The 288,358-nt window shown below is 40.0% G+C and overlaps 1 protein-coding gene, 1 long non-coding RNA gene and 1 pseudogene across 8 annotated transcripts; 1 reads left to right on the top strand and 2 right to left on the bottom strand.

Annotated features, from left to right (window-relative positions):
- Positions 1-49,687: 49,687 nt before the first annotated feature.
- FAM110B (family with sequence similarity 110 member B) lies at positions 49,688-205,722 on the bottom strand. Of its 7 annotated transcripts, XM_030794939.1 has the most exons (6): positions 205,108-205,522; positions 167,585-167,683; positions 123,089-123,177; positions 114,523-114,639; positions 65,490-65,543; positions 49,688-52,561 (listed from the first exon to the last, which is right to left on the bottom strand). In XM_030794939.1, the coding sequence occupies exon 6, from the start codon at positions 52,235-52,237 to the stop codon at positions 51,125-51,127; it is 1,113 nt and encodes a 370-aa protein (XP_030650799.1). In that variant the 5' UTR covers positions 52,238-52,561; positions 65,490-65,543; positions 114,523-114,639; positions 123,089-123,177; positions 167,585-167,683; positions 205,108-205,522; the 3' UTR covers positions 49,688-51,124. The 7 variants fall into 7 exon arrangements, with proteins under 7 accessions (XP_030650799.1, XP_030650797.1, XP_030650798.1 ...); XM_030794937.1 differs by lacking the exons at positions 65,490-65,543; positions 114,523-114,639 and adding an exon at positions 205,702-205,722 and having other exon boundaries at positions 205,108-205,416; XM_030794938.1 differs by lacking the exon at positions 114,523-114,639.
- On the top strand, positions 85,147-85,580 carry LOC105739707 (annotated as a pseudogene).
- Positions 205,723-217,406: 11,684 nt separating the features above from the next.
- LOC100603477 lies at positions 217,407-221,447 on the bottom strand. Its single transcript, XR_001115988.2, has 3 exons — positions 221,397-221,447; positions 218,867-218,987; positions 217,407-217,606 (listed from the first exon to the last, which is right to left on the bottom strand). It is a non-coding gene; the product is annotated as an uncharacterized LOC100603477 (long non-coding RNA).
- Positions 221,448-288,358: the final 66,911 nt, after the last annotated feature.

The raw sequence follows: 288,358 nt of genomic DNA, 5'->3' as shown, positions 1-288,358 counted from the left end.
AACTTAAACAAATTTACAAGAAAAAATCAAACGACCCAATCAAAAAGTGGGCGAAGGATATGAACAGACACTTCTCAAAAGAAGACATTTATGCAGCCAACAGACACATGAAAAAATGCTCATCATCACTGGCCATCAGAGAAATGCAAATCAAAACCACAATGAGATAGCATCTCACACCAGTTAGAATGGTGATCATTAAAAAGTCAGGAAACAACAGGTGCTGGAGAGAATGTGGAGAAATAGGAGCTCTTGTACACTGTTGGTGGGACTGGAAACTACTTCAGCCATTGTGGAAGAGAGTGTGACAATTCCTCAAGGATCTAGAACTAGAAATACCATTTGACCCAGCCATCCCATTACTGGGTATATATCCAAAGGGTTATAAATCATGCTGCTATAAAGACACATGCACACGTATGTTTACTGTGGCACTATTCACAATAGCAAAGACTTGGAACCAACCCAAATGTCCATCAACGATAGACTGGATTAAGAAAATGTGGCACATATACACCATGGAATACTATGCAGCCATTAAAAAGGATGAGTTCATGTCCTTTGTAGGGACATAGATGAAGCTGGAAACCATCATTCTCAGCAAACTATCGCAAGGACAGAAAACCAAACACCGCATGTTCTCACTCATAGGTGGGAATTGAACAATGAGAACACTTGGACACAGGGTGGGGAACATCACACACTGGGGCCTGTCATGGGGTGGGGGGAGAGGAGAGGGATAGCATTAGGAGATATACCTAATGTAAATGACGACTTAACAGGTGCAGGACACCAACATGGCACATGTGTACATATGTAACAAACCTGCCCATTATGCACATGTACCCTAGAACTTAAAGTATAATAATTAAAAAAAACAATGTTGAATATTGGCCCCCACTCTCTTCTGGCTTGTAGGGTTTCTGCTGAGACATCTGCTGTTAGTCTGATGGGCTTCCCTTTGTGGGTAACCTGACCTTGCTCTCTGGCTGCCCTTAACATTTTTTCCTTCATTTCAGCCTTGGAGAATCTGACAATTATGTGTCTTGGGGTTGCTCCTCTCGAGGAATATCTTTGTGGTGTTCTCTGTATTTCCTGAATTTCAATATTGGCCTGTCTTGCTAGGCCCTAACTCTTTTATTTTCTCTTACGTCGTTTGCAGCCAGGGACACAGGAACACCACATTGTGCAGCTGCTCCCTCCTGCTATTTTCTCCACAAAGCCCATTCCCCTTTGGTTGCAGTTTTGCAGATGCCTCTCCTCAGCCTCTGCACCTGCAGGTTCTTGCGTGTGCTCTTTGCTGGATTTCGGCAAGCCAAGGCAGGAAGTACTTCCAGACAGTGGATCTCTGCAATCCTGCTGGTCTTCAGCTGCTCCTGCAGTTTTTAACTTTATTTGACTGTCTCTTCCTTATTCATCTTGGTTGTTTTTCAAGGGTGAAGGCTTTCAAGCTGGAGTCTGCAGAGCTGAGGATGTGGAGCATGTGGGGATAAAGGGTTCTGGGAAGGGCCACAGGGCGAAGATCCAAGCCCCAGCCACTCTGATCAGATCCACTCAGCTTTTATCTGTTTTGTTTAAATCCTCCATGTAAGACTTCCTTTTAACAAAGTTTGCCCTGATACAAAACAAAAACAAAAAGAAAAACAAAACAGTTTGAAAATTACTTCCCTCAAGAAAAACTCAATTGTTGCCACAGATAAGAATAATAGAATAAAGAGCCCAATAAAATGAACACAGAATCCACCATTAAACAATCCCTATTTCGTATAACCAATTTAAAAACTGTTGGGGTTGCTCGTGGTAACTCTTGCCTGTAATCTGAGCACTTTGGGACGCTGAGGTGGGGGCAAGGGATCACTTGGGGCAAGGGATCACTTGAGGCAAGGTGTTCGAGAACAGCCTGGGCAACATAGCAAGGCCCTGTCTTTATAAAAAATTAAATTTAATTTAAAAAATTTGTTGGGTTCTCTAGAACTTTACACACAAAAGTTATCTGTTTATTTTTCAGAGGAGGAAACTAAAGCCCCGGAAGGAAGGTATCCAAGGTAAAATAAGGACGTAGCTGGAGCTGGGAGATAAATCAACCATGCGTTGGCAGGGATGGATCTTTGCCAGTATCTTGGGCACCTAGCACCTTTTTCAGTCACGGTGGTCCTTGGCACAGGAATGCATTGTCCTCCCTCCTGCGGGCCTGAAGCCCTTCCACCTTAGCTCACCATGAGCATGCTCTGCTCTCTCTTACTCCCCACTTCCCTTGTGTTCTGTGTTTGGCTTCCTATGGGTTTAGAAGATGGCAGCAAATCCTCTTGCAAGTACTTGATTTAGTCAGCAATGCCTCCCTACCCTCCCTATTTCAGAGTATCTTAGTTTAAATCTTTAAGATCAAGTGTTTCTTTGGCTCAGCCTCACCTACAGATCAGCCATTCTGCAACTCTCCTAGTCTCAGGTTCAGTAAGTTGTAGCCATGTGGGTTGGGTTACCTAGTACAATCATGACCACCCAGGCCTGCCCCTTCACTGGATTGTGAAAAATATTCAAAGCCTAGCAAGCAAGCCAAAATGGAGATGCCAAAGCACATCTATCAGAGAAGTCATCCTTTGGCGTGGTCTTAGAGATCAATAAATGTAAGGTCCAGAGTTACATAAATCTATTGAGGAACAACTGGTACAGTTGGACTGTCTGTTGATCCTACTGCATTAGCAGGGTTCTCAAAAGAAACAGAATCGATAGAACTCTTCTCCTTACGATAAAATGTAAATAAATGAATAATTATAAGGCATTGGCTTATGCAGTTACGGAGACCAACAAATCCAAAGGCAGTCTGCTGGAGGGTTCCCTCTTACTCAGGGAAGCTAGTCTTTTTGTTCTGTTCAGGCTTTCTACTGATTGGATGAGGACCACCCATATCATGGAGGGTGATCTGCTTACTCAGAGCTCACCAATTTAAAGGTTAATGTCATCCAAAACACCCTCCAGGTTGATGAGTCCAATTAACCATCACACTTACTTTCCGGGATCACATCCACAGCAGCTCAGGTACCGCAGAGTGAAAGGGATTCTACGGTCTTCCTCAGTGACTCATTTGAATCCACTTCTTATTCAGCCCAAATCATGCTTGCTTTTCCTTACCTAAATGTTATGAACTGTCACATTTGTAGTACTGTCATGGAGAAAAAAGCCACCAACTGACATTAAAAACAAAAATGATATTTAAGGTGCTGCCTTAACTCAGAAAAAAATCTTTATAGGATTTCCTTGATGAAAAGCCCTCTAGGGTTTCTGCCAATTAAATAATGAGTGTCATATTTTGCCCTGTGGATAAGTGATTGCTTCAGAATGATTCAGTACATTATGCAGGGTTGGAAATTCCTTGATTACTCGCTAACTTTGACATAAAGAAGTTCAATAATAAACAGACTTCCAACCAATCTGACCACATGGTAAGATTCCTCACTGAGAAATGCCTCATCGTGCTCTCTCTCCTCTTCCCCTTGGAAAACCAGAACAACCTGTTCATCATCAGTGATATCTCAGCTATAAAAATGAAATAATAACACAAGACCTAATCCATAGAAATGTGGTAGGAACAAACTGATTCATGATCAATAAATCTCTTAAAGTATTTGGTTCTATTATACAAGTCTAAGTGTTACTATTATCCCTGTGAAGATTTTGTGAGCTGCATAGTTGGGGGCTTCATTGCCTAGAGGAAGGAAAACAAATTGTCACTGAGAATGCAACTTTGTATATACAGCAGCCAGAAAGGCAAGAGTTCTACTGTCATTAGGAGGTAAATGCCGTGTACTGTAAGCCTGGAGAGAATGCACTCATTCTTAATATCATAAGCAGAGACAAGTATTTACCATATATACTTTTTTAGTGATATTTGGTCACATTGCCCCTTCTGTCCCTGCAGGTAGCCTGAGGATTATTTTCTTTTTTGACATGTAAATAATCTATTTGTCCCTGTTCTTTAAAAGAACACAGCTTTCAAGATACCACTTCTGTCTAGAAGTCCTGAAATGCATTTTATCTCTCCCATAATGCTGGAGGACATCAGTGTATTTGAAATTATACCAAGGAGAATACAGTGTGGAATTCATTTTTGATAATATGTCTTATCCAATGGTTAATACACTACTATCACATTGTGTTAAGCACTGTAGAGGGGATTTTTTTTTTTACAAATAAAATTTGCTAAAGGTTATTCTGTTTGTACAGGGCAGCAATGTGGCTTCCATTTAAGCAGAAGCACGTGATGAAAGTCCATAGTTCACAATGTCTGAAGCATCGCAGAGCAAGAGGGACATAAACGGGGGTTATCTATGGACATCATCATTTTCTACCTTTGTTTTTGACAGTCCTTTTAAGTCAGACCCTAACTTTATTGTTTCCTAATATTGCCTCAAAAATTGTTTTTATATCATCATGTTCATATAATGTATGATGAGAAAGTATCTTAGGAAATAAATTGCACGCAGGTTGAAAAAAAAACCTACTTTGAAGAAGTTAGAATCACTCTGAGTCTAGTGGATCTGTCATTCTTTATTCCTTTAGGTTATTCCATTCTGCAATATTAGCTGAGCTATGTTTTGGAAGTTTGGACATGTTGTCTTATCTGCATTGACAGGTTACCAGGTATATTGATAATAGGCATTCTTTCCCCCCAATTCCAATTATTCTATTCCAATTATTCTATAGTTATTAAATATAAAGGAATCAGCATTTGGTTCGGTTCAGCAATAGCAGTTGAATTTATATAATGGGAACTTAGGTGCGATGTCCCCTAAGGTAAATAAAGGTTGGCCCTCATCCTCAGGGAATTTCCAGGCTGATGTCAGAGAAAGATCCATTGTTAATATTCAGCACATGAACTGGTAGTGATAGATATAAGCACTGGAACCCGAGTGCAGAGGAGCGACCTAAACCAGCATAGGTTAAAATTACAAAGAACCTAAACAACCATTTGATTCTGAGATTTTGTGTTTTACATATCAACTGAATCCGTCACAACCAAATTTTTTTAAAAAGGGGGTTGGGGAGAGGAAAAAAAGTTAAAGAAATTTTAAAACTGGAAAACTTTTGCCTCCAGACTCACCTTCCTCTAATCCTTACTCCATTATCTCTCTGAGATGTAAATCTGATATTTATTTCCCTGATTGAAGCCCTTCAAGTTCTCCCAGAGCCTTGCTGAGAAGGTCTAACTTCCCCCTACTGCCATCCTCCCATTCCCTGGTCCCACCAACTTTCCAGCCTCTTGTCCTGTTTTCTCCTCTATTGTCCCAGTGCTCTAGCTATCATCAGACTCTATACATTTGCTAATCACCTCCTCCTGGTATGTTCCTCCACTCTTGGTGCTATCCTAACCATTTTTCAAGACCCAGTTGAGGACTTTCCCCTTGGTGAAGCCTTTCTTTACCTCTCACGCGGAGTTGATTCCAACCTTCTTTGTGCTATCACTGTCGTTTATTTGTACCTCCTTATGGTAGCAATGCGTGCAGTAGCTTGCAGTCATTTGTTTGTCTAACCATCTCCATATCTAGCCTCTGAGCACCTTGACAGCAAAGAAAATATCTCATTTATTTTTACCTGCCTGGCATATAGAAAAGAGTAAAAATAAAATTTATGATGAATAAACAAATGAATTACTCTTCTTTGCCTTGTTATAGCAATTAATTGGGTGTCTTGCAATTATTTATTTACATAATCCACTTTGACACCAGTGGGCCGAGGGAGGTCCTGAGACACCGGTGGGACCTCAACCCCAGCTGGTGTCCAGGCTCTTGACACCGTCATGAGAATGAATTCAAGGTCAGAAAATATGAAAATATGCAGACTTATTGCAAAGGGAAAAGTACACTCAAGAAAAGGGAGTGCGGGTATAGTCAAGAAAGCCATGCAATGGGGACTGGGGTTTCTATCTTCATGGGTTTCTTTAACCAAGGGTGGAATAGTCATGAAGATTCCTGGGAAAAGGTGGAGATTTCTCAGAACTGTGGTGTCACCCATTTTTATACTAAATATGGGTTTCCCCAGAACTGTCACGGTATTGGGGAGTTTGTGATTTAGTACGTTAATTAGTATATAATGAGGTCCTGGGTGAAACCTAGGTAAAATTCAGTGCCATGTTGGTCTTAGCCAGCTTAGTCTGTACCCTGTTTTTCAGGGTCTTATCAGCTCCTAGCTTCTATAGTTATTTCAACAGTTTCCTTTTGCTAGTCATGTGGAACTGCTGCCTGGAGTTTTCTGTTCTCCTGCAACCACCCTGTGTTATTCCTGTCTCAACTCCACATCTAGCCTGAGTATCTTGAGGGAAGAGACTTTGCCTTAAATGTTTTTATCTGCCTAGCACATAAACTGAAAGAATAAGCAAAGAGATGAGTTAATCCGAGAAGTTATCTTTCAAAAATATTTTATATCAGAAATGACCATCAAATTTCCTTACAAGACTCTTTCTACAGTTACATAAATACTTTCTATCTAAATACTGCACTACTCGAGAAAGGAATGACAAGAATGTCTCTTGGTAGACATTATCAATTGAGGTGAATTTTCAAGAATAATAATCATCCTATCTTCTTTTCCCGCCTCACAGAATATTAGCAAATAATAATCAGGAAAGAGATGTGGTACCAGATACACTGGAAGTAACTAACAAATGATTTGAAGTGAGACTTTAGGGTACACAGACTGTTGCAAAATGACTTCTACTTGACCATGCCTTCATTTCAGCATGGTGTTGAGGAGAATCCCAGAGATCTGAATCCTGGGAGAAGTCAGCCCATCCTGCTGTTTGTGGGAATCTATAAAGGAGGTGCACAAAGCTCCAGTTGCCCCTGATTTGAGAGATGTCTCCAGAGCAGCACTTGCTCCTGGTAAGTTCCCTCATCAAGACTTAGACCAAAACATTTAAAAGTTGCTTCACCATCTCCAAGGCTCCCAGATTCATGTCCTCATTTGGCTCCTATCCAATGACAATTTCACCTCTAACTACTAGATGTCAAGCTGCAAACACTCTAAGCACCAACTTCTTTCTTTCCAGTTGTTTTTAATTAGTACCCCTATTCCAATAATTTACTGTCCTCATCTAGACCTCTAAGCCGTTTGCAACCCATCACAGTCTTGTGTGCCCACTTCTGATGTTATCCAGCTTTGCGTCCATGGGCCATTAATACAATAGTTCCTTGCATGCACCCTAAATTCCCTAGACCATAGGCCAGCAAACTAAGGCTCTCAGGACAAATCAGTTCACTGCCTGTTTTTATAGGTAATGTTTTATTGGGATCTGGCCACACCATTTGTTTATGTATTGTCTATGACTGCTTTTGCACTAAAATGGCAAATTGAGTAGTTGTGACAAACTGTATGGTTACAAAGTGAGCCTAAAATATTTACTGTCTGACCCTTTGCAGGAAAAGTTTGATAGCCTGTGCCCAAGACGCTCTCCAACTTACTCACTTGGAAGGACTCCAGCTCTCCATTTATGCTTTACTGGCCCTGAGCAGTAGAGTAGGCTAAACAAAAACCCACACTTAAGCTGAATATGCTCAACTTAAACACATGACCAGTACGTTCAAGTAAGCCTTATTTCTCCCATTATCTCAGATTACTATTACACCTCTTCTCTTTCCTTAAAACTCCTACCCCTTTCCTCTTCCCATTCTTAGCTTATAAAATAATTATTAGAAAAAGAACTACCCTGTCAGCCACCACCACATCTACCAACCTATTAACATCTCTGTCCATCTTCTCTGTGTTCCCTCTTATTTATTTATTTATTTTTTCAGATGGAGTCTCACTCTGTCGCTGGAGTGCAGTGGCTCCATCTCGGCTCACTACAACCTCCGCCTCCCGGGTTCTTGCCACTCTCCTGCCTCAGCCTCCCGAGTAGCTGGGACTACAGGCACCCGCCACCACGCCTGGCTAATGTTTTGTATTTTTAGTAGAGACAGGGTTTCACTGTGTTAGCCAGTATGGTCTCGATCTCCTGACTTCGTGATCCACCTGCCTCTTTTTACAATGCTTAACTAGGTCTACTCCTAGCTGAGGCCAACCACTTGACATGTGGGTTGAATTTTTTGTTAGTTGACAGGATCTCCAAAGAAAGAATAAAAATAGGATATATTCATAGAGGTAGATGTATGAGAGGGGAATAGATGTCTCAGGGAAATTGGCTTATGTGGTCGTGGAGGCTGAGAAGTCCCACCATAGGTGACCTGCACACTGGAGAGCTAGGGAAGCCAATGGCATGGCTCAGTCCATGTATGAAGGTCTCAGAACCAGGAAAGTCAATGGTGTAAATTTCAGTCTAAAGCCACAGGCCTGAGAACTTGGGGTGCTGCCTGTGCAAGTCCTGGAGTCCCAAAGCCAGAGAACCTGGAGTTCTGATGTTGAAGGGCAGGAGAAGAAGGGTGCCCCAGCTCTAACAGAAAAAGAGAGAAAATTTTTTCCTCTGCTATCTGGGCCCTCACATTGGGTGTGGGTGAATTTTCCTTACTCAGTCCACTGATTCAAATGCCAGTCTCCTCTGTAAACATCCTCACAGATGAACACAAAAATAATGCTTTACCACCTTTCTGGGTATCCCTTAATCCAGTCAAGTTGGCACCTAAAATTAAGCATCACGGACCTTGTCCACTTTCACCTCCTCAAGGATTTTGATCTTGTAATTATTCCCTCTCTTTTCTGTTTCATTACTTTTTCTTTCTCTCCTAGATTATGACCATCAATGAATACGCTATAATAATTTCCATAAAAATTAAAATGCTCTTCCAAGAATCCCCATTCCCTTCAGCCACAGCTCAGTTCTCTGTGGCCTTGTAACCACCCATTTAGAAAGAGTTGTCTCTACAGATTCTTTACATGTTCTTATCTTGAGTTCTCTCCTCAACCAGCTTTACCCATGCCTCCAGACTGAGAATGCAATTGGCAAGTTCACAAAATCATTGTCATCAGCCTCTTGGGAGTGTACAACATAGGAAGCACTCTTTTTCTCTTGAAACACATTTGCCTTTTGGCTTTCAGAACACTGTAACCTCCAGTTGTTCTTTCTACCTCCCTGGGCACTGCGTCTTCATTACTGGCTCCTCCTCTCCTCAGTCATGCAATTGTAGGTCTCAGAGCTCAGTGCTCAGTCCTCAGACCTCTTATTTATATATGCTCACTTCTAGAAGGACTTGCCCAGTCCCCTGGATTTAATTGTCATCTGTATTCTCATGTGTACTGAGTTTATATTTCCAGCCCAAGCCAATTCTCAGAATTCTAAGTCTCATTTTCTAAGGCATCTGAAACCTAACAAGGCCCAGTCTTTCCTGTTTCCATAAATGGTAACTATTCTTTCACTTATAATCCTACAGATAGCCTTGTCCCCATTACTCACCTGTCTTGTAATAACTAGTCCATGAGCAAATCTTACTTTGAAATATGGCCAAGAGTGATATCTTGCCACCTCCAGCCTAAGTCTCCATCATCATCTCTTTCCTGGTCGTCTTAGCTTCTACTCTTGCCCCCGTCTCTCTCTTCCCCACCTCACATTCAACCCTTCTCATGGCAATCATAAGGATTTTATTTTAAATATAAATCAACTTATGTCATTTCTATGTGGTATGTTTTCCAGTGGCTTTCCATCATGCTGAGAAGAGAATCCAAGGTCCTTTACATGATCAAGAACACCATTCACCATGGTGGCTCAGGCCTGCACTTTGGGAGACTGAGCAGGGAGGATGGCTTGAAGCCAGGAGTTTGAGACCAGTCTGGACAGTATAGTGAGTCCTCATCTCTGCAAAAAAAAAATTTTTTTTTAAATAGCTGGACATGGTGGAGTGCATCTATAGTCCCAGCTACTTAGGAGGCAGAGGCAAAGGACCACTTAAGCAAGGAGTTTGAGGCCACTGCACTCCAGCCTGGGTGACAGAACAAGACTCTGTCTCAAAACAAAACAAAACAAAACAAAACAAAACAAAACAAAAATGTCCTTCATAATCTGGCTTTGGTCTTTCTGACTCCATCTTAAAATTAGACTCTCTTGCTGCATCTTAGCCCCATCAGCATTTTTCCTGTTCCTTTGACATCAAGCTTCTTCCCCGTCTCAGGCCTTTTACACTCACTGTTTTCTTAGCTTGAGATGCCCCTCCAGAGACCTGTGGTTATTACTTTATTGTCATCAGCAAATATCCTATGATCAAATGTCATCCCCTCAAAGAAATGTCTCCTGAACACCTCTTTCTCCTCCCAAGACATTCTCTATTTTACTACTCTGTTTTATTTTTTCTTTGCAGCATGTATCACAGTGGCCATAGCATTACACTTTTATTTTTAATTATCTAGACTCTCCCCTAGAATGTAAACCCTATGAGTTTAATAACTGTCTAATTCATCCCTGTGTCCTGGAACCTAGAATAGCACTTAACACATAGCGGGCTTATAGAACTACTTTTTAATGAATAAACAAAAGTGTTTATATTAAATTTCATGTCCTTATAATCATTAAAAGGAGAATAAAATTGTTCAGACTTAAACATCAATAAGTGAAGAAATGATCCCACTCTTAAAAAGCCGAAATAATTCCATGCCTTGTGCTGTAAAGCTCAGAAACTTCAAATACTCTTCACTTATGATAGACATGTGACTACGTTTAACCAAAAAAAGGCAAACCTATACTTTCAGTATTAATACAATAAAATGAGCCTTTAATAAATACTCACTTAGCTATAATAAAGAAAAATGACACAGACAGGAAAAAACTAACCATCTGAAGAAAAGCACATGCTACGCATGCACATTCAAGAATTTACTCTCAAAATGCAGTTAAGTTCCCACATATGCATTTGACTGTCTCATATTCCCATACTCTAGGCTGCCCTTTGTGTTTTTTTCCTACATGTATGTTTTTCATCATTACAGTTTTGATATACAAACAATATCACTACTTCTAGACTTACAGTGTCAGAGACAGCCAGCGTAACCGCAATAGGAAATGAACTCCAGCTCTGATTTTATCCCAACAGTAAAGAAGATATGTTTATAATTTCCCAGTAGGAAATCAGATCTATTTCTCTGCTTAGCTTGACAAGATGATGGTGTGTCTTTTCCCTCTCCATTAACTTAATATCAAAATAATGGTAACTCAGAGTTAAATAAACAGGAATAGACTTCTAATGTCAATCAAAATATATGCTAATCTCACTTCTACCGTCAGTTGCATGGAGCTCAAATTCATTATTGAAAGTGTTTATAATTTTCTTTCTTCTCTGTTGAAATCAAAAAGAAAAAAAAAAGCCAGGCTATAAGTTTTATCCTATCATTTCATTTGAAAAATTATAACTTTTCCCCAATTATCCTCATCCAAGTGACCTTCGTCCCATTTTTAGCTGGAAGGTGATGTATTGCTTCTATTTACCTGACAATGTGAGCATAAATCTATTTATGCAAAAACAATTTCTTAAATCAAATTTCCAGACTCAGAAACATTCTGTTTAGTCCGCAGATGTAGCCTCAGAATAATTTTCCTCAGAGATACATTTTGTTGCTCTCTATGTTGAAAAAAAATGTTCTAGATGACTAATGATTCAGTGCTATTTTCCCCTTAGCAACATAAAATGAACTTCATAATAGAAAGAGCCTGATTTACTGACAACAGCTCTCTCTTAGTGAGGGGTATTGCCAAGTGCTTCCATATGTACTGTGTTTAAGATGCTCCTCCTAGGAGGCTTTTATCACAACACTGTGCAATGCAGTGACTCTTCCTGGGAGAGTTCCAGGATAAAGGGAGAAACTGTGAATTGGTGCCCAAGGCTAGCCTGGACTCCTATTAGGACATTCACAGAGTATTCAGCTGAAAACTATCTTCATCCTGGGTAGGTGGCCATAGGGTTTGGGGCATGGAACCAACATTTTAAAATGGTGGGGAGGGGGCTTTGCTTAGATACTTGTACGTTGAACATTCATTCAGTGGACATAGAAAGAAGAGGTTGACAAACCCTGTCTTCCTAGATCTCATAGGGAATGGGCAAAGAGTAAAGGAAGAGAAATAGTGTTAGTTATAAATCTTTAAAGAAATGTGTCTGTATTAGTCCATTCTCCCACTACCATAAAGAACTACCCGAGACTGGGTAGTTTATACAGAAAAAAAGTTTAATTGACTGAAGTTCAACAGGCTGTACAGGAAGCATGACTGGGAGGCCTCAGGAAACTTACAATCATGGTGGAAGGTGGAGGAGAAGCAAACATATCTTACCTGGAGGGAGCAGGAGGAAGAAGAGAGCAAAGGGGGAAGTGCTACACATTTTCAAACAACCAGATCTCTTGAGAACTCACTCACTATCATGAGAACAGCAATGGGGAAATCTGCACCATGATCCAATCATCTCCCACCAGGTTCCTCCGCCAACATTCAGGATTACAATTCAACATGAAATTTGGGTGGGGACACAGAGCCAACCCATATCAGTGGTTATCTATCTATCTATCTATCTAATCTATCATCAATCATCTATCTAATATATCATCTATCTTTCTAGTTATCTATTAAAGTGATTATAAACTCAAAGGATTCATATATTACTGAAATGAGTTTGGAGAATGCACTATCTAGAAAAAAAATTTCCGCTCGAGGCTTGCACTTCTTAAATTTATAACTATGCAATTAGTTAGATAATGGTTTTGTTGCTTAAAGTATAACACTTTTAAGGTTAAATAATGAAAATATTTTTTGGAAGAGCAGGTAAAGATTCAATTGTTCTCTATGTCTAAATTGTTATCCTATTTTTCCTGTGCTCTTGTACACCTTTGCTATATTCTCTGACTCAAAACCCTGTCAAAAGTCTGTGGAGGGATAGGAGGAGCTTCAAAGTTTGCCCTGTCTGCTGTGACTGCCACAGCCAGGAGCCATAGCAAGAGCTTCAGTTAAATGGTACAGTAAGATCTAGAATCTTATATGTGGATCTCTTCACATGGATAGCTTCTTGAAAGTGCCCACATAATAATAAGATGGCTTGGAAGAGCCATCAGAGTTACATCTTCCTATTAGATTCCATTGATCTAGGGTAGGTATGGAGCCTGCCAACTCCAGTAATGGCCATATTTAATGTCTTATATAAAATTGTATCTTTTTCTTAAATTATCCTAGATCAGAGATGAGTCATCACATATAAATCATTTTCCTTTTGATGTTCTGAATATACTGAAACCAGTTTTAGGGTTTATTGATTAAAATGCATTTGTTATGCATTCAAGTCTCCTATATGCCTCTTAATACAGGTGGAAAGAAGAGAAAATTAAATCAATTGTTTTCAAGTGTTGCCAGGTTTTCCAGTCTGATAAAGAGTCTAAATGAAATCTATACTAACACATAAAATTGACAGACATAAAGAGCTACTGTAAACTTACAACCTAAATTAGTTAATTAGCATTTCTTTGGGATTCCTTGTGAAGGAATGCAGAAGATCTCGGCTTTGCTCTCCTGGGGCAATGATATTGGGGCTTCTGCTATTCAAATCTGGTCCACATTCATTGGTTAAAAAATTAAATAATTTCATTTAGCCCTGGCACATTAATATAGCCGGGCAAAACGACTGTGGTTTGAAATAAATTAATCTGGATTTCCTAAGTAAGTTTTCGCTTTCAGTATGTTTTTATCAGGAAAAAGAATCACCAAAGTGATAAGATGGTAAACACAAGTGCAAAAATAATACTCAGAATGTTGAAAGAGCCAAGTAAGTCTGCTGAGCAGACAATTAATTTAGGAAAAGCCAGTTCTCAGAAAATTGAAATTTCATTGCCTGTGATCCAGGAATATAGAATAAAATACATTTTCTAATCCGAAACAGTATCCATTCTGGGTTTTGTTGTCTGAATACATAATTACTAAAGTGAAATTTTCCCAGAGAAATACTGGTTTAAAAAATGCTTTTATTTAAGGAAATGATCAGGCAATTCCTCAACAGTTGTTTATTGGACTGAATACTAATGTGGTGCTTTCACTCTTGAGAGTTTATTTTTAAAAGGAAGTCCTATAGAAGCATTTAACAATCTGTCTGTTATAATATTATTATATGATTGTAAAATATACAGATGAAATGATAGATACTATCTATCTAAGTAAATGTTTAATCACCAGATTTGGGGTTTGCGGAGTGGCTGTCCTGATTTGTAGTGTTTGCCTATATCTTTGGTATAAATATACCCACCATGGATGATTTCAAACTACCAACCCGGCATCAGAGTGTAGAACTGGAAAGAAGTGCAAGTAACCACAATTTTATAATAATTCTACCATATGAATACTACTATAGCAGAGAGTACAATAAAATGTAATAAAGCTATTAGAAAATGTTGAGTTCTAAATGTTTATACCTTTTTACACAATATAATAATGTAATGTAACATTGCATAATACTATATTACGTAATTTTTTTTTTTTGAGACAGAGTTTCACTCTTTTCATCCAGGCGCACTGCAACCTCCACCTCCCAGGTTCAAGCGATTCTCCTGCCTCAGCCTCTGGAGTAGCTGGGATTACAGGCGCCCGCCACCACATCCAGCTAATTTTTTTGTATTTTCCGTAGAGACAGGGTTTCACCATGTTGGCCATGTTAGTCTCGAACTCCTGACTTCAGGTGATTCACCCCCCCTTGGCCTCCCAAAGTGCTGGGATTACAGGCGTGAGCCACTGTGCTTGGCCATAATATGTAATTTTTAATAATGGCTATGTTTAGCAACAAGCTTGAAAATTCTGAAAATTTAACAACCGATTCTTGCAAACTGTTAAGATCCAGCTCAAGCATATTATGGTAAGACTTTATGACTAATTAGCATTATTCCTGAGGGAAAAAAATTCATTTTTAATGGATGAAAATTTAAAGGGCCTTCAGTTAGTGTCCACGGTTGTATCTAAATTAGGCTTTCTAGACATATATTCATTCAGCACCTCCTTCACAGTTATTAACATACTTTCTAACACATATCTTTGGCAAATAGAACACTATGAGGAAATGAATGGCTCCCGTGAATAAGCACATCATTACTGACCCTTAATAGTTCATATTACATCCCCTCCTCTGCAGGCCTTATCTTCGTGTGGAAAGCGTACCTAGTCACCGTGCTTTTCCATCTGGCCTGTCACATCCATCCCATACCCACAGTGTTGCTTCAAGGGCCCAGGCCAAGGCTGCACCGACCTCCAGTCTAGTGCTTGATATAAAAAAGAAAAATTTAACAATTTGAAGAGTTACTATACTTACCTATATATCTCTTCCTCTCCTCTATTTTTTTTTTTGTGGCAAAATGATAACTATAAAATAGATTGCTAAAGAGTAAATGGGGCATTTAACCCTAGATTTCTCAAAGCCTCTTATCCATCTGTGGAAAGCTTCACAGAATACAGCCCAATGCAATGTGTCCCAAGTCACAATCTAATGAGTTATTTCATAGGGTGGCTGTGACCATTCATCCTCTGTTCCTCTCCTTCCACATCCTCCCTTAACAATGTTATGTTATCGCAACAAAGTCAGTTACCATATAATGTGGGTGATTATAAACTCCTTCCTTCCACCATCAATATTGGGTTTCCTGAGAGTGCTCTCATTTATGTTGTTGTCCTGGTGTAATTATTAATTGTGCCCTGTTTCATTTCCAAGGGGTCCTAGTTTGGATGATGAATTATATGGTCACCCTACTCCGGCACTTCTTGCTCCAAATCCAGACCATCTTAGATATCTCATAAAACCTCTGAACTCAGTTCATACCAGTCTTAATCCACATTGTTCTTCAAAAGCCTCTATTTGCTGGATAGCTGTTTGTGTTATGGTATCTCCAATTTACCAAATTATTGAGGTCTTTCTTTTTAAACTTCCCTTACTCTTTCACGTAAAATGATTTGTCAATTTCTGTCCATTATCTGTGGGTTTTTATCTCAAGCCAGGCCCAGCTGCTCTATTCCCATTCCCATTCCCACTGCCACGAACTCAACATAGATTTTTCTCTTCTGTAATGCAGAAAATATCTCTTAACTACCCTGATTATCTTGCTTTTCCAGTTCATTCCATATGGTCTCACTAGACTTAGAGAAAGAACCATACAAAGGCCTCACTGTGTGACCAGCATTTAGACTGCATCTGGTACATTGTACAAGCTCAACAAATATTTGTTGAATAACAGAATAAACATGTATTAGAGTAATCTTCCTAGAGCAGTCGCTCTTTATGCTAAAGACCTATTTAAAAATGTGTTCTTTCAATAGACCCCCAAAGCAAAGTCCCTCTTACTCTGCATCCAAGAACCTCTGTGGTCTGGCACCCTCCTCCATCCATCACATCACATCTGCCCACCTGGGTGCCTGTGCCACCAGGTCCTGCCATGCCAAAATGCAGATCCTTCCTGATGTATGTCCAGTGTTTCTTGCCTTCATGCTCTTGGTCCTGCCATTATCTTGACACAAATCATCTTTTTCCTCCTTAACTTTTTCCACCCCATCTTCTAAGGGTATGATAAACAAATAAAGAGAGTGACTATTGCGGCAAGGAAAAAATCCTTTATAGTATTTAACGCCGATGCAAATCACAGTGTTCACTCCTAAGGTTCTCTGAAAGCATGTTTTCTGTTGTTTCCATAGGTGACCAACTATGCCTCTGGGGGGAAAACAGTAGTTTTACAAATAATAAACTTCATCTTTCTAAGATAAAACTAGATTAAAAATATGATACCCATAGCAATCTCTACAAAAAAATAAAAAACTAGCCGGGCATGGTGGCACATGCCTGTAGTTCCAGCTACTTGGGAGGCTGAGGCAAGAGGATCACTTTACCCCAGGAGGTCAGGGCTGCAGTGAGCTGTGTTCGCACCACTGCACTACAGCCTGGGTGACAGAGCAATACACTGTCTCAAAAAACAAAACAAAACAAAACAAAACAAAACAAAACAAAACAAAACAAAACAAAAACTAAAACAAACAAAAAATAAAACAAAAAATGATACCCAAAGAGATGATTTGTTGCTTCAGAATATCCCACTTGGGAGTAACTTTTAGTCTTAAGATTAATATAAACTACTCCACATGATGTATTTTATGTATCTTTATATGGTTCCATCACTATATTTTCTTCTCTAGTAGCTTTATAGTAGACATTATAAAAGAAAAAGTCATCACCAAAACATAAAGTTAAATATTCAAAGATAAGCCTCATAATATTAGAAGATAAAACAAAATTCAAGAAACCCTTTCTGCCTGATTTCTGTTGAATCAGAAGCCTGGATAATAAAGCAATTGCACCAAACATGAATTATCTTTTAAACAAATGAATTACTAGCAAATATGGAATTGCTTTACTTGCATATTTAACTCATATCTTTTTATAGTTATTTAAGAAAAAGTAAATCAATTATTTTAGTTCCACTTATAATTACTTAGTAGGATTTGGGAGACAGATTTTATTCCCAATGATTTTTTTTCTATGACTTCCTTTATAAAAACAGGAATTTTAATAATTCCAAGAGTAAATATAAATCTGAACTTTGAAGGGGTCAATTGTAGTTCAGGATTTGGAAGATAAAATGTTTAAATGAGCTTGGAGCTTAGTGTAACACATGTGCTGCTTCTATCCTTCTTTGCAATAATACCTCAGAGCAAATAAAACCAGCTGTGTAAATGAAAAATTCAAATTAGATACCAAGGAATCCAGTCACAAATCCATTATATTCCTTCTGTTCCTGAACACAAACAAACTGTCACTAAAACTTCATGAGTACCTAAAGTCAGCACCTAAAGGACAAAAACTTGTATAACCCAAAAGTTAGTTATTCCCTAAAAGAGCATAAATACACCAGAAAACAAATGAGATGATTGATATTTAATACACAGATTGGTAGATAGATAGATAGTTAGATAGGCACATAGATAGATTGATGATAGATACATATGAATATGGGTTATGCATCTAATAAAAGGCATATAAATTTTTAACGTGAGAAATATAGTAAACTACCAAGAATAAAACACCCACACATACACACACATAGACACTCCATATATACCAATATGTGTATGCATAGTATATTAACGGTTCATTAAAAATTGGCCTGAGAATTCTAGTGATTGTTTACTAGCTAAGTTACAAGTTTTTTTTTTTCATTAATTCAAGCTAAATAATCTGGCTATAACAAAGACATAGTAATTTAAAATTAGTACTGCATTATAGAATGCTATTTTCCTATGAAGCATACAATTTTTGAGAGATTAGTCTGTATACCTCTCATTGAGTAAGTTTATATACAAACTCACTCCCTATAAGTGGATGGCCTGTCTTGATAGAGGTGGGTTACATGGAAGTTGCCATTTGTCAAAATTGGCTCAAGTGTGGCCACAGTCCACTTTCAGCTCACACAAATACGTTGAGCTATCCAAGAGGAGCCCCAGGTTTCTCCTCCCCTCCCCATATCCCTGAGGCCACAGATAGAGCTGGGGAAGGAACCCACTTACTTGCCTTCCTTGTGCTCTCTGGCCCCACCCTGGCAAGATCCTCCGGCACCATTTCCACAGCACAAGGAATTGCTCGTGGCCTGCTCTGGCTTGTGACAAGTCTCAGCCCATGCTGGGCAGACTGGGCCACTGTCACTTGACGTCCCATTGCCAAATGCTCAATCTCTCCTAGGGCCCAGGAGCACACAAAAGCTGCTCTTCAAACCGTTCTCTGCTGTAGGAGGCAGGGCCTCTAGGCTCTGGGCTGAACTCTTGAATTGGGAACTGCCACACGATGCATCCTCTAGCACTACTGGGTGGCCTGGGCCATTCAGCCTGAGTGACAGGGCATAGACCACAGCAGAGGTCTCCCACTCAAAACGGGCAGATTTCTAAGTCATCTGCAGAATGGGTTGGAGCAGTAGTCCCAAGCGTGGTACACTTTGTCTCCACATTCACATGGCAGGTATTAAGATATACCCCAACAGACAGACAAAATGAACTCCCTGCACCCAAAATGAGACACACCAAAAATAAACCCGAATCTCATGGCTAGCAGGATGAAGGATTAGTCATGTATCCTTCATTACTTGCTATAAGTTTTCTTTCCTGTAATTAAGCAGAAGCCAGGTCCTGAAAAGCATTGCCAAAACAACTACGGCTGGAAAATTTCCCACCTGACCCTGATAAACCACCAGATGCCAGCAAGCCAACACAACCCCCTTTCCCCACCTTGCCATTCCTGCCACAACTCGGACTGGACAAAGGGCTGGTCTTAGAGACATTCTTTATTAATGAATAGCCACAGGTCTCAAGCCAGTTTCAGCCAGCTTATGGAGGTTGCACACAAACTGTCTTTTGTGTTCCACAGTTCACCTTTTGTTGCAAAGAGTTGAATTCCACCTAATTTTAATACTAAAACTCCCAAAGTGAACATAACATGTGTTACATATATGATTACCCACTGTGCCCGTGACTGATTTCCCTCACCAATATTCATAGATTTTCCCCCATCTTGCTCCATATGTATGTAAAGCTGACTTTCCTCACTCTCTTCTGTGGAACATACACTTGATTTTCTCCAGAAGCTATGTTCCCTGATCTATAGGTTGCTTCTCCTTCTGAAAATAAAGTCTTCTCCTTTCCTTCCTCTGTGGATCTCACAGTCTTTTGTTAACACAGGGGTACAAGATGTGATATCTTGACCTTTATCATAGGAGGGATAATCTGGCTTGTCCAGACCATTAAACCCCTTAAAACTTTACAATGCAGCAGGCCACTCCTGCTTTGCAAGGTTTGTCTGTTACTCTCTGACTCCCTGTGTGTCCCTAGGGCACCCAGATTACTTGCCACTTCTTGTTTACCAGGTTCAATCAGCACAGTGTTATCAACATAGGGACCAGTGAAGAAAATCAAGGTCCCTGGAAGCTTCATTTTAAAAGCATTACATGGGTCAAACAAAAAACAACTTTTGACATTTGCTTCTTATAATTGTATGTCTTTCATTTTCACCTGGCATTATTTCATAAGTATTTTCTCCTGTCATTAAACATTCCTTTAAAAATATTTTTAAATGGTTCTATAATATTCCATCATATTATTATGATATTTATTAAATTATTCTCTGTTTATTTGGATATTTGGATTTTTAAATGTTTGCTATTATAAATAATAGCAAACATTTGCTATATTGCTTGTGCTGTGGAAATGGTGCCAGAGGATCTTGCCAGGGTGGGGCCAGAGAGCACAAGGAAGGCAAGTAAGTGGGTTCCTTCCCCAGCTCTATCTGTGGCCTCAGGGATATGGGGAGGGGAGGAGAAACCTGGGGCTCCTCTTGGATAGCTCAACGTATTTGTGTGAGCTGAAAGTGGACTGTGGCCACACTTGAGCCAATTTTGACAAATGGCAACTTCCATGTAACCCACCTCTATCAAGACAGGCCATCCACTTATAGGGAGTGAGTTTGTATATAAACTTACTCAATCAAACACTACTCAAACATTATCTTTATTATTATTCTAATATTTGTTTATTTTCTCTCTTTTTTTTTTTTTTTTTAAGATGGAGTCTCACTCTGTCAACCAGGCTGGAGTGCAGTGGCGCGATCTCAGCTCACTGCAACATCCGCCTCCGGGGTTCAAGCAATTCTCCTGCCTCAGCCTCCTGAGTAGCTGGGCTTACAGGCACATGTCACCACGCCCTGTTAATTTTTTGTATTTTTAGTAGAGTCGAGGTTTCACGAAGTTTGCCAGGCTGGCCTTGAACTCCTGACCTCAAGTGATCTGCCTGACTTGGCCTCCCAAAGTGCTGGGTTTACAGGCATGAACCACCGTGCCCAGCCTCTGTTTATTGTTATATAAAGTTGAACATTTTCTTTTTTCTTTTTTTTTTTTAACTAAAAAGTAAACTTTAATGTCGAAAGTGCAAACTTGGGGAAGACAGAAAAGATCACACACAAGGCTGTCACTTCACACTTGGAAGGTTGCACAGCGGCCGGGCAGAGGCGCTTCTCACTTCCCAGACAGGGCGTCGGCCGGGCAGAGGTGCTCCTCGCTTCCCAGTCAGTTGGGCGGCCGGGCAGAGACGCTCCTCACTTCCCAGACGGGGTGGCCGGGCGGAGAAGCTCCTCACTTCCCAGACGAGGTGGCCGGGCAGAGACGCTCCTCGCTTCCCAGTCAGTTGGGCGGCCGGGCAGAGACGCTCCTCACTTCCCAGACGGCGTGGCCGGGCAGAGAAAGTTGAACATTTTCATGTGCTTTTAAGACATACCTATTTCCTATTTTTTCCAAAGTCCACAGAGAAGTAGCTAGCATAATCCCTTTTTATATGATTCCATAATTCTATAGGTATTAAATCCTTATCCTTATCTTGGCACCATCCCCTAAACAGTTTAAGACTCTGAGCTGTTACCATATTTTCAGTGGAAATGAGAATTGCTCCCTTGACAAAAGTCAAGATACTCATTCCAGAACTAGTCTGAAAAGTCTTCCATTGTCCTTATCCTGTAAGACGAGTCCCTGAACCATTAGCCTTTTTTACTTATTGCTATATGTCCAGTTTGACAGGTCTTGTCTGACTTGAGGTCCCTAGGAAGATCATGACATAAGCATTCTGGAGATGTGAAATTTGGGAACAGATAGGAGATAACACCAGTAGTTTTCATTTGGGAATCCAGAACTTGAATGTATATGCAGACTTAATGCTCAACGAACCAAATTTTAACTTTTTTTTTTTTTTTTTGAGACAGTTTCTCGCTCTGTTGCCAGGCTGGACTGCAGTGGCGCGATCTTGGCTCACTGCAACCTCCGTCTCCCGGGTTCAAGCCACTGCCTCGGCCTCCCAAGTAGCTGGGACTACAGGCGTGTGCCTCCATGCCCAGCTAATTTTTGTATTTTTAGTAGAAACGGGGTTTCACCATGTTGGCCAGGATGGTCATGATTTCTTGACCTTATGATCTGCCTGCCTTGGCCTCCCAAAGCACTGGGATTACAGGGGTGAGCCACTGTGCCTGGCCTTAATGATTTCCTTATTCTTCTCTAAACTGTATCCAAGTTTATACTGTTTCTTTTCAATTACAAAAATGAAAATGGAATGGTGCCACACGCAACAACATGGATGAATCTCACATAGTGTTGAATGAAAGATGCTAGTCAAAAAAACATACATACTACATTTATAGTCATGCGTTGCTTAGCCATGGGGTAAGTTCTGAGAAATGTGACATGAGGTGATTTCATCATTATGTGAATATCAGAATGTGTCTTTACACAAATCTAGATGGTGTAGCCTACTACACACCTAGGCTATATGGTACAGCCTACTCTTCCTCAGCTACACTTCTGTATAGCATGCTACTATACTGAATACTGTAGGCAATTGTAACACCATAGTAAATATTTGTGTATCTAAATATATCTAAACATAGAAAAAGAACAGTAAAAATATCATATCACTTTCTTATAAGACCACCATCAATGTTTTTGGTCCCTCGTTGACCAAAATGTTGTTATGCAGTGTATGACAGTACATGATGTTCCATTGACATGTGGTTCAAGAGCAGGCAAAACTAATTTATAGTAATAGAAATAAAAATAGTGGTTATCTGACTGGGGGAATATTGGCTAGAAGGAGTATGAGGAAGCCTTCTGGAATACTGGAAATGTCTTGTCATTTGAGCTGGCAGAGGGGCAGAGTTCATTCATGCTGTACACATATATTAAGGCTCATCAAGTAAGATTGGTGCGCTTTACTGTATATATGATGCGCCTCAATAGAAACTTAATTAAAAAGAAAGGCTGTGCTCTAGTATGAGTCTTCCGTTAAGTGAATATCAAATAATTTTATATTTTGATTTTTTTACTAGAGTGTTTAGGAGTCACAGGGATAAAGGCTTACATAGTAAAGTATTTTGTAAATTCTTTTGAATAAAACCAAATATATTACAGTAAATCTAATATATATTAGATCAATATATATTAAATCAAATATATATTCATAATATATATATATTTGTCAATTTCTTAGATTAACACCAGTAGTTCTTCATGTGGGCATGCCAGAGAAATGCAATTTAATATTAATTATTCTAAATGCTAATATAATTAACATCTATAAGTTCACTAAATAATTTATTAAGTAAGCTGCCTCAAGAGAGTAAGCAAAACTGAGAATCTTCATATCTCTGTAATTATAACTACCTAATTTATGTTTTTTAAGAACTCTGTATTTTTAAAACATTCTCATCTACCACATATGTAGTTTCCTCCTACCTTTCAAAAAACATAATGAAAGTGTTTTGTTTACATCTTATTTATTTTGCCAAACAAGAAAATGTTGTGAATTCTTTTATTAGAAAAGGAGTTCCAGCCAATGTTAATACAGCTGCCACACCAGAAAAGCAACTCACTTAAAATATAAGAAATATTTTAAAGGAATCATTTTGAAACTGATTTGTTTTTCACACAAATCTCCAAAGACCAGATTTCTGATTATAGTTTCCAGGCTTAGATGTAACCAGCACATCAAAATATCTCATACTTTTTATGGAAATGTAGACTATTATTACATATTCTTCTTGGAATTCTTCCTATGAGAAAATCTCACAAGCCATTTGGGAAGACTTGTTTTTTTTTTTCCCACTAAATATTTGAAAATTGTGAATTTTAAAATGCTTACAAGGGGACCTATTAGGAGGTATTTAAGTATGTCGAGTATTAAGTAAGCCAGTGGGAAATTGTTCCAAGATTACCTTTATCTGTTTTGCATGTCCAAATACAGATCTTTTCCTCTACTGCCCTTATTACATTCCAAACTGATTTATAAATGTAAAGGAATTCTGGATAACCTTTTCAGAGGCTTTTGGAAAATGGAAAAGAATTCTAAAGTTCACCTAAAATAATACATGCTCAAGAAATGAAGAACATTTGGATAAAAGAAGTGTAAGGTAGAAGCTTGCCCTATGAAATTGCAGTTACCAGCCACCATTAATTGAGGACTTACTATGGTCAACTGGCTGCTGAACTGTCAGCAGCAGTGGCCACTGTGAGTCCCAATTAAGTATCACATTTTGGGTTGACAGCCAGTCACAGGCTGGTGTGTCTCTCGTGGAGGAGAAGCAATTTGAGCCCTGTGGAGTATACAGTTATTCTGTACTTAACGCAGCTTTTCATGCCCTGATTCATGGTATGTGTCAGGCAGCGTTCTGGGCATTGGCAATAGAGTAATGGATGAGGTGGATAAGATCGCTGCTCCGCTGAAGCTTGAATTCTGTTGGGAGAGAGAAACAATAATTGAGTGAATCAATGAGTAATATAATCTTTGTAGTGATAAATGCTATGAACAATGCAATACAAAATGGTGTGCAGATATGAAGGTTAGGGAAGATTCCTACTGGAGTTAGCATTTCAGCTGAAAGCTAAACGATAAGAAAGTGTCAGATATGGGAGAATCTGGCAAAGAGGATTTCAGAAATAATAAACAGTCAGTGTGAGCACAGAAGTAGGCGTGAGTTTAGTGTAGTCAAAGAATGAAGATGTCCATAAGAAGGAGTGTGGGAAGGATGGACGATATGCTGTGAGATCGAAGATGTAGAAATGCGCCAGAACACCTAGAATATAATGTAAAGAAGAAATTAGAAAGGACAAATTGTAAGCCATTGGAAAGTTTTCTTTTTTTTCTTTTTTTGAGACAGGGTCTCACTCTGTCATCCAGGATGGAGTGCAGTGATGTGATCTCGGCTCACTGCAACCTCCGCCTCCCAGGCTCAAGCAATTCTCCTGCCTCAGCCCCCTGAGTAGCTGGGACTACAGGTGTGCGCCATCACACCCAGCTAGTTTTTGTTTTTTTGTTTTTAGTAGACCCAGGGTTTTGCCATGCTGGCCAGATTGGTCTCAAACTCTTGGCTTCAAGTGATCCACCCGCCTCAGCCTCCCGAATTGCTGGGATTACAGGCATGAGCCACTGCTCCTGGCCCATTGGAAAGTTTTCATTCGCAAGATAGTGTGATCTGAGACAAAAATGAAGCAGAAGACATGTTAGTCTTCAGGAATGCATCAGAATCACAGGAGGGCTTTTTAAAACACAAATTGCTGGCCTCCACCTTCAGAGTTTCTGATTCAGTATTTCAGAATTTGTATTTCTTATTATTTCCCAGGTGCTGCAGATGCTGTGGGTCCAGGGACCACACTTTGAGAACCACTAGTCTGGTGCAAGATTCTTGGTGACAGACAATATCTTATACAAGGGTGGTAAGCTGTGCAGGTGAAGGGAAGTAAACAGATTTGTTATACATTTTGAGGGTAAAGCTAATAGAATTTACTTAGCAATTTGATGTGAGAATAGTGGAAAAAAAAAAAAGAAATGGATAGCTCCCTAAATTGGACTTGATTGAAAGGGGAATGGCAGCGCCAATCACTGATATAGGGAAGATGGCAGGGGGATGGTATACGTTGGGAAGTTAAATCAAGAATTTAGTGTTTGTTGTTGTTGCTTGTTTATTTAATTTTGGTTTTAAGTTAGACGAGTAGAGATAACAAGCAGAGGGTGGGTTTTATATGTCTGCAACTCAGGGGAGACGCTGGAGCCAAAGATACAAATGTGTAAGTCATCAGCATGCAAATGAGACTGAATGAGAACATAGGAAAAATAAAGCAGAGCAGAAAAATGCACTCCAATGCAAGCTCTCCAGCTCTCCACTGTTTTTAGAGTTTGACAAAAGAGTGCAAAGGAAGCTGAGAAAGAGCAGCCAGCAGAGCAGGAGGGACACAAGACTGTGGCGTCAGACAATGCAAGCAGGGAGGAAAGTGAGCGCAGGGAGGAAGTGCGCAATGCCAGATGCTGCTGCAAATCGAGGAAGTCGAGAGCTGAGAAATGTCCATGGTATATGGCAATACGAGGGGCATCGGTCACCCTGACAAGGGTAGTTTCAATGACCAGAAGAGTCAGAAGCATGACCAGAAGTGTCAGAAGCTTGATTGTGGCAAATTGAGAAGTGAAAGGAACAGGAGAAAGCAGCCGCAGGGAACGTAGGCCATTGTCAGAAAAGTGTGGCTTTGGACAAACAGAAAAACAAGGCTGGAGGAGATATGGGCCCTTCTAGGGGAGGGGCTTGTTTGGTGGTACTTTGACCTTCAGGGAATCCACATCTGGATTACGCAATGATAGGCATGACTACGTCTCTGCTGCATGGGACGCTAGGAGTCATGGAAACCACCAAGGCCTCAGGCAGTGGGAGAAGTTACCTGGGGGAGGAGCAGGAGTAGGAGCTGCAGCAGGAGCAGGAGCCAGCCAAGTGTGGCAGCACAGCCTTTCCTGCTTCCCTCAGGGATATAGGCTTGTTCCTTCTGGCCTACCATGAAGTCACTGAATATAATAGAATATTAGCTAATTGCCATTGCCATTGTCAAACTGCAAAGTCAAAGGAATAAACGGATTGGTCACGAGGTAGAAGAAAAGAGACAATAGACTAGAGAGGAGATAAAGCCAATTAAACTTGTACACATTGATTTTTGGAACTAGTAGGTAAACTTGTTTTAATATAAAATAAAGTAAGAACATTTGTAGTGTCATAGAGGAAAACAGGAGTCCCTTGTAATGTGTGTTATAAAAACAATCATGGTGGAGGGGTGGCATGACATTTTTTTACTTCCATCTTGAGAAGTAAATTATTTTTTAAAAGGCCCTATCACAAATTATTTCTCAACTCTTCCATGATTTGTGATTTCATTAGTTAATCTGTGTACAGAGTTTAAGACTCTCATCAAGCTGGTAAGAATTATGCACTTTAATTTAAAACATTCCAATACTCTATTTGGTATTCAAGATAAACCAAATGGCCTGGGATTCAGGTGTTTTGATAAAAGTTCCATGTTTTTATACGATTAGCCTTCTGCTTATGCAGCAGACAAATTGAAAATCCATGGATAGGTGTATATCAAGTATTCATGAAAATTTAATAGAAATATATTCCTTAGAAAAGAAGAAAAACATTTAGACCTCTAGATATGCTACAATACACAAATCTATTGCATTTTGGTGTTAGATTTGGGTCTGTTGAGGGAAGATGAATGCTATTTACTTTTAGGCATAACCTATGTATGCTGATGTTTTTCACTAATCTGTTCAAAATGCTGTCTATTCTCCTTCTGTGGGAAGCCATTAGGACAAGGCGGGGTGGGGGTGGGGCATTTACAGTTAAATATAATCTTTATTCATGAGGTTTCTCATTCTCTTGCCTTAGATTTTTTTGTCTATGACTGGTTCAGAGGTTCAGTCTTGATAAGCATGCAGAAGTTTGGATGTTTATTTAAACCCTTTGTATCTGCAAAAATCCAGCTAGAATCTTTTGAAAGCAGCCTTTCTTAGAAGTATGCTGGTAACTCTGGCTTTCTTTCATACTGGCAGTTTAGGCAAATTGTCTTTCTCAGGCATTTTTTCACCTCTGCTTTGAGCCCTGGCAGCAAAGGAGAAATGTAGGTACTGAGTAAACATTCATATTTTAAGAGAGAAAAGAAGGACTGTAATTTAAGCATCAGCTTTATGTGAGATCAGTGGGTGTCCAGGGATAAAGGAATGGCTACAGGCATTTCAGATGAAGACACTGATGAATTAAAAAGTATGAGGGATACTAATGCATTTAAGTTGTTAATTTCAGTACTAATAGCTTTAACCCTTCAGATTAAAAAGTATTATCTAGCTCATACATGTAACTTTATATTAATCTAATATTTTTGGTATTCAACCATGCAGTTGATATTAGTCCACTACTAGGTATTAGGCACTTGGATGACCATCAGGAACTGATTTATGAAAAATTTGGATAACTATCTTACTCAAGGAGTTCCTCTACAAAGACTCCTTTCTTTACCCTTGCACTGAGTCAGGTACCTTTTTATATGTTCCCACGGCACCAGATTCATTATTCAACAAGTATTTATTGAGCATTTTGCTACTAGGTATTGCTTCAAAAAAACCCCAATTACAAGCAGAAACACATGACGCTTTTAGTGTCAGAGCCGGTGAATCAGCTCTGCTGCCTTCATTCCAACATGTCACATTAATCCAACAAGTCACATAGCCAAATTCACCATCAATATTATGGACACACATTCTCCTCCCTTGGAGTCTGGTTGAGGTGGAGGGAGTAAATATCAGCTGCACTATCATCTGCTTCATCACAAGCACCTACTGTGTGCCAACCATTTGTAAGCCGCTAAAGAGGCATTGAATTCAGTCTTTCTCCGCCTACTGAACAAGCAAGTACAACAAGCCAGATTAAAGGCAACATAGGTAGGGATTAAGAATTTAGACTATGAAGTCAGGTGATCTGTGAATTCTGGCTCTTCCATGAATTAAACCTATGATCTTGGACAAGTTCTTTTATCCTCTCTGAGCCCTAATTTATACAAGTATAAATTGAAAGTGAAAATAAGGTACTTAGCCAGAGAGATCTTATGAGGGATTAAACAGATAGTGCATGTAAATTGGTTAATTCAGAGTCTGATATGATGTAAATGCTTGATAAATGGATGCTATCATCATTATCACCAGGCATCCCAAATGGCCAAGGAAGAGCAGCCTTGCTTTGGATGTTGTGGGGAGCACCTAGAGTAAGCTGTATCCTAGCCTCTATCCAACTGGGTTACATGCATTGGTTGGCCTGTCTGTTTTCCCAGGCGAACTGTGAACTCCTTAAGAATGATACTCAGCCCTCCTTCCCCAGCTGCAGGAAAATGGCTGGCACTCAAAGCATGCTGAGAATAAACCATCGAAATCCAATTCTACCTCATGCTGTCTACAGTACTGCTGTTGCAACTAGCTGTGGCTGAAGGATCAGTTTGCTGTTTTGTTTGTCGTTGTTTTCATTTCCAAGCTGTTGCAGACCAGTATTTTTCATCTCTACCATGTTCAGCGAGACAAATCCACTAATCCTGTGCTTGAATGTTGTAGTCATGTCAAATAGCCATAAACGTTTCTAAATGTTTATTCATTATCTCCATACTTATCTCTTTATGAACTGGTAACAGTCAATTTGTAGACCAGCACCTGTTCACAGTCCTTCCTTTGAAGATCTCTGCTGTAGATTTTGTGGATTTAACCTCATCATATGTCTGAGTAAAAACTTGCCAAGGGAAGCATGCTGATAAGCAGGCATGACCTGCTTATCCTCCATGAGAACCTCCCAGATACCCACAGCCCAGGGGGACCATCATTTATTTTGTTGATGGTTTTCTCTCAGACCATTTGTCTCTTGCTCTTTTTCCACAGCCTGTGCTTCCAGTAGGAGCACAACAGAAGCTGCTGTGGATGAAAGTGTGTGGGAGTCTTGGGTTGCACCAAGTCCAAGAGAGTCTCTGGCCTGTGGTTCAGGGGACTTCTGAGAATGCATCAAACCTTGGCATCTTTCCAACACAGCACCATGAACCACCAAGGAAGGAACTTGATCTTTACCAGATATGTTATGGGCTGGGTACCTTCTCAGAGGCTCCCAGGACTCTCCATAAATTTCTTGATAATCCAGACAAGAGCTACTGCTCAAGTATCAAGTATTTATGGGTCTAAAGTAGCTTACTGTGTGACCTAAGTGCATCTTCCCAGCAGTGATGTTAGCATCAGCTCTTCTTAATTAACATGGATAAGGGGTGTGTCTTAGTCCATTTTGTGTTGCAATAAATAAATACCTGAGGCTGAGAATTGTGTAAAGAAAAGTTTACTTGGCTCATGGTTCTGCAGACTGTACAAGAAGCATGGGGCCAGCATCTGCTTCTGGTGAGGGCTTCAGGAAGCTTCTACTCATGGCAGAAGGCAAAGTGGAGCCAGCATCACATGGCAAGAGAGGGAGCAAGAGAAAGGCAGAAGGCACCAGGCTCTTTTTAACAATCAGATCTAATGAGAACTGACAGAGTAAGAACCCACTCACCCCTGAGGGAGGGCACTAATCTGTTCATGAGGAATCCAACCCCATGACCTAAACACCTTCCACTAGGTCCCATCTTCAACATTGAGGATCAAATTTTGACATGAGATTTGAAGGGAACAAACATCCAAACCATATCGGAGTATGATCCAAAGGCCTTCAAGGAACAGGAGGTTCAGGTCCAAAACAGGGCGTCCAAGGCCTAGCAGAAGGAGAATGTGCTGAGGTTCTTTGAGCTCACTGTGCTTCAAGTATCCACCTCAATGAGAGGTTTACATTTCTGGTGCCATGGCCAGGGCTCTAGTGCTGTCCTAGATGCCTGTATTACTCCTGATAGGAAACATCCCCAATATCCCAAACCTTCTCCAGCCAGTGTCCTTTAAACAAACAAACAGACAACCAAAACAGCCCTTAAAGCATGAAGCTTCTGCTAAAAAATTTCATCATCATTAAGACAAGAGCTTGAACAAGAAAGACAAGGATTTCTAAGCTTAGGCTATCCTCCTCATATTTGCCCTCCACTGGGATCCACCCTCCCTGACAGGCAATGAGACTGAATGACTAGAGGTTCTTTGTATAATCTGCATATGTCACACCCCTTGTGTTTGCTTGTGGGACCCTCTACCTTTTATCCTACCTTCTACCAATGCTTTATCCTCCCTGGTTCATGTCCTACATAAAACCTTATGATAATGCGTTGCACGTAGTGGGTCTTCATTAAATGTTTATAGAATGAAGAGAATTAAACAATACCTCTCTTTTCAGGTTCATTGCAGTGACATTTTGTTGTTTAGTTCAGTCAATTAAGACTTAGGTTTCTAACTCCTAGACAATTTTTATATAATGAGGGTTTTTTGGGGGATTGAGAGGTGGCTTTGGAAATTATGGTTCAAAGAAATGATTAAATACAAGAATGAATAAATGATAGCTTTTGGCCTGTTGTGTATGTGACTGGGTGGGGGGTGGGGAGCTGGGAGTTTTCCTTCACTTGCTATTACACTAGAAAGGTGTTTTCCTAATGAGATATGATTTCTCCTTTCTTTGTACCTGTCTCAAATCTAAGATATTGCAGTCATTTCACCAAAGCATCTGATTCTGAAAGAAACTGCTTCTCTTAAAACATTCACAGCAAGTTTCCAGATCATACTGAAACTGAATGGTTGCCAAGTCTGTGATAAAAGTCTAGATAGAAAGATTTACTTTCTAGAATCAGAAGCAGTGGGAAGCTTAGAGAGGTGTATTCCAACTTTCATCATTTACAGATACAGAGCCAGGAGTGCTGAGGATCCCTCCCCACTGTTCCATGGCTGGCTGGTTGATAGTGGAGGCAGGCCCAGAACTTTAGTCTGCAGACTCTCTCCCTGTGCTCACCACTGGGCCCATCTTTCATTGGTGGAGTTATTCCACTCACATTTCTTGTATGTTTGAGGCCTTGGGAGAGGCAGCAGGAAGTTGAGGGTATACTTAGGCTGGAGCTGGAGGTCCTTGTTAGAAGTCCATTTCTGACATTCCCGTATTGATTGTTGGCGCAGTCACCTGATTTCATTAAATCTGCTTCCTCATTTATAATATACAAATGAGCCCTTCCTATATCTCAGGGTTTCTATGTCACTGGGGTTGTCATGAGAACCAAGTGAAAGTCTCTCTGCTCTTTCAACGTCCCAATTCTCATTCCACAAAGACTCTACATAGGTGATGCACTCTCCTTTTTCATGCCTCACTCCAGCAGTCACATAATGTTGATTTGTACCAACACTGGTGATCTTAACTTTGGTCCATTGGTTATTGTGGTACCCACCTGGTTTCTCCACCATCTTGCACAGCCAAGTCCTTCCTGGGTTTCCTTGCCACATGGAAGGGTCAGTTTCTCCCACTATTTCTCTCTCAAGGTTGCTGCGAGGGTTAAGTGTGTACCTTTGCCTAACTCATAAGATCTGGGCACTAAAGGTGGATTCCCATTATTATTTTATGTTTTTTTTTCTCATATAGTAACCATAAGGTTACTGTTTATCTCTTTCTAATGAACAAGTATTTTGTGGGGGGATTCTTTGAGGCCATGTGAATATCCTTGTACCTCATCAAACATGCATCCATAAGTTATAGCATCCCAAGTCAATTATTGCTGTGTAGTGGCAAAATGGTGAAATTCTACCCTCATCATTCCTTGCACATCCATTAGTTCCCTAAATCAAACTCTGATGATATGAGGGAATAAGACAAATACTTTGCCTCAAGGAATTCATATGGTTCATTTACTCCTTCAACGAATATTTATGATGACCTCTCAGCTATGTCTCAGGAACTATGCTAAAGCACTGAGGGTGCAATGGAGAGCAAGACCTCACAGTTCCTCTCTCCATGGAACTTACTGTCTGATGCCAAAAATAAGAAAATCAACATAAGCAAATCATTAAGAGTGTGCCATATCTGCCAAAGTGTGATGGGAGCATGTGACTGGGATGTCAGGAAATCCTGTTTAATCACCGTAAAGGGTGTTTAATCTGAGGTTCAGAGAAGGAACAGGCATTTGACAGTGAGGGGGCTGGGGATGGAAAGCACATTCCAGGCAAACGGACCAGCATAGGCAGAAGTTGGGAATGGAGCCTTTGATGGGGGATGCCGGGTGGCCCTTTTCTTACTCAGCGTGCCTGATCACAGAGGGCTTCCCTGTAGCGGTCCTCCTGCCACCCACCTCCACCGCTCTTACACAGAACTGAAGGCCATTGTGGCAGAGTTTCTATCACTGGGGAGAAAACACTGTTGGTTAGCTTGGCCCTTCTGAAGGGAAACACTTCTTGATCCCCAGCCTCTCATCCCAGATAGGCCCCATCAGAGAAATCTGCTTGTTTCTTGGAAGGAGAAAAAAGAAAAATTTCCCTAGAGACATCTTTCTTAGACCTCAGCATCTCATGGATTTTACTCTGGGAACTCAGGCTCTGAGGTAACACACTAGATTGCGGATGCACAGCCAAGTCCTTCCTGGGTTTCCCTGCCGCACAGAAGGGTCAGTTTCTCCCACTGTTTCTCTCTCAAGGTTGCTGCGAGGGTTAAGTGAGTACCTTTGCCTAACTCATAAGATCTGGGCACTAAAGGTGGGTTCCCATTATTATTTTATGGGTTTTTTTCTCCGTTAGAGACAGGGCATATTTTTGTGATTGTTATTATTATAGCAACATACCAGCTATTGAGATAATATAGTATGGCCCAATATAGAATGTTACTAGTATACATAACACAGAATCACATAATATATTTTATTTTAACGTAGTATTCATTAAAATGGCTTTTTGATGTAGTTTTACATCACATAGGAAGAAAAGGAATATGTTTTTTGAACACTGCTTTTCTTTCAAAAAAGAATTTTAAGGCAGGCATGGTGCCTGTGATCTCAGAAATTTAGGAGGCCGAGGCAGGTGGACCATCTGAGCTCAGGAGTTGAAGACCAGCCTGACCAACCTGGTAAAACTCCATCTCTACTAAAAATACAAAAAATTAATCTGGCATGGTGGCGGGTGTCTGGAATCCCAGCTACTCCAGAGGCTGAGGCAGGAGAATTGCTTGAACCCGGGAGGCGGAGGTTGCAGCGAGCCGACGTCACACCTCTGCACTCCAGCCTGGGTGATGAAGTGAGACTCTGTCTTAAATTAAAAAAAAAGAATTTTAAGAGCCACAACTCAAACTTAGGCTCAGATAATGATTTCTTAAGGCCAGCAAATACAAAAATTAAAAAAGAAGCTTATTTCTAATTGCTGCTAATTGTTGTTGGGTTTTCATAAAAGTAGATATCTGAAAATTGTTCCTCATAGTCCCATCAACACTTGAGACTGTGTAGGTCAGGGGCAAGGTGAACCACAGATTGATTAAATATGTACTACTGATGTTCTTTTAGACAATAAATCAATGTGGCAGTCCGAGGGGCACACCCAAATACAAATAATACTTTGTATATTCCCACACTAAGATGACCAGGGTTTCTAAAGTGATCGCAGTTGTACATAAAGACATATGCTGTTCAATAAACTTGCTGAAACTCATATATCTAAATGAGGCTTCCCCTCAGAGTAGTTACTATGGGAGATGATATACTCATTCTCACAGAGGTGTTATTTCCTAAAATATTCTGGCTCTGTTTTCAGAATGGTTCCCAAGATACATTTTTGAAAAAAACTGCTTGAGAATGATCAATGTATCATTTATTCTATAATTATATCTTATTCTAAAATAAAAATAAAATTTGATCACTCATTTTTTGTTGCACCCAATTTCTAAACCAGGTTTCAAAAATGGATCCGATTTCTAAATATGAGGATGCTCCATTAAGAGGGATATGTATCCCACTTCAGGTCTGTGGGCTTACCAGGCTCAAGTTCACACACCAAGGACACTCCATGGTCCCAGGACAAGGGCTAGGGAAAGTCACCATGCAGTTGAGCTTTGATACCTTAGGCTCAAATTCATTCATTTATTCACTCACTATATGTGTTTATTATTATGCTTATTATGAGGCAGAGAGAGTGCTAGGTCTTGAAATTAGCATAGTGATGAAGACATAGCCCCGCAATGAGAGGATAGACAAGAATTAGCAACATCTTTACTTACATGTATAGTGAAAATTATAGAGAAATTATATATTTTCTTTTATCTTACCAGTTTTTTATGCTACTATGGGTTACTTGCATAATAAAAATATTATACATACATTTATAATTTAAAGTGTTCATAGTTTTTAGAGGGCAGTTTCTCGCTGGCTGACATAGTCCCCTGACTTGGGGTGTCTCATTCGAGTCTTTGGCCTGAGGCCAGGACGATTAGCCCAGATCTTTCTCACCAGTTCTGCTGATTTGTTTCCCTGGCCCTGCTGTGGTGCTCTCCGGAAGTCTTCGTTTGAACAAAGTTTCCAAGGCGCACATGAATCTAAGAAACTGGCTCAAGTCCTACATGAATGATTCACTGTCTTTAAACCAGCAAATTCTCTAAAAGACATCATACATAGTGCTTTAGTTCAAACATTTTTTGTTGGAAATGACAGAAAACCCAATTCAGACTGATTAAAGAGGAGGATCCTTCCTTCCTTCCTTCTTTCCTTCCTTCCTTCCTTCCATCCTTCCTTTTTCTTTCTTTCTTTCTTCTTTCTTTCTTTCCTTTCTTTCTCTTTCTTTTCTTTCTCTTTCTTCTTTCTTTCCTTTCTTTCTTTCTCTTCTCTTCTTTTTCCTTCCTTCCTTCCTTTCTTTTCTTTCTTTCTTTCGTTCTTTCTTTCGTTCTTTCTTCTTTCTTTCCTTTCTTTCTCTTCTCTTTCATTCCTTCCTTCCTTCCTTTCTTCTTTCTTTCTTTTTTTTCTTTTTCTTTCCTTTCTCTTTCTTTCTTTCAGAACTGCAAGCCAGATGGAACGACTGAACAGTCCCAGCTCGGCCTTACTGCACCTGATGGCCCCAGTAGCTCCAGAACCATCTCCCCTCGCTTGTTCAGCCCAGAGCCTCTCCCCTACTCCTCCTCAGGGGGCCACAGATGGGGCAGGTGGCCTGGGAGATGGCACACTCTCTAACTGGCCCTCTCTGAGTCCCTGTCACACCCTCAGCCAGTGGCGAGGGGAACTGGTAACAGGGAGCCTCAGCACCTCAAGGAAATTAGGGGTGTGTGTACAGAAGAGGGTGGTGGGTCCTGCACAGGCGAAACCAACATGCCTCATTTCTGAGGACACAGAGGAATATGTGAAATTAGTGCAGTTGACAATAGGTAGCTTATAGTTTCCTCATACGAAGTGGAACAAAAACAGTTCATGAGAAGAGGACGTTAGCATGCAGGCCTCCTGTCTGTGCCTCCCTTTTACGGGCTTTGGGGGCAGAGTTGTGGTGGGAAGCCTGGTGTTCTCTGCAGGCGGACACTTCCCTTCTGTGGAGTCTCCACTCAGCGTGGTCACACTCAGAGCAATCAGGCCTAACCAGCAACTCTGCTTGGTAAAATATTTAGGCATTCATTTTTTTAGAGGTTAACATACTTCTGAGTACTTGCGAATCAAAATGCAAAACAAAAAATAAAAATCTAGGCTAGGATCATTAGTTACTTGAACTCGTTAGTTTTTTTTTTTAAGTTCTGGAATTGTCCTTAGTTTGCCCCTTCCCCCTATTTCTGCCTGTAAATTTCCTGGGTGGACGTCCCAGCTCACTCCTTCAGCCATCTTACCCTAAGAACACAGACTTTGGCCTTTGTTCTGTGGAAAGCACCCGGGATTGTCACCTTGTTAGCTATGCATCTCAGGGAATATATTCTCCTCTACCAAACTGAAAAACTGCTGTCATTTACAAGAAATGCCACCTCATGCGGAGGTCACTGTTGGTAGAGTTTTAACAAGCTGTGCTGTACATGATGTGCTCTTTGGAGAGATAGGCCCATTGTTTCTGCTGACCTGTGACTGGTGTGCAGGGAGCAGTCAAGTGAGGGTGTTTGCAGCTGCCATAGGCTTTTGTGTGGATTGGATCCAACCTTGTGTTTTATCTATAGGGATATCTATTTTATCTGCAAGGTCTCAGGATGGAAATGAAATCAGGGTGCTTAAAATACCAGCTTTGGTGAAGTAAGAAGCAGCAAACAAGACCCACATGGCAAGTTCATGCCTGCTCTATTCATTCTTTCGAATCCCTAAATTCTAGAGTAAAATTTCTCTATAGACGTATGAAAACACGCACGCACATGCACACACAGGCACACACACATGCACACCTGGTTAGAAACATTTACACAGAAAACTTTCAAACTCTTTTGGTTTTAACATTTAAAATCTTCTAAAGTGTTCACTTTCCAATAGCATCTACAGCATCATTTAATCCTGTTTGACACAGAATGATCTCGCAGCTCCTCAGCCTTTCTGGGCCTGAGGTGGGAGATATACATGTAAATGACTTCAGACATGCCCTGCAAATAGGATTGCTTTCACTTAGTCTCCACTCTTGGCCTGTTTTCCAGCAAACTTACTGCTATCAACTGAATGTTTGCATCCTCCCAAAGTTCATGTACTGAATACCCGCAATGTGATTTTGTATTTGAAGATGGAGCCTTGGGAGGTAATTAGGGTTAGATGACGTCATGAGGCAGGTCAGTAATGATGAGATCAGTGTCCTTATAAGAAGAGGAAAAGAGGCTGTGAACAGTGGCTCGCGCCTGTAATCCCAGCACTTTGGGAGTCCAAGGCGGGCAGATCATGAGGTCATGAGTTTGAGACCAGCCTGGCCAACATGATGAAACCCCGTCTCTACTAAAAATACAAAAATTAGCCGGGATGTGGTGGTGCATACCTGTAGTCCCAGATACTTGGGAGGCTGAGACAGGAGAATTGCTTGAACCCAGGAGGCGGAGGTTGCAGTGAGCCGAGACCATGCCATTGCACTTCAGCCTGGGTGATAGGATGAGACTCCGTCCCAAAAGAAAAAAGAAAAAAAAAAAAGAGGAAAAGATACAAGAGAACACGTGAGGGCGCAGCAAGAAGATGGCCATCTGCAAGCTAGGAAGAAGGCCCTCACCTGGACTTGACCATGCCGGCACCTTGATCTTGGACTTCTAGCCTCCAGAGCTGTGAGAAAGGTGTCTGTTGTGTAAGCCACCAGCCTGTGATATTCTGTTATGGCAGCCCAAGCTAAGATGCAACCGAGTACTGCATTACTGCAAATAGATATACTTATCTAGTGGGTACAGTGTGTATATAGTGTCTAGCCCATGGAAAGTTGTAACAAATAATGAGTTTGCAAAAAAACTTTGTATCAATAAGTAAAGCTCAACACAGTATACAACTGTTTAGGGAAACTTCTCTTCTCTTGGGTTCCCTGTCCCTCTCACCCCCTCCCTTCATTAAGCTTCCTAATGTTCGCAATCCGGTAAGCATGTTGCCCCATGAAAACCGTAGTTGCATTAAAGGGTGTTGGACTGCAGACTTCCACAGTGAAAGGGATAGGAATGTGCAATGCAGAGCACAGATGGTCTATCCAGGTGTTTAATTAACTGCACGTCTGTACATCTCTATACCCCATTTGAAACAAAGTGATTTTTACAACTGTAGTCAATGTTTGTAGATTAAAAATAGAAAGTCTTAAAGTAAATTCATGCTAAAGTGAATGCTGGGCAGTATGTATGCAAAATGGGTTTTCCCAGATGAAGTCACAGTGTGAATATTTAGATGGGTGGGTTTTCTCACTGCTTTCTCAGTGGGAAAGTTAAACAGAATAATGTAAAATGCAAACAATTTTTGACAACAATTAAAAAATAATTTTTTTAATGTGGAGGACATGCCACCGTGCTGTATGTGATTTATTACCAAGTGTTCTTTACCATGAATAATTGTCATAAGCATCTGCAGGAAGGAGGTTGCTTCATGTGAGGTACGGCAGGAACAGGAAGGCTTGGAGAGGAGGTAGTTTGATTTGGTTTTCCTAGGATTTGAACTGAAACTAGGGGAGAGGAAGGAGCAAGGAGCTCGAGTCAGTGGGGGTTGAATTTTCTCCCCTCTACTCACTTGTTTGACTTCTGTTTGTGCTCCACAAAGCCTAGGACACACCAGGCCCACGAAAATAAAAATTTTTATTTACAAAAATAAATAAAAGAAGTTTTCCTGTGATAAATAATTTTCTTTTTCTTTTCTTTTCTTTTCTTTTTTTTTTTTTTTGAGACAGAGTCTCATTCTGTTGCCCAGGCTGGAGTGCAATGGCGCAATCTCAGCTCACTATAACCTCTGCCTCCCAGGTTCCAGTGATTCACCTCCTACAGCCTCCCGAGTAGCTGGGATCGCAGGTGTGTGCCACCACGCTCAGCTAATTTTTTGTATTTTTTAGTAGAGACGGGGTTTCACCCTGTTGGCCAGGCTGGTCTTAAACTCCTGACCTCAAGTGGTCTGGCTGCCTTGGCCTCCCAAAGTGCTGGGATCACAGGCGTGAGCCACTGCGCTCAGCCAGCAAATAATTTTCCAAAGCTCAGCCCTCCTTTATGGCGACCATTCATTCTGCTGAGCGTCTGAAATGACCCTTATAAATGCAAAGAGTATAGTGAGGAGTGGGGGATATATAAGGCCTCACAGTGTGCCACTGTATACACACATGAAATCCTCACAAAATATTTGGCCCACACCGATCAGGAGAAGGCAATAGCATCTCCATTTCACAGTTGACAAAACTGAGGCTCAGGGAATTTCAGTGAGTTGCTGAAGGTTCATCACAGGAAAATGAAATGGTAGTGAAATTCTCAAATCCCCAAGCCAGTTCTCACCCTCTCGCTGGCTGCCTTCTGGGAGGTGGCGGGCGGGGAGCGGTGGGGAAAGGGTCCCCAGTGCTCCCCTGAAGCAGACAGCAGATGTGAGTTCTTGTTACTGGGCTGCAGAGACCAGAGTTTTAAGTTCTCAGACATTCCTCAGCCTCTGTGGTTGGCTCCAGTCAGGGTTCCTGGATTGTTTGGCTCTGGGAGACTCCACCCGGGGAGTGTTTGCCGGTCTCCACTGTTTTGTTTGGTTCTGTTGTCTTTGTTCTCCAGGTGGGGTCGGTGGCTGATGCGTTCTCCGAGTCCCCATGAAAACTGAACTCTGAACTTGGGTAGGGGGACCAGCTTTTCAGAGAGACCACCTAGGACACAGCTGCAGCAGCAGGACAACAACTTTATATATATAATGTACACATGAATGTCATATTCATATATCTAGATAGTATGTCCATACTACATATGTATATATTTGTTTATATGATAGACGTGTGTTATTACCTTAAGATATGAAAACTATGTGCTTATTTGAAGTCATATGCGATCCCATATTATTTACTTTTCTGTTACATAAATGTTACTAATTAAACAAAAATAAGACTATTGAATGGTAGCAATTGGTAGTAATTAACAGTTGGATTAGCTAAACAAATAATGTATCTCAGGAAAGCATAATATGTGTATAATGTTTCTGTCATCTGACACAGCAGCTTATCTGACACAGCAGCTTATCTTTCCTGGATATTTTTGTGTTGCAAGCTCAGGTAGGATGCATTTGGGACACAGTCAGTGAAGAGGGTGGGCCCCAGAGTTGGCCTCTGCTGCCATCCCCTCCCTAGCCCCTCAGCTTACTTCTGGGATCTTCAGAGAATCGAGTTCTTGAGTTCCCTGCAAAAGTGCCTCCTGACTCAAATACCTAGGAAAGTTTTCACTAAAATTGTCTCTCGGAGATTAAAGGCTCCGATGAAAATCTCACAGAACATGCTTACGTCCATTTAACCTGAAGTTTCCTCTAACTTTGATTATAGCACATTCTTTTTTTTCCCCCCCACTGACACTTATTGGTAAATAGCCAACAGGTCCTACCTGACCAGCCCATCCCTTACCAGTCCTGCTGGCCTGCCTGCAGTTTATTTGATCTGTCTCTAGCCCAGATTGCTTCTCCAAGGTATCTGCAGGGCACCTCCCTCACTTCCTTTAGTCTTTCTCAAATGATTCCCTGAGGAGCCACTCCCTCTCTCTCCTCCCTGTTTTATTTTTCTTTCCCTAAGTGCATGCCATCATCTAACATTTTATAAATCTGACCTATTTCGCCTATTGGATCTACTCTCTGTCGAGAAGCCAGGCTCCTTATGGCTGTGAGCATCTATTCTGTGGGGGTTCATTGCTGTATTCCTTGGGCCTAGAGATGCTTGGTTCATCACAGCAACTCAGGCAAGAGAGGTGAGATGGAGACGGTAAAGAGCGAGACCCACAGCACACATGTGTGGGGAGCCTATGAAGGGACAGGACATAACTGATGAGAAGCCACCCCACTAAGCCTATCTGGTCTCTCCCCACAGATTAAGAACCCCAAAGTGCTCCTAGTTCTCTCTACTCCACATCCATTCAGCAAACATTAAGCACTTACACCCAATACTTGCCACACAGTTAACTAGGGCCTGGCGATACAGAGGTGAGAAGAGTGCCTATCTTCAGGGAAGTGATTTCTAGTGGGCACCTGCACGTGGGCAGAAAGACGGACGTTGAGCAGAACCAGCCTCGACAGCAGCTGTGTCAACTTCTCACCTGCAAGACACTTGCTATTCTTTTCTTTTTTCTTTCTTTTCTCTTTTCTTTCCTTTTCTTTTTTTCTTTCCCTCTAAACCTGAATGTGTGAAAAAGCAATCCAATCCAAAGGAAAATAGTGTTAAGAGCAAATACATGCTCAAGGAAAGAAGATCCTTTACGTTTCCCTTTGAGCTGGAAATCAGCCTTACAATCTGCTTGTCTGCATAGCATTTCATATCTCCCTGAACACACCCAGAAAATCACCAGGATTTAAGTTTTGGAAATAACTGTAGTGTAATTTGACCCTCGGCACATTTGTCTGGAATACATTCCTTAAGAAATCCAACATGTGCATATATACACGGCAGAATGCACAAAACTCCATCTCAACCATTTAACTGCTGTTAAAAGGTATCAGGTGGGGAATTAAACCTGAAAACATTTGGGAACCCAAAACGCTATCCAGATCTCCATTCATAGATTTTTTTTTAATCAAAAGAATTCTCAGCAAGTGGTAGTAAGTCCATAAACTCAGAGCAAGGGGTCTTCAGGGAAGTGAGTTCGTTTTAGATCAGATGCTTCAACACCGATATGCTCTGAGAAATCTGAAACATGGATAGAACACACCAAGCCTTTGTCCAAACCAAGTGGAGTGATTTTCCTGCAGCCACAGGCCTTAGCCACACATTCCTAAACATGTGCAGCTGTCAGCTCACTGGGGGAACACAGGGAAAGCTGTTAGTGAAAAACCACATGCCCGTGAAGTTAATAAATGAGTGTCTCAATGTTTTCCACCAAAATAAAATGCTCAGTAGCTCAAGTCCTTAAAATGGCCTAGAACTCAATAGAGGAAACATTCAGAGAACCTGTCTGGGAGCTGGGTTTGTGAGGCACATAAATACCTCACCTGGCTGCTGTTCTCCATCTATTATAAAAAGGAGGAATGGACTGGAAAAGATTATGTATGCCTAGAAATCCTCGAAAGCTTCAAACTTATTTACACTTAAGAAGGCAAAACATGCTAAGCCAAGCATTCTAGGAGGTGGTGTAATGAGAATTCTCCCTTCCATTTTCCCTTTTTCCCAGTTGAACTTCCATATGTTACCAATTACGAGCCACCACAGTTTTATTCAGTTGAGGGAGCAATTGCATTCATGCATGGCTTGTTTCCCTCTGCCCCAGTGAGCAGAATTTCCAGAGAACAGGATGATGAACCCGTGGTGGAGGGGTCAGTGTGCACACATTGAAAGGCTAAAATGGGAGGTGTTTCTGAGGCCGATTTGCCTGGAAAACTGTCTGCCGGGAGGGCTTCAGTGGTTAATACCCAGTGGCATTACCCCGAGGATATATTTTCGCATAAAGGGTAAGGTTTTGTATTTTGGCAGAGAAAAGGAGTATGCTACTACTCATTGTCCTTTGGGACAAATATGAGGGTGTCCAGATCCAGCTCATGTCAACAGTCTTAGATTATTGTTTCCCACGCCCCACACCCCCAGCAGAGCTTCCCTGGCTCTGGGCTATGGTACAAAGAGAGCAGGACTTCCCCTTCCTTTGAAGGCAATTGCATAAGGAGTGAAAAATACTTGCTTGTAAAATCTCTTTGTAAAAAGAATTTCATATTCTGGACTCCCATTACCTCAAACACGCTGTCTGGTTTATTTTCCAAGAACAAATAGGAAGAAAACTCTTCAATGTCAAGCCCAGTTGCCTCTTGTAGAACGATGGTATCAGCAACAGAAACAGGGGAGGCAGAAGGGCATGAGCTGGTGGGGGCTCCACAGCCACGAGGTGGGATTTAGTTGAGGAGTCATGTTTGGATTCTTCCATTCATTCCAAAGGTACTTACTCTTCACAACCCTGTGCCAGGCACTGAACTGGGTAAAGGAGGTAAAAGGCGACCAAGAGAGTCACTTAATGAATATGGTAACTTCAGATTACAAAGAACCAGAAAGGAAATATGAAGGGCTGGAGATTAACACAGCATCTACTTTACTACAGTATTCTCACCTGATTTCCAGTTAGCAACATTGAAAATCATCGTGAAAGTAAAGCCCCACACTATCAGTGGCTCAGGAAGGGCCCTCTGAGATGTCAGCTGAAGCAAAATCTAAGACGACAAGTCAGTAACAGGAAGATCAAATATCAAGGGGAAAATAGTCTACTAAGGCCAAATGGCAAGATCTTGGTCCCTGGGGACTGGGGTGAGAAGAGCTGATAGGTTCCACAAGCACAGAGAAGAAGGAGCCCAGAGCAGGGTGAGAGTGGAGAGAATGGGGGCTGAGGGCAAGGGGCCTCGTTGGGAGGGACTACTGAAGGGCCTTACAGGCTGAAGTTTGGCATTTTAAAAGAATCGTGTCATAACTGCAATGGAAACCACAGAATGACACCATGTGATTTCTGCTTTTTAAAGATCACTTTTGGTAGCTTTCTGGGAATACACTGAGGGAAGCAAGAGCAGGGTGGACACCCACTCAGAGGCTATGGTGGTGGTCCTCATGACAGATCACAGTAGCCAGAATGCATTGGGACGTTGGAAATCGACAGAGGTTGCAACTTGATTCCAATCTGCCGAGTTTGTCACAGTGGGCAGGTACAACTGAATGCGTTTTTTAAATTTCTGAAAATAAGCCTCCAAAAAGCTAGAGCTTGTAATTGTGGGTCTAAAATGTATCAAAGTATTTTTAAGTATCTGGCAATTACAGTATTCTCACCTGATTTCCAGTTAGCAACATTGAAAATCATCTGTGAAAGTAAAGACTGTAATTTTGAAGTGCACATGAATCATCTGGGGGACACTTGTGAAAAGGTGGATTCCTGGTCTCTGTTTCCTACCACCCCCTCCTGATGGGACAGCATGGCGGTCTCTCCTGTGTGGCAGATTGGGTGCACTTCAACAGAGGCTGTAGCCAGAACAGGATAGACTGTACCACAGTAAAAAGAGAGCCCCACACTATCAGTGGCTTAGAAGGATAAAGTTTATCCCCTGGGTTGACATAGTCCTTCTGGATGAGGATGGAGGCCTTTGTTCCACACTGTCCTCATTCAGGATCCTAACGGAAGCTCCGCCCTCTGGGACTCTGCTGGTTGCCATGTCAGGAGGAAGAGAAGATAGACAATCATGGGCTGGCTCTTTATGCCGCCTCCCATCTGTAACATGTCGCTTCTGTTGGTGGCTCACTGGCCACACCTAATGCTATGGGTGTAGAAATGCCATTCTCCTAGGATCCTGGAAGGAGAGAGAAGGAGATCAGAACCAACGGCAATGTCCACCTCAGCAGACAAGGAGGCAGAGGAACCAGGCCTGGAAAGATGGTTCTTGAGATATTGAGGATCACTGGGCATCTACGGATGGTGAAGTTAATAAAATAATTTTAAGATAGTGGTACTCATTTCCAAAATTGACAAAAACTTCCTTAGAGAAATTTCTTCATCTTTATTAAGTATTTTATGTTTGCTAGGATTAATTTAAAAAGTTAATGTAATTAACATAAAAACTCTAAATTAAAGTTTCTTTAAATATCTGATACATAGTTTTTGAGTCAAAGGAAACTGCATAAAAATAACAGAGTTGGCTGGGTGCAGTGGCTCATGCCTGTAATCCCAGCGCTTTGGGAGGCCGAGGTGGGCAGATCACAAGGTCAGGAGATTGAGACCATCCTGGCTAACACGGTGAAACCCCGTCTCTACTAAAAATACAAAAAAATTAGCTGGACATGGTGGTGGGTGCCTGTAGTCCCAGCTACTCGGGAGGCTGAGGCAGGAGAATGGCGTGAACTGGGGAGGCAGAGCTTGCAGCGAGCTGAGATTGCGCCACTGCACTCCAGCCTGGGTGACAGAACTAGATGCTGTCACAAAAGAAAACAAAACAAAAAAAGAGTTTATGTTATCCAGGTTGCTCCTACTTGACACGATGGAATTGTTAGCCTTACGAGGCTCCACTGTTCCCTGATCCAGGCTCCTTCATGGGGTCTGAGCAGCTGTCTCCCTGTTCCAGCCCCTCTGCCAGTTCCCTTGCCCTACAGCCCTGGCTGTGTCCACCACCTCGTTTATCTGGATCTCCATTTTCTCCTTCGTACAGTAACATGGAGAGGGACAGTTTATTACTAATGTCCCTCTCAGAAGAACCCAGAAACTTGGGTCCTGATGTGATCATATACGCTCAACAGTTTTGAGTCACTCACTCTATGAACAATCACAAACCAGTATGTTCAAAGTATGTTCAACAGTGTTTTAAGTTCTGAGAAATGTTATGCGATGCAACTTACTGCAAAGAAGCAAAAGTGGTTCCTGCCATCCTAGATATTAAAAATTCATTTTCATATGCATAGAATGAGTCTTAGGATATGTTTTATGAACCTGGGTTTGTGTTTCGCTTTTTCCATTTACTGGATGTGTGCCTTGGAGAAGAAACTTAATCCTCAGCTTCCTCATCAGTAAGATGGATTTTAATTTACTTCTGAAGTTCTTGTGAGAATAAAGTGAGATAATGTGACAAAGTGCTCAGCATAGTGTCCATCTAGGACACGCTAATAGTTGTTTCATGAACGTCACATGAAAAGAACATTCAACTAGTAAAAGACTATCATAATCTTTATCCTTACAACTTTGGATGGTATGTTGGTGTGAACATGGCCACATTCAATTCTGTCAGCCTCTGTCATTCTGAAAGTTTAGTGAGGCTTGTTCTGGAGATTCCTTCCATTTAGAAAAGAACCCTTCATTTCCTTGTCCAATTAACACTCTCTAAGGTAGACAGAGCATAAAATGATGTTCCGTTAAGTGTTTGGCCCCCACTGGGCTTCACTTGCTGTCCTACTTGCCCAAGATATGAACCCAGTCTTCTCTGAATTCTCATATTCTTCACACATCATCCTAATGCTTCAAAAACAGTTATCCATGCTGTCCCAGAGCCCTGAGGCCAAGGGCTCACATCCATTTGATGGCCTCCCCCCATTTTCCAGGTGAGGGAATGGCAGCACACTTTGAGGCAGGTGAGTCCCAGGTATTGGAGGAAGGGGTTCTAAAAGGTGGCCAAGGCCCATCTCCTTCTGGCTTTTCCTTTTCCCAAGTTTCTGCCAAAGCAAGAGGACAGGACCTGAACACACAGGAGAAACCCTCACGAAGGTGACCTGTGCAGAGCCACACACGCAGCCACCCAGCTTGGGGTCCTTCTAGCTGAGTTCTTGTTCAGCACTGTAGAAAGTGACAGAACCCGAGTTATTTTACAGGGCTAAGTGGACAAGTCAGGTTTGGCGTTTTCAAAATGCTGATGAGACTAGCCATCTCTTCTGACTGAGTTAGAAATCTACTCGGTTTATCTGGAGCATCCTTACCCTCTTTACTGCTTCCGGTCAGAACATGCCAGCTACACCTGTAACGATGGGAGAACGCAGTGATGCTGACTCACCAAATAGTTAAAATGTGTTTCCTGATTGTTGAATTGTGGCCATTTTTCTCCACCATTCTAAAAGTCCTTGATCAAAACAGACAGGATGTGATTTTAAAATATGGCACACTCAAAACTGAAAGCACACAATTCGAATGTCCTTGTCTCTTTGAACTCAGTGGGCTGTGTGTTACTCACAGTGGAAGAGCTGAAGTCTTTTTCTAACTTTATGGGCTCCCATTTAGGTACAAATGAAATCGCTGAAATTTTGACTGCTTGAGGACGGTTTTTTCACACAGGCATCAGTTAAAAATATCAAAATGAATGTAAGGGCCCTTCTGTGTTTAAGCATAACACACTTAGTTTGCCTCTTCTTGTCTTCAACTGGGCTGTAGGGAGGGCATGCCTTCCTCAAAACATTTCATATCAGAGTTGAGTTTCAAGTTCCACTCTGCAAGTTCCTTTCTCCGGGATCTTGGTTAAGGTGCATTATCTCCATGGAACTAAGTTTCTTCACCTCTAAAATGGGGACAATAACTATCACTTTGGGTTTATTGTGGCAACATTTATAGTTTAGCATAGGATGTGAACGTGGAAAAAAAAAAGTCAGTACATACTAATTAAGCATCTATTGTACACCCTGGGCTGCTGTGTTTGTTGCTTGCTGCCCAACTCTGGGACCACAGTTTGCATCACAGTCATTAGAGATTTGTATGTTTATTAGGATGTTTTCTTTTTTTTTTTTGGCAGGGAATAAAATGTTTTGAGGAAGGCACCATTTAGGCTAGAAAAGGCTGGGTCATGGCCATGACGAAAAAATATAATCTAATGGGGAAAGGCAACATAGAAACTCAAAAAAAAAAATGCACTGATTGATGACTGTGTTGAGTATTGAAACAGCAAGTGTCTGTGTGGTCAAGAAGGGAGGAGAAAGCATCCTTCCAGTGAAGAGCTACTGAAACTCAGCAGCAATGGTAGTTTTAAGGTATGTCCACAAGTTCCTTGATATTCCTCCCTTTAAAATATGGGCCGCACTCCTCTCCCTGGGAGGGGGAACTACATTTAGTGACCCATTTTGAGTGAACTGAATGTGATGGACAGCCATCACACACAATGAATGTGTGTGACCCAGGACACTGAACTGTATGAGGAATTGTGGCATCCTCCTTGCTCCCTCTCCTTGGTCACTCCCTCTAGGGGAAACCAGATCCTATACTATAAGGACTCTCAGGCAGACCCTGGGAGAGGCCCATGCTGTAGAGAATTGAAGCCTCTTGCTAATACCTTGTGAGCCATCTTGGAAGTGGTCAAGCCCCAGCCGCCATCTTGTTTGCAATCTCGTGAAATACCCTGAGGCAACACCACTTGGCTAAGCCCTCTAGCATTCCTGATCCACAGGAACTATGATAATAATTGTTTATTGTTTTAAGTTGCTGAGTTTTGGGACAATTTGTTACACAACAGATTACAAATGCAGTGGTGAAAAGTTTCCAGAGGAAACTTCCCTTTGGTTGGAGCCTGGGTGCCTGGGCTTGGTGACCGAGATCTGAGAGTCATATGCCCAACTTTCGCTGTTATAGGAAGTTAGGATTTAGCCTATCAGCAACCAATTCAAGCCAGAGGATGTCTTTACACAGGGGAGTGACATGATCAGAATTGATGATGATATTTCTGGTGTGAAATGGAATGGGGAAGAGGCTGGTTAGGGAGTGAGGGAGACTTCCAGTTAGGAACTTCTAGAATCAACAGTTCAGGTAAGAGATGATGAGAATATGAACTAAGGCAATGGCAGAGGGGTTGCATATGGGAGGACTGTCTTAAGACTTGGTGGTTTTCAGAAAGAAACAGGTAGTTTCTAAGGCCATCTAGTGCAATCATGTTTCACTCTGCATTGTGTAGGGAAAAAAATGTGAACTATATGATAACACCATATTTATACCAATAATATCATGCACACACACACACACGATACTTCCACGAGCTTGGAAGAACGAGCCCGTCACAACGAGTACTTCACAAGAAATGCCACACTCTAAGGATTTAATATTAAGCATTTGAAATAGTTCTTTGTAGAAATGCTAGTTCAAGAACAAAAAGAAAATAAAGAGCGCCCATCTTCCATTGGAACCAAAAGCCTCACATCTGTCCATTGTACAAGTAAGGCCACAGAGGATTAGACTGAATTATAGTGGGGTGATTTATAGGCGTCTGAATACAGATTGCACAGTATTGAAATACTGGAAGATTCAAACACTGCCTATGACTCAAATAGCACAAGCAGTGATAGTAAATTAGCTAAGTGCTCATCTCCCCAGACAAGGGTTTCCTTAGGAAAATAATATCTATTTTTGGTATTTCAGTAGCTCTAGAAAGAGATGAATACTACTGAAAGAGATGAATATGTCAATGCTAAGTCATGTATGTTTTAAAAAGCCACATTTCTACACAAATGGTAGGAAGGAAAATTTTGCTTCTTTTTTTTTTTTTTAGAAAACTTATTTTTATTCTATTATATTGAACACATTGTATCACCCCCACTCATAGCTGCATTCCAAAATAGTTATTCTGGGAAGCAGGGTTTTAGTTTTGCTGAACATGAATAAAAAAACCAGGCAGAATTCAAAACCAGGAGAAAGAGTCAAGGAAGCAAATTTGCTTTTCAGAAGCAAAATATTTATAAGCAGTAATAGTTGAGAATCATATAATTTGTTTCTGAAAATTACCTTTTAAATAGGGCTTCATTTTACATTTGCATAGTATATGGAATTTTATAAAAGCATTAATTTTCAAATAACTTGATGCAATAAATAATCATGGAATACTCATTGTCCAAATATAACAGATAGAGCATGTCCACTAAGAGTAATGTTATTTCTCTTAAAATAAAGGGGAAAATCTAAGTTCCTTGAGGCAGAGACTGTGTTGTTGACTATGGCAGTCTCATGCCTACCATGATATCTGAAATGAGTCACTCAAAAAGTGACATTTTGAAGAGGAATGAAGGAAGGAGTGGAGGAGTGAAGGAGTGAGTGTACGAACACATGCCATGGTAGGGATGTTGGGCTGGTACAAATAAAAACAAAGCCATACATTTCAAAGGTGTGCCTCCAAGGTGAGAACTCATAAATATTTACAACTGAAGAGTTGTGTGGAAGATGTACAAAATCCTGATGTTTAAGAAAAGACAAAAATAACACAAGTGTGAACTGAGATGCTGCAGCACATTTTAGGAACCTTGATGTAATCAGTTTAGCAAAAGCACATTGCTAGAGCCACAATTAAGAACACTGGTGTTTAGAGTCACTGGAATATGGTGAAAATAACTTAATGAAATAATGTTTCTTCAAGCCTATCAAAAATCTGCTTCTGATTCGTAGTCCAAAGTTAAACTTTTGTGGAAGGAGAATACAGGACAAAGAGAAACCACCACCATTAGTGCCTGCACCACAGCAATTTATTAGCGTAACTTTTTCTTTTTTTCTTTAAAGATTTCATAACAACTGAAGTATGTACAAAGTCTTACAGCATTTACACCATAGAAAGTTTCCTATTAGCTGATGAAGTCTAAGGTAGTGCTGCTGAGAACTTCAGATGTGGCAAAGGCAATGAGGCAAACCACTTGTAGGTTTCCCTCTCTGCCGCCACATCATGGTGTCAGCTGAGTGACAGCTAACTGTACCACCTGGAAGGCAGGTTATTGGGAAAAAAGGGGACAAGTTGATAGGCAGCACTAGAGACCATGGGGTGGAAAAGCTACATAGCATTGTATTTCTACAGTTTCCTAGAGCTGTAACAAAGACCCACAGCCTGAGAGAATAACATATGCAAGACAACAGAATCACGCTGCTCAGATATGGTTCAGCTACCAAGTGTGTTCACTTTTGAATGGGAGGCTCTACTTATATGGCTGGTATTTTCACTTCTGTTCATGTCTTTAGATAGCTCAAATCTGCACAAGCCTCACTCCCTTCCCCCAAATCAAATAACAACAAAGGGAGAGAGAAACAGCATGAAATTAGTAGTTCTCGACCGAAAAAAAAAAAAAAACAAAACACAACTTTTTTTTTTTTAAAGGCATTCAGTATTTGTTTTAGGGTGGCCATTCTGTCGAAAGATAATATTAGAAATTTCGGAATTATCCCAAAGCAGAACAACATCAACAAAACCCCCAAACACCCAACCTCCTAGATTTAACCATCCTTCTTCGTATCTGATCGTCTTTCCCTGGGGTCAGTATTACATAGAACCACCAACATTTACACACTGAATTGGACACAAAACGTAGCATTGTTACCCCAATGACTGCTTCACTAAGTGGCAAGAGAATTTCAACATGTGAACGATTAACGTCAGGCTCACCACTTTATTCCACAGAAAACCCAGCCTGGTTCTATGTTCGGTCAGTCACTATCTGTTTGGTAGCAGATCCCATTTACTGTCCCATTGGAATAGTCTCACATGTAGGCAAAGTGGCTTTTTATTTCAAAAAGATTCTGCTCTCAACTTAAAAGCCAGTTGATAAAACTTTTAATTAAGACACAATAGCGCGGGATATAAAAACACAAGAACCACATAAATATCGAAGAAGTTGTATACCATTTTCATGTAAACAGTTTTGCTTAACAGCAAAGCCCTAATTAGATCCTGGCCTGAAACTTTCGGCAGATGATGCGTGTTCAGCCAGGCTCTGTAGCGATGGTGACGTGGAAGCCAGGTCAGTCCCCATGTTGACAAGCATGCAACTTGAAAACATTGCACAACAAGCAACACAAAGAGTGGAGAAGCTCACAACACTTCAAGGAGACCTCAGAACCTTCACAACTGCGTAAGCACAGAGACCCACGCTCCCTTCCTTTCCACGCACTGTCTTGTCTTACACGTGGGAGACCTTCTGTGACTCTCTAGCTTGTTTGATGCTATATAACCACTTGATGATTCTAGCATTTCTTTCGATGGCAGAAATGCCATACGGCACGCGGTCATTGGCACTGTCATCATTTCTAAGGTCACTGTTACTGTCCTGAGACTGTTCGCAGTCTGAGCTGATCATGCTTGCGCTGCGGAAGTTGAGGGATATTATGTCAGAATTAGCCCTTGCAAAGTTTTCCATTCCCAGGTTTTCCAGCTCTTCCGGGTCCAGTCCACAGTAGTTGAAGAACCTCTCCACGTCCGCGTCCACTCGGAAATATCTGTCACTCAAGTCTGACTTAGACCGCTGGAGGGAGGGTCTTCGGCTGACTCCACAAGCTGGTTCCACAGGGTCGGCCTCGGGGGACTTCATGGAGGCGATGGCTGCGATTTTGGGCTTGGGAGGCAGGGGAGGGGCAGAGCTACTGCAGGGGATGGCCTTGAGGGGCTTCACGCTGGTCACCTTGCGGATGTCCGAAGAGCTGTGGGACACGTGGAGGAAGGACTCGGCTGACTGCTCCAGCAGTCTCCTGCTCACGTGGGAGCCGCCCTCCTGCGGGCTGCTGCGGCCCTGCGTGGGGTAGACCTTCAGGGACTCCGCGAAAGAGTGACGGTGCAGGTCAGTGGCTTCCGACCGGTGGGGCGGCCAGTTGCGGGAGCTGTGCTTGTGCCCTGAGCCCGAGCTGGAGCCCTCGGAGCTATTGATGATGTTCTTCAGGATCTCCAGCTTCAGGTTCTCCCTCTGCACGCCGCTCTCGGTCTTGGCGTGGTTGCCGAACACTTTGAGCGTGGGGCTGCCCAGTGCGCGCTTGGCAGCTGGGCACACCGGGGGCTTGGCCAGCACGGCGGGCTTCACGGGCTCCTGCTTGGCGTTGATCACCTCCTGGCTCTTGACGTACTTGGCCTTGTCGGCCTCCAGCCTCTCCACGGCGCTGAGCCTCTTGGGGTTGGGCTCGGCCTGCCTGCGGAAGTAGTCTGGCCCCTTGTTCAGGATGCGCAGGGGCACGGCAGAGGTGAAGGTGCCCGCGGGGCTGACCGGCTTCACCATGCTACCTGTCTGTAGGGTCTCCGTGGGCATGGTGGGCGGTCTTTCCCCGGCAGCCGTGTTGGATGCTCTTCTGGGCGCCTCCGCACGGCCTGAATAGACACATGTACATGAAGCGCCAAGGGCGGCGGGTGCAGCCTGGGAGCGAGTGTCAGCAGCAGCGGCCGCAGCAGCGCCTCATCTCACAGCTCATTAACCGCCACGGTGGCTTTCATACACTTTTCTCCCCTTCCAGGCAGCCCTTGCACAAAAAGGCCACAAGCCACAAGCTCCTTTAATCTGCTTCGCTGCCTCCTTTCTTCTCCCTGAAGGAGGTGGGAGTCTCCTCCAGGTCTTTGTGTTCAACTGCAGGCAGAGCTGAAACACAAAACAACCAACCGCGGGTTAGGAGGGGCGGGTGACATCACGGCTCTAGCAACAGAGAAACCCCACAGCGCCCCCGCCCCGCCCCTACGCGGCCGAGGGTCGTGGGCCGCAGCTTAGTAGCTGTTTCCCCAACCGCGCAACGGGGACTACCCGGGCCTTGCGCCCCCGCCTGCGCCGACGCGCGGCAGCACAACGCTGTGCTGGGAAGAAAGAAAGGGCTGAGGTTTCCCACGCGCGAACTCTTCCAGCTGCCTCCGGATTGGTGAGATCCGCCTTCTGAACACCCCCGTTGGCATTTCTTAGCTCAAAACCCAGCAAATACTAGATGAACGGAGGAATGAGGGCTTAGCCAAGCCCGGTTTCCCAGCTCATTACATGCCACTGAGTTCCTACGAATCCCTTCCGTGGCCCCGGATGCAACGTCGTGAATTAACTCTTTTGCAATGAAGCAAAACTTCTCCCTCTGTACTACCAATCTCTCAGGAATACTTGCATCATAAACTGAAAAGGGCAAGAAATGGGATTGGCAGCAAAGCTACAAAGTTAAAAAAAAAAACACAAAAACTCAACATTTTTCAGTTATCTTACTTTGGCCAACCAATATATTTAAAAACACTTTCTCCTGAAAACCACAAATGTGTATGGAGTTCCACCCATTAAACACAAGCTTACTTTTTTTTAACATTAGAAGATACCTAGAAATACTTCCAGATTTACCATGTGAGTAGATAATTTGTCCCTAAGTTATCCATAATAATTCATACTTAATGAGCATAAATCAAAAGTTTCTTTATGGTATGTATATTCCCAAATCCCCTACAGTACTAGGAACAAAGTCTTAAAAGTGTCAATCATACCTAAAAATATGTTACTTTAATACTATAGAAAACTTGGGTAATAGGTAAGCTTTCATGGGACAACTTGACTACCACGCCAACAACAACAAAACTCACTTGTCAATAGTTGGACGTTTATCAATATTCCTGCTGTAATTCTGTAAGGGGTCTTTTTATTTCATATGCCATATAATGTAACACCCTGCAGCCCCTGGAAACAATTCCTCCCATAGCCTGCTACTGCAGGCAGAGAACATTTACAAACGCATCAGCACTCCAAAGCAAGGGGCTAATGACCTTAACAGCATCTTTGGTTATAATTAGCAATGTTAAGAGAGTAACCTATTCAACTAACATGCCAAATAACTAATTTACAAAATAAATAAAGTCATATTACAACCACATCTGCTGATATTTCTCCTTATAATTTCCTGAAATTCTTAAATCTCTAAATGCAACCCATCACCATGTTTTGTTAGAGATAATTTTAGTAATCTGTGAAGGGATTTGTTCTAATAAAAATATTTTCCTATGCAAGATTTGAGAAACCCCAAGGCAATACCTACATTAACAATTTCCTTTAATTGTGTGGTTCTATTTTGATACCTCAATTTAGTTTAAAAAAAAAAAAACACCTCCCATTAAGATGAAATGAGATTGTTTCTTTGAACACATTTTGAATGAAATGCCAGAAGGGAGCCCCGATTCCTCTGGAGGCACAATCTCATCCTCTTTACAGAAGAGACTCAGAGCCAGAACAGGCAGCAGAGCCTGGGCCAGGATGCAACTCCGAGGGCATCATACCCGGGACTCTTGGGAGAGGGCTGACCCCAGGACAATACCAGAAGGTTTGGGGGCACAGTAAGGGGCAGGACCAAGATCTGCACCTTTCAGCTTTGTGCCTGAGGACTAGAGTGGGAATACCACCTAGGGGGCAGTGGGAGACAAAGTTCATCCCCCTTCTCCTGGGGCACGAGTTAGTTGGACGAGATTCCTTCAATCCCTTCGTACTGTAAAATCATGAGGTTCTGAGGATCTAAGAATGAAGGAGTTACTTCCAGTTTCAAAATGGCATGCTGGAATACTGGTGAATGACTGAACTCTTCTATGGTCCTGCACTGACTGTTCTTAGACCAGTGCTCTCTGAAGATGAGCTGTAGTTCTCATGTAACATTCCTCCTCATGCAGGCCTGTGCTTCTCTTCTAACCATCTTCTCTTCTAGTTCTATCATATTAGGACCAGAAGCCTAAAACACCTACACCACTGGCATGGCCTTCCATGCACACCTGCGTGTCTGTTAAGGTAGGCTTTGGTACTGCTGGCAACACTGAATAAAAAGCCTGACTGTCGATTTACAAGAGTGAGGAATACCAGTGTATCTTCTAAGAAGCATTTTCCAGAAAGCTGCTTGTCTTCCTTGCACACTGCCTTCTCCATTCATGTGGCAGACACCCTCAAGACGGCTCCTCCAGCACTCACAATTGTTCCACACCCCTCAACAATTTCTAATCTTAAAATCTGTGTGAAAGAATTATGTCAGAAATAGCAATTATCTGTAAGTATTTCATACTTCATTTCCTTTTGGCTTCTACCCCTTCCCACTCCTCCTCTGCTATTCCCAATTTCCCTAATAATTTTCAACACAGTGATGATGTTTTGACATGACCATGGTTAGAGTTTATAGTTTTGATGTGAACTCTGGGAAGGAAAAAAAAACAACTTCATCTTATTGGAAGACCCAAGAGCAATAGAACAAACTAAAGATACTGTTTGGGGTCTTGTGGGATACTAAGGCATACTCCAAATTTTCTACCTGGTTTAGCCAACAAAGTAAATCTACTTCAAAAATAAGCAGGTGACTTAGGTTGCTGTGTCTTGTAATATTTACTTAATCCTTAACTCTGGTTCTTTTATTTTTTACTGTGAAACAGTACGGGCTGGGACAGAGCTATATAGTGCTGGAGAAATACTCTGAGTTTTGTGGTGTAGACTTTGAGATAACCATGACGTCTGTTCAGAGAGCACTGTGGCACATGACACTCTACTGGCTGTGGCCTTGCTGTCAGCCCTCTGATGTCCTGAACAGGGCCCCTGAGGTGCAGTCAGGCACTGATGGGATAGGCCAACCACCAGGCTGAGAGGGGCTTCGTGTTGTTTTGAGGAAGGAAAATTAGATCTTGGCCCCGTACGGTTTCATCAACAAAAATAATTATATAGCCTTGCCTGATCCTTGACTTATGAGTCAGGACAGAGAACACAGTCTGAGGGTGGGAGAAACTTCGATTCATAAACCATCTTGGCTATATGCTACCCTGTTTAACATCCATTTGAAAATTTCATGAAGGGATAAAAAGGACTGGGGAAAAGAAACTTGGCAGAGCCAAGATGCTAAATGGTTCACTGAATCAGAGCAGATACGAACTCAAATGTGAACTCAAAAGCAATCTGGCCTGGGGGTGATGGTGGCAGGGGGCGGGGTGGGGGAGCACATCATCTGTAGGGGAGTCCTGGTCTGTGCAGGGATAACAGGTGGCACATAGAGCCAGCTGGGGGACAAAGGACCCAAGGACAAGGAAGAGCAATGTTATCTCCCACTACTCACTCTAGTGTGCTTCTCAAAAACTTTAATGGGCCTGCAAACCCCTCAAGGATCTCTTTAAAGTACAGTCTGATTTGGTAGATTTTGGGTGAGACCCAGATTACACATTTCTCACTAGATCCCAGGTGATGCTGTTTGTTGCCTTTGAGTAGCAACAGGAAAGGGGGGGAAGCCCATTTCTGTGCTAGCCAGCATCCCATTAGAACCCAAATGCCTCCAGCGCAGAGGAAACAGGCCAAAGTTACTTGTCTCTGAATGAGCAAAAGTCTGAGCTTTTTAGGCACAGAAATAGCAATCTCAGAGAATTCCAAGTTTTTAAAACCAAAGTGGCCTGAACCTTTCTAACTTCCAATCTGCCAGCTCCTCACAGGTGCAGTCAGGTGAACAGGACCCTCAGCTGAACTATAACCTTGGGGAGACCTCAAGAACATTTGCAGTCCTGGAGGTGGTTAGATATAGAGAATGAACTTCATACACAGTTTATTTGAAAAAAATGCTAAAGCCAAAGTTCCCGTAATCCGAGCAATTTGTGCCTCGAAGCCTCTGAGGCCAGGCAGATAATGGGAGAGTGTGTGGCCTGGGGAAAGGAGCCCCAGCTACGGGCTGCCAAGGGGAATGTGGCTCATTGTTGACACAACAGCAAATCCAGAGCTCTGCACAAACTGTCCCGATTTAAAAATTCAATATTAAAAACACTGTTGGCCAAATGTGGGCTGCTGTTTTTGTTACTTCCTCTTTAAAGAGTGCTTCTGGTAACGAAAAAGAAAAGGATAGTTAATGCCTAATTAGTCTTTAAATTTTAAGTAGGAAAGAAAGCACTGGAGTTAGAGCAAGGGCCCTGGGAACTGAACACAACCTGGAGTCACCCACAGAAGTTTCTACGTGAGAATGAGTAATTCTCCTGTGTCTCACAGCAGGAAAAGGGGGGTATTGAAAGAGCAAGGCTGAGTAATTCAGCTCTAAGTCACCTAACATCTAAGTGTCTTGATTTTCTTATCTATAAAAACAAATGTGTTGAATCTGGTGAGCTGAAAAATGTCTTCAGCTCAAACATTCTTGGGAGCAAATAAAAGAAGCAATTTACCTTTGAAGTTATTAAGAATTCTAGAACTGATTCTTCTAGTTTCCTAACATACCAGATAACAAAACGTTTACAATATGTGTAAAACTGTTCTCTGGAACACTGCTTTTTGATTTTTCTGGTAATAGTATTTGTGCTTACTGACTTTAAGCATCAGGTTCCAACTTGACTCCGATCACTCTCATAGCTATACTCTTGGCTTTCCTTTTAAGAACAGTCACATCCTTGTCTTTGAAGTAAAAATGCATCTTCCCACGGCAATGTTAACTTTTGGATTCTTTACAAATGGAAGAGAGATTCATTTACAATACAAGAGTACTGACTGAATTATGGCTGTGTTCAATTAATTAGTACCTATTCGTGGAGCAATTATGTGTAAGACGTAGAAAAATCCTGAACTTAAAAAAAAGATTCAAAATGCATTTGATAAATGTGAATTGAATGAATGGTGTAGAAAATAAATTTGGCAGGACTGTGGCAAAGGACTTGAAGGTAAAGGAAAGGTAAGGAGGAGACGAACTCCAATAAAGACCCAGCAGGCGAGGGCATCCCTCATCAGGGCAGCTTTTGAGTTCATGGTACATTCAAGACACTCCGATGGCTGGTATGGAGTGCTAGGGGACAGCGGTCAGAGGCCAACTAGGTGTAGGGGAAAGGCAGATGACTTTGGATTTTATTGGGTAATTGAGCATTGGTGACATGGTCATACTTGTATTTTTTTAAACTCCCCTGGCTGCAGTATGGGGACAGGATGAGTGGGGATTAAGTGTGGCTGCAGAAAGGTGGGTCAGAGCTTCCCAGGGAAGGGGTCATGGCAGCTGGGCTCTGAGCAACACCCAATATGGCACTGCCTATGATTCTGCCCCGTAATGGTTGAGTAGCCTTGGGCAGTTCACTTTATCTTCTCGTGCCTCAGATTTCCCATCTGGAAAACGGGGATAGCAATAGTACCTACCTCTTGAGGGTTTTTTGAGTGGGTTAAATAAGAGCACACAGGCATTTTCATTCACTTCACTCTTACCAGGAGGGTGGCTTTGGGGTGGAGAAAAGAGTAGACAGTTTCAAGAGATGTTTAAGAGGTGCACTGGGCTGAACTGGGAGACAGACAGGATGCGGAGGGTGAGGAGGTGCATGTTGAGGATGAATCATTCCCGGCTTCCCACTTGACTACGGAGAAGTGGTTGGTGGGAAGTATACACTCTCCCCTCCAATCCTTGCTCCCTTCTTCCTCTGCATCCTGGGCTTAAGCCAAACAGAACTACAACTACAGTGGTCCCTCCACACCCACTGTGTCCATTCCTGCTGCTCCCTCTGCCTGAGCCATTTTTAACCAACAGCAATTGCATTCCATTGCTTCCTTTATTTATCCATTTTATTTAGACATTTATTATTATTATTATTATTGTTTGAAACACAGTCTCGCTCTGTTGCCCATGCTGGAGTGCAGTGGTCCAATCCCGGTTCATTGCAAGCTCCACCTCCTGGGTTCACCCCATTCTCCTGCCTCCACCCCATTCTCCTGCCTCAGCCTTCTGAGTAGCTGGGACTACAGGAACCCACTACCATGCCCAGCTAATTTTTTTTGTAATTTTAGTAGAGACAGGGTTTCACCGTGTTAGCCAGGATGGTCTCGATCTCCTGACCTTGTGATCTACCTGCCTCAGCCTCCCAAAGTATTTATTCATTTTAATTAATAAGATATGCTATCCTTTTCAACATCTTCCCTTTTCCTGCTCTTCCAAGCACATCATCACTTTCATTAACCCCTTTTATACTGTGAGCATAACTTGTAAAGAATGCAAAAGTAAGGGAGAAAAGTGAAAGAGTGAATGGAGGAGTAAAAGGCTGACCAGAAAAGACTGACTTTGCACACTATAAATTGGACAGAAAGTATGAAATCAGAGGGCCAACCATCTGGAAACATTAAGTCAAAACCATCACCCTTTCAGGACCTGCACTTTTCCAATTACTGAATGCTGTGTCTTTTTCTTTCTTATCTCCATGATGAAATCCCTCACCATCTATAATTCTGATGGCTGAATCTTCTCTTTCTGACCTTAGTATTGCCATCAGCAATCAGCTCCGGATTGCAAGTAAAATAATCTTCTTGACAACAACACTATCATGTTATAAATTCTTTAAAACCACAGACTTTTCCTAATAATATTTAAACTCCTGATTCCAGTATTCTAGTCATATTTTAGCGTTTTCTTTCAGCTTACTACAGTAGGTCTTCCAATGTTATTTAATAAAGTATCCTCTTGCTCTGGGTTTCCATTATTTTGTTTTAATCAGGCACTTTACTTTTTTCGACAAGATGAGTAAATCATTTCTCCACTTTCTCAGCAACCTTTTAAAGTCTTGTTTCTTTTGACACATCCACTCTACACGACCAGAGAATGGGAAGCAAATGTTGAACCAGGTGTAGAGATGCAGGGAAGGCCAACTTTTACCTTCTAATGTTTTTACAGATACAGGTCAAGGAATGTCCACCCCAGTGGTGCTCCTGAGGTGTGCTGAGGCGTACTAGTGCAACAGCACAAAACTCGCACAGGCATGTTGATCAAATAGAAAAGTTATTTTGACTTAAGTGAATATGCACTACGTTGTGACAGGATCCTCCCAGTGGCAAGTCAGGAGGGAGTGGACTGGGTACAGTTTGTTACCTACAAAGGTTTCACAGGATGTCAGGTGGGCGAAGCAAACTAGCAAGTCTACTGGAATGGGAATAGCTTTGCCTAAAGCCCTTCATTGGGTGATCAGGTACACAATGGTGGCCGTAGCCTCCTCTCACCTCACACTGGCTGGGGCTGAATTCAAGGCCACCCAAAAAAGCCCAACACAGGCACCTTGGAGCTGAGGAGCCTGGGAACTGGCTTATACCTCCAGTCTGAGAAGTCTAAGGGCAGAATCTATAATGGACTCTCTAACCAGATCACATAGGCAGGATGAAGCTGCCTTTCCACAGGCACAAAAATGAGGGTTTAGGCCGGGCGCGGCGGCTCACACTTGTAATCCCAGCACTTTGGGAGGCCGAGGCGGGCGGATCACGAGGTCAGGAGATCGAGACCACGGTGAAACCCTGTCTCTACTAAAAATACAAAAAAATTAGCCGGGCGTGGTGGCGGGCGCCTGTAGTCCCAGCTACTCGGAGAGGCTGAGGCAGGAGAATGGCGTGAACCCGGGAGGCAGAGCTTGCAGTGAGCCGAGATCGCGCCACTGCCCTCCAGCCTGGGTGATAGAGCAAGACTCCGTCTCAAAAAAAAAAAAAAAAAAAAATGAGGGTTTGCTCGGCCCACACATGTGCCGGGGAAAGATGGTCTAGGAGTATTCTCAAAGAAGTCCCCTCAAAGGAGGCCAATAGAAAACAATGTCTGCCCAAAGCCCTCCTCTGAGAAGGCTGGGGGCATCCACTAGCTGAGCAGAGGTGTGGCTGCCTCCACGGAACCCAAAAGCTCCCAGAGAGAACCAGCTCTGAAATGTGCCATGCCCAGGGGACATTGATTCCCCCTGCAAGAGCCAGGGAGAGAAACCCTGTCACCTCCGCTGAATGCTCTGTCCCTCCCTTGCTCATTACACAATGCAGGGTCTGCCCAGTAGAGGCTGGTAGAGCCGTCTGATAAGGAGCAGGAGAGGAGCTGGAGCAAGTCAAGGGGAAAATGATGCTTGTTAAATATGCTTCTTCACAGGGTCTCCAAGCCAACGCAGCCTTGAGCTGGGAGAAGAGAAACCAGTTTAACTGGACCAGAGGTAGAGTTTTGATCTTGATGTGAGGCAGCACTCTTCCATGTCTGAAACTGATCTGGGGACTCTAAATTATTGAAGATGAACTGAAAAGGCTACAGGTCTTGTCTGAGATTTCACCCAGGCATAGAAATGATAATTCAGTGGGGCAAATGCTTAGGGCATGGAAAAAGAACACAGGACACTTGACCCTGAGCAAGTTTCTCCAGCTGGTGTACCTGAGTTTCCTCATTTATGGAACATTGATAACCATGATTCCTACACTTCGCTGGCTGGGGTGAGAATTCCTTGAGGTGACAGGCTGGGGTGAGAATTCCTTGAGGTGACACATGAAAGTGCTCAGTCAGGAGCTCAGCCTGGAAATTGTTCAGTAAATGTAAGCTTTTTTTTTTTTTTTTTTTAAGACGGAGTCTCACTGTGTTGCCCAGGCTGGAGTGCAATGATGCAATCCCAGCTCACTGCAACCTCCGCCTCCTGTTTCAAACGGTTCTCCTGTCTCAGCCTCCTGAGTAGCTGGGATTACAGGCGCCTGCCACTACGCCTGGCTAATTTTTGGTATTTTTAGTAGAGACGGGGTTTTACCATGTTGGCCAGACTGGTCTCGAACTCCTGACCTAAGGTGATCCGCCCGCCTCGGCCTCCCAAAGTGCTGGGATTACAGGCATGAGCCACCGTGCCCGGCCAATGTAAGCTATTATTAAATGCTGTCCCCAGTGTCTGCAACTTGGCACTGATAATCACCATCATTAGATTTCAAGCTTTATGGTAAATGAATGATCTTTTGTCTTAAAATTATTCCATTACTCTCAAGTGATAGAGCCTGTGCTATTTCTGTCAAAGAGGATTGACCGTGCAGTTTCTGGCTAAAAGGTCACTTGTATGACCCCATTTTTATTTGAGTTACAGAGAAAATATGTAGTTTCAAATTTCAAAGCAAACGTTATGTGAGTGAAACAGGCTAGAGTAAACAATAAAGCCATTATTACAAATGAAATCTGGTGGTAGGAGAAAAATAGCCGGTCAAATCTCAATCCATGATGGATTCTTTACTTTAATGTCATTCTCCAAGGTCATTTAGAGAAGTCATCCACACGCTTCATTTTCATTTGTAAGTAAAGCCATTAACGAAAATGTTAGAAGTTTCTTTTAAAATGTTTTCCTCCTATTTAAGACAACTATAATGAAATAGAGAGTCAGAAAAAATTTCCCATTTTTAGTTCAACATTCTTCCTTGGCCTAAGGTAAGGAATGTGTTATTATGAGAGGGCCCCTAACTTGCATCAGTGAGGGGGTGCCTTGCCTTTTACTAGGGATTACAGAAATCAGTGCTGTGCATAACCAACCAGTGTCAAGAATCACTTGGAAATATAATGACTTGCTTGATGAAAATTACTATAAGTAATTAAAAAGCAGGACTACTAGAATTCCTTTACGTAAATACAGTAAGAATGCCTGCCTTATCCAAACAAACATAAAATGATCCCCCTTTCTGCCAGTGTTTCCTCTCCTGTGGAGGCTTTATGTGGCTTCATGTTCAATTGTGACAATGTGTGAGGTCATGACCAAATATTAAATGAATGTGGAGTTCAAGGGACCACTGTCATTTTTTTACAGACTAGTCTACTCCAGTCACAGAGTTTGTAAGACTTGCTGGGCTGGGGCACGGTGGCCCACGCCTGTAATCCCAGCACTTTGGGAGGCCGAGGTGGACAGATCACGAGGTCAGGAGATCGAGACCATCCTGGCCAACAAGGTGAAACCCTGTCTCCACTAAAAATACAAAAATTAGCTGGGCGTGGCAGCACGTGCCTGTAATCCCAACTACTTAGGAGGGTGAGGCAGGAAAATCGCTTGAGCCTGGGAGGCAGAGGTTGCAGTGAGCCGAGACAGCATCACTGAACTTCAGCCTGGAGACAGAGCTAAACAACTCTGTCTCAAAAAAAAAAAAAAAAAAAAAAAGACTTGCTGGCTACTGTGAGTCTGAGAGTTAGTGGGTTCCCCATTTTGGGTGACCCAGGCACACCTTCCAGCAGCAGTAATAACAACTCAACGAACTCGGTGATTATAAACTCTGGTAGTAATTCCTGCAGTTCATAAGGCTTTGTGCTGTGAGTTCCCACACCTCATCTCAGCGAGCCTGCTTAAGAGGCGGTCTGATACCCGTGATAGAGGAGAGGGTGAGTACTGGTGAGTGGCAAAGAGAGCCCAGACCAGAACCCAGGGTTGTGTGGATTTGGGGAGCCGTGCTCAGGGCTTCTACCAAGGTCGATTTTAAGGGTCTGCACTGTGCATGTTACTGCTTTCTCCTTTAGCTGTGTAAACTCGTACTCTAGGGCAAATCTAGTACAAATGATAAGAAAGTTTACTGTGCCAATATATACAGAACATTTCTTTTTGAAAAATATTTTAATTTCTAGTAAACAGCCTTAGGGCAGAAGATGATATTTACTCTGAAATAAAATGTGTGTTATAATAAAATTATGAAACATTTAAATTTGAAGGGAGAAAAAGCAGTATTTTGGGTGAATTCCTCTGTGAGTGTATTAGATAAATTGCTACAAAAATTACATTACCTGTTAGTAATGACCACTTCTTATTAAGCACATACAATGTCCCCAGAACTGTAATAATGCCCCATTAGTAATGACCATTTCTTATTAGGCACATATGTTGTCCCCAGAACTGTAATAATGCCTTTCACACATTTTTAAGTTTCATCCCGCAAATATCCCTAAACCAAGTATTGTTATCCCCATTTTACAGATAAGGAAACTGATGTCCAGAGACATTTAAAGAGGTTGTCTAAGATGTTCAGCTATGGAGGGGCGAGGGCTTCATACCAAAGTGGGTACAAGGATGGCTTGGCCCACCCCACCTTATCACAGTGTTGTTTCAGCTGTTAAAGAGATACGTATGAAGCACCAAATGTATTTTTAAATGCTTTATATTGAAGTAATATGGCTCAGGCACCCACACTAATTATATTTTACTTCTGAAAATCTACTCTTTTGACCATTCGCTGTTTAGTATTAATACCAGCTTCCTCCAGAGGGTGAAGGACGAAAAAAAGCCTTGATTTTTTGTTAAATCAAAAAACCATGCTACTTGTTAATGGTTTAAATGCACAAAAAAGAAGGTAAAATGTTTATAAATTGAGTTCTGCTCATTTTAAATTTTCCTTCTTTACGCTACTGACTGTGGATCTATCAAAGTTGGCTGAATAATGAAAGATTTGAAAAAGAACAGTAACATAAGACTGTGGTTTCATTCTATCTTACTGCACAGAGCATATGAAGAGCAGAGATCACCTAATTTTACTGCTATTTTTAGTAAAGCCCTCAGCTATGCACACAGTAGGCATTAATTCAAATGTTCACGGAGTTGAACTAAAATGTTAAGCGTTCAGTAGAATATCTAGCACACCCTTTCATATTGTAAAGGCCCAGTGAAAATGTCAGATAAAATCTTGGGAAGTGAAGTTGGGAATGTGTATATATTTGAAACGATACTCCAAGTACCTCCTTTTGATTAGAGTAATCTCCAATATAAGGCAAATACACGAGACTGCTTATTCACAACCTAAGAAACACATTAGCACTGAATTCTGCTTAGAGCACAAATAAGGGGCAAAAGGAAATGAACACAAGGTAGAATTTTACAGCAGAACCAGTAAGTTCACTTAAAAAAAATAGTGAATATTGTTGATCTCATTTGTCAAGAAACACCTAGAATTATTTTCCATCTCTTGAAGAGTTCTTTGTATAGCAGTTGTTAGAACAACTGGTTCTTTGCCTTAAGTATATTCTGAAAAGAACAGTTTATTTTTCATTTCTGTGGATTCAGACTGAACTGTGGGATAAATAATCTTCAAAATAAGACATGTAAGACGATAGACACCTATTTCTTGCAGCACATATTTTCATCTTTCCAGCACTTAACATGTCTTACATAAAATCATTTTCAAGCCTAGAATGTTAAAGGTAAGGCTTCATCACAATTTGCACTTGAAATATTATTTTTGGGTTCAAGCGACAGGAAGCTCAGCAATGACTAAGTCCATCCACCTTGCCCAGACCCAGTTCAGCTCTGCCGTTAAGCTCCTTGAAAGGAAAGCAGCAGGCTTGGGCTCCACTGGGCAGAGCTACGTTGGGTCCAGCTGTGCCTGAAGGTAGGCACTGCCTTAGGAGGGAGAAGAGAGACTGGTGCCAGGGGGATGTAGGTCTGCGACCATAGGCTCTGTCCCCTCTATCCAGCGTCCCCTGACCAAGACGCCCTCCTCCTTCCCAGGCTCTCTGATGCCTGCCTCCACATTCTGCGCTCTCTCCTGGAATCTCCTCCCCTCTTGAGTCTTCCAAGCTGAAAAAAGAATCAACACAACTACAGGGAAGTCTTTTCTGACCTCTCCTTCTGAGTCCCATCCTTCCTCCCGGGCTCTTGCCTTACAGTCCTCATTCCCGAATGGTGAGAGGTGGTAATGACCCTCCTCCCACAAGGATGGGACACCCGAGGGCAGCTGCCTGGCTCCTGCCTGCCCAGCACAGCAGATACTGGCGGACAGCAGAGATTGGAATATCTTTTAGAGATTCTCCTGTGACATGTATTTAGTTCAGGATGTGTCTTTGCCCCAAGATAAAAGAATACAAATCTAAAAACCTCACCTAATATATTATGAAAGTGGCTTTGTTCACTTCCGGCCTCCCCACTCGCGCCTGCTATTAAAAAGAAAAAAAAAACAAAATCAAGCTCACTTAAGAGGCTAAGGATTATAATAATCTAAAACCAACATTAAAAGTAATCTGATCAATACTTTAAAAAATTACAGACATTGCTGGGAGAGGAAAATACATCTTTCATTAGACATGAAAACTTTGCCTTCAATATACATTAAAATAAAATGTACTTTTTTTTACATGATTCCATCATGCTTTTACGTTAAAATGATACCACCTGCTTCTATCTTGATTAACATTTAAGCTTCTCATTCCTGTTTACTAAAGAAAAATAACTGCCCAAAGTGAAAAAGGGAGTCGGCTTTTAGAAACAGTTCTTTTATTCTCAGTCTCTAGCTTTCTTGTTGTTGAGTGAGAAATGAAGTTTTCTCCTATGTTTTAACAAGAAAGAGCATAACTCTGCTTGCAGTAAAAGGTAGTTGCTGATGTTTGGTGCCTCACGATCTCTTAAGCTTTTGATTTTGGGCACAGGCACCTTCAATTTAAGAAGAGGAACACAGCAGCAACCATTTGTTGGCTGCCTGTCACCAGCCAGACCTCATGCCAGGCAGGGTGGATGTCTTCTATTTACCTGCCCTGCCCAGCACCTATCATTCTCCCACTTGACAGATAGGGAAGCGGAGACGTGGAAGGTTTCAATGACTTGCCTGCAGCTGAAGGAGCTGCTGTCCACCTCGGGGCCATCTGTATTCTAAGCCTGTGCCCTAAGACTGCTCTGGATGGTCATGGAAACATCTGTGGCCACAAGGACTGAAGAGGGGCCAGACCTGAACATCAGCCAGGAAGGAAAAAAGGAAAAAATGCTGGCCAGCGCCCCCCTCACCACCCCCAGCCTGTACGATGCCAAGCCCCAGGCTGCTTTCACAGCAAAACTCCTTCCTGCTACGGTGGGAGAGTGTGTACCTACTACAGGGAGAAGCCGTGCTTAGGGGTACTTGCTGTGCCGGAGGATACATCAGTGAGGGGGAGTGAGAGGCAGGAAGATGACGTGAAACTTTTTGAGGAGAGGCATTCATAAAATATAAAAAATAGGCTCAATGAATCCAATATGAGGCAGTGACAATAAAAGCCCTTTGTTTGGTGAGATTCTCCAAGGGGCTCTCAAAATGTGGTGACACCCTCCTTTGTGGAAAATAAGTATTCTAATATCTTTATAAGGAAATTGGAATATATTCTGGGCAATAGAAAACTAACAGTCTAGTCATGACCTGATTAGATAAAAATCAGCTTATCCTGGTGAAGCCTGAGCCCATCTCTGGGGACGGATCCTTCAACCATGCAGACCCACACAATGCAACTTTCCCCCAAGCTCTGCCCTCAAGGGAACCACTTCAAAGGGAAACTGTTTAATCAAGTTTATAAAGGCAGAAGAACTAGAAGGCAGGACACCCCCACTAGAGTATTTGTTCATTCAGCAAGTGTTTACTGAGCATCTACAAATGTGCCAGGCAGTGAACAAAATAAACACTATGTGGCGCTCACATACATGGCAATCAATCAATCAATCAATCAATCAATATAGTATGTAGTATGACAGCATGGGTGCTGAAAAGAAAAGCAGAGCAAGGATTTACTAAGGTGGAAATTACTGTTGACTTAGATAAGAAGGGTTTTGGTAAAGTGAATGGCAGGGTTTCAGGAGAGATGGGAAGAATAAAACAGGAGACGGTGATATAGGTGGCTTGTTTCATGAGTTTGGAGAGGAGGTAATAGTTAGAGGTTGGTAAGCAGAACCAAGAGAGGATATTTATTTTCCAATGGTAAAAATAGTAGCATGGGCTGGGAGCAGTGGCTCATGCCTAGAATCCCAGCTAATGGGGTTGTGGGGGGGAGGTGAGGCAGGAGGAATGCTTGAGACCAGGGGTTCGAGGCTGCAGTAAGCTATGATTATGCCACTACACTCCACCTGGGCAACAGAGAAAAAAAAAAGGCAGCATGTTGGGAATGACACAACAGAAAGAAAAATGTATGTGATACGGGAAAGACTTTACACTAATGGTGAGAACAGGGGGATAAAAATGTGACCAAAAACTTTAACCCAGAGAATAATGACTTATAGGTGTCAGGAGGCTGTATGGGATTTTTCTTAACTGGTCGGTGGCGTTGGAGGAGAAGGCCTTTTTAATAATAAGGGCTCTAAAGGAGTGGCAGTGGAAGAGAGCTTTTCTGGGTTGGGGCCTGTGCCTATATGGATGGCTGTCGGAGGCTGAGGGTGGGCACAAGGCAGACAGCATGAAAAGGAAGACAGCGATACTGTTGCGGGAATATTCTTAGACGCTGATGTGTAAACAACGGCCTCATGGTCATGGAGGCAAAACCTAATAGGGACAGGTCGCTGCAACTCTCCATTTGCTAGACATCTGGCAGAAGCAAATCATCTGATGAGTGATAATTTCATCATCTGTAAGACAGAGGAAGAAAGTACTGCTTCTGTGAATTTAAAGTTTATCAACAGGGAATCAGAGATCCTAGCAGAAAACAGCTAAGAATCCATAGAGTAATATAATAGCTAAGGAAGGGATTCAATCATTCAATTGATACTCATGCCGGGCACTGTTACTAGCACTGGAGGTATTGACATGAATGGAAAAGACACAATTCCCTGTTTCTGTGGCATGCTCAGGCATTCACATACATTCCACAGAACAGATTGCACAATTCAGGGTAGAGATGGAGGAGATTTTATGGTTGGATTCTAAGGGAAAATGTAAACTGTGCCTATAAGGAGGAGAGGCTGGTGTGGCCGCAGGTTCTAGGTTCTAGGGTCAGAACATGTGAGTCCCCTCCCCCATTTACCACTGCATGACCTTGAAGAATTGTCTCTCTAACTTTAGGTTCCTTAGCTGTGCCATGGGGCTGATACCAGGGCTCATGATAGTAGAGGGGGCAATATATGCTAGCTACTGTTCTTTTTAATGAACTGGAGAAAACATTATCAGATGAACATCGTAGACTATAAAGGCAATTTGCAGATTAATAGAAGGAAGAATTTTTGAACAATTCAAACTGTCCAAAACTAGAATTCATTGGCTTTTACAGAAGTGCTAGCTTTTTATCCCAGGAATGCTTCATGCAGAGGTAGATTTAACATCTGTTCAAGAAATTTTAGAGGGAATTCCTATAATGGGTGGAAAGAGGAGGCAGGTGAATGTCAAGTTCCTTTCTAATAGGTTCTATGTTTCTTTGAAACTTCTATTTTCAAAGCAAGAAGAAAGGAACATGAAGACAGAACACGAAGGCAGAATTTTAAAGATAAACTGTAATAAGAATTTAAGCATTAAAAAAATCATTACAATATATTAAGAAAGTGACAAGAATGGTTTTGATAAGTAGATTAAATCTAAGAAAAAAAAGACAGTAAAGAAGAGGGAGGTTTAAGCAGACTGGATGAAAAAAGTAAAAGCTGAAGACAGAAGGAGCAGGATGTGGGGCATCTCATCAGTCGTGGGCACTGGAGACCCTGCATGGGTGTGGCTCTGCCTTGGTAAGCTGTCAGCCTTTTGTTCCTCCCTGTTCTAGTAGCTGTGATCTGTGCCAGGGTTGATCCCTCACATCCTTTATGGTCCTGAGCCTCAAGCCTCACATACTTCTCATATAGCATGTATGAGAGGGTACAGAATGTGTACAGCGCCTCCAGCAGCGCCTTCCTTTCCTCCAGGCCAAGGGAACCACTGGAAAGGAGCCATTTATTGGGCTAAAATACTACCAACAGGGGCCCCGAAGGGGGTGGCTGACTGGAGAATAGAGGCAACTTCTAATGTTATCGAGATTTGGATGTTTCTGCAATAAACTGTGCTAAAAGGTCACGTTATATTTGCATGTAATGTGTCAGCTTATTTCTGAGATTATGATAGTCTTTGGAAGACATGTAGCCAGAGATTACAGTTTAGTAATCACCTTGTTAATCCTCCAGTTGGGACACAGTAGCCCTGAGGCCACTGGCTCAGAGCTGAGATGCTATCAGAGACCACTGGGTGTAATGCTTGCCTCTCCAGACCAGCTCTGACTCAGGTGGTTTCCCTTACATCAGCCTAGAGGGGATCGAACTCTTTTGTGACATTCTTCTTTCTTACTGACTACTAGAGGGAAGATATTGAATGTTTCTCTTTTGTTTAATAGCTCTAAAGATAGACGGAGGCTTTTAAACCTTCATCTATTTTACTTACTAAGGCATTCTGGATCACTCCCAATGTTGTTTCTAGAACTCAGGAGGTGAAGCTTTCCTGTGTTTACAAGGATACTTGAAAAGACATTTCAATAAATGCAGCCAATACATCTATGAAGAGCCAATGACTCCTTTTAGCAGGCTAAAATTGACCACAAAAGAAAAGTTATCCTAGGGAGATGATGGAAAAAAATATATAAAACTTATTGTTTGTCTCAGAAAATATTTCTAGTCTTTGGACAAAGAACTACTCAAAATGCAATTTCTCATTTTTCAATGCCAGCTTTTTCAAACATTATGATCAACAGCAAAATGTGACCTACTTCCTCTGATACCTCAGAAAAGTGATGTGTCATCCCCAAATCCATTTCCCTCACTTGCAGGGCAAAAGACAAATACTTATACAGCCATCCTTCTCTGACAGATGAGAAGGGCTCTTTTAATCAACATTCTCAAAGCACGGTTAATTTTTTTTTCCTGAAAAGTATCTATCAAATGTTTCCCTATGGCTGGACAATTTAAATAATCCTTGGGTTCAGCTCTCTAACTGAAACTGAAATCCTATAGTAGACGGGGGAAACTCAAAACAGGGCCTCACAGGCTGCTGGTGAGGGAAGTGATGTAAGGATTACAGTGATTTTTTGAAAAGCAGAATTCTCTGAGAGCACTTGATGCGATAATCCTGATGAAACCAAAGAAGGCCCTAAGACCCCTAGGAGGCCATGGAACACTGAACGCAGAGCAGATGCAGGACTCATGTTGGTCTAGTCTGAATCCTGCTTCCCTGTCTTTTAGCTCTGTGACTCTGGACAAGAGAATTCCATTTGTGTGATTCCCTTTGACCATGTGTTAAATGGGATCATAACAGCACCTTCCTCACAGGGTGATGGTGAAGGTGATAGGGCGCGAAGGCTGGAAGACACTGAGCACAGGGCCTGTCTGTCATACAGAAGGTGTGAACTATATTTTTATAGTAAAAGGGTTATTTTTAATTGGACATACTGACAGTACCTGTGTATTGTGAGAAAAGTCACTTCCCTGGTCAATCCATCCAAACACATGCAAATTCTAGATGTTCTTGTAAAAATGAAATGCATTAAAAGAGAATCTCCAAAACCCCTTATGAAATTTGAGAAGCACTGCGCTAAACCTGTTTACTTTGAGGAAATCTGACATCTTCACTAGGTTGAGCCTTCCTGTCCATAAACAGGGATCTGCCTCTCCATTTATTTAGATTTTTGATTTTTTTCATCAGTGTTTTGTAGGTTTCAGCATATAAGTTCTAGATGTGTTTTATTAGATTTATTTTTAAGTATTACATTTTTTGAGTCAGTGTAAATGGTATAGTATTTTTAACATGAGTTTCCACATACTCATCACTATTGAGAAATACAATTGACTTTTGTCCGTTGATCTTATATTCTGCGAACTTGCTGAACTCACCTTTTGGTTCTAGGGCTTTTTATTTACATTTTTGTGTAGATTATTTGAGATTTTCTATGTAGACAATCATATAAGACAAGATAGACAATAAAGAAGAAGCAGGTGTAAGAAAAGTGGGCCAGATGAAAATGAGGGTGAAGGAAGAGTGAGTATCAAGCAAAACCTCCCATCAGTTATTTGCAAGCTTATGCAAGATTATTCTAAAACGTATATGGAAAGGCAAAGGAGTATAATAGCTAAAACAGTTCTGAGATAAAAGAATAAAGAATGAGGAATCAGTGTACTCAATTTCAAGATATTATCTAGCTACAGTAATCAAGATTGTGGTATGATGGAGGGACAGACACACAGATCAGTGGAGCACAACAGATAACCCAGAAAGAGCCCCACACAAGTTAAGCCAATTGACTTTTGACAAAGGTGCAAAAGCAATTCAAAGAAAAAGGACTAGACTTAAACAAATGGTGCTGGAGCAACTGGATATCCATAGGCAAAAATATAAACGTTGACCTCATACCTTTTATCTCATACTTTATACAAAAATTAACTCAAAATCATAGAGTCAACTGTAAAATAAAAAAATGTTATTATTAGGAAACAACAAAGAGAACATCTTTAGGACCTGTGGCTTGATGAAGGGTTCTTTGATATGACATCAAAAGAGTGATCCATGAAAGAAAACTGATAAATTTGAGTGATTAGAATTACAAAAACTTTTTGGCTGTGAAGGGCTCTGTTAAAAGGATGAAAAGATAGGCAACAGACTGGGGAAAATATTTGCGTGATATACATCTGACAAAGGACTCATATCTAGAACATATAGAGTTCTCAGAACTCAACTTTAAAAAACCAAACAATCCAATTGGAAAATGGGCAAAAGACATTTCAACAAAGAGGGCATATAAAAAGGGCAAATAAACATATGAAAAGATGTCAATATTATAAAACATTAAAATCTATCACTATTCATGAATGAGCTATCACTATACACTTGTTAGAACAAGTAAGATTAAAAAAAAAAAAAGAGAGAGAGAGAGAGACACCACCCAATAAATGCTGGCAAGAATGCAGAGAAACTCTGTCACTATTTGCCTTGATAGTGGGAATGTAATAGTGTAGAGACACCCTGGTAAATAGCTGGGCAGTTTCTTAAAAAACTAAACATACATTTACCATAGAACCCAGCAACTGCACTCCTGGGCATTTATTCCAGAGAAATGAAAACTATATCCACACAAAAAACTATACATAGTTGTTCAGAGCAGCTTTACCTGTAAAAGCTCCAAACTAGAAGCAACCAAAATGTCTCTGAATGGGCAAATAGTTAACTAAACTATGGTATATCTATACAATGGCTGGTACTCAGCAATGAAAAGGAACGAACTATTGAGGCATGCAACGACTGGGATGTATCTGAAGAACAGATGCATGAAAAAAAGCAAATGTCACACAGTCACATACTGTATGTATATAACATTCTCAAAATTAGAGAGATGGAGAACAGATTTAGTGGTTTTCAGGAGATAAGGATGAGAAGTCATACGGGTGCTTGTAAAGCACAAGGTCTCTGTGATACAGAATAGGATCTTGATTGTAGTGGTGGTTACACAAATCTATGCAAGTGATAAAATGAAGTATACACACAAGCTCAACTTCCTGGTTTGATACTGTACTATAATTATATAAGACATAGCCATGGGAGGGTACTGGGTGACACATGAAACTTCTACCATCTTTGCAACTTCTTGTGAATCTGTAATTTCAAAGTAAAAAGTTTAAAGAAAACAGCTGAGGGAAGAGAGAGAGATCCACAATCTGCTTCCCAAATAAAGGAACAATCATGATTTTTAAAAATAACAAGAGGTTAAAATTACAATATAAGTTGACATGTTTCTCAGGTCATAAGATATTTTATATGGAGAAAGAGGCTCACACATTTGTCATATTTTAATATTGAGAAAATAACCTAGGGTCAAACTTTGGCCTAAAAATCAGAAAAATGAGACTATCTCCTAAATTGTTCCAAAATTTTAAAATGAAGTCTCTTTTTGAACAAAAAGTCTTTTTCCATTATTATGGTTCAGAATATGCCATGGATTAAAATGTTTTTTAAATAGTACTGAAGGCAATAAAGCACAATCATATGAAATGATTCATGTCTATGAGGATACTAAATTGAAGCTACATTGAGAAGATGAGATAAGAAACAAAAGAAATTTAACACATTAATAGTGTTCTTTGAAAGAGTTTCTCAATAATTTTCTTTTTTTTTCTTTCTCTGTCACCCAGGCTGGAGTGCAGTGGCGGGACCATGGCTCGCTGCAGCCTCAACTTCCCGGGATCAAGTGATCCATCCACCTTAGCCCCTTGAGTAGCTGGGGCTACAGGCATGCACCACCACGCCCAGCTAATTTTTATATTTTTTTGTGGAGAAGGGTCTTGCCGTGTTGCTCAGGCTGGTCTCGAACTCCTGGGCTCAAGCTGATCCACCCACCCTGGCTTCCCAAAGTCCTGGGATTACAGGCATAAGCCACTGCACCTGGCCTCAATAATACTTTCATGTACAAATTACAATCATCTAAGCAGAACAATTCTAGATTTCAATGATTTCTTCCTGTAAACTGAAGTGCTTTAAAAGTTATATTTTGATAAGGGATTTAAAAAAAAATCAGCACCAAAGAACAAGGATTTGGGGCAGAGTTGATGTTTCGGTCTACCAAACATAAAAAGAATCATTTTTCTTTTAAAATTCCTCATTATCATGTAATCTATTTAGAAGAAGTAGAGTCAGAGATACCATATTTGACATTTCCTAAGTCTCCTTCATGAATTCTACATTTTAAGTGACCACTTTAATAAAGATGTGTGTAGAGTGATGGGAAAAGTTTTGAAAACAACATACGCTTCCAAGTTTAAGTTCCACCTAAATATGCAAGTCAGTTCTAGTATCAGTGATGCAAACAGGGTGGCTTTCTCATCCTATAGCATCTCCCCAAAATGCATCAGGCATATTTAGGATGCGCCTTCCTACCTTCCACCTCTCTACACATACATCACTAGAATATGAGTTATGACAGCATTTCTGAGATTTAAGGACTATAAACAAGGATAACGAAAAGCTCAAGTGAAAAAGGTTGCCTGTGCAGCGTAATATGAAATCCCAATCTCTATTTGTAACTAGGCTGTTCCATCTGTTTGGCTTTGAGATGGAAGCATTTCTGGTAGACAGTGCAACCCAAGAATTGATCCACTGGAACTCCTCTTAGCAATGGTCTGCTGTGCTTTGTTATCAGAGAAGCTGAGGGTTTCACAATTTCCTTGTCATTAGGGACACGAAGAGTTCTCTCTAGTACAAATCAGTTTACTGTGGGCTGACTGAGTAACCCAACGAATCCAGTACTGAATGTTCTGCCGGTATATGTGGCCTCTAGTCAGTAAAATAGAGCCCAATCCTAATTCAACCTATTGAACAGTAAGATGTTAATGGGGAACCTGGCCTTCCACTTTTGTCTCCTTCACTAGGTTGACACTTCTATTAAATAATCAGAAACAGAAACACATAAAAGGGAAACAGGGTAAAGCAGGCTAGCAGAGATATAAAAGATATAAAATTAAGAAGACCTTTGTCCTACATGGATATCTTATCCTCTGCATTTGTAAAGAATCCGAAAAACACATTTTCTATATAAATAGAACAAAATCAAATCCCTGTCACAAACACTCTTAATTAACTCAGAAATCTGCTTTTATTCTGTCTTCCAAAGGAAGTGTGTGCAGCAGGAAAGCGTACCTCAGAATCTAAATCACGACAGCTATGAAAACAAGTCTGGCATAGCTGACAGATTTTTTTCTCGATGAGTATTTATAAAGGAGGAGTCATGCTTAATCAAATAATTTATAATTACTAACTGTATAAAATCTTTACCGTATCATGTTCATGTACTACAGAATTTCGCATTTTCTGCACAATGGGTTCTAAAGATTATAGCATCATACACAGAATATCAGATAAATAGTCTGACTGCTATCATTTAAATAATGTGTAATTATACGAAATGAGTGATTAAAAAGTAACCTTAATGTTACTTTTGGTTCAAAATGGTAGCAAGATTTATTTAGTTTATCTCTTTTTATTCCCAAATCCCTGTTAAAATGAAAATAATAAACACAGCGGAAAGAACAAGAGAGACACAAAGCGTACAGATGAGTTGGAACTAACCTCACAGGACAGTGGTAATCATTCAAAGTGTCTGGGGAAGATCCCAGGGAGAAGTGAGTGCATTTGCCTGGCACCACCCCACAAAGAGCAGGACATGAGGGCAGGAGAGGCCAAGAGTGTGGGCTCAGAAACAAAGTTGAAAAGACAGAGCTTGTGAAGCACAGAATACAGCAGTAGTGGGCTCCTGAAACCCCACCCTAATATGGCAGTGAGGCAAGCCCTCACACCACCTGCCACCTCTGCCAGCACCCAGGGGGTCCTTGGCAGGCGGGAGCAGTTTGACAGCAGGAGGACTAGGGGAAAGGGAGCCTTCAGAGGGTGGGACCTTTATGAGAGCTAAGTCAAGGAGCAGGACATAGGATGCTTTCCAGAAAGGAATTATTTTTCCCTCTGAAGAAACTGATCAGCCCTAGGAAGGTATGATCTGGGGGAGACGCCTGCTGAAGTTTGGGGTTCTAATTTGGAGAAAGTCAGTTCTGCATGTGATTTCATACAGCACACTCCATCATCAGCAACTCCCACCTCCACACTGAGATTCCACTCTGAGTTTTAGGAACTCCCTTTTAAATGGTAATGGGCAGTCAATCCTCTAACATGAAAGGCAGAGACTACTCAAATAATCAAACAGAACAAAAGCGACCTGAAGGAAAACAAGATATGCAAAGGACATTTGCAGAGAACTTCAAAAGGCCTAGGAAATGAAATAGAGAAAAAAGTGAAGTTAGTGAAGCCCTAAAATAAAAAGCAAACACACTTAAAAAACCCAACAACAGAAAAAGGCAAAAATAAGCTTTGGAAATTAAATATATAATTAAAATTTAAAGATTCAATAGGTGGGCTTGAAGAAATATTAAGGAAGTGTCCTAGAAAGTAAAATGACAAAAGTTAGAAAACAGGAAAGAAAAGATAATAAAAATTAGAGGATCCATCCCAGCAGACGCAGTAAGCAAGCAATAACAATTATAAGCAAGGGTAACAGAAGATGTTGAAGGGGAGAAATTGTTTAATAAATAATATTAAAAATTAATCAGATGAAGGGATACAAGTACTTCTAAGGCCGGAATATCTAGAGAATAAAGAAACAAAAAATCCACAGTAAGGCAAGTTTCTGTAAAATTCCAGAGCACCAGAGACAAAGAGAGGATCTTAAAAGCTTCTAGAGAAAAATCAGGGCACATTCAGGAATCAAAATGGTGCTGTACTTAAAAAGAGCACTTAATGTCTTCAAAATTGAGGGAAATTATTTTTAAGAGATAATAATCATTAACCTACAGTTTTATGCTCGGAGAATCCTTCTTCAAGCAGAAGGATAGAATAAAGATACTTGTAGATATGCAGAGATTCAAAAATATACTTTCCAGGCCCCTTTACTTAGGAGACTTACAGAGGGTGTGCTTCAGTAAGGTGAGAGAATAAACCTACAAAGAAAAAGATATGAGATCCAAGAAAAGACGGGATTCCATCCACAAGGGCAGCCAAAGGCGGTTCCCACATTCTGTTGATAAGTCACAGCACAGCAGCTGTTGGAACCGCTTAGAGGGCAACTGGCCCTGAAATGACCCTGCAATAGAGATCCAGGAAAGAGGTCTGTATGAGCACACGTGAAATACTATTCAAAGGCATATGGCAGGAATGCTGGAACATTTGAGAAAATAATCTGACTCCAGGTACGTTAGAAAATATGGCGAAAGACAAAAAGGAGGTCATTAACTCTATAAAAAGAGGACTTTGTCTAAAGAGGCATGGTTAAAGGACACTATGCAGAATGTGTAGCTATATTACATTGTCACAATAAAATTAACTTAAAAACTAAACTAATTACGAAAACTCCCACCTTTATCTAATTTCTGCCATCTGGCATATTCCCTGGGCAATTCAAGGGGAAAGACAAATACAAAATGAGTTTAAAACATTCCTACAGGTTTTCCATACAGAACAGAGTAAATTTCATAGATTCAAAACTTACTAAATGAAGCATTCTCACATGGATGCTTGGAATCTGGAAAACTAAGAGTGACTGAAACCCAAATACTTTGCTTTGATGAGCTCTACTAGACTTCTGAGACCCACAAGAGAATACATCAAAAGCATTATTATGCTGTTCTATCAGTGAGACCATTGAAGCTGCATCCACAGTGGTGCATGTGGACAACAGAGATCAATGGGCCTCTGGCTTCCCTGTTTGCATGGCACCTCCCCAGACCTAGCAGCCACACAGCATCTGAAGGCTCATCGTGCCTCATCCTATTACAGTGCTGATTTTTCTGCATGAACTTGCCACTGACTAAAATCTACATTTACTGTCTGTCTCCTGCACTGGAACTAAGCAAGCTCCAGAGGACATCACTGCATCTGTTATTCACCCTTACATCCCTTTATATTCAAATATTTAAATGACTGAAAGAACAAAGGGTGTAACTGAAGGGGAGTGGCATGTTTCTCCCACGTTTCTTATGAGGACACTCCAGCTTGCTTGGATGTTGGCTGTGGGAGGGAATGGGCCTCAGGGGATTCTGATGCCAGCCCCAACCCTGCCAGGCTTTTCAATAACTATCACCTATTCCCCCAGTCTTCCATCTAGCCTAGTTACATCCATTCTTGTTTCTCCACCTTGGGAATTTCATGGATCCCAGAGGCATGTACTTTAAATGAGGGAATCTTTAGAACACAACTCTTGGGTAATAAATCAAAACCTCAACAATATGGGCTGACAGTCCCACCCTCGGAGTTCTAATTCTTATCTGCAGTGGACGGGTAGCCACTTCTGGGATGGGATCCAGCAATCCATAAGCTTGTGTTCCAACACAAAAATAAATTACACAGAAAGATGTTCACCTGTTGAAATACCAGAGGTACTTCCTGAAATGCCCTGCCTGGAATTTCTCCAGGTAGATAATGGCTGTTGGTGGAGTTATTCTCTTATTCCTACATTCTCCATTATTCCTCAGTATGCCACAGTCTACAGGATAATTCAGATGAGAGAGGCTAGATCAGGAAGATGAAAAAGTGGATAACTCAGTGGATAATTCAGATGAGAGGGGCTAGATCAGGAAGATGAAAAAGTGGATAATTCAGTGGATAATTCAGATGAGAGGGACTAGATCAGGAAGATGAAAAACCCTCTTTCTACATAAAGAGGGATTCCTAAAGCAATCTCATTAAGAAAACTGTATGCTGTGGACCAGGTATTTGAAATAATAAAAAAAATTTATGTGCAAACATAGTTTGCCTATCTTCTTTAAAAATGCTCCAGCCACGTGGTTCATATTTCCTCACTCTAGGTAGAAACCATGTGCCCTTGAGGAAGGTGTCCTCAGAGTCACTAAGTCCACGACACGATTCTGGGATGTACAAATGTTGACTGAAAGTATGAATTTGGAAGTCGGACCGACCTTGGCTTGGCCCTGGGCTCTGTGGCTTACTGGCTACATTTCCCAGAAGCAGGTCATTTACCCAAACCTGAGTCTTGGTTTTCTCAATAGTAAAAGAGCAATGATAATAACCAACCTTACCAGATTGTTGAGGATGTAGAATAAGATAACCTGCACAGAGCGCTTAGCAGCATGCCGGGTGCAGTCAGTACCAAAGAACTGCAACAAGCAGAGTGGTCACCTACTCTCTTTCCACAGGCCAGCCTGGGAAGCAGTACAACCCTGAAGAATCTCTGCAGACAGGTCAGCGGGAAGAACTAAAGCTATCAGAGGGGTCTGGATATACCCTACAGTGATTGCAACAAGACTATAAGTGCCCTTGCCAGTTAGAACCAAGTTATTTGGAATGTAACATCTTCAGTCACAATGATAAATTTACACACCACTATCTCCCCCTAGTGTGGTCTGAATGTGTCCCCCACAAAATTCACATGTTGAAACCCAACCCCCAGTGCAATAGTATTAAAAAGTGTAGCCTTTAGGTGGTGATTAGGTCATGAGGGCATCAGTCTCATGAATGGGATTAGTGCCCTTTTATAAAAGAGGCTTACGGGGGTGTGCTTGTCCCTTCCACCATGCGAGGACACAGCAAGAAGTCACCATCTGTGGGGAAGGAGCCCTCACCAGACACCAAATCTGCTGGTGTCTTGAACTTGGACTTTCCAGCCTTCAGAACTGAGCAAATAAACTTCTGTTGTTTACAAATTACCCAGTTCAAGGTATTTTGTTACAGCGGCTCAAACTAAGTTACCCTCTAAACTCAAATTAAGAGAAAATAAGTTATGAGGGGAGAAAAGGGAGGGCATGCACACGAACTTTCTTCAGGAATGCTGCCTGCTTTGGGTTGGCTCCATTCTGGTTTTCAGTCCAGCCACCTCCAGTAAGGCGCAAGTGAACAGGTACCTTTCAGAGTATTTGTTTTTTGGTTTCTAAAGGATGCCATTATCTCATTTCTTCAGAAAATCATGAATAGTTTTAGTTCTGAATGTTTAAATAATATATAAGAATGATGGCTGTAGGCAATGTTAAAACAAGAATCTAAAACTGAGACTGTAAGGCCAGTGCACGAATATGGTTGAGTGGCTTTTTAAACTTATCATTAGGAGGACTGCTATCTGTTTCAGGGAAACAGTGTTCCCCAGGCTGCACCAAAATAACATCTGAAGTTATATTGCTAAGAATGAGGTACTTTTCAAACTGTGCTTTTATGGTTTCAATAGGGGATTTTTGGAGTTTTTAATCCGTAAGTGGCCTGGAAGATGCTCACAACTGAGGCTGCTACAAGGTGCTGCTGCTTTGTAACTAAAAGTGTGAATGCACTGAAGGTAAACAGTCTCCTTAGTGCAGACACTTTGGAAGCAGCAGCAGCTCAGCGCCAGGTACCACACTCCACCCGCCTTAGAGTAAGCATCTGCAATTAAGCTTTCTACTTAAGCTAGTCTGAAGAAACTTCCCGCCGCTAGTCTTCCGGTAAGCACCCAGACCCAACCTGAAATTTGGTCTCCCCTACCCCCTTCAAAAAAGATAACCCGTTTTGGGATGGGAAGAGTGAAATTCAAATGTCCTGGAATGCGGCTAGTTTCCATTCTCATGGTTAGTAAATCTGCAGAGCTTTCTGGCTCTTGAGACCTGACTGAGGCTTAATCCCTGGCTGTATCAATCTGCATTGGTATTTCCAGGACAGACCATGCTCATTCATCAAATGTCTGGAAAGTAATGTCACAGAACAAGGTCAGTGGAGAGAGGAGAAATAAGAGAAGAAAGATATTGAATTGGGTCCCTTGGGATTACGGAAATAGCATTATTATCAATAAAGAGATTAATGACAATGGGGTAAACATTTTTAAAACTTAAAGCTAAACTTAAAGCTAATGACATTTGTGAGCACAGGATTTATCTTTTTCACATCCAAAGATGTTACTCTAGAATCTTTCTGATACTTTCTGGAAGCTGATTTTGCAGTATTGTATAATTATTTATAAAGATAGATACTCTTAATTTAAATTTTAAACATGCTGTCCCGTATTTAATGTCCGTTAGTTTTCTGAAAGAGTTTAACAGAGAACTAAGTCTCCACTCTATTAAGTTAAATGCAAATTAAATAAACAAATTGCAAAAATGCCTTCTGGTTATAGACTATGTTTATTTATATACATATTCATTAGGCACATACTACATAATAATAATGATTATAGAAATAGCACTCAGACTGTGCTTACTATGTGCCAGAACCACTCTAAGGCATTTTGCAAATATGAACATATTAACTCTTAACAATGACTCTATGAGACAGGGGCTATTACTTCTCTTCATTTTACAAATGAAGAAAATGAGGCCCAAAGATGCTAAGGCATCCAATACTTTACCCAAGAAAACCCTCGCTCTACCTTAGCTAGAGAGAGATGGAGTTGGAATTTGAATAAGGCAGGCTGGCTCCACTATAGATGCTTCTCATGACTACCATGTGGCCAAGGAAGAAATTGAGGTGCTGAGAGGTTAAAGCCTCCCCCAAATTTGCCATCCCCACTTTTGGCAGTAGTTCTGTTGCTCTGTGCTTATGTATCAAAGCTGAGGTTTCTGAAGCTTTTTCTGCAGAGTTTTCTTCTGGCTCTTTTCTCGAATACTGGTTCATGGATCATCCCACTGGGGTGTAAATTAGAATAAAGTACTCTGTTTTTGTATCTGTGTCCAGCTGCCATCAAGAAAGCACCACATCGAATCACATCACCCGTTCTCAGGTAGAGTTCAGCTAGCTTCCGCTTTATTAGACTCAGAGAAAAATACCTCACTGAGATTCCCTAATTGGTTTACCTAATACTGATTTTTCCCTCACACCAGTTAAGGGATTCTGGACAGAGCGGCACAAAAATGCTATAAAATAAACCTGCCACAATAGAGGCTCTTTGCTTTCAGCCATTCCGTCAGATACTGAGATATGCACTCACCTTCTCACTTGCTTTTCTTTAGGTCTTGAGGGAGCAGCTAGGCTTACACTCCTGGAGGCAGCCCCCAAATGCTGTGTGCATCACGTTAAGAAGCTCGAAATGGTTTTGAGTTAGCAAACCATTCCTGATGCTCTACAATCCGTTCTCCAGCCTCAAGAATTGAGAATTATAAGCCTTGAATGGAATACATTCTGGACAAAACAAATAAGGTAATTTACTTGTCTTTTTTTTAATCTCTTCCTGGAAACTGAATGTTCATTCATTTATAATCTCTTGGTTTACTATTATGACACATTCAAGTTTCAGTGTCTGGGAGAAATAGGACTCCCAAGAACTTCAAAATAGGCTTATTCCACAGATGTATTACAGAAGATTTAAAAGTATTACGAAATATATCTGGTCTGAATATTAGGGTTGGCATATTTGTATATGAAATAGGTGGGTTAGCTCCTTCTTTATTCAGGCATTGTTCTATCTGCCAAATAAGAAAAGCCTGATTGAAAAGGGGATATCTGAGCAAAGTTATGAAGGAGGTAAAGGAGTAACCACAGAGATGCTAGTGGAAAGACAAGTGCAGAGGCCTGGAGGACAGGTGTGGCTGGCATGGGAGGAAGGAGGTGGAGAGATAATGGACACAACCTGTCAAGGACCATGGCTGTCTTCAAGGAGAATAGGACCCTACTGTGAGGTTTTGCACCCAGGAGAGAGGGCTCAGACTCACGGGTTACAGGGAGCTTTCTGAATGCTCTGTTGGGAAAAGACTGCAGGAGGGAAGAACAGAAGCAGGAACCAGTTAACAGGCTACTGCAATGATCCAAGGGGTTTGAACCATGATGGCAGTGGTGAAAGCTGGTTGTTTTCTGAATATATTTTAAAAGTGCAGCCAATTGATTACCAGGCATGCATGCACGTATGTATGTATGTATGTCTTCCATACTAGTATTTAAGCAGTCTTGATCTGTTTTGTGTTCTGCATTCCCAGGGCCTAAAACAGGACCTGGTACACAGAGTTTACAAATATCCTGTTAAATAAGTGAACGAACTGGCCAGGGTTCAAAGTGCTTCTAAGTGGCTGAGCTGGGATTCCAATCTGGGCCTTTCTCTGGCTTCCAAATCCAGATTATCATCACTATGCTATTCTACCTCTGCTAACACTACTTTTTATCAGGAATAAAGTTTTTTCCTAGCCTAAGTTATACTCAGCATAATACATTTCTCAACACCAGAATAAGGTACATTGTATCACTAGCCATCTGCTGTACAGTACTGATGTCTGGAAGATAAAGGCCAGGGATGGGCAAAAGTCCCAAGGTGCTCTTACATACTTCAAGACTCTGCTGTAATCCCAGCACTATGGGAGGCCAAGGTGGGCAGATCACCTTCTGTCATGAGTTCGAGACCAACATGGCCAACATGGTGAAACCCCATCTCTACTAAAAATACAAAAATTAGCCAGGCGTGGTGGCATGTGCCTGAAGTCCCAGCTACTTGGGAGGCTGAGGCACGAGAATCAATTGAACCTGGGACGAGGAGGTTGCAGTGAGCCAAGATCGTGCCACTGTACTCCAGCCTGGGTGACAAAGCGAGACTCTGTCTCCAAAAAATTAAAAAAATAAAAAATAAAAAAAATGACTCAGGCTCTGCTTTTGACTAGTGTGTGTGTGTTTGTGTGTATGTCTGTGCACGTGTGTGCTTATGTCCACCTGTGCTGTGTACAGAATTCGTTGTCTGGGGAAGATGGTGTATTAATAGTATTCTTTAGTTAGACAAAGTATATGGAAGAGGAATTACTTTTTGTCGTTCTAAAGAAAAGGAAAACTGAGCCAGGAAAGTAGTCTTTAAGAAATTGGCCAGGGTGGGGCATGGGGGTGGGTACAAGCCGATGAGCAATGAAATATTCTGGAAAAGAGTGTTAGTCAAGATGAGTCACATATTTTGAAGAAAGTGGATTTGCCTAGAATTTACAGTGATCCAACTACTAATTAAGAAAAAAAAAAACTTTCCAATAGAGAGGACTGGTGACCCCAAAGCGCTCGAGAATTCTAGTGGTCTGATTCCAGTGAAGACCATCTCCCTTGCTGCCTTTCATCAGAGGGCAACACAACACGGGGCTGAGATAACTTGCTGGGTTTAAATACTGTATGTAACTAGCTGAATGTTCTTCAGCAGCTACTCAAATTCTCTTGGTCTCAGTTTCCTCATCTGCAAAAAGAGATGAAATATTATTCATCTCCTAGGATTATTAAGTCAGGATTAAACGAATCTCCACATGGGACCCATTTAGAACAGGGCCTAGTGCTCACATTGATAGATGACGCTTATTCAACCCTTGTACCTTCACCTCGTGGTTTGGTCTCTCACCTTGTTGCCAGCAAAGATATCTAAATCCTCCCCAACTTGTTCAGGTAATTAAGAAGGGAACTCGCCTGTCAGTGTTTGAATACAGAAAAAGAAGCCTTGCATAGAATGCCTGGGATTCAAGAGAGGTGAACTTGGAGCAGCAATTTCAAGATCACAAAGCTACTGAGGTCAGCATGAGGCTGGCTGAGACGATGATGCCCTGGGTAGGGTGAATACACTTGGGAAAGCCAGTATAGATTTCTGAGTGTTATATAACTACAGCTTTTAAAGAAAATTCTGAGAATTCATGGAAGTATATTATTTGTTCTTATATCATTACCAGAAAAAATAACTATTTAATATAAATCTATTTGACTATTGAGGAATAGCAACTGTGGCTTCTAGTAGTAACCCTCTCAGACCAGACCAGTACAAGCCCTCCCCATGGACAAGAGACAAGTCATGGACAGATCTATCAACACTTCTGATTCTGTTTCACATCACAGCAATAGCTAGAAAAATAGTATCTCCCTCCACAAATATTAGCCCTTGAGTGCTTATTCTTTCTCTTAAGAGAGAGGGCATGCTCATTAAAGACCCAGAGGTTATGCTAGAGTAAACCTATCAAATGTGCAGATGACAATGGCAGGGCAGTCAGTTACTTTAAAACACAGATTACCAAAATAAAGGGACAAGGGACAGTAAGTGAGCATAAGACTTTTAAGGCCTGATGTAATACCAAGAAGTCACTTATACTCTCCTTTGCCATTTATCTTCTTTCTTTGCTTTACGAAGTTTTAGCTAAGACATGAATCTAAAGCAATTACAGAAATGAAAACCTATGAAGTACCATTAAAAATCTGTGCCCAGCAAACACTTCTTTATTAATGAATCATTTCCAGTCAGAGATTTATTTCTTTATCACTGTGGTCTGAATGTGTGCCCCCCAATTCGTATGTTGAAACCTCATCCTCAATGTGATAGTATTAAGAGGAAGAATGTCTTCCCTTTTGTGGCTATCACTGAAGTGGTAGTGGCCAAAATGAAGTTTAATCCCTTTGTGACTTTTGATTGAAGCAAGAACCACAAAATGGCATTTCAAGGCACCTTTCCACATTCACAGGAAGATTACGTCTTCCCCTCTTTCCAAAGAGCTGACACAGAAGTACAATGTTTGATCCATGCTCATCTGAAAGGATGATGAAGTTCAGGCTGTGTGAGGACACTATAAATGTCAGCAAACTGGCAAAGCAGTCCAGGTTTACAGGAAGAAATGTGTCATCTACACTGAGCAGGTGCAGTGGGAAAAGGCTAATGGCACAACTGTCCACATGGGCATTCACTCCAGCTGTTACTTCTAGACTAAAAGTGAACACAGACCAAAGAAAGATCCTTGGACAGAAAGTCAAATCTCATCAAACAGGCAAGAGAAAGGGCAAACACAAGGAAGAAACAATTGAAAAGATGCAGACATAAAGTAATCATATGTAGAATTTTCATTATAAACTGGTAAAATGAAAAAACAAGGCAAGATCTTTGGGAGGTGATTAAATCATGAGGGCAGAGCCCCCCCCATGAATGGGAATGGTGCCCTTGTAGGGGCTGAAAAGAGTTCTTCCCTTCCATGACTTGAGGACGCAGTGAAAAGATGTCCATCTGTGAGCCCAGAAGTGCGGGTTCACTAGACACCAAATCTGTTGGCATCCTGGTCTTGGACTTCCCAGCCTCCAGAACTGTGGGAAATAAATGTCTGTAGTTTAAGCTACTGAAGGGTATGGTATTTTGTTACAGCAGCACTTAAGTCCTTAGTCCTTAAGTCCTTAGTCCTTAAGTCCTTAGCCCTTAGTCCTTATGTGGACTGAGACACTTACTATGCAGAAAACTTTAAAAGATCCCTTAAAAACATAAAACCAGATATATTTCCTTTGGGAATCTTAAGAATATATTGTTTAAAAAAGTCGCTCCCAGAGGCTATTAATGAGAACCAGCACTCATCTGGAATAGGACCAGATGGGGCCAAGCTATATTCCAACAAAGTGGGGTGACAAACCCCAGGAGAGCCCAGGGGTGTGGCCCAGTGGACCCTCAGCACCATCTTGCACTGTGGAAAAGTCAAATCATCACCCAGGTGAAGTTCAGCTGCAGGATGAGTGGGGGTTGTTACTAATGTTACAAACATATGCTCAAGGTAAAGATTGCAATGACTCAGACTTCAGAAGTCTTGCTTTATACAAGAGGCTGTACGTGATTTTTCAAACAAATGTGAAGTGGAACATATTTGTAAAAATTATTAGGTAAACTGTTGATGTGAAGATACTAATTTATTTTTATTTTTATTTTTAAGAAACGGAGTCTTACTCTGTCACCCAGGCTGGAGTGCAGTGGCTCAATCTTGGCTCACTGCAACCTCCACCTTTCAAGCGATTCTCCTGCCTCAGCTTCCCAAGTAGATGGAACTAAAAGTGTGCACCATCACGCCCAGCTAATTTTTGTATTTTTTTAGTACAGACGGGGTTTCACTATATGTTGGCCAGGCTAGTCTCAAATCCCGACCTGAGGTGATCTGCCCACCTTGGCCTCCCAAAGTGCTGGGACTACAGGCATGAGCCACCATGCCCAGCCAAAAGTACTAATTTTAAACTTTAATATTGTTATAATTGTAAACTGTACTAAAAACAACCCAAAAAACTTTTGTCTTTTTTTAACCAGTGGCCTTTTGCTTGAAGTGTAACTAACCCAAACTATGAATATATGTGGGTGAATTTATTTCACTTATATCAGTTAAGTAAGGTATGGAAATTACCTAGCCCAATGCCAGGCACAAACTAGGTGTGAAGCGAATGGGTAAGAGAATACAGCATTAATTCTTCGATTACTTCCTATGGTCAGAGAAGGAGGGGTTTGCACACACGTGGGGGACCTAGAAAATAGCAGCTTATGTCTTTTCACTCACTCACTGTTTATGTAAGGATGGAAACTGTTTAAATCAGCATTGCTGATGGAATCTTTTAAAAGTAGTTTTTTTTCTTTTTTTAAATTAAAAAGTAGTTTATATATTTACATGTCTTCATTTATTGATGATTCACGGCTGCTATCTTAACTACTATAATACACATAAACACCTTCTGTAGATGTCTAATGTTTTAGATTTCCAGTGTTTCACATGGAACCAGGCTGCTAGCTATTAATGTCTTGCCATTATTCAAAGTCCAGAAGTTCCCCAACCTCTCAAAATTATTTCTATTTATAATCTACTTCACAATTCCTGCTTTGAATCTACTGAGTTTAAAAAACAGACAACGAAATTTTAAAAATTCACAGGAATATAAGCCAAAAATAAGGTATGAGTGAAAATTTAGGAGTGAAGTGCATACTTTCATACCCATCACATGGAGAGCGATTTTCTGAGCTCAGAATTATTTTTCAAATATACAGGCAGATGAGGGTGGGGGCTGGTACAAAATAAATGTGTGTATTTGGAAGTTTGCTTTATGTTTCGGAAAAAAGATTCACAGGCTTGTACATAAATACAAAACATACAATTATTTTTATAAGGATTAATTCATTCATATTATTCTGAAGTCCAATATTTTTCTTAACATTAAATGTATGAATTACTATAATGAACAAACAATATTCAATCAAGTCAGTTTCACAGATTTAAAAATAATGGTATCTTGAGGAAAGTATAGTTCCAAAATAACATTTAGAAGACTTTATGTTTGGCTTGTAATTTGGAATCTATGCTCCCATAACACCTTTCATAGCTATTTAAAGACAAACTTTTATATTTAAGAAGTAATGACCAATAATATTTCCCCTTCTGTGTCTCTCCTTGAGGTATTTAGCACAGTGTCATATCATTGTTCAAATGACAAATTAAATGCCTGTAATTGTAGATATAAATAATTATAAATATTATAAATGGCTACACCCTGTTGATCGACATTTGAAATAAAAAAGGAAATGTAATAGTTGACCAATAATACGGTTGAAATCAAGTTCTGAAATAATTTTTCTGGAATAAAATGTATCCTTAGCCAAGGGCTCTGATTTATGGTCAATAAAGATGATGATAAAAAGAATGCTAGCAGGTAAAGTATCTTTGAAATACTATTACTTTTACTTAAAACTTAATTAGATTTCCCTATATATCATCAGTGTAATATTTTATTTTTTTCAACTATGATCCTAATACATACCTTCTGAGACATTTTAGTCATTGATTCTCCAAAGAAGAAATTTAAGTTTTAAGCATCTTAGCCAGTTTCTTTCCTTTTCTTCTGTACAATTTAAAATGCAGAATAACATCCTGTATTTATATTTTCCATATAAATACAGATTTCCTTCTCCTTTTTCTAATCATAGCATTTAGTAGTACTTTCTGGTTTGGGGCAAATTACACTAATAACTACAATCCCCTACCCTCCCCAACAAATAAGTATGATAATATAATCATGTGCCTTGGAGGATTTCTTGGATAAGTAATTTTAAACAGTCCAAATATAAAAAATGAATACTAAATCAACAGCATGCTTAATCCCCACTAGCTCCAACTCAGATTACTTCTTTTGGATGGAAGCTTCAGGCCTTTGTGGTGTCCCATATCTTGGCTTTTCAGAGAATTCTGCCCTCATAGTGTTGTTTATAGATAGTGACGGAAGAGAAGAATCATCATAGTAAACATGGAGAGTATGATGTTCCGAATTTTCATTTGTCCCTGTTGCTGAGCCACTCTACAGCTTCTGAATAAGTAAACTGAATAACCCGCAACAAACTGTTTTCTCCCATAATAAATCAGTTGCATAAAAGGGCAGGTTAATGATAGGAAGGCAGCAGGATGTTGTTTAGTCTAAGGGTCGACAATTTTGGGAGGCTGATGGCACTGGCCACCCTACAGCCTTTTGTGTTTCCGATGTCGCTGGGGATGCCTGGTGGCCCTTTGGATCCCCCGTGGGTATCCCAGGCACCTTGGCCTGTCCAGGATTCCTGGCCTCGTTTTCCTGTCTGTCCTTCTTCAGTTGTGTCAGCGGAGCACAGCTTTGGGTAGGAGTATAAGCCACAGGAACACCAACAAGCCTTCCTCCCCAGACTTTCCTCATATACTCCTAGCCAGTAACCAAAAGAAAAAAAGAAAAAAACTTGTGCAGGATCAGTATCATTGGAAACAAAATCATTTTTCTGTGCCACTAATAAAAACAGCTACTGTGCCTTTTCTTGAAGACCAAAAAGTAAGCCCTGGGGTCTTTGTGAGTTCTATTTACATAGGTTCTCGTGATGGCTAGATTTGGATAGCACAAATTTATTCCTGTAAATATTATGTTAAATTTGTAAAATTGGATTTTCATCTTTCTTGAGGCTTCTGTTCTTACTCTGCAGCTAGTTGACAATTGATTCAAACTTCCATTCATTCACTTATTGGTCCTGCAAGATAAACATTTATGTAACAAGGGCTGTGGGCCAAGTATGGGGATGCTTGGGATGGGAGTGGAAGTCACCAACAGATAAGACACATAAGAGTTCCTAGTCTAGTGTGGAAGACAGAAACGAAGTCGGCAGACAATGACACAATGTGCGATGTGCTGTAAGAGGTAAAACAGGAAAAGTGTTTCAATCCAAATTCCACTATTTACTAGCTAAGCCCAGAGCAAGGTAGTTGAGATTCTTCACCGATTAGAGTCTGTAATAAATAGGGTTGAATAGGGTTGTTGGGTGGGTTGAGACTGTGCTTGTCAAATGCCTTGTACATAAAGGGCACCCAACAAACAGGAGGAACCACGGTTGAGAATAAATTACTTCCAGAACCCAGATGAAGGAGGAATGAAGCTCCTGGGAAGTATGGGAAAGAATTCTCAACATTTTCACCATGGTTCACAACATGGAAAAGTGGGAGACAGGACAGGCCCTCTGAGCAGAAGGAACAGTCTGAGCCCAGTCATAACCCATGAATATGGGGAATTCACCGCCCCCGGATGAGACAGGAGGGGCAGGAGCTGGCGCCTGAGGACTGTCATGGAGCAGGCTGTGCTCCTGGAATCATCTGGAGCTTCCAGGCCAGCCTCCAGAGCTGAGGAGACCAGGCCAGGAGGCTGATCTACAACTTAAAGACAGGAGCAGCCTCGATCCAAGCCATCCATTTACCTGAATATGCCGGGAGGCCTCACATGGGATCTGAGCCAAAGGAGAGGTTCTGTGTGTTGTTTAAGGTCAGATCTGAAGTGAAGGCCTGCCAGCAAGTGATACCAGGCTGACTTTTTGTGCTCCTACAACCATTCTGAGGGTGTCACCCACATCAATGCTGGCTGAGGCTCTATGTTCCTCCTTCTTCCTATTCCTGAAATTGCCCTTGTTCATAGATGAAAATAAAAACAACCGGAATTTGTGAATTAGCAAAGGATCTTCAAAATCAACATTTTTGACTTTTTCCTTGACCATCACTGGCAGCTTGTTGCTCAATCATTCCTTATAGTAATCTTCATCCCAGGCTCAGACAAAATGTTTTGGAGTAAGAACTCTTAAGTTTTTCTTTGTAAAGCTGATGAACATGAAGGATAAAATATATTACATGAAAAACTTCATATAAATTCATGTATAAGAAGGGCCCTCTTTCCCTGGAAGAACAAATTCAACTAGTTTCTCTGCTACACAATGGATTGGGACGTTACATTAATAAAAAATTAGAAAGACTAGTGGGTAAAATCAAACTTTCCACTCTCAGATTTACTGTGAGCTATGTTTAAATCAGCTTCATTCCCTGGACATGATGAAACCAATATTTAAAAGCACAAATGTTCCCCAAACAAGGCTTTTCATTACTGTATGTAACCAAGCATGTTGTCAGAATGAGGCCCCTCAGAGCACAGCATAATGATGTGGTATTCACCATGGGCATGCTGGGGGCACCGGGAACACTCTCCAAAACTGTAATCAGGGTTCCTTTCTCTTACACAGACCATAGCACAGGATCTGATGCATTAAAAATAATCCAGAGGCTCTTATTATTATGCATTATACAAACATCTTTCAAAACCAACCAATTTTGAGGTTTTAAATTATAGGTACTTATTACAGGGTTGAATGACACAAGACAGTTTCAATTATTTTAGACTTTTAAAAATCAAAACATTCTGCATGCATACTACAAAATACACAATAAATCCCACAGCTTGTTGACTTAAACGAGCAAACAAGACTATATTTTTCATGCCCAAGAGACTAGAACTGTCACTAAAACTTGCTATGAATAATGCAGTGGCTTGGCTGTTTGTTGATGGAGAATCCCGGTGGGCCTTCTTTTAAAATGAAAAGAACAACAATAACAACAACAAACAACTTTAACGTTACAAAAATATTTCACTAAAAGTACCACAGAAATGTGATTCTGAATATTTAATTTCAGGACTTTTTGAAAATTAAAAGTAGCAAATATTAGGAAGTTGAGTTCTGTAATCACTAAGGCATCTATTACTACATAAATTGCCTTTAACAGGCTAGGAAACTATTGATAATATTGAGAATGTGTTAACTAATTTTTCAGTAATATAAAATCCAGATGGCAACAGTAGTGGTTTGACTACTTTTTTTTACTACTGCCACTTCCTGCTTTGTGAGGTTATGACTGTACAAATAACCATATAACCCAAAACCATGCAATGAGTACTTAATAATCAACGGCAAAAATTATGACTCTTCTGTGGCCTTTAAAATTTTTTGTCAAAGCGTTAAAACTCACTTATCGTCAGTTACAAATGTGAAGGGAAATGAACACTGTAAAACAGTAACTGACAACATAAACACACTGAGGTTTTAGACTCTCAGTCTTTCCGTTTTAAAAATGTGTCAGGAGTATTCTGAATGGTGTGTGACTTCGTCTCATCACACAGCATACAGTATGGCGTGAGCATCTTTTTTATGGTTTGGCTAACTGCCCTTTGTAAGTTTCGGTCAGCTTCCAACATTTTACCCTTTGTGCTTTCTGAGAACTCCTTTAATGTAAAGCTTTTTGGTGACATCACTTCCTCTGGGATATCTTTATCCTTTCTGTCAAAACCCCATTCCTCATTTATGCTGATAAGTCTGCCTTCCCTGGGTTCCCGTCGGCCTATCTAGAGTCTCCTCCCAGATCGCCAGCAGTGTCAACATCCCCACATCAGCTATTTCTTCTACACGTGCTTGATTCTAATTTGACTGCCACTTTTCATTGCCCTGCTGTGTTTCCACCTTTGTTGACTAATTCTATCTTTTAAATCTATTTTTGTAAAATTGCACATGAGTTATCACTGTTGGTGGGGAGGCAACACAAGGACAACCTTTCCTGTCTGTGTGAAAACTGAATAATAAATGTGCACAGAACCATCACCAGCAGACATGGAAAGAAGGGGCATGATTGGTCATTGATCATGATGAGCACCTGCTATTTACAGAGTGATTTGGGGAATGAAGACCTAACTATGAGGTTTGCACTCTATTTAATTACAGTTAATACACTGTGGTAACTAAGATTTGAACTGTGATGTTGGGGAACTGGTTTTATTTAACTAAAATATGGGAATTGAAATTAATGCAGATTGAAACCATGCAAAGTGAAAAGTAGTGATTGGATGGAATTCAAATTCACTAGACACTTTTGTTCTAATTCAATGGACTACAACAGTGTATTTATTTATATTGGGGCAACAGTCAGATTCCCAAGCTTTGCATAAACATTCAAAGTTGAAAAAGGCATCTGAATTCCGGAAAAATAAAAAGTTCTAAAAAATAAATCACCTGTCCTTTTTAAAAAATTCATTCAGGCCGGGTGCAGTGGCTCACGCCTGTAATTCCAGCACTTTGGGAGGCTGAGGCGGGCGGATCACGAGGTCAGGAGATTGAGACCATCCTGGCTAATACGGTGAAACCCCGTCTCTACTAAAAAAATACAAAAAACTAGCCAGGTGTGGTGGTGGGTGCCTGTAGTACCAGCTATTCAGGAGGCTGAAGCAGGAGAATGGCGTGAACCTGGGAGGCGGAGCTTGCAATGAGCCGAGATCGCACCACTGCACTCCAGCCTGGGCGACAGAGCCAGACTCTGTCACACACACACAAAAAAATTCATTCATTCATTCATTCATTTTCAGACAAGGTTTCACTCTGTTGCCCAGGCTAGAGTATAGTGGTGTGATCATGGCTCAGTGCAAACTTGACCTCCAGGGCTCAAGCAATCTTCCCCACCTGGGATTACAGATGTGAGCCACTGTGCCTGACTTCAACTATCCTTTTAAATGCAATAAAAATTGAACCAATAGAACAGCAGAATATGCTAAGTGCTTTATATCTATTTTCTCATTTAATCCACACAATCCTGAGAAGACTGAGGTTTCCATGAGTTAATTAACTTGTTTGCCAAGTTCACCCTGATATTGAGTGGTAGAGCTGTGATGAAACCTGCGTGTATCCAGCTTCAGAGCTTGTTCTCAAACCTTAGGTAACACGGAGCCCAAAGTAATTTTAGGAAAATGGCAAAAGTCTTAGAAATTAACACCTCCCCCTAACACAGGACAATGCTGACCCAAGGCACCTAGTTCCACTTGCTAGGTATGGCCCTCAGGCTGCAAAGCTGAAGGTTACCTATCTGAGGAATATCTCATTTTGTAAAAAAAAAAAAAAAAAAAAAAAGAAGGCAATGGAAAAGAAATCCTCTTTTTTTTTTTTTTTCCTTTAAAGAACTGCTACTACAGGCCAGGTGTGGTGGCTCACACCTGTAATCCCAGCACTTTGGGAGGCCGAGGCAGGTGGATCACAAGGTCAGGAGACCGAGACCATCCTGGCTAACACGGTGAAACCCCATCTCTACTAAAAATACAAAAAACGAGCCAGGCGAGGTGGCGGGCGCCTGTAGTCCCAGCTACTAGGGAGGCTGAGGAAGGAGAATGGCGTGAACCCCAGGGGGCGGAGCCTGCAGTGAACCGAGATCACGCCACTGCACTTCAACCTGGGCGACAGCAAGACTCCGGCGCAAAAAAAAAAAAAAGAACTGCTACTACAGAAATCTACCACCTAATACATGTCAATAATACAATGTGGCTGATGCAAAGTTACTCAGTTAAAATTCAACATTTATTTCCAAGAGAAGGTGGACTTCTGGTTTTCTCCATTAACGAAGTGTTTTTCTATCCTTTAAGAAATCGCTGAGTCATGTCATTGGAGAAACTTTTTGAAATAGTACTTGAAGCAATGTATCTGTATTCTGATTGGTTGTATTCATATATAAAAACACGATTTCAAACATTTAAAGAACAGCATAGAAGGCAATCAGATATGATGACTTTTTGAAAATGTCTATCACATATAAGTTAAGAATAGTAGTAATATTGCGGGGAGTACTTGTTTCAAAACTCGTTAAGTACTGTCTTAATAACGTAGATGGCTGCAAGCATGTTACTACAGGTCAACTTTTTAATATTTACAATTTATTTCATATGTCATAAAAATCTACAATCACTATTTTTTAATCCAGTCCCATTTTACTCCCAGCCTTTCCCTCCACTCCCAGGTACAAAGAGATTGAGCAAGCAAATGGCCCATATATAAAAAGATATATTTAGATTTCATTTTTATTTGTAGTTTCAATAGGTAATTTTCTACTTTGTCTTGGGATCTTGGCTGCTCTCAGGTGCTCTGCAAACCTCTTTATTAGATTTCCTTAAAATTGGCTGCAGATGAGGTTGAAAATGCTTTGTTGCAATTCTTGGAGAAGAACAGGTGGAACTATAGTGTCCCTTTCAACCACAGGATTCCATATTACATTGCCAGGAAACATCTTATCCAATCAATGTGTTCCTTAAGTTGACAGGTAAATCTTTAAGGACTACAGTTGCAGAAAAATCAAAGCACGAAATATGGGTATGCAGAGAAGCAAAAGATAAGGCACTGGATGAAGAGTTAAAATATCTCCTTAGTCTTTTATTCACTCATTTGGCAAATACATAACATACATAACAGGTAAGCCCTGCTCTCAAGGCAATGAGAAGTGAATGAAAGAATGAATGACAGAGTTCCAGCTACTATGGGACTGTGCTCTAGCTGGGCAAGGCACCCAGACAATTAGATTAGAGCATAATCAACAATGTGTCACAATTAGCAGACAGCACTATGTGAACTTCAAAAAAAGACATTAAATGAACAGTGTGGGGCTGTGGGAGGCAGGAGGAGAAGGGGCCTTCTGGAAATGGTTGTTGCCTAAATTAGATTCCGAGGGACATGAAGTTCACTTGAATCCTTATTCATATTCACATACGCTGTATGGAATGCCAGGTTAGAAAACAGGATGCGCTGGAAATGTAAAACTGTTAGGACTAATTATTGTACCTTACAGCTCCTGGAAGGGGTTAAAGTAGTAAAAATGATTGCAATTTATTATCAAGGTTGACTGATATGTCTGGGAAGGGACATGTATGTTTGCTTATAGAAATACATGCCCTTCTCTACATATTGCATTCATTGACCCAAATGCATAAACCTTCCTGTACCCCCTTACAAAGTTCAGCAAATTTTAAACAAAATAGGATAGGAGTTTGTTCTGCCTTGCAAAGCTGTTTAATTCAATTGGCCTTTTTTTTTTTTTCATAACAAGCATTGTACTTTATAATACTGCTCAGGTAAAAGACTGACTTTTCTAAAGCGTAAGTCTAATTGTACTACTCTCTTCTTGAACCTGTTTCATGGCTTTGAAGTTTCTAGCCTGAGTAACTGATCAGTATCCATCTTGGTTTATGGCATGGCTACTGTACCAGGGGAGATACAAGTGAGAAGTTTGTGTGCTGTGTGGAGGTGAAGATGACCAGGCCTCTCAAAAAGAAGGGAAGTGGAGATGCTCCCACTGGAAACTATGAAAAAGGAGAACAGAGGCTGTACTGGGGCACCACGAAGGGAGAATGGAGGCTGAGGGCAGTGGCAGACAAGAAAGCTCCTGCAACTCCAGCTTAGTCGTTGCGTGTGAGATACACTGTTATGGCCTAGGTGGAAATCAATTCATTTACGCAACAAAAGCAATAGACACACTAGTAATTCTTGCCCAAATAAATTCCTTTTCGTAGTCAGGAATCATACCATCTGATCTACGCTAGTTCACTACATTTAAAAATAATTATTAATCTCTTAATTTAGATATAATCTGAACCAAAAGTCAGACGTAAGGAGTAATTTCATTGAAGATCAAATTATGTAAACAATGGCAAATCCTTTAGCATTAAAATCAAATTACGCAATAAGAAAAGGTAAGTTGTAGATGGATAATTTCCCAATATTTTTGCTCTCAAACAGAAATAAATTAAGGTTTGGGGGATACCCTTTGCTGCTGCATGTTAGCTTTTCCAAGTTCTGTCAATCAGAGCTGCTCATTCTGTAACTGAGGCAGGATGACTCACTCTGAATTACACTGAAGCTGTTCCAAAGTTATTTGCAGTCTGGGTCTCTTAACATGCTCGCTCTGCTTTCATGTAAACACATTCTTGAAAAGTGTTGGCGAATAAGTTATCATTGTTGAAAGAAAGGAAAAGTAAGATGTGATGGTCTGGAAAATGACGAACAGTGGCATTCATATGGAAGATTTCCTTTCCCTTCAAATTTTAGATGTAGGGACTGAGCACCTTTTAAATGGCAGAAATACAAGTTGGCAAGTGCTCCAGCTCCAGCTATGGCTTTTTAGTGTCTTGCCTTGGGAATAAATGAAGCATGAGCTCTGAGACTCCAGCTAAGACAGTTATCACTGCCTCATGGCTGTACTTGTAGCTTCAGAGAAATGGGTACCAAGAGGTACAAACAATGGTGAGCCACTGGATGCCATCTGCCATTTGCAATCACGACTGTCTTAATATCTGGTGACTCAATCCACCATGACTAAATTACGGTGCAGCAGAGTACCATCAAGAAATTAATTCTTGAAACATGAAACATATTAGATTTCAGAGGAAGTCAGTTTAGAGTAGAAATCAATACAGCTGTAATTAATAAATACTTTAGTTTATTTTGATTGACGATGCATCATGGTCATGTTTTAAGAGAGAAAACAAAAAGCTATTTTTGGGTTAAAATGGAATTACTATTTGATGAAAAGTTTTAAAAAAATGTTTAGAGAGTTCACCCGCCATCTGGGAATAACAACTGCTGGCATAAGTTTAAAAACAATTAATTAATTCTTTAAATGAAGTTAAGCTAGGATGATTAGAAATAAATGGACCCTGCAAATACATGAACGATCAGACTGCTTTTTGGAGCTTGGCAACACACAAATGGTCAAGACTTCATTTATTAAATGCTCTCACACCAATTGTGTTTGATTTGTACTATATTTTGACCCAAACACAAGATCAAAATTGCAGATTTACAAAATCACTGCTTATTGTAAAATCAGTGAATAGACTTGGAATAAAAAACCGGTTTTTTTTTTTTTTTTTTTTTTTTTGAGATGGAGTCTTACTCTGTCACCCAGGCTGGAGTGCAGTGGCACGACCTCGGCTCACTGCCAGCTCCGCCTCCCAGGTTTACGCCATTCTCCTGCCTCAGCCTCCCTAGTAACTGAGATTTCAGGTGCCCACCACCACACCCAGCTAATTTTGTGTGTGTGTGTGTGTGTGTGTGTGTGTGTGTGTGTTTAGTAGAGACGGGATTTCACTATGTTAGCCAGGATGATCTCGATCTCCTGACCTCGTGATCCACCTGCCTCGGCCTCCCAAAGTGCTGAGATTACAGATGTGAGCCACCGTGCCTGGCCAGAAAACCAGTTTTATTGCAATGGTATGTGTTACGGGTTGAATTGGGTCTTCCAAAATTCATTCGTGTAAGTTCTGACCTCCAATACCTCAGAATGCACTGTACTATAACATTCTCCATTTGGAAATAGAGTCTTCACAGATTTAATGAGTTAACAGGAGGTCATTCTGGAGTAGGCTGGGCCCCTCATCCAATAGGATGGGTGTCCTTATAAAAAGGGGCAATTTGGACACAGACACAGGGATAACACTATGTGAAGATGAAGGCAGAGATGGAGATGACACTCTCATAAGCCAAGGAACACCGAAGATGGCCAGCAAACCAGCAGAAGCTGGGAGAGGTGTGGAACAGATTCTCTCTCAGAGCCCCCAGAAGGAACCAGCCCTGCTGATACCTTTATCTCACATTTCCAGTCTCCAGCACTGTGAGACAAAACATTTCTGTTGTCTCAACCACCCAGTCTGTGGCACTTTGCTAGAGCAGCCTAGAAAACTTATACAATAGGAAACATAGTCAATTGAGAACAAAACCAAAACACACCACCCTTGCTCTCTTTGAAGGAGCCCACCCAGCTTCAGAATGTATCTGATGGGAATAACTCCAGTACCCCAAACTGAGTCCATGACTTTTTTTTTTTCAAAATCTAGAGGAAGCACCAGATTAACTCTAGGGAAGTGCCATTTCCGTGTTAATAGTTTGTGAAATATATTAATACTTACACTGTGTATTACACAGAACCAAGAGACCAGAGTCTACAGTCTCTGATTTCCAAAAGATTTCCCTAGAATCTAGGTTACGAGAGAAAAGAAAGGGACAGGGAGAGGGATTAGACCAGGAAAGGTTTGGCCAGGCAGTACTGAAAAACGGCTTGGGAGGAGGCAGAAAGAGTGGGCAAATTCACAGAATATATGGGAACCCTAAAACAAACGCGTGGTATTTCTGGATGCTGAGCCAGCAGTTGGTAAGGAGAGACTGAAGAGAGTGACAGAAATCAATAAAAATCTTTAAAATGAAATCAAGCACATAAAACACAGAGCCTTCATAAAGCTCTTTAGGTAGAATACAATAGGCTACATAGTAGAAAATGCACATTAAGAAATACTGTAATAAAATACCTAAAAAAGAAATAGGTGAGATCTACTCTAAAAGGAATGACAACACAGTTCGATATACATACAGTATTCATATGTGTATATCTATTTAAAAATCTTAACATTGATATGAAATAACAATAAATATCTGCAAATTAATGTGCTATACGAGAGTACTAAATCTGCCCAGATGGGACAGGAGAGATCAGAACTGAGGTATGTATTAAGCAAGACCCCAACAGATTGAATAGATAAGCTTACTTTTCTCAGTTTCGAAAATTTATTTATATACTGAAATTACTTATAGGCTGAAGTTAAACGTGTTTAATTTTTAAACTATAATAAATACAGTTTAATACAGTTTAAATAATTAAATGCAGGTTGAGTATCACTTATCTGAAACGTGTGGGACCAGAAGTGTTTTGGATTTTGACTTTTTTTTTTAAATTTTGGAATAGTTTCATTATACTTAAATGAGCATTGCCTTTGAGCGGCATTTGGGTGCTCAACAAGTTTCAGATTTTGAAGCATTTCAGATTTTGGATTTTCAGATTGGGGATGCTCAGCCTGCATTCATTTTTCTTAAAACTACATTTAAATATTTCAGTACATCACGGTTTATTATAAAATAACCTTGAGTATTTCTGTACATCCCTTGAGGTATTACACCAGTTTTCAACTAAGAAATCAGCAGGAATAGAAACACTGCACACAAAACCTACAAAACCTACTATCAACAGGGAAGAGGGAACAAGAATGTATCCTGTCTGCACAGGGACAGTCGGCATGAAAAATATAGCAAGTCCAAGGGCTGGCAAGATGGCTGAATAGGAACAGCTCTGGTCTGCAGCTCCCAGCAAGATCAATGCAGAAGGTGGGTGATTTCTGCATTTCCAACTGAGGTACCCAGCTCATCTCATTGGGACTGGTTAGACAGTGGGTGCAGACCACGGAGGGCGAGCAGAAGCCGGGTGGGGCATCGCCTCATCCAGGAAGTGCAAGGGACAAGGGAACTCCCTCCCCTAGCCAAGGGAAGCCGTGAGGGGCTATGCATTCCAGCCGAGATACTACACTTTTCCCACAGTCTTCACAACCTGCAGAACAGGAGATTCCTTCTGGTGCCTATGCCACCAGGGCCCTGGTTTCCTGCAAAAAACTGGACGGCCATTTGGGCAGACATCGAGCTAGCTGCAGGGGTTTCTTTTCATACACCAGTGGTGCCTGGAACGCCAGCAAGACAGAACCATTCACTCCCCCTGGAAATGGGGCTGAAGCCAGGGAGCCAAGTGGTCTACCTCAATGGATCCCACCCCCAAGGAACCCAGCAAGCTAAGATCCACTGGCTTGAAATTCTCACTGCCAGCACAGCAGTCTGAAGTCCACCCGGGACACTCGAGTTTGGTTGGGAGAGGGGCATCTGCCATTACTGAGGCTTGAGTAGGCAGTTTTCCCCTCACAGCATAAACAAAGTCGCCAGGAAGTTCGAACTGGGCAGAGCCCACTGCAGCTAGAGAAAGCCACTGTAGCCAGACTGCATCTCTGGATTCCTCCTCTCTGGGCAGGGCATCTCTGAAAGAAAGGCAGCAGCCCCAGTCAGGGGCTTATAGATAAAACTCCCATCTCCCTGAGACAGAACACCTTGGGGAAGGGGTGGCTGTGGACACAGCTTCAGCAGACTTAAACATTCCTGCCTGCTGGCTCTGAATAGAGCAGAGGATCTCCCCGCACCGAGCTTGAGCTCTGCTAAGGGACAGACTGCCCCCTCAAGTGGGTCCCTGACCCCCGTGCCTCCTGACTGGGAGACAGTCAGGACCTCATACAGGAGAGCTCCAGCTGGCATCTGGCGGGTGCCCCTCTGGGACAAAGCTTCCAGAGGAAGGAACAGGCAGCAATCTTTGCTGTTCTGCAGCCTCTGCTGGTGATACCCAGGCAAACAGGGTCTGGAGTGGACCTCCAGCAGACCTGTAGCAGAGGGGCCTGACTGTTAGAAGGAAAACTAACAAACAGAAAAAGGAAAACTAACAAACAGAAAAGAACAGTATCAACATCAACAAAAAGGACGTCCATACCAAAACCCCATCCAAAGGTCACCAACATCAAAGACCAAAGGTAGATAAATCCATGAAGATGGGGAGAAACCAGCAGAAAAAGGCTGAAAATTCCAAAAACCGGAATGCCTCTTCTCCTCCAAAGGATCACAACTCCTCGCCAGCAAGGAAACAAAACTGGACGGAGGATGAGTTTGATGAATTGACAGAAGTAGTCTTCAGAAGGTAGGTAATAACAAACTCCTCCAAGCTAAAGGAGCATGTTCTAACCCAATGCAAGGAAGCTAAGAACCTTGAAAAAAGGTTAGACGAATTGATAACTAAAATAACCAGTTTAGAGAAGAATATAAATGACCTGATGGAGCTGAAAAACACAGCATGACAACTCAGTGAAGCATACACAAGTATCAATAGCCAAATCAATCAAACAGAATAAAGGCTATCAGAGACTGATGTTTAACTTAATGAAATAAAGTGTGAAGACAAGATTAGAGAAAAAAGAATGAAAAGGAATGAACAAAGCCTCCAACAAATATGGGACTATGTGAAAAGACCAAATCTATGTCTGATTGGTGTATCTGAAAGTGATGGGGAAAATGGAACCAAGTTGGAAAACACTCTTAGGGATATTATGCAGGAAAACTTCCCCAACCCAGCAAGGCAGGCCAACATTCAAATTCAGGAAATACAGAGAACACCACAAAGATACTCCTCGAGAAGAGCAACCTCAAGACACATAATCGTCAGATTCACCAAGGTTGAAATGAAGGAAAAAATGATAAGGGCAGCCAGAGAGAAAGGTCGGGTTACCCACAAAGGGAAGCCCATCAGATTAACAGCAGATCTCTCTGCAGAAACCCTACAAGCCAGAAGAGACTGGGGGCCAATATTCAACGTTCTAAGAAAAAAGAATTTTCAACCCAGAATTTCATATCCAACCAAACTAAACTTCATAAGCAAAGGAGAAATAAAATCCTTTACAGATAAGCAAATGCTGAGAGATTCCGTCACCACCAGGCCTGCCTTACAAGAGCTCCTGAAGGAAGCACTAAACATGGAAAGGAACAACCAGTACCAGCAACTGCAAAAACATACCAAATTGTAAGGACCATCAACAATAGGAAGAAACTGCATAAACTAACAGGCAAAATAACCAGCTAGCATCATAAGGACAGATCAAATTCACACATAACAATATTAACCTTAAATGTAAACAGGCTAAATGCCCCAATTAAAAGACACAGACTGGCAAATTGGATAAAGAGTCAAGACCCGGCTGGGCGCGGTGGCTCACACCTATAATCCCAACACTTTGGGAGGTGGAGGCAGGTGGATCACGAGGTCAGGAGTTCGAGACCAGCCTGGCCAACACACGGTGAAACTCTGTCTCTACTAAAAATACAAAAATTAGCCGGGTGTAGTGGCGGGTGCCTGTATTCCCAGCTACTCAGGAGACTGAGGCAGGAGAATTGCTTGAAATCGGAAGGTGGAGGTTGCAATGAGAAGACATTGCACCACTGCACTCTAGCCTGTGTGAAAGAGCAAAGCTCTGTCTCAAAATAAGAGTCAAGACCATTGGTATGCTGTACTCAGGAGACCCATGTCATGTTCAAAGACACACATAGGCTCAAAATAAAGGGATGGGAGAAATATTTACCAAGCAAATGGAAAGCAAATAAAAGCAGGGGTTGCAATCCTAGTCTCTGATAAAACAGTTTAAGTCAACAAAGATCAAAAGAGACAAAGAAGGCCACTACATAATGGTAAAGGGATCAATGCAACAAGAATAACTATCCTAAATATACATGCACCCAATACAGGAGCACCCAGATTCATAAAGCAAGTCCTTAGAGACCTACAAAGAGACTTAGACTCCCACACAATAACAGTGGGAGACTTTAACATCCCATTGTCAATATGAGACAGATCAATGAGACAGAAAATTAACAAGGATATTCAGGACTTGAACTCAGCTCTGGACCAAGCAGACCTAATAGACAGCTACAGAACTCTCCACCCCAAATCAACAGAATACATCCTTCTCAGCACCACATCACACTTACTGTAAAATTGACCACATAATTGGAAGTAAAACACTCCTCAGCAAATGCAAAAGAATGGAAATCATATCAGTCTCTCAGACCACAGTGAAATCAAATTAGAATTTAGGATTAAGAAACTCACTCAAAACCACACAACTACATGGAAACCGAACAACCTGCTCCTGAATGACTACTAGAAAAATAACGAAGTCAAGGCAGAAATAAAGATGTTCTTTGAAACCAATGAGAAAAAAGACACAATGTGCCAGAATCTCTGGGACACAGCTAAAGCAGTGTTTAGAGGGAAATTTATAGCACTAAATGCCCACAAGAGAAAGCAGGAAAGATCTAAAATCGACACCCTAACGTCACAATTAAAAGAAATAGAGAAGCAAGAGCAAACAAATTCGAAAGCTAGCAGAAGACAAAAACTAAGATCAGACAGAACTGAAGGAGATGGAGACATGAAAAACCCTTCCAAAAAAACAGGAGCTGGTTTTTGAAAAGATCAACAAAATAGATAGACCACTAGCCAGACTAATAAAGGAGAGAAGAATCAAATAGATGCAATAAAAAATGATAAAGGGGATATCACTACTGATCCCACAAAAATACAAACTACCATCAGAGAATACTATAAATACCTCTATGCAAATAAACAAGAAAATCTAAAAGAAATGGATAAATTTCTGGACACATACACCCCCCCCAAGTTATACCATGAAGAAGTCGAATCCCTGGACAGAAACATTAACAAGTTCTGAAATTGAGGCAGTAATTAATAGCCTACCAACCAAAAAAAGTCCAAGACCAGATGGATTCATAGCCGAATTCTACCAGAGCTACAAAGAGGAGCTGGTACCATTCCTTGTGAAACTATTCCAAACAATAGAAAAAGAGGGAATCCTCCCTAACTCATTTTATGAGGCCAGCATCATCCTCATACCAAAACCTGGAAGAGACATAACCAAAAAAGGAAATTTCAGGCCAATATCCCTGATGAACATCGATGTGAAAAGCCTCAATAAAATACTGGCAAACCGAATCTAGCAGCACATCAAAAAGCTTATCCATCACGATCAGGTAGGCTTCATCCCTGGTTCAGCATATGCAAATCAACAAACATAATCCAACACCTAAATAGAACCAATGACAAAAACCACATGATTATCTCGATAGATGCAGAAAAGGCCTTTGACAAAATTCAACACCCCTTCAAACTCCTAGTTTCTCAATAAACTAGGTATTGGTGGAATGTATCTCAAAATAATAAGAACTATTTATGACAAACCCACAGTCAATATCATACTGAATGGGCAAAAACTTGAAGCATTCCCTTTGAAAACCAGCGTAAGACAAGGATGCCCTCTCTCACCACTCTTATTCAACATAGTGTTGGAAGTTCTGGCCAGGGCAATCAGGCAACAGAAAGAAATAAAGCGTATTCAAATAGGAAGGGAGGAAGTCAAATTGTCTCTGTTTGCAGATGACATGATTGTATATTTAGAAAACACCATTGTCTCAGCCCAAAATCTCCTTAAGCTGATAAGCCACTTCAGCAAAGTCTCAGAATACAAAATCAATGTGTAAAAATCATAAGCATCCCTATACACCAATAATAGACAAACAGAGAGCCAAATCATGAGTGAACTCCCATTCACAATCACTATAAAGAGAATAATATACCTAGGAATACAACTTACAAGGGCTGTGAAGGACCTCTTGAAGGAGAACTATGAACCATTGCTCAAGGAAATAAGAGAGGGCACAAACAAATGGAAAAACATTCCATGCTCATGGATAGGAAGAATCAATATCATGAAAATGGTCATACGGCCCAAAGTAACTTATAGATTCAATGCTATCCCCATCAAGCAACCACTGACTTTCTTCATAGAATTAGAAAAAACTACTGTAAATTTCATATGGAACCAAAAAAGAGGCCGCATAGCTGAGACAATTCTAAACAAAAAGAACAAAGCTGGAGGCATCATGCTAGCTGACTTCAAACTATACTACAAGGCTACAGTAACCAAAACAGCATGGTACTGGCACAAAAACAGATATACAGACCAATGGAACAGAACACAGGCCTCAGAAATAACACTACACATCTACAACCATCTGATTTTTGACAAACCTGACAAAAATAAGCAATGGAGAAAGGATTACCTATTTAATAAATGGTGTTGGGAAAACTGGCTAGCCATATGCAGAAAACTGAAACTGGACTCCTTCCTTACACCTTACAAAAAATTAACTCAAGATGGATTAAAGACTTAAATGTAAGACCTAACACCATAAAAACCCTAGAAGAAAACCTAGGCAACACCATTCAGGACATAGGCATGGGCAAAGACTTCATGACTAAAACACCAAAAGCAACAGCAACGAAAGCCAAAATTGACGAATGGGATCTAATTAAACTAAAGAGCTTCTGCATAGCAAAAGAAACTATCAACAGAGTAAACAGGCAACCTACAGAATGGGAGAAAACTTTTGCAATCTATCCATCTGACAAAGGGCTAATATCCAGAATCAACAAAGAACTTAGACAAATTTACAAAAAAAACCCATAAACGACCCCATCAAAAAGTGGGCAAAGGATATGAACAGACAATTCTCAAAAGAAGACATTTATGCAGCCAAAAAACATATGAAGGAAAGTTCATCATCCCTCATTATTAGAGAAATGCAAATCAAAACCATGATGAGATACCATCCCATGCCAGTTAGAATGGCGATCATTTAAAAATCAGGAAACAACAGATGCTGGAGAGGATGTGGAGAAATAGGAATGCTTTTGCACCGTCGGTGGGAGTGTAAATTAGTTCAACCATTGTGGAAGACAGTGTGGCGATTACTCAAGGATCTGACCCAGCCATCCCATTACTGGGTATATACCCAAAAGATTATAAATCATTCTACTATAAAGACACATGCACATATTATGTGTGTTGCAACACTGTTCACAATAGCAAAGACTTGGAACCAACCCAAATACCCATCAATGACAGACTGGATAAAGAAAATGTGGCATATATACACCATTGAATACTATGTAGCCATAAAAAAGGATGAGTTCATGTCCTTTGCAGGGACATGGATGAAGCTAGAAACCATCAATCTCAGTGAACTAACACAAAAACAGAAAATCAAACACCGCATGTTCTTGCTCGTAAGTGGGAGCTGAACAATGAGAACACATGGACACAGGGAGGGGAACATCACACACCATGGCCTGTCGCGGGGTAGGAGGTTAGGGGAGGAATAGCATTAGGAGAAACACCTAATGTAGAAGACGGGTTGATGGGTGCAGCAAACCACCATGGCACATGTATACCTATGTAACAAACCCGCACAGTCTGCACATGCATCCCAGAACTTAGAGTAAAATTAAAAAAATAAAGAAAAAAGAAAAATATAGCATGTCTCCACGAGGATATTGAGATTTAAAAGACAAAAATAATACATAAACAGCAAAGTATGAATAAATACAATTATTTTCCTCCAGATGAGTGTAATACCAAGCCTGAAAGTAAAATATGAAAAAGGAAGGCTCAATTAACAGCAACAGAATGTGAGCCTTTTAGCAGTGGTTACTCTGCTTACATGAAGTACTATTATTAATAATATTAAATGTAATCCTTTCCAGATGCGAAGAGTCTGTTTGTAACTTAATATGAGTGCTTTTTTCAATAAGTATAACTTTTAAAAAGCTAGATATTAACCTTAGACTTCTTTTCATTTCTTTAAAACTGGTATGGAGTTAACGTTCCTGGAACTAGCCAGAGGGCTGGGAAAGTAGTAAGCTGTCTCCGTGGTAACAGGCTGCTCTGCCATGCAGGGATCATTTCACATGTTCCTTGTAACCCAGAGACCACATGCAGGGGAGAAGCAAGATCCCCATTTTGGATTTTCAGGGTCACCATTAAAAATGAGTTTCAGTAGGATCGTATTTTTATGAGAATGCTGAATGGGGGGCATCTGTCATGAATATGTAAAAATTACCTACGCTTATTTTTTTTTCTCCTCTTTAGTCTGCCAGTGACCATCAGGCATGGGCTCTGATGGAAGCCTGGTGGTGATAAAGTCATCCACAGATCTCATTATGCTGTGAGCTACAGCTGACATGATTATAAAATTCTGAGGTGGAATCCTGAGAGACAGGAGGGCTGAGCCAAAACCCTTCATGGGGCTCTGCTGCAAGGAGTGCCTGCCGTCCAGCAGGGCCTTGGCGAGCACGAGCAGGACACCTGAGCTGTGATAAATGTCCTGGTGATGATCAGAATCTGCCTGTGCTTGGGGAAGGGAGAGGCTACCCCGAGGAGCTGGAAACAAAGACAGGGAAGCTAGGTAACCTGACACTGGGCATGGGCACTCTCACATCCTGGAATGAGGGAGTCTTCACTGAGCCTATTTCTTTAAGGGAAATGTTTTCATTCTGCTTTGCTTCAAACATACTCCCAGCTGAAGAGAGGAGCATGAAAATGCCCTCGTCTTGTCTTACCGTGTTCACTTTTTGGAGAGGCATTAACATTTGGCCCACTACAGAGACTGTTTGGACAACTAAAGAGCATGCTTTAGTAGAAGGGCCCTTGGTTAGGAGAGCAAAGGCATGGCTACACCTGCCATGCACTGCCTCATCTGGACCAAGGGGCTGTAAGGATTCAGTGAGAAATCCAAGTAAATGCTTAAAAGGGGGTGAAGTGCATAGCAAGCATCTCATATCTGTTAACTGCTATATTTATTACTGTTAATGTTACTAGTATTGCTCATATTAAAAATTATAATTTACTTGTGGGTACCTTAAGTTTATGGTTTTTGCTTTCCACAAAAAACACACAATAGAATCTGAGCTCAAAGGCCTTATGGGGAAAATCTCAAGTCAATCTTTATCAATAATGAGATGAAACCACTGAGATGCTCAAAGGAATTATCTGAAGGGTGTACAGATACCTTAGCCTTTATTCTGAGTAAACTACAGTGGACCCTTGAATAATGCCAGGGGTTAAAGACCCTGACCCTCCACCCCATGCAGTTGAAAATCTGAGTATAACTTTTGACTGCCCTAAAACTTTAACTACAAATAGCCTCCTGTTGACTGGAAGCCTTGCTGATAACAAACAATTAACACAAATTTTGTATGTTAGATGTATGATACACTCTACTCTTACAATAAAGTAAGCTAGAGACAAGAAAATGTTATTTAGAAAATCCCAGGCTGGGCGTGGTGGCTCATGCCTGTAATCCCAGCACTTTGGGAGGCTGAGGCAGGCAAACTGCCTGAGTTTAGGAGTTTGAGACCAGCCTGGGCAACACGGTGAAACTCTGTCACTACTAGAAATACAAAAAGTTAGCCAGGAGTGGCGGCGTGTGTCTGTAGTCTCAGCTACTTGGGAGGCTCCGGCAGGAGAACTGCTTGAATCTGGGAGGAGGAGGTTGCAGTGAGCTGAGATCATGCCACCACACTCCAGCCTGGGTAACAGAGCGAGACTTTGTCTCCGCCCACCCCCGCAAAAAAGAGAAAATATATTTACTATTCATTAAGTGAAGTGGATCATCATAAAGGTCTTCATTCTCGTCGTCTTACTCTGAGTAGGCTGAGGAAGAGGAGGAGGAGGAAGAGGAAGAGAGGTTGGTCTTGTTGTCTCAGGGGTGGCAGACGCAGATGAAAATATAAGTGGACCTGAGCAGTTCAAACCTGTGTTATTCAAGGGCCAACTGTAGTTAATAGAAAGTCTGCTACTGAATCCTGCTAATGTATGAGAAGGACAGAAATCATACTGCATGTGTAGAAAGGATACAATTTTCTAGAAAATGCCAAATGGCAAAAATATGTTTTCAAAGTAAGCAATAGTTTTGATGCCATTTTACTTCCATGAAATGCTTTCTTCTAAAACATGATCTCCTGATCAAAAATAAATAAGAGCTATGTGAGCTTTTATAATAACTAACTCAGAAGTAAAACCTGTCATCAGTGCCTCTGTACAATAGCTTTTTCTCAAAATGTCTGTATCCTATCATTATGAAGTTGGAGTGTTTACAGTGTTCCCCCAATGGGTGTCTTTCCAAATTGCCATAATTATTTTGATGCTAATTTTGATCTTAATCCATTTATCACACCAAATCAAATAATCCTGAAGTAAAATGATGTCTGCTAATAGGGAAAAAGTGACAAGGGAGGGAAAAAGCCCTTGGGTGTAGAAGGTAATGCCTGTGAGATCAGATTCTATTACATCTTCTTGTGGAAAGCAAAACCCAAAAAACTAAGGCACCCACAAGTGAATTAAACCACAAAACTAGATTAGAGTGGATCTCAGACACCATTTGTTTTAAGCACTATAGCAGAGGGAAAGCAGCAGTGAAATAGAAGCATCAAACATCTACATAAAGATCCCCAATTCAAATGACATGGTTGATAGTTCACAGAACTGCAGAAATTACAGCTTAGCCACAGATGACCTTCAAGTGAAGAAATACTTTATGATCCATATACACTAAAGTTCACCAATTCATGTGGCTGATGCAAAAATGTGCCTCTGATAGGCAGCATTAAGACCACAGAGTTGATGTGAAATAAAACCATTCATCTGTGAAGGTTTTTACTTTAGCTTCTCCTGCCCTTTGTTGGACCATTTGATTGTTATCTTAAAACGTCAAAGCTTTATTGCAGAGTTTTTACCACTGCTAAAGGAATATTCATGGCACTAGTCTCTTATCCTGTCAAAGGCAGTATTTATATACATGAGAATATAAAACTGTTGTAACAAGGAAAAATGTCACAGATTTACAAGGGATCAAGTTTGCAAGGCAGCAAGTTGGTGTGCATGTTGCACCCCATGAGCCCTCTGATCAAAAAGTTAGTGTTAAAAGCAGAGAAGTCCATCCTTGATAGTTTTTGGACAAAATATCACTTGGTCTTGGAATGCAGTTAGAACTCCTCCACCCTCTTTTCACTCTAAGGACACTGCTGAACCCAAGATGAAGGTGCAACTCTCAAGTGCAGCTCCGTTTCCTTGTAACTTCTACACAAATTCTAGTGTGTGCCATCAATTGAAACCATAAACCTTTCTAAAGTTTGGGGAATGAGAGAAATATAATTTGGTTTGTTAAATAAGTATTCATATTCATAGCATCCCATAAAAAGAAGCATATACAATCCCTCTACTCAAATCTCTTCCAAGAATGAAGATAACACAGACAATGTATTACAGAGAAACAAACACATTTCGTCGAATTCAGAATTCTGTCTAGAAGTGTTATTTTACTGCGGGAGTTTTAAACTAGATATATTACTGGAAGCGTCATTTGGAACTGGGAATTCATCAAGTCAGTAAAATAATGAAGACATTTATGGAGAGACTTGGGTAAAAGGGAAGACTCACTGAATATATATATGAATGAAGCAAAATAAAGTTCAATGGAGAAACTAAAATTGTGATTGTCCTTTAAAATTAATTGTGGAATATTTATAATCCTAGCATACTACAACAGGTGTAGAATAAATACATTTTGATAGTCTGTGCATTACTTAAAACAAGTATCAAAATAAGTTTTTTTCTTTTAATTTCATTTTAGCAACATTTACTGGGCCCCTCTTATAAGCCAGTCAAGTGGGAACCAGGTATCAGGTATTGAGTTGAGGTCCTAGAGAGTTTTACTTCTGGGGAAGCCTCCTGGATTCACCCAACAGATAACATTTTTGAAAGTTACAAATTAATTTTGTAAGTCCAATCTACTTTCCCATTGATAATTTACTCATGTTTATATTAATTCAATTGATTTTTAAACTGGGCACTGGCCCCTAAAGGTTAAAGTTTAGAATGTAATAAAAACTTTGAGGACCAGTAATCTTCAAAGTATTTTCTTACTACAGAAGCTTTCTTTGAAGACAATGTGGCCCATTGGTATGCAAAATAGATAAATGCAGAGTGGTTTTGGCTAAAGGCGAGCCCCAAATCTCAATCCCCATCAGCTTTGAAACCACTAATACTCCAGGGAACAGGGTTTGAAAATCACTGCTGGAGTTCAATTCATTCATTCTGCCGATGAGCCAATGAGGAGATGGCCCCAGAAAGAGGTCAAGTTTTGGAGTTGTGATGGCAAACGAGGCAGAGGATCTTGTATCCTGGCTTTTCTAGTTATGATCCAGGTAGCTTTGAGAGGTCCCTTTTCTCTGATGCTTCTGTTGCCTCATCTATGAAGCTGATATAACAGTTTACTCCGCCCCTTAAGGCCGCTGAAGTGAAAGTGCTTGTAAAATGTACAAGCCTATTCAAAAAGCAAATTGCTACAGCTGCTGCTCTAACAGAAGCCTTAAATCAGAGAACTGCAAGCAAGCCCAGTGATCTAAATCATAGATAGGTGACCTCTCCAGGGTTCTAGGTAAGGTAGAAGGTGACGCATAGCGCTGGTTTCTTTGGCACTACTATATGATAAACACCCCTGAGGAGGAATTCTTGGTTGGCATCTGCAGCAAGTTCTTTTGTTCAGAGAAACTTTCAGAAAATCTAATGTGCTGAAAAAACATGGCTTCTAAATAGTAGGAAAATATTTACCTCCGAAGTCTGTGAAGCACCTGGAACCTAAGGCACACTGGACACTTGGCAAGATTGTTTAGAGGGACAGATCTGCAACCAGACGGTGTATGGTGTGAGCTCAAATCTAGCCCCATGATCACATGCTATGTGTCCCATCAACTACCTGTTGTGAGAATGAAGGGAGATGATGCACTAAAGGGCTGAAGTGCCCGGTGAATGCCAAGCAAAATACCGGCTCCACTGTCTTCAACTTGTGCAATATCACATAAGTCAGCCATGACAGTACGGAGCTATTAGCCCATTAACATTCCTTTGTCTTTACTGGGGGAAATATACCTCTATTGAAATGGACCTTTAAAGCATTACCATCCATCACTGACAAGTGAGGGGACTGGGAACTTTGCAAAGGTGGCAGTTTGTGAAGTATTTTACACATGAGAGCAATATTGCACAAATTTACAACAGAAGTAGCACTCTCTGTGGAATGTCCTAAGAAGTGCACAGTGGTCCTACTTATGCGTAACGCTAAGTGCCAATAAAGAGGTGACTTCTCAGTATGAGACATAAGAACACTTCAGGTAGCACTTCAAAGCAAGGTTTCGATCGTCTGAAAAACAAGATACTGACTGGATGAAAAGGTCTAATAATCATAAAATGGTTTTAAACATAGTGGAATTTAAAATTAATAAGATACTGTAAACATGTATAACATGAAGTATTATTAATAAAATATAATAAGAAATTCAAAAATGTTGCAGATTTGGCATAAAATGTCTTCAAGCGATCTCTTAATTTTCTGTTTCTTAATGGTAGATTTAAAGTCATATATTCATATAATTCTTCTTTATTATACTTACCATCTTAATCTAATGCTTAGTGACCAAAGACTGCTAAAAATAAGAGAGAGATGCTCTCAAAGGCTCCAAATGAGGCAATTTACTTTGGCTTAACACTCTTGGAGACTACCTTAGAAGAGCTGCAGATTTGGTTATGAACATGACCACTGTACACAGGTGATGAACACAGCGTTAATTTCATTTTAGCAACATTTAACGGGCCCCTCCTACAAGCCAGTCAAGTGAGAACCAGGTATCAGGTATTGAGTTGAGGTCCTAAGGAGTTTCACTTCTGGGGAAGTTGGCTTCACCAAACAGAAAACATTTTGGAAAGTTACAAATCAATTTTGTAAGTTAAATCATACTTTCCCATTGATAATTTACTCAGGTTTATATTAATTCCATTGATTTTTTAATTGAGCACTGGCCCCTAAAGGCTAGAGCTCCGTGTGCAAATGGCCAGTGCCCAAGAACTGCAGTGGGGAATAAACCACCCCGCAAAAAGCACAATGCAGCATACTTCATAACAGGGACATCTGTGGAGGGTTCAAAGTAGAGAAAATAGATATCTGGTGGAGAAGAAAGTGAACACAATCTTAAAATCATAAGATTTTAAAAATCATAAATCAATGTGCCAGAGGTATTCCAGCATTCCTTATACTCTAAAAATGAATGTGAAACTTTTTTAGGCCCAAGTTCAATACAAACATTTCTCTGGCTCATAGGCTAATGGTCAAAATCTTAAATTAATCTAGAAGTGTATCAACTTTTTGTTTGTTTTCTTGAGACAGAGTCTCGTTCTGTCACCCAGGCTGGAGTGCAGTGGTGCAATCTCGGCTCAGTGCAACTTCCATCTTCCAGGTTCAAGCAATTCTCCTGCCTCAGCCTCCCGAGTGGCTGGGATTACAGGCACCCGCCACCACATCTGGCTAATTTTTGTATTTTTAGTAGAGATGGGGTTTCACCATAATGGCCAGGCTAGTCCTGAACTCCTGACCTCAAGTAATCTGCCTGCCCTGGACTCCTGAAGGGTTGGGATTATAGGTGTGGGCCACCATGCCTGGCTAAATATATATCAGCTTTACAAGACTCTTCAGTCGATTAAAGGAAGGGGGCCTGACCCCAACAAAAAGTAATTTGTTCCCTTTACCAATACAGCATGAAATGTTGAATCACAAATACAACTAGGAGAGTAAATGAAAACGAAGCCTGCTTTTTCTCCTGTTTTTGTTGCCAATTGCCAGGTTCAGAGAGTGATGCATCAATCCCTACTCTGACTGCCCTAGCATCCTGTGCCTCGGTGTAGCCACTCTAACACCCCCTGTAAAACAGTGTCCAGAGGGAAAGTCCTGGGAGGTGCAGGGTGCAATCTATGCAGGGTGCAATCTACTCCTTGTACTATGCTTAGAAATCAATGCCACTTGGTGGGGACATTTACCATCATTTTCTTGGTAATGATCCATAAAATCCCTGCTGGCACCTGACAGCAGCCTCTAGGGATATAATCCCCATGAATAGGTAAAGAGTGAAGCTTCACAACCCATTCTATCTGGGGATGGAGAGTTTAAGGCATACATGGTGGTAAGTTTTCCAGTGAAAAATCATGTTTAAAAAACGGAGATTTTGCCAGGAACAGTGGCTCACGCCTGTAATCCCAGCACTTTGAGAGGCTGAGGTGGGAGGATCATAAGGTCAAGAGATCGAGACGATCCTGGCCAACGTGGTGAAACCCTGTCTCTGCTAAAAATACAAAAATTAGCTGGGCATGGTGGCAAGTGCCTATAGTCCCAGATACTTGGCAGGCTGAGGCAGGAGAATTGCTTGAACTGGGGAGGCGGAGGTTGCAGTGAGCCGAGATCACACTGCTGCACTTAGGCCTGGCAACAGAGTGAGACTCCGTCTCAAAAAAAAAAAAAAAAAAAAGAAAAAAAAGGAAAATGGAGATTCAAGTCCACTGCTGGAAGGAAGGAAAACACAGACTCTTATAGAATCACATAAATTAGAAATGAAATTAAAATCAAACACTACTTATAGGCCAACTGTCACTAGAATGATGCTTGAAAATATTATAGTTCATCTTCTCTTTAGCGAGGTGCACACCATCCATACCTTCTGCTGACTCCTTTTTTCCTCCACTATATATGATTCAGATGGCAGTCAGCAAGGTCTTGGTCATGAGCACAATTCAGAAGCCCACTGACTTCAGGAAAGACGGCCTTGTAACTTCTGAGGATACACAGGACAGACTACTAATATGGAGAGCTAGTTTGAACCAAAGATTCAAATACACACAGTTCTGTGGTGGATTCTCTCATATGCCATTGATCCGGACCACCCAGGAGTTAGCCGTATTCTTCTATGTACCCAGAGCTTCGGTTCTGCCTAAAATTCATCATTTTCTTGGATCTCCTCACATTTTCATCACTTCCAACTCCAGCACTACTAGTTACTGTTCTTCTTAGGATGATTTTTCAAATATAGAGTTTTTATCCCTTTACAAGAATGTCAGCATCTCAAGGTGGGAAAGGCTCTTAATCCCCATTTCACCCCCGGGCAAATTAGACACTGGATACGTAATTTTTAATGGAGCAGCAAATGACGAGAGAATTAACATAGGGAACATGAAGCCCGGGGGAGGTGTGGATGGTGGGAGTGGCCTGCATTCTGTATTCTTCATTGGCCCTGGAATGTGGGCTTTTAAGGTGCCACTTCCCTGAAATAGCGGAATTAACACAAGTAGTGAACGTGGAGACAATCACAAATAATTGAATCTCTGAATATTGAATCTGTGAGTCCATAGGGAACAATCAATTTGAGCAAAATTTAAAAAATGAATAAATAAACCATGTAATCTGAATTCTAGAAACAAAACCCTATTTTAAATACAGTTGAAGAGACCAGATTCAAGCAGCCTTTGAATAAAGCTAATTATGCCTTGATTATTCCTTACTTTGACTAGTTTAAAGTTTCACCCAAGTTCTTACAATTCTGCACAATAATGTTCAACTACAACTAAACATAAACAGCCCAATTTTTTCTGTTTCTTCTCCCCTCTTTTGTTTCTGACTTCATTTTTGCCTTTCTTTCTCCAGCAATAGACTGTGTCTCCTCCTCTTTCAGTGAAATAACGCTTCCAGCCCTGCTAAGCCCTGTGCTGTTGTGTCTTATATCTGAAGATTTTGCTGTCAGAGCTTGTGAGAGGCAGTGACCAAAAAGATAGATGAGCAATGTACAGTGACTTTCCTTCATATGCACAAAAAACTTCAGTCTATTAAATTCCACAAACATCTCCTTTAATTTTTTTTTTTTTTTTAAGAATCACGGTCTTACTCTGTGTCACTCAGGCTGGAGCACAGTGGCATGATCATAGCTCACTGAAGCCACAAACTCCAAGGCCCAAGTGATCCTTTCGCCTCAGCCTCCCAAGTAGCTGGGACCACAGGTGTGTGCAACCATGCTCATTTAAAAACAAAACAAAACAAAACAAAACAGAAATGGAGATGGGGGTCTCACACCTACCAATGAGGAGATGTGCTGCCCACGCTGATCTCGACCTCCTGGGCTCAAATGATCCTCCCACCTCAGCCTCCCAAAGCACTGGGATTACAGGTATGAGCCACTATGCCCAGCCCCACAAACGTTTCTTTATCCTCTGTAGTTTGCTATATTCTGTGCTCGATTCTACAGCTTCAGAGTTAAAACATAAGTCTTACCCCCAACTTGCTTATAGTCTATTAGAGACAGACAGAAAAATTTTACTGTAACTTAAATCAGATTTTCACAAGTGCCTTTAATGTACTCACAGACTAAAGAATGTACATGACTATGTGCTCACAGTCATAAGGAACTCTGAGGACACAGAATGTAAATGATGAATAAATGGCGATTTAAGGATAAGAAGCCAACATGGGAGGGAGAATCTGAACTGGTTCTTCACAGTTTAGACTGAGTTCCTCCTTCTTCCTGCTGTCAGTGGGGCTGCTTTGCCTTCTAGAGGAGATGCGGTTCTTTTCCCCTAGATGGGTTTGTCTCTACATGCCCATTAAGACGTCACTCTACTATAGGCAGTTAAGAACTGACAATAGCTTTCCATTCTGTGTTGTTGATGAAAGTTTTTATTTTCACAAAGCTTCCTGGGTGGGTAAATCACTTCATTCCTCTTCAGGAAGTGAATCAGTCCATAGAATAGCGCTGATGCTGCAAAGCCTTCTACAATCTCCTCTAGGATTTCAACCCTAGCCCATGTGCTCACAGCTCCCTGCACAGAAGGGTTGGGAGGGCAAGGCTTATTTATTCATCCCCTCAAGCATATAAGAGCTTAGGTTCTTTGATGAAGGCAAAAGTTTTAAATAAATTGATCATACAATTTAAGAGATAACACATAAACCCTCAGAGATAGCAAAGAATAATTCCAAGACTACTTATAAATAAATGCACATGGTACACATTAAATTGTGAAGAAATTTGTTGCATGAATTATCAATTTGTTGAATGAATAAATGGCAAAAATTCTTAGATTCTAAGAAAAAAAAACCATTGCTTTTAAAGGAAAAAGTAACTTTTAAAACGGGCACTAAAGGAACTCTTGGACTTTAAGAGAGCGAATGGATAAGGGATTTCGGGCAAGCAGCAGCCCATAAGCTCTGAGGAACCACGTGTGTAGGGAACATGAGTAGAATAACAGACACTGACTTTGAGTAAGTAGAAGAGCCCAGATGAGAGGTGGCTTTGGAATTTAAATTTGGTAGACAGATAACTGGGAGAAACAAGGTTTCAGAGCAGGGAAGTAACAGGATGAAAACTGTTTGTAAAAGATTTTCTGGCCAGGTGTGATGGCTCACGCCTATAATCCCAGCAATTTGGGAGGCTGAGGCGGGCGGATCATTTGAGCTCAGGAGTTCGAGACCAGCCTATCCAATATGGCAAAGCCCTGTCTTTATCAAAAATATAAAAATTAGCCAGGCATGGTAGCACACGCCTGCAATCCTAGCTACTTGGGAGGCTGAGGCAGGAGAATCGCTTGAAACTGGGATGCAGAGGTTGGAGTAAGCTGAGATTGTGCCACTGCACTCCCGCCTGGGCAACAGAGCCAGACTGTGTCTCAAAAAATAAAAATAAGAAAAAGAGTTTTCTGCCTCCTACGTGGACTGGTGTGGGAGCAGAAACTAGAGGCAGGTGACCAGCATAGGGCTAAGTCAGTAATGGGGTTGTTTGGTGATGAAGAGGGCTGTGCTGAGGCATGAGCCCTCGAGGAGGAGTCAGCAGGGCTCAACACCTGAACAGGCAGGCACAGTAAGGGACAGTCACTTGAGAGGCTTCTTCCCCAAGGAAAGGTCTCCACTGACAGTCATGGCGAGTGAAAGCTGTCTCTTTCTGAGCAAGGAGGATGTGGAGCTTGGTTTTAAATGTATCATAGAGAACTAGACCCGTAGGACTCAAGTAAAGGCAAAACATAAGTATTTCAGGAGCATGAAGGGCCAGTGCTCTGTGAAGCTCTGCCTAAAGACCGTGCAAGGAGAGGGCAGCATTGCTACCCTGGCGAATAGGAGGAATTTCCAGAAGAAATGCAGATTAGGAATATATTTAGGTTTTTGGTCGCATCTCTGAACACAGATACACACACATGATGCCAGAATTGAATATTGAGCATTCTTTTATCCTATGCTATGGAAGAGGGAAACCTGTGTGGAGAGGACACTCCAGTGCTCACTAAACACAGGGTCCTGGCAAGTATCACATCTCTCTGAACTTCTCTGAATACTCAGAATGCATGAATGCTTTCTGCATCCACACCTAGAGATGGGAGCACGATTTACAGGTTGAAAAGAAAGTGAGAAGGTCTGGAAAGTCTAGGTTTTCTCCTGGCACAACTGCAATCACTGTTTAAATCTCCTCTCTTTCACCTGCGTCCTCCTAACAGTCTCTTTCCCTCTTTATACGACCTTTTTGGTCTCTTTCCTACTCTAGTTGATTAAAGATTTTCATGGTTTCTACAGATCATTCTAATATTCCACCAGACATTTATGTTTCCTTGTAGCCTTTCCATTCTACTTTCCCCATTGTCCGACTTCCCTCAACTGGCTTTCCTGTTGCATGTATGACCCTGATATTGTAAAGAAATTAACTGGTGTGCAAGGTCTGGATAGGGGTTTGATAGAAGAGCCTTGGGTAGACTTGGGCTTTATACCCAGTGTATATCTAACCACATGGTTGCCCTTTCGTCTGAAGTTTAGCCTCTGATACCCATATTACATATATCCCATATCTACATACTGAAGATTCTAATGCTTCTCTGAAGGGCAAGTGAAGACTGCACATAACGTCTCCAGCACAGGGCCACAGGGCAGTCCTTCTACAGTCCATGGGCATAACTGTAGCTCATCCTTCCTCTCTGCTGATCTTTGTAAGAAAACAGTGACTACATTTACAATTACACAATTTCTATTATAACAGCCACTAATAAACAACTATGCAGGTAGTAATACAGAATTTGTCTTTCATTTGATTAAAAAAATTTAAATATGTCAAATTACTCTTTTTTGTTTTTTTTAAAGATAGGGTCTTGGCTCTGTCACTTAGGCTGGAGTGCAGTGGCATGATCATAGCTCACTGCAGCCTCAGACTCCTGGGATGAAGCAATCCTCCCACCTCAGCCTCCTGTGCAGCTGGAACTACAGGCGCATGCCACAATACCCAGCTAATTAAAAAAAAATTTTTTTGTAGAGACAGGGTCTCACTGTGTTGCTCAGGCTGGTCTTGACCTCCTGGTCTGAAGCGATCTTCCTAACTCAGCCTCCAAAAGTATTGGGATTACAAGTGTAAGCCACCAACACCCTACTGTAATTTGACAATTTAAATTCCAATTAATAATTTTTTGAACTTCACAATAAATGTGTGTTAAATCCTCAAAAATAGAATTATACTTCTTTCTGAGTATGAGGGAGACTATCCCTAGATCTATCCTTAGAGAAGCGTATACAATTTTTGTGAATAAGTAAAAGAAAACATCTAAAATCCCTGCTTCTTTTCCCAGAGAATGCCCTTTCCTCTTTCTCTTTTTAAAAAAGCAGAAAGCAAGCCTGGCTCCCAGCACAGTGGGTCTCACTGTCGTGCCGACTCTCCTGATTCCTGAGAAGACCTTGCTCAAGGTCAGCTGAGATGGCCTCAGAGGAGCCACACCTGACTGTACTGCTGGAATCTGATCTCTGAGTCATTCTCTTGGCAAACAGTTGATCTGGGGAGAGGCAAAAGTCAGGGGTGCTGGCATGAGAGAATGATGAGTCATTGACAAGGTACAAACCTCTCATTCTGGAGGACCAGCTTTAGGAAACACCGAGCTGGAAAAAAAGGTGTCTGGGGAAAACCAGCAAGCATCTTTGGTCAGGCCCATTTAACATGCAAAATCAATGTGCGAGGGTTGTTGTTGTTCTGAGCAATTTCTCAAGTATCTAGCACGCACCATATGAAAAAGGCAAAAACCTGGCCGGGCGCAGTGGCTCACGCCTGTAATCCCAGCACTTTGGGAGGCCGAGGCGGGCGGATCACGAGGTCAGGAGATCCAGACCATCCTGGCTAACACGGTGAAACCCTGTCTCTACTAAAAATACAAAAAATTAGCCAGGCGTGGTGGTGGGTGCCTGTAGTCCCAGCCACTCGGGAGGCTGAGGCAGGAGAATGGCGTGAACCCGGAAGGCGGAGCTTGCAGTGAGCTGAGAGTGCGCCACTGCACTCCAGCCTGGGTGACAGAGCCAGACTCTGTCTCCAAAAAAAAAAGGCAAAAATCTGGAGAGAAGTTTTGAAAAAGGAAACCTTCAAGGAGAAACTGACTTTATCAATTACTTAAGTTTGAATAAGATAACAAGAAACAAAAAACAAAGGAAGCCTTCAAGCTTATTTCCTGAAATTGTAATTACATGCATAATGCATAGAAATTGGTGTTTGTGTATTCCTTTAAAAATGACTTACACATATACACTACTCAGGATGTTTCATATTCTAGGAAGAACAAACTCAAAAAGGTTTGACCAAAAGAACATTACAATATCATTTTATTTCATGACTTCATTTGCCTTTTAGTTTCCTTAAACAAGGAGCCACTTTTAAAAAGACCCAGTGTGTTCTCTAAAAACAAAGTAATCTTAAACTCATATATTGAGAGCAGTGAAAATTTAATGGCGATAATAATGCATATGAATTCATAAGGCTGCTTATCTGTAATTTAAGAATCTAGGAAAGAAAAATGTTTTAATAAACTTTAAATGTAATAATAACCTGAAAGTTAAAAACATTTGGATACAGATAAGAACTAATGCTTTTCAAAACATTCTTTAAAGCACTTTAAAAAATGTTTCCATCTATTTATGGGAAAACTGAAATAAAAACAACTTGAAGTAACTTGCACACATTGACTGAAGGTTATTTAAGAATTAGGTATCAGGTTTAGGATTTATGCCTGCAACCCAGCTGACACTGTGTTGGTGAGTCACATGGCTAAGTTCTTTCTAACCTTCCTGATCTAGGTAAATAATAGTACTGATAAAGCTCAATCAAGCCGATTACTTATGCCTGTGAAGGTAACTGACTTCTCTGGATGGTTTGCCTTGATGAGGGGAGAGGGACCTATCACTTCTTGTGTACCTAGGCTATATCAGGTATCTCCACTGCTCTGTCTTGTTACTTTCCCTACACCCCCACTGCCTTGCTGTTCTTCTTACTTGGCATATGAGAAACTGAGGCTCACAGAAATAAAGCAAACCATCCCAGTCCATCCAGCTGGTTACTAAGCAGACGAGCTGAGGTGAAGGCCAGGTCTACTCAACTCTGTAGTTCTTCCCTGGCCACTAGGGCTGCAAACTCAACTGCTGTCAGCAGCCATCCTGGTGAGCAGAACATCAGGCAGCCCCGTACAAGAGAGAGGAGAGGTGGTGGGATCACAAGAGGGAGCAACATGTCCTGGCTTGCTCTAACTTCCCAGTTCTAGCACTGCAAGTCCCATGTCCTAGGAAACCCCTCAGCTCCCTAGGATGGTGCAGAATGAAAAGCATGGGCCTGTTGGAAAGTATTCCCCACTAAGTACACCTGCACTCGGGTACAGTTCTACGACCTCAGCTCCACAAGTGCTGGAGATGGCAGATGCAAACCTCCTTCCAGCCAACAGGAGCCCCCGGCTTTTGTATCAGAGCTTCTTATATCTGAGATAAGAAGATAAGTAAGATGGCAATAAGAATGAGAGACTTCAGGTTATAGCACTGAGGGGTGTTGTTGGCTTTCTCTTTAATTCCTGTTTCTACAGATTGCAGAATTCTGTCTGGCACAGGCTGATTCTTATTTGTCAGCCTAAGTTAGATTCTTAGGTTCTAGAAAAGCAATCACATCATCTGACAACATCCTGCATAATGCAGTAATAATAAATTAAAAAATACATGGCTTACTATATAAGCAAGGGTACATTACAAATGGATGCTAGAAAGGAAGCTCTGAGGAAGGCTGTCAATCAAATCCAAGCATGGGGCCACTCAGAATGTGGGCACTGAGGCTGAGGCTCTGTTCTCCTGAGGGTTGCTCTTTACACTCTTCAACTCATGGTGGAAATGAGGTAACTGGAGACCTTCTTTATCTTCCTAAACATTTCTAACCTCCTCATTTGGTGTTATTGAGCTCTCAGTCCCTCCATAAAAGAGGGAATCATCTGTACTTTGACCCCACCATTCTTCCACTTCCTTAGCTCTTTCCTGGAAGATGGTCTGGCTGTAGGAAGAGACCTGGAAAAAATGTTCCCAGACTCTCCATCAGCCGTGGGGACCAGAAAGGAGTCCTGGGAGTGGTGGGGATGTGGGGAAAAGCACCCTGCCATTCCCAGGCCTGCTGGTCAGCCATCCTCCAAAGATGCTCCACCCCCTCAGTCTCAGTTCCTGGATTGGAATTTAAGTTCTGCTCTCTCGACCCTGCCTCTGTTAAGGGGCCAGCCTGCAAAGATCTCTCCAGGTCACCCACTCCCAGTGCCCTTGCTGCTGACCCTGCACCACCATCTCATTCCCCGAGCACAGAGAGTAAACTTCTGACCAGGCCAGGTGGCTCATGCCTGTAAACCCAACACTCTGCAATGGTGAGGTGGAAGGACTGCTTGAAGCCAGGAGTTAATATCAGCCTGGGCAACATAGTGAGATCCCATCTCTATGAAAAAAATTTTAAAAATTAGCCAGGCATGGTGGTGCACATTCATAGGCTTAATTACTCAGGAGGCGGAGGCAGCAGGATCACTTGACCCCAGGAGTTCAAGGCTACAATGAGCAACACACCATTGCCCTCCAGCCTGGGCAACAGGGCAAAACCCCATCACTGACAAAAAACAAAATTTTCTTTAAAACACAGAGGACCTCTAAATTCCTGGGAGATTACCTGATAAATAGCACACAGCATTTAACAAACCAACAACTAGCAGATATGTAGAAGGTGTATCATGAAACCCCTTGGAACAGCAAATGGCCATCACCGATACTTTGGTCCTGGCAAGGACCTCAAAAGGTGGGGATATTTATTTATTTATTTATTTATTGCCAGACAGCAAAATATCTGAAACCTCAGCTTCTTTGTCTTAGTGCAATAATGACACAGGTTATCATAGAGAATCAATACCTCCTTCTCAGAATAGATCAAAGCAAAGCAATATGCTTACCTGAGAGGGGAATGAGTATTTTATGGATGGTAGGCAGAGGTCACAGGAACGCTGTCCTTTCTTAAAATGCTCTCTGCAGCAGGAAATTGCTAAAAATCAAAGGAAGAAAAGATTGCTATTGCCTTTTTATTTGATAAAAATAGGCAGGCTATTAAATACATTTAGCAACAGACAGTGGTAATTCTTTTAAAAATTAGTCAATACGGGCTGGGTGCAGTGGCTCACGCCTGTCATCTCAGCACTTTGGGAGGCCGAGGGGGGCAGATCACTTGAGGGCAGCAGTTGGAGACCAGCCTGCCCAACATGGTGAAACCCTGTATCTACAAACACACACACACACACACACACATACAAAAGCAAAAATTAGTTCGGTGTGGTGGTGCTACTCGGGAGGCTGAGGCACAAGAATCACTTGAACCTGGGAGGTGGAGGTCTTCCATGAGCTGAGATCATGTCACTGCCCTCCAGCCTGGGTTGACAGAGCGAGACTCTGTCTCAAAAATAATAAAAATAGAAACTGATCAATATATTTAAAAAAAAGATAGCAAACATGTCAGTACACCAAAATGCATTAGTTTCTGCAACTTCATTTGGAAACCATTTTGTTTACTTCAACTATTGTTTCTTTTTTAAAAGAGACATTTAACCATGGATAGCAATTATGCAGAAAGAAGAATATAATATCAAGTTGTGATGAGTTGCATAAATAACATTTTATGTGACATCATATCTTATCTCCAGGGCGGTGAAAGAGTGATAAGAGTTTTAAGGGGCCTCAGAGTCCCTGGTACACACTCCCCATCTACAGAATCAGAAACTGAGGCCCATTCAAGGTGAGGGGCTCCGCAGCACCACTCGGCTGGCTGGGGCAAAGCTCTTGATTGCCCCAGGAGCACCGTTCATCTGCAGTGTAGCACCCCCATGCCAGGAATCATTAATGCTCTCATTCATTCAACAGGTACTGACTGAACACTTTCTATGGACTAAGTACTGTTCAAGGCTCTGGGGGTTAAGACGAAAAACCTCTGATCCCATGGAGTTTATATTCCAGAAAGGGGAAACTAAAGAAATAAACAAATACAGTAAATACTGTCTCAGAATGTCCCACTGAGGTGGCTCCATTAGAGGGAAATCCTGCAGGCAGTGGGGGAACAAGCCATGGGCTCTCTGGGGAAGCACATTCCAGGCAGCAGGGGGAGCAGCAGCTCCACTCTCCGCGCTGTGCAAAGGCACAGGAGGTTGGTGTGGCTGTGAGTGTGGGGGATTGGTGGACACTGTGTGGCAATGGATGGGCCCACCGATGGAAAGCAGGTGGCATGGACAGGCAAGCTGATGAAGGCCAGAGCGTTGGAGAATAGCTACTTAACTTACGGGGAGGAGCAAAGGAGACGGGGAGAAAACAAACCAGAGTTAAGAGAGCAACAGAGGAGAATTGTTTCCTGTCCTGGAGGTCTGCTGGGTCAGAGAGCTGCTCTAAGGGACTACCATTCAACTCAGGCAGTGGGGTGGGGTCCGGAGGGCGGGAAAAGTAAAGGCTGCACATTTTACAGGGTTTTTAAAAGTAAGTGTGGAAGCCAGACTAGGGTAACATATGACAGAATTAGGAGGACTTCCTGACTGCAGGACCTATAGAAGTAGAAATGCAAGATCTGTTTCCATGTAGAGATTTTACTGGTAGCAAGATCTTGTGCAAATAGGTGACCCCTAAAGTGGACTTCCCCTCCAAATTTGTCAAGATTTAAAATTTAAATCCAATTAAATGTGTAACAAAAGCAGATGCCTTCAAGGTGAAATCCAAGTGTGACAATCCAGTCTCAAATTTTACAAGCTTGTCTTTAATGAGCACATAGAAGATAAACGACTTTCAGGAGTCTACATGCAGCCAAGAGGAAATGACAATTCCTGCCAATGCAAACAGTTCCAAAAGTAATCACTAAATTACTTAAGAGTATAATAGCAGTCAAAGTGTTTGGTGATTTATCTAAGATGCATTTCTAAATTCTGGATATGTTAAAGAAAACTTCAATTCCCATGTGATGTAAATCTATTAACATATTTCCATGCAACAACCTAGTGTGTATTCTGAGAAGAGTTAGCAGGGAGAAGAGAAATGATACTTTACATGTACTGAAGTCAATAAAAATATAAAAACAGGATATGAAGCCATGCCAGCTTCAACTTAATGCTGAGTTGTGAAGGTGATGTCAAGATGGGCAGGAAATAGTAAGTTCTGGATTGGGTACCATCTCTCTTCTCCTGAATCCCTCCCTGGCACTCCTCACCCCCTTTCTAAAAAACTGGTTGCCCCTCCTTGGTATCACCAAACTGTGTCTCTCTGTCTGCCTCGTGCAGCCCTATTATTATTAATTTAGCTGCTTCTCTTCCTCAGTAGTCACTTCTTACAGGAAGGGACTGTGCCTTCTATTTTCTCTCGATACGGCTTAACACAGAGCTTAGCATATGATAAGTGTCCATGATCATGGAATACTACAATGAAAAATAACTACACTTAGATGAGAGGCCTAATATCTCTTTACATATTTTTCCAATCCAGGCAACTTTAACGGGTCAACCCTGAAATACTTATCAATTGCTAATGACAAATATCTTTCAGGTTTTTGGATTATCACAGATGCCAAGTGACCAGCCACAAATCCACCTATAGATATTACCATGGAAACTCTTACATGCAATATCACGCACTACCCATTTCTCTTTCCTCTTCACAAATATTTTCCACACCTTGTTCAGCCCAGTTACTTTGCGGCACATCATATTTTTCATGGAATGACTTCAGTTTTTAAACTGGTGACCACTTTTCCTGTTGAGACCTCAGGAGAAAACGTTAGAAAGCATCCCTTATAACAGAAAATGTTTTAACTTTAAAATATAATATGTATGTTTATGCTGATAGACCTATTGTTGTTTGGTCAGAAATGTCATCAGTAAAGAGCTATGGAATTTTAACGAGGAAAAAGAACAAGTGTCCAAAAAATTTCTTTTTATTTTCTTGTCACAGAAATATGTAAAGAGTCTCCTTAATCTAGTTTTTAAAAAGTTAAGATGTGATACATCTGAAAATAAAAGCACATATTTTGGTTACTTTGCAAAAACATAAATAACACTTGTTTAATTCTGTTATTAAAAAAAGCCCCTTTGGTGTATGTTAAAAGTCCCTTTGGGATATCGTAATACCGTTGCATTACACAGGACACAGATACATTCATATTTAAATTTTTAAAAAAGTTTCTCCTCCACACAGAAAGTCTTTAAGACCCAGCCCTAGGGATCTGACATCACTTAGAGCTACTTCCTACATCTTTCCATGACACACACCTCAAAGGGGCTCTGCACAAAAGGAACTCTAGACAATGTTTATGTGTGCCCAAGGCTTTCACGGTGGAGAAAACCTTCTTGGAAATTATTTAAGACTAAGGCAATTTAGGGAGCATTTCAGGAGATAGACACACAGGGAGAGAGATGGATCCACACCAATTTATCCTTCCCAAAATGAGTGTCCAAGCCTAACTGTTGATTCGCAGAAAGGTTTTTCTGCACATCCACATAGAAGAGCACAGCAGGCAGAGGGAGGGAGGGGACCAACAGAGGAGGCTGGGCTTCTGGAAAGAGCAAAACCACTCTTCACTGAAACTGCACTCTCCGCCACTGATATGCACCCTTCTGCAATGGGAACAGGCGTGGTTTGTATCAAGGAAGTGGAATGTGAAGTAGAACGACTGTTCCCAGGTTCATTTCACCACATAAGGTGTCTAAAACCTGAGAATGCCGCCAGCTGGTTCAAGTCACAAGGACACTGTATTACAAGCAACAACTATCAAACTTTCTTATTATAGACGATACTCTATTACAATTCATGGCAAGCTTTCATAATGTTCCTTTTTTTTCCCTTAAAAATGTTATTTGGATGCATTTTGCACTGGATGACTTACTATCTGCCAGGATGGACCTGGAAGGAAATGTGGGGTGGGGAGGGAGGCGTGGTTGGTAAGTACTCTGAAGTTTACTCTGTCAAAGAATGTACTGAACCCCTTTAACCAGAATATAGTTCTAGATCAGAGCAGGTATTTGAACAAATTATTAAAATTGCAACGTTTGGCTTTTCAGGAGCAGAGAAATAATTCCTGATGGTTTTCAGAGATCAGCAAGGCTCTGGTGACAGCAGATGCATGGTGGCTGGCAGCCAGCCGTGTGACTGGTGACTCAATACACAAGTTTCTGTGGACTCTACAGTCTGATATGGGAAGGATATCAATTTTTAAGTTTGATGAATAAGTAAAAACAGAGGCGTTTTTGGTATAAAATAGGACACTATGGAGAAGGGACACTGAGAAGGAAAAACTCATGCTGCAATTTGTTTGGGATATTTGAACCTCAGCCTTGCCCATTTAAATATTTTTCTTTTAGAATGTACCATTTTTTTAATCCCAGATTATTTAAGATTATCAATTTTCAGGCAAAAATTAATAGAAATAAAAATGTTGTCAAACAGTAGACAAAGTAAGTGGTAAGAACCCCACCTTCCTGTGACTTCGTTTCAACTCCTAACACAATGTCCCTGCTAAACAAAGCCATGAGACGAAAATTTCTCTTTCAAGCATAGCTAAATATACACTTTAAATATCTCTGGCAGAATGGGATATGTTAACCCTCTCTGTATTCAAAATGCTTAATAAAAACTACAAAAGGTGAGACAAAGAAAAGCGTCCAAAATGAAGGCTGCACACATCTTTAAAGAAACAATAGCACATTACTTCTGCTAAGGCACAGCTTCAACATCAGGAAAGTCACTGCCCTGTCCTAATTACAGTGTGTTTCACTAAATTCTTCCTAATTGCTCATTATTCAGGACAGTGTGGACTCAATGCAAACAGTCTACTGGGTACTGAAACGCACCTACAAAGACACCCAAATTGATGCAACATCGGGCATTCCAAAACAGAAGCAAGCTGGTAAGCATCAGTCCCAAGCACACACATGCACTCTTGAATCCAGGTAAAAACATTATTCCTTGGTGAATATTGTAAACAGAGTAGCTGTTTACCAGGCAAGCCTGCGGGAGAATGTATTTTCATATGGAATGCTGGAGTACCCATGGTATTAACAAAGCAAGATCAGATTAAACAGATGACACGATGAACATACTTCATTTCACGCATGGCCGTGTTTTTCGTGAGCGATAGACTTAAGTAATTACCATGAACTGAGCCTCCTTCACTGACCTCCCACAGCAGCTGGCCGTCCTTAATAGCTGATGCTCCACAACAAAGACGAACGCCTTCTCTCGGGCGCCTTATTCCTTCTTTAACGTTACCAGCCGAGCACCTCCACCGTTGCAAGAACACAGTACAGCACCTCTGTATCTATGTCTCTAATGCAGCATAAAGATTACTGTGGAAACCTATCACACGGGTGAGCAGCAACACCACCAACCAATGAGGAAAAGGCACATGCGGAATCCAGCACATGCTCTCTGAGACGCAGGCTGTCACCGGCGTTTAGCAGGCTGCTAATCTAATTATAGCTGGTTTGCTAGCACAGAGCCATTGGAGCAAAGCACAGGAGAAAATTAAATTTTAATAAATTAAACCTCATAGACAAAATCATCTCGACTTCCTGTCATTTTGAGGATTAATGTGTCACCTTATAAACTATAAGTGATTTTTAAAGTGTGTTCTTATTTTCCTCAAATCTAGAGAAACAAAGAGTGGTTAAATCAATGTACAGCACTATCGGCTTACTTAAGCTTATCAGATTCCAGCACTAAGAATAAATAATAAAATTGATACTGTGAAAATAATAGTGGTGCTATAAAATCTGAGTCTTACTTTATTTACCCTAATTAACAATTTGCCACATATTTGTCATAAAGTGCTAATTAATCTCTCTTCAATATAGTTGGAAATACTGTGCAAATTTCTATTCTATAGTGGAAAAGTGCTAATCAAGGTGTCAAAAATAATCTTGACTACAGTGATTAATTCAGTTATAAAGGACAGAAAAGGGATCTCAGAAGTTATTGTAAAAGGAAAAGTTAAACACATTTGGCCACTACACAATTGAACGGCCAAACTACTTCTAGAAGCCAAATCCTGTGATACATACGTGGGTGAAAAACATGCGTTCTCACAGCCAGACTGCCGGGGTTAAAGTTCTGGATCTCCATTACCTAGCTCTGTGACCCTGGGCAAGTAACTGCATTTCTGTGTCTAAGACAATGATAGGAGCCACTTGGAAGAGTTACTGCCAATGAGCTGTAAGTGCTTAGCACAGGGCCTGGCACAGGGTGGTTTCTGGGTTCTATACTAAGCTCTTATGAGTAGTAGTGATCTCAACCACTCCATGGATTGTCTCTCTTTCTTTCCAGCATCACAGCACTCAAGACAGTACCTCAACACATCTCCAGCGTACAGCTCTGTCAGAAATACTATTGAGAAGTCATGAAGGCTGAGAAGCTAATGGTAGGGTTGATTAATCACACAGAACCATTATTAGTATTCACTGTTATAAGGCAAATTATGTCACCTACTTCTTTTTAGATATATAATAGTCACTACTTTCACTTGATTCTATACAAACCTATCTTAAAAATAAATTTTCAGGAAATTAAGGGCTTCTAATTATTTTTATTAATGATATAAATTTAAAAAATGTTTTCTATAGAATATAAATTGGGAAAAGTTTTAATTAGAAGGAGTTGGATTAAATTTAAAATGACAAATTTATGTTGAAAAGGGAGAGAAGTCAGCCAGTCAAATGCAACTCTCCGTTCCTAAAGTTATCTACTTCTTTTCCCTTATTTTCTTTCTTCTGAATGTGTTCTACAGAATTAGCAGTCCTGAGCTGATCTAATCAAATCTGTAAATGTTAAATGGTTTTTTTCATATTTCCTACAAGTGGGTATATTCTACCAGTCAAATTCCATTCCAAAGATAAATGATAAAATGCAAACTTCCCATTTCTGTAGTTTTTTTTTTTTTGATTTTTAGTTAAAAAACTTTACAAAAAGCTGACACGCTCAAGAGGCATTATGATTTGCTCTGAGGAACCAGATTAATTAGTAGCCAAGAAACAGGACTATTGGCAAAGGGGCATTTCATCCTCCAATCTTTGTGTACCACAAACTGTTGGGAAACAAACCAGTGAAAGGAATGACATGGACCATAAACTTCAAGGGAAAGCACAGAAACTCATGGTCCATAAATTCAAGAGTGAAAACTTGTGCTGGAATGCAAACACATACGCAAACCCTGGAAAAAATATGATGGAGATAACCGGCTAAACAGAGAGCTGTGTGTGCTACCTTGAAGCATCATCCTCGTGAATTATCAGAGTGCAATTACCATTATCAAGAAGTAAAAACTCCAAGAGGAATTGGCTTCAGAGATTTGGCCTAAGGCACAACTCCCTGAAGGCTGCCAGGATACAGGCTAGTAACACTTCTAGGCATTTCTCTAGGAAACATCTAACAGCTTCTGCCTTCCTCTTAATTTAACAGACTGCTAGCTCAAAATAGGCACTGAAAAAGCTGTTTAATTAATTTGTTTCATGCCTGTTTAGTAGAAGACATTAAACAGACACTTTCTAAAAGAAGAAAGCTACTGTCCTTTCTTGGGTCTTATCTTTCAACATGTTCAGACCCAGTATTTGTTTTGGAACTGAGTAACAGTTCATTGGGAATCTTTCTCATTGCCACTTGGCTGCGGGGGGCCTATGTATACAACCTCTGGAATGAGCCCTCGTCTTCGAACTTCAGTCTACACACTTTTGATTCTGAAAAATCATTTGTTTACTCAGTGAATCATGTTGGGCCCTTACTATGTGTAAGGACTTGTGCTGGACCCTGGAAATACTGTAGGGAATAACAGAGCATTCTGATTCCTAAAGGAGCTTCTGTTGTAATGTGGGAGTGCTCATTAAATGATTAGCAAATAAGCAATAAAGATCAGGTAAACTGCAGCTCAGCGCAGGATGCTCACATGAGAGGGGTGGAGGATCTGGCTAAGTCTGAAGCAGGTTTGCTGGCTTCCTCAGCTGGAGTGTGGCAAAAGATCTTCAAGAGCTGTGAAGGTCGTGGAGAGGCTGGCAAAGGGCAGTGGATGGAGGAGGAAGGAGGAGACACAACCACACACACTAGAGGAGGAAACGGTTTGTTTGTCTTAAGCTCCCTGAGGGTCTGACCGCAGCTTCTCTCCTTCTAGATCTTTGTAGATTCCCATTACCTTCCAAGTCGAAACCCTCATCTACTCTTCCTGGCTCAGAGAATGCGGACGTGTACATTTTACATTTGCTGTACTGGCAAGGAGGAGCAGGCACTACAGAAACCGTCTGCCTCATTGCATGGATTTCCTCAAGTTCTGTTCTCATTCTCTAACCCTGGAGACTGAAAATGAGGCTGTGTTTCCAGAATTTTCGTATAGAATTGTTACAACTGTTACAGTTTTTTCCCCTTGGAAAAAAGTTAGGGTTCACGCATAAAAAGTGATTCTGTTGAAAGCCAGGGCTCCGGGTAACTTTAGAGAGATCATAATATTCTGGCAGGAAGTATCTTGGTTTCAGTTGCTGGTCAAACACTATCTTAAGGAGAAGGGTCCTGGAGAGCTGTTTCTGCTCTGATGAACAGCACCAGGGCCTGAGAAGGAGGCTTGGCTGCACGTAGGGCTATCGCGGCTAATGTTAAAGGACCGGCGTTTGAGCTGTGATCCAGCAGGAGCCTTGGGCCCCAGCCCACATAAGGAGTGGAGGGCAGCCTGGAGGGCTGAATGCTGAGCAGCATTTATATCAGGGGACCTCAAGCCACAACATGAAGTCACTGCAGGCAGAGCTGGGCAGAGAAACCAACGATCCGCTCCCCAGTCAACACAAGCCAGGTCTGGGGAGCCACCAGGATCACCCCACACCGAGGAAAAGAAAAGAATACCCAGGCTGTGAAAGTCTCCTTCTGGCTACCAGGGGCAAGACAACTGGCGGGCAAGAGTCCAGGCAGCTGGTGCCCCTTCCTTTTCTGTTCCTGTCACTCAAACAGCAGTCTTTCTTTTTTTGTGGAGTGTGGCATACCAGACACTTACTCAGCTGTGGCCTGGATGGCCTGGGACAGACTGAAACTGGCTGCTGGAAGTCACTCCTACTGCTTCAAAGGCCATGGGCAGCAGCCCTGGCCCCAGCTCGTCCACAGACACTTGGCATCCCTGTGTCATGAGGCAGCTTCACTGCCTGAAGAGGTCCTCAGCATCTCCCCAGTACCTGTGCATCAGCCCCGAACACCGAGTGTGAGTTCTCAGGGAGGTCGCCCGCTGAGAGGGACAATGGTGTTTGACAATGACCTTGCTGGGTACAAAAGCCCTGAGCAGACTGCACGAGTCTTCTCTGCAGGGCTCGGTTTAGAAATCAGTTGTGCATCTTGTAGTGTCTTCTCAAAGCCTAGTTTTTGTTCTTCCTCAAACGATCTGCTTTTTATAGTACTGGTGAAGGGGGCGGGGTACTATGAGGCGCAGGAAGGGGTATGAATTTAAGAGGTTACTAGGACTCTCACGCTGGAGCCGGAACATGGTTCTCGTATAGTTCCTTGTCATCATGGCTCCTCCTCCCTGTCCTCATAATGACGTTTAACTAGTATTTATTTACTCCTATCATTTGCCAAATGCTGTGTCAGGATGAGGAGGACAAGGACCTTCCAAACCAGGGAAGGAGACAGATTCAGCAATGCCAATGACTAAACCTGAACAGGGCTTTAAAATTGCAAAGGAAACGTCACATATAGTATCTGCTTTGAGAATCCCCAAAATGCTGTTGGGTAGGTATTCTTATCTTCTCACTTAGAGATATGGAAATGGCCCAGGGTGGTTACAAGACTTGCTCAGCGACTCCAGACTCAATTCATTCCTAACGCTCAATTCATTCCTACACACAAAAATTATTAATAATCATCCCATGGGCATAGTAACTGGATACGATTAATCTAATATATAATAAAGCCATAATAATGACATATTACAATCTAATAATAATTAGGTATTATAATCATAAATAGATATTATTGTTTAATGAGAGCTATGAATTCTGTTGCAGAAGTCATCCTAAGACTTTAGCTTCCCTTCTGTTCTCAAATCATACCATGTTTTTGGATGTTAACAGGCATCCTCTAGGTTATGAAAGTGTTTACCTCATTATTCATCTCTGTACTGCCTAAAGGACCTGGGATTCTTTCTACATGGACCATGGAATAATTCCTATAAAATTTTAAGTTACAATACATGAGCAAATATCCTAAATTTCAGTTTTGTCTTCTAAAGCATAATGTCTACCATTTCAGTTATATGAAGGTTCTGATAATTTGAAGTAGTCCCATTCAATCCCATCACCAGCCCTTTAATGTATCTCTCAAGGCATATAATTTTGCATGGGTAAAGCATGCTGCTGTTTTTAAAAAAAGATTCATGCAAGAATTTCAAGTATGCATGCCATGAATGTTCGTAATTATGTTTCAACACTAGTCACTTTGAAAGATTAGACTTTAATCCAAACAAATATGTAAGTAAAGAACATCATTTGCTATGAAATTCATCTAGGGTCTTTCTGAAACTTTTAAAATTAGTAGAGGCTAAAGGATAGCTGTCTTGATAAGAGTCATAGAAAAACTTCGAGGGTTATATCTTAAATGGCATTCCTAGGGAGAAATTATCTTCTTAGAAAAATATCACCATATATGTCTCTCCTTCTATGCCATTTATTACGTTTTATCGCAAATCAGCTACTTTCTAGCTCGTAACCTTTTGTAAACTACTTAACTTTTCTATGCTTCAATTTTCTCATCTGGAACATTTGAGGAGGATGTTGTGTGGATTAAATGAGTTGATGTATACATAAAGCATTTAGGGAGTGCCTAGAACTTAGTAAACATCATCTAAATTCTCCCCACTTGGATGATGCAAAATTAAAACATCGAGGCCAAGTGATAGATAATACTAGAAAAACTGACACCCTCCCTGAAAAAGATGTATATAGGATAAATACATAACCCTCATGCCCTGAGCACAACCCAGATGAAAACTGTTATACTGTTAAGAATTTGTTAATAATATCTAGAAATTCTGGAACTTAACTAAGCGCAACTTTTTCCATGAGGCAATTTGGAATAACTTTTGAAATTAAAAAAAAATGTGTATACCTTTACCCCTGGCCATTTCATTTTGGAAATATCATTCTAAGGAAATAGTTGGGATCACATGCCCCAAAAATGAATAATTGATGATATGTACAAAAATATTAGAGAAAGGCATTTACCATGGTATCCTTTTGATATGGTTTGGGTCTGTCTCCACCCAAATCTCACGTCAAATTGTAATCCCCAGTGTTGGAGGTGAGGCCTGATGGCAGGTGATTTGATCATGGGGGTGGAGTTCGCATGAATGGTTCGGTACCATCACCCTTGGTACTGTATAGTGAGTGAGTTATCACAAGATCTGGTTGTTTAAAAATGTGTGGCACCTTCCCCATCTCTCTTCTTCCTGCACCAGCCATGTAAGATTGTGCCTGCTTCCCTTTGCCTTCTGCCATGATTGAAAGTTTCCTGAGGTTTCCCCAACCATCCTTCCTGTACAGCCTGCAGAACCATGAGCCAATTAAACCTCTTATCTTTATAAACTACCCAATCTCAGGCATTTCTTTATAGCAGTGGGAGCACAGACTAATACACCTTTATAAGGCAAAAACAAATTAACAATCTTACCATTTGACAATAGCAAATTAGTTAAATAAATGATAGCATATAAATAAAATTAATAGAACATTGTAAAGTTATCAAAAAATCCTATTATAGGAAAATATTTATCAAATGAAAATATAGCTGAATATTAGGTAAGTTATAAATCAATGTATACAGGTAGAGCATGAAGGTTCCAAAATGCTCCCAAATCAAAAACTTTTTGAGCACCAACATGATGCTCAATTGATATGCTTACTGAAACATTTCAGATTTCGGGTTTTTAGATTAGGGATGCTCAAGCAGTGTGTTCTCGGAAAATATTACAAAATCTGAAAAAATCTGAAATTCAAAACACTTCTTGTTTCAAGCATTTCAAATGGATGTACAAGGACTCTGTTTTGTTAAAGTCTCTGTGTGTATAAACATATGCTGTGTCTCTTTGAGTATACACATAGGAAAGGTCTGAGGCACATGCTACAGCATCAATAGTTTTTATCTCTGCATGGCAGAGATAGTCAACCTGTCTGAATTGTTTAATTTTTCTACTATGTCATTACTAACAGTGAATATAAATTGTTAATAAAAACTTTGTATTTTTTTCCCACTTCCACCCAAGGAAAAGTTTTGGAGGGGGTAAATTTTTCATGAGTGGCCCCTTCTAAAGTCTCCGTCTTAAGAGGTTCTTATGCCCCGTGCTCTGGTCATCTGATCTGGCCTACTGCCCGCCTACATGGTGCAGCTCAGCTTTGTTAACCAGCTAGTAAGTAGCAGCCTCAGCAAACAGAATTTTGATGTGCTAACCATTCCCAGCCATCAGTCAAACCATTAGGCTGGGACCCAAAAGTTCAGCTTAGAATTGTCAGCCAATTTGCTGATTATTATTAGACATTGGGGAAAGCCTCTGTTGGCACTGGTACAAGTCCTCATTGCTAAGGAAGGCCTAGATATTTCATTCCTTGGTTATTTGGACAATTCTCTCATTTATGTAAGGATATTCTTATATACTTGGAAGATATGGCCAGATTCAAATGTCTGGAAAGCAGCCAATAAGTTTAAGTGATGGGGAAAATGGAAAATAATTTCTTTGGATATAAAGTTAGAAACATTAGCATGATTCAAGATTGACATGAACCTTGGCAAGTTTCTGAAATTTTATGGATTGTTACCACTATAGTGGGAATCGAGTTTAAAATGAGGTAAAGCAAAGCAATCATATTTCAGTGTGTCTGCCTATCCTGGCTATATTTTTTACTTCCACAGTACAAAATATCTGTGAATCATAGCTCAGTATCATTTACAGATAATGGTTCAATGGGTTTGTCAGAAAGATATTTCCATTTATACATGTATATTTTAAAGGTAGTTTTATTATATCTAGAGACCAATTTTTTAAGTTCCAAAATAGAAATTAATGTGCAAATGAAGTGTGTTTAACAGAAATCTGCCTTGAAGCAAACTGAGCTCTATTCCATCTATACTATTAAGCATGTAATTACCTGTAAAGCTAAGACTTTTCTTCTATTGAAAACGATCACCCCCAATTTCTTTTTAGAAATGTTACGCCATGCATCAACAGTGATGATTTTTCTGTATCTAGATTCTCTATATTTCTCTTGTTTCTAATTTACATACAATAATATATGCAGAGATGCTTTTCCATGATCTTCTTTTATAGCAAAGAAACAATTTTTCATTATATAATTTTGCTAAAGGCAGCCACAACAACCATGGGACCTTTTTCATTTCAGAAGTGTCAGTCTGCTGCAGCACTTACCACTGGGTGATTTTAACAGAAAAAAAATGTATCATGTCCTTCAAGAATGAGGAAAAGTTATTTGAAGAGAAAGAATCCTTTAAAAATATGAACATCAGAAGAGTTTCTAAATAAAGAAGAAAATCTGTGTCACTTATTTAAGGTTCTTTCTCTTTCTTGGGTTAACAATTTATGCTTTATGGACCCAATAAAAAGAAGTTATTCCTCCAAACATTACTGGAAGAGTTTGTAAATCCCTGGTGATGTCTGAAAGCTGCTTTTGCAGATGTGGGTTCTCTATGTAGGGCACCTTTTCTAAGCACAGTGTCAGTGACCTGGGAGAAGGAGCACATGGGAAAGATAAGTTTCACTGCTATATTACTTTTATCATGTGTATGCTATTAGCTCTGAAACTGGAAGTGGTGTGAAGGACATTAATTCACCTTCAGGAAACTTTCTTGGGTCTCTCTTGTACTTTATTTTCAAAGTCAGATTACAAGCTAATTTAAATTTCAAGTATTCGATTACATTCCTCTTGAATGACTGCTCATGATCTTTACCAAGTCTGTGCTCCCTTTCAGGAGAAGCTATTTTAATTCCACTGCAGGCAGGCCTTCTAATGAAGAGGAGAGTTTAAATTCCTCTAATAGGGGATAGCATATGATGAATGTTTTTTATCATAAAGTCTGAGTCAAGCCTACACAAGTGGTTTGCATACTCAATTATATAGAAGGCTTTTAAAGTAATGCCACAGAAATATTCTGTAATAGGAATAAATGGCACAAAGTATCTGACAGATGAGCAGAAAACCCTTCCAGGGGTCTAGAGACCAGCAACAGGAACTGTCCACCTGATAGCTTGATGACATTTTCAATGTTTTACAGACTAAAGAAGCTTTTATAATTTTAACCATCTTCTCCCAAAGGGTAAGCATGATCTTCACATTTATTTCTATAGTCGTTGAATAGAAACAATTTGAACACGTGACATAAATCAATGCCAGGCTTTAGAAAGATGGTAGCTGGTGTTCTCTTATACTGAGAATACTATACTGTGTACATTGGGGGAGGGGGTGCTCTCAGTTAATTTTATTTGCCCTTAATTGGTGCAGCTCATCCACACAGAACAGAGTGGATCTTGGCTTCTCTGGGTAAAGAAAGTAGAAAATCATACAGGCTTTGCTCTTCCATCAGTCATGGGTGGTCTTGCTGATGAGGACTAATGCTTGAGCTCTCATGCTTGAGAGGCCCGAGGTGACATGGCCAGGGCCCTGCTCTGGTGGGCAAGGGTTTCCTTCCTCAAATCCCAGCTTGGGATAGGTTGAGAGAAGGCGACAGAGAAGAAAGATCTTTTTTCATTTTGTAACTCTCTCTTTCCTTAAAATTTCCTCATTTTCAGCAATGAAATTTACAGAGAATTTCTTCCCTGCCATTTTACTTTTTGCAAAATAATTTCCCATTTCCCAAAATATACTGTATGCTATGTGCTGCTGGGGAAGATGTTAGGGAGGAAAAAAAATACTCCATTGGCAACCAAGAAAAATAATACGAAAGCACTGTTACTTAAAGTATTGGTTGGTCTCATTGGTCTTGGTTGTGTGAGATTAATCAGAATTTCAGTTCATCTGTCTTCCTTTCTGATTTATTAGTTTTTGGCCACTCTGTAGTCTGTGCTCACTCATGCCTTCATACATATTTCTTTTCAGCATTATTCCCTGACCTAAATTGCAGTGAAATGAAATGTACTGCACCAAATTTTTCATATCTGAACAAACTGAAGTCATCCAACTGCATAACACATTCCACCTACAAAATTCAATGTCAGCATCATGTATTAGTGATGTTTCGCATTTTGTGGAAATGTGAGCCACGGTGAGGAATCTAGATGGGTAGGCTGTCTGTGTTCCCACTGATAAGAAAGTATTTTCCTCCCCCAGAGGACAGCTCAATTGTTCCATAAAGACACTGTAATCCCAACATTTCAGTGTTAATAAGAACAAACATATCAATAAAAGACAAGAAACAGACTATAAATAGATCCACATATATATTATACAATCAATTTTTAACAAAGGCACTAAGACAATACAATGAAAAATTTAAAGTATTTTCAATAAATGATCATGAAGGAATTAGATATATATTAAAAAAATTTAGTAAATGCTGACCCTTACCTCGCACCAAAAATATCAATATCAATCTGAGGTAGATCACAAACCTAAAAGTTAAAAACTAAAACTACAGAGCATCTAGAGCAAACAGGAGACTATTTTTACAAACTTAAAGTAGGTAAAAATGTTCCAGAGTTGCAAAAACATCAACTGTTTTGAAAGAATAAACTGCTCTTTAACAAAAATTAAAATGTCTGCTCATCAAATAACACTTAAGAAAATAAAAAGGAAAAAACTAGAGGAAAGAAAATATATCCAATACATATACTTGAAAAATGACTTTTAACCAGAAAATAAAAAACTCCTACAAATCAATAACAAAAGAACAGCAATCCAACTTAAAAAGGGGGCAAAAGACTTGAACAGACACTTCACAAACACAAATGATCTGTAAGTATATGAAAAAGTACTCAGCATCAGTAGTTATAAGGGAAATGCAAATTAAAAACATAATGAGACACAATTCCATAGCCACCCAAATAACTAAAAAGAAAAGACAATACTAAATGTTGGCAATGATGTGAAACAACTGGAACTCCCACACACTGCTAATGGGAAAGCTTCTTTGACAGTTTCTTATAAAGTTACCCAAACCCTTACACTATGACCTAGAAATTCCAATCATGGGCATGACCCAAGATCTATAAAAACATATGTCCACAAAAAGACTTATTCAACAATATTTACAGCAACTTTATTCAAACTGTACAACTGGAAACAATTCAAATATCCATTCACAGAAGAACAGATAAACAAATTATGGTATAGCCAGACAATGGATATTATTCATCAATAAAAGGCAGCAATCGTACTGATACAAGAGGGAGATGAATCTCAAAGACATCCTACTAAATGAAAGGAACCAGTGCAAAGAGCACTTACTGTAGGATTCCATTTGCTTTAATACAACTAACTCACGATTATAGAATCAGAACAATGATTTCTTCTGGAGGTAGAAAGGGAAAACTAAAAAGTGGCAAGAGAGAATTTGCTGGGATGATGAAAATATTCCATATGTTTATTAGGGTGATTACCTGAGTGTATATATTTGTCAGAATTTATCAAACTGTACACTTAAGATTGACAAATTTTACCTCAAAAAACCCTATTGTACAAAACATTACAAATATGGTATTACTATAAAGTTTTAAGAAAGGTTTTATTACTGATTTGATCATCCTAATAAAATTATTTTTATTTTAAATCCCACTGAACATTTCAACCTCTTATTTATATGTAGCATATCATGCATATCTAAAGAAAAAAAATGACTCAATCCCTCATGCATTTATGATGGTTATAGTTTATGTATTTCAATGTCATATTGTGCCTCGATATTGAGATTATTTTGTAAGGACCTGAGAACAATTCTTCCTATTCATACATAGGCCTTATTTTAAAGTTAATCACTGTTAACATTGACTTAAAACATCTTTCTTTATGTTTTCAACTAGTATTTTTGCCTCTTCAGCTTCTATCTTACCAATTTTTCTTTTATTTGTCCCACGTTTGTAATAAAGCCACTTTCTGGAGGAAATTAATATATATTTTATATGACTGTGGTATTCACAATTGTCTTTTATTTTTCCTTTTTGTCTCTGATATTGTTCTTAAACTCACAGCTAAGCATCTTGAGGTCAAAGAAGTCTTTAAAAACAGTCTTGGGTTTGACTATCTGTTCTGTTCCTCCTCACTATATGACTTTAAGTTAAATAATTTCATTAAGATCCAGCTACTTCTTAAATAATAACAGCTGTCACTATAGCAATTTCATAGCTTCAAAAGAGGAGAGAAGGTGAAATCAATCCCCCTGCAACTAATAAGGGCGTGTACTGTCTGTAGAGAATGTAAAAAACAATAATAAAGCCACATGCAGACAATTCTAAAACATGTCAACGACAAAACAGCCTCTCCCCATGGCCCCACGGGGCAAAATGTCTCAGTGACACTACACAGGACAAGTCAAAGCAATGCAGGTTGGAGGCCACCCCTGTGGGTGCAGGAGGAAGCAAAGTAACACAAGCACCAGGTGAATCATTTAGCGACAGCCGAGGAATAGCTAACCTTTACTGAGCAACTTCCATGTGCCTGGTCCCATGCCAAAAGGCATTAATCATTTAATCCTTGCAACATTCCATGAAGCAGATACTACTGTCACCATTTTACAGTTGAGCAAACTGATGGAGTGATAACTAACCTCCTCAGGACTACCAACCGGTAAGAGGTGGAATTGGGAGCATGCTGGCAGTGGACCCCAAGAGGTGCCTTTGAACCATGAAGCCACATGACTATTTTTGAACTGCATGTCCTTCCTAGGGGCTTAAGATGGTGACAGAGAAAAGGGTGGAGGCTGAGAAAAGGGGAATTCTTGATTTAAAACAGTCTGTTTGAGAGATTTTGGATCCTTAAGGTTGGTTCATAGCAGTATAAAAAATAAGAGAAACTGAAAGCCATATTCTTTTTTTTTTTTTTTTTTTTTTTGAGACGGAGTCTTGCTCTGTCCCCCAGGCTGGAGTGCAGTAGCGCTATCTCGGCTCACTGCAAGCTCCACCTCCCGGGTTCACGCCATTCTCCTGCCTCAGCCTCCCAAGTAGCTGAGACTACAGGTGCCCGCCACCACGCCCGGCGACTTTTTTGTATTTTTAGTAGAGACGGGGTTTCACCGTATTAGCCAGGATGGTCTCGATCTCCTGACCTCGTGCTCCGCCCACCTCGGCCTCCCAAAGTGCTGGGATTACAGGCTTGAGCCACCGCGCCCAGCCTGAAAGCCATATTCTTTAGGAAAATAAATTATAGTCTAATTTCCCAATGTCTAGGAAATACAGAAGGGCAGCCTTACCAAAAATGTTGTGCTCAGCTGCCTAAATGTGCCCTGTGTTTGTGCACACATGAATGAGCAGGTCCATGTCTGACAATTCTCACTCTATCAACAAGCCCAGCACTTTTTTATCTGTGCCCATAGTGTGTGCTCGAGGGGCCCCAGCCAGGTCACCCTGGAGAGCTCGTCTGTCCGGTGCTCTCACCAAGGAGGGCAGTGACCAAGTGCAGGATCAGCAAAGAGCAGCAGAGCCCTCCAAGCAGCCCATGACCAGGGAGCCCAGCTGAGTGTGCTGTCGTGGCAGTGGACTCACCCCTCGGCCATGGTGTAAATAAATCAAGCGGTAATTACACTCTGCAGCACTTAATGCCATTCCTGTGTTGCCCTCATTTACCAGCTCTAGACAGAGAGAAAGGCAGATCATTTCCACTAAAAACATAGGGCCTCTTCATTTCCAGCCTTGTGTCCCACCTGAGTCCCCAAAGTACAAGAAGTGACGGAGAGAACATGCATGCAGAGTTCCAGACCCTGTGACTACATCCTGCTGTTACAGCAGGGGTGGGATGGAAAGCGCTGGGAAAGTGGACCCACCGTTACCATACTGGAACACACACCAACAACCAAAAGCCTGCAAAAAACTGAGCATCAGTTCAAATAAACTATGCATTAGTATGACAATTTAACCTACCAGAAAGAAACGCTGAAATTTTCACAGAAATGCATGCACACATGAACCTGAACAAACTAAGTTCTCATGTGATTTCCATCAAAGCAAATTCAACTTTCACGTCTGGCCATAAACATGTCATCTTGGGTAATTTATAAGGGAGCACTTAGCAGATACATGAATTATGCCTTCATGAAGATTTTAGTTGTAAATGTTATCAGGCTGTATGAAAATGCAACTTAATACTTAGTTTTATATAAAATGTCAGTGCTCTCTCTTAGTCTGACTTTATTATACAATTACATTATGCTTAAGTTAAATAGATTTTAACAACCTGCAGAAATTGAAATGGCACTAGAAAGCCAAATATTTAAATTACACTTATTTTAAACTATTGGCTATCTTCTAGATGGAGTCATCCTGACAAAGTAAAAAAGCTAAAAGTATCAATTATTCGAAAATTATTTAGTGACTGAAAAATTTAGTTTTTAAAAAAGTTATATATACTAAACTAAGGATTAGTGAACTTTTTCATAAAGAACCTGATAGTAAATACTTTATACCTTGCAGGACAGTCTCTCACGACCTCTCAACTCCACCACTGTAGTGAAACCAGACATAGTCAACACATAAACAAACGATCATGGCTGTGTGCCAATAAAACTTTATTTACACAATAGACAGAGGGTTGGATTTGGCACATAGGCAATAGTTTGCCAATCCCTGACCTAGGCTAGACTAAAACATCAAGTGGAATCCCATCTCTAATAAATACTGGAAGCTGAAACTTCAGGGCATAAATATGAAACCCTTTGTCTCCAACTGTACAACTTTTGATGCAGCCAATGTTTCTCTCCAGTTTCTGCAAATTGTTAATTTTTATCATGAAACATGAGATTTGAGGGTGCTTATCCTTTCTTGCAGAGAGCACATTAACAGGTGTCAATGCTGATCATAGCTAGAAGTAGAGTAGGTCCCATGTGTGACTCCGGATGGCTAAAGAAAGTGTTCTACTTACAAGAGGATGCTTCATTTGACTAGGATTGGCTCTCAACAAGGCCAGTGCACCTTAGAAGAAAAAAGTCACTTTTGTCACATAAGAGCTCAATTGATTCACTCAACTTCAAAAGGGCACTGAGAATGCCATGCTTTGAAAAACATACAAAACAGTAAGAGGAGCAGAGAAAAGCTTGATGTGTTTTTCTCAAATGACACAAAACAATTTGTCTCCACAGGTTTAAGGAAAATCAATTAAAACATAATCTGTAGATCAGAAATGGTATCTACTTAAATAGCAAAAAGGAACATAACCCCAAATAGGAAAGACAAAAAAAGACATACCAAGGTATAAGAAGAGTAGACCTATTCAAACCTATTCCAACGCAGTCTGCTAAAACCAGATCCTCAGCACTGCACATCTGCTGGTCAGATCTGAGCAAGTGACCATGGCAGGTCAAGTGGAGAGCTATTCTGGACTTTTAGCACTGAAAATCAGGGTGTACACAGTGAAACCACGCTGCTCTCTGACCCCGATGCAAACTCGCCGTGGTGACAAGGTCAGCTCTGCTGGCTGCCCTGGGCTAATGTCCTCATTACAGTAGATAAACTACTGAAAACCCAAACTCTCAAAGGTTGCTGCTTGCAGTTCTTTTTAGAACCAGCAAGGGTAAGAATAACTATTTCAGTTCCCAAAGATGTTATATCATGATCTGTATGGATCTTTTAAAAAGTGGTACCACTTTGTTTGTTTTTTTTTTTGAGACGGAGTCTCGCTCTGTCGCCCAGGCTGGAGTGCAGTGGCGCAATCTCGGCTCACTGCAAGCTCCGCCTCCCGGGTTCACACCATTCTCCTGCCTCAGCCTCTCCAAGTAGCTGGGACTACAGGCGCCCGCCACCACGCCCGGCTAATTTTTTGTATTTTTAGTAGAGACGGGGTTTCACCGTGGTCTCGATCTCCTGACCTCATGATCCGCCCACCTCGGCCTCCCAAAGTGCTGGGATTACAAGCGTGAGCCACCGCACCCGGCCAAAAAGTGGTACCACTTTGGAGAATTACTTATCATTTTAAGTAATTCAATACTAAACAGCTGTTTCTAGTATCAGGTGGAAAAAAAAAGAAGAAAAATAGGACCTGAGAAAGTGCTATGAAATAACTTAATTTTTAAGATACATGAGTAAAGATGTAACTAGCCTAAAAAAGAAATTTATTAACTACAGGGATTACTTACATAAACGATCTACAGGTAGAGGTCTTTTGCTTTAGAGGGACATGGTTCTCCCCACTCCCACCATCAACTCTTACAAGCCTCTAGCTGCAAACATACTGGCCCCAGTGCACTCAGCAAAGGTAGATTTCCAAGGGCTCCCAAGACTATGCTCTCACCTACTCTCAAATGCTCTGTTCTTGCAGTCTCAATCTTCTGTCTATCCTCACTGACAGTCTATCTTCCTATTTCTGTGTATCTATTTGTTTAAACGGCTATAACTGAAGAAATATAGCAAATTACACCCACATGGGTGTAAAATTCCATTTTGAAAAACCACACTGATTCTTTGGTAATGAAGTTGAGGATTAGGGAGAAGTATAGAAATACTCTGCTTGATTTTGTTCATCTGGGATTGGAAGGAGATGTTCGATTTATTTATCTATTTGCCCTCTGGAAGGAGGCTACCATGGGTGTAGACTGTTTCTAGTTGGTGCTAGAAGGTTCTCATTGGGAGATGTGGTATCTTGTGGTTTCATATCCACCTTCCTGCTTCCACTCCCCTCAGGATCTAATTATTAAATTAAACTTAGCCTATAGCTGCCTCCTTATGCATTTTAAGTTTGGCCCAAAGGTTTTTCAGTTCATAGTAAACTGTAACCTAATTGGATGTGTAAATAGGCTGTCATCTACTCTTGTGTCAATCACTGAGTTTTGACCAATCAAAGGCAGCCACCTGTACAAACCAAATTCAAATAAGGCAAATGCTGAGCTGTAACTCATCTGGTTGTTTCTGCACCTCACTTCAGTTTTCTGTACACCACTTTCTTTTTTCTGTCCACAAATCTTCCACCACGTGGTAGCACTGGAGTTCTGAACCTGTGCTGGTTCAGGGGCTTCCCAATTTGAGAATCATTCATTTCTCAAGTAATCTATGTTAAATTTAGTTTGTCTAAGATTTTTCTTCTCCATTAAATATATAATACAGTATACCAAACACAAACAGAAAAATTTTTTAAGTGAGCTGAAGTTCTAGAAGGGAATAGAAAAACATTTTAAGTTAAGCCAAATATTGAACAAAAGTTCATAATGAAACATAAAAATCATTGAGATAAAATAATTGAAAATATTTTACTGGAGCACCAAAACTCTGGTCTAAAATATTTTTCTTGCCTATCTATACTGACTGCCTTAGGGACCTCATGGCTTTAGATACCATAAATATGCTGATGACCTCCTCATTCACATCTCTAGGCCATCTTTCCAAAACACTAGATTGGTGTATCCAATGGCCAACTCCATGTCTCCATTGCATGTCATTAGCATCTCAAACTGAGTTCCTGATCTCTCCTAAACGTGTCCCCACCACATTCTTCTCTGTTAGTTAATGGCAGCATCTTTCTTCCTGCTGTGTTGGCCAGAAACTCAGGAGTCAGCATTTCTGTTCCTCTATCACACCACACAGCCGAGTTGTCATTAAATCTTATACTTTCAGTTATCAGTCTTTCCAGAACCTGACCATTCCTCACCACCTGACAGCCAACCCCTGGCCCAAGCCACCATCCCTTGCAATCTATGTCTGTAGCTGTCTTACTGGTCTCTTGTAGACTCTCTCAAACACAGCACCTCACTTCTGCAAGGCCAGCAAGAGACTCTCTACTGCAGTCAGCTCATAGAGTTTTATATCCTGCAACCTAATCACAGCAGTAAGAGTCCATCACCCTCACCACACTCTATCAGGCTTATAACCACCCATTGCAAGGGCCATCTTAGAACTCTGCCTACCATGCTCTCTAAAATCGCTACCCTATCCCACCCCTGCAATATACATATACATCTATCTCCATCCCTGCTTTGTGTTCCTCCGTAGTACTTTTTACCAAGTGAATGCCAAATATGTTATATATTTATTTATTCTCTGCTTCATTTCACTCAAATATAAGCCTCACAAGGACAGAAGTTTTTCTGTTTCCTGCTATATCCCCAGTCTGCAGAACAGTGCCCGGTTCAATAAATATTTATTGAATATTTATTGATAAGTTATCAATAAATAATTATTGAATTAATCTACTATTTACTATGTAGGTTTACTTTTAAAACATTAGGATCTCAACATCTCTATATTGCTTTCTATGATGTGTTTCTACTGTCATTGCATTGCATCAGAACTTTGTTGAGTCACAAAGGATGAAATTAAATGTTATCCCTTCCCATGGTAACAAAGCTATATAGTTCTATTTTCAAGTTCCACTGCAAACATGGAAAATTTCAGCCAACTATGTGGTGAGAACTCCACACTGAGTATTTGTAAAGCCAGCATTTTATACTTACATGAAACAGATGTGTTCCCTGTCCAGTGCCCAGCCTCACAGACGATTCCTATGTTTTGCTTTTTTCTTTTAAAAATTTTTCAAACAGTGGAAGGAAAAGGAAGTAAAAGCCAAACTCTCTTTGAATACTGACTTTAAGAAAATTAGAGTATGTGATTAGGTTAATGATTCAAACAGACAGAAGTAAGGTATTCAGAAGCAATGAACATCCTATTACCAGAGTAATAAATGTTATAGATCCATTATCCACATCATTTAAATGAATACTTCTTTTTGAAAGAGGCAGGGGGGAGTACAAGGCCAAATGCCATAAATGTGAAATACAACTCCATGTAAAATACACATTTACATCCATTCCAACCCATGTGCCTCTGGTTAACAACTTATTTTAGGTGATTTTTAGAAGCCCCAAATTGATATGCACTTAATACTAATATACATCTATCCCCATCCCTGCTTTATCTTCCTCCATAGTAATTTTTACCACTTGAAATGCCAAATATGTTATATATTTGCAAGTCCCATACACAAATTGACGATTTACCTGAACAATGCACCCTGAAAGTCACAAGCACATGGTCTCTCCAAAAAGTAAACATAGGCTACCCAGGGGTTCACAAGTCCTAACAAGCAGTCTGATTTTGTCTTATAGCTTGTTTACACTTCCCCAGTCTTTTTCATTTTCCCAGCACTACCATCACCGATAGTAGCAATTCAAGGAACACAATACATTTCTAAATCTCCCTTACCACTGATAAATGAGCACTCATTTCTGAATTCCTGGCTGGCTTTTGCTTCTGGCTTCTCCCCTCTTACCATCCATACAGCTTCAAGGTTAATCTGCCCAAAACAGTGATTTTGATAAGTCGCTCCCCTGGTCTCGAACTCAGGGCATCTCCCTCTGGCCTAGCTTGTCAAGTTCTTAACCTAGGTTAAGCCCTTAACAAGGGTCACTTTGGTTTCTATGTTCATTGCAAACCTGCACACCTGACTCCAGTCCTCATCTGGGCACCACTGGCCCAGGAGTGATTGGCTGAAACAATACAGGTCAATGAATGGAAATCATAAGCATCAAACCCTCATCCCTACTGACTGTAAATTAAGAACATCTCTGCATGTCAAGGACAGAGCTGCTTCCCTTTCCCATAGAAACACAGTAAGGTTAAACAAGAAGAGAGTTTTTAGAGCCGTGGTCTTCAGCATCTCAAAGTAGAAGCAGTATAAACGCTGGGGTAAATTTGGCAGCATTTCCCAAGCATCTTAACTGACCTTTCCAAGGAGGCAGAATTCAAAGAGGGGCCAGGATTTCCCACCCCCTGGTGTATGCCCTGTGCGTAATCCCTGGGCTAGTAAATACCATGGATTTGACTCCCATGATTGGCAGGTATGCGGCACAGTGACCTCAAGATAGAGAGAGTATCTGGGTGGGCCTAGCCTAATTTCATGAGCCCTTTAAAAGAGTTTCCTTTGGCTGGTCACAGAAAAGAATCCAAAGAGATTTGAAGTCTGACAGGAATCTGATGAGGGATCCTGCTGTTGGCTGCAATGTTCCTGAGAAGGCCCACAGCAAACAAATGCAAGTGGCTTCTAGAAGCTTCTAGAAACTTCAGTCTTCAGCCTGCAGCCAGGAAACAGGGACGTCAGCCCTGCTAACAACCTGAATGAGCTCAGGAGCAGATTCTTCCCCATGGCCTTACTTGAGAGGGCCGTGTAGCCAACTCCTTGCATCGGAGACCCTGACAGAGAACCCTGCTGAGCCATGGCAGACTTGGAGCCACCGAGCTAAGAAACGGGTACTGTCTGTGGAAATCTATTATGCAGCAATAAAAAACTGGTATGCTTTCCTCTAAGCCTAGCCTCTGTTTGTTTATGCAAAAAATAACATCCTAAAAGTATCTCACAGCACTATCAACTAAACTCACAGGTGTGAACATGTTAACAAAAAAAAGTATAAGAGGTTGCTGAGGAATATTCTATCCTCCTCACATGACATCTGGGAACAAGCAGAATATACAAATCCTTAATGACAATGACTATTTTAAAGACCACTATGCATATGCCATTTTTCTCAGAAATGGTAAAATTGAAACCAGCCCTTCCATGATATTTTATTAATGTCAACATCAATGACAGGAATATCAACAATATAATTTATTTACATTTCTATAAGGTATATTAGGAAAAGTGTTCATCTTTTATTCATCAAAATACTAATTATCTACTGTATACAGGATCCTTTGTAAATGCTTACTGAATAATTCCAAGGAATGCTAATAAAAATATGCCATCAGTAGATTATTACAGGAAAAAGTAAATATTAGAGGATGTTTTTCCCATTGCTTAAGAGTAAGCATTAACTTACTAAAATATAAATATTCTGAAATAAAATATACAAATATTCTGCATCTGATTTTGCTTTCAGAAGCCATCATGCTGTTACTTCAATTTATAGACACTTGTTCTGTGTCTACTCCATGCTCGGCACTAACAAAACAGGTAAGACAGCCCTTGTTCTGCAGATATTCACAGGCTATTAAGAAAGGCAGAGACAGTCTCTTAGGAACTGAAACGAGCAATTTCAATCAGTACAATATTAGTGGTATGTGTAGTCTTTAAGATTCAGTGTAGCCAGGGAGTTATATATGTGTAGTGTGACAGTGGCGAGGGGTCAATTAAAGTGTCTATCCTCTGTCAATCCATCTGCTGTGCATCCATCCATTCATACAACCAAGACTGTTACAAGCTAATGAGAAACATCTGACCTAATTAGGGCAGTTCTGGCATTTGCTGTGCACCTAAGGACTGTGAGCAACTACATTAAAAAAAAAAAAAAAAAGAAGTCTAGCTTTTCAAGAAATATTTGTATCCATCGTAAGTTGCTTAAATATGAAAGATAGTTGACAGTTTTTAATCTATTATGATTAGGCATTCACATCTCTAATACAACAGTTTGAACACCACAAAATTTCACCCATCCATGCAAAGGGAGCACTATTTTATGCACTAACTTCTAAAATCCCCCAAATAGAAAGTTATATCAAAACCAAGCTTAGTCCCCAGAAACATAATATATGAGAGTTCAGGACTGAAATCAAACACCCTCAAACTTTCATTCCTGACCCAACAATCTAAAATGACAATACATGTATTCTTGAGATGGCAGAGTAACTAAAAAAGAAAATAATCAACATTATAGTTTAAGAAAAAATACACACACAATATCTATCCTACCAGTTCTGCTGAAAGGAAATGAAAATCTCATTCAGTATTACTCTACAATGATTTTTCTTAAGTGAGAGACTTCCCCACGATAATCCATTTCTTATTTGGCATTTATTTTTAAAAGGATGAGCTATGACTACTCACACAAGCTGTTTTCAAATTCTACCACTGAAAATCATTCCTAAAAAAAATTTCTGAAACTCAGTGATCAGATGTTTAACATCTGCTGTGTGCTCAACAAAGTCAGGAATGCAAAACAGAGTGCTTGGAAATAACAGGCACATAATGAATGCATTGATTGAATGTAGTGAGAAGGACAACATGTGGCCCCAAGCCCTGAAGTAGGTTAGATCTTGGCTGTAGAGACGCAGCTAATAAATACGTGAATATTTTAAAATTAAAAAATCGTAATATAAAACAATAACAAAACACCCCCGAGAACTATCTACTTAGAAATGATTAAGATGGTAAATTTTGTATCATGTTTTTCACCACAACTAAAAAGGAAAGGAGGGCAGGAGGAAGGAAGGGGCAGATGATCAAGCTAGGAAGACACCAATGCCTTGGAGGAGGGGAGGCAGAAGAGACAGGAGGGTTGGGGCCTGAGGAAACCCCAATAATGGGAAATTCCCCCACAGAGGCAAGGTATCAGCAGGTAAAGAATTCCAAGAAGTATAATGGTGAGATCAATATTAATATTCCTTTTTAAAATAAAAAAAATTCAGGACCACCAAAATAGCCCCAGCAAATCTGCACTAAAAGTCCTTTCAATGCTATTTTTATCCTCAAAATATGAGCAGATAATTTTCCTGAAAAATGCAGACACTTCTGAAAGAGGCTAAGTTAGAGAAAAACCACTACAAACTGCTGTTTACCAAACAATTCACTGATGACTTACTTCTGTAATAATGAACTACGCTTAAGCACCCTAGAGCTTCAAGCTGGGTTTAAGGATGACTAAGAAGTATTTAGAATCAACACTGAATTTCTTCAGTACATACATAACCTTCAGATGTAAATCATTAAGCTTTTATGCTAATAACTCTTTTGGAGAAGTTGAAAGAGGGTTAAGATGAAGACGCTAAAGTTTAAATTAAATCCTACTTTGACATTAAAAAAAATTTTTTTCCAAAATTCTCAAACTGGTCTCCAAGCACACTAACTTGTGCTTAAGTTAAAGAAGCTATTTTTTAAAGCCCTAAGATATCAATATTCATTATGCACACTGAATAGCCCAGAAAAAGCTCTCAAGTTTTACAAGAGATCATTTACCAAAACAAGTATAAACTGTACAGACAGAATTCCTCTATTACTATTCCTATTTAATAGGTACCTCTTCAGATACTTACTAAGGACCATGACTTGATTTATATAAGTCAGAGAGAGAGAGAGAGAGAGAGAGGAAAAAGGAAGATTAATTACAATTTGGTGAGGTACAGAGTGCCTCTGGTCAGTTGCTGGAACTACAGCCCAGATGTAGTTCAGGGATGCCATTGAGGTGATGGTTGGAGACTATGATGGTTCCTTCTACTCTGGAACTTCTAGAGGAAACAAAAATGGCAGCTTCCAGGCATAGTCCACATATCTCTATAGTTTATGAATGCATCCCCTAGACCCAAACCTTACTACAAACATCCTCCCCCAACACAGACCTCAGATCAAAGGCTTCAGGTACCTAATATTTACCTCTTCTCTGCAGATAGGCTGAGACTCCCGGGCCAAGGCATAACAATTATTTAACTATTTGAAATCCTGCAGAATGCTCATGTCACCGCTTCCAAAAAAGCAGAATATCTCATTCTTATTAAAGAGTATTCACTGTTTTCATAGGAAAGCAGTGTACTGAGTTTGCATTTTCTACCTAATCAAATTCTCTCCTGGAATATTATTTTCAGTATTGTTTGGAAATGTCCCCTATCATCACCAATATTTTCTCTTCATAACTCTTCTCTCCAACTTTCTTTGCTTTGAAAATGTGTTAACGTTATGGCTGTCGACATCAGCTCTGGAAATCTGCCATATATATAAAATAGGATTCTCAGCCCAACACTTTTACCTTAAGACCCTATGTCCTATAGTACAAATTCTCTCCAACATTTGTAAAACCACCAAACATTGCACATTCAACTGCACTATAGTCACTACAGTAAAGTGTGACCCCTCTGCAAGGTCCAGTGTAAGACTGGAGATGCAGTAATTAAAACTGGCCATTATGGTGGACTGACTTGGCATCAATGACTCTTCTTGCAAAATAAATGAGAGCAAGAGCAGATAATACAAGTTGAAAATTAAGAAATGCTATTTTGCCTATGGTAAGAGGGATACATTGATATTCTTCTTAGATTCCTGCTCTAAGGGAGTCCCAAAGGTTGCCCCAGCAAGGAAGAAATTATATATCTATGTACATCTAACTAAGGCTTTCTGGTTATCTCAGGTTTGCTAATGGATGACTATGTTGTACTTAATGAGGATTCTCGGTATACACAGTACTGTAGACTAGAAAGAACACAATACCTGGAATCATGAGTCTTCAGTTACATTTGATAGTTAACTACTGGGCCCCACACAACCGCTCTGTGCCTTAGTTTTTTCATCTGTGAAATGGGCACTCTTCAGAATGACAAAAACTATGTGCAAACGATTTCTGAGAATCCAGGAGTCCTAGAAGACTGAATTACTAACACTTTTAAAGTCCACAGTTGTGTATTAATATATATAGTAATGGTTGGTTTTGACAATTTAATTGCATAAAATATAAAAATTCAATTATAGCTAATTAGAGCTAATATAATGCTAACTTGGCCACCATGCTTAATGAATATCATATTTTAGGTTACTGAAATGATTCTTACGTTAACAATAAGATCACAGCAGAAAAAAAAATTCACCTCACCAGTATGGTAATGGTATTAGAACATGGGGCCTTTGGGAGATGATTAGGACACAAAGGCTGCAACCTCATGAATGGGATCAGTGCTTTTCATCAGGCTCTTAGAAAAGAGCCCCAGAGAGCTGCCTTGTCCCTTCTGCCTTGTGAACCCACATAGAAGGCACCATCTAAGGGGAAGGAGCCCTCACTGGACACCAACTCTGCTGGGGCCTTGATCTTAGACTCCAAAACTGTGAGCAATCAATTTCTGTTGTTTATATATTACTCAGCCTGAGGTATTTTGTTATAGCAACCTGAGCAAACTAAGACATTCTCTATAAAGGAATGTCCACCTTCTGGTATTAGGATCTTAATGTAATTTCTTTGTTTTTCATAAGATAAAAATCCTCCTTGGTCTGTGTTCCATAGTGCAGTGGTTTTCACAGATGGCCGATGACTTTTGAATTTTATCCAATAGATAAAACTTTAATTGCTCTAATCAACTACGAAACATGTCTGTCAGATGAAACCTGGATGGCTAATGGGTCTCAAGGTCACAATATAAAATAAAAATAAGTACAATATTAAAAGAAGTCCAAGTCATTAAAAGACATCACATATAGTAAAGCTGTTCACAGAAACAGACCTATGCCTCATGAGTACACAGAGTGTGCATGCAGTCACATCAGGAAACAGTTCATTCATTTCACTGGGTGCCAGGCCCTGGGGATACAGCAGTCAAGAAACAGACAAAACATCCTGCCCTCAAGATGCTTAAATCCTCATCCTACTATTAACACTGAACTTTCTAAATGAAGAGCAACACAGTAGCGAGAGAGAGTGCAGTTATATGTCACTTTGCTGACACGCTGCTACAGCCCTGATGACTGCTCATGCACGCAGCACTGCTGTGAACAGTTAAGGGAATGGAATTCAAGTGTGCTCTGAACTTCCACATGAAGCCCCATGCTAGCCCTCCTCCCTTAATAAAGGTGGCAATAACCGTCGTAATTGCAGAGACCTACACCACACCAACTTAAGATTGTCAGCTTACAATGAATTCCACTCCACTAATTTTTAAAATAATTCTTTAACAGACTATTAAGCATTGACTTTTATCTAATTAAAGCTGCTTAAAAAGAGAGCATTTTATTTTAGCCAGTTAACTCAATATTTCCTAAAACTAAGTAGTTTAAATGCTACATAACTCATGTAATATTGAATATCCTTAATTGATAAAAACAGTTTGAGGGCTCTGTTTCACTTCATCCATAAAGTATTCTGCCCCTGTCTCATAAAAATTTCCAAGTGTTGCCTGATTTTTAACCACAATGCTCTTCATTAAAGAGCATCCCTGATTCCCTGAAGTCTGATGTGTGAGTGAGTTTTGCTTGTTTCAAGCTAAATGACAGCTGAAATATTTCCACTTGGTTTTTATTTTCTGATTCTATTGTGTCAGTGCCTAATTTGCAAAGTTACAAAGCTGATGATTTTGTTAAGTGTAACATCCATAGTCTGGCTACTAAGGTCCACCTAAATTAGAAATGAGTGCAGGTACTTACTTTGATTGTTCAGCTGCCACCCTAACAGCTGCCACCCTAACAGCTGCTTTATTTACCTGGTAGCTGCTGCTTTTATATGGATAATTTAATATACAGACTTTTTTTACATAATATTTTTATTTTTTCATTCATACATTTTTAACTGAAAGGTAGCTTCGATGCACTGAGGTAAGCCTATAAAGCATGAACTGTTACCAGAGGTATATTCGTTTTCTGTATGTTCCCGAAAGTTACCTAAATAAGGCTGTCAGGCAGCTTTTGAAGGGCTGCACAAACAGTTGCATATGCTGCACACCGCACAATCTCAGGGGTCATCATGACCATGGTAGTCTATGTAAGTGTCACCCCTAGGATTGCACATTATTCACTTGTATGAGTATATGCAGTGCCTCTGAGAACACGTTATCTAGGTGTGAACTCATGCTGCTCTAGAAAGTAATTCACAAGTAGCACAGATGAGGTGCTTTATTCAAGCCCCCCAAAACATATCTAAGCCCAGAAAAATAGTACTCATATTCATTGTTTCAAACATCTCCCATAAAAGGGGAAATGTGTATTCACACAGTCAAACCAAATGCAAAGAAATAAGGGAGATGTGCATTACATTTTTTGAAGACAGTACAGTATAGCAGTCAAGCGAAGGGAATTCTAGAATCAGTCTGATTGGATGCAAGTACCTGCTTCACTACTTATTAGCTTGTGTGACCCTGATCAAAGTATTTCATCTCTCTATGCCTCAGTCTCCTCATCTATAAAACGGCATAATAACAGAACCTACCTCAGAGCTGTTAGGAGGATTAAATGAGGTAATACATGTAAAACAGCTATAACAGTGCCTGGCAATAGCAAACTATGTAAGTGTTTGGATTTTGTATTGGTTATATTAGGTAAAAAAATCAAAGCAGAAAGAGGTCAGGGGTTTAAGAACTAGTGATGTATTCCAGATTGAAAATGAAGGCTCTTCATTAGAAGATACACCTAATGTAACTGACGAGTTAATGGGTGCAGCACACCAACATGGCATATGTTTACATATGCAATAAACCTGCACATTGTGCACATGTACCCTAGAACTTAAAGTATAATAACAAAAAAATATAAAAAATAAAAAAGTTATAAAAATAAATTAAAAATAAATAAAATAAAAAGAAAATGAAGGCTCTTGATTGACAGGGAAGTTTTCAGGAAACCAATCTGTTTTACAACTCAAGTTTCTGACAAAGTTAAAATCCCTGACTTGAAGTAATCATTAGGTCTGAAAAGCAAACTCGCACGCACTGAGTGTTACCACTATCGATGTGGCCGTCCTCACAGGGCACCGGACTGGTGCATCGCAGCCTTCGGTGCCTCAGCTGACATTTACTGGCCACCTCTCCTCTTGGGTAGGGACGCATCTAGCGGACAAACGACTCCAGTTTACCTAATCAGCGGCCAATGAAACTTCAAACCCTACAAGGGAATAACTGCCCAAAGGCTTGTGCGGCCTGCCCTGGTGAGGTGTTTGCTGCTTTCATTCATGTTCTTTAAATATCAGCTAATCCCTGATGCATCGCACTCCCACCTTGGAAAATTATCTCATTCACTGCAGTGCAAACAGGCCCTGTTCCTGGTGCTGTGAGAGAGAAGGAAGTGTTACAAAGATGAAAGAAAGCACCATGCAAAGTTTCCCAGGCTGGAGGGAGCCAGGACTATTCCCACAGTGTGAAGTGGGACAGCTAGAAACCAGAAAAATTCCTGGCATGTTAATTTGCAGATGCTTTTTTATCTATTTCAATTCTTATGCAAGCATCCCAGGAGATTTGATAAGCAGTTTTGATGTGGATTACAGTTTTAGATAGTAGAAAACACAACATACACAAGAAACATATTTTTAAAGAGAATTAAATATATGCAACATTCAAGCTTCTCTCACACCTACATCTAGCAATTCTAGAAAAGCGCAGTCCTACTCATAAAATGCTGGCACATGATGGTGCACACATTATCTAACTGTACCAAAATGTCCCACAGTACCTCTTGCAACCAATCACCTAACTAGTTCTCTTGGAAGAAATAAGACGGGGAGATCCCACTGGGAAAAACTGAAGTTTGTATCACAAAAAAATCCAGGTAAATTAGAGGTCTGACTAAACTAGGAATAGATAGGTTGTATAAAAGAATCTCTGCAAAAAGCAGCCAAAAGACAAATGGGTCCCCTAATTTCATCTCTGCCTGATGCTGACATTGCACTCACAATTCTCATTACCACTGGGTTGTGCCAGAAAATCAGGAAGTGGTGCCCAAACCCTGTAACTCAACAGCTTAATAAAAATGCATATGTTCTATTTTTAAATTAATCAACATCTGTGATTTTAGAATTTCTTCATCATAAATGCAATTAGTACCATACACTAGATCATATGTGTGGAATCTAAAAAGATGGAATAGGAGCTTTCAGTCCAATAACGGTACTTGTTCTAAATTTTTGCCTGATTAGTCACATAAAAAATTCTATGTCTTATGAAAACAGAGAAATCAAAATCTATTTTATCCAGCCTTTACATGGTAAACAGGAGGAAACAGGTTTGGAGAGTTTACACACTGTACCCAAGGCTCTATCCCACTAAGAACTGAAGCTAGACCCCTGCTTATTTCATCTAAGAAAAATCAGAGTTCAAGGAAATAATTTCAATTCCTAGCACTGCTTCCTGACTGACAGCAGAAGTCAGCTGTCTGTCAACCATCTGGCAGTTAAGTGATTAGTGAGCCCTACAGCTGAAATTCAGAGCATAGAAACACATGCACTAGCTTTAAGTAAGTCCTTACTTAGCAGATGGTTAACACCAGTAAGTGTTCATGACCCCCATTCTTCCTCCACCAATCAGTGCAACGCAAGGCATCAATGTCACAAGTTGGTGACAGCTGATTACCACTGTAGTGAGTGAATTTTACCATGCAGGGTAGTGTGCTTACCTTCCCTACCTGGCAACAAGACTCCCCATGTGTCACGATTTCCACTGACTGTGGCTCACTCCACATGGGCAGTAGCTACAGATTAACAACAAATCAAACTGTTGGGGATGGGGGAGACAGAATCAGCAAAGAACATTTGCTGATACGTTGGCTAAAATATCACCATCAATTAATTAATGAGGACCACTGATGGTACATAGTCATGATTGGATGTTTCAGATGTGGATAGAAAGGTAACATAGGAGAAGAGTGGGAACTATCATCACCTTTTAGATTATAACAGTGGTCCCATTCCTTGCTGGAACGAACACTCCAGCTAATGTTCACTCCCTTCATCTGGATATGTTAGCGAGGTGTGCACGGACGATTAAGATTTTCCCATTTTCGGCTGGGCACGGTGGCTCACGCCTGTAATCCCAGCACTTTGGGAGCCTGAGGTGGGGGATCATCTGAGGTCAGGAGTTCGAGACCAGCCTGGCCAACATTGGGAAAACCCATCTCTGCTGAAAATACAAAAATTAGCCACGTGTGGTGGCGAGCGCCTGTAATCCTAGCTACTCAGCAGGCTGAGAGGTAGGAGAATCACTTGAACCTGGAGGCGGAGGTTGCAGTGAGCCAAGATCGTGCCACTGCACTCTAGCCTGGGCAACAAGAGTGAAACTCTGTCTCAAAAAAAAAAAAAAAAGATTTTCCCATTTCTAAACCTCTGCTTTTAAAAAAGTGTGTACATTTATCACATTTGTCACTACCATTTATTTTAGCTATAAACCATGGTATGCCAACTTAAGGATAGTAGAGAAAGAAGAAATATCATAAATGGACATTTTCAGTCTCATTAAAAACTGAATTTTTTAAAAAAAGCTGATCCTGCATAGCTATAATTTACTTTCCACTTACCTTAATGTAAGTCTCTAGATTTTCAAATCAAAATACAATTTTAAAGTTCCTAATGTAATTGTTAGCAAAAAAGGTGAGGCAGTATTTTTAAAATTATACGGAAACAGGCACTATTTCCTAAGATGTGAATGCATCCGTTCTGGATGTAGGCATTCTGTTCTGGATGGGCTAATGGCCACTGCTGCCTGGGTTAGTGTTTTCTCTTCCTCCAGCTCTAATCTAGGCAGAGCGGCCCTGGAGTGCCTGGTCTCTATGTGGGCCTGTGATGATGACAAGATGACTGTGCAGGAGCCACAAGCCAATGCCTGGGAGAGCAGCCGCCGTGCGCATATGGCACATGCTCACTGGGATACAGACACCAGTTTCTCTTCGTAAGCATATTTCAGGTATTGGTAACGTTAGAGGAAAGCAAACTGCTTCTGTGTGCTATATGTTCAATAAATAAACTATCATAGAATGCAGATGAATCCACTTTGGGGACAGAATTATTTGTGCCCAAATAACAAGTAGGGAAAGTTAAATATTTTGCAGGAGAAAAAAAAAAGCGTTCACTCAGAAATTGCTGAGGTGGGTACAGTATGTCGAAGAAGTGCTGACCAATTCCAGTGCTTTGGGAGGCAGAGAAGGGAGGATTGCTTGAGGTCAGGAGTTCAAGGCCAGCCTGGACAACACAGTGAGAGGCTGTCTCTACAAACAAAAAATTTAAATTTTTTAAAAAATTAAACAAAGTAAAAGATTTAAAAATTTAATTAAAAAATTTTTTTAAATATTCAAAATTTAAAAATTAGAGACCACACTGTCTCCACAGGCACGGTGGCATATGCCTGTAGTCCCAGCTACTTGGGAAGCTGAGGTGGGACTGCTCGCTCCCAGGAGTTCAAGGTTACTACTGTGAGCTATGATCACATCACTGCACTCCAGCCTGAGCAAGGGACGGAGTCCCTGTCTCTAATATGTGTGTATGTGTGTGTGTATGTTTAAATATATATAAGAAGTGACTTCCAGAGGGGGAGACTAACCTTACTCTATGTGACTCAAACCACCACTATCAGGGGGCAGATCTGAAATTTGGCTCTGAAATTCCTGCTGTGCTTCCCACTGTCCCATAGATAGGAGCGGCTCCTAACACAGCCTACTCAACAGACAAAACTTCTTAAATGACTATTTTTAAAACTGTGAGAAGAGTACTAGTGAGTGAAATTTCAACACCATATAAACTCAATGGGATCCCACATGTATAAGACTTTTTCTACATGGATGGTGAGAAGCTGAAAAGCAAAGAGTAAGAAAGTGAAGCTGGAGACAAAGGCCTTCTTGGCCCCTGGAACAGGCCTGTGGTGCTCCAGGGTGGACTCGCCTGCCTCGGCCAACCAGCAAGGAGCCAAACAGGGACTGGACACATTACAGGCACTCTGCAGGAAATGAGTTTCCTCTTCCAGTCAAATTAAGGCTGATCTAAGAGAGCTCCCTGCATTTTTAGCATAACCCAAACATAGGAGGTTCTGAGAATGACAATGACTCTGGGCTCAGCAGGGCCAGAAAGGAGGGGCCCTGTGAGTGCCAGCCTAGGCTGGGACCCGGCGATCTGGCTCCAGAGAAATGCCCTCAGACTGATATGCTTTCCTCAGCTCCTCCAGGGAATTCTGTCAAAAACACAAATCTTGCAGGCTCAGTCAAATGCTAAATTTAAAGAAATATGGGATCAGATAACAACTCTGGTGAGTTAACTATGTGCTTCTCAATCAAGAGCCACGTCTTTCCGGCACCGCACAGCGGGTGCCCAGAATACATTTGTTAAGGAAACCAATGAATGAGCAAACACAAACACACAGCTGTTTAGGAAATTCCTGAATGCCAAGCTCTTCTCTGGGTCCGGGATGAAGTGGATCTGAAGGGTGGGTAGAGACAGCTGATCACTTTTAATATAATTTGATGCACTTGTTACTTTTCAGAGATTTTTTTTTTTTTTTTTTTTTTTTGAGACAGAGTCTCACTCACTCTGTCACCCAGGCTGGAGTACAGTGACGCGATTTTGGCTCACGGCAACCTTTGCCTCTCAGGTTCAAATGATTCTCCTGCCTCAGCCTCCAAAGTAGCTGGGATTACAGGTCTGTGCCCCTACACCTGGCTAACTTTTGTGTTTTTAGTAGAGATGGGGTTTCACCATGTTGGCCAGGCCGGTCTCGAACTCCTGACCTCAAGTGATCCGCTTGCCTTGGCCTCCCAACGTGCTGGGATTAAAGGTAATTTGCACAGATATTTTAATTACACGAAGAATAGCTACACTAAGAATATCTTTGCTGTATTCTGATAACTATTTACATGGCAATTGTGAAATGATCCCCGTTTTCTCCTCTGAAAATCAAGGAGTTAAAATTAAATATGCAACATCTCTGTCTTCAACACTCCAGGATTTCATATGCAAAATACAACACAGCTCTGAGCAAAGAGAACAGTCATCATTAATGGTCTGAGGGCTGATGATGAGAAGTGATGGCAGCTCTGTAACCTAATTTAGAGTAAGCAGTACCTGATATACTTAATTTTTAAGTGAAAAGAGGCTACCTTGCATTTCTATGTCATCAGCAATCACTCAGGGAGAGGACCACATGCTTTCTCAATAGGTCCAAGTATCCTCCCAGTCGTATCTTTTGAAGATTAAAGAAACAAAAATTGGGTGAGCTGCTAAGCAAAACAATCTAGAATTCATTTGGCACAATACATCTTGCATTTCAAACCCAGACAGTCCCTGCTTGTGTCACACATTGGTGATGCCTATCTGTTCAGCTGACAGACTCCAAACAAAGAAAAGTAGCCTCAGAGATGAAGCGTTAACTGCAGTGGGGGAAGGAGAAAGCGAAAATCAAGATAGTCAGGTATGATGGCCCCAGACAACAAAGAGAAAGAGAGAAAAGTAACGGCTGTTTTCCAATTCTAATTAAGTTAGGAAACAAGTCAGAAAACATTGCCAAAGACAGTACTCACTGAAAAGAGATGCCACTAAAAAAGTTAAACAGATTGTGAACAATACTTTTCGTGAAAAAAGAATTTCATCATCATGACTGATGTATGCAACCTAAATTGGAAAACTTTTTTTTTTTTAAAGAGACAGAGTCTTACTCGGTCGCTCCGGCTGGAGCGCAGTGGCACTATCAGCTCACTGCAGCCTCCAACTCCTGGGCTCCAGCAATCCTCCTGCCTAAGCTTACTGAGTAGCTAGGGTTATAGGCGTGCACCACACACTAGGATAATTTTTAATTTTTTTTTTGTGGAGACTGAGTCTCACTATGTTGCCAAGCTGTTCTCAAACTCCTGGCCTCAAGCAATCCTCCCAGTTTGGCCTCCTAAAGTGCTGGGATTATAGGCATGAGCCACTATTCTAAGCTCCAAATTGGAGGGCATTTTAACTAAAAAACAAACAAACAAAAACTTCCTTTTAGATAGAAGGCAAGTAAAAATTATATATGAATATACAAAAACCTCAAATCACTGAAAGTACTGTTTTTAAAAAGATAATCCTATGTAACAATAAGAATGCATTTACCATAGATAGTAGGTTTGTAGGTTGATCAGCTTATAGACTATGTAAAAAAAAATTTAACATACTTGTACCTTAACGGCATTAATACATGAAGGGTCTATCAATACTTTGATGTTTTCAAACAATCTGAAAAACCAAAACACACCATCCGATGTTCTTCCCCTTTACTCAAACAGTGAAACAAGGTAAAAAATAATAAGTATGATTGGATAACAATAAGGGAAACTCATTCCGGGAAAATCTAAGTTTATATTACCAAATTTCACAAAACCAGTACACTCCTGTACTTGGAGAAGAAAAATTCAAATTCTTAGGGTTTGAAGAGGTTGAAGAACTGTATACTACTACAGTCCTTTAAAATACACTCATGCTTAAGGGGTTTGCTCTTCGATGGTACTCAGGTCAGATCAATACCTAAAGCAAATAAGGAGGCAAACTCAATTACAGCTGAAGTCCAAAATCAAATCACACCTCTGAGAGGTGTGTATGTGTGCACACATGTTTGCATGTGCACATGTGTGCAAGAAGAGTGGGGGTTCTCACTAATCTATCCCATTCAGATCAGCACCTTAACTACTCTTTGGTTTTCGGAAACTTTCACTTGGCGTGATTACAAATTTTGAGAGGTGGCTGTATTATTCTCACCAGCTTAATCTCATGACAAATCCTAACCTGTGGGCAACCATGAAATAAGGCAAATTCACTTTAAAAAGTCAGTGATTTTTAAGACTGCTGATGTCTACTGTTGGAAAGAAGAACACTTAGCAAGTTCAGTTTTAGATTTCCACCATGAGGAATGAGTATTATCAAGTAAGATAATAAGTCTTGATTTCATACAGAATATAAAATGTCTGGCTGAGCCTGACTCTCTCCTGTGAAATGCAAACAGACGTGTTGAAATTCAGGCGTAATACTGTTCTCTGCCAGAATATAATGATGTTAATAGAGACAGAATGTTTTCATCCCAAATTAGCTGAGAAAAGATGTAGCAAAGGACACTGATAAAACCACTCTAAGAGGTGGACTTAAGTCAGCATGAGAGATGTGGCACCATGATTCTGAAAGAGAGGCTGCCTACTCCTTCCCTTGGTGTGTAACCAATATAAGGGTCTACAGGAATACAAGTCACAACTGCAGAAACAGCAAGTGTAGTGGCATTATTGCTTCACATGAGGACCTCCTCCATAGAGGCCCAGGCTACTGCATAGGGAATGCTGGGAGAACAGGAACACATGGGGCCTTGCACAAGGTCAACCTCATAAGGAGGAGGAGTGGGGGGTGGTAAGAAAAGGAGGGGGAAGGGGCAAACAGAGAAGGAGGGCAGAAGGAAAGAAGAGACAGATGACTCCAGTCCATTGGCATCCTAAACTTAGCATAGAGCAAAGAACTAGTATCACTATCAGGCCGGGCGCGGTGGCTCACCCCTGTAATCCCAGCACTTTGGGAGGCCGAGGGGGGCGGATCACGAGGTCAGGAGATCGAGACCACGGTGAAACCCCATCTCTACTAAAAATACAAAAAATTAGCTGGGCGCAGTGGCAGGTGCCTGTAGTCCCAGCTACTCGGGAGGCTGAGGCAGGAGAATGGCGTAAACCCGGGAGGCAGACCTTGCAGTGAGCCGAGATCGCACCACTGCCCTCCAGCCTGGGCGACAGAGCGAGACTCCGTCTCAAAAAAAAAAAGAACTAGTATCACTATCACTGCATTCAAATGCACATGTTACTCCCACTACAATGTCTTTCTTTATAGTTTAACTGTCCTGCTAAAGGTAAATTTGAGAAGTCATCATATTCTCAGCATTCCAACAAATGGGTTTTCACATCTTCAATTCCTTTGCTGCATTTTCAATTCAGTTCCCATCTGTACTGAGCATGCTTAATGCCAGGCCTGGGTGCTAAGATAACAGGACAGGTCTCTATGGCCAGGAGGGCTCAGACACATTCGCTTTCTAAGGTGACTTACAGTGAATTATGCAATTACGTACTCTTTTCTTTAAAACCCATTTTTAAGCCAAGTAATGTCATTAGTTTCAAGTGTACAAAAAGCAAATGTGTGAAACAAATGGTAAGAAAATTCTCTAATACACCAAGGATTCAAATGTGTCTTTAGTTCAAAGTAGAAGAAAATGAATGCCAAAGTTTGTTAAATACATCTAATTTAATTTAGGTATGAGATGATAGGGTCAAACGTTATTAGATTTCAATTTGCTTGCTTTAATCATTTCATAACAACCATATAACATAAGTGAGCATTCTCCAGTATACTTCCCATTTAAGGATGATAAAAAATATTGTCTAATGAGAGAACAAAATAATTACTACTATCTTTATTCTTAAGTTGATTTTTAAATTTCATAAAAATCCAAGAATATACTGCCTTTTATATTTAAAAAGTAGCACCTAATAAGAATAAAAGGATTTTTGGACACATAACTCTTGACTATTCACTCTAGTAGTCAATCATAACCAAAGCCTTTATGAATGAGCCTTTGTGACCAAAGTTTAGACAATGACTTAAACTAATGATGAGATGACTGAACTTGCGGCCATTCTTCCCTACTACTGTTAGATATTCCCCCACACTCCAGGTCACAATGTCTGTCCCATTCTGAACACATTTGCTGACAGTGCTATTTTTACTTTACCATTATCACGGAGGGCTCTCAGTTACAGAGTATGCACTATGTACCCAGCACCATGTATTTATATACAACACCTCATTTAATGCTTACAGCAACCCTCAGAAGTAGGTATTACCTCCATTCTGCAGAAGATCACAGTACATAAGCTACTAATATACCTTAAACACTTCTCATATGCCAGCTCATGTAGCAACTCACGTTCCTAACAACAATCCTATGATCTGGGCATTACTGTAATTCTGCTTTGATGGATGAAGAGGCTGGCATATCAAGTAAACAGCTTTCCCAAGGCTGTACATACTGCACATGGCAGAGTCCAGGTCCTGACCCAGGTCCTTCTAATGTTAAAGCCCACACTCTTGCCCTCAGCACTGAGGAGTGTAGCTCTCCAGGACTGCTCTCTGTCACTAGACATGAGAAAAATTGAAACAACGGACAGGAAAGGGGCCAGGGCTGGTTTGGGCAGAGCCAGATCTTCCGACCCATAAGTTAGCTGATAAATCGAGCTGGGACACTCCCCCTGCCCAAGTTTTCCTGAAGGAACTCACCATAAGAAAACAGAAGCCTTGCTTCAAAGCTGGCAACTCAATGATACCCGGAGCACAAGACCCAAATGACAGGGTTTCTGAGTGTCCAGGGCACTAGGCATTCCAGGATAACAAGCCTTCGTCTAGACAGATGCTCCATGTCCATTCAATGGTCATCTGTCCCTTAGTTACCGCAGCCCACTGTGTCCCTCAGCCACAGTGGCTCTGGACTACTGATTTTGTTACTCAGGCTCTTGGTTACCCAGGCCTGTTTCAGGAGGGACTGCTGGAATTTACAGCAAAATTGTTTTGGGATATAGTGGTGGGCATCCAGTGATGGGAGGGCTCAATTCCAAGGGCGTGTGGGGAGGTTAACAAAGGCTACCAGGGAAAGGCAGTAGGAGGGCCGAGCCTGAGACCAGCAGCAATGCTCTGGCATCCCAGGAGGGAGGCAGGAAGCCAGGGTAAGAGGTGGTCAGTAGGAGGAAGACGTGTGGCAATTAACTGACTTGCAGCTGAGAGCTTAATGACGGATGGAAACACTGTGAAAAATAAAACTATTTTTTTCTACTTTTTAATAATAGCCATTCTGACTGCTGTGAGATGGTATGTTGTTGTGGTTTTAATTTGTATTTCTCTGATGATTAGTGACATTGAGTATTTTTTCATGTTTGTTGGCTGATTGTATGTTTCCTTTTGAAAAGTGTCTCTGCATGTCTTTTGCCCACTTTTTACCAGGGCTATTTGGTTTTTTGCTTGTTGAAATCATTTATGCTCCTTCCACAGAGGAAAGGGAAGGATTATACACTGTTGGTGGAAATGTAAATTAGTTTAGACACTGTGGAAAGTAGTTTGGAGACTTCTCAAAGAACTTAGAACTACCATTTGACCCAGCAATCCCATTATTGGGTGTATAACTGAAGGAAAATAAATCATTCTACCAAAAAGACACATGCATTCATATGTTCACTGCAGCACTAGTCACAACAGCAAAGACACAGACTCAATCTAGGTGTACATCAATGGTGGACTGGATTTAAAAAATGTGGTACATACACACCATGGAATACTACAGAGCCATTAAAAAAATGCAATCACGTCCTTTGCAGCAGCATGGACACAGCTGGAGGCCATTATCCTAAGTGAATTAATGCAGGAACAGAAAAGAGCATGTTCTCACATATAAGTAGGAGCTAAACATTGAGTACACATGGACATAAAAATGGGAGCAAAAGGCACTGGAGACTACTTGGGGGAGTTGCAAGGGGAAAAGGCTGAAAAACCTATCGATGGAGTACTATGGCTGCTACCTGGCTGATGGGATCATTTATATCCCAAACCTCAGCATCACACAATATACTCATGTAACAAACCTGTACGTGCATCTCCTGAATTTAAAATAACAGTAGAAATTATTTTTTAAAATGAAATCGATGTCTCAAGAGCCACATTGAAGTGGATTTACCACAGAAGTTCTCAGCTTAGGGAGAAGTTCACCACTCCTGCCCACCACCCAAGATAAGGGTGTTCACCTTGCCACACGAGTCCAGCTTCTCTATGGAACACTGGAACAATTAATGCATTCCTAACACAATGGGAGGTAAGTGCTCTGGACTACAAAGTGACTATAAAACACCATCAAATAAACCAAGTGCGTAGGTGTGCCAGTGGCCCCCAACTCATAGACATCATTATTTAGATTAACAAAGGCCAAGAACAAAAATAAGTCACAATATTTACCAGAAATTATGAAGTCATCTTTACCCTAATATTTTCAATCATAGGGTTAAGGCATTTAATACAGACTGAACACCTGAACATTAGTATGTGCATGGAGAAAAAAATAATTAAAGAATGTGTGCCTAAATCTAACCAATATTTTCTCTGGAGAGTGGCTTTCGAGTAGAAAGTTGCATTCTGTGCTACCTATCCGTAACATTTAGTTGTTTGCAATATTTATGTTATGTTAATAATTAAAAATATACATACTAGGTCCCATGTCCAGTGAGAATATTCACATATTCAGTAGCTGGGGAACAGTACACTGTTTCTGTTTTACTTACCCCCATGAGTGATTATAATTCTAACAGTCCCAATTGGGGAAGTTAAATACCCACTGAGTGTTCAGAATGCTCAGGTAAAAAAGCCACTGCAAGTGAACACCCAGGCAAGTTCAGAGACGGCTGGGAGAAGCGCATGCATTTCGAAGCCAGTGGGGATAGTGAAGGTGGGGCAGGTGCCGAGATCAGCCTCTCAGCCAAACCAATGGCAGAGCATCTGCCCCCCAGCAGCTGGCACAGAGGCTGGGGAGCCAGTTCTACAAGGATGGTTTTTGCCAATCTCCCCATTCCTGCCAGGGCATGGGAAGTTGGAATAAGTGTGTGTGCTTAGAACAGTGACCAGCACAGGGCAGAGTCCACAAAAGTTTGCTAAATGAATATATGAAAAGGAATGGGGAGGAAGGGAGAGAAGAAAGGAAGGAGGGAAGGGAAAGTATTTAAGAATGAAAAAGGTGGGAAAAATTGGGGAATACCTCAATACTGCTCAACATATAAAGGATCATATTTACTTTATAACCAGATTTCTACATGATTTTAATAATAAATTTTTAATGTAATTACCTTTTATTTCCTTTTTAGGACTTACAGAGCCTTGATAGTTTCTAATTCAAGATGTAGATAGAACAAGAATGCTGCTCTGGAGGTCGAATTTGGAGATTTCTAAAAGGAAAAAGACACAGATTAAAAATTATGCTGGATAATAAAAGTGATTAAAAGGTATCATTCAAAAGAAATTGTTTTTCCTTGAATCACAGACATTATATTTATCTAAGGATAAACTGGGTTCAAAGCCCGTTTCCAATTCAGCTGCTCCAGGAAACTAAAACTGATTCCAAAAGGAAACAAAAATCAAAGTATGAGGCCAACTTCATGTATTCAATGGAAAACAAACAAAATGAGAGCCTGTGTATTGCCATGAGCCTGGGGAACCCCGGCTTTGCACCGCTTCATACTCAGCATCCCAGAAAGGACATGTCACTCCTTCTAACTCACAGAATCATGCAGGAAATGATGGAGCCTCCTCACAAACAACTGCAAAACCAGCCCTCCAGAAACACTGTTAATGTTTGCAAAGGGAGAAGATATCACAGGACAGGTCCAGTAGCTCCCTCTGTCCTCCAAATGCAGTTCAGACCCAAGGTCATGAACAAGCACACGTTTCCACTGCTCTTGGACTACTTTTTCCTGGATTGAGGACAGATCTTGATGGCCTCAACAGCCCCAAATTTCAAGTACAAACTATTTCATTATCAGTGAAAACTAACATTGACTGGACTGAGAAATAACATGACTCCTTTTTACAAACGGGGAGAGAAACAGAGACTCCTGGAGGAAAGCCGCTTCTGCTGCACATGTTCGGCTTTCGCTGCACTTGGAGATACTGGGACGAGTCATGAAAGTGATGGTTATCGGGACAGCTGGCAATGCTAAAGAAAATACTGTGTTGAAAATCTTAACTGTCTTCTCCTCCAGCATCTGCTTTTGTCAGATACCATCAGTCCAAATGACTGCGTCTTTGTTTACTCAAAAGTAGGAGCCAACAGACAGGGAAGGAAGTGTCCTGTCTGCAACAGATATCTTCTTTATTGAGATTTACTGTATATTTTGCAGGTTTATAGGAGGAACCAGAGAAAAATAGTTTAAGGAGGCACTTGGGACTCCAACACATAATGGCTAAAAACTACTTCATTAAGATCTATGCCAGCGTCCTCAGCACTATCATCTCCTTTCTGGAGCGATGTGTAATGAATGATACACTAAACATTTATTAGGAAGGCTGTAAATCGTGACCTAGATTTTGTATCGCTTCAAAAAAATACAAAGAAAGCCTGAAAATGCCCATTTAAATAACAACTAAGATTGATACTTTCCACTCACTTTTAAAACTTTCAAAACAGCCTACTTTCTCCTGTCCCATTACCTAACAAGGTTCAATAAGAACATAGAGTAAATTAGTATTAGATTAAAATAGAAATATAAACTCCAAGTTCCATGGTTCTTTTTATTGCTTTAATACCTGAAATTTAAGATAGTATTTTATTTGCCTGCTGAAGTATATGGGATTTCCAGAAACTCAAATTAATGAAATCATGTGCTGTTATTATGTTAGAGAAATATTGATTTACAATATATTTGGGCCCATATTAATTTGATTGTGACCCATAATAACAAAGCAAAAGGTTCTGTATTTTAATATTTTGCAACCAATATTTTTTGTCTTGGCCAAAACTTATATCTAAAATCCCTGTTCATTTTTCTCATGATTTTTGCCTTATCCTTCTCACACTTCTGAAGGGAGAAAATAGCAAAGAGCTGAACACTTACTAGAATGAATTCACAGATAGAAAAGTCACTCAACTGTGATTGAGACAGGGAGTAATACCGCATATGGAGAACTTCAAGATTGGATTTATCTTCAAAGTTGCCACGTGAAATCAAAACGATCCTAATACAAATAACTCACAGCACAGATGCTTGAAACTTAGGGATCATACAGTCATCTGCTCCAGTTGACTCATTTCACAGATGAGAAAAAGAAAGCCCAGAGTGGTTAAGTGACCACTTCAAAGTCACACAGCTAAGCCAGCTCCAATTCCCAGGTTTGCTAGGTGTAAATCCAGTGCTCTATTAGATCATAGCGGATCTTTAATTTCCTAAATAACCTCTTAAGAGATTACAATTTCATCTATTTTAGTGTAAAGCAAAAAAAAATCATTTCTAATCAGCATGATTACAACATCACGAGTCAACTCAACTTTCTGTCAATATAACCCACTGTTAAAAGTTATCAAGGGCATACTCTGCCTTTTGTCCCACTGATAAAGCTAGATTAAAATACGAATGCCCATGAGAAATCCAAAATGAAATTTGGGATATTCTTAGGTTGTCTAACCTAGATAAATTTAATACAAAAAGAGTATATAGTTTCCCTGTCTTATTCATAGTCAGATCATAATCATAGGTTTGCTGCAACACATTTTCAAGTTGATTTATAGAGTCTCTCAAGCAAAACGTAGGTGTCCTATACCCAAAGCTTACATAAGCAGTTTTGAAAGTAGAATTTCAAAATGATTTAGTATTAGTTCTATCAGTTCAGACTGAATTCGTATTCACTAAAACCCTAGAATCACTGCAGAGCACTTAGGTCACCCAGGTCAGCAGCTTATTAACAAGTCATGTGTTGACTCTCCCATTATTTATTGCTGCACAGTGCTAGGTGCATGAGAAACGAAAAGCACCAGATGGTGTCCTGCCCACTGTGGGTTGATGATGGAGGTCACCAAGGAAGGCCTTCAGAGCAGCACTGGAGTTAAGGTTTGCACGGGATGGGATGAGAGTGTAACTGTGAGTTTGTCTTTAGATGGGTAGTTAGTAAATCCACATGTGGTTTTCCTGGGGAATGTGAACTGACAGATTCCACAGAAATAAAGAGTATATGCAAGGAAGCAAGGTAAGATAAATGAAATCTGGCCAACAGATGACGGAACTCCTCTATGCATGCCCAAAAAAGCACACACGCACACACGGTCAGGAAACAAAACATCCAATAAGAAATATTCCTTTCTAGAAACTGTGAAAGCAACAAAATATTTTCCTTATATTTCTTTTTATGAACTCACTAATAATATTAAGACTAAGTGCCAAACAACCATCTTAAAAGGGGGAAAAGGACAAGATGTCCTTTCCAACACATTTCAATAAAGAAAATAAAGAGATGCCAAGTAAACAAAGGAAGAGATCTTCAACATAATTAATCAGGGAAATGCAAAATAAAACCTTAATGAGATACCACTACATACCAAATAAGATGGCTAATTTTAAAAGGTTTGAAAATATCAAGTGTTACTAGGCACGGTGGCTCAGGCCTCTAATCCAAGCACTTTGGGAAGCCGAGGTGGGCGGATCATCTGAGGTTAGCAGTTCAAGACCAGCCTGACCGACACGGTGAAACCCCATCTCTACTAAAAATGCAGAAAATTAGCCGGGTGTGGTGGCAGGCGCCTGTAATCCCAGCTACTTGGGAGGCTGAGGCAGCAGAATTGCTTGAACCCAGGAGGTGGAGGTTGCAGTGAGCCGAGACCACGGCACTGCACTCCAGCCTGGGCAACAAGAGCGAAACTCTGTCTCAAAAAGAAAATATCAAGCGTTTATAAGGATATGAAACAACTTGGTTCTCCTACAATGATTGTTGGAAATTCAAAATGTTACAAGCACTTTGAAAACTAATTTGGCAGTTGCCTATAAAGTTAAGCACATACCATATGACCCAGCAATGCTACTACTAAGTACATACCCAGGGCAAAATTTAAACACAGAGATTCCACACAAAGATTTGCACAGAATGTTCACAGCTGCCTTATTCATAATAACTCCAGACTTGAAAGAATCCAAACGTCCATCATCTGGTGAATGGATAAACAATTTGTGGTATATCACACAAGGCACTACTACTCAGTAATAAAAAGGAAATAATTACTGATATATACAACAATGTAAAGCAATTTCAAGAGCATTATACTATGGAAAAGAAGCCAAACACAAAAGACTACATGTATGATCACATTTATATGAAATTTTAGAGAAAGGCAAACTGGAGCAATAGAAAGCAGATCAACAATTGGCACAGTCAGAGTGTGGGGGTAGGGACTGACTGCAAAGGCACCCGACAGAACACACAGGGTGACGGAGATGTTCTATTTCAAGATTGTGGTAGTGGGTGCATAACTGCTATATTTGCGAAAATATATTAAACCATACACTTAAAATCAGTAAATTTAGTTATATATACATTGTAACTCACAAAAGTGCTTTAAAAAAAAAAAACCTCAGTGTTCTCATCTTTTAATATTCACAAACTTCCTCAATAAGCCCTGGGACTCCTTCAGTGGATGGTTCTCAACATCTTCAAATACTTAATAAGGATTATAGCAATCAATGATGGCTAAGTATCTGGAGACCACAAAAAAGAAAAACTAATAATCAATAATACTGCTTATAAGGAAACTAAATTATTCCATTGTTCTACAACTTCCAATAAGTTGTGACCTTACAATAGATTTCCAAAATGTATTCTAATCCTATTTAGTCTATGATAAATTTCTTCAATGTAAAAGGATAAACTTTCTAAAACTCTTGATAATCCACGGAGAGTGACATACAGGAGAGGGAAGATGTAGCCCAAGGTCCCTGGGTTTTTGCGTAAACACTGTGAAAGACTACCCACTTGTCCCTGTTGCACCTTGAGTTCGTGTTCTTTTAAAAAGTTCCAAAAAATAATAATAATAATAATAAATAAATAAATAAATAAAAAGTTCCAAGAAGAAACCCAGCCCCAGAAAAACAAAAAACAGTTGGATCCAGGGATGCCAGAGTTGGAGATAAACTTTGACAAACTGTCCTCATCACCATACTAAAAATCCTGCCTGAGGAGGAGTTTCTTTGCAATTTCCTATACGTGTGACCTATGTAGAAGCATGACCATATGTAGAAGCTTGATTGTATGTAGAAGACTGACAATATGTAGAAACATGGCCAGCAGCTGCATCTGCACTGCCTTTACTCTACCTCTTCTTACAATGATAGCTAACCAGCCTAATGAAAGCCCTGTTTTCACCATAGTTAGGGAAGGCACTGCTCTGGGAACCATCCTGGTGTCCTTACTTCTTGCAAGTAATACAATCCCCTTGTTAAATCCAGTTGTGGTCACTGGACTGTCACCCACCAAGAAACTGAACCCACCCATTGCATGGGTAACAATGACTTACCAAGAAATGTGTAGGAAAAAACAGTAAATGTGGAAACTTGAAGAATTACAGACCAGATTATAAATCAACTCCAAAACTATTCTTAAAAACACTTTGATACACTAACTGGGAAAAACCCCTTAAGCATCCACAAGGCTTTGTCTCTGAGTCTACTAGAAATTCTTATCTATAATATGTAAACAAGATATAAGACCGGCTTATCAAAGTGATTACAGATGATTCCAGGTTGACAATGACTAAAATGATATACAATAGAATGACGATTCCAAATGTGCTAAGCTAGAACAATTTCACAGTACTAATATCAAGTGCAGGTCAAAATAATAATCAAACTACATTTATTCAACACATATTTCCTGATGGGCTGGCATGTGTTAGTCACTACACTAGATGGAAAAGGACACCAAGATTAAGTAAAAAAGAGTCCTTGCCCTTACAAAGTTCACCATCCAAAAAAGGTAAGTAATGCAATCCACAGTAGAAGCTCAAACTATTTTAGGTGAAAAAAGCCTGCAAGTTTGAGTTTATCACTCAGCTGTTAGCTATGGCATAAATACTAGTGAAATTATAGGCTGCACTATCAGAAGCATTGAGTTCAGTACAAATATATACAAGCAGTACCCTGTACTCAATGGGTCAACCCATGTAGCAGGGGTAAAGGGGATGTTCTATTATGTTGTGAATGTACTCATTACAAGCCCCTTTCTAAGGCCCAGCTGCAGGTGCCAGAATCTTGTATAGTGTTGCAAACCCCCACTACTGAGTCCCTAAGATGATGCATGAGTCTGGAAAGACCATGGACGTCCTGCACAATCCAAGTTGATAAGATCTAGCAGATCCTGAGAAACTGAGGCATGGGTGGATAGGACATGGACCTAAAAATATTTACATCAACTAGGGAAGTGCCTGTCATGTAGAGGAAGAGACATCATTCTGAGTAGCAGAAGTTATAGAGAGGTTATACAGCTCATGATAAGAACATCCTGGCAATTGAACAATCTCAAATCTGAATGGACTGCCTGCTAAGGTAGGGACACCTGGCCGCAGCTACAAATTTAGCAATACTCTCATCCTAAATTAATCTCAGTGTGACACTCAGGTCATTACCATCACCTCAGAACCTGTCTCCCAACACCAGCCTTTCAGCAAAATTAATCTTTCTCATATCCAGTTGTGACCATGCCCTCCTGCCCTCATGCCTGTAATTTTTACACTTTCACTGCTCCTCATCACCTACAAGATCAAGGCCAAACATTTCTCAGGATGGCAGACAAAGTTGCTATGGATGGAGTCTCATCTACCAATGTCCCCATTTGCTGTGTTCCAGCTATTCAGAGGCCCTGCAGCACCCTCTCATCAGGCCATGCTTCTTCCTGCCTTCCCACTGTGCACATGCTACGCACTGTCTGAAATATCCACTGTCTGAAATAATAACCCTGTCTCCTGCTGTGAGTCTGGAGACTTTCATCCCATGCCTCCCTAGTTCAGACAGTGCTGCCTTTGAAAAACATCCCCTCGACCTCTCTGAGCTTTGACCACTTCTCCCCTTCACGCCCATGGTAACTTGCTCATCTCCACAAAAACATTTGCCCCAGATATAAAGGTTAGTTATAGCTGTATCTCCCCACTAAACCACAAACCCCTGCCTGGTTATCTTAATCACTGGGATGTGGCCCAGGATGTGACACTTCATAGATATTTTTGAATGAGTGGGATTCCAAGATAGTAAATTAGCCATGTTGTTTATGTCCTGTCTGCAGTGTATCAACGTGTGTTATGCAGCAGATATAGTGTAAGCCCAGGCAAATACCATTATTATAAGTCTACAGAAGGTAGAAGGTGAGCAAGTCTCTAAAGGATCCAGGCTGCCTTAAGTTGGGATATAGCATTAAGAACCAAAATGATTAGCTAATGTACTCTCTTTGGAATTCTGAAGTCAACTGAGTTCAAAGCCTGCCTCCATGGCACTATGTGACCTTGAGCAACTAACTTAACCTCCTGGTCTGTAAAAAGGTAATTACAGCCCCTTCCTGCAAGAGTCACTGTGAGAATCAAGTAACAATTTATTATAAAAAAGTAGGCAAAAGAATAGGCACAGGGCATACACTCACTCAATGCTGGCTGACTGCTCAGCAGCAGCACTGGGTAAGGCAGAGTTGTGTTAAGTCCTGGCCACTATTATTCATAACGTACCTTGGACAAATCAAGTTAGGCAATTCGTTTTTTCATCAACAAATAGAAATAATGCCTACTTTGGAGGAATGTATGTCAACAAAATAATATATGTAAAAATGCCACGCACAGAAGAGTCACTTAATAAAGTTCCTTCTATCCCCCTTTTTGGTTATGGATCATTGATTTCCCAACAATCTGAAAAGTTTCCCTTTCTTTCCAAAAAAGCCAGGCTTATACAATTAGAGACATCTTTCTGAGGTTCAAACTAATAAGACCAAAGTCACATCTCTATAATGCTCCTCACATGCTAGGGAAAAAGAAAACTTAAAAAGAAGCCTTTTATGTATTCTAATTATTTATTTTTATTTGGACCGAGTTGAAACAGGTCTGTATATTTCCCTGGGTTTTACAAAAAAAAAAAGCACACTGAAAGTTTCATTAAATTTACTCAAATGTAGCCCATCACTTTTGTTCATTGATTCTCTATAAACAATAACATTTAGCAAATCTATATATGGTCAAAGAAATGTTACGCCAAGATAGAAATTTCTGGAAAATGCCACGATGGAAAAACCTGTAAGTGCTTAGTACAATGTCAGTGTCACAAAATCTTTTTAAGGATAAATATACTTGGTTGCAAATTAAAGATAAATACACCTGGTGGCAAAGAATACAGTTTTCTAAAAAGAGTGCTACACAGCTCACATTTTCATTTTTAACACTCCTAAAAATGGTACTCAGACACGGCTTAGCATACAAATACATGTTTTCAAAGCTAGCACATTACTGACTGGATATGATCTAATTAATAATGTTGTCATTTTCCACGATTTCAATGATTTTGAGTCAATGGCTGGAAATCCTAACTCATCTAGAAAAGACGAATACAATAACAAAGCAAACACAGAGTTTATAGTAAAGTTCCCAGCCAACATGGGAGCAGCAGCTAGATGGGACTACTATTTAGATCCCCATATATGAATGTAAACAAGGGTAACTCTGATATGTTCTGTGGGACTACCATGCTATTCTAGGCAGGAGAGAATGGTAGGGCCACCTTCCTTAAAAACGTTTGAACTTGTGCAGGACCTGAGATTCATGAGTCCAAAATATATTGCGAAATATTTAGTTTTTCATCAGCCCAGTTTTTCCAAAGTCACTGTACTTCTTTGTCCAGCAGAAACTGTTGCAAAAAAACATGTATTTTGTAGCTGCTCAGTTTTACATGCAAAATCCTTTATTAGCTAACACCATAAAAAATATTTATTTAAAGTAAAAACATAGGGGTAAGGAACTCACAAAAACCTAAAGTAGAAAGCATTTCTCTTATCTGGAGGCTGATCTTTTAAATTATTATTTTTAAATGACTATCTATTAAATCACTCACTGTGTTGCTTGAAAAATAAAAATAAAGATTATGTAATAGTACTTAAGTAACCCTAGAATACCATGCCAAGAAATTAAGTCAACAAATTTGTTTTCCACTATGATTATAAACTGGCAGTTTTCCATCCCTCCAAGTATTAGAGAGTTCTGATGAAATTCATCTCTCTTTAAATTTTTTTTCCTTAAAAAATTAGTCTCCACAATATATTCAACATCAGATGCAGGGACTCTAAGCCTCATATAATCTGTTTGAAAGACACACAGGCTCCTGGGGCTCATCACAGGGGGCAGGGCTTTCCCACACTGTTTTTCTGCCCCTGGAGAGACTAATCACTGTCTAACAACCCCCTGGGTTTGGGTTTTCTTGTCTAGAAGTATAATTGGAGCCTTCTTCAAGTGCTTTCCAGAGCAGGTGGCAATGATTTCAGGCCAAAGAATTTCTACTTTTGGCCTTCCCTAAGAAAAGTTATTCATCTCCTTAAGAAGCAAGTGTAGAACAATGCCAATATCAATACTGATGTTTTCTGCTGTTCTACAAAAATTAAGCATAATGTTAGTAAAACCAAACAGAATCCACTGGATACTTTTTTTAAGGGCTGAAATATGAATTGTATTGAGACATCATGTTTTATATTATTAAATTTTTAAAACTGAGGTAAAATGTACATAATGTAAAATTGACCATCTTAACCATTTTTAAGTATACAGTTCAGTGGAATAAGTACTATCACACTGTTGTACAACCATTGCCACCACCCATCTCCAGAACTCTTTCATCCTGCAAAACTGAAACTCTGTACCCCCCATTCACCCCTACTTCTTCCCGCCTACAGTCCCTGGAAACCGCTATTGTACTTTCTGTCACCACTGACTACTCTAGGTACTTTGTGTAAGTGGAATTATGCAGCATTTGTCCTTCTGTGACTGGGTTATTTCGCTTAGCATAATGCCCTCATGGTTCCTCCATGGTGTAGGGCATGTCTACTGGACACTTCTTAACTTCTCATGTCAAGGGACATTTAGCTTTCAGAATAGAAGCACAGAGTTAAGTCCTTCTCACCAGTAAAGCTCTTGTGCATGAACAGGCTAAATACAAATCATTGTGTTTATGAAAGTGAGAGCCTGGCCGGGCGCGGTGGCTCAAGCTTGTAATCCCAGCACTTTGGGAGGCCGAGGCAGGCGGATCACGAGGTCAGGAGATCGAGACCACGGTGAAACCCCTTCTCTACTAAAAATACAAAAAAAAAAAAAAATTAACCAGGTGTGGTGGCGGGCGCCTGTAGTCCCAGCTACTCGGAGAGGCTGAGGCAGGAGAATGGTGTGAACCCAGGAGGCAGAGCTTGCAGTGAGCCGAGATTGCACCACTGCACTCCAGCCTGGGCGACAGAGCGAGACTCCGTCTCAAAAAAAAAAAAAAAAAAAAAAAAAGAAAGTGAGAGCCTGACTAACTACACTGCTAGCAGGATTCAGAGAGACTAGCACCAACAGCACCCCAGAATGCTACTCACAGCTCAGCTCCCTTCTCACTTGTGTACCCCAGAAACTCTCAACACTGGCTCCCCAGCAAGTGGAATGCTAGAACCACGCCATAGAGTATGTGCGTAAAACAATTAGGGTAAGGTTTCACTGCAGATTGAACTTTCCATATTTAATGTCTGCTATATGTTCTCTTTAGAACTTCAAGGAAATTAATGTTGTTAAATGTATTGTCATCTAGTAGTCAGAACAACCCAGAGTAAAACTGAGATTCCAAGTTGGGGTTGACTACAAAATGTACACCTTTAACCACTGTGCTATAAATGATACCTTGCTCAACCAAGTTGGTATTGGATAAAATAATACTGGTTGATCAACTTGGTTGAAGAAGGTAGCATTTATAGCACAGTGGTTAAAAGTGTACATTTTGTAGTCAACCCCAACTTGGAATCTCAGTTTTACTCTGGGTTGTTCTGACTACTAAATGACAATACGTTTAACAACATTGATACAGTACCTGAAACAGGAAATAATTACATTTAAACCATAAGTAGTAGTAATGCTAAGAATCGGCTCTGTGTATGTGTCTTTAACTTTTCACGTTTTCTGGCTTACATGTGATTGGGCAGTTCCATAACTAAAAAAAGAGTGTCTCAGGGCAAGTCCTACAGAGCAATGCTTGGTTTTATTTATTTATTTTTTTATTTTTTTAGTGCCTTTCAGATATCCTATTTGGTTGGCAGGTATCAGTAACCAGTGGTGACCCAATAGAATAGCACAAATACCACAGATTTTAAACCTGGATAAAAGAAAAATTAGAAGAATGTCACTTAACACATACAACTGGGCACTGATGGTCATCCAGTGCTTCCAACTGGTGAAACCCAATCAGCATCCAGGGGGCAAGAGAACTCACTGACACTTTACACTTTGGGGCACTTGCTTTAAAAATGTATATGAGATTTCCGTGTCTAATTAGAAGCACAAAAAAGCCTTCCATTCAATGGCAACAAACAATTTTACCTGAACAAAATAAAAAGTTACTTTTCTATGGGCCTAGCAAAAAATAATAAATGCAAAGAAGCCTAAGGCCAGGAAGAAAGTAGCCTTTCCTGGGTGAGCTGAAAGCCACAGCAGCTTCCCTATCTGAGGACTGCCTCGTCTAGATCAGGAGGAACAAGCCATCGGAGAGAGACTCGCAGTAATAAGGAGAGAAGGACAAGCCTCAGACAGTGGCATGCCCTGGTGGGACAGATTGGATGCCAGAAGAACAAATGCAAAAACAAATTACTTTCCTAATAAGCCTTCTGATCTACCACCACCTTCCCCCAGCCTCCCAAATTAGACGAAAAAGCAACAGTGGAAAGGTTAGAAGGCTGAGAGAAATCATGTAGCCCACATACTCTCATGATGTTTCATTCAATCTTTTAATCCAACAGGAAATCAAAGACCTAAAATTGTAGACCAACTTTCTCCCAGCTGAAATACTAACACGGACTTTTTTTTAAAAGGCTGATTAGGTGAACTCAATCTAATTAAAAGTGTAACTCCAACCTTAACTAAATGCTCAGGGATCTGAATATACAGCTCTTTAGCCTTATCTCCATTAAGAAGAGAGCCTGCACTCTTGAGAAATGAAACAAATATTACTATTTTGTGTACACCTGGAATACAATTTAAAAATTTAAAACTGAAAATTTTAAAAATTACAAAATATATTTAAAATGGGAAAATATGATCCATAAGTAAAAATAAACACAGTCAGTAAGAACAGAATCTCAGATGACTCACTTAGTGAACTCACTAGTGAAGGACTTTAGAACAACTACGTCAAATATATTAAGGCGTTTACAGCAAATAAAAAAATCTAATAGAAGAAATGGAACATTTTCAGACAAATAAAAACTGTAAAATAGCACTAAATAAAATACAAGACTAAAATATAATATTTCAAATTAAAAATTTATTGAATGGCTTGCTAATTGGACTTTGTAGAAGGAAAAAAAACAAACAAATTTACTAAATCAAAGAGACAAAAGCAACTGGAAAAAAAATTAAGTACAAGTGACTTGCAAGATAATACCAAACAATAAAATATATGGGCAATTAGAGGAGAGGAGAAAAGAGAGAAGCATAGGATTAAAAATATGTGAACGAATGTAGATGAAATGTACCAAATTTGGAAAAAAATCAACCAAGAAGCTCAATGAACTCAAAGCAAATACAAAGAAAAACCCGCCTAAGCATAATGGAGGCTAATTGCTGAAAATAAAACATAAATGAAAATAATTCTAAAAAGCAGTAAGACAAAAAAGACATTATATACAAGAGAACAAAGATAATAATGATAGCCAACTTCTTTTTAGAAACAAGGGAGGCCATAATGGAACAACATATTTACAATGCTGAAAGAAAAAAAAAAGGAAGCTGTCAACCTAGAATACTACATACTTAGCAATAAAATGAAGGCAAATTCAAGAAGTTTTCAGCTAAATGAATGCTAAGAAAGTTAATCACCAGTAGACCTACCCTATAATAAACAATAGAGAAAGTTCTTCAGGCTGAAGGGAAGTAACACCAAATGAAAAAAATTTAGATCTCAGGAAGAAATGAAGCGTACAAGAAATGGCAAATGTGTGGATTTATAGATAAATATTTTTTCTTTCTTTCCTCTTTCCTTTTTTTTTTTTTTTTTTGAGACAGAGTCTCACTCTGTCGCCAGGCTGGAATGCAGTGGCATGATCTTGGCTCACTGCAACCTCCACCTCCCGGGTTCAAGAGATTTTCCTGCCTCAGCCTCCTGAGTAGCTGGGACTACAGGCGTGTGCCACCACGCTCAGCCAATGTTTATATTTTTTTAGTGGAGATGGGGTTTCACCATGTTGGCCAGGATGGTCTCGATCTCTTGACCTTGTGATCCGCCTGCCTTGGCCTCCTTTGTGCTGGGATTACAGGTGTGAGCCACCGCACCTGGCCTTTTCTTTTTTATATTTACAACAAGATATTTGGCTGAAAAGTAAAAAATAATGTATTGTGAGGTTTACAACAAATATACAAGTAAAATAGAGAACAGCACAAAGGACAGGAGGAGGGTAAAGGAAAATATACAGTTGTAAGATTCTTACATTTAATTTGAAGTGGTAAAATATTCATTCAATGTAGATGGTGATTCTATATCTATCTATCTATCTATCTATCTATCTATCTATCTATCTATCTATCTATTGTAATCTCTAGAGCAACCAGTAAAAAGTAAAACCAAACCTTGGCTAAAATGCAAAGGAGACAAAATAAAATGCAAAAAATTACTTGATTAAGCCAAAGTGAGGCAAGAAGGAAGGAACAAACAGATCAAACAAATAGAATACAAAGAATAAGGTAACAGACTTAAAAAGCAACCATATCACTGTATAATATCATTGTAAATTACAATCAATGTAAATGGACTAAACTCCTCAGTTAAAAGGGAAAGTTTGTCAAGACTGGATAAAAAAAGCACTACCTAACTGTACACTATAAGAGACACATTTTAAGGATAAAGATGAGGTATACTAAAAATAAAGGATTGGAGAAAATATATACATATACATACCATGCAAACAATAATCATGAGAAAGCTGGTGTGGCTATTTCAATATCACACAAAGTAAACTTTAAGACAAGAAGTATTTCCAAAGATAAGGAAAAGGCATTACATAATGATCAAAGAGTCAATTATTACAAAGACCTGAGAGTTCTAAATGTGCATGTACCTAATTATAGAACTTCAACTAAATGAAATAAAAGTTTATAGAACTAAAGACAGAAACAGACAAATCTACAATCACAGGTGAAGATTTTTAGCACTCTGCACTCAATAATTGACAGAACAAGCAGAAAAAAATTATAAGGATATTAAAAAATTAAATACATTTGTTTGAGCATTTAAAAACAATAATTAACTAAATTTTTTTTCACATTCTTTAGCCCTGTGAAATACAAAAACAGTAACATTTTTGGTTTTGGGGATAAAATGACCCAATACATGTGAAGCGCTTAAAACAGTACATTATGACATACAGAGCAATCCTTAACAACAAAACACTCTTTCGAAAAATTCTTAGTAATTTTATTCTTCATGTTTTTCTCTAGTCCTGAGGAACCTCATGACGTTATTACTAGTCTGGTCTTTGTGTTCAGGTATTTTTTTGATTCTAGTACCAGTATTAAATACCTCATCAGCACCTTTCAGCTACTCATTCACATGAAATATCAAATCAAATCAAAGATCAAAAATCCAATTGTGTGCTGATTCCAAGATACTGAAGCTTGTGGATATCTTTCTTCACAATTTATTTTTTAGAGACTTTGAAAACATCTTCAAAGAGATTGAGGCTGTAATGTCACTCAGAATTTTCCAAACAAAAACATCTTTTGGACTTCATGCCCCTCAGCACATACAGAAAAGAAACTGCACACCCTCTTCCACAATTCCTCCACTCTCACTGACGTCAAGTTCAAGTTGAGAGCAAAGCTGAGCTCTCCACTTCACCAGTAGTAAACAGTACCTGAGGCCCTTCCCCTAGACATAAGTAAGTCTAGGGTGGAGGCCTGAAATCTTTATATAAAATGTGTGCCTCCAGTGATTCTTATGAAGAACTGGCTCACATCTTAACTCGACTTTCGGGTTTTCACACAGATGCAGCCCTGCTACTCATTGGCCACATCATCTTGGGCAAGTCAATTAATATCCCTCAGCCAGTCTCTTATCTATAAAATGCAGACATACCTACCTTGCAGGGTTCAATGAAGCAGCATGATGCCTTAAGCCTTGTAAATGCTCAAATCTTTGTTGAGGAATGAATAAGAAAACGTGCATGATGGGCAAGAAACACATGCATCCAAGCTGCGTGTCTGAGAAGCACTAACTCCCTTACCTATCACACTAGCGTCTCTAGTCCTGGCATCTTTCCCTAACTCAAACATTTCCCTAGGCACTGCAAAAGTAAACTGCTAAAGTTCTCCAGACTTGCTGTGCTGTTTCGAGCCTCAGTCCCTTCACTAAGTCTGTTCTATCTGCCTAGCATTTCCTTCCTAAATTTCTCCCCCTACTCCCTGCTTCCAGCCTACCTCTTCACCTGGCTAACATCTACCTTCTCTTAGAAGGCAGGCATATCTGATTCAGCTCAAATCTGACCTTCTTCAGGAAAGCTTTTCCTGGACACACTCCCTCCCTCATTCAGGCTGTGCCCATGCTGCTCATTGCACCAGCTTCTCTTGGGCCCTGGGCTTAGCCTTTTCTCTGGTGCATCATGAGCTCCTGGAGGGCACAGAACACGACAAACACAGACTGGAGCACTTCCTGGCATGAGGCAACACCACAACGCAAACAGGATGAATATGTGGAGTTGGGTAGCTAGCCAGACTGAGACATTATGAAAGATCTTCCTTCAGGTTCTTGGCTGGCCAAAAATTTGACCTGCAACCAAGCAGCGCCAGGATAGGCTTAAGCTGGGGAGGAACTGAGCTCCCCGCTCCCACCAGCAGGCAGCATCAACTCTCCAGTCAAGGAGCCGAGCCAGAGCTTAGCCACATTGGGCGCTGGAGCCTCCAGGCTCTGTGCAGCCTCAACATGACTGCAACCCCAGCCACATCTGAGAACAACCTCCCGGGAGGCCCAAGCCAGAAACTCCCTGCTAAGAAACTCCGAATCCCCACAGAATGTGAAGACAGAAAATCTGTATTATTTGAGCCACTACGTTTTGGCGTCATTTGTTATGCAACAATAGATAATACAAATTTTACTTCCACACCTGGCTCTCTTTGCCCAGTAAAATCATTTTCTAAAAGCATTTATTTCATAGATTTAAAAAATATCATCAAAGTGGCAATGAGAGCATGCGTTCTAGTTCCCTCTGGCCAAATCCACCAAAGAGACATCAGATTTCTCAGATGCTAAAACTGATTAAAAGATACTCTACATAGTTTTGTTTTAGTGAGTTATTAAGATTAAATGGGTCAAATATATAATTAAACCATATAAACAGAATGAGTTGAATGATATAGTTAGGAATAGTTAAATATTCCAAGAGTTAAATTTATTTCCAAATAGGACCTATTTTAATTATATAATACTCATTTAACTGGATTTCACTTGAAATCCTCATGCCTTTTTTCTTTTTTCTCTTTTTTTTTGAGACAAAGTCTCGCTCTGTCACCCAGGCTGGAGTGCAGTGGCACAATCTCAGCTCACTGCAACCTCCACCTCCTGGATTCAAGCGATTGTCCTGCCACAGCCTCCTGAGTAGCTGGGATTATGGGCGCACACCACCACACCTGGCTAATTTTTTATTTTTAGTAGAGACGGGGTTTCATCATGTTGGCCAGGCTGGTCTCGAACTCCTGACCTGAAGTGATCTGCCTGCCTAGGCCTCTCAAAGTGCTGAGATTACAGGCATGAGTCACCATGCCTGGCCCCTCATGCCTTTTCAAGAACACGTTTTAGTTAACTGAGGGCACTTTTACTTAAGGACCTAAGACTAAATTTAGAAATTATCTTCACTGTATTCTTCCAAAATTAATCAATAGTATCTGTATCAATTTTTGTTGAAAAACAAATGTTCTGAGAGTATAAATTTAATGTCATCTTTTCTGAGAGTGTAAACTTAACGTCTTTTTTTGTGTATGTGACAGAATTTTGCTCTGTTACCCAGGCTGGAGTGCAGTGGCGCAATCTTGGCTCACTGCAACCTCCACCTCCAGGGTTCAAGCGATTGTCCTGCTTCAGCCTCCCGAGTAGCTGCGATTACAGGCATATGCCACCATGCCCAGCTAATTTTTTGTATTTTTAGTAGAGACAGGGTTTCACCAGGTTGGTCAGGCTGGTCTCGAACTTCTGACCTCAAGTGATCCACCTGCCTCGGCCTCCCAAAGTGCTGGGATTACAGGCGTGAGCCATCGCACCCAGCTTTAACGTTATCTTAAATAAAAACTGCCCAAGCTGTCTGAGCATAAAGAAGAACATCGACTCATCAACTAAAACAATTAAAATTCCTAAGAAAAGAAAGTTATTTTGTAAAAATATTTTTAAATCCAAGGAAACAAGTACATTTTCATGGCCTAAAGTCTTGATGTTAGTAAAAATTTCTAATAATCACTACATTTATAAATATTTTATTTATAGCAGAATATGGTACAAAAACATTTTCTTTTAAAATTAAAAATAGAGATCATAATAGGTTTGCTTCCAGATGTCCAAAATGTTTAATAAATGATAACCCCAAAACCAAATCATAATTGAACTGGCATTTTAAATATGAAAATCTACACAGATTAAAGAAAAATGCAAAGTGGTTAGGGAAAACATACACGTACCTGGCTTATTAAACAAAAGTGTTATTTTAAAAATTAGGAAATGCACTGAAGATTCTCAATGAGAAGGTTAAAGCCTGTTGCAGCAAAGGTCATCTTCTCTGGGAGAACTTTTACAACCCTTTCTGCCTTTTGCAGCATTTTCCCTGCAAGACATCCACCTTTATAATCTTATGTCCGGGGACACAGACCTAGCACTACACACTTTTCAGATGAGGACTTCACCCAGACAGGCTCAAGATCACCAGGGAACTTGGGGAAAATGCAAATCTCGAGGCCCTCCCTAGACCTTGTGAATAAGAAACTCTGGAGCAACTGGCAATTTGTTTGAATAGCCCTCCTGGTGACTGTGTGCTACAGTTTACAAAGCACTGACCCAGATCCAGGGTTCCTAAAGCTACCTGTGCATCAGCATCCTCCAGGGAGTACCCTGCGCAGTCCCACTGATTCCCGCTAGGCAGAGGGAGGCCCAGGAAGCTCTGTGATCCTAAGTGTTCTTACTAGACAGTCTGGATCACTGAAGCAGGTAATCCGGAAGGGCCCTTCGAGGAAGAACTGCCATGGATTCTGCCAATGTAGCTCTGACAGTTCTAGTTCGGCTCGGGCCTTTTCCAAGCCAGAGAGAATGGACAAAAGCATGATCATCACAAGCAGATGCCACGTCTTAGTGCACAGTCAATCCTCGTTCACAAGAGGCCCACGTCCCAGTCACTTTCACAGCACAGTGACAGGCATGCCAGCATGAAAGGCCAGCTACCTCACTCCTTCTGTGCTCTGCGTACAAGCATTTATCAGTTTATTTTGGTGTTAAAGAGAGAAGTGACCTTATTTTCCAACACTTTGTCCTGGGAGTACCCGACTCTACCACAGAGCAGGCTGAGAGCTCCACGATCAAATAAACCCACAATGAGAAGTAAAAAAGGTGGTGCCAGAAATAGCAACAGCAACTGTAGTTTATGGGTGAGGACGATGTGTCAAGATAAAAAATATCTTGGCTTCAGCATGCAGGACCAAAAGATGACTGTCCAGCCCCACTAGACTCCCCCTCTGTGTCCCTGAACAACAGAGGGTCCACTTTACATGGCAGCCCATCCTGGTCTGGGTCACCTGGGACTGCACATTAAGCTGAAGCCTGCTTCCCCACCACTCTCCCTCGTGGATTCAGCAATGTGGTGAATGCACATAATTCACAAATCCCTCCACCCCACCAGGGCCTTTCCAATATATAAACGACTATCTACTGAGCCCCAAAAAGTGCACCAGGCTGGGACTGCTGCCAGAGACAGGACAACACCCACTCCCCACCATAAGCCCCTGATGTGTGCCCAAAGATCGCCATGGGGACAGCCCAAAGCTGCCCCTTTCATACTCTTCTGCCAGACTTGACATTTCTTGCGATGATACTGATGATACTCCATCTTTGATCCACTTTGGGGAAAGATTCTGTAACAGCAGGCATTTGCCATCTAGTGCAGTAATGAGAGAGCTCAGCCAGCCTCAGTTCTAGAGACATCACACAGCATTTCAGGAGAAGGAGGTCCTAGAGAAAACCCATCAGGGGCCTTACACAGCCCCTCCCAGGTCTGGGGGGAAGGAGGATTTGACAGAAGTGACAGCCCGGGGGGGAAGCAGAAGTTGGGGCTACTGGGAGCCATCCCAGCAGGGAGACACCAGCCTGGGATGGCAAATGTCATAGGAATGCTCACTTCACCTTGCCAAGCTCAAGTGGGATAAGACCTCAGACTCCAGGAAAGGGAAGAACAGACTGGGGAGGACACTGGGACCCCAAGCTCTGGAGCCATTCAGACCCTGTCCCTCATCCACTCCTCCACTCCCCAAACAACCTGAAGAATACATCTTTGCACCAATGTCCCTGTTACTAAAGTGTGACCACAGTAACACAGACTCTGCAGCATTCCTCTGAGGAAGAAATGGGATAACCGCAAATGTCCTCCAGCAGTCCTCCACAGGCCCAGGGACTGAAAGGGCTGTCTGCCACCACACTTGTGACCACTCAACGGGCCCGGAGCAAACCATGTTCATGGCCCAGAACCAGCACCAAATCCCCTTGGAGGTTTTCTACTCAAAGAAATCATTCTTAGTTTTTTTCCCCCTAGGACTCAATAAAACCTTTTATTTTGAATGTGAAAAAAGTACACAAATATTTTTTCTCACCTACCGAAATAAATAAATAAAAATTAAAACATTGCCCACTCCTGATTTAGACATTTAATATAAAAGTTTGAACAAAATAACTTCCATTGTCTTGGTGCAGAGTTTAAACACAACCAACTACCAACCAAAAATGACATTAAGAAGGTCTTTAGTTTTACCTTAAACCCTGCCTTCTTTCCCAAAAATATGTGAGATATTTCAACAACAAAAAAAAAAATCAGAGGAAAACAGAAAATTAAAATTATAGTACCTAGAGAAAATTTAAGCATATAATACAGAGGTCAAGCTAGAGAAGAAACTAGTCAGAATTTCCTACCAACCTGCTATAGTTTCACCTCAATTTTGCCTAAGTTGACTGTTCATCTTTCTAATCAAATTACTTGCCTTGCAGGTTTTTTACATATTGTTAAAGGTGTGTAAAGTGCAGAGTACACTAGGCAGTAATGCACGAGGTCCTCACAAAATCTCTGCCAAAATACAGTGAGATGTCGTGTGCTTCAGCTGAAGCAGAGCCTGTGACAGATGTGAGGGCTACTCAGTCACGAAGGTGATTCCGAGGGGATCTAACATAACTCCTTGCCACCTGGATGCTGCCTAGAGCCACTTACTACATACCTGGAAGAAACAAGCTGATGGAAGCAAAGCCATGGATGGGTACCTAAATCCTTGAAATAATCTTCCAGAACTAAATGTCATCCAAACGACCAGGATGGCTAAAGAGTAGAAAGGAGAGCTCTACTGGCAATATTGGCTTGCCGGCGTGGAAGATAAGATCTTGCGTGTGTGTCAAAGGTCCTCTTTCTTTCTTCAAAGATGGGAGGACAGGTCAGGTTTTATGCCTCACAGGGTCTATATCACACGAGAGTCCTACACATTCCACAGGTTTGGAAGGAGCTGAGCGCGTGCACAGTGGGTAAACATACACGTAACATACATCTCGTGTTCACTTTGGGGCGGGGTTTTAGAATTAAAATGAGGTGGAATTTGGCTCTCTATGTCAAAAGGTGAACCATAGGAAACAGAGGTCCTGCACAGTCTCTAAAAGCATGCTGAAACCATTTAATGTCTGCAGCTGCTTATTAGAAAAGGATGCTAGAAAGGCCAGCGCTCTATCCAGTCAGAGTTGCAGCGGTCTGGGTGGCAAATCTTTTAGGAGGGGTTTGATAACTCCTACTGTTAGGGAGCTTGGAGCCATAGGAATTTAGAAATTTGCCATGCCAGCCAGGGCGGCTCTGAACCCTCAATCCACAGGCAACGTTGTTTCTTTAACCTTAGGGTCTTTCTTAGTTGAGAAAAGGGCATCTATTTTGGTCTCTCAAATCAGAAAACAAACCTCCTTGACTGTAAAGAGCTCAGTAGATTCCTAACTCTTACCTAGTGTTCAAAACGCCTGACCAAAATGTAGACTTCTTTGCTTCTGTAACGATGCCGCCAAACAGATACTGTGTAGGCAAAGCTAAATGTTCTTGGAGAAATGTTTGAAGCCACTCTAGTACTTGGGCCCAGTACACCTCCCAAAGAACAGTTTCAAGACAATTTTGTCCTGGAAATTTTTCTTTTCTTTTTTTTTTTTTTTTTTTTTTTTTGAGACGGAGTCTCGCTCTGTCACCCAGGCTGGAGTGCAGTGGCGCAATCTCGGCTCACTGCAAGCTCCGCCTCCCGGGTTCACGCCATTCTCCTGCCTCAGCCTCTCCGAGTAGCTGGGACTACAGGCGCCCGCCACCATGCCCGGCTAATGTTTTTGTATTTTTAGTAGAGACGGGGTTTCACCGTCGTCTCGATCTCCTGACCTCGTGATCCGCCCACCTCGGCCTCCCAAAGTGCTGGGATTACAAGTGTGAGCCACCGCGCCCGGCTGTCCTGGAAATTTTTCAAAGCAGACATTGCCAAGCTTTCTACCATAGCTGTAGAAAAATTTCACATTAATGAATTTGCTAAGTTGTGAGATATGAACAATTAATGATTTTAGTTTTACAACAATTAAGCCATTCTTTATGGCAGGAGTTAGAAATCAAGTTTCAAGTGGAATCTTGTCAAACCAGCAGAGCTGGGGGTGATATTCCTAGCCCAGCCCAGCACCCTACACACATGTGCCTCTAATGGTGTGCTACCACAGGGACTGTGGTTTCATTTAAACTGTTTTCCTTCCTCCTAGATGGAAATTTAAGGTTACAGACGACATCTTATTAATCTTTACTCCCAGCACCTAGCACAGTGCCAGGGCACGTAAGTACTCCAGAAATGTATTCAGTGAATGAGCCCCAGATCACTCAACAGAGTATGGCTCATGGGGCAGAACCTCCTAGAGCACTGAAAACCTGACCAAACCTGATCTCTTCCCAAATGAGGCTAGTGTATGTTCCCTCACATTCCTGAAACGAAGCAAACTCTATAGGAAGCTGGAGGACAGCTCAGGGTGTTCTTGACACCACCATCAAGAACTGAGAAACGAGACCGGGCATGGTGGTTCATGCCTGTAATCCCAGCACTTTGGGAGGCCAAGGCGGGTAGATCACTTCAGGTCAGGAGTTCGAGACCAGCGTGGCCAACATGGTGAAACCCTGTCTCTACTTAAACAAACAAACAAACAAACAAAAAACTAGCAGGGCGTTGTGTCGCGCATCTGTAATCCCAGCTACTCGGGAGGCTGAGGCACGAGAATCACTTGAACCTGGGAGGCAGAGGTTGCAGTGAGCTGAGATCACGCCACCGCACAACAGCCTGGATGACAGAATGAGACTCTGTCTCAAACCGAGTTTCACCAGCTACAGAGAGAGCCGTGCCATCAACCACAACTCAATGCTCTCTAAAATGCCTTCGACCTCATCAGAGGACACATTTCAAATGAGTTACGGAAATCCAAATATAAACCTACAGAAGTGTTCTGATTTTCTAGCCAAGTAACCCTATAAAAAGAAAAAAAATGAGGTCAGTTTGGCATGATTTGTTCTTAGTAGAATTATTCTTGCCTTCAGTTATTACTACTTTCTCTCCTACAAGTACACAACCATCTGCTTCGCACTATGTTTTAGAATGCTGCCAAGGAGATGGAGCAAAATCAATGAATTACAGAGTCTAGAATGGCACCATCCCATGGAAATATAATGTAAGCCACAAATGTGAACCATATATGTTATCTTAAGTTTTCATGTAGACATATTTTTAAATAAAAGAATAGGTGAAGTTAATTTTGATAATATATTTAACCCAATAAATCCAAAATATTACCCTTTCAACATGTAATTAATACAAAAATTATTGAGTTATTTTACATTCTTTTCTCAAACTGAATCTTCAAAATCTGGTATGTTCTTACACTTTCAGGAGGACATCTCACAGTGGTACTTTGTTCCCATCTGCAAACTCCTTCAACACCCGAGATATAATCTACCTAAATCTCCAGATACAAACTACTCTCAAAGCAGCAGAGAGGTTTAAGACCAAAGCAGATATTCACAAGACTCTGCTGGCTGGAATGTGACTTACGCCCCTCTATCAAGTCCCACTGTCTAGTGGTCAGGCAGAGATATAATTTATGCCTGTGCATTCAAATTACTTGAGCATCGTAAAGACGAGGTTGTTTCTTCTCTTCTCTTTATTCAGAGGCAGAGAGAGCAGAGAGGAAGGAAAAGATGACCAAGAACTGAACTAAGGTGGAGGGGTACCCAGAAATAGAGAGGAGCCAGACAGGAGAGGTATTTCAGGGTCAGATAAAGAAGAAAAACTAGGATGAGGGATGTCAATGCGGACTCGGGCTCTGGTGAGCTGCTGAGCATCAGCTGCAAGAACACAGTCTGCGGATACTGGCCTGTCTTCCACCCGCAGTGTGGAGGCCTCTCCCGCTCATGGAGCTCATACCTGGTGTCGGCCTTAGTTCAGATGCAGGGGGAAGAACTCATTGAGTCCCCTCCAAAATTACAGCCACAGAGGAGGAATCAGTTCTAGTGTTCCACGGCACTGCAGGGTGAATATAGTTAACAATAATTTATTATACACTTTCAAATAGCTAGAAGAGAGGATTCTGAATATTCTTAACATACACACACAAAAATGTTTGATGTGCTGGATACGCTAATTACCCAGATTTACTCATAACACATTAGATACATGTATCCAAATACCAAGCTGTACGCCATGAATATGTACAACTATTAGATGTTAATTAAAAATAATAATTGAAAAAATGCAGCCGGGCGCAGTGGCTCACGCCTGTAATCCCAGTACTTTGAGAGGCCGAGGCGGGTGGATCACCGGAGGTCAGGAGTTTGAAAACAGCCTGACCAACATGGTGAAACCCCTTCTCTACTAAAAATACAAAAATTAGCTGGGTGTGATGGGAGGCGCCTGTAATCCCAGCTACTTGGGAAACTGAGGCAGGAGAATCGCTTGAACCTGGAAGGCGGAGGTTGCAGTGAGCCAAGATCACGCCATTGCAATCCAGCCTAGGCGACAAGAGTGAGACTTAAAAAAAAAAAAAAGAAAAAAAGAAAATGCAAGCTTTTCATGACTCCTACACTGTCACTGTCATTTCATTAGACCACAGAGCTTCAACGAATCTATTAAACATCTATGAGCACAGACAAAAACTGCCTTGCTTATAGCTATGTTTGCTATTTTAGGCACGAGAAATTTACCTTCTTGTTGACAGAAAAAATATATCTTACAGGAATTTTGTTACGTTACATATAAATATGTAAAGAAGAAAATAACACCTTCTGACATAACATTCCATACACATTACTTTTTGTTACAAGTATTCCCAGCACCTAGCATAATGCCTAGGTGCCTTAGTCCATTGGGGCTTCTATAACAAAATTCTGTAAACTAGACAGCTTACAAACCACAAAAATTTCTCACAGTCCTGGAGGTTGGAAGCCCAAGATCAAGGCCAGCAGATCCAGTGTCTGATGAGGGTCTCCTTCCTGGTTCCCAGGTGGCACCTTCTCACTGTCTTCTCACACAGCTGAAGGAGGAGGGGAGTTCTCTGGGGTTTCTTTTACAAGGGCACCAATCCCATTCATGAGGGCTCCACCCTCATCATCTAATCACTTGCCAAGGCCCTACCTCTGAATACCATCCCCTTGAGGATTAGATCTGAATATATGAATTCTAGGGACCCACAAACATTCAGACCATAGCAGAGGGATGGAGGGGTGGAAAAGTGATGGTAAAAAGAAAATGGGATGAAACCTCATTTTTCTTCCGAAATAAAAAGACATATCTTTGTTCCACTGATGCTGCATCACCCATGTCTGGTAGGAAACAGTGGGACCCACGTGATCCCATACACAAAGTGCATGGACGATTTCAACAATAGCAACTGGACTCTAAAGCCATTTCTTAAGAAAGGCAACAGGACATTTCAGAGGGCTCATGAGGACAGAGCACCTGTGAGGGCAGTTCACTTCTGTTACACCAGGCAGTGACTTGGGGTTCAGACCAGAGAAGTGATGTTCTAAGAGACGGTGAAGGTGAAGATGACATTCCAGCTAAGAGAAGAGGCCCATGGGGCTTACAGTTACCCCGTGCTGTAAGGGGGGTAACTTGGGCGAGGGAAGACTTGACTTCTACCCACCTAGGTAGCAGCATGGTGCCTGGCACATTGTAGGCACTGAAATACTGGTTGGCTAGGAAATGGCAGTGGTGTCAGTGACTAGGGACACCAATAATCGCCATATCAGCTGACCAAAATCCAAACTCTGGTTCTGGAAAAAAAAAAATTATATATATATATATATATATATATATATATATAAAATTAAGCCAGGCCCAGTGGCTCATGCCTCAAGCCTGTAATCCCAGCACTTTGGGAGGCTGAGGTGGGCCGATCACCTGAGTTCAAAAGGTAGAGATGCGGAAACCCTGTCACTACTAAAAACACAAAAATTAGCCAGGTGCGGTGGCACGTGCTTGTAATCCCAGCTACTCAGGAGGCTGAGGCAGGAGAATCGCTTGAACCTCGGAGGCAGAGGTTGCAGTGAGCCGAGATCGTGCCACTGCACTCCAGCCTGGGTGACAGAGTGAGACTCTGTATTGAAAAAAAAAAAAATCAATTAAGGGTGGACTTCATGTCCTAATAGTGAAATGTCCTTAGTGAGACGTTTTAGATTTATTACACTTGGAGCCAGCCAGTTTTACCCTAGGAGGTCTAGATAAAACTCTTCCCTGGGGTTTAAAGACCCACATTCAGCCTACTGAACCCTGCCATGGCCATAGCACTAGGGTGCCATGGCCACCCACTACTATCACAGTCCCTTAGGCCTTATCCCAAGCCAGCCTCTGTAGTTGATTCTAGTCTCAAACCAACTCCTGGACCAAAGGGAGACAGATGAAGAGCCGTTGGAAAGTCCAGAGCATTCTAAACAACTGAGTCTAAAAGTGAACTCAGAGAAATTATTAAGTTTTAGTTAAATGCAACTGCTCAGTTCTTTACTACTTGATGCCTAAACTCTCAGAAAGCAAAGCTAAAATTGCACATAAGCAGGAAGGCATCAACTATTTCAACCATAAACCGACCGAGCCATCACACAAGTACAAAATAGTGCCAGGAAATAGTAAGCATGATATAAGGATCTGCCTGAATAATAATATCATTGTCATTATTATTATTGTGATTGATTTCATGTGCTAACAGAGGAAAAGCCAGCTGTGAATGATGGTTTCTTAAAAAAAAAAAAAAAATGATAGAGAGCCCTGTTCCTTCCTGATATCACCACGTTAGGCAATAAATGGTAGTTACCACCAAATCAAATAACTATCTTCTGTTATACCAGAAAATGTTATTTTCAAGTTTCAAAACACTTCTTTACCTAGTCAAAATCTGAAGAGTAAATAGGAATGAAACCTCTAAATAAGATGTCATTGTATGAAGTAACTGCCATCACTTTACAACTGGATGTAAGTTTTGTTGGGGATAATCCATAAAATGGAGACTCAGACTTGGTAAAAGTAAGAGATGCTAACGGCTGTAATAGTCATCTCCATGTGCACCTTACAAAGACCACACGGATTAGGGAGGAAAGGGGTATCAACAACACCACTGTTTTTGTTTCACAGACAATGTTCACCATGGAAAAATACACAGGCATACCTTGCTTTACTGCACTTCCCTTTAATATGCTCCAAAGATAATGTTTTTTTTACAAATAGAAGGTCTGTGGCAATTCAGCATCAAACAAGTCCGTCAGTGCCATGAGCATGTGCTCGCTTCTGGTCTGTGTATCACATTTTGGTAATTCGCACAATATTTTAAACTTTTTCGTTATTATACCTGTTAAGGTGATCTGTGATCAGGGATCTTCAATGTTACCATTGTAATTGTTTGGTGCACTACGAACCGTAACCACAAAAGATAGCAAACTTAACCAATAAATGTATGTGTTCTGACTGCTCCACTGACTGCTGCCCCCTCCCCCAATCTCTTCCTCTGCTCAGGCCTCCCTATCCTCTCAGAAACAACAATATTGACATGAGGCCAATTAATAACCCTACAATGGCCTCTAAGTGTTAAAGTGAAGGAAAGAGTCACACATCTCTCACTTTAAATCAACCGCTATAAATGATTTTGCTTAATGAGAAAGGCATGTCAGAAGCCACGACAGGTCAAAACTAGGCCTCTTTAGCCAAATAGTGAACCAAGTTGGGCACGCAAAGGAAAGTTCTTGAAGAAAACTTAAACTGCTACTCCAGCAAACTCACAAAGGATGAAAAAGCAAAACAGCCTTATTGCTTCTCGGGAGACAGTTTTAGTGGTCTGGATAAAAAATTAAACCAGCCACAATATTCCCTTAAGTCAAAGCCCAATCCAGAGCAAGGCCTTAACTCTCTTTAATTCAATGAAGGCTGAGAGAGATGATGGAGCTGCAAAGGAATAATTGAGAGCTAGCAGAGGTTGGTTCATGAGGTTTGTTTGTTTGTTTGAGATGGAGTTTTGCTCTGTCGCGTAGGCTGGAGTGCAGTGGTGCGATCTCAGCTCACTGCAACCTCCGCTTCCCGGGCTCAAGCAATTCTCCTGCCTCAGCCTCCCAAGTAGCTGGGACTACAGGCACCCACAACCAGGCTTGGCTAATTTTTGTATCTTTAGTAGAGACAGGGTTTCGCCATGTTGGCCAGGCTGGTCTTGAACTCCTGACCTCAAGTGATCCACCCACCTTGGCCTCCCAAAGTGCTGAGATTACAGGTATGAGCCAGTGTGCCCAGTGGTTCATAAGATTTAAGGAAAGAAGCCATCTCCGTAACATAGAAGTGCAAGGTGAAGCAGCAAGTGCTGATGTAGAAGCTGTACAAGTTATCCAGAATATTGAGCTAAGATCATTGATGAAGATGGCTACAACTAGACAACAGGTTTTCAGTGTAGACAAAACGGCCTTATACTGGAAGAAGATGTCATCTAGGACAGGGGACCCCAATCCCCAGGGTTAGGAACTAGGCTGCACAGCAAGAGGTGAGTGGCAGGCAAGCAATCCATCTTCTGTCAGATCACTGGAGGCATTAGATTCTCAAAGGAGCACGAACCCTATTGTGAACTGTGCATGCAAGGGATCTGGGTTGCGTGCTTCTTAGGAGACTCTAATGAAAAATGAGCTTGAATCATCATGAAACCATCCCCCTCCCCCACCCCATCCCCCAGTCCATGGAAAAACTGTCTTCCACAAAACCGGTCCCTGGTGCCAAAAATGTTGGGCACTGCTGATCAAAACTTTCATAGCTAGAGGGAGAAGTCAATGTCTGGCTTCAAAGCTTCAAAATACAGGCTGACTCATTAGAAGCTGATGCAGTTGGTAACTTGTGAAGTTGAAGCCAATGCTGACTTACCATTCTGAATGTCCCAGGGCCCTTAAGAATGATACTAAGTCTATTCTCCCAGTGCTCTATACAACAAAGCCTGGATGACAGCACATCTGTTTACAGTATGATCTACTGAATATTTTAAGACCACTGTTGAGACCCACTGCTCAGGAAAAAGATTCCTTTCAAAATATTACTGCTCAATTACAATGCCCCTGGTCACCCAAAAGCTCTGATAGAGATGTACAAAGACATAAATGTTGTTTTCATGCCTGCTAACACAATATTCATTCTGCAGCAGATGGATCAATGAGTAATTTCAACTTTCAAGTCTTATTACTTAAGGAATACCCTTTGTAAGGCTATAGCTGCCATAGATACTGATTGCTCTGATGTATCTGGGAAAAGTAAATCAAAAACCTTCTGCAAAGGATTCACCATTCTAAATATCATTAAGAACAGTCATGATTCATGGGAGGAGATCAAAATATTAACATTAACAGGCATTTGGGAAAAGTTGATCCCAACTCTCATAGATGACTTTGAGAGGTTCAAGACTCCCATGGAGGAAGTAATTGCAGATCCGGTAGAAACAGCAAAAGAACTAGAGTTACAAGTGGAGCCTGAAGATGTGATTGAATTGCTGCAATCTCATGATGAAACTAACAGATGAGGAGTTGCTTATTATGGATGAAAAAATAAAAACTCATTTCTTGAGATGGAATCTAATCCTGCTGAAGATGCTCTAAACACTGTTGAAAGGACAACAGAGACTTTAGAATATTACATAACTTTGTTGATAAAACATTGGCAGGGTTTGAGAAGACTGACTACAATTTTGAAAGTTCTACTGTGGGGAAAGTGCTATCAAACAGCAACACATGCTCTAAGGAAATCTTTGGTGAAAAGAAGAGTCAGTTGATGCAGCAAACTTCATTATTGTCTTATTTTAAGAAACTGCCACAGCTACCCCAACATGCAGTAACTGCCACCCTGACCAGTCAGCAGCCATCAATACTAAGGCAAGAACCTCCAGCAGCAGAAAGAGTATGACTTGCTGAAGGCTCAGATGATCATCAGCATTTCTTGGCAATAAAGTATTTTAATTAAGGTTATGTACATTGTTTTCTTAGACAATGCACACTTAATAGACTACAATATAGTTTAAGCATAATTTTTATATGCACCCAGAAACCAAAAAGTTCATGTGACTCACTTTATTATAATACTCACTTTATGGTGGTGGTCTAGAATCAAACCCACAATTTGTCTCCAAGGTATGCCAGTAGATACTGTCTTCACTGTGGATGAACTTACTGTCTTACTGAAGATACACGCACAAAACCAAGAATACACCAAAAATGTAGCCATCAATTGGGTCAATAAAGGAAGTGTTGGTCAGGAAGGAAAAAATATGATGTTGCTAGCACGACTGAGAAAGACTTTGTAGAGAAGCAGGACTTAGAAAAGTGGTACCTGGTGTTAACACCCTTGGAGTCAGCTCATTTAAACCAACTTGGGAGATATACTTTTACAAAAATGTTTTAACAAAACCTTACTCTGATTGTATTACAGATATGTGATTGTTAATTTTATGTGTCTACTTGATTGGGCTATTGGGGTGCCCAGATATCTTGTTAAACATTGTTTCTGGCTGTATCTGTGGGTGTTTCTGGAGGAAATCAGCATTGAATTGATGGACTGAGTAAAGGAAATGGTCCTCCCCAATGTGGGTGGGCATTATCCAACCAATAGAAGGCCCAAATGGAACAAAAAGGTGGAGAAAGATCGAATTCTCTCTCTCTCTGTCTCTCTCTCTCTCTCTCTCTAGCTGCTTAGCTAACACATCTGTATTTTCCTGACTTTACACTGGAACCTATATCATTGGTTCTCCTGGGTCTCCATCTTGGAGAGAGAGCAGACCATGGGACTTCTCAGCCTCCATAATCATGTAAGCCAATTCCTTGTAATAAATCTATTTTTTTCTACGTATATTCTGGTTCTGGCTCTCTGGTTCTCTGTCTAATACAAGGTATATGTGAATAATTAATACCATCTGGTAAAATGAAAAGTCCAAAGAAAATGAAGATACTTAAGTATCTCTGGCACAAAACGTATAAAGGTATTTGCTAATATGCTGGTATGCTTAATTAAAGGGCCCTGCGATTTGGTCCCTTTATGGATAACCCACAATACCTAAACAGCAGCATGCTTCACACTGAAATTACTCTGAAAAAAGCTGGTAGAGATAGCAACAAGGGATGAACAATCAAAACAGTTCAATCTTGTAATGCTAGTGAATCCTGAAATGAAAAATACCTGTAAGAAAAATCAAACAAGCAAATCAGGCCACATGAGTTAAAACACATGTCACATTGACGCAAGGGCAGAGCCACTTCTATCTGGAAAAACAGGAAATGCTATGTGCATACTGAACACTAGGCCCTTCTCTCACACACACACACCTGCACACACTAGCTCCATGACAAGTGTGGCACTTCCACTGCTTCCATGGAAAATTCATTTGAAGTCAGTTTCCAAATAATACAGGCAGACCATAGATATTCTCTGGCAGTACCTAAAAGAACATTTCAACTACCCACAAAATATATATTTATATGACTGTACTACTCTCCACCAATAAGAGGAACATACAGATTCACTAAGAAGAACTAGAAAAAAAAATCTTCATTAAATTAAGGAACTAAGTTACTAGGCAGGCAGTCTATCCCCACAAAAATTGTGGCCACTTTACCAAAACATTATAAAACGGTTTATGGTTACACACCCGGTGCATGTTGCAGGTTGGAACAAAGCCAACAGAAGCTGTGAAGAGCACCCATGACTAGTCATATTAACAACCCACACAATGATTTCCCTTCTTCTGTCATGGTCACTAGACAAGAACAAAATTTATTGGGGGAAAAAAATCTGATTTTAAAATCACAACATTCCAATTAATGATCATTTGAAAGGACACTGGCTAGGGATAGATTAAAGGAATTTTTTTTAAATCCCCAAGTCACAGTCAACTGTACAATGAACCTCCCAACTCACCTTGTTTTAATTATGTGGTAAAAACACACAAGGGTTCAGGATTCATTGGTATTTTCCAAAATTGCTGAATGCCCAATTTCCAAATGTCTCTTTTTGACCAACAGTAGAAATGGTGGCCCCCGTGGTAGCCAGAGAAAGTAAACTGACTAACACGTCTGGGCATGTGTGTGACTAAATATATATACACATCCATGAATGTGGAGTGTCTACAAAAGGGTTGAAGATAAATCTTGGCATTTTATTCATTAAACTTCACCCAAGGACTGTAGTCAACAAGCAAAAACTGTGCAAGATTAAAAGCCTGAAGAAAAATACACAAATATTCTTATTTATAAAATGAGTATGATTTCCTGTTGAAAAATACAAACAGCATCAAAATCAATATACTAACAAAAGTCATTACAATGAGATGTGATATCATAAGTAACATAAAAGAACTTAGCAGAAACTGAGAGAATAATCTACCATCCATCACCCATCATCCATCATCCATCTGGCAGCTCCCACTATACTCAAACTAAATGGAAACACTCCACCCCAACCCCAACTCCCCTGTGGTCCATAAGGCCCTGCTGACCTGGTTCCTTGGCTGCTATCTCTTGTTCCTCACAAGGGCAGGTTCTGCCTGTCGCAGGGCCTTTGCATGGGCCATCCTCAATGCCCAGAGACCTTGCAGAGGTCATTTTATAAATAAGAATTTTTTAAAAAAATACTCATTTTATAAAGATAACTTCAAACCCTTTTGTAGACACCCCACATTCATGGATGTGTATATATATTTAGTCACACACATGCCCAGACATGTTGCCTTCTTTTCACTGAAGTTAGCTCTAAAGTCCTCAGTGAAGCCCTCCCAGACCACCAAGCCCAGATGGAAATGTGGCCCCCATTCTCGACTGCACTTATTACTGCCTGAAATTCGCTTTTCGTTTATTCATTTAATTTATTATCTATTTTCCCACTTTACACAATAAAGCCTCAAAGAGGAAGGAATCTTGTCTTTCCTGACTGGTGTTTATTCAAAGTACCTGGCACACAATACGTCCTCTAACAATATCTGTTTAATATAATCATCATAGTAGAAGAACTTAGTAAACTATGTTCTTTTGCATAATTACTTATTTTTTATTTATATTAAGTTCCAGTTAATGGGAAAAAAAAATCACTGGCGAGAATGATCGTTTTGAAGGCTATATGTGATTCCTCCTAAAAAATAAAATTAAAAAGATGAAATAAACTTCTAATGGGGCTGTGAGGAAAAAAATGTTTTGCATTACAACACAACCACTCAAAAATTTTCCATATGCCTGTGAATTGTATTTTTAAAAGCCTTATCTGGAACTGGACAATTTCAAAACCCATTGATCTTGCCCTGATGTATAAAACATACCACAGAATTCTTCTGATTCTTCCAGAAACCTGTCTACCAAATGACATACTGTTTCCTTTTGCTTAGGTATCATTTTTGAACTTCTCTCTAAAGTGTTTACAATTTTAAAGTCATAGATTTAATGCCAGTTTAAAACTGTTTAATCATCCACATGTTCACTATTTTTATCACCAAACATACTGAGCAAAGAAAGTAATTTGCTTCACCTACTAAAGTTTCCTTTAAAACAACAACAATGACAAAAAAAAAGGCTTATGTCTTTGAATGCCAGTTTCTTATGGGAGTTTCCTTATGAGACAAACTGTAAAATGTGAAAAACGTAAAAATCTCACTCAATCCCTTCTTCCCATAAGTATAAGGAAATCTAAGATGTCAAAATGACATAGGCATGATTTAAGTTCATTAATTTTATATTACAAAAGGATCATTCAGAAACAAACTCAGGTTGTTTTAAAACAGGATGAAAAAGAATTCTGCAACAGCGGAGAAGCCTTATATCTTAATTATCTGTAAAGGTTTGGATGTTAACATTCACAAAGAATGAAAAACTAAGTTTCCTACAACTATTCCCCAAAATCTTTCATGCAAATCATCCCATAACTTATCCTTTCAAAATCTAGAGTTAATGCTACATTTACCTTCTTTGATAAACACTTTGGGTATAATATGTGTTTTCTTCTGAACAATTCCTAAATATTACATTTTTGTATTTCTATAATGTTTTCAGTACAAAAAAATCAACATTAAAAAATTATATTAGGCTCTGCCTAAAGTCTAAAATAAAATAAATGAATATACGAAATGAGGATTTGATTAAATGTTTCCAAAATCATCATAATCCCCGCTGATGTACTTAAGTGATCAAAATGAATAAACCTCCTTTAACCTAAGGGAAAGAAAGTCACTGGGCATAGGGGGAGCTGTGCTGCTCCCAGATCACCTGAGCAACGAAGCCAAAACCAGACCCAACATTCTTTATTACTTCTAAATCTAAGACATTTTTATCAGAGTCTACATAGTTCAAAGAAGTTAAATGTGCCATCTCTCTCCTCAACCTTCCTAAAACAAGCGATCTTTAACAAGGTATTGTGAAATCTTAAAAGGTTTCCCCTGAAAACTAAAAGTGGCGTACCTTTTCTCATTTTAGACTCTTTGATAATCAAATGCTAACCACAAAATTCAAAGTATGTCAATGAGTTATAGAGAAGAGATTTATTGACATCAAACCTGAAAAGAAGGTATGAAACACAAACACTTCCAGCAACCGAATGTACAAGGCAGAAGTTATTCCTCCTGGCATGACTGAAAGATTCATGGGGTCTGGAGACACACACACCTTGCTACATATTAACTATGTGACTCAGATAAGTCACTTCCCTTCACCTGTATCATAGAAAGGGGATAATAGCACCTACTCTCTCTTAGAGGAGAGAACGCACCCACCATCAACCATCAAGGACTTTGCTGGTCCCAGAGCCAGCACTTAGAGATAACTGTTAATATGAACCAGAAAATCCTTTTTCTGAGTGCACTAGATTTCTAGCCTTGGTGTCTGAAAAGAATGAATGTATTTTTCTTGGATGAGTCATGACTTTGCAACACTTTAGTCTTCATCCTGAATATCAATTCTCACTGCATCATACCAGGAGCCAGAAGAATGATGCAAATCAAAGTAAATGAGAATTGGCCCTAGGAAGTTGTTTTCTTAAATAAATTCAAGATGCAAGTAGGTTTCTGATCATTTGTTTCTCTCTCCTAAAAAGTTAAGTATGAAAAAAAGTTCAGATTAGTTGGAGATCCTCTAGGCTCAGCCGATCAATCTGACTCTACAATGGGAAAATAAAATAAAGTGAACAGTTGCATAATAATATTTTTACAAGCAATGTTTGTCTAGCACCTAAAATGCGATGGCTTTCAGAGAGAAAAATGGCCAATAGTCTACAAATGTTGAACATATAAAGTACAAATTTAAAAACAAACTGTATTCCCAAAAAGATTGTTGGACAGTGTCTGGTTGGTAAGAGTATGTTTTCGGGGGGAGCAAACAATGAGATTGCTAAATTAATCCCTGGGATTCTACTAGACCATACATGTGCCTCCTCCACCAGCCTTGTCCACAGCACCATCTACTGCCAAGCCACTGTGCCTACAGCAGTTTTGCTTCTGCAGGGCCCTAAGAGTTAATACCATGCCTTAGCTTAGCTAAGTTATTTAGGAATAATGATTTTTTAAAAGTCACTTCAAAGTTAAAGGGGAAAGGAGAACATGAAATGAGAGTAAACTCCTGACAATCATTTAAAATATCTAAATAGCAAACACAGTCTTTGGTTACTAACACGTGGCAAATAAGTAGTTTTAAATAAGTGAGTTTTCTTATCTTAGCTAGTTAGGCTATAAATCCTGCTCTAAATATTTTAAAGCATGAAAAAGAATGAAATGCTCTAGTTGATGTATACACAGTAGACATATTTATCTTTTATCATCTTTTAACACTGTGAGAGTTACTTAACTCTGCTGTACCAACGGTTCTTTCCGCTGGGAATTGGAAGTAGGATTCTAAACCTAGAGAACAAGGGAGTGCAGGGGAGGTAAGGGATGGGGTTCAGAGCCCAGGTCTTCCCTAATGCCGAGGCCTCTCTTTAAATAATTAGGCTCTTAAGGACAACCAGGTCTCCTTATGAAAGGCACCAGGGCATGACTGGGTTCAAGACTGTGGTCTTGCCCTTAGAGATCCACTATATAAGATGAATTAAATCAACCCTTACCATGCATAAGGATACGCAGAGGAGCCTGTCAGTCATAGGCAAAATAACAACCCAACCTCAGCCCTGATCTAAAATTAAAACCACAGACTTAAAATAGATCATGATCTAACAGATCAGAATTTTAAAAATCAAAACGACCATTTTCCAAACAGAAAATAACACATAACTTGATAAGAAAAATTAAAAGTAATTATTAGCTGACACCTAAAACTATATGCAAGGCACTGTTCTAAGCACTTTATGTCAGGCTAACAAGACACCAACCACCTCTCTGTTCAATTAGTGACTTTACAGTGTACAATCTATAGTAATACTACAGATTAAATACCGTAGGGTAAACCAGTGTGATGTTATCAGTGAAGGATTCTAGTTTAGCATTAACTCACCCTTATTCTAGAATAATTATGCTTAATAAACAGCTTACCTGAATGACCAGGGGTTGTGATGTCACAAAAATGAGTACAAGAAATTAATACAAGTATCTTCCCAGAAATGACTAAATGACTACGTGCAAACTGGGGGGAAAATAAATAAATAAATACCTTCTTCACCAACAAAGGAAACGAAGAAAATGGAAGTCCTACTATTCATACTGCAAAAATGCTTATACTACAATCATATTCCCTTTTGAGAAATAGACCAGTTACGCCAGAAGTGCAATGTTGTCACAGATGTGTGCCAGATTTTGCAGAGGACATAAGTTGGCTGTGAGGAAGAACACAGAGTTTGCCTATTTTTTAGGCAGGAAAGAAAGCCTGCACTTTTCTGTGTGTGTGTGTGTGTGTGTGTGGTGTGTGTGTGTGTGTGTGTGTGTCAATAAATCTGAATGACAACTTGAAAGGGTTAAAAAACTGAGCACCAGGTGTTTTCTTTCCACTTTCCAGAGTAATTTAAGCGCACTGCAAAGTTTTCTCCCTTCCTTCCCCAGGAGCCAGCTTAAGGGAGACCTGTCACTGCCATTTACACTGTACAGCTCCAGCTCTAAACAATAGGAGGGCACCAGGCTGGGCAGCAGGCATCGCGGCTTCCCACAGCCTGTATGGGCTTTGTTGCCAAGTTATGAGCTCCGCTGGGTGATGGAGGCACGAGTGAGCCAAGGAGAATTTAATTCTATTTCAAATCTGTATGCTTTCAAAGAAAATAGAGACAATTGAGGCCACGGGAGGAGCTGGAGGGGGTAACCAAAAACAAACTTTCGGAACCTCAGAATCTACATTTCTAGCAGTAATTCTCAGCCAAGGATTCGGTGGTATTGATACTCTCAAAGTATTTAACACTGAGATTAGAGACCATTCAAGGAGCGGTGGCCGAGCGGAGCCCACATTCCTCGTAGTCCCACTCCTCCAGCAGCAACCGGCGGCGCGCTTTCGGAGCCCACCTCCGCTTCGCAGCGCGGCCAGCTTCCCCCCGCCCTGGCTCCAACCCCAGCTCCAGCCCCGGCCCTGTGCCCAGCCTCCTAGCCGAGCCCGGGACGTGCAGCCAAGCCGAGCGCAGAGGGGGCGCGGGGCAGGCAGCCGCGCTGCGCCTCCCCCGGCGGCCCAGAAAGCCGGACAGGGTCCGCTTGGGCCAGTGAGGCCGAGCTGAATGGAGACTCGGGCCGGGCGGGGAAGCTGCAGGAGCAGAGCCGGCTTAGCTCCTCGCCGCCCGGCCGCGCGCAGCGCCCGCATTGTCCGTAGTCGGGGCGCGGCGCGACCAGTGAACCCGAATCCGAACCCCCGCCCAGCAGTCTCTCTCCCGGCCCCCACGGCCCAGTCTTACCTGGGCCGCTCACCCCAGTCCCTGGCGGTGCGGCCCGAGCCGGGCGCCAGGTTCCCGGGGACTGCGAGGAGGGAGAGTCGGGGCCGGCGAGGGACCGAGGGCCGAGAGCGGGCTGTAGGGGCCGCCGAGTCTTCACGGTCGCCGCCGCGAGGCCGCGGGTAGAGAGCAGACGGGGCTGGCGGAACGGGCCCAGGACGCGCGGCCGCGGAGGGCTGGGCTGGCGGCGGCCGCGATGGTTCGGTCTGCACCGAGTGGGAGGGCTCAGGCAGGCTTCGCCGGAGAGCGAGGGAGGGAACTTGGAGCCAGTTGCTGTGGCCGAGAGCGCGTGTCCCTGAGCCAGTGTACACGCCCCTCGTGCGCCCCGCCCCGCCTCCATCCCGCCCCCACCCCACCTTCCGGGTCCCCACCCTTCTTGCACCTCCATTCCAAGCCCTGCCTCTCTCCCAACATCTCCACCCCGCTACTGATGCCCACCCCACCCCATCCCTGACCCACCCCCATTCCACTCGGTCGGGGCCCCCATTTCCTCCCCCTCCCCCACTCCCACCTAGGTCTGCACGCAAGCACCCCCACCCTGCTCCCACCCAGTGATACCGCTGGATCTCGGACTGCCACCCCAGTGCAGATCGCTCAGCACTGGTGACGTAGAGCCTGTGTCCCGAATGAGATAACCCCACCTGGTAGTCAAGCCATCCAGACGTCTTGGTGCTTGACATTTTCTATTTACTAACTTTCATATACTTAGATGGAGCGTCCTAGCTTAATTTCTGAAGGCACTTTTAAGACTTCAAAAAAAATGTTTGGAGAAAATAGTAAATAACGAAAAATATCAAGCATGATGTACTACCTCTGAAATGTGGGCCAGCTGATGTTTTAAAACGAAATGCTTTGGGGTGCATCATTATTAATCGCCTAATATATTATTTGAGAATACTTTCTGCTTAGATTTGCATAATAACTTGGTTGTTTCAGGAGAGGGGTTGTTTTAGGAAGACTAAACACATTGTAATTTAATTTTGCTAGTGGGAAGTCTAAAAGATAAAATCCATCTTTATCAAAATGAATTTGAATGAGATACGGACTCACAAAATAGTTTCTTCTAGAAAATATTTAGCAAGGATTTCTTTTTAATCTCTAGTACATTAACAATACAATTTCACTCATCTCATTTTCTCAGAAAGATCGTTTATATTTGAACTGTGCTTCAATTCAATGAATCTATTGTTTCATAATAGTTAAGAAGTTGCCAACTAAATAAAACTCAGACTTTATAATAATAATTTTTTTTTCTATTTAAAAGATTACCATTTTAAGAAAGTGACATGATACTGGGATTTAAATGGAACTTTCCTTCGTCATACTAATACATTCCTTGTGATCACAGATTACGTTGTGGTCTCCATTAACTCCAAAAGTCACATAACAATAGAAATAAACTATTTTTCATCATTCCCATAGCAAATGGAACCAACTTCTCTCCCTCTCAAGTACACTTTTTTCCCCATTTCTTTGCCCCAATCCCTTCCTTTTAGGAATTTCCCCCTCCCATTGGGTGTGACTAGCCCACAGACCTTCCTGACATTGTGAGGGATATGACCCAGGTCAGCCAATTCGAATATCGTCTGGGAACAAAGGAGGAGGGTCCTTTCCCTGACTGACAGGGCAGCTCCTGGGACCATATCATATATGCGTGCAGCAGCTGGAGTCAACTTACTAGACAATAAAACAAAACCAGAAAAAAAGCCAAACTGAGCAATGGAGACAGAAAAGCGCCCTGATGACATCAATGGCTATCTGAAGACAGCCACCTCTAAAACCAGTCAAATCCTGAACTTCTGAAGTAATGCACCAATAAATTGTCTTTCTTGCTTATGCCATTTTGAGTTGTTTCTTTCCAGAAGACTTACTTATAAAATCAGAAAAGATTCCCCTATGATCCATGCTTTGAAAATCAGGAATGTAACCAATGAGTTTTAGCTTTTTTTTTTTTTTTTTGATGACACAGTCTCACTCTGTCACCCAGGCTGGAGTTCAGTGGCATGATCTCCGCTCACTGCAACCTCCACCTCCTGGGTTCAGCAGTTCTCCTGCCTCAGCCTCCCGAGTAGCTAGGATTATAGGCACGGGCCACCACACCCAGATAATTTTTGTATTTTTAGTAGAGACGGGGTTTTGCCAAGTTGGCCAGGCTAGCCTGGAACTCCTGACCTCAGGTGATCCACCTGCCTCAGGCGCCCAAAGTGCTGGGATTACAGACGTAAGCCACTGTGCCGACCAAGTTTTAGCTTTTCTATTGCCTAAACTACTTCTTGATAATAAAGTATATGCCAAGGAGTTCACTTAGTAGGAAGCCCTAACTCTTATTATTAAGGTTCTCATTTAGGGTTTTACCATCGCCCAGTGTAGATTTAATAGCCCCAAATTGTCCTCACCAAAACCAAAAACCAATAAAAGATGTGGTTAAAGAGCCAGAGAGAACACAGTAAAACATCTATGCTGGAATATTTCAGTAAATATTGTCTTATCAATTATGCCAATAAAACTGCTCTCATAATCCCTAATGTTTGCTAATTTAGGACATAGTTTTCTTGTTTTGGGGACTGAAAATGTTAAGGACTGCTACAGATTTTCAGAGAATGTTGAAATTAGTTGTTTGTACTGGAATTTTATTGTGCTGTTTATTCTTCAGAAGTGGGCCATTATCCTAGGCTTGGAATTCTTTTGTTTCACAGAGATTTCTGTCTCCAAAAGTATGTAACAATGTTTGACTAGTACCCAAACAAGCATCCATACACGAATCAGTGTGTAATTTAACCATTACTCACAGGTGACTCTGGACAGTGGGACTATTCCTAGCAAGCAGGGAGCCTAGGGACATGCAGTTATTAGCCCTAATCCTCTGACTGCCAAAATGGTTTCTTACGGGAAAATGTGAGCTTGAAAAGACATGAGCTCAGAGTTTTCACTAGTCTTTCTCCAGATGGGTAAGTACCTAAGTTGTGTCAACAACTAGTGAAACTTTAAATGTATAAAAGCCCATAAGCTGAATAATAATATATTATAAACAGATGCAAGCCTCACAAAAGGAGAGCACAAGGAAGTTAACCATCTCTGAAAACAAGACAACCAAAGCAGCTTCAGAGGAAAAGTAAAAAAATAAAATAAAAAAAGAGTTCTGGAATCCAGTCCCCGCTCCAAGTGGCACTTGTTCTAATGATTGGCTATGCCAGGGAAAATGTCAGTCAAATATCCAGAGTACCCCTAGCATGCCTGTATTGGATCAGTGGGATGCTTGTACCCATTTTCTTGCCTAAGAGTGGTACAGCAGTCCCTCAATTAACCCAGGGTCAGTCAGACCACCGTGTCTGTCCAGAGCTCCCCCTGAAATCCTGGCATACATCAGCGGTTTTCAGACCACAAAACAGGATCACCTGCAGTACTCCCAACTAATGCCAGGTCTCTAGGTTGAGGGAGAACGGATAGGCCTGTGTTGTTGTTGTTGTTTTTTTTTTAAAGATCTGTCCAAGAGATTGTAGCGATCTGGCAGGGCTAAGGTAAATAAAGTCTGTGAATCTGTGCTCTTAATTCCGCAGAAAAAGACTTGAGAACCCCTCAGCCCTCAGATCAGACTCCATTGACTTAGAATTGTATGTAAAATTAAAGTTATTGATTGAACAAGCTCAATTTGTCTTTTCCCCTTAACAACCATAGTTCTTCTGAGGAAATGGAAAAAAGCAGCGAGGAACGCACCTTATGAGGAGCTGGAGGATTTGCTAGAAGCAGTCACACTGAAAAAAGGCAGCTCACAGCAAGGCTGAGATAAGAGAGTCACTAAATAGAAAAGCATTGTCAGTTGCTGGACTAAGAGGCCATTCCGCTCCATCCTGGGCAACAGCCCCTGGGGGTTCCCTCATGCTGCTTGTTTCTCAGCGTAGCGCATGTTCAGGCTGGTGACCAGAAGATCAAAACAATCGAATTATGTTCTTGAATATGGACCTCCATCATTTAATACTAATAACTACCATTTATTGAAACTCTGTGCTAGCAGTTTACGTGTTTCATTTTCAGTGGTCACAATGGCCCTAAACATAAATATTATTGATTCCCATTTTATGAACAAGAAGCTCATGCCCAGGAAAGAGACAAATCCAAGATCACAGAGTTAGTGATTAGAGGACTTAAAGGCTGGTCCATGCGATCCCAAAGCCTATATATCTTTACTATAAGCCAAACTTGCCAATGAATCTCACATATTACCTATGCAATAAGGGAGTCAGTAGTCACATGAGGCTATTGAAATTAAAATGAATTAAAATTTTGTGGAATTTACATTCATTACATTAAATTAATTAATTAATTAATTACTTTTTTTTTTGAGAGGGAGTTTCACTCTTGTCGCCCAGGCTGGAGTGCAATGATCTCAGCTCACTGCAACCTCAGCCTTCAGGGTTCAAGAGATTCTCCTGCCTCAGTTTCCCAAGTAGCTGGGATTACAGGCACTTGTCACCACGCGTGGCAAAGTTTTTTTTTTACTTTTAGTAGAGACGAGGTTTCACCATGTTGGCCAGGCCGGTCTTGAACTAGGCAATCCACCTGCCTTGGCCTCCCAAACTGCTGGGATTACAGGAGTGAGCCACCACATCCAGCCTCATCACATTTAATTTAAATTCATTGAATTAAAAACTTTATTTTGAAAATGTGAATAAATTGCAAGTTTCTCAGATACACTGGCTACTTTTCAAGTGCTGTGTAGCCACAGGCAGCTGATGGCTGCCCTGTTGGGCTGCACGGATAAATGCTTCCATCACTGCAGAAAGTTCTATTCGATGACTCGGATGCTGCTCAGATTTATCTCTATCATCATCAATTAAGGCAGTGTTCTTCATGAGTGAATTTTCCAAGTAAATTACCCCAACCCTTTTATGTTAACTGTTTTGATGAAATTCTTTCTAAAACGGGTAATACGTTTCTGTGCCAGCTTTAATCAGCAGGGCATACTGAACTCTGTGAGGCATGCAGGGCCAGGAGACCACCTGCAAGGCACCGGAATGCCATGCTGGGGAGCTGTGCTTCTCTTCTCCCTGTGTCATCTCAGTTCTCACCTTTAGTCCTTGCTTCTGCAGAGTACCTACTTGCCATTGGCCAAAGTATGGTGTTTGCTAACCCTCTGCCTTTAGCCTGCTTCTGTCTGTCCATTTCCTCTCCCTATTTGTTTTTTGGTTTTCCAATTCTATGTTTTCAACTACTACTGATTTGCCAGTGACTCCAGAATTTTATGTTTAACTTCCACATCTTTTTCTAATCTGCAGAGCAGTTTTCTTTTCTAGCTCTCTACTAGGCTAGTGCTACTCAAAGAGCTGTCTGTGGACCAGCAGCAGTGGTTTGTGAATTGTGTGTGGCTACTCTAGCACAAGATGAATTTAGAAAGTGAAAGCCAATGCTGGGAATGGTGATTCATGCCTGTAATCCCAGCACTTTGGGAGGCCGAGGTGGGTGGATCACCTGAGGTCAAGAGTTGGAGAGCAGCCTGGCCAACATGGTGAAACCCCGTCTCTACTAAAAATACAAAAATTAGGCAGGCATGGTGGTGTGCACCTGTGATCTCAGCTACTTGGGAGGCTGAGGCAGGAAAATTGTTTGAAGTCAAGTCAAGGGAGGCAGAGGCTGCAGTGAGCCAAGATTGCACCAGTGCACTCCAGCCTGGGTGATGGAGAGAGAAGGAAGGAAGGAAGGAAGGAAGGAAGGAGGAGGAAGGGAGGGAGGGAGGGAGGGAGGAGGGAGGGAGGGGAGGGAGGCAGGGAGGGAGGAACGAGAAAAAGAAAGGGCACCAAGCCCGTGTTTATAAGCTTTTATAGCAATTTGACATTGCTAGGACAGTATTGTATTGTATTGTAATGTATTGTATTGTGTTGTGTTGTGTTGTGTTGTGTTGTATTGTATTGTATTGTGTTGTATTGCATTGTATGTCTAAACTGGATTGAAAATTAAAAAAAATAAGCACACAAGCAACACTGTACCTGGCTCCACCTGGGTATTTCCTAGGACCCCCCCCCCCAATGCTCATTGCTATCACCTGTCAATAACCAAAGTTATTATTATCCCCAAATGCGTCAGTCAGGGTTCAGTTGGAAACAGATAATTTAATACGGGGAACAACTTACAAAGGTCCTAGAGAAGCTGAAAAGACAAACAACAGAAAGTAAATTGACTTAGATTTTGTCAGGAGCAGGAAACTGCTACCACAAGAGCACAGATAAAGGAGATTATGTCCCTGGCACCCAGCTGTTGGACCCAGTGAAGGGACCTGATCAATAACAAGAAAAAATAAGGACTGCTCCCCAGAAATTGAGACCATGGAGGACACACAGATGCTGTCTATTTAATTGGACTGAACTGAGTTAACTTTTGTCTCTGTTACTGAACAGAATGAAAAACTGCCTGAAGAACTCTAGATTGCCAAATATTATGAATAACCAAATAATTATGCAGAGGGGGGTTGAAACTGTTTAGGTTCTTTCCAGCTATAAAACTGATTCATGCTTGGGAACTGAGATGCTGTGTCCACTTGTATGAAATAAATACATGAGCTCTTATTTTTTTTTGGCATGATACTTTCACCTACTTTCAGATTTACAAATGTTTTAAAAGGATTATGATGTCAGGATTATGCTTGTGTTTTATGTGGAATAATAGGTTAATCTATGCACCTTTCATATTTTTACAGTATGAAATAAGGCACTAAATATGTGGATTCCTTTTAAACTATTTGTGGTAAGATAAATTTAGAACATTAAGAGTGCTTACTTAATAGAAATATAATCCATCTATTTGGCGTAGAGCTCACCAATTCTCATTTTCCCTGGAATCAAAAATCAAGGGTGGCATGAATTACTGAAATCCCTAATTTCATTTAAACCTCTTCCTAATCAAATATTAAGCCAGTTCATTAACGGCCAAAAAATGATTTTTTTCTGCTTTCTACCATTATATAGCAGAGAAGCTAATGAACAAAATAGATAGCAAGCAAGAGAAAACAAGGAGAGAAAGACAAATACGGAATATTAGGTTTCTGGGCTACTGATGGTACCAACACATCATAACTATTTTTCTCTTTTAAAACAATTTTAAAGTAGGTACACAGACTTGTAAGTCTTACAGTTCAATGTGTATTTTTTCCTGAACTTTTTTTTCAACATGTATGTTATGATTTCTAAATGTTTGGTAAAGACGTAGTCAGAATTTCATGTAGGCATTCTATTTTTCAGTTGTCTATATCAGTCCAATGGATGAGCAATGGTACTTCTGACATTTGTAGAAATCACCTGCAAATTATAGGAAAATTTTCACAAAATATCAGAGTGCTTTTGGTGTAGATGTGAATTTTAGTTTCTTCACCCACTCATCCTCTCTCATTCGTTCTGTCACCAAATCTCTCATTTTCAGTGTTTCCCTCATCCATCTCGTTATTCGCATCTTACGATAGCTTTTCCAGTTAAACATGTCATCAAACAACCAGTTAAGTGTATTATTTATTACCACTTCTGTGGTTATTCTTCCATTCCCCAAAGAAGTAAAATATCAATCTTCTCTGCAGTAGTTTAGTGACTTCAAATCATTTTTACGAATTCACAAATTACACATTTCCCAAATTTTCTGCTAGTTTGACCACCAGCAGCCAAGACTTTTAAGTAGATATCCTTTTAGAAAATCTACTTTTGCAAATTCCCAGCTAGTTTGTCACAGAAGAGGAATGGGGTCGAGGAATTAATAGAGGGAGAGAAGTTAGGAAAAGACAGAATGGGGTAGGAAGAGAGCAATTCTACTACCAAGCTCATCATTCCACCCAATCCAAAAGCTTCTTCTGAACTCTCTGATGACAATATAGGAAGGCTAAATCAGAGTTTGTTGAATTTTTTTTTTTTGGGGGGGGGATAAAGTAAATCATATGTTGCCCTTTTGATTTTTTTTTTTTCATGGAAGTATAGATACACACACACATCAACATAGGCAGCAAAAATATCAATGTATATCTGTGACATTTATCCATATGCACATCTTTCTCTGACAGCCTCTACTTCCTATTTAGTTGTTAGGAGTTTTATGCTAACTAATAAGCAGAAATTTTAAATATTAACACAATTTTCTCATAATCACAAATCATAATAACCTCTCAGGAATTTTGGATCGGCCGAATTCCCAAACTCTTAGTAAATGTCATAATTGTGCTATTCTTAGAAGGTCTTCCTGTGTTATTTTGGATTTGATGATGGTTTATTTCTCAGAACTCAAATTCCACTATGCACTAATAAATTATCCAATGCAATTAAGTACCTGAGGAACAAATATGGTCTCGGGTGACTCCTTATTAAACTCACTAGACTGTCAACTACATGAGGATGGGAATGTAGCTAACCCCTTTTGAAATTTCCCTCATTACTTAACAAAATCAGAGCAGCTCAGAAAGCTTCATCTGATACTCTTTGAGATAAATACACATTCTGATAGTGTTATAATTACTGTGTCACTTTACATGCAGAAACTTCTCATCCCCAGGAACTGCTATGGAATCTCTGCATTGCAACATTTCCTACACAACTGAGTCCTGAGCACAGAACACACTGTTATCATGGAGAACCCCCTAATCTGAGTGCAGCTACCAAAAGCCATGAAGTCGTCTTTCCCAACTGAGGACACACATCAGAAGCCAGGAGAGAATGAGAATGAGGGATTATAGCAACATCTGACTCTTACGTGGATTTAGAAAGATTCACAAAGCCACATATTTAAGAATATAAATGGCAAAATATTCTTGTTAATTTCTAATGAAAAAAGGTGTTATTTTTCTCTATATCAAATATTATATTTCAGAAAGTAGAGTTGTGATGATGGTTCTTGAACTGAACAATGCGTGAATCACCCAGGCACAGGTGTGGGGCTGGTGGGGGAATGCAGGAAAGTGAGCTTTTCAGAATGCTAGAAACCTGGAGGCAGAGATGTTCTTTGGGTATGCCTCAGAGATAACTCTGCTTTCTCTCTCTAGGAGACTGGGGCCTAGGTAATATTTTCTTAAATTGTAATTTTAGTTCTTCCAGAAAGGAAATGTAAGCTTCAAGTATAAAACAGCAGAGGCAGAAGAACTATTGAGCTTGTCAGATCCTGAGAGATGTTTTCCTAGATGGCCTAAGTTAACCTATAGCTGCATCTGATCAATGATACAGACAGTATATATCTTCTATTCTTGACTAATTAAATTGGCCCATTAAACTGGGCTAAAGTGGGTGGATTAGTCAGGGTTCTTCAGAGAAACAGAACTGAACCAATAGAGATATATTTGTATCTCTTATTAATAAATAAGATCTGTTATTATTTATAATACTGTTATAAAAATGACAATATCTCCCATATAAATTAATACATGTTAATTATGGAAATTAGCTTACACTATTATGGAGACCAAGAAGTTCCATGTTCTGCTATCTGCAAGCTGGAGAACCAAGAAAGTTGGTGGAGTAATTCTGTCTGAGTCTGAAGGGGTGAGAACCAGGAGTGTCAATGTCTGAGGGCAGGAGAAGAAGATGGGTATTTTAAGCTTGAAAAGACAGCAAATTTGCCCTTCCTCTGCCTTTTTGTTTTTCGCAAGCCCTAGTGGCTTGAGTGATGCCCACCCACATTAGGGAGGGCCATCTGCATTGCTTGGTTCACCAATTAAAATGCTAATCTCCTCCAGACACACCCTCAGAGACACACCCAGAAATAATGTTTTACCAACTGTCTGAGCATCCCTTAGCCCAATCAAATTGACATATAACTATCACAGTGAGTGTGTATACCTATGCACCCTCTTTTCCCACGTGTCTCAGTCTTGTTTGGGCTGCTATAATTGAATACCTTAAACTGGGTGTTTTATAAATGACAAAAATGTATTGCTCAACAGTTCTGGAGTCTGGGAAGTCCAAGATAGAGGCATCCGCAGATTTGGCGGCAGTTGGTGAGACCTCACTATGTGGTTCATAGATGACACCTTCTAAGTACTCACATGTTGAAAGGGCAAACAAGTTTCCTCAGAGCTCTTTCATACAGGCACTAATTCCATTCATATGGGTTCTGCTCTCATGACCAAATTGCATCTTAAAAACCTCAGCTCTAAATACTATTGCATTGCAGATTAGGTATTAACATGTGAATTTTCAGGGGGACAGAAACATTCAGACTATAGCAGCACTAGTTGCATTTTCCATGTAGCTTTATAAATACAGAGAGGTTATATTATACAAACATATACAATCTACTCTTTCATTTGCATTTAACCAAGTAAGGTGTTGAAGTAGATATTATGTTTATTTCCCTGTGCCTTGAAGTCTTACAAAAAGGATTTATGTTAGAAAGCATTTTAAAAAATAATGTTAGGTTATAAATCTTGATTTTCAATGTTTTATGTGGTTGAATAGTGTCTAAAAGATACTGTTACATAAAAAAACCCAGAACATACACTTAATATGAAAGCTCAAACCTGTATTAATTTAGCAGAAGTAATTAATTTTAACTTCCATAAATAATGGTCTTATTTGGAGACTGAAATATCACTACAAAGTGTTTCCTATTTTGAGATGTAATCCTCATACAAGCAAGACACAATTTTAATGGTTATGTAGCAGGATGAGCCACAGACAAGAATCCCTCAGACACGAATTGTAGAAGGAAAGGGCTTTATTCAGTTGGGAGCGTCGGCACACTCACGTCTCCAAAAACCGAGCTCCCCGAGTGAGCAATTCCTGACCCTTTTAAGGGCTTACAACTCTAAGGAGGTCCATGTGAGAGGGTCTGATCAATTGGGCAAGCGGGGGTTATGTGACCGGGGGCTGCATGCACCTGCACTGGTAATTAGAAGGGAACAGGACAGGGATTTTCACAGTGCTTTTCCATACAATGTCTGTAATCTATTAGGTCAGGGGTCAATCTTTAACTACTAGGCCCAGGGTGTGGCTCCGGGCTGTCTTCCTGTGGGTTTCATTTCTGCCTTTTATTTTTCACTTTTTTTTTTCTTTGGAGGCAGAAATTGGGCGTTAAGACAATATGAGGGGTGGCGTCCTCCCTTAATTACGGTATAGTAGTAGAAAACTTAGACTATGAAAAGTACTTAATATTTAGATGCTTGTCATATATTTTGTGCTTTATTTCTTAATTCTGTTATGTATATGTATTTTAAATATATAATTTACTTCTCATTGATATATTTTTTCTTTTCTACCAAATAAAATGATTGGTAAGGACCATTGTACATTCTAACATCATGGATTACAACAGATTGACTAAACATCCGTAAGAGTTTGAAAACTACGTAACTGAGGAGTGGCACTAAAGTTCAAAATGTTACAATACCTTTTTGTATACTGTCTGGTTTCTGCAGGGCTGCCATATAAAACCACATAACCTACCCTGTTTAACTCCATACACCATGCCACAAACGGCACCCCCTGGGGTAGTGCTCACAGCAACCCTGGTGTTAAAAATTTGCCCACAGTATCTAATTTCTTCTCGGGTATAATAGACTCAATGTTGTAGCCGAAAGTATACTATAATCATTTCACAAAATATTTTGTGACTTAAGTGACATTTCTGAAATGAGTCAATGTGACGTAACTAACTGTTATTCATAAGCTTGTAAGTATATGCCAGCACCTATCTATCTATCTCTGTATAAGTAAATGTATTAATGATTTCAGTGAAAGAAACTCTTTACTGTTCTTAATGATTGAATCTGTTAAGCAAGGACAAACCAATTTCAATGCAAAAACTTACTACGATTTAAAAGGGCATTTTAATAAAGCATTGCATCAAGAATAGATTAGTGCGTATAGACCTCAATCTTCAGCCTTAATTGTAACAATAAATAAAGCAATTATATAACTTATGAAAATGTATTGCATCTATAATTGTGTACATAATGAGAGATTTTCCAACGATCCATTCATTAAATTGTGTAATGTTCAATATGCATAAAATGCAGAAGGCCTGAGGGGAGTTATAAGCAAATTATGAAATGTGATTTCTATCTACAAGTAATTTTCAGTTTCTTTAGGTAACTGAATAAACTCAAGAAGAAAACGGGACAGATGAAAAAGGTCAAATAAATATAATGTAAGATCTAATTCAAATAAGTTTCAAATAGGTGCCCTGCAGTCAGGATTATGATAGTTTCCTGCAGGAGACGAAGTTTTGTTTGTTGTTTATTTTGAGATAGGGTCTCAATCTGTCACCCAGGCTGGAGTGCAGTGGCTAGATCTCAGCTCATTGCAACCTCTGCCTCCAGTCTCAAGTGATCCTCCCACCTCAGCCTCCTGAGTAGCTGGGGACACAGATGTGTACCACCACACGCAGCTAATTTTTTTTTTTTTTGTAGAAATGGGATTTTGCTATGTTGATCTCAAATGCTGGGCTCAAGTGATCCTCCGGCCTCGGCCTCCCAAAGTGTTGGGATTACAGGCATGCATCATTGCACCTGGCCAGGAAACAAAGTTTTAACAGGACTTCATATAATGAAACGGTTAAGAAAAAGGAAAATAAGTTTCCTCTGGTAGAAAAATTACATTGTGAATTAAAGAAGGTGGAAATAAGAAAAAGATTGTTAACTTCTCTAAAGAGTCCATGATAGACAAAGGTTATAAAAAGGAAAGCAAGTGCATAAATGATGAGAATAAGAATCACTGGTGATGGCCAATAGCACACCAATCAACTGGATGCTCACTTTTAAAAACGTTTCAAGAGATTATAGATGGTCATAAGAGTTAACAGCTATTTATCTTTAACTTTAATATAGAATAGTATTGTTGAGTATTTTTTATTTTTGTTGACTTGCATGATTAAATGTACAAATAAAAACAAAATTAAAGTCCACCATAATATGATTCATAATTATATGATTTAATATCCAACACATTTTTCTATAAAACAATTATTTTGAAATGATACATAAAAAGAACTGTGAAATTTTGAAGAAAAGATTTCAGCCCATATTTTTGAAATCATCTTAATTTAACATTTAGATTAGCATATCTAAAACAAAAGTATTACAAATATTAAGCCCCTATGAAATCTTAAGATTCCCAAAGAAAAATTAAGCAAATAGAAGTTTAAAACCTTCTATGTTCTCAAGATTGAATACAAAAAGAAATGTTTCTTTTGCTTATTAGTAAAATTGACAAGGGACCATTGAAACTGTCAGAAATTAAATCAAAATTAATTAGTTTTGATTTCTGGGAACCATTTTTAAAAAATATTTTATACTGAGGAACATAATACATAGGGCATAAACTCTGGATACACTGTACACATTAATTTCTCCTCCCCAATAGTAGTACAGACAGTGAGTTACCTAGAGTAGAAAAGTTGAACATTTTCTCTTGTAAGCAAATCTGGTATAGTAATAGCTCAGATTTTTTTTCTTTTTGTCTTTCCTGATGGACAGGTCTGACTTACTCTGTATACTCCCATAAATAAATGACTTCAATAAGCCTAAAGGCATTTTTTCATGTACGTGGGGTTGGAACGTTTTTTCGTTAAGGTAACGAGAAGGTAGAAAAATAATTTTTTTAAAAAAAGAGCTTTTGTAGGTTAAAAAATATTCTTTTAAGCAATTAGATGTTAATTATTCAGAAAAGATTACAGCATATTTTGTGTTTATCATAAAATATTTGCAAGAAAGAATAAGCTGCCTAAGTTACATTATACTGTAACTACACTCTGCACAATGAAGGCTTACTGTATTTTTCCACATGTTGAGGTAAGCCACATAATGTACAAGTAGTGGAATAACTCCAGCCACAAGTATGCCTGTATATTTCTAGTTTCTATTCCTTTGGATTTACTTGGATTTCTTTCCTCTGTAATGATAAGAAAAATTTCAAAACTCTTAAAAGAGAATCTAAGAATACATTTTTTTAAAAGAGAAATTTCAGGTATTTATAAAGCTACTTCGATAGCAGAAAAAGTAGGGAGTATCTTTGATATTTCAACAAATGACAGGCGAAGCCACTCAATCATTCACAGCAATGCAGCTAATCAAAGATTAAAGAATCTAAAACATGTATATGCTGAAGATAATGTTTGTGTGATTGATTAGAAATAGATTTGGAATTCACACAGCAGGATGATGCCTTAACAGTTACGTACTCAACAGACTATAAGCGTAAGTTATATGTGAAGTTGTTTTACAAAAAAAAGTTGGAATTAGGAATAAGACTAGAGGAAAATGCAAAAGGAGTAGACATATTGTAAAGAGAGCTCACTCACTCATTCACTTGTTCATTAATTCACTCATTCATTCAGCCAACGTATATTGCAAAGTTTCAAATGACAATGGAGGTGTGGAGTTTAGTTTGATCAGGTGGTCAGGAAGGGCTCACTGGAGAGTTGGCATTTGAGCTGGGATCTGAGGAAGTAGAAGGAACCAGCCGTGTAAAGATGAGAGGAAAATGAATTCAGGCAGAGGGAATAGCCATTGCGAAGGCTCTCAAGCAGGAATGAGCTAGGTGTGTCTGAGAAAAAAAGAAGTCGAATATAAGTTTGGTGAACAGGGAGTAGTGGCAGATGAGGCTGGAGAAGAGAAAAGCCCATGGTAGGACATTTATATTTTATTTGATATTTTATTTTATTCCTGAGTGAAAAACCATGGAAGTCGTACAATCCTCTTTGTGTTCCTGTAAGGTCACTCCAGCTCAGGCATCACACTGGGGAGTGATGAAGTAATGAGGTGCATAAGAAGTGAAGCTGGGAGACTGGAAACTCCACAATAGTCCAAGGAGACAGAAGTCAGTTGTTTGCACCAAGTTGGCAGTAATGAATATGAGGAAACATTTAATACATTTAGGTTGTATTTTTTGAGTAAATCCAAGAGAACTTGAAAATGGATGGTATTGTAGAGGTGAGATGATACGAAGAAGGAAAAATGATAAATACTGACAATAGAAAATACAATATAAATGGAAGCTGAAGAAATGCTGGCAGGAAAGGTCTTGGGTATCAAATGATCGTAGCTGAGATCTTAGAAGATATCTTGTCCAACCTCATATTAAAATGCCTATACCATTGTGGGCTGATGGCCATATAACTTCTGGTTAAACACTCCACTGAGGAAAACACCTTTGGAAAGTGATATTTGATTAATGAGAGCCAACCTCATTCACTTGATCATAGCTAAATATGAAAGAGTTTTGAGACCTTTTGTTTTAAAAATGTCAATATGAAACTGGAAAGGTATATTTTGCAAAAAATGTTAATTTCAAAGCCTGAGAAATAGCCCTTCTCTTACATTGAAAACCGTAAGTTTTGAAAAAGTAGACAAAACAGTCTAGTTTTTACTATCACATTTCAAAGGTAGCAAAGGTAATTGGAAATGGGTTATAGGAGGACTGAGAAGAGACAAACCCTTGAAGTTTTTATGAGCTCCTGGGTGGTATGGTGGAGAACAGGCTGATCAGTTGTTCTGCATTTCTGTAAAGGACTAGGTATGAAGGGGTGACATCAATTAGAAATACAAAATATTCTATTTTACTATCAAGAACTTCGCGGATTTAAAAAGCAAAATACTTTAGTATTCTTCTGAGTGCTGTAGCCTTATTAAGCTATAAAACAATTAATTCTGGATAATCAAGACTATCTATTAAAAGCAGAAGTCCTTATGATTCTCTAATGTTCAAACAGAGTTATTTGTCTAATGAGTGAATTAAAACTTTCCCAATTGCCTGATGTGATTGAGCATGGGCCAAAGTGTACCAGAAATGCTGTTATTTCCTTTTAGGGCCAGGAGGGATTTTATAGTTAGCAGAAGAAAACAGAGAAAGAGATATTTTATCATAAACATACAAATTTCACAATTTATAGATCATTTTTCTAGTAAAAATGATGATATAAGCTATAAGCTACTAAAAGTAACATAACCTTATTGGATAAAAAATGCACAAAGAAAACAACTAGGGATTTGGCAATTGAGCCGGCATAAATAAAATAATAAAATAAAATATGTTACATTAAAGTTAGGAAGTTCTCTTCATCAAAAGGTAAACCACAGAGTAGGGGAAGACATTTACAATACATACAACTGACAAAAGATTCATATACAAAGTATGAAAAGAACTCAACAGATTTTAACAGACAACAAAAAAACTGGACAAATACTTTAACAGACATTCACAAAAGAGGATATCCAAATAATCAGCATGTTAGTCCATTTTCACAGCGCTGATAAAGACACACCCGAGACTGGGAAGAAAAAGAGGTTTAATTGGCCTTACAATTCCACGTGGCTGGAGAGGCCTCAGAATCATGGCAGGAGGAGAAAGGCACTTCCTTAACATGGTGGCAGCAAGAGAAAATGAGGAAGAAGCAAAGGCAGAAACTCCTGATAAACCAATCAGATCTCATGAGATTTATTCACTGTCATGAGAACAGCACAGGAAAGACCTGCCCCCATGATTCAATTACCTCCGGCTAGGTCCCTCCCACAACACGTGGGAATTCTGGGAGATACAATTCAAGTTGAGGTTTGGGTGGAGACACAGCCAAACCATATCAATCAGTAAGTATAAAAAAATCAGAGAAATGTAAATTAAGACTACATTAAGTTATCACTGCACAATCATCAGAATGGCTGAAATTAAAAAACAAAAAACAAAAAAGTGAACAGGTTGTGAGATGACTGGACTTTGGATACACAGTAGGTAGGAGTATTAATTTTTACATGTACTTTGTCAATATCTACTAAAATTTAGCACACTCATACTCTAGGACCCAGCAATTCTGTTTCTAGATGTATGTCAAAAAATTGCATGCATAAGAATGTTCACAGCAATAGTATTTATAAGAGCTAAATGTTGGGGATAAACGAATGTCCTCAACAGTAGAATGGTAAGTCAGTTGTGGTGTATTCATACAATGTAATAGTAAAGAGCATGAGTATAAATTAGCTACTGATATGTGCAACCACAAAGGTGAAACTCACAAACACATCATTAACTAAAAGAAGCCAAATACAAAAGAATGTGTACCCTATAATTTCGCTTATGTAATGTTTAATAACAGGCAAAACTAATCTATGGTTTTAGAGTCAGGATAATAGTTACTTTTGGGGAACAAACTAGCATTTGTAATTGGGAGACAGCAAAGGGGGAGCTTAAGAGGTTCTAGCAATTTGATGTTTCTTTAGTAGGTGGTGGCTACATGAGGGTTCACTTTATGACAATTCAGCAAGCCTACATTTAAGATTTGTATATTAAGTTATACTTTAATTAAATATGTAAATATGTATGTAAATAGCATTTTAATTAAATATGTCTAAGTATATGTGTGCATGAAAGTTATCTTTCAGTTAAAATTTTCTAAAAGATATACAAAGAAATGAGTTAAATAACACTTTAAAATTTTTAATCATAAACATAGCCTATTGCATCTCAGAAAATATAAAGTTGCATATAATTGAACACAACAAACAAACAAACAAAAAATCCTGACAGAAACAGGTTCTAAGAAGATCTCAGCAGGTTGGAACAATAAACTCAATCTACAGAGTGAAGTTTAATTGGTATAAGAATAAAGTCATCCTCATATGTTTATAGGAGCAACAAATAACGTACCATTAAGTAGCCAACAGCAAATGTAAAAGAAATCCAAGGGTTATGAATGGGGAGGTTGAAGTGGTTTAAATATTGTCTAGGTAGTAGGTCCTAAGTGATTCCCATTAACCTCTTTCTAAAAAGCCTATAATGATGCTAAGAATAAAATAAAAAGACCAAAACTGCCAACCTATTTCAAAAGTGAGACAACGCTCTGAGATAATTTTCCATAAAGTATTAAAAAATCAGTGGAGTTGAATTAGAATTGCAATTGCTAGCCTGAAGCTATTCGGTCAGAAGAAATGGAGCAAAGCTATTGGCAAGAATAAATATTGCATTCTTGCAACAAGAATAAATTCAGCATTTTCTCCCTCACTTCCTGCCAACCATGACAGAAAATGAGTCTGTACCATTCAGAGAACAAACAACGGTCTCCCTATTTGGTCTCTTCACTTTCACCAATAGCTCTCTTTCTAGCTTGGAGACTGCAACCCCCTGAAAAGAAGAAGGAAGGAAGTTGAATATGGGACCAGCAGCGCCCACTCTAAGTCTAGGCAGAGTCTAGATGTGAACAGCCTTGTCTTTGTGAATGGTATGAAATAATCTTCTCAGAGAAATAGGCATTAGGAAAAAGAAACCCCCGTCATATTCCAGTTGAATTTCATGAAATGAAAACCTGCTAGACTTTGATAAATGCAATGAAGGCAACAATATAAATTGATACGATAACTTCTCTATGGGGGAAAATGTTGCTATTTAAAATGGGAACTCAAGGAAGCCACTTCAATAGGTGATCGTTGAGTTGAGATCTGAATGACACAATGAAGCCAGCCAAGTGAGTGGAACATTCCTGGCAGGGGAAAAATCATGCATTATAGCCTCATTTAAAATAGCTTAAATTTCTTTGATGGCTTCCTACTGTCTTCAGCATAAAACCCAAACTGGGCAGGCTGCAATGCAGTAGATGTTAAGTAAAGAGATGAGTGAATGGATGGTTCCTGAAATTTCTAGATAGGATTGATCCATAGTATTTCTCTTTAGTCTTCTGGCAACTTTCCCTTTGTCCTCGATTTCTTAAAAAAAAAAAAAAAGTCACCATTAATAGTTCTAAAATAGAATTTGCTTAGATTTTTAATAACTTGGACTGGGAGACATGAACCTCAGCCAGGACTAGTGTGAGACAAGTGAGGTGCCCAGGACACAACATTTAAGGAGGCTGTCATTCTCAGGGTGGTGCAAATGCCACCCTCAAGGGAAGAGGCAAGTAAATGGACCTGACAGAAAAGGTAAAGAATGTGAATCTATTTTGTGTTCCCTGTGAATGCTTACTAAAGAACAATCTCAGCAGAGGAGGAATGAATAATCAGGTGAAGAGGATAACCCTTTCTATGGATACCAGTCAGCTTCATTCCCCAGCCATCTCTGTCACTGCCTTGTGGGCTCATGAAAAAAATGACCACAGTGGCAAGGATGGCAGTTATGCATAGGATCAGCAACATAAACTTCCACTCACCAGGTCTGACCTGGCTACTGCCCCTGCTGTGTGCCCTATCTCAGAAACCAACACTGAGCCTCCAGTATGGCACCATTCCCCAGGGTGATGAACCAGCTACCTGGTGGCAGGTTGATCACATTGCACCACTTCCATCATGCAAGGGGCAATGCTTTGTTCTCACTTCAATAGAAAACTACTTAAGATATGGATTTACCTTTCTTGCCTGTAATGCTTCTCCAAAACCACCATCCATGGACTTCCAGAATGCCTTATTCCACACAGCATTGCTTCGATTAAGGAACCTACCTCATGGTGCCCCAGTGAAATGTGGCAATAGGCCCAGGCTCATGGAACTCACAGGTCTTACTCTGTTTTCTACCATTCTGAAGCAACTGGTGGAGTGGCCTTTTAAAGACTTAGTTATAGCATCAGTTAGGTGACTGGAGAAATTTCCTCCAGGATGCAATATATGCTCTAAATCAGTTGCTTCTTCCCAACCCAAGAATCTAGAAATCAAAGATTGGAAATGTCTTACCCTGACTTCTAGTGATCCATGAGAAAAATTCGTGCCTTCTATTCCTGCAACTTTAGACTCTGCTTATCCAGAGGACTTAATTCCAAAATGAGGAAAGCTTCTACCAGAGGTTACAATTGCCTTGAGCTGGAAGTTGAGATTGTCACCTGGCCACCATGGGATCCTCAAGTCTTTGCCACCAGGCAAATAAGCTATTACGATACTAGCTGCGATGACTGATCACAACCATTAAGGGCAATTAGGTTGCTACTTCACAGTGCAGATACGGAGTAGTATGTCTGGAATGCAGGAGATCGCCTCTGGCATGACTTAGTAATTTCAGATTCTGAGATTAAAGTCAATGGAAATTCAAAAACTTAATTAAAGCAGGAATGCTAATGAACAGATCCTTCAGGATTGGAAATTTTGGTTACTCATCAGGTAAGGAAAAATCACCAGCTGAGGTGCTTCCTGAGGGCAAAGGAAATGTAGAATAGGTAGTAGAAGAATTTAGTTATAAATGCCAAGCTATGACTATGTAACCAGTTAGAAGTCTGAGTACTGCAATAGTTATGAGTATGTATTCCTTATTCTTATATTTTTATTTTCTTTCCCTTTCCCAGTCTTCTCCTTTCTAACATATGTTAATAATAGTTAACTTTATCTCAGTATCTATGTCTTTGACTTACAAGACATCAAATGAAGAGTGTTAATCATCTGGAAGGAAGATAAACAATCTAAGAAAAAGAAGGGTCTGTACGGCTACTTTTGGGGAAATAATTACCTTGATTTTGTTGTGTGGCTCATGTTTGGTTGAAAGTAATGTTATGATGATTTATATTTGAAAACTAAGTATGTTTTAAAGAGATATGTATGGATGACAAGTTGAGAAGGAATGAACTGGGGTGGTTTTGTAATGTGTCAACTTTGCAAGGATGTACTGTTTCCCAGGATTCCCTTCCCTGTATATTTCCAGTTAGGGAGAGCCACAAGACATATTTTCATGCAAGATTTGGAATGCAGAAGTGAAGCAGCAGCTAATTTGTATATATGCTTCAGAAGTTGGAGTAGACACCTTTTGTAGCTAACTCCTATTATGGCTGCTCATCAGCTGACTAACCTCACTGATGTGGGAAACGCCTAGGCCTGCAACTGCTCCCTTTTCACTTGAATCCTCTTTCAGCTTCTATTGTCGAGCCAGTTGTGTGTTGATGTCCATGATTCAGGGTGTCAGCCTCTGTAGGACACACATTGCATTCAGGTGAAGGTAGTGAGAACTGTATGTCCTTAAAGATTCTAACTTATCTTTATTCTTCTCCGCTTTACAACTATCTTCCCATCATGATTTCCTGCCCTGTTCTGTTTAGGTTGCAGCATTAAACACAAAGACAATAGTCTTAGACTCCTACAATTGCATTAGATAAAATTTCTGTTGTTCTGACTCTCTTTTTGAATCCTGGCTGACACATAGGAATAAATTGAACAAAAAAGTTTCAAGACCTTCACACTGTAAACTACAAATACTGCAGAGAGGAATTAAAGAAGACCTAAATAAATAAATGGAGAGATATATACCATGTTCATGGATTGGAAGACCCAATACAGTGAAGATGTAAGTTTCTCCAAATTGATGTAAGTTTCTCCAAATTGAAGATGTACATTTCTTCAATGTAATTCCAATAAAAACTCTGGTGTGCTTTTTTGTAAATATTTTAAAAGCTGATTAAAAATATATATATTTATATATAAATATTAAAGTATATATAAATATATAAATTTGTATAAATATATAAATGTATTTATTTTTATACAAATATATATTTATATATTATATTACATATATTATTTATATATTATAATTATATTATATATTATATATTATATTATATTTATTTATATATAATATATAATATATATATAAACATGCAATGGGCTGAAATAGATAAAACAATTTTGAAAAAGATGGCCAATGTTGGAGGACGGTTGGAGGACTTTACCTTATTTGATTTTAAGGCTTTCTCTGAAGTTACAGTAATTGAGACATTTTCGTATTAGTGAAAAAATTAGCACACATACTAATGGAACAGAATAAACAGTATGTCTGAAATGTAGATGATTTCCAATGATACTTCTTATTACTTCCATGTTCTGTGAATAAACCTACATGTATGTTATCATTTGATTTTAAGCAAAGATGTCAAGGAAGTTTAATGGTAAGAAAGTAAAGCTTTTTAACAGATGGTGTCAGAACAACTGGATATCTGTGTTAAAAAAAGAAAAGGAATCTCAACTCTTCATATCATAAACAAAAATTAACTGAAAATGGGTCATATTAATAAATATAAAATCCAAAACTATAAAATTTCTAGAAGAAAACACAGGGAAGAAAATCTGTGGGATCTTGAATTAAACAAAAATTTCTTAGGCAGATCACTGAAAGCATGAAAGACAAAAGAAAAATTGATAATTTAGACTATCTCAAAAGTTAAAACTTTGCTCTTTGAAATACACCATTAAGAAAATGAAAAAAGGCCAGGTATAGTGGCTCACACCTGTAACCCTAGCACTTTGGGAGGCCAAGGTGAGAGGATCACTGGAGGCCAAGAGTTTGAGACCAGCCTTGGCAACACAGAAGGACCCCATCTCTACAGAACATTAAATAAAAATCAGTTGGGCATAGTGCCTGTAGTCCCAGCTACTCAGGAAGCTGAGACTACAAGAATTCAAGGTTACAGTGAGCTATGATCATATCACTGCACTCCAGCCTGGGAGGTGGAGCAGGTGCATCCCATCTCTTTTAAAATAAAAGGGAAAAAAAGAAAATGGAAAGGTAAACAACAGACTAGGAGGAAATGTTTACAACATGTATATTAGACAAATAACTGATAACCAAAAGGTACAAAGAATTATTACAACTAAGAATAAAAGAAAAGCCCAATTAAATAAGACTTTCATGTTCAGTTCAAAAATGGATGATATGCACATTAAAAGATACCCACCATCGTTAATCATGAGGTAAAGGTAATTTAAAACAATATTGAAATATTGCTACACACCCAATTGAATGACTAAAACTTAAAGACTGTTTCTATCAAGTGCTGGTAAAGATATGGACCGACTGGAAATCTCATGCACTGCTGGTGGGAATGTAAAATGAATTTGTCAGGAATGTAAAAATGTTCGGAAACAATTTGAAAGACTCTTAAAAAGTTACCAAACAACTCAGCCATTCCAGTTTTAGGTAATCACCCAAGAAAAACATAAGCATGTGTCCACATAAAACCTTGTGCATAAATGCACATAGCAACTTTGTAATAGGTCAAACTGAAAACAACCCAGATGTCTATCAGCAGTTGGATAGATAGCCAAATTATGGTATATCTATACAATGGAATACAACTCAGAAATGAAAAGGAATGAACTATTAATGTATACAACTACAGTGATGATTTTCTTTGTTATTTTTTGAGACAGGGTCTCACTTTGTCACCCAGGCTGGAGTGCAGTGGCATGATTGTAGCTCACTGAAGCCTTGAACTGGGCTCAAGTGATCCTCCCACCTAGCCTCCTGAGAAGCTGGGACTATAGACGCACGGCACCATACCGGCTAATGTTTAATTTTTTTGTATAGACAACATCTTGTTATGTTGTTTAGGTTGGTCTCAAGCTCCAGGCCTCAAGTGACCCTCTCGCCTTGGCCTTGCAAAATGCTGGGATTAAAGGATTTTCAAACTCATTATCTTAAGCAAAGGAAGCCAGTCCAAAAACTATTCTATTTAAACAAAATTCTAGGACATGCAAACTAATCTTTAGTAAGAGTAAACAGGTCACTGGTTTCCTGGGTAAGTGGTATAGAGAGGAATAAGTTGCAAAGAGACTTGAGGAAATTTTGTAGGTGGTGACAATGTTCATTATGTTGATTGTAGTGATGATTTCAAGGGTGTATACATTTGTCAAAACTCACTAAATTGTACATTTTAAATATGTGAAGTTTATTGCACTTCAATTTACCAAAATAAAGCTGTAAAAACAAAATAAAGCAAAACAAAAGCTTTACCTGAAGAAGTTAACACTGACCTAGCATAATTTCTGATGCTTGACAGGCATCCAATTACGGAGACAGAGAGGTGTGACCCAGGCCATGCTGGTCATGTTACTCTCCCTGCCACGGAGGTAGGCATGTAACCCAAGCCAAGCTGCTCTGTGTTCTTTCTCAAGGTTAAAATAGTGCTAGTGGAGAAGACTGTTTCTGCTGTTTGTGCCCTCAGGATACGAGCACAGGGCCACTGGAAGCCTTGTTTCCCTTCTCTGTGGAGGATGTCTGTCTGCACTTAGAATAGAGCTGGTATGTAAAAAGGAGTGAAGGAAGGGACAGAGGGAAGAAGGTGGGGAGGAAAGGAGAGGGGAAGAAAGGTGTTTGAAGAAGGAAGAAAGGAAGGAAGGGAGGAAAGGAGGGAGGAAAGAAGGAAGGAAAAATAGAGAGAGGGAGGAAGGAGGAGCAATAGTTGAATGTTGTTGCGCTTGAGGCCAGTGTCACCTCTGCCCTTTCTACAGTATAGATTATCTGAGCCAATAAACTTCCCTCTGGCTTGAGATGATTCACGTTTCTCTCGTTTCTAACAGAAAGAGTCTCATCTATTGCACACAATATTATTTAGGGCCACTGTTTTAGCTGAGGCTAGAGATGTATATTATTCTCTTTACCTGCTGTGTTCTTACAGCTTATAAAGCAATTCTTTGTGGTCTAGATTTGGTACATAAGAGATGAGATCCATTAGGATGTATTTCTTTGAGGATTTTTCTCTCTTTTCTTACCTAGAGTACTTTTTTCTTAAAATTTATTTGCCTTGTTGGATGTGGGTTGTATTTTCTACTGGCAGTTTCAGTCTCTGGTGGGTAATAGAGATGGAAGTTTAAAATGAATGAGTTAGCTAGAGAGAGATGGTGGTAGTAAATCAGAATGTTTTCCTAATTCTTTCTTCCCAGCCATACTGTAGTGTGGGGTGTGACCCATGATTCTGTTTTTTGAGTCTTATTAATGCAATAATAGTAAAATTTTGCCTTAGACCCTGGCCTATTGTCTGCCAGCCTTAGTTTACATTGTAGAATGTGCTTTTATGCATTTCTTGTATATTGTCTAGAGATATTAATGGAAATCTGGGAAAAGGTGAATCACGTGGTGTTCAGATCCTTCCTTATTACGTGGGAAGCTTAACTTAGTCTTTTAACATGTGAGCTATTCCCTGTTTCCCTCACGCTTGTAAGTCTGGACATATTTATAGACTTTTATTGGTGTTTCTCTGTTAGAGAAACCCAAAGGTGTGAACAGATAGCCAGCCCAGTATCCCCCGAGATAGAATATACTTGGTCTATCATCTTTACAAAGTTGGCCCTGCTTCCAACAGGTGAGGGCAGAGGGTACAGAAAGGACGACTATCTCAAGAGTCTCTGGAAAACAGAGGCCAATGGAAGTCATCCCCAAATTAAACTCAGAGGGTGCCTCCATGCAGAATCTCTTTCCTGGCTAGCGCCCTCCCATGATAGATGTCAGTTAGGGGGGCAAGTGATAATCGGAGAGGCTGAGAGGGTGTGAGAAAAGTCATTCAAGAGGTAGCTTGCACCTGGATTATTTGTTTTGGGGGCTTAGCATATTTTTTGTCCAGGAGTTCCCAGCTTTATAATTTGATCCTATCTACAAGAGAGTATTTGTATCTGAATTTAGAATTACTAAAAGAACATCACTTAAGTTCTATTATATATTATACTTGCCCAAAAGGAACAAATAGATTTAGTGAGAGGCAAAAAAAAAAAAAAAAAAAAAAACCCTACAGATGGTGCTTACAGAACTCAGCTGGGCACAACACACGGGGAAACCTGACTCTAAAAAACCTACCTGCTGACCCCGCCACCCACAGGGCTCCGAGAATTGCATTTGAATTCCACCCATCTTCTTAAAACTCATGAAGAAGGAAATTATGTACAATGTGTAATCAGAATATTTATTACAAATACTAAAATATTTCTTTCATTATGATGTCATGAAGTCTGTTTTTAACAATGGACATTTAGTTAATTACCCTGATGCTGGATGCTAGCTAGCTTTGTCTTGATAGCATTAAAGATCTCTTGCAAATTTATGCTCAGAGAACTTATCTTTGAAAAATGAGTTTCTAAATGGACAATATTTTTACCTGTTAAATTTAGGATATGAAAGAATACACAGCAAACTTTTCTTCTATGTTAATCTCCTATTTTCATATGCTTTCAACTAGACTGGGAGAATATGACATACACTTAATAATAATCTATGTATAACTTTTTAAAATTTTAAACTGGTGTGCCTAAAATACATTAAGCAGCAATTAAATTCAGGTCAGCATGCTGGAAACCTTCACAGACTCTAAAATAGTTATAGGTACATTTACTAGGGAATTTTGAATATAAATTTTAATTGGTTTAGTAATGTTTCTAGTCACTATTTATCATGTGATTTAAAAATTATGCTGTACCTTGCTGATGTTTTTACAAAGCTATTGTTAATATGATTTATTTATAAAAGAAAGTGAGAAAACTATACTGCTAATCCTCATGATCCAGTCATAAATCTTTACCATTTTGCAATAAAACACATTTCCAATAATGCTGATATACTTTCTATTGCATTGGATTCTCTTGGGCTTTGGCCCTGCACGTCTTTAAGATTGTGATATATGTCCCTAAATGAACCAGATGTTCTTCAGACTCTAAAATGAAAGATCTCATTAAAATGTGTGTGTATGTGTGTTTGCACTTGTGTGTGTGTGTTCTGATCTTGAGGTATTTATTTTTTCAAACATTTTAAATGCCAATGACTTTCCATTATTTATTTACTTATTTATTTAATCAACAGAGTTTGCTGAAGAGAGAGTACTGGACACAATGACTGAGAAAATTTGACTATGTTTGGGGACTAGTCCAATAAGGTTGTATATATGGTACTTCCTCTCAGACTTGTCCTCACATTCTTTCAAACATTCAACAACATGTATTACGGACTCTCTTGAATCTGTTTGCCAAAACTTGTGAAAATGATGCAAAGATATTCTCTGTCCTCAGAGTTAAGAAGTTCATTATGTGGGGAAAACATAACAGCATATTGAAAGAAAGCATACATTCACATGAAAAAGAATTCAAGTGGATTTACTAAGACTATTTTTACCCAAAATTATTTTAACATAGAAATATACATTCATAGAATTTCAGCATTACTCACTGTTGGCCCTAGCTTCTTGTAGAGATTTGAGGCATATGCAGATGCTTATAGCAATGAACCATATAGCTTGGACTAAAAATACGTTCATATATACTCATTTCCTTCATAGGGTGCATGTCATTTAAGTACTAGAAAATGCAAAACCAGGTCAGGCAGGTAAGGAGGGAACACAGAAGCTTAAAGGTCATAGAAAGGGAGGGTTATAAGCACAAGAGCAACATGATGCTGACCATGACCTGACCTGCATTTTAACAGAGAGTCACTCTGAATTAGGTCCCCCCATTCTTCCTCTTAGTCAACTTGGGCTGCCATAACAAAAATACCATAGACTGAGTGGCTTAAAAAAAAACCATTTATTTCTTACAGATCTGGAGGCTGGAAGTCTGAGATCAGGGTGCCAGAATTGTCAGACACCTGGATACTAGAGAAAGCTCTAGTATCATTCTCTTATAAGGACACTAATGGCCAGGTGTGGTGGCTCACACCTGCAATCTTAGCACTTGGAGAGGCCAAGGAGAGAGGATCCTTTCAGGCCAAGAGTTCGAGACCAGCCTGGTGACATAGCAAGGCTCCATCTCTACAAAGAATTAGCTAGGTGTGGTGGCACACCTGCAGTCCTAGCTACTCAGGAGGCTGAGGTGGGAGAATTGCTCAAGCCCAGGAGTTCAAGGCTGCAATGAGCTATGATTGAGCTACTGTACTCCAGCATAGGCAACAAGAATGAGACCCAGTCTCCCAAAAAAAATAAAAAATAAAAACACTTTAATGACCTCCTTATGGGGCTCTACCCTTGTGACCTCATCTAAACCTAATTACCTTCCAAATGCCCTACCTCCTTTTACCATCCCATTGAGGGTTAGAATATCAACATGCAAATTTGGGGGAATACACATATTCAAATCATAATTCCCTCTTTTAAAAATAGAGAATATTACTATTTCAAGGTTATTCTTTTGATAATTTGATTCCTTTTGTGGAAAACACTGTTGTCACCTTCTAACACATATGAATACATTAAATGATTTAACTTTTCCTGTCCCTTGCACATCAGTGAGTGTATTGTAACTGCATCAGACTAATCTGGTTCACTTTGTGTGTGTGTGTGTGGGGGGATAGGGTGTCACTTCATCCCCCAGGCTGGAGTGCAGTGGTATGATCTTGGCTCACTGTAACCTTCACCTCCCAGGCTCAAGCAATTCTCATACCTCAACCTCCAGAGTAGCTGGGATTGCAGGCATGTGCCACCGCACCTGGCTAATTTTTGTATTTTTAGTAGAGACAGGGTTTCATCATGTTGCCCAGGCTTATCTCAATCTCCTGGCCTCAAGTGATCCACACACCTCATGCTCCCAAAGTGCTGGGGGTTACAGGCATAAGCCACTGTGCCTGGTGTTTGTTCAACTTTTACGTAACAAAGTTGTGAATTGTTTTTCAGTTGCCGTAAACTCCTGGGTTGAAGGTCACATAATCTGAGCATGCCCAGATGAACCAAGTGTGCAACCACAGCAGGAACCTAAGTGCTCAGGCTGAGGAGCAGGGACTGAATTAAGAAGTAAACAGCACATGGCAGGATCCAGGATCATACAGATCAAGCCTTGGCATCACCTCTGGGCAGAATCTAAAGGATGCTGGTAGGATCCTCCTAGCATTACTTCATTGCAAGAGCCAATCAGATCATTTATCATAACACTATGCTTATAAAACCCTACCCAAAGCCCAGCCTGGGGAGACAGATTCGACCATTGCCTCCTCTCTCCTTGTGAGTCAATTCACAATAAAGCTTTTCTTTTCTCAAAAGCTGGTCACGTGGTACTGGCCTCCATGCACATCAGGCAGTGAGTATATTGATTGCTGTGTAACAGTATCAATACTTTATCACTGGAGTAATATTCAGGATCATGAATTTATCTGATATACAGAATTTTTTCTCAATGAATATTTTAGTATTTATCTGTGGTACTGGAATGTCAGATTCAAAGTTTAGCTCTCAAGATTCCCTGATATGGTTGTTCAAAATCATTTTTTTAAAAATTAAGCAAATAACACATTTCAGTTTGGTATCATGCATTAAATTTTTGTGACATTCTGCATATGCTCAATGAAATAAAATTGCAATTTATCTCTAGTCACAAGTTGTCTTTATGAGACATTCTAGTACATGTGACATTACTACTGAATCAGAGTCATCAGAATTTGGGTTTCAATAAAAGAGAGTTTCTGGTCCTTCATGGTAGAGATTAGAAAATAGGAAACCTGAAGTTGCAAACAGAATAAGGAATGACAGAGAAGAAGTGGGGGTTTTCAAAACAAAAAGGGAGAAAAAGTAAGGAAAGATATAAAGAGCATTCACCTCCTCTTTGAAATTCCTTTCATTCTCTTTGTCCTGTCATTTTTGTGGATTCTGTCTCCCTGGCCTGACTTTTTTTTTTAAATAGCTTTATTGAGAAATAATTCACACACCATATAATTCACTTGCTTAAATTGTATAATTCACTGGCTTTTGATATAGTCACAGAGTTGTGTTGCCTGATTCTAAGCACTACCTGAGTCTGCCCAAATTCACCATTCCTTCTTCCTATCCATCCCTGTCCTCAACTCAACTTTTCCAAACCTGTGCCAACTCCATTCCTTCTTTCATAAGTAGATCAGATGATGGCATTGTCCACACTGTTCAATCTAGCTAGCAAGCCCAGGTTAAATAAATGCCATGTTTCTCTTCTCACCCAGTGTGACGAATCTAGTAGATGCTACCTTTGAAATTTCTCTCTAATCTTTTCCCTCCCAACCTCACCCATTTCCAAGCTTTGTTTCAGGCCTCCTGAGTTCTTAGTTGGATTGTTAGAAAGGCCTCTCAAATGATTTCCTGCCAGCTGACCCTCCCTCATTTTCATCTACTCTTCTCCTGGCCCCACTAAATCCAAGTCTGGTCTTCTCTTTTCCTAAACCTTTGCCATCTTCCAGTGACCATAAGGTAAATCAGATTCTTGGGCTGATTATCCAGATCCTTCTCCATCTGGCTCCAATCTGCATTTTCTATCTCATTTCCTACCCCTTTCCTTGTCACACATGCTAAAAATTCCAGCCATTCTGTTCCAAAACAGTAGATCTCAGTGTATTTCTTCATGTGGGAACATAATTTTCTTTGTACCAAGATTATCCCTTTTCTCTCTTCTCTGCCTGGGGAATTTTTCCACATCTTTCAAATACCAAAGATGATATGAGCTTGGTGAAACCTTTCCTGAATGCCAAAGATCTTGTTTCCAGATCTTCTAAGCTGCCACTGTACTATGTACAAACTTCTGTTTCTGTATGGACATAATAGTACAATAATTTGTTCCATATATATTTCAATTTCTGGGGGAAGTTCTTCAAGACCAGGGAATTTCCCATGTAACTCAGTGCCTGTGTCATTCTCAATTCATAGTGGGAGTCAGATATAATTGCTGAGGATGAAAGCCAGAATCCTATCCAAGTACATCCTCACTACAGGCAACATCACATTTATTAGCAACTGGCTGAGTAACCTCTTTGGGACTGATCTGCTTTGGGATTTTCAACTCTTTGTTGGTTTCTCTTCTTTCCCATTTCAGTATTTAAAAATAGTTCTGCCAGTAAGCAGAAAGCAAGGCATCTGGTCTCTTTTAGACTGAGGCAATTTAGACCTAGCTGGGTAGGGAATAAGAACTGTGCACCTTCTTTGGGCCCTGAGTCCCATAGAGCCCAGCTGTAGATTCAGCCAGAGAGGTCAGCGACAAGGAAGGAGTGGGGAAAAGGAAAAGTTAGAAAAGAAGACTAAATGTAACAGAACTTTTAGTAAATTTATTGAAGGTTTGGAAAGAGAAGAGATGAAGAGAGGGAATAGTGATATACTGTGAATGTGACATTCAATTTTGAGCATAATTATATTTTTTTAAAAAAACTCTTTCTCAGTAAATGCTTATAATATACCAACCAGATGGTATTTTTTGCTTTTTAAGATTTTTAACCTTTAAATTTATGCTGGATTGATGAGGAGTTATTTGAATTTTAATAATCCAGATTTACAACAGAAAATTATTGTCAATATAGGTTGGGGTACCTGCCTACCCACATACATTTCTGGGGGAAGGTCCCTTCCCCTCACACAATCCCTTCCAACCCAGGTGGTGTGTTTTTAACCACATGACCCTGCCTTAATTGTTTTCCCACATGTCCTTGGATGGAAATTCAGAAGAACCCCAAGTTCAGCCAATCCATAATCATTGACTATAGCTCTGGTTTAAAATAATAATAAAAAAGAAAGTTGGAGCAATCAGACTTTGAGTCCTTTGAAGTAAGCCACTCAGAAGGAAATTTCCAATAGCTTATAAAGGGAATTGAATGAGGCAGCCATCATGGGACACATTCAAACAGAAGTGATGAAGAAGTGGGTCCATTTGGAGAAAGGCACAGTGCCCATCAAGGAGCAGAAGCTAATTCACATGGTCTAAGGGAGGGAAGAATAGCTTTGGGTCTGACCAGGGCTCCATTGCAGCCATTTTGTGTACATTCTTGCAATAACCTCACCCCAATACTCTTTTCTTGAGCAACACAAAAGGCCATGCTGAAATATCAATATTCTGGTATGTTTTCTGTTTTTTGACTTTGATAGACTAAACAAGAAGAATTTTCTCCAAATCCAATCGCTTTTGAAAAATATTTTTACAGAACTCCTGTGTCACCCAAACACCTATTTTGCGGCCTCTTATTGTGTACCAAGTTGTGTGCTAGTGAGTGGACAAATGTCATCTAATTTCGCACATGCTGTGTATTCTTAAATTAAAATGCATATCTTTCTGTATATTCTAGCAGCAATTGCAAGCCAATCTTTCTTAAGGATCTTTTCCAGAATCTATGTATTTTATCTAACTTTTAAATTTAATAAGTAGAGTCATTATGTGATTCTCATATCTTTTTAATCTCTGTTATTTCTGTGCTATATTGCCTTTTTTCATTGTTAAAATATTTATGTGCAAACGTGCTTACATGTATACATGCACACGTGTGTGTGTATGTGTGTGTGTGTATGTGCCATCTATTTTTCTCTAGACCAGTTTCAGCAGTGATTTTGTCTATTTTATTGTTTCCTTTTCAAGTAACCAATTTTTGGCCATGTTGATTTCAATTATGATATAGTTTCTCTCCTTAATTTCTGCTCTTTTAAAAAATCATCTCATTACTTTCATTTTCTTTGGATCAATTCTTTTTGTTTTTCTCTACTGTCTTAACCTTGACAATGAGCTCATTAAATTTTAACCTTTCTTCTTTTTTAAGAGTTTAAAGCTATTTATTTCTCTAAGTGCTGTTGAACTATATTCTACAAGTTTCATTATATATAATTTTCATTCAGTTCTAGGTATTTTCTAATTCTCCTTACTATGTATTCTTTAATAAATTTATTATCTAAAAGTATAATTTAAATTTTCCAAGCATATTTCTAATGTGTTTTTTAATTGTTCCTTCATTTTATTATAGACACCACTATAACCCATATGATATTGGATGTGTTCAAACGTTTATGAATCTCCACGTATGTGTGTTTAAGAAGGATGTATATGTTCTCGAAAAGCTGGGTAAAGCTTTCTTTTTTTTTTTTTTTTTTTGAGACGGAGTCTCACTCTGTTGCCCAGGCTGGAGTGCAGTGACACAATCTCAGCTCACTGCAAGCTCCGCCTCCTAGATTCACGCCATTCTCCTGCCTCAGCCTCCCGAGTAACTGGGACTACAGGCTCCTGCCACCACGCCTGGCTAATTTTTTTGTATTTTTAGTAGAGACGGGGTTTTACCATGTTAGCCAGGATGGTCTCGATCTGCTAACCTCATGATCCGCCCGCCACGGCTTCCCAAAGTGCTGGGATTACAGGTGTAAGCCACTGCGCCCGGTAGCTTTCTAATTATGTCTATTAAATAAAACATTTTTTCTAGCTTGTAAACTATTGGAGAATGTTTATTCTTTTAAGTTGTAAGAGTCGTGTCATCTGTAAATTCTTTTCACTTTTCATAGTTGTGTTTCTCTATGTGTTTTCCTGGAGTAACCAAATCAGAATACCCAGGGTGCTTCATAAATAGGCAAATAGATGGGAACTCCCCTCCCGCCCGCTAGAGACTCTGATTTGATAGGTCTAAGGTTCTAGGACCAGGAATCTGCATTTTACGACAATTTATAAAGTTTGAGAAACAATGTTATAAACTAGTCCCCTGGAAGAGGTTATGTAATATTGCTAAACCCTAATGTTTTTCATGTTTAATCAGAAAATCTTTTTTATCAAGTCAGTAAGATTTTGTTCCTCAAAGAATACTTGCTTAGATATATTAAAGATGTTTAAAGACAGTGATAATTATCAAGTGAACCAGGAGAATGTAATTTCCTGTGGCATATAACAGGGTCAGAATCTTTTTTTTTTTTATACTTTAAGTTCTAGGGTACATGTCCACAACATACAGGTTTGTTACATATGTATACATGTGCCATGTTGGTGTGCTGCACCCATTAACTCATCATTTACATTAGGTATATCTGCTAATGCTATCCCCCCACCCCACGACAGGCCCCAGTGTGTGATGTTCCCCTTCCTGTGTCCAAGTGTTCTCATTGTTCAATTCCCACCTATGAGTGAGAACATGCGGTGTTTGGTTTTTTGTCCTTGTGATAGTTTGCTGAAAATGATGGTTTCCAGCTTCATCCATGTCCCTACAAAGGACATGAACTCATCTTTTTTTATGGCTGCATAGTATTCCATGGTGTATATGTGCCACATTTTCTTAATCCAGTCTATCATCGATGGACATTTGGGTTGGTTCCAAGTCTTTGCTACTGTGAATAGTGCTTCAATAAACATACGCATGCATATGTCTTTATAGCAGCATGATTTATAATCCTTTGGGTATATACCCAGTAATGAGATGGCTGGGTCAAATGGTATTTCTAGTTCTAGATCCCTGAGGAATCACCACACTGTCTTCCACAATGGTTGAAATAGTTTAGAGTCCCACCAACAGAGTAAAAGTGTTCCTATTTCTCCACATCCTCTCCAGCACCTGTTGTTTCCTGACTTTTTAATGATCCCCATTCTAACTGGTGTGAGATGGTATCTCATTGTGGTTTTGATTTGCATTTCTCTGATGGCCAGTGATGATGAGCATTTTTTCATGTGTCTTTTGGCTGCATAAATGTCTTCTTTTGAGAAGTGTCTGTTCATGTCCTTTGCCTGCTTTGTGATGGTGTTGTTTGTTTTTTTCTTGTAAATTTGTTTAAGTTCTTTGTAGATTCTGGATATTAGCCCTTTGTCAGATGAGTAGGTTGCAAAAATTCCCTCCCATTCTGTAGGTTGCCTGCTCACTCTGATGATAGTTTCTTTTGCTGTGCAGAAGCTCTCTAGTTTAATTAGATCCCATTTGTCAACTTTGGCTTTTGTTGCCATTGCTTTTGGTGTTTTAGACATGAAGTCCTTGCCCATGCCTATGTCCTGAATGGTATTGCTTAGGTTTTCTTCTAGGGTTTTTGTGGTTTTAGGTCTAACATGTAAGTCTTTAATCCGTCTTGAATTAATTTTTGTATAAGGTGTAAGGAAGGGATCCAGTTTCAGCTTTCTACATATGGCTAGCCAGTTTTCCCAGCACCATTTATTAAATAGGGAATCCTTTCCCCATTGCTTGTTTTTGTCAGGTTTGTCAAAGATCAGATGGTTGTAGATGTGTGGTATTATTTCTGAGGGCTCTGTTCCGTTCCATTGATCTATATCTCTGTTTTGGTACCAGTACCATGCTGTTTTGGTTACAGTAGCCTTGTAGTATAGTTTGAAGTAAGGTAGCATGATGTCTCCAGCTTTGTTCTTTTGGCTTAGGATTGTCTTGGCAGTGTGGGTTCTTTTTTGGTTCCATATGTACTTTAAAGTAGTTTTTTCCAATTCTGTGAAGAAAGTCATTGGTAGCTTGATGGGGATAGCACTGAATCTGTAAATTACCTTGGGCAATATGGCCATTTTCACGATATTGATTCTTCCTATCCATGAGCATGGAATGTTCTTCCATTTGTTTGCATCCTCTTTTATTTCACTGAGCAGTGGTTTGTAGTTCTCCTTGAAGAGGTCCTTCACCTCCCTTGTAAGTTGGATTCCTACCTCTATTATTCTCTTTGAATCAATTGTGAATGGGAGTTCACTAAGTGAAGGAGAAATAAAATCCTTTATAGACAAGCAAATGCTGAGAGATTTTGTCACCACCAGGCTTGCCCTACAAGAGCTCCTGAAGGAAGCACTAAACATGGACAGGAACAACTGGCACCAGCCACTGCAAAAACATACCAAATTGTAAAGACCATCGATGCTAGGAATAAACTGCATCAACTAACGAGCAAAATAACTAGCTAACATCATAATGACAGGATCAAATTCACACATAATAATATTAACCTTAAATGTAAATGGGCTAAATGCTCCAATTAAAAGACACAAACAGGGTCAGAATCTTAACAGTTTCAGTGCGATTTAGGAGTTATTTCTTTTAGTTCAATGGAATTTTTTCTTTCTAATTCAAAGTGTCTTATTTTAATATAGTGACAAAAATGCTGATTTAAAAATTTATAATAATTCGTTTGAATTCAAATTAATTTTACTCTAGATCATGGCATTTGGTATTATAATATTCTTTAATAATTTTGTATCAATTGGTCTTATCTCCTTAAATAAAATGTATATTCTTTGAGATTAGGAGCTACCTTTTATGCATATTGATATATTTATTTCATCATCTAGTATGATTTGAGCAGGTATTATAGATAGCGAATAATGTTTTTATATTTATTATTTTATTTTTTTGAAACAGGGTCTTGCTCTGTCACCCAGGCTAGATCACAGCTTGCTGCAGCCTCAACCACTCAGGTTCAAGTGATCCTCTCACTCCAGCCCTTTGAGTAGCTGCTACAGGTGTGCACCACCACACTCAGCTAATTTTTGTATTTTTCTGTACAGATGGGGTCTTACTATGTTGCCCAGGCTGCACTGGAACTCCTGGGCTCAAGCAATCTGACTGCCTCGGCCTCCCAAAGTGCTGGGATTACAGGTGTGAGCTGCCACACCTGGTCTTGAATAATGTTTTAAAATGGATAGTTTTCAAAAGTTATGTGTTTTTTCTATGTATGTATTTTTACATATTTTTTCAGGTAAATTAATTTCAAGGTCTTGAAAAACAGTATCTACTTCAAAAGTAATAGGTAAACTTTTTTATATCAAAAATAAGTAATAATATATTTTATTATATAGCATATAAATAAAGCATTCCAGAAATCATAGCAGACAACAATAGCTAAATAAAATATCTAAATGAATAACCTTTCATTCTTTAGAGAGGAGGATTCAAAGTTAATACGATTTCAAATGAGTATGGCTGTTCAAGAACTGTATTTTCTAGGCAACAAACAATATATGAGGCAGCATTTTATGACAATCACTTAAATATATCAGTGAAAAAAAAAATCGTGCCAGAAAACAATACGTAGAATCAAAGAAAACGTGCTCCCACTCTAGGATGAATAATGGTGCTAAGTAAAAATAGATGCCTAGATTCCTATTCAAATGAAATAAAAACAAAGCGAGATATCCACAAATAAGTTAATAAAATGTGTATGCAACAGCATAGTGTTGTGATGTTTCTTTATTACAAATAAGTTCTTCAAGAATTATTCCTTAGCTTTTTTATTTTTCAAATACTCTTTTAAAATATTTTTTCTACATTTCGTTTATAAGGCAATTTAATTATTTTTATAATTGAGAATAAGCTCTAAAATACTACCACTTGGTGTACATTCATTTTTATTACAAAGGATTAATAAATACACCTTTGTTAATTTAACTATTGAGAAATAAAGTGCTTATATTTTGGATTCATTAATATAAAACAAACAAAACTCCAGATGGGAGATACATGTGTCAATAGGGAAACAGTAGTTGGAAGTAGTAATGTAGAGAGTCTGGTGGTATTTTGTTTTGTCTTTTCTTACTTTTAGTAACTACTTAGAGTTCCATTTAATGCTTAATTTTCCTTTTTTTCTTGGTTTTCCTTTAGGTACGCATTTTTAAATTCATATTTTCGCAATCTCCATTGCTGCAGCATTAGTTTTCATTCTGTGAGATAATTGAAAGAAAAATACAGTAAATGCATTGCCACACTGTAATAATAATAACTAACGTTTGTAACTAATGTACAAAGTGTTTCTTCTTTTTAATTCATTTGGTCATAATAACAGATCTGGGAACATTAACTTTCATTTGTATTTGAGCAATGATTCAGAGAGATTTAAGAGTTCAGACTGGCTTGACAGCAAAAGGATCTTCATGTTCCAAGATTTTTGTTCACATAGTAATAAAAGCACATCAAATTCGGACCAGAAAAATACATTTCATAGAACAAATGCTAATAAGAATACAAAAGCAAGTAAAAGACGAAACTAAATTCATTACACTTGTGGAACAAGAAAGACATGCATTTGGAAGTCTGGAAATTGGTATCACCAAACAATGTGTGAGCAGATCTTCTATCTATCACGTTGGTTAAATGAACAGAGTTTTGATATGTTCTAAAGCAAGTGGAAAGATTGTGACTCTATCAGAGGAGAAAAAGCATTCTATGGCTCCCACACTGAAGCAGGCTGCATCACCATGCTCAGCATTCTGATCCATCCAAGAGTACAGCTCGTTTATTCTGATCTGGTAGTCACTGATAGGGCTTTAAACACAAAGTCCTTAAGGACTATTATTTTAAAATACAAGGCTTTTCAATATCAGGTCCTTGATGCTGATATGATTGAGCAGAGCGAGGTTTATGAGAGTGCTAACCTTGAAGCTTATTAACCTCAGCAGCTTTTACAGATTTGCATAGCAAACTCATGTGCCAATACAATCTTTTCTTTAAGTGCAGTAAGTTTATCAGGATATGAAGAAACCGCCGAGTATACTATTAAAGAATGAACATCCAATAATAACAACCCAGAAAACCAGGTTACATTTTCTTTCTCAGTTTGTGAATGAGAATAATAGATTATGCCCAGTGGCATGCGTGAATCTACTGTTATCCTTTGATTTTACCTAGCTATATTGGACCTACATAGCAATGGAGTTGCAATAAGCTATTTGGAGAACACTCTAAATTGTGTCTAAATTGTGAACATAGTGAAATCCATATCCAATCAACCCACTTGGAGATTATTCACCATTTCCCTGCTTCCTAGAGACAGTTCTGAAATGGGACACTTTAAAAGCACTCTTCTCATAGCTACAGCTGAACTTTAGCTACAGATAGGTGAACCAAAGAAGCTCCAGAATTAAATGGTGCTGCGCAACGTAGCCTGGGAAGGACTAAGTTTGTAAGTTCAAGCTGACATCAGCAGAACATGTTTACAATTTTCCTGTTATAACATGGCACTAAGGATTCATTCTTATATTATTAGCTTCTTTATGTAAATGCCTCTTTAGGTTGAAAGATGTCATTTGGCTAGATATTAGTCACACTTGGCATCCATTTTGAAAATTGCATCATCTTTAAATGCATCAAATTCAATATCTGAGAAAAGTAACTGTGGAAAAGAATTTAAAACTTCATTCTCACCACAAAATGCAGTTTGTAATGGGAAGTTTCATGACTAACTTTACCTTGTCATTATCTACATTAAGTGGGTTTGGAAATATTATGCAGATATGAAAATAGAGATTAAGCTCTAAGTATGTCTTATAACTAAGAAACTTCTTTCTCTTTATGTAGAAGTATTGAATTGAAAATCAGTGCAATAACAATCATATAAATGAGTTGTGCATTGCAGTATGATACTTCAACTTTATCCAAGAGTATCCTTTTAAACTTAATGATGCTTCATAGACCACTAAAAATATTTTCATAAGTGGATTCTTTTTAGCTAAGAATGTACAATAACATTTCTACTCTGAAATCCCTTGAATTTTTTTTCTGTTATTTGAGTGTAATTTAAGACCTCTCAACTGATTTTCCTTTTCTACTAAACCACTGAAATGAAAACAGAAGAGGACAATTTGCTTAACCTACCAGCATTTCTAGTGAATGGCAATTATTAACCTAATTAAACAAACTGACATAAACTTGGTAAGCAAGCAAATTAATTTATTACCTATTTTATCCAGTTAAGAAATTCAGATAATTTTTTACATGGCATGACTTGGAGACAAGATAATTTATCACTTCTGTAAGGCAAAATTCATGAATTTGATTCAAATGAGATATTAAAGACTTCAGCTTAGAGTAAGAATGTTGTGATTTGAAAATTTTCCAAGTTCAACTATGCCTGACTCGCTTGCTTAGGGTGAGAAAGCTATTACTAGATGCATTCCTAAGGATGTAGGGTAGATGATACTCCCTCAGAACTTTCCAAGTCCTAAATTACAGGTCCAAGTGAGGTTTGGCCAGGGATAGGTGTGTGCATGGAGTGAGGTGGGATGTGTGTTGGGGGGTTATTCTGAGTGCAGAGCAACTACCAGCTCTGTTTGGCGAGAAGATTGAGTTTGTCTCTCCTACATTTAGCTGAGAGCAAGTTCCTGGTACCATTATCAGAATGAGCTTAGGCAGCAGCCTTGTTTTCTGGAAAGTGGATGGGAGCAGTTCTCTCCCTGTCCATGACGTGGGTGCCATGAGGTGGGTGCAGCATAGCCAATGTGATTTCTCTTGGCTGTGGCAAAAGGAAGCTTGGGAAACCCCTCTAGGGTTTATAATATAATTATAATATATAATAATAAAATAAATTTAAAAACTAAAAAACCTTCTAGACACTGAGTAAAAATAATAATGACTAAACAATTTAATAACTAAATAATTAGGCTGACTGTGGACACTCACACCTGTAATCCCAGCACTTTGAGAGGCCAAGGCAGGAGGATCACCTGAGCCCAGGAGTTCAAGACCAGCCTGGGCAACATAGTGAGACTCCATCTCTACAAATAATAATAATAATAATAATAAAACATTAGCCAGGTGTGATGGCACACGCCTATAGTCCCAGCTCTTCGGGGGCTGAGGCAGGAGGATGGCTTGACCCCAGGATATTGAGGCTACAGTGAGCTATGACATAATAGTGCCACTGCACTCCAGCCTGGGTGACAGAGTGAGTCCCTGTCTCAAAATAAATAATAAATAAATAAAATTCAATAAAAATCAAATAATTTAGACATTCAGTGAGTTAGTCAGAAGAGGAACCAAAGAACAAGAGGAAAGAAAAGATAGAGGATAGGGAAATAGAGAAGAAAACCACGAATTACAGTTTCAGCATGTGCTCCTTATAAACTAAGATTTGACTCTAAATGAAAACTTCATGTTAAGTGAAGAAGTGAGAGGAAGGAGAGAGTCGGAGAACCTGGGAGAATAAAATATCACATTTATGTCTCATCATGTCCTCTCCCTTCCAATATGTCTCTTAAATTCAAATGGAATTGAACATTTCCTCAATTATTTTTTTCCAGAATTAAGTAATTTTAAAATGGTGGAATAAAAAGTTCCTAAGGTTTTGAGTTCATCACTTGAAGATCTAAGAACATGCTTCTTTTGTCTTGTTTTCCTTTTAGATTTCCTCACAGACAGTTCCATTTTTGAGTTGGGATTATACACAAAAAAGTGCAAAATGTTATAGTAAGAGTTCTTCCGATAACCTTTACAGCTCAGTGGAAAATAGGGAATTGTAGAAACTGATGAGGAGAAAAGTGCAGATTTAAGCTCTCTCCAGTAACTTGGCTACTGCTTTTATAGACCAAGCTTTGAAGAGGTGTTTAGAGAAAGCAGCCCAGTAAAGGACCAGTCTAGGAATTTTTCATAGTTCCCAAATAGATGGAAAGCCTGGATGAACTGTGGTTTACTGTCTTCCCTGTGTCAAAAATTGAATCCACAAACAAGCAGGTATTTCTGACCTACTAGAAGGTGTTATGAACTTGAGGTGGACACTGCCTCAGCCAAACTGGCTGTCATACGTCCAGCACTTACACTTCTAGGGGAAATTCACTACCACCAGAACTCACCCTGGTCGCTACTGGGAAAAGTGTTCACCTGGGTTGACTGAGAAATTCAACAAGCAGGGCCACTGGAAATTACTAAAAGCTGAGCTGTGGGATTGGTGGTGATTGTAGGGGTGTGAGCAGAGAGTCAGGCCCATCCTGTGGCAGTGAGAGGTGATGAGAAGTGAAGCTAGGATTGCAGCTGAGCAAGGTAGGGGGATACCTCAAGTGAACAGAACATGCAGAAAATCTCCCTGCTTTTGTGATGAAAGGCAGAAGCTTTGACACGTTTCCGTCTGGGACAGTGGTCCAGATGGAAGTATTTGACACAGACAGTGTTTTGGGAAAGCATATTGTGCCACGCACCATGATCAGTCCCATGATCTGAGCCAGAGACTGTGATGAGCAGGGTTGTTTTCCTTTTGAGGCCCAGATCTTTTGAAAAGTCTAATGAAAGCCACAGACCCTCTCTCAAGAAAAATACACATGCATGCAACAAATTTCAAAGGATTCACATGTTGCTTGATTTCTAACCCTGCCTCCAGATAAGACACACCTTCTGTGAGAGCTGGGCGGTTCTGCACAGGTTGGCTAGTTTATTTTATGGGAGAGGAAACAGAGCCCATGCAAGCTGGTGCAGCAGAATCATGACAGGAAGGTGGGGGAAATGCTAGTGTAGAAGCTGCACTTGACCCTTACCAAGGAGGCAATGGGGATGCCTTTTCATGCTTGTTTGAGTGGGGAGAAACATGATAAAAGCACTTTCTGGAGAGCCTTCACAAGAGCAGGATTTGGCGTCCATATTATGCATCTTCCCCTCATTTCCTTAGATGGTTCCTGACTTCACAGACCCCCAGTTGTAAGGCCCAGGGCTTGTGATGGGAAATTGGCAGCATGTGCTGGCTTACTCAACCTCTCTGCCTCACTATGGCAGATCTTACCAATCCATTGTGATCCATGGCTCACCATCCTGACCAACTAGTGCTCCAGGAAGACTTCCACAGAAATTATATTTATCATGCTGGATGAAACCATCTTGCCTTCCTTGGATTATACACTGAAAATGGGACTGTCACAGACTCTCAACTCTTTATATAGGACACTCATGACTATAGCCTTCCCAAGGACAGTATGAGGGGATGAATCCATCCTAATATATCCTTGCCTCTGGAAAAATATCACTTTGTTTCTGTGTGTCTTAATCATTCCATCTCTAGAAATATGCAATGACACATCTGATGATTTTGGAAGGAGAGTCTGAGCACATTAGCCCAGACACTTCCATTTACGATGAGTTGCCTATAAGGAATAAGCATTCCCAGGACTTCCCATACAGGGACAGACTTTGTGAGGGAGAGAAGAATAGGAAGGACAGGTCTTCTCTGTTCCCAGCCTGTGCCTTGTCACCAGCTGCCCTGGATGATATCTTAGGCTCAGTATTAAGAAGCACATTTGCCTGAGGATATGAGCCACATGATAACACTTGTGCCTTGGTCTTCATCTGCCTAATTTCATTGTCTTAATTCTCAATTGTTCACATCCTCAGTAGAGATCACAGTGGTGATTCTTACTGTGCTACCTCAAAAATCCGAATAGGTAGGAGTATGAACTATAGAGAATAATGCAGAGCATTTAGGGTAGCTATTCTGTTCCACTAACAAGTATAATTTAACTGAATTGTCCAGAATCCTAGAGCTGGACAGGCCCTTCTTGGTAACAGACTGTTATTCAGGCAATAGACCATCGATGACAGCTTTTTCTGGGCAGAGGTAACAAATTGTCATCATAGTCTCGAGGTTCTCTAGCCTTATCCTATTTTCCCCTTCCCAAAGTGCCAATGAAACCCAGAATAGGTACTTATTATACACTCAGAACGAGGACTCATAAATTTGAGGAAAATGAAAATTACACATTTAAGTTGTCAACATATCAAATCTATTTATCTCATTAGTTTAATGAACAAATTCAAATATTCTTCAGTAATTTCAGAAATACATGAATTATAATATTTAAAAAGCACACATTTATTTTTATTTCTCAGGGAAGGCTGCTGAAGACCACCTTACTGTATTTACCACCCCCAAAATAAATAGGTTTAGATGAAGCAAATTATACATATATATATATTTTTTTCACATAATGACATTCTTTTTCTTTTTATTGAGATGGAGTCTCACTCTTGTTGCCCAGGCTGGAATGCAACGGTGCAATCTTAGCTCACTGCAACCTCTGCCTCACGGTTTCAAGTGATTCTCCTGCCTCAGCCTCCTGAGTAGCTGGGATTACAGGCGACTGCCATCATGTCCGGCTAATTTTGTTGGATTTTTAGTAGAGACAGGGTTTGCCATGTTGGCCAGGGTCTTGAACTCCTGATCCCGGTGATCCACCTGCCTCGGCCTCCCAAAATGCTGCAATTACAGGTGTGAGCCACTGTGCCTGGCCCATGTAATGATTCTAATCTATCTTGAGAGCTAATGCTAAGGTGAGCCTGACTTACCAAAATACTAAGCAAACCTTTTATATAAGCAACAATGAATTTAAATTTTTTTTTAGATTTTTAAATTTATATGATTCCATATTTCTCTTCTTTTTAGAATAAATGGATTTTGTGTCCTCATGTAGCTAATATTCTTGACTGAAACATATTTTGTTTAATTGTTAAAGCCATAATTAGAGTTTTCATATGAGTGAATATATTCTTTAATCTTATACCTAAGAACTTGCAAATGATAATCTCATTGATCACACTTAATTAAACTTGCACCTGCCTCTTACGCAGACAAACATTGAGCTGAAAGGGAAGAGACCACACAGTAAAGTCTCAAAGAGTGCTCTAATCAGCAACTGTTTAAGTTGAATGTTCCTGTGTATTGCATGTTATACTGAGAATAGACAGGGCATGTTAAAAAACTGTTTCTTTAAATGTAGTAAGAAATACAAAGGAAAAGAGGGGAGGTTTCATTATCCAGACGTTTTTATTCAAATTTGTCATGATCCATTGACTCTGCTGTGTCTCTCTCCTATCAATGCTTTGTGCAGCCCTAAACACTAATTTATGGAAAACACTTACCACAGGATTAAAGGTTTGATTTTCCCACCACTCAAAGAGCCATTTCATCAGTTATAAATGCTCTTCTTCCACATGGAGTATGGCAGTAACCTAGCTAGGCCTGGAGCATTTCAAATACCACAGATTTACCCATTAGAATTAAGTTTAGGTTTATCCTTTTCCATAAGAACTAAAGCAATTGAGGATTATTTAGCAACTGTTCTATATGCTGTTATATGAGTCCTATAGGATGACTGTATTTTCTTATCTTCTACACACAGGTACATACTGAAGATCAAGAAGGCGGTGCATGGTATTGGAAGAGGTACAAAATATAGGTAACTACACCTCACCTGTTAAATATGTGCCTTGGAAAGTTCTGTACACCTGGACAAGAGTTTCTTTAGCCCTGAGCTGTAGGTTCTGTAGTCACAGCTTTCAGTCCTGTCTGCACCAGCAGCTCAGTACCACTGGGTACTTTCAGTCCAGTCTGCATCAGCAGCTCAGTCCCCTCCTGTTCACCACCCCACAGCCCCTGTGGCATTCCCCTGATTCATCCCAGGAACATGGCTAGGCTGGAGTGTAATTCCTCTGACCACATTCTTTAAAAGTGTCATTGTTTCAGCAGTTCTTTGAAGTGGTCTGTTGAAAGACTATGTGGTATGATTTGGATCTGTTGTCCCCACCCAAATTTCATGTTGAATTGTAATCCCCAATGTTGGCAGTGGGGACTGGTGAAAGGTGATTCGATCATGGGGGTGGATCCTTCATGAATGGTTTAGCACCATCCCCTCAGTGCTGTCTTGTGATAGAGTTCTCATGAGATCTGGTTGTTTAAAAGTGTGTGGCACCTCCCCACTCTCTCTCTCTTGTTCTTACTCCAGCCATGTGAGACATGCCTGCTTCCCCTCTGCCTTCTGCCATGTTTGAAAGTTTTCTGAGGCCTCCCCAGAAGCAGAAGCTGCTATGTTTCCTGAAGAGCAGCCTGCAGAACCATGAGGCAATTAAACCTCTTTTCTTTATAAATTACCCAGTCTTAGGTATTTCTTTATAGGAATGTGAGAACAGACTAACACACTGTGATAACAAATAACACTGGAGGAGGCACTGTGAAGCAACAGGGTAAGACATTTAGGAAACCTTTGCAACTGCTTTATGTCTGACCTGCTTCCCGTTTCCCAGTGTGTTAGAAGCTTGCTCCCTCTGCTGAGAACACAGCCATTGTCCAAGGTACAATTTACCAGGGATGGCCCCTGCCAGAAAGAGTCTCCTATGCTTATAAGATAGACTAGACACTTTCTTTAATTTTTCTTGGTGTAGGCACTCACGAAAGGCCTGTGATGTAAATGCAAACTTCTTTGCCTACAGGAGGAAGGAGAAAGTGAGAAGAACCAAGTAAGTTTTCTGTATCATCTTTCTAGGCAAGTGAAAGAATTCCTCCTGTGATCAAAAAATGATGGTAGAACCCAGCCAAAGGTGGGGAAAATATTGCAAGAAGTGAAGAGAATAGGAGGAGAAAACTGCACAAAGGGTGCACTCCCTTTGCTCTTCCCAGGAGTCTGTATCAGGCCCTTCTAAAGAAGGATGTGTTCTTTCACCAGCGAGGAGCACATCCAGGCCCTGGGAGAAAAAGTTGTCATCCATGGGCGGGCACCTGAAATCTGATGTGGAATGAGAAAAGACGCCTGACAAAGACTCTCCATAACCACACTTTAGTCAGTCCCCTCAAGCACTTTTTTTTTTTTTTTTTTTTTTTGTCTTGGCTCCCTCCTTAGGCCTTGTCCTCAGGAGCAAGATTCCTGCTAAGTCCATTTAGTGAGAATGCTCCACTCTTGCTATCTGATCAAATTCCCCAGCCCCCTCCATTCCCCAGGTGATATCACGCTGGCCTGCCTTCAGCAGGAATCCTGTCAAGTCAGCTTAGCTAGAATTCCCCTCATCCTGATGTTCCTTCTTAGTAATTTTCTTTTTTCTTCTTTCTTTCTTTCTTTCTTTCTTTCTTTCTTTCTTTCTTTCTTTCTTTCTTCTTTCTTTCTTCTTTTTCTTTCTTTCTTCTTTCTTCTTTTTCTTTCTCTTTCTTTCTTTCTTTCTTTCTTCTTTCTTTCTTTCTCTTTCTTTCTTTTTCTTTCTTTCTTTCTTTTTTTCTTTCTTTCTTTCTCTTTTTCTTTCTTTCTTTCTTTCTTCTTTTTTCTTTCTTTCTTTCTTCTTTTTTCCTTCTTTCTTTTTCTTTCCCTCTCTCTCTCTCCCTCTTTTTCTTTCTTTCTTTCTTGGCAGAGTTTTGCTCTTGTTGCCCAAGCTGTAGTGCAATGGCACAATCTTGGCTCACCATAACCTCCGCCTCCTGGGTTCAAGTGATTTTTCCTGCCTCAGCCTCCTGAGTTGCTGGGATTACAGGCATGTGCCACCATGCCCGGCTAATTTTTTGTATTTTTAGTAGAGACGGGGTTTCACCACGTTGTCCAGGCTGGTCTCAAATTCCTGACCTCAGTTTATCCAGCCCCTGTCAGCCTCCCAAAGTATTGGGATTACAGGCATGAGCCTTTGTGCCTGGCTCTTCTTAGTAATTTTCTATTTACTGACCCCCACCCTGCTCCTCGGCTGTGAATTGCACTTTCCTTGTTGTATTCAGAATTGAGCCCAGTTCTATACAGAAGCCTCTTTTCCCCTGTAATGATAGTTCCTGAATAAAATCCTTTTTTACTGGTTTAATGACTGTCCAGCTCTAGATTTCTATGAACACATCTGGCAGAACTATGAAGCTTGGTGACTGTGGAGGAAAACAGGGGAGGCCCAGAGTAAGAGCATGGATTGAGGAAGTTTTAAATTCTTTTATTTTTATTTTTATATTTTCAATTTGTATTTTAGATTCAGGGGGCATGTGTGCACATTTGTTACATAGGTATACTGTGTGATGCTGAGGTTTGGGGTATGAATGATCCCATCACCTAAACAGATCTCTGGGCATTTGGAGCATCTGCTTGCCGGGTTCAGCAGCCTGAGCTGCCTCAGTCCTGCTGTGCAGAGATCCTGGTGGAGGGGGGCCCTCTCTGCTCCATGCCCAGGCAGATCCCCAGGCATTTGCAGCACCCACTTGCCTGGTTCAGCAGCCTGAGCCACCCCGCCTTTCTTGTTAAGACACTGTAATACAGCAGGGCCTTTTCCTCCCCATGACCAGGCAGATCTTCAGGCATCTGGAACACTCACTGTCCTGGATTAGGAGTTTAGGCCCTACCTCCACCCCTGCCTCTTTGGGGCCATGGAGGTTTTCCAGTTCCAGGCTTAGGTATACTACTGGGTGCTAGGTGGCTTCCCACTGGATTCTTCTTCCACACTCATGCTTGTACCTGCCACTGGGGGACCTGTAGGTGGGCCTTCCCACTCATCTTCCCTCCCTCTCCCCCTGGAGCTGAGCAGGGAGCTCAGACTGCTATGCATTCCTTGGATCAGCCCATTGCCCAAGGCAACAGAAAGCTTCTCCCAGTAAACATGGATCAAGTATATACCCAGCAACATTGGCCACAGCCAGCTCCTACCCGTAAGTGTCATCTACTAGCCTGTAGGCCAAATCACACAGCCCAGTATAAAACATGCCAAAAGAAGTGCATAGGGCTAGAGAAGCAAAGCCAAAAGACCCTACCCAACATTCTTTACAGTTCCACCCCCTAGGGAGGTGGGGAAAAGAAAAGGGAAAGAAAAAATCCCAATAATATAATAAGGAAAGAAATAAGAAGAAAAAAATCCTACCTGTAGAAAAATAATTACAAAAACTGGAACTGCCAGCATCTTCAGATAAAAAAGAACCAGCACAAGAATTATGGCACCATAAAAAATATGAATGTAGTGACACCATTGAAGGATCACACTAGTTCTCCAGCAATGGTCTCTAAACAAAATGGAAACTCAGAAGTGACAGATAAAGAATTCAAAGCATGGATTGCAAGGAAGCTCAACAAGCTCCAAGACAAGGTTGAAATCAACACAAAGAAACTTCTAAAGCAATTCAGGAAGTGAAGGAAGAGATAAACATCTTAAAAAGAAATCAGTCAGAGCTTCTGGAATTGAAAAACTCACTTAAGGAATTTCAGAATGCAGTTGAAAGCTTTATCAGTATACTAGACTAAGCAAAAGAAAGTGTTTCAGAGCTGGAACACCAGATCTTCAAACTAACCCAGTCCAACAACAACAAATAATAATAATAATAATAATTTTTAAAAACAAAGTCTTTGAGAAATATGGGATTATGTAAAGCAATCAAACCTATGAATTATTGGCATTCTTGGAGAGAGAAAGAGAAAATGTAAACAACCTGGAAAACATATTTGGGGGAATAATTCAAGAAAATTTCCCTAATCTTGCTAGAGGCAGACATACAGATACAAGAAATCCAGAAAACACCCATGAGATACTATACAAATGAACATCACCAAGGTATGTAGTCACTAAACTGTCCAAGGTCAACACACACACACACATACACACACACACACACACACACACACACACACGAAAACAAAAACAAAAACACCTTAAAGGTAGCTGGAAAAAAAGGTCAGAGGGAACTCTAGCAGGCTAACAGAGGACTTTTCAGCAGAAACCATGCAAGCCAGGAGACCTTGGGCGCCTATTTTCAGCAATCTAAAAGAAAATAAATTCCAACCAAGAATTTTATATCATGCCAAACTAAGCTTCATAAGTAGATAAATAAAGTATTTTCCTGACAAGAAATCACTGAGGGACTTTATTACCACCAGACCAGCCTTACAAGAGATGCTTAAGGGAATTCAAAACATGGAATCAAAAGAACAATACCTGTTACTACAAAAATGCACATAAGTAGATAGCCCCTGGAGCCTATAAAGCAATCACACAATAGGAACTACAAAGCAAGCAGCTAACAGTTTCACCATGGAATCAAAACCTCTCATATCAATGTTAACCTGGACTGTAAATTGTCTAAATGCCAAGAAAAGGCACAGATCCGTTTGTTATCCTCAAGAGACTCATCTTACACACATAGGCTCAAAGTAAAGGGTTGGAGAAAGATCTATCATGCAAATGGAGCTAAAATGAGCAGGGGTTACTCTTCTTATATCACATAAAACAGACTTTAAGCCAACAATAGTGAAAAAGGACAAAGAAGGGCATTAGATAATGACAAAGGGCTCAATTCAACAAGAAGACTAAACTGTTCTAAATACAAACACACCCAATATTGGGGCACTCAGATTCATAAAACAACTACTTTCAGGCCTACAAAAAGACTTAGACAGCCACATGATACTAGCAGAGGACTTCAATACCCCACTGACAGCATTATACAGATCATAGAGGCAGAAAACTATCAAAGAAATTCTGGACATAGATTCAATTCTTGACCAATTGGACCTAATAGATGTCTGCAGAATACTCCACCCATCAACCACAGAATATGCATTCTTCTCATCTGCACATAAAACATACTCCAAGATCAACCACATGCTCAGCCATAAAGCAAGTCCCAATACATTCATAAAAATCAAAATCATACCAACCATAATTGCAGACCACGTGGAATAAAAGTAGACGTCAATACCAGAAGATTTCTCAAAACCACACAGTTACATGGAAATTAACTTGCTTCTGAATGACTTTTGGATAAACAATGAAATAAAAAATTACTTGAAATAAATCCAGAGACACAACATACCCAAGTCTCTGGGATGCAGCAAAAGCAGTGTTAAGAGCAAAGTTTACTGAGTTAAATGTCTACCTCAAAAAGTTAGAAAGATCTCAAATTAATGATCTAATATCACAGCTAGAGGAACTAGAAAAACAAGAACAAACTCACCTGAAAGCTAGCAGAAGAAAAAAAATAACTAAAATCAGAGCAGAACTGAAGGAAATTGAGATCTAAATTATTATTAAGGGAAAGCGGTTTAGGCTGTCTGTGTGGGAATAATAACCAGAGCAAATGTAACATTTCAATTCAATTCACCAAATATTATTGGGGGTACTGTGTTCAGTAGGTGATTAAGAGGTAAATAAGCCTGTCCTTGAACCCATGAGAGAATGGGAAAATTATGAAAATGACATGATGTTTGTTTTCTTTTTTTTTTTGAGATGGAGTCTCACTCTGTCACCCAGGCTGGAGTGCAGTGGTGCGATCTCACCTCATTGCAAACTTCACCTCCTGAGTTCAAGTGATTCTCCTGCCTCAGCCTCCCAAGTAGCTGGGATTACAATTGCCCACCACCACACTCAACTACTTTTTGTATTTTTAGTAGAGACAGGGTTTCACTGTGTTTGCCAGGCTGGTCTCAAACCCCTGGCCTCAAGTGATCTGCCCAAGGGCCTCCCAAAGTGCTGGGATTACAGGAAGGAGCCACTGCCACCAGCCTGACATGACTTTTTATATTTATTTACTTATTTAGAGAGGGAGTTTCATTCCCTTTGCCCAGGCTGGAGTGCAATGGCACGATCTGGGCTCACCGCAACCTCTGCCTCCTGGGTTCAAGCGATTCTCCTGCCTCAGCCTTCCGAGTAGCTGGGATTACAGGCATGCATCACCACGCCCAGCTAATTTTGTATTTTTGGTAGAGACATGGTTTCTCCATGTTGGTCAGGCCAGTCTTGAACTCTTGAGCTCAGGTGATCCACCCGCCTCAGCCTCCCAAAGTGCTGGGATTTTAGGTGTGAGCCACCACACCTGGCCTGACATGACTTTTTCTTAACGAACAAATGTCACTTTTATTTTAATTTTTTTTTACTAACACTATATATAATTACTTTGGAATTATTTTACTAACATTATATATAATTATTTTGGAGAAATGAAATTACACAGAAGAACAAAATAAAGACGGTAAAAAATTATTCATTGTTCTATCATCTAGGCATAACAACCCTTATTTATGTACTTCTGGGTTCATGTTTCTATTTCTCTATGTATACCCTTTTTTTTTTTTTTTTGAGACGGAATCTGGCTCTGTCACCCAGGCTGGAGTGCAGTGGCGCAATCTCGGCTCTCTGCAAGCTCCACCTCCCGGGTTCACGCCGTTCTCCTGCCTCAGCCTCTCCAGTAGCTGGGACTATAGGCGCCCGCCACTACGCCCGGCTGATTTTTGTATTTTTAGTAGAGATGGGGTTTCACCGTGTTAGCCAGGATGGTCTCGATCTCCTGACCTCGTGATCTGCCCACCTCGGCCTCCCAAAGTGCTGGGATTACAGGCTTGAGCCAACGCGCCTGGCCATATACTCTTAAGAAATCAACTTTGTTGAGATAGAATTTACACACAATAAAATATCCCATTTTGAGTGCGCATTTTGATGCATTCTGACAAGTATATACAACCATGTAACCTCCACCATTATTAAGATATAGAATATTTCATTGCCCCCAAAGGTTCACTTTTACCCATGTTCTGTCAATCCCCACCAATACCACAAACCTCAGGTGAGCACTGTACTGATCTGCTGCCCATTATTATAAATTGTTTTCACTTTTTCTAGAATTTCACAAAATGGAATTATACAGCATACACCCTTTTGTGTCTGACTTATTTTGCTCACCATAATTATTTTAGCTTCATTCACATTTTTGCAAGCACCAGTAATTCATTTGTTTTCATTGTTGTGTAACATTCCATCATATGAATATACCATAATTTGTTTGTCCATTTGGCTGTTTTTGGCCTTTAAGAATAAGCTGCTGAATATTCAAATACAAATTTTTATGGGAACATATATTTTTTGGGAAGAAGTGGGGATACCTAGGAGTTGAATTGCTGGGCCATAGGGTGAGTCAAATTTTGCAAAGAACTGCCAAGCTGTTTTCCAAAAAGTGTCTGTACCTTTCGATTGTCCTAACAGCAAGGTATAACAGTCCTCACGGTTCCACATCTTTGTCAACATTCAGTATTGTCAATCTTTTTAATTTTAGCTATTCTAGTGGATGTATAGTGATATCCCACTGCAGCTTTAATTTACATTTCCCTGATGAGTAATGATGTTGAGAACTTTTTTCAAGTGCTTATTGGCACATCAATATATCTTCTTTTGTAATGAACCCATTCAAACTTCTCACTTTTTTTGAGATTCTCTGTTTCTGTATTACTAAATTATAAGAGTTCTTTATATATTCTGGATACAGGGTTTTTTTGTGAGATTTATGTATTGTGGCTACATTCGGCTAGACTACAGCTTGCTTTTTCATTTTCTTAACAGTATGTTTGAAAAAGCAGAAATTTTTATTTTGATTAAGCCCAATTTATCAGCTTTTTATTTTATGATTTATATTTTTTATGTTCTGTCAAAAAATCTTTTTCTACCCCAACTTTATGAATATATTTTCTGATGCTTTTCTACTGGAGGTTTAATAGTTTGTTTACATCTATGATCAATTTCAAGTTTGTCTTTATATTTGGTATGAGGTATGGCTCAAGATTCATTTTTTATTTTATTTTTGCATATGGAGATACAGTTGTTACAGCACCATTAATTGAAAAGAGTATCCTTGGCCGGGCGTGGTGGCTCACGCTTGTAATTCCAGCACTTTGGGAGGCCGAGGTGGGAGGATCACGAGGTCAGGAGATCGAGACCACGGTGAAACCCCGGCTCTACTAAAAATACAAAAAATTAGCCGGGCATGGTGGCGGGCGCCTGTAGTCCCAGCTACTCGGAGAGGCTGAGGCAGGAGAATGGCGTGAACCCGGGAGGCAGAGCTTGCAGTGAGCCGAGATCGCGCCACTGCCCTCCAGCCTGGGCGACAGAGCGAGACTCCGTCTCAAAAAAAAAAAAAAAAAAAGAAAAGAGTATCCTTTTCCTATTGAATTACCTTGGTATTTGTTGAAAATATATTGTCCATAGAAGTGTAGACCTAATTCTGAAGTCTGTATTTTTTCTACAGCTCTAAATGTCTATTCTTATGCTAATAGCACACTGTCTTGATTGGTACAGCTTTATAGTAACTCCGAAGCCTCACCTATCAGCACTGCTTTGGGGACTCTTAAGTGTCTTCAGAAATCTCTGCTGTGATGGTCAAGCCAGTTTCTCCCAATAATTGCCCCTGTAAAAGTGCATCTCATCTTTAATAAGACTTTCCTTTCCACGGAGGCCCGTTTCAATCCTAATTGAGCAACTAGAGTTTGATAATTGTGGAACGCACTCACTCTGTGGATAATGCACCTCATCTGTCAAGTATATTCCCTGTGTGGTTTGTTTATGTCTTCTTCCCCTCTTTAGCATTGTGAACCTAAGAAAAAATTCTCTTTGTATGGCAATAAACTGCGTGATTTGTGAACTCCTACATTGATCATCTTATTTTCGCCACACAGAATAAAGAGAGAAAAATGTTATCAGCTAGAAACCGCAAAGTAATTAGCATGATGCTGCTACCTGGTAAAATCTTTGAACATAACATTTTTTTGGTGACTTATAAGCAAAGGGTAAGAGATGTTAGGACCATGTTGGTTTACAAAGAAGAAATCATGATAAGCAAACCTCCTTTCTCTTGTTTGTGGATTTTTAAAAAATAGACTTACTAGACCGGTAAAATTAGAGAATAAGAAAAATGAAGAGTATCTGGAAAGGCAGCAAGGTTTGTTAGAAAGGGCATGGATGTTGTCCATGAGATCTAAGTTTAAATTCTGGCTCTTTTCTGAGACCTTTGGCAAGTTATTGAATCATTCTAAGCTTTGGTTTATTTATCTGCAAAATGGGAATGACAACATAGCTTGATTCTGGAATGAAATAATAATGTATTAGGAAATAAATGATTATAGATAAGTTCATGAAAATAGAGAAAATCCTCATTCATTGAGACACTTCCCTTTTCATGATTTGTGTGAAAAGAAATGGCTTTTCTTTTCACACAAAAAGGGTAGATGCTGCTACCCAGTAAAAACGTAGACACAGCCTTTACTGAGTGTATACTTAGTGTATAGTGAACAGAAGTGTAAGGTTTATTATTTTATCAATACTAAATGAGCTGAGGCATGAGATAGTGCTCAAATAAGTTACTTTTATTAATGGCTAGTGTCAGGCCTCGGAGCCCAAGCTAAGCCATCATATCCCCTGTGACCTGCAGGTACACATCCAGACGGCAGGTTCCTGTCTCAACTGATAACATTCCATCACAAAAGAAGTGAAAATGGCCTGTTCCTGCCTTAACTGATGATATTATCTTGTGAAATTCCTTCTCCTGGCTCATCCTGGTTCAAAAGTTCCCCTACTGAGCACCTTGTGACCCCCTCCCCTGCCCGCCAGAGAACAACACCCCCCTTTGACTGTAATTTTCCTTTACCCACCCAAATCTTATGAAACGGCCCCACCCCTATCTCCCTTCACTGATTCTCTTTTTGGACTCAGCCTGCCTTCACCTAGGTGAAATAAACAGCCTTGTCGCTCACACAGAGCCTGTTTGGTGGTCTCTTCACACGGACGCGAGTGAAAGCTAGAGTCACCTACGGCAGGCAGGAAGAAGGGTGCAGAATGCAGAACTTCAGGGCAGAAGAGATGACAGAAAACTGTCATATATCAATGTCCCTTTATAGATTTTATACCAAATTATAGAATAAAGGCAGTTGTTAATACTGTCCAAAATTGGTGGACAAACTAAACTGTAACCCTGCTGAGGGGCTGCCCTGCTGTCTGCTCACTGAGTGCTAAGTGCAGAGCATTTCGGTTGCTTCCAGCAGGCAAGGGTGATCCCATTTGTCCCCAGCTGAACGCCTATCATTTTTATCTTCTCATTTCTTTCTGCTGGGCTCAGAATAAGGGACAGGGAGGCAATAAATGATATACAGCATTTGTCTTGGTACGCTGCCTCTGTCTTTGTTAACTGTCAGCTTCCTTTGGACTTGCTTCCAGGTAAAACTCTGCTATCACACACAAAGAACCATAAAGTTATTGGAGTTTCTGAAAACCATGAAAAACACCATTAATCATTTTTGTTAGTACCAACAATGTCAGCAAAGGATTTGACAGTATTTCCTACTACATAAGTGCAGATAAGATGGAATCACAAACTCTGAGAAATAGAAGGGATTTTGAATGGGTAAAGGGTAATGTTTGCATAAACAAAGTTATTCAGATTTTTCTTTTGCAGGAATTCTCAAAATCTTTCATGTGCTAATATGTTGTAAATCTCCAAGAGAGAAAATGTAGTAAATGGTATTTCATAAACTTGTTATAGCATTCTTTTGTCCTTTAATAGGACTAGTTTTCCTTAGAACCCATTCTGAAAATTCTCAAAATCCCTTAGAATCTACGTACAGGATTCAGAAATCTCGCACGTGGATATCTTTTACAGTGATTCTTTGTGTTTGAATGTTGTCACCACTTGAGCACCAAGTGACAGGGGATTTCTTATAAAACATCTCATTCAATTTTAAATCTGCGTTAATTTTTGTTTTTAGCTTACGTACTTTAGTGTAACCTGAAAACTCATAGAGTTAAATAGACTTATTGCTAAGTGTCTAATTATACTGGTTAATGAGTCAATGTCAGCCTTCACAGAGGTTTGCTGCCTCACCACTGGGTTTAGATCTAGCCTTGTCATCTTAATTTTTATCAATAACTTAAGCAGAGATTGACATGCTTTTTCTGCAAAGAGCCAAGGAATAAACATTTTAGATTTTGCAGGTCATAGGGTCCTTGCAAAACTATTTCACTCTGCCACTGTGGTGCAAAACCAGCCATAGGCAATATGTAGACAAATGAGCATGGCTATGCTCCAATAAAACTATCTGGTATGACAGGCAGCAGTCCAGTTAGGCCCATCAGCTGTGGCTTGCCAACCCATGATGTAAATGAAGACAAAGAACATGTGTATCAGATGTGCAGATAACAGAAAGCTGTGAGGGGCAGCTATTACTTTTTGATCTGTGTATAGTGTGTGATATACCTAAATTAGTGCTTTTTATTGTTATTGTCATTCCTACCACATGATTAAGCTTCCAAATTACCTTAAAAGGGTGAATAATGGGTAAAAAGCACGATATTAAAATTAAAAATAATATTGCCTGCATTTTTTCAAGAAATCCTTTGGAACACATTAAATATGGAAAAATTTGTCTTGAGAGAAGTTCATGTGATAGAATGTATGGGTAGTTTCTAATTAATATGTCAAATTAGACACATGGGTTTACCTATGTTTTTTGTCAAATCCATAATAAATTGAATTATTAAAAGATAGTGTGTGTGTTTGTGTGTGTGTGCCCACAAAGGAAAAGAAAATGGAAGAGATATCTGTAAAGCTGGAAAGCAGATGGTTACTGATTTAGCACACCCACGAAAGCTGAATCCCGCTGGCAGTGGGAAAAGCTGAGAAGCATCTGATTACTGGCCAAACTCCTCAGAGTAAGGACTGACACCACCAAGTACACCTGTAAAGTGACTGAAGGAGAAAGCAGAACCTAGAAACTTCGTGAAAGCATTTTTAAGAAGCTGGTAACTCCCAGATTCCCTTCCTGGTTGGGTAGAAGACTGGATGTTAGTCTCTGGGGACGGTAAAAGAGTGGCTCTCTGGCTGAACAAGAGGTCGCCTGGTGGAGCCTAGAGCTGGTGCTCTCTGTTGAAACAGGGGAATTATGTGACAGTGTGCACTTATGGAATACTGAGACCCGTTACCACCACCTCCAGGCTTCTTCCCTATACATAGGATGCTGGTTTCTTCACTCTAGGAAGAGATTAGATAATAATTCTCTGTTATGCTAAATCATCCCTGGAGAAAAGATCTAAAGGTGTTATCATTAGCATTTCTCTAATTAGTTGGCTCTGCCAGATCACCCAAAAGTGATGCTCATAATTGACAAACTTTGTTCTGTTTTGTAGAGCTTCCAAAAACTTCTGGTTGAGCAGCTTTTTGGTGCCCAACCAGGAATCATGGAATATGAAAAACAGAGACCAAAACAAGTGGATGTGGGACAGCGGGGAGAGGAAAAGTAATTTGGAGGAAATAGAGAAAAAAGATAACCTAAAAAATGAAAATAAAAACTATTATGAGAGAGTTAAGGGAAACTATATTATTGAGGAGACAAGAATGGGGTGCTACAGAAAAGCATTCGTGAGTGATCAACATATGTGCTCTTAAAAATTAAAAGCATAAGCACAGAAATGGCAACCACCATAGAATGGGAGATAAAGCTGAAAAAAAGCTCTCAGAATGCAGAGCAAAAGGCCAAGTATAGAAAATGGAGATAAAAGATAAGAAAATTAGGCCCAGCACGGTGGCTTATGCTTCTAATCCCAGCATTTTGGGGGGCTGAGATGGGCGGATCACTTGAGGTCAGGAGTTTGAGACCAGCCTGGCCAACATGGCAAACCCCCGTCTCTACTAAAAATACAAAAATTAGCCAGGCATGTTGGTGGGCACCTGTAGTCCCAGCTACTCGGGAGGCTGAGGCAGGGGAATCGCTTGAACCTGGGAGGCAGAAGTTGCAGTGAGCCGAGATCAATAGAGCGAGACTTTGTCTCAAAAAAAAAAAAAAAAAAAAAAAATTAAAAGATTCAATAAGTTTAAAATCAGAATTATATGGGACTTAAGAAGAAAGAAGTATGAAAATAGAAGTGAGAGAATTATTAAAGAAATATGCCAGAACTGACAGACTCCAGGATTCAGACTGAAAATGTTCACAGAGTATCCAGACATAGTGGATGAAAACAGTTTCACAGCAAGATGCATAATTGTGAAACTTTATAGTACTGGCAACAAAGAGAAGATCACAGCATTTTGTTTTTCAGAGAGAAAATTATAAGACTATATATGAAAGTTCAAGAATCTGCTAGATATCAGACTTCTCAATAGCAATGGAAATTGGCAGACAATGGAGAAATGCCTTCACAATTCTGACGAAAAATGGCTCCTAATATTAGAATTCTATACCTGAGAAAACCATCAATTAAGTGAGAAGGCAGAATAAAGACATTTCTGGACATTCAAAATCTCAGATAAATTATCTTCCATGCAGCCATTTACAGGAAGCTACAGAGGAATGCGTTCCAACAAAATATGGGAGTAAAGGAAAAAGGAGGAGATCATGGCATCTAGAATATGGAAAGTCAACCAAAGAGAGAAATGAAAGGCATTCCCAGGATGAGAAGAGAGGTACTGAGTGAGCAGCCAGGTCTGATGAGAGACAGTCAGGAGATCTGGGAAGGATTTCTTAAGGAAACTGTTAACCAAATAAAAATAACATGAATTGGATGAATTGAGAGGAGGTTTATACAACTGAGGAAGAAAAGAATTTTGAAAACCAAACAAATAAACAAAATTAGTATCAACTCCAAGGAAAAGAAAAAGCTTTTCAGGGGATAGACACTACAGGACTCAGCTGTAATTATTGCATTCATTATCATGACATGTAAACACTAAATATTTATAACCAAAATTGTAATATAACTACATTGGGAGATTGTAAGGAAAGGAATATGCCTGTATGCAGTGTGGGTGAGGATGTGCTAGTGAAAGAGAGATGAATCTTCACCTTTTGTAGTGGAAAGTCTATAGATACTGCTTAAAGCCATAGAAAGAAGCAATGTAAACTTGTTTAGAACAGAAAGCCATATACGAAAGAATCAGCTGAAGGAGTTAAAATACTACTTTGTTTTTCTGGTACCACTCTATTTCCTCCCCTCTAAGCCGAACACCACGGCTGACACTCCAACACATCCCTGAGCCTAGCCCCATGCCCTTCTCTAATCACACTTCCATTTTTCCCCAAGAGGTCAACACCATCGTGACTTTTCTAATAATCATTAACTCGTTTTGTTTTATAGTTGTATCATCTGTAGATGCATTCCCAAACAACTCCATTTTGAATTTACATAGATGTAAATATACTGTGTTCTTTTGTGTCCTGCTTATTTTCTTGACTATTCTGTTTATTTTTGTGTAACTGTATATGGTGTCCTGTTATTTGAATCATTTTTTAAGAGAGGAGAGTTCACACAATGGAGAGTGTGTAGAAATTAATAAAAAGAACTGTAAGATCATTGTAAACCATTTCACTCACATGAAGAAATGATGATGTTTAAACTAGAATGAAATATTTGAAAGAATAGGACAATTCTCTTCATAGAGGTGAACAAACTGTTCATTCCGTTTGATTGTAGATAACAGAATTTAAGGTCATATAGAAACTACAGCTAGATTCCGGTTAAATATAAGAATGAGGTTACTAACAATTAGAGTGATTGGAACAAAAAATGTACTGCCTTGGGGGTCATAAATTCCCTGTGCAGAGGCAAAGGATAGCCCGAGGGTAGGGGCCATGGATGGGGCTCCTGACTTTGTGAATTTGGATTTGATGATTATTAAGGCCCCTTCCAACTTCAAAGTTCTTCTGCTCTCTGACCTCTTCAGGTATTGAAGGTGGTCTTAAAGACCTGATAGCACAATGTGCACACAGAACCTATTATCCAAAGGATTGGGGAGCAGCTGTTTTCAATTTCCACTGCTGACAGACAGGAAATGGCCTTTGGCTGGAGCAGTGGAGATGTCAGAGGAGAGAAAACATAAACACTGAGAGTCCAACACTGTAGAATAATTGCTGGACAACTTCAAAAGGTTGACACTGTCTCTCTCTAACAATCTAGGCACATGATGCCATTCAACTTGTGGAAGCTATGCACACCAACTGTAAATATATATACATATATATACATATATTTGATATTAGGAGCCAATGCACACACAGCCACTTCTAGCAATTTGGTGTGAATTGCAGCCCACTTTCTATAAGACTCCAGCCATTGGAAACATCCACATAATGCAGCACAGAGAGATAGATTGCTTAGATGAAATGGTCCTTCATTAGGGAGCACTATCTCATTTACAGATTAGGAAAGTGGAGTACTTTGCCTTCACTTTGCTTTGTTTTGCTTTCCACAGAAAAGTTAAGTGCTTTGCCTAAGTCATATCTTCAGCAAACTGCCAGAAATGCCATGCCCTTTCTCCCTCACATACTGCCTCTTTCTCCCCATTTAGGGCTGTTAACTAATTTCTTGAGAATCCACAGCATTTTGGATACATAACTGTTATCAAAAGCTTATTGCATCTCTCATGCTGTTGATAGAATCTTATGGTAATCCTGATTTAATTGCTTTTGAAATTTCCCTCAGGAAAAATTTTATGTTTTTGCTATGTATGGGCATTTGTGAATAATGCGGATGGAACAATAAAAAGTCAGAATGAAAATTATTATAAACCGTGATTTTAGAATATGAGGTCAGATCTTAGACAAGGTTAGACAAGGCTAATTCTTGGATCATTTCATTAAGTATTTCATAGAGGAAATTAGTGACTTTCCCACCACCACCAAATCTCATTCATTTACTCATTCAGTGGCATAAAAGGGACATTACTTTATGCCCCATATTGTCAAAAATGATTTTGGGGACACTTGATTCCTTCTTCAGAATACATAAAATTCTCAAATCTTTAAACTACTCATTGGCATTATATAACTGTGACCAATTGTACATTTTGCTTAATTTAACTTATCTCTAAGAAATATATTTTGTTGTATCATTATGATGCATGTATAACCTAAAGTAAAATTTAATCCTGATGTTGAAATTATTTTTATAGACAGTTTTATGGATGGTTGAAGAAAAAAAGGCAGCAAAGTAATGTATAGTATTTTCATAACTTCTGTAATGTTTTCCATTTTGAAACATATCATTAAAGAGAATAATAGCTATAATAATCAGATGTCCATAATTATCTGAGAATAATTTAACATAAACATGCATAATTTACTATCATATCCAAAGTGGTTAATATATTCACATATATTTCAGATCATGGAATTCATTTAGTATATTTAAAGTTTATAAAGAAATATCATTTAAAATAATATGCTTACTGATTAAAGCATCTTTTTATCAGAATTGTAACTACCTAAATTTCTCATTTCAATGTATATGTTATTAATAGTAACATAGTTGTTAAGTAGGAAAATACAGAATGTAGAATCACGAAATTAAATCACAAAACTTCTGGTTAAAACATTTTCACATTTCTCTTTTGAGGGTCAACATGTGTGGTTGGCAGAATTCTAAGGACAACCCCACACACTTGTCTTCCAGATATTCAGTCAAAAGCGAATCCAGACACTGCTCTGAAGGGACTATTCAGATGGAATTAAGATTACTAATCAGCTAACACTAAAATAGGGAGACCATCCTGGATTATCCGGATGGACCCAGTGTCATCTCGTGAGACTTTAAATGACAAAGATGAAGGAGCCAGCAGTCAGCGCTGAAGAGGAGTGGAACTTAGAGAGACTGCAGGTGTGGAAGGGGCTCAACCCTAGGTGTTAGCTTTAAGATGCCGAAGCTGCCGGGAGTCACCAATGTGGAAGGCATCAGGACACTGAGTGGGATCCCCCAGCGGACAGCCAGCACGAAACAAGGCCTCAGTGCCACAGAGGCAAGGAGCTGGAATCAACCACCACGTGAATGACCTGGAAGCTAATTCGTCCCTGAGCCCCCACAAAGTCACATAGGCCCCCTGACTTCTTGATTTCAGCCTTGGGAAAACATGGAGCACATACCAGCCAAGCCCACTCAGACTTCTGACCTACCAACTTCCAGATAATACATTTGCGTTGTGTGGCCTACATTTGTGGTGATTTGTTCTGGCTGCAATAGCAAATGAATACAAAATACACCAAATCTAACTAATTTGTTACCATGGTAGTAGAAAGAACCAGTATACTAAAAGGAAAAAAAAAGCAAAAAAAGAAAAGAAACTAAAAATGTTACTTTATTTCTGATAGCCCATATACACAGCCACACCAAGTGGCAACTTTTCTATTAGGACTGGAGCAAGCCAGTGCTTTGGGTGACACAGCCTTGTATTGTATTGCTAGGCACAGACCAGGTCAGCCCACGCTTTTATCCCAGACTCAATCCCACTGTGGCAGAACTTAGTCTAGTATTAGTGTTAGAACTTAACACTTAGAAAACTACTTTGCACTGTTTGAGGCTAAATAGATGTGAATTTCCTACAGACACACACACACACACATCCCACAACAGTAAGTTGTTAAGGGTGGGGAGACTTCAGCAAATGCTTCATGGCTAATTTTGGTTGGCTGGTCAAATATAAAATCTAGGCACTGTAATGGAATTTGATTGTCTCGTGTGTGAAAGACACGAGGGAGTTTAGCACATACCAATTCTGTGACCTGGGGCAACTTACACAACCCTTCTCTGTGCTTCAGTTTCCTCTTTTGAAAAATGGAGATAGAGATATTTCCTACTTCAGGGATGTGATGAGATGTGAGTTTTTACACACACAGGGCCTTGGCCATTGCCTGACACATGGTGAGCCCTGTGGAGCAGGGAGCTACTGGGATTTTCCATTTATTAAAGATGTTGTGGGTACTTTAAATGGAAGGAGTCAGCCTCTGCTCTGTAGGGACAGGGCTGTTGGGTTGTGTGCCACAAAGAACAGGAAAAAGAGAAGAGTGAAATTCAGAGAGCACCTTGGACATTTCAAAAGTGGCCCCAGCCAGATAAAGTAGTGGTCATCAGGGAAGATTTCCTGAAGTGGCATTTCAGCTAGGCCTTTCATGTGGGCAGGATTCTGTGACCCAAATGGGACAGTCAGGTCAGAAGGGCAGTTGGTCAGCACAAGGCAAAGACAGATCTCTTGGCTCCTTAGAATCTGGCAGAGAGCCCCCAAATTCTAGTATCACTGAACCTCAAGCAAGCAGTTAACAACAAAGCATGCTTTCTCACTAACTACTCGGGTGGGCAGTTTCATTTTGACTTGCTACAGCATTATGACTATTCAATGACAATAGTAGAGCTATAAGAGATCGTTAAACACCTTTAGTAGTTTTCAAAGCAGACTTGTTTTATTAGTCTAGGGAATTGTTTGCATCTGCTTCAAGGGTCAACTTTACTTTTCACTTTACTAGATTCGCTCATTTCTAAATAAAAATTTTAAAGTGCATATATTTTAAGAAGCAAGCCAACATTTTGTGTTTGCCTGCTCTACTGTAGACGCTCTCTTGTAAATACGTGTGGGAATGTTATTAATGCCCTAGATGTGTTATTTCCTCTCCTGCCTCTTCCTGCTCAGTGTAGCGGATCTGGGTGGCAGGTCACTGTTGTAATCCTGTTCTTCTCCATTCTGTGTCACAGGCTGTGTGGTTATTAAATTCCTAATTTATTGGTTTTTGTCAGAAGGACTTTCGCTCATCTATAACAACTTAAATGTCTTACTGACTAATTTTCTTTTTCATGATTTATGCTCTCTTTTAGAAGCTCAAAGTCATGTTTAGCTAGTTGCAACTGAGAATCTGTTGACACAGAATCTCTCAAACTGAATTTTACTTCAATTCCTTAATCCTCCATATTCACATAAGATTAACGACAAACATCAATGAAATTCTAGTGATGAAATTTATGAGAAGCAGATGGCTATTAACATTTTTTAAAACACAAGTTTATATTAAAAATATATATTAGAACACAAGTGCCCCTGGGAGAGAACTTGTGTTGGAAATATTTGAACGTTCCTGCTTTTTTGTAATGCTGAAATTCCAAAAAAGAGTCACTTTTTATCACCAAGTGAAAGTAACACTGTGAAATTATTGTATTGATGACCCAAATTCAGATCTTCAAAGTGGTGTCTAAATCAAGTATCAATACCAAAGCACTAAGCACATATTCAGGAACTGTGCTAAAAAATATTACAGTACAGTTCAGAGAGTAGTTCTTTTTTTATCATTATTAAAATGTGTTTAGGTAGACTGACAGGCTCAAAGTCACAGATTTTGGAAATATTAGGAGAAAAAAACTCCACTACCTTAAAGTTGTGTGCAGGAAGTTTAAATTCATTGTTGTATCTTCAAAAGACTTACACATCAATTACAGGTTTAGATGATTTTAGATTTTTTCCTTTTTAGTTTATATGGCTGATAAAAATATAATTCACCACTGGATGAACCTAGATTTCTAATTTGAATTCTATTTGTGTGTCAGAATTAATCTTTATCAATCTTTCTCTCATATCTGGGTTGCTGTGCATAATGAGCATGTCATAATTCATGTGGATTTTCATTCTATACTTTTAATAATACAGCTATAGCATCAGGAAGAGTAAAACCGGCAGGTAAACCTGGAAAAGTACAAAAGCAATTTTCCTTCTCGTTCCTCCCTCCCTCCCTTCCTTCCTTCTTCCTTCCTTCCTTCCTCCCTCCCTTCCTTTGTTCCTTCCTTCCCTCCCTCCCTCCTTCCCTTCCTTCCTTCTTCCTTTCCTCCCTCCCTACTTGCCTTCCTTCCTTCCATTTTCCTTCCTTCCTTCCATTTTCCTTCCTTCCTTCCTTCCTTCCTTCCCTCCCTCCCTCCTTCCCTTCTTTCCTTCTTCCTTTCCTCCCTCCCTACCTGCCTTCCTCCCTTCCATTTTCCTTCCTTCCTTCCTTCCCTCCTTCCATCCTTCCTCCCTCCCTTCCTTCCGTCCTTCCTCCCTCCCTCCCTTCCTTCCTCCCTCCTTCTCGCCCTCCCTCTTCCCTTCTTCCCTTCTTCCTTTCCTCCCTCCCTCTCGGCCTTCCTTCCTTTTTTCCTCCCTCCCTCCCCCTCTCCCTCCCTCCCTCTCTTCCTTCCTTCTTTCCTTCCTTCCTTCCTTCCTTCCTTCCTTCCTTCCTTCCTTCCTTCCTTCCTTCCCCTTCCATCTCATCTACTTTCTCCCTATTCCTTAACTGCATTTGGTGATCATCAGTACACTGATATTAAAGTTAAAGTGCTTAAATATTTGCTATTGATCCTGAAATCATTCGTTTATACTTTAAAAATACCTTTACTCTAATCATTTGCTCTTTTTCCCAAGGCTTTCCCTTTTTCTTGCCACTAGTGCAACCAAGAATGAATCACTTTCGTTGGAAAAAATGTAAACTGGCTCCTAACTATCAGACTAGGCATTAAAGGAGATACCATTTATCTCTAATATATTTTTAAGTGCTATTTGCTGTTTCAAACAGCCTTGTTATCAGGGCATGACTTCAGTCTGGTCATGTATTATCAGTTATTCATAAACGGCCGTAAGCAGATGTGGCCACGTGCCCTACCCTAGAGGCAAGCTCATTCTAGCCTCGCTTCTCATCAAAACCCAGTCAAATGCAGCTGTCAAAGGCGCTTATCTTATTCCCCAAATGCTCATAAACTGGAAATATCAGACTTAGTGCTATTTAAAGATCACACGCTGACTGCACTGTGCTCAGCAGTAACATAGCCAAGCACCATGGGGAGATTGTGGGAGCTGCTTGGCCCACTCCAGAGGTGAAGCAAATGAAGCAGTTGCCAAACTGGAAGTAATTGCACCATGGCTTCCAGAAAGGCAAAAATCTAAATGCTGTCAGGTCGAAGGCTGAACTTTGCCAAGGAGAAGAAAGTCATGCAGGTGGGCAGATGGGGTGCAGGAATCTCCAGCCGCCTGAGATATTCTTTCATTTCCTTCCCTGTGGGAAATTCTGTCCCTACCTTGGAGAAGTTCACAGTTTAGTGTGGAGAAGATAGACAAATAAAGAGATGATTACAACGGGATGGAAATAGGAAAGTGTTTCTCTCTCACTAGAAAGAGCGGCCTGTGGACCACAAGCAAAGCTTTTTCCTTCTCTCCCAGGGCTAACCTTAAATGCTTATGATTTAATTGATAGTGATAATTAGAAAAAGCAGATTGAGATAGAATTTCAAATTATGTCTGAAACCTACCACTCACCCACTCAACTGAGTTAAAAAGCAAACACTTGGCCAGGTGCAGTGGTTCATGCCTGTAATCCCAGCACTTTGGGAGGCTGAGGCAGGTGGATCACTTGAGGTCAGGAGTTCAAGACCAGCCTGGCCAATGTGATGAAACCCTGTCTCTACTAAAAACACAAAAATTAGCCAGGCATGGTGGTGGGTGCCTGTAGTCCCAGCTACTTGGGAGGCTGAAGCAGGAGAATAACTTGAACCCAGGAGGTGGAGGTTGTAGTGAGCTGAGATGGCGCCACTACACTCCAGCTTGGGGGACAGAGTGAGATTCCTTCTCAAAAATAAAATAAAATAAAATACAAAATAAATAAAATAAAAGATTTTTATTTTTATTTTTATTTTTATTTTTTTTCCTGAGAAAATTGCTTGTCTTTTTGATGGGAATAAGCCAACTCTCCTCTTATTTCCAGTTACGAGGTAATGGGCACTATTCTAAATAATGGAGAATGTATTTTCTTGAATCTAGGCAGAAAGCTTTGGCTAAAACCAATTCAAATTTCTGACTTGATGTGAGCAGTATGAAGAAAATTGCAGTCCACTTAATTTAGAGTAGAGAGAAGAAATTGAATTGCTGATTCAGTAAGATGAACATCCAAAAAAATTAAGTATTTCAGAGATTAAAGTCCCTACATCCCTGGATTTGACAAAACTAGTTGACAATAAATAAAATGAGCTAGTTATGGAGTTATCAGAGAAAAAACATTATGCCTTATGGGGCTCTGCCTTTTATATTTTGGGTACTGTCCAAAACAATCTAGGTAGGACTTTTACTTAGTTAGGAAGTTAGGACTTTCCAAACGTCAAATTTTTCGTAGATTTAAGACAGCATTGGGGGCAAGTGTAGGAGAGGGTTCATTGTAGCATACATTGAAACCAGACCAGAGTTCTTTTTATAACTATGGCTGCTGATTTGACATTTTTTTATTGGCACTAGTATTTCACTGAGTGTTTTATGTAGGAAAAGTGACAATTGCAGTCATCTTTTGATGTAATTGTTTCTTCATGTTTTTGGGAAAAAGATTTTTTTTTTAATAAAATGAGGAGTCTCTATAGAAAATTGCATTTCCTAGGAAAGCCAATGATTAATTCACTAAACTTAAGACTTCAGATATATGTTAAATTAGATTTCTTAATAATCAGAAATATTCCAAATACCCACAAAATGCAAATTAGGAAAAAAAAAGTGGTTGATAGTTAAATGTGTGAGACCGAATATACCAATGGATAATGGCCCAGACTATATGTGACAATATAACTCTGACCCATAACTTCTGTAGAAAACAGCCTAGAAATTGAAACCACAAGCTCTTCATCAATAGGTCCAGGAAGGTCGGGCCTTGGTTAGTGACTGCCAGCTTCTCTATTTTTTGCCACTCCCACTCCTAATCCAACTCAGGACTATCCAGAGAAAGTCAATTATGTTCCCCAAACCAATCATATACAATATCCAACTTCTAATTAGCTGCCTCCAGCTTCCCCAGGCCAACAGCCTTCTCTCCAGGCACACCCGAGGCCTTCCTTTTCCACTGTAAAGATTTCCCACAGCCTGAGCCTGTTCTGGCTGCAAGTGATGGCGGCTGACTCTCTTCCTCTAACAAACTGAATAAATAGTCTCTGTTTTGTTCCATTTGGGTAATCTCTGTTTATTTCCCCAAGTGGAAAATATGTAGAACTACAAGTTCTAGAAAATAAGCTGAAAGCTCAGTGGTTTTATGCTCTATTATCCATTGAAATACTAAAAACTTATTAGGCTAATTATGTGACATTTACCTATAGTCAATCAACCAACAAGTATTTATTGAGACTTGACACTCTGCTCTGTGTTTGGTGGTGTGGAAGTTATTGAAATTGTATTAGAGCAAACTGGTATTAAAGAGCTGCCAACAATCTAATTTGTGCTGAATACCTGCTATAATCAAGACTTAGGGGTCAAACATTCCATGAATCAACTCTTAGTTTTGCTGTTTACTAGCTCTTTGACCTTGGGCAAGTAACTTTGTTTAAAAACTTCAGAATAATCATTTTAAAAATGGAGAATAATAAATATCTACCATAAAGAATTTTTGTATTAAACTAAATGATTCAGCTAAAATCCTAACACTTTGCCTGATAGTAATAATTGTACATTATGTGACAATTTATTATATTACATGCCTACCACTATGTTAATATGTAGGAGGTGAATAAAACATACATGCTATCCTTGGGGGAATTACCTATTTGAGAGGAAAGAATATATGAGTACTATACATGGATTGCTTAAAAAAGTTTTTTAGACAATGTATAATTCAATGTTGAATCGATGATAGTGTATTTAGGTGCTTTGAGGCTAGGTGGAGGGGAAATTAATACACACCGGAATGCTTTGGAAAGAATTTCAGGAAGAGGAGGCTGTTGACATGGATCTTGATGACTGGCAAGACTGGGATAGGTGGAGTAAAAGAGGCAGAGCTTTCCAACTCAGAACATCACTCCTGAAATCCCCATCACCCCTGTGAATCTGAAGACCTTGGCCTGCTGGGAACAGATAACTTGTATTGGCAAACTGGGAATTAAGGAAGACTGAATTGGAAGGGCAGATTATGGATGTAGATCTTAAGAAAGTTAGAGACAATGAGGGCTACTCTAAGGTGGTATTTAAGGAAATTTGACTTAGCTGTCGGGTGGATTAGCAGAGAAGTCAGGGAGACTGAAGTTACTAGGGAAGTATTGAGTCATCTAGCTATGAGCTGAAGCCTGCCTGAGTTAAGGTGATTGTGGCAAAAATGAAGAGGGGAAAACTTTAGAGGAAGGATATCTAAGATTTGGCAAATGAATGGTTATAAAGAATTAAATAACAATAATAATAATTACTACTTATTAGCACTTGCTATGCAGGCAGTATTATGTAAAAGAAATATCCAGGCCGGGTGCGGTGGCTCACGCCTATAATCCCAGCACTTTGGGAGGCGGAGGCAGGTGGATTATAAGGTCAGAAGTTCAAGACCAGCCAGGCCAAGGTGGTGAAACCCCGTCTCTACTAAAAATACAAAAATTAGCTGGGCGTGGTGACAGGCACCTGTAATCCCAGCTACTCATGAGGCTGAGGCAGGAGAATCACTTGAACCTGGGAGACAAAGGGTGCAGTGAGCTGAGATCGCGCCACTGCACTTCAGCCTGGGTGACAGAGCAAGATTCCGTCTCAAAAAAAAAAAAAAAGAAAAAGAAATATCCTTTACATAAGTAACTGGCCAAAAACAGAGATTGTGTTCCCAATTCAAAATAACTTTCTCGAAAATTGCAGGAATTTTAACTCTGTTACTGGTATGAACTTTACAGTTTACTTACTTTTGATGTTACTTTTTAGTAGAATAATAAGTTGGAGTTATTATTAAACAAATGCATGCACATATTTTATGAATATCTAACATCATTAGACTTTCATAAGTCATGTAGTAGGTTATCAATAATTACCCTTTAGTCAAATGTAAAATTAAGAATCCTGTGGAAGTGGGCATTGCACTGCCCTGAGAGCCAATGCAAGGACTGCACTTTTGGGGCCTTTCTCCGCCTACCTGTTGGCCTTTCAGGAGCCACCAGTTGTCACAGCTCATCCTATTTTGAGAAATCAACTCTGGATAATGTTATCATTTCTTCTATCAGCCTGGTTGGCTTTCTTAAAGGCATAGATATGAAGCAAAATGTTTTCTTCGTCTTATTTCCATAGGGTCCTTTCTTTGAAATAGATTGCACTGTTTTGTGGCAGCTTATGGGTGCAATTTCAGATTGACTTACTAACTACACGGTGGGGTAGAAAAGCAGACACATTCCTCAAGTGCTTCTCTTCTCTATTTTTCATAGTAAGAACCTGTTGAGAACTGAATTGTGTCCTCTCCAAATTCATATGCTGATGTATTTGGATGCCCCACTGTGATGGTATTAGAAGGTGGGGCCTATGGGAGGTAAATAGGTGTAGATGAGGTCATGAGGGTGGAGCTCTCATGACAGGATTAGTGTCCTTATAAGAACAGACACTGGAGCTCTTTCTCTCTTTTCTCTGTCTCTGCCTTGTGAGGACACAGCAAGAAGGTGACTGGTTGAAAGCCAGAAAGAGAGTCTTCACCAGAACCTGACCATATTGGCACCCTGATCTCAGACTTTTAGCCTCCAGAACAGTGAGAAAATACATTTCTGTTGTTTAAGCCACCAAGTGTGTGGCATTTTGTGATAGTAGCCCAGGTTGACTAATATAGAACCTCAATACTTAAAGCCCTTAACATACATCTAATCTCGTGCTTGATGTTTTTGCACTTTATCTCATTTAATCCTTACAATAGTTCTGTGAGACCAGCTTTATTATCCCTAAATTACAGATGAATAAATTCAGGCTCAAATTGGTTAAAATAACTTGATCAATGGCACACAACCAATTGGGTAGAATTAGGATTTGAACTCAGGTCTTGCTCCAAATTCCATTCCCTTAGCAACTGTACTTCTTCTGAAAGGCAAGTATAAAATTAGAAGTGACTTCAAGTACAATATGGGAACTGTGAGTCCCTTGCCAGAGATAGATAAGCTAAGAAAGAGAAACAGTTTCAGGCAAAGTAGGAGGAAGGGTGTTGCTAAATTTAATCTAGAATATGATGAGTTTGGGGAGATGAATAAATACTCAGATAAAAAGTTAGCACAGAGGCTGGGTGCAGTGGCTCACACCTGTAATCCCAGCACTTTGGGGGCAGAGGCAGACAGACCGTTTGAGCCCAGGAGTTTGAGACCAGCCTGGGCAACATGGTGAGACCCTGTCTCTATAAAAATATAAAAATTAGCTAGCATGGTGGTGCACACCTGTAGTTCCAACTACTCGGGAGGCTGAAATGAGAGGATCAGTTGAGCTCATGAGTTCGAAGCAGGCTGGGCAACATGGCGAAACCCTGTCTCTACAAAAAAAATATACAAATTAGCTGGGTGTGGTGGTGTGTGCCTACTGTCCCAGCTACTCAGGAGGCTGAGGTGAGAGGATCACCTGAACCGGGTTGTTCAAGGCTGCAGTAAGCCATGATCATGCCACTGCACTCTAGCCTGGGGGAAAGAGTGAGAGCCTGTGTCAAAAAAAAAAAAAAAAAAGTTAACATAGAATATTACCTCCATACACCCATTTTTGAATAATATATATCAAGACAATGGCAATATTCATTGGCAGTTACTATTAAGAGATATTTCATAACCTTGTGCTAAGATCATATGGGAAAAGATATGTCAGAGAGATCCTCTTTTCTTGTCAGACAGACTTAGTTTGCAATTAACCACAAAGATCTGTCTACTCGCTTTTTCCTCTTTTCCTTGAGTGCTGGCAGCTCTATCTTTGCTCCTTTTACCTACAGTTGAGGTATTTATTACTGTGCTAAGTCACAAAGGCCTTTAAGGTTTTATTCAAATCCAAGAATGATGTAGAACTGATTAGATGAGTTATTCTCATCTGAAAAGAACCAAGGGAGTCAGAAGAGAGAGATTCAATTCAATACTTGGTATAAGAAAGTAAGCCAGCTGGAGAAGTTCTCCGATTAAATCTAATTCAACATGACTTAGAAAGAAAGTCCACCGGGGACATAATTCATCAGTAAGGCTCAGACTAGACTGCCTTGCTATGCCAAATGAATTCAAGGTACAATGCCACTTTGAAAAGACAGAATTGCTGTCAGGACTCATGCATAATAACCCTGAGCAGGGCTAGCTTTATAGATTTGGAAAGCATCTCATCTTACTCTACACACTTAGGATGAGTCAATCAAGATAGGATTTATGAAAATTCCTTTTGTAAGAAGAGAGTTTTGTGGGAGGATGTAGCTCATTTTTTAGTTTTAAAGATACTCATCCTTGAGAAATAAAGAATGTGAAGCCAGCTGTGGAGCTAGTAAAATAAGTAAAAACCACTTCACCTACTCAACAGTAAACTATAAATTGAAGCATTATATTAGCTGATATTTAGATACAGTAAAATTATTATGGCTTAAATATTAGGAAAAACTGGGCTTCAAACCCTGTCTTTTCAATTTGGTAGCTGTGTAACTGTGAGCAGTTACCAAAGCTCACCAAGTGAACGTATTCTCACCTCTAAAAAGGAGATAAAACTATTTTTGTGTGTGTGTGTTGTGGGGCGGGGGGTGGGGGGGTGTTAGGAAAACATGAAACAAGTGAAGTATGGCGTCTGGACAATGTTAAGTGCATTTCACCCCATAATCTAGAATCTATGCTTCAGCAAAGTCGGACTAAAGTTTAGACACCTTCTTCCTTTCTGGTTTCATGCACATTCCTAGTACCAAAACAGGATGCTGCTTCCACTGACCTTGGGCCTATCTTATCGACTCAGAGATTGGTCAAACCTTTTTGGATCTCCCAAAGCCTTCTCACTTCTCTACACATTACCTCATATGACTAAGAGTGTTGTTTGGAAGAGAATAGCCTAGAAGTCACTAATAGTCTGTGATCAACCTGCTGCTCACCTAACAGCACCATGAGGAGGGGCCAAAAAGAAATAAAGAAAGAGTTAATATAAAACAGTGACTGGAGGTACTGGGATGAAGTGCAGATATAATAGGATTCAAAATGGATGTCTCTATGGCTCCCGGAAACACTTGTGGATCTTGAAATATCTAACGCCTGGGCCTGTGGTGCATCCCAAACCTACTGAGTTGGAATTGGAGTTCGGGGAAAAGACAGGGGACAAGAACTTGTGTTTTCTTCAGTGCTTTCTTGGCATTTACCTTGCCAGGAGTATGTTTATTTTATTACTCTTTTCCAACAATTCATTTTCACTTGGTTGATTCTTTACATTAAAAAAAATTTTGAAATATTTAAATTTACAGAAGAGATGAAAAATATTGCAAAGTTATTGTGTATTCCTCACCCAGCTTACCTTTATGTTAACATCTCGTATAACTACACAACATTTATCAAACTAAGAAATTAACCTTGGTACAATACGATTAACCAAATAACAGAACTTCTTTGCGCTTCACCAGTTTCTCTCTAGTGTCTTTTTCTGATTCAAGATCCCACATGTATTCAGCTGTCATGTCTCTTGATCTCCTCCAACCTGTGATAGTGCCTCAGTCTTTCCATATCCATTGTGACTTTGGATAAGCCTGGTCAATTATTTTGTAAATTGCCTCTTGCTTTAGGTTCTGATGCTTTCTTATAATTAGATGGAGGCTATGCATTGTTAACAAGGATTCCATTGAGGTGATGTATGTGCCCTGCTTAGTGCATCATGTCCGGGCACATGCTCCTGATATATATTGCTGGTGATTTTAACCTTGATCACCTGGCTGAGGTGATGTCTGTCAGAATTCTCCACTGTAAACTTATTATTTTTTCCATTTGTAATTACTACCCACACTGGGGGGACATTTGGAGCTATGCAAATATCTTGTTTGTGCTTACCCTTTCACCCTTTGGTTTTACCATTCATAGTAGATTTTGCCTCCAGCAGTTATAATGCTGCTGTTTTAATGGTGATTTTCTATTTCTCTCATTCTTTCTACATTTATTAAAACAGAAATCTAAGTATTGCTGTGAAAATATTTTGCAGGTGTAATAAAAGCCTACATATAATTACCTAAAGACGTAGTCAGTGACTTAATTGGGGGATGATTTTCCTGGATAATCTGGGTAGATCTGATTCAAGAAACTGAAAGGCTTTAATAGCAGGGCTGAGGCTTCCCCAAAAGAAAGAAGAAATATGCCTGTGAACAGCAACTTTGGTAGAGCGTCTGTGGAGGTTCTACTTGCTTATGATCTTTCCCTGGTTGCCTGTGGATAATAGCTTTGGCACTTGCTTGTGAGTTCCAGCTTTGCCAGTGATGGTCCTATCTTGACTGCTACTTGGATTTCAGACTTCTGCATAAGCCAATTACTTGTTGTTATTGTTTTTGTATCTATCTATCTATCATCTATCTATCTATCTATATCTATCTATCTATCTATCTATCTATCTATCTATCTATCTAATCTTCCAATCTTTCTCCTGATTTTGCTTCTCTGTACCGAGTGACACAACAACTTGGTAATATTCCATGATTCAAACCATGAACATGGTATATCTTTATTATTTAAGTCTCTGATTTCTTTCATTATTATTTGTATGTGGTTTTCAGCAGAAAAATCATGCCTGTGTTATATTAGTTACACTTAAGTATCTCTTTGGTGTTATTATACATTTTATTGCTTTTAAAAATGTTCAATTCTTATTATTTATTGAGACTATATAAAATATAATTGATATTTATATGTAGATATTCTGCAAACATGCTAAACTCATTTATTAGTTCTAGAAACTGTATAGGTTTTTTGGGAGATCTATATAAACAATATTGTTGTCTAAAAACAGAGACCATTTTATTCTTTTCTGAAATATAAAATTTTTGTTTTCTTGCTGTATTTCAATGGCTAGAACTTTGAGTACAATGTTGAGTCTAACTGGTAAGAGAAGACATCTTTGCCTTGTTCCAAACTGTAGAGGAGAGTACTCAGTTTTATACCATCAAATATGATGAAGCCCTTTAGCAGTAGAAGCCTTTTATCAGATTCAGAGTTTCTTTCAGTTCCTCGTTTTCTCAGAGTTTTAATTTTGAAGGACTATTGAATTTCATCAAATAATTTCAGCATTAATGTTTTTTCCTGCTGGTTTCTATTTTATTTTAAATTTAACCTTAATTTTTTTAAAAAAGTAAATTATGGATTCCCAAGAGGTTGTGCACACATTGACAAATTATTGAATGCTAAACTAGTCTTACATTCCTGGGATAAGCCACACTTGGTTTTGATGTATTTTCATTTTTATATTATGTTGGCTTGATTAGCTAGCATTGTATTAAATACTTTTTTTGTGTGTATATGTTCATGATGATTATTAGTCTGTAGTTTCCTTATAATATTTTTGACTAGATTTGGTATTAGGGTAATGCTGGCTTCATAAAATGAATTGGGAAGTCATCTCTCCTCTTCTGTTTTCTGGAAAAGATGGTATATAATTATATTATTTTTTCTTTAAATGTTTAGTAGAATTCACTAGAGAAGCTATTAGGAATGAAGATTTCTTCCTGAAAGTTTTTAAAGCAGGGATTCAATTAATTTAATAGAATCAGCACAACTGAAGTTGTCTACTTCATTTTGGTAATTTGTATTTTTTAAGGATTGACCCATTTCATCCAGGTTGTCAAATGTATGTGCAAATGATTTTGTAATATTCCTTTATTCTTCTTTTAATATTTGTGAGATTTGTGCTAATATCCTCTTTTTTTCCTGAAGTTGGTAATTTGTGTCATCTTTTTCTTTTCCTTTGTCAATCTGGCTAAAGATTTATCAATATTCTTAATGTTTTTAAAGTATTAACTTTGTTTTTAAAGATTATCTCTGCTGACTTTTGTTTCCAATTTCATTAGTCTGTGCACTTATCTTATATCTGACCTTCTGATTTCTTTGGGTTTAGTTTGCTCTTCTTCTCATTTCTTAAAGTGAAAGCTTAAATTATTAATTCTTAACTTTTAAATTTTCTAATATAAGCATTTAATGCTATAAGTTTCTGTTTAAGCACTAGTTTAACTACAGGCCACAATTTTTGATGTGTTATATTTTAATTTGAATTTAGTTCAAAGTATTTCTTAAATTTTTTTTAGACTTCTTGTTTGACCCATGGTTACTTAGAATAATCTTTTAAATATCCAAACATTTTGAATATTTTCCACATATCCTTCTGTTATTGATTTTCAATTTCATTCCATTATGATCTGAGAACATAGTTTGTGTGATTTTCATTCTTTTAAATTTGTTGAGATTTGTTTCATGGCCTAAAATATGGTTGCCTGTGGTTGAGATTTGTTGTTGCTATGGTAACTCTCAGTGTACCACAGGCTGGAAATTGCTCTGCTAGAGGTACCTTTTGTTTAGGGTCGGGGTCTGTCTGCTGAACTCTGAGTTTTAGGTCTTCCCTTTGCACCTCAAAGAAGATCTATTTGAATACTCTTGTTCTTCCGTTCCCTCCCATTGGTATTCTGCTGTAATTTAGCTTGGAGCTACAGAAATTGGTCTTTGTTGTTTCTATTAATCCTTGGTTTTAGGCATGCATTGCTTATCTGGAGCTTGGGGGTGCTGCTCTCTCAGTTCTGCCTTTTCCCTGGATAAAGTTTTGGGCTCAGTGTAATACTACTCCTTCCCTAGGCATGGTATTTCCCTCTGTTCCCTTCCACCAGCTGCCAGGAGTTTTCACAGATGCCTTGAGAGCAGCAGTAGTTTCTTGCCTCTCTTGCTCTCTTGCTCTTGCCTCCCTAACGTCCACACGCTGGTGCTTCTTAGAGCTCTTCTTAATCTTTCCTGTGAGCAGCCAATGGGGCTCGTAGAGAAAGAGCCTCCAAGTAGACACAGAGTCAATTTCTGCAGCCCCAGAGCTTTCACACCGTCTGGCCAGCCCATGCTTGTCTCAGTTGTTCAGTGGGTTCAAAAAAAGTCATGAATTTAAAGTGAGTATGGCTGATTTTGTTCTAATGGGGAACAAGGGTCTTCCAGCTCTCTGCAAGTTGGGCAGATGCAGAAACTCTCTGTTTGCATTTTAGTTAATTTTTTTTTTGCTCTTTTCTTTATATACCTTATCTTTTACTTTTTTGGGTTTATCTTACTGGGCATTTTTTTCCTCCGAAATATTATAAGTTATGTGTTTAGTTTATTGCAACAAAACAAACTCTAATAGGCCTATATGGTAAATCAACACTATTGCTACAACCCTGTAAATAAGGCCAAAGCTAATGAAACCAACCTTGCTTTGTGATCATGAATAATCCTTCTGTTTTAGTATTTTTGATCAGAAGGAGGGTGACTTTAAGAAAAAAATTTCTCTTCTGTGGAAACCTATGCATTGTCTACAAATAGCACACCCTTCCGGGTTATCTGATTCTATACTTTCATTTACTAGGAACTATTTTACAACTCTGCAAGTTGTAGGTAACTGATAGCAATGCAAAATAATTTTTGATTGCAGACATGCAGATTCTGTTCTGCCTGGTAGTGGTTTAACTTCCTTTCTCCTCTGTGGAAAATAAGGTTTTTTGTTTGTTTGTTTGTTTGTTTTTCTTTTTTTTTTTGAGACGGAGTCTCGCTCAGTAGCCCAGGCTGGAGTGCAGTGGCACGATCTGGGCTCACTGCAAGCTCCGCCTCCTGGGTTCAGGCCATTCTCCTCCCTCAGCCTCCCAAGTAGCTGGGACTATAGGCACCTGCAACCACGCCTGGCTAATTTTTTTTTTTATTTTTAGTAGAGATGGGGTTTCACCGTGTTAGCCAGGACGGTCTCGATCTCCTGACCTCGTGATCTGCCCACCTCGGCCTCCCAAAGTGCTAGGATTACAGGCGTGAGCCACCGTGCCCGGCTGGAAAATAAGTTTTACCTCAATTTACACGTTCTTTTCAATATTCCTAATCTAAAAATGTGTCTGTTCTTTGGATTCTCATTTGAATCTTCTTGGTTTTCTTACTGATTAAAGAATTAAATAAAATATTTAACACAAGCCAGTTTTATATCTGCATGAGAATCACGGTTTTACCTTTAACAAACCTTATTGATACGGTTTGGCTCTGTGTCCCCACCCAAATCTCATCCTGCAGTTCCCATAATTCCCATGTGTTGTGGGAGGGACCTGGTGAAAGATGATTGAATCATGGGGGCAGGTCTTTCCAGTGCTGTTCTCTTGATAGTGAATGGGTCTCATGAGATCTGATAGTTTTAAAAACAGGAGTTCCTCTGCACAAGCACTTTTTGCCTGCTGCCGTCCACGTAAGGTGTGATTTGCTCCTCCTTCTCTTCCGCCATGATTGTAAGGCTTCCACAGCCATATAGCACTGTGAGATCTTCATTAAACCTCTTCCCTTTGTAAATTGCCCAGTCTCAGTTATGTCTTTATCAACAGCATGAAAACGTGCTAATACAATTGTCTTTTTTTTTTTTTTGGAGATGGAGCCTCACTCTGTCGCCTAGGCTGGAGTGCAGTGGCGTGATCTCGTCTCCCTGCAACCTCCACCTCCCAGGTTCAAGCGATTCTCCTGCCTCAGCCTCCCGAGTAGCTGGAATTACAGGCACATGCCACAATGCCTGGCTAATTTTTGTATTTTTAGTAGAGACGGTGTTTCACCATGTTGGTCAGGCTGGTATGGAACTCCTGACCTCGTGATCTGTCCACTTTGGCCTCCCAAAGTGCTAGGATTACAGGAGTGAGCCACTGCGCCTGGCCACTTATCTTTTAACAAGGCTATGGATTTGTCACTAAGTAATGCTTTTGCTACATTTCACAAGTTTTGTTAGAAAACATTTTAGTCACTGGTCATTTATAAATATTTCATACTTTGCATTATTCTTCTTTGATCTCTGACTTGTTTAGAATTTTGCAAGATTTGTAAACATGTTTTTTTCTCTTGGTTTATTTTGTCTTTGACTTGTAACTAATTTGCATTGTGGTCTGAGAATACACTCTGTATCTATCTTGCCATCCTTTGAAATTTGTTAATGTTAATGGCTTAGAATGTGGTCAATTTTCAAAACTATTCTATTTGTGCTTTAAAAGAATGTAAATTATTTAATTATGGGATGTAATATTCTCCATATGCCCATTGGATGAAGCATATTAATTTTTCTTTCTAAATCTTTTATTGCTAATTTTATTGTCTGCTTTATCTATTGAGTACTGAGAGAGAGGTATTAAGTATTCCACTGGGATAATGGATTTATTTATTTCTTGTAGTTCCATTAAGTTAAGTAAATGCAGAATTGAATCATATGTAATTTTAGAATTGTTATATCTTCCAGTAAAATGAGCCTTATATCATTATGAGACTTTTGATCCCTTTTTGCTCTAAAGTCTGTTTTGTCTGTTATTATTATGCCCACCTTACTTTCTTTTAGTTAGCATTTGTTTGATGTACTAGTTAAGATACAGGCTAAATTACAGTAACACAGATTCCCACCTAAGAATGGCTTAAATAAGAGAGAAGACTATTTCTCCCTAATCTGCAATGATCTGAAGGTGGGTAGTAGAGGGATTATAGAGCACAGGTGCCTTCTGTCTCAATGCTTTGCCAGCCTTCTCATGATGACCTTATTCACATGATCAAAGATGGTTCACCCCAACCCTGACTCCCTCTTCTCTGTTCTGTTGAGAAGGAGGTAAAGTGGAGTGGGAGGCATATGTATTTGAAGATTTGACCTGGGAGCTATGTAAGTCACTTCAGTTCACATCTTATTGGCCATATCTAACTATAAGAGAGGTTAACGAACATGGTATTTAGCAAGATGTGCATGCATCTAGTTCATATTTGGATATTGAAGGAGAATCATGGTCTGTTATAAAATTAATGTATCTTTCTCCAATCTGTCTCCTCTCTGGATTTTATGATTTATATTTTAGAGCAGGAGTCGGCAAACTTTTTCTCTAAAGAACTAGATACTAAATATTTTAGCCTTTGTGGGTCACATGTAGTTTCTGTCACATATTCTTTTTTCAACCATTTAAAACTGTAGAAACCATTCTTAGCCAAAGAGTCTTGTATAAATATGCTGGGTGTCAGACCTGGCCCACGGGCTCTCAGACACGGGTGTCAGACATGGCCCACAGGCTATAGTCTGCCACCCCTCTTTTGGTCTTTCTTATAAACAACATTTTTTAAAAATCTGATTAATTTTCATCTTTTAACGCAATAGTGTAACCATTTACTTTTATTGTGATTTCTCATACATTTATATTTATTTCCTATTACATGAATTCTATTTTTCCATGTTTTTCTGTTTCCTTTTTTCTCCCCTCCCTTCTCTCTACCTTTATTTGCCTTCTTTTTGATTGAGATTTTTTTCTTAAAATTTAAAAAAATCAACATTGGTTTGAAAATTATATACTTATGTCAACTAATTGCTATTCTACCTAGTTTAAACACGCATGTTTAGCAATTTCTTTGGATAAAATCAATATGTTTACTGTCTTTCAAATAATTCTAAACATGATTATCCCCTCCAAAATTCTATACACTTTCATTTTTTATCCTGATTCTGTCTTGTTTTTTAGCCCCACAAATTTGATATTATTATTCTTTTATGATCAATAAACACTGAAATTTCCATATATTTACCAATATGTTTGTTTACCATTTCTCCTTGCATATCAAAGCTTCCATGTTAGCACATTTTCTTTTTTAAAAAGTGTTTCCTTTAGAATGTTCTCTAGTGAGCATCTAGTAGTAAATTCTCCTAGGTTTTGCTTATTTGAAAGATGTTGATTTTGTCTTTGTTCTTATAAAAAGGTTTTACTACAGATGAAATTATAATTTGAGAGTTATTTTCTCTCAAATTGATTAAAATAGTGTTCCATTTTTTTCTATTTCCATTGTTGCTATTGAGAAATCAACTTTAAGTATAAAATTTTCTTTTTTTTGTTTTTATTTTATTTTGGTAAGAACACAGTGTGAAGTCTACCTTCTTAACAGAATTGTAGGTGTACAATAAAATATTGTTAGTTAATATTGTTGCCACAGTGTTGTACAGAAGATCTCCAGAACTTACCATCTTGCATTACTGAAACTCTATACCCATTCAACAACAACACCCCATTTGCTTCTCCTTGCAGCCCGTAACAACCACCGTTCTGCTCTCTGCTCCTGAGTTTGACTCATAGACTGCACATTCAAGTGGAATCATGTAGTGTTTGCCCTTTTGTGACTGGTATAAATTATTCTCTTGATATCAGTCTATTCTCTCTGGTTGCTTTTAGTTCTTTTTATTTTTTGGCATTCTATAATTTGGGAATAAAGTATCTAAATGTGTTTTGGGGTGTCTTGGATCTGAAGATTAATATGCTTCAGTAATTTTGAAAACTTCTCATTCATTTGTCTTCAAATATTTCCTCTTACTTATTCTTTTGTTCTTTCCTCCTAGAACTCTAATTAGAAATATAATAGACCTTTTCACTTCATCTTCCACATTCCTTAATCTCTTTTGTACTTTCTAATATATTTTTTTGTTTGTACTGCATGTGGATAGTATCTTCTGATCTGTTCTCTCTTTCAAGAAACGCCTCTTCAGATATGTCTGGTCTGTTGTCTAATCAGTCTATTGAGTACATTTTAATTTCCATAGCCTTGTTTATGGTACAGCCCATTTATTGGTGAATTGATGAGGCCTCTATGTGTGGACGGCAAAGGGGATACAGTGGCAATTTCTCTTTAGCCGCTTTCTGCCTGGATTGAGTCTTGATGAACTCCTTATTGGCCTATAGCCATCAGCTTATAGATGTGTTCTACAAGAATCTATTTGTTCTTGATGACTTTTCTTTTTCCTTTCAGGTACAAGCTAAAGCATTGGCATTGTCCATTCTGTTGCCTACATCTTGTGTCTCCCTTCTGTAGACCAAAGTGCTCTCCTAGCCTCACCCCGGGAATGACAATCAAAGGATTACAGGTCGCCAGTCTACCCTTGATCCCTTTCTGCTTCAGCTGGCAGAGGTTGGATTGGTGACTTAACTGACCTTCTCTGGCCTTGAGACAGAGGGAGACCTTACAGGGCTTACAGGAAAGCCATTGTATGAATTTCAAGTTTTATTATATTTTTGATTTCCAGAACTTTTCTGTGGTTATTGTCACATCTACCTGGTGTTTATACCTGATAAAAAATTGTGTACAATTGTCTCATTAAGAGAGAATTTGTGTTTGGTTCTGCCAGTTGTTCAAAGGCACCACTATCCAAAGGCTATCAAATTAAAATTTTCACGTGAGCTTTTTTCAGACAACGCAGGTGGAATAACTTTGGACTACCCTGCAGCATGAGAGCCCTTTAGTGGCTATGAATTTTAAGAGGGTTGTTATTTTCCCCCTCCACTCAGCACCAAACTTAAGAAAGGCAAATTTCTTGACTAGCCCATTTTGATACACTTATTCTTGCTTATCCCAACACTGAGGGCATAAACCACTGGAGTTTCAGTTTCACGAGAGGGATTCTATCAGACTTCCCGGCAAGAGGTCCCTAGCTTTAGCCCTTGTGTAGCCTTCAGAGCGGAAGCTCAAGATTTCTAGGCCTAAGCAGGTATCTTCAAAGCAAAACTGGCTTTGGTACTTGGTTGCCTGTGGGAATCCTGGATTCTACTTTGTTTCTGAGCCCTACAAATCACCTATTACTATGTTAGCTTGTATTGCATCTAAAACTGTAGTTTACCTTTTACAAAACATCTTAGTTTTTTCATTAGGAGACTTATGAAACGTTTAAGACCATTTTGACACTCTTCAAAAATTATTAAAGGTCCAGGGTTCTATTGATTATGTGGATTGTATCTATTAATATTTACCATATTCCAAAGTAAATCTGAGAAATGTTAAGGATATGTATTTATTAATCCATTTGTGATATAATAAACGTCATATGTTGTCTTAAACTTTTACGGACAATAACTACATTTTAAAGAAAAATAGATGTGACAAGAGTGGCAATCCTTAACATTTTTCAAATCTCTTTAATATCTGACAAGAGAAGATAGATTATCTTACCAGCTTTTGCATTTTCATCTGTTATGATGTCAAACATTATATAACCTCTGGAAAACTCTACTTCATACTTAAGAGAAAAAAGTGTAAAAAAGACAGATAACACCTTAGTATTATTATGCAAAGAATTTTGGCCTTGTAGCCCTCTGATAGTATCTCAGGGCCTCCAGGGGTACCTAGAACACATTTTGGGAACATGAAGTCTCAGGAACTTTTATTTAATTTTTAAAGCTCTATATGTTATTCTGCTGAGCGTTATCTGGATGGGACCCATTGAGGAATCCTGAGCAGCTTCAACGAATTAGATATTTCAAAAGGGAGGGGGCCACAAATGGAAAACAGAAAGGCCCCAGGGCTCAACTTTACTGTCCGCTTGCTTCACTATTTCTTTTGGTATTGACATTTCTGATCTGTTTCTCCCTTCAATTTCACCCTCTTTTTCTGCCAGACCCTCAAAACTGCTTTGCTAGGCCCTTTGGAAAAGTACAGCTTACTCTCCCAGATAGTCTGCAGTGAAATTAAAAGGTCAAAATTCTGATTATTTAAGAGAAATAATAGTCTCAGAGCCATGCTAGTAAAAATGAGGCTGCCTGTGTCCCAGTTTCAGAATTCTGATTTGTTTACATAAAAATTCAGCTTCACACTGCACATAAGTGATGAGTGAGTTTCTGACTTTTGTCAGTGAAAGCAATTTCTTTTATTTAGAAAGATGATTTTATAATTACCAAAGCCAAGTTCAAATCATGAAAGGTCTCTGAAGTCACTTTATCTTTTAAAAATATGGGCAAATGGAATCTGAAAACATCAGTTTATTGGATATTTATGACAAGGAAAATTCTTGGCTGAAATTCTTACATTTAGTAGTCAGTCTTTTAAACAAACATATACCCTAGTTAAAACACATGGTTTTCTCACAGTAAGTCTTACTATTCAAAATTACAGTGTGTGATTATCTCTAAAAAAAAACGATAAAGCCTTGATTTTTACGGTTAAGTAGGTTATTGCAAATCACGTCAGCTTTGAGTCTGGCATGTCTC

This window comes from Nomascus leucogenys, chromosome 16 (assembly GCF_006542625.1).
Source record: "Nomascus leucogenys isolate Asia chromosome 16, Asia_NLE_v1, whole genome shotgun sequence".
Lineage (NCBI taxonomy): Eukaryota > Metazoa > Chordata > Mammalia > Primates > Hylobatidae > Nomascus > Nomascus leucogenys.
The sequence above is the reverse complement of the archived record's forward strand: the minus strand, read 5'-3'. Positions and strand labels throughout refer to the sequence as shown.

What these genes read in the sequence shown, in the direction of transcription:
- FAM110B (XM_030794937.1), bottom strand. Translation starts at nt 52,237, where the DNA reads ATGCCCACGGAGACCCTACAGACAGGTAGCATGGTGAAGCCGGTCAGC.